This window comes from Cricetulus griseus, chromosome 6, assembly GCF_003668045.3.
Source record: "Cricetulus griseus strain 17A/GY chromosome 6, alternate assembly CriGri-PICRH-1.0, whole genome shotgun sequence".
Lineage (NCBI taxonomy): Eukaryota > Metazoa > Chordata > Mammalia > Rodentia > Cricetidae > Cricetulus > Cricetulus griseus.
The window spans coordinates 153,975,767-154,198,612 of record NC_048599.1 but is presented as its reverse complement, the minus strand read 5'-3'; the positions used below and the strand labels follow the sequence as shown (position 1 = coordinate 154,198,612).

Here is a 222,846-nt window from a genome sequence, read left to right as displayed (position 1 = left end):
CCAGGCTTACGCTCAGCTGTCTTTCTTTCGTTCCTTCCTTCTTCTTTTTTTTTTTTAAGATTTATTTATTTATTATGTGTAGTGGTCAGCCTGCATGTGTGCCTGCATGCCAGAAGAGGGCACCAGATCTCATTACAGATGGTTATGAGCCACCATGTGGTTGCTGGGAATTGAACTCAGGACCTTTGGAAAAGCAGACAGTGCTCTTAACTGCTGAGCCATCTCTCCAGCCCTCAGCTGTCTTTCTAATGCACCCCTGGCCCACTTGCCCAGGGATGGCACCTCCCACAGTGGATGGCAGGAGCCTTCCACCATCAATTATCAATCAAGAAAGGCCAGGAACCACAGGCCAACCTGATGAAGGCAATTCCTAAGCAAGAGGCTGTAGTGGTATATTATTTATGATTTATTAAAGCTTGATTGAGGATTCACAAAAGCAAAGCCAGCCTCAAGCATCAGGCAGTGGTAGCACACACCTTTAATCCCAGCAGCCAGAAGCTAGGAGGTGGTGGTACATACCTTTAATCCTAGGACTCAGGACTAAGTGATAGATGGATCTCTGTAAGTCCAAGGCCACCCAGATCTACACATTAGTGAATGGTCTAAAAGAGAATTACAGCTCACACCTTTAATCCTAAACATTAGGGAAGTATATAAAACAGAAGCAAGGTCTCAGAAAGGCATTCATTCTCCAGCCACACTGAGGAGAGGTTACAGTCTGAGGCTTGGGGAGAGCTCATGGAGACAGAATCATGTTCCTCGCTACCGTCTCGCCAGCAAGAACGACGCGGCACACTCAGGATCCTTCTGCAGTAAAGCTTTAATGCATCTTGAGAGGGAGAGCATAAGCTTACAGAGCAGAGACCCCCAAACACCCAAAACCCATCCCTTATATAGGCTGGCAGCCGCTGCCTAGGACGTGTCACACCCTGACTGGCTGCAGCTTATTGGACCACATGACGCCATGGGAGAGGCAGAGACCAAGGGATGGAAAGTTACCCAGCACCTGCGCACTAACTTGTTTACCATTCAGTGTCCGCCGGATGCTGGCACCATCTTGTAATGGAGAATGCAGGGACGGATCCTTACATCTCCCCCTTTTTTTTATTAATTAATGATAAGACTTCATATTTTTACAAGCAAGTAGGTCACCCATACATTGAGGGATAGAGGCAGAGGTTGTACCTCCCAAATCATACAATAAGACTGTGTACAAGAGTCGCCACTAGGCTGTTAGCTTGACCCGAAGCGCTCTCGACCTGTCCTCCGCCCTTTTTCTAGGAAAGGGAAACTGGGGCAGGCAACCCTTATGCAGGACAACATGCCTCCCAGAGAAGCCTGCATATTAGGCAACTCTCTGTGCGATGCTTTGCTCGACATCCCTCATGGGCTGCTCAAGCCAGACACTCTACCCTGTGCAATGAGCCTAGGCTCCGGGTGTGCAAGAGCTGTCTGGCCGGCGGCCTATTGCTTAAGCATTGTTAACCAAATGTCAGTGGAAGCCCCTTGTTCCAAGGCTACAAGCGCTTGGGCGATAACCACCTTGTCCCTCTTAGTTTGAGCCCTGAGCCTACAGACCAGCCACAGAAGCAACACCAATCCGCAGCAAACGGCTGCACTAAACAATCCCACCCCCACCCATTCCTTAAAATAGGAGACAGCTGATGCAATCCATGATGACAGTCCCTCCGTCAAGGACAGGTCAAGGCGCGTGGAGTTAATCTGGATAATAGCGGCTCTCAACTCCCGAAGGTTTGCTCAAATTCGGAGGTCCAGTTCTGCAACATGAACTGAGAAAGGCTTTTAGACAGATTAGCTGCTTTGGTAAAATTCTCATATTGGATGGAGGTGACACATAGGCCGGGGAGCTTCTGCTCACAGCCTAGTTGGGCCATCTGACATAATATGTCCAATTGTTCCTGCACTAAGTCAATGTGCTGGTTTACCAGCATCAGTCCTCCCTGTATCTGAGTGTTTGCAGAGGCCTGTCTGTCCAAAGCCTCGGAAACAGTGGCCGACAAACCATTAATGGTCTGTGCAGTTTGTACAGAGGTTGATGGCGCAAGGGCAGAGGCTGTAACCAATGCAGCGACTGCGGTGGTAGCCACAATGGCAACAATGATTGCAGAGATTCCAAAATCTCTTTTTTCTCTAAAGAGTGTCATACTACTAGGTGTTTCCACCGGGATGGGTACAAAGCGTGGCATGCGGGTTACTACAGCTAGAGGGAATTTATCAGCATCCCAGCACAAAGTATAATAACAGCCCCCTGATTTGCAATCTAGACCAAGCTCAGTATTATTAATAGTATTATTGCTCACAATCCAAATAAAAGGAGGCCAGACACACACTGGTGTGGCATCATAGTCTGTATGTTTGAAGGATTGATACTTTATATCAGAGGCAGTCCAACTAAATGACCCAGAGTTATGGCCCGACTGGAGGCTGCTCCCCAAAGACCCTTTCCAGTCAAACTCCAACCGCCCTTTTTCACTTTTACCCCCTTTACGCATTGCCATAGGTGTAAGATCAGTGCGGCTTCCATTAATGCCACAGAGCAGCCATTGGTCAAAAGGGTTAAGGTTGGATCGCATGGGGTCCAAGGATGTGAAATTAGTTCCCATACCCATATTGGGGGAAAAATAGAACAAGCCCTCAACGGCCCAAGCAGAGCCCCTGGACTGGCATCCAGTCCAGGGTAAAGTCAGTTCTTCAGTTTGCTCCCCTCTACAGAAGGGGCCTAATTTTGGCTGACGAGGTGGAGCAGTGGAGGTATTTACCACTGGAAAGCATGGCCACCATCCATAAATTACAGAGGCATTAGCCACAACCTTACCTCCATTTCCCCAGGCAGCCTCCTTGAGCCATGCCGAGGATTGATTACTTAAGAGAATGCAAGGCACATTAGCAGCGCCTTGGTCAGCTACTGAGAAACAGAGACTTCCTTTAAGGGAAATAGTCCTATTTTCACAAAGCTCCTGAATCTGTTCATCCTTAGGCAGGAAAGCTAAGCCCAGCTCTTTATTGGTGGCAAAGAATCGGGGAAAAACCTGTGCATTATACATCACCGGCATCGGAAGTGGGAACGTTGACATGATTCCCCAACGTGGTTCCCCCTGGACAGCTGGGGTCTTGATCATCATCAGTAACATCAGGAGGAGCAGCTTGCTCCCACCTTTCATGTGTCTGGTCTGCTGCATCCTTCTGCTCCAGGACTGTCCTGGTAAGTCTTTCAGGGATCCAGAAAGGATTTTCTTCATTCTGTGGGAAAACACAAACAGCTCCCCTGGATCTTATTAGAATAGGATCCGGGCCTTTTCATTCATTGGTTAACACATCTTTCCATTTCACCAGTTCCTTAGGTCGATGTGGGTCTGAGCAATGTCGCTCTGCTGCGGTCTGATAATGCTCATCTGAGTTTAAAAAATTTATGGTGAAGAGTGCCACTGCTATGGCAACTCGTGGCACGGGGGGCAAATCCTTTATTATTCCCCCTCTTTGTTTAATTAAGTATGATTTGAGCGTGTGATGTGCGTGCTCAATGATGCCCTGCCCTTGAGGGTTATATGGCAAGCCCGTAATATGTGTGACTTGCATTTGTGCACAAAATTGTTTAAATTTCTGAGAAATATAAGCAGGTCCATTGTCAGTTTTTAAGTATTTAGGCTTTCCCCAGGCACTCCATGCCTCAAGACAGTGTTGAATTACATGGGAGGTCTTTTCTCCAGTGAGTGTTGTGTCATGGAGAACACCGGAGCAGGTGTCTATTAATGCATACACGTACTGGAGTTTCCCAAAGAAAGAAACATGAGTGACATCTATCTGCCATACTTGTAATGGTAAAATCCCTCTTGGATTTACGCTAGTATGGCGTCAGGGAGAAACTGACAACAATTGTGACATTGAGTAACGATATCACGTGCCTCTTTCCTGGTAAGAGAGAAGTGCCTGCGTAGGGTCTCAGAAGTAACATGAAAGTTGTCATGGAAGTCCTTAGTGGCTTGCAGCGGGGGGACAAAAACTGCCGCAGTCAGCCTTGTGGCTTTATCTGCCAAATCATTTCCTTGGCTCATCGGGCTAAGAAGTCCCGAATGAGCCCTAAAAGTGTAATATACATTGGAGCCTGTCTGGTTAACAAACAATCTTGTAATTTTTGGAATAGAGATGCCACTCTGCTAGTGGATCTAATGACTCCAGCCGTCTCCAGTAAATTTACAGCATTGACCACATAGGAGGAGTCAGAAACAATGTTAAGAGGACCTGGGAATTTTTGAAGAACATCTAATACCACCAAGCATTCTACCACCTGAGGGGAAGTCTCAGCATATTGCCACGAGAACACCTGGGTACCCACAACATAGGCTCCCAGGCCAGTCTTGGAGCCATCTATGTATACCACCAACTCGTCTTTTAACGGAGTAGGAGAGGTGACTTGGAAACACAATAGGATGAGATGCAGCAAAGTGCAACAAAGGGTGTCTAGGGTAATGATTATCAATTTTTCCCAAAAAGGTGGTGACTAATATGGCCCAATCATCAGAGGTGGCGGCCAAAGTCTGCACTAGAAGAGAGTTATAGGGAACAATTAAGGCTGCAGGATGTCTGCCAAAATGGCTGACAGCAGCCTTCAGGCCCCTAAGGGCAAGTTGAGCTATGGCAGCAGGGTACCAGTCAATGATCTTCTGAGGAGAAGCATGTGGGTGGATCCATAACAAGGGCCCATTTTGCCACAATACTGCAGTGGGCAATCTTTTTGTTTTAAACACACAAAGGGAGAAAGGCTGAAGTAAATCAATGCGGTATAGTTGTGCTTCTTTAATGGCTTTTTCCACTAAATGGAGGGCCGTCTCCGCGGCGGGAGTCAAAGACCTGGGGGAGGCAATATGGCAATTCCAAAATATCAAACAGAGGTTTTAATTCCGCAGAGGGGATCTTTAAAAATGGTCGCAGCCAATTTATGTCTCCCAATAATTTTTGAAAATCATTCAAGGTATGTAAATCATCTCTATAAATCCTTAATTTCTGTGGGAGAATCTTATTTGGGAGCACCATGGAGCCCAGGAAGTGTTCAGTATCTGCAATTTGGACCTTTTCCGTAGCAATTTGGAGGCCCCAAAGTTGTAAATTTTTAAGCAGTAAAGGGTAAGCCTCTCGAAGAATCCTTAAATCCCTATGGCACATGAGCACATCATCCATATAATGGATCACAATCAAACTTGGATATTGTTCTCTTATTGGTCTGAGAGCCTCCTGCACATATAATTGACATATGGCAGGGCTATTTGCCATGCCTTGAGGTAACACCTTCCATTGGAATCGCTTATCAGGGTCCATATGATTAATGGAGGGGACAGTGAATGTGAAACGCAGCCTGTCCAGAGGAAACAAAGGAATAGAGAAAAAACAATCTTTGATGTCTAATATTATCAAATTCCAATTTTTGGGTAATGCAGAAAGCACGGGAAGACCTCGTTGCACTGCACCAAAGGAAGACATTTGCTCATTAATAGCTCTTAAATCATGGAGCAAATGCCATTTACCTGATTTCTTTTTGATGACAAAAATTGGAGTATTCCAAGGGGAGGTTGATGATTCTATGTGCCCCAAAGCCAATTGTTCTGCGACAAGATTGGTTACAGCCTCCAGTTTTTCAGAGGTTAATGGCCATTGGGGAACCCATACCAGATCCTCTGTCTTCCATGGTATGGACCGTGCTGCCCCAATGGCTCCTAGGAAAAGCCCAGGCCTTGTCTTCCTGGATTTGGGTCGGAGGATATAGGTTCTATCTGCCCTTGTTCTAGGCGTCCTAATCCTTTTTCTGATTCGTACCCCATTTTTCTCATGATGTTGATAGCTTATGGTGAATATTCATTAGACAAAGCAAGCCCTATACCCTGCATGATGTCACGTCCCCATAAGTTAACAGGGAGAGGGAGCACGTATGGGACAAACTGTCCTTGATGACCCTCCATTGATTTCCAAGTGAGTGTGGAAGAACTGATAGTGGGGTGAGAGCGATAACCCAAGCCCTGTAAAGAGTGTGATGATTCTGTAACCGGCCAGGATTTTGGCCACCAATGAGAGGAGATTATACTCTTGTCCGCCCCTGTATCTAATATACCCTCAAATTTCTTGCCATTAACCCATAGAGTCAATTTTGGTCGATCATGGAGTTGAACAAGTAGGTAGGCTGAGTCCTGTCCTGAAGAGCCCATCTGCCTCTTTCCTGCATCCTGATAGGGGTCGCCTGGGAGGAGTAGCAATTGAGCTATTCTGTCTCCTTGACTGATGGAAAAGATCCCATTTGGGCTGAAGCATAGAACCTGGATCTCAAGGGAATGTTGACTGTCAATGACACCCTGGTGAACAATTAGTCCCTGTAGTGTAAGCGACCCTCTACCGAGAATAAGACCTATACTCCCTCTCGGCAATGGCTTGGGGGTTTGGATAGGAACGGGCTGCACGCCCATCTGAGGCATCAGTAAGAAGTCGGAGGCGGCTCACAAGTCCATTCTTGCTCCGACTCGGGGGGGGGGGTCCCGTCCGTCACCCTGGTGAACCTGTTTCCATATTTTGGCGGGCCCTGGGACTGAGGGCCCGCTGCTCCGTTTTTTGGAACCTCATTTATTGTTGTCTCTATAGGAGGGAGAATCCTACCTTTTATATCTCTCACAGAGCGGCACTGATAGGCCTTATTATAGCCTTTGCCGCAACGAGTGCAAAGAGTCGGTGGACCTCTCTCCCTATCTGGCATTTTACAATCTTTTCTCAGGTGTCCTGCCTTTCCACATCTAAAGCAAGTTCTTTTATCCGGCCCCTTAAGGGGTGCTTCTGAGACTGTAGGATGGCAGCAGCTAACCCTGCATTAGTAAGGGGTCCCCCAAGTTCTCTACAGACCCTAAGCCAATCTTGTAATCCTTTGTTTTTTCTCGGGGCTATAGCTGTGCGACATTCTTGGGTGGCCTGTTCAAAGATAAGTTGCTCAACAAGAGGTGCGGCCTGCTCAGGATCGCCAAAGATCCGTCCCACTGCCTCTGTCATCCTTGCTACAAAATCGGAGAAAGGCTCCTGGGTTCCTTGAATGATTTTAGTAAGCTGATTGTCAACCCCACCCCTCCTTTCTTGGAGAGCGCCTTCCAGGCCCTAATGGCCGCGTTGGCGATTTGTGGATAAGCGCCCCAATGACAATTTGTTTGATCAGCTGCAAAACGACCCTGGCCCGTTAACAGGTTGAATGTCCATAGTTGTTGTTCAGGAGTTAAGGCCGTCGCATTAGCTCTGGCCTGCTCTTGGACGGCCTCATGCCAGAGTGCTTTCCATTCCATGTATTGGCCCATGCTGACAAGCGCAGCTTTTGCGACCATCTGCCAGTCAGATGGCGTCAAAGCATTTAGGGCAAGTCTATCCAATTGTGCAAGAGTAAAATTGGCTGTGCCTCCATATTTCCTGACTGATTCTGCCAATTCTTTTATCTGATTATATTCCACGGGTGCATGCATCTGCTCTCCCTCAATGCCCTCAAAGACGGGAAAAGCGAGGCGCAGCTTTCTTTTTACCTTTTCCGGAAGAAAAGAATAAGACTTCGGGTGCGTCTCATAGGGAGGGGGCGCCGAAGGAACAACCTGTGAGAGGGCTGTTTGAAGCTGCCGTCTTCGAGGTTTTTTGCTACTTTGTATATGGTCATCCGGATGGTATCTTTCTTCCTCATATTTATCAGCCTCCTCATCTTGCTCAGCTTCTTCCTCAGTATCTAAGACCTCATCTCCTGAGCTTTCAGAGTCATCAGAGCTATCAAGATTTAAGGCTTCAAGCTCATGTACAGGGCATAAGCCAGCTCCTCCCTTTGATTTAACAACAGGGGGAGGATCCCTAGGATCTGACAAATACACCCCCTTGTCATTAGACTCACGGGGGGGGGGGCTTTTTCCTTCTTGTGGACGGTTTTTTTCTTGCTTGCGCCCAACCTCTCACTACGCTCGGTTTCTGACATGCTATCCTGGACCTCTTCAAGGGTGCTACAACAGCGTAAAAGATCAAGATGGCTCCGAGGACAAGCACAAAAGCCTCGACACTACCTTCCCAAGGTGGCGACAATCCCAAGACAAAGTCCAGAAAAGACATACCTCTCCGAATCGTACCTGCCTGCAGTTCTGAATCCTCCTTGTAGCCAAGGGGTCTCCGATGGTGCTGACGATAATGAGGTCTCGATTCCTGGGTTTCGGCACCAGTTGTTCCCCGCTACCGTCTCGCCAGCAAGAATGACACGGCACACTCAGGATCCTTCTGCAGTAAAGCTTTAATGCATCTTGAGAGGGAGAGCATAAGCTTACAGAGCAGAGACCCCAAACACCCAAAAACCCATCCCTTATACAGGCTGGCAGCTGCTGCCTAGGACGTGTCACCCCCTGACTGGCTGCAGCTCATCGGACCACATGACGCCACGAGAGAGGCAGAGACCAAGGGATGGAAAGTTACCCAGCCCTGCGCACTAACTTGTTTACCATTCGGTGTCCGCCGGATGCTGGCACCATCTTGTAATGGAGAATGCAGGGACGGCTCCAAACAGGATCAGCCCCTTCAGTCTGAGGTAGAGGTAAGAAGCTAGTGACCAGATGCTTTTTCTATATTCAGTTTAAAACTTGAACCCTAATATCAGTCTCTGGGTGAAGGACTTAAAAATTAACAAAGAAATAAAATAAGGAGACTTAGAAAAACCTCCCACACTAAAAACAGGGTGGCCTGACTTAGAAATCTAACCAAGGTCACAATGACCTGAGTCCCTGGAATTTCCTAGCCGGCAGCAATAACTCCCTTACAAGGCCACAAGATAACCTAACTAAATACAAAGAATTTCCAGAGGTCCACCCTGCCCTGGGGTCATGAAGATAAGAACAGACTATCCCACTGAGTCAGGAGACCATCCAGCCCCAAAGATATGTCCCGCGCCCGCTCTGTATTCCTCGCCAGCAAGAAATACACGCAGGACACTCGGATCCTTCTGCAGACAAGCTTTAATGCATCTTACCAGAGTGGAGACTGAACAGAGACACTAAACCAAGAAAACCATCCCTATATAAAGGCTGACCAGCCGCCTGGGACGTGTTACCCTAAGAATGGCTTCAGCTCCTCAGGCAAAAATGAGCCACGGGATAGGCAGAGATCAAAGGAATGGAGATTACCCAGCACCTGTGAAGTAATTCACATCTTGGTGTCTTCAGGCACCATTATAATGTAGGAACCGGCTTCCTACAAAGATAAGAGACCTCCAAAGGATGTGTGACTCATGTACCCAACCCCCCTCCCCTAAAAGCTTGTGGTTTCCTCCTATAAAAGAGGCCTGCTTTTGAGGAACGGGGCTTCCTTTGTCTTTCGGACTGGGAGGCCCGTTTGTGCAAACGTCCCTCAATAAACTTACCTCTTGTTTTTACATCAGCTGGACTGGACATTGAGTTTTTTGGGGGGACCATCCGATTTGTGGAGACTCCTCGATCCGAGGAGGTCCCACCGAGATATCAGGACGCCCCCAGACTCAATTTCACAGCCAGTTGGAAGTAAGACAGTCTATGTGTCTATGTGTTTGATTTTATGTCTCTTGAGTTGTGCCTGCGTATTTGGTAAGGACCACAGGGGGAGACAGACCTGTCCTGAGGTTCTTGGTTCGGCCCCGGACGAAAGTCTGAGGGTCATTTGGAGGAGGGAGAAGAGATGAAGTCTCACTTCTCCGGGAGGCAGACTCTGCTTCCCTCCCGCTTTGTAATTCTGGTTTGGCGCCACCTGTCTACCTCGCGGTTTGTCCTATGTGTTGTATCTGTCCTGTTGTTCTTGTCGTTTGTGTCAATCTCTGCTTCTCCCCATGGGTCAGCAACTAACTACCCCCTTAAGGTTGACTTTAGGTCACTGGCAGGACATTTTGAACCGAGCGTGAAACGATCTGGAAGAAAAAATGGCGGACCCTCTGTTCCTCGGAATGGCCTGCTCTCAATGGGGGCTGGCTGAGAGACGGTACCTTTGACTTCATTACTATCTTGCAGGTCAAAGCTCGTGTTTTCCAGCCAGGACGGCAGGGCTACCCCACCAGGTTCCCTATGTTGTCATCTGGGAGAGCCTGAGCCATGATCCTCCTCCCTGAGTCTGGCCCTTCCTCCCACCCCCTCCTCTGGGCCCCCACCCAACACCTCTGCCTTCCCCTCTTCCACTCATCCCCTCTCCTTCTGCCCCCCTTCGACTTCCTTTCTGTTCCCCTTGACAGAGCCCCAATCTCCCAACCCTAGGCCCAAAGCCCCCACTGTCTTGCCCGATATACAGGAGGATCTCCTCCTCCTGGATCCCCCTCCTCCTTACCCCAATGCGGAGCAGGCAGCACCCCAGCTCCCAGAACCTGACCATCACTGAGCTCTACTATTGCAGGCCCCCGGGACCCGTTGCCACCATCCACCCAACTGCAGAGACAGGACACCGGAAGGGCCTGACAGCTCCTGAATCTCCCAGGCCTTTCCCCTCCAGTCGATGGGGAGGGGCATTACCAATACTGGCCCTTCTCATCTGCAGACCTTTATAATTGGAAGACACATAACCCCCCCTTTTTCGCAGGACCCCCAAGCCTTGACAGGTCTTATTGAATCTATCCTCATCACCCACCAGCCCACATGGGATGACTGCCAGCAGCTCCTGCAGACCCTCCTCACAACAGAGGAGAGACAACAGGTACTGCTAGAGTCCAGGAAGAACGTCCAGGGGCCAGATGGCAGACCCACCCAGCTCCCCAGTGAAATAGAGGAAGTCTTTCCCTTGACGAGACTGACAGATTGGGACACCAACACGGCAGCCGGTAGGGAACGTTACCGTCTTTATCGCCAGACTCTGTTGGTGGGTCTCAAAGGGACAGGGAGATGCCCCACAAATTTGGCCAAGGTACATGCGTTAGTTCAGGGCTTGGAAGAAACCCCTGCAGGGTTTCTAGAGCGTTTGATGGAGGCCTACAGGATGTACACCCCCTTTGACCCCCAGGCTCAAGATAGGGAGGCCGATGTAATCATGTCATTCATTGGACAATCAGCGCCCGACACATGTACAAAACTACAACACCTTGAGGGGCTACAGGGGTACACCCTTTGAGACTTAGTAAAGGAAGCAGAAAAGATTTTTAATAAGAGAGAGACTCCAGAAGAAAAAGAAGAAAGGTTACGAAAGTTGCAGGAGGACAGGGAAAATACAAGAGACAAAAAGCGAAACCAAGAGCTGACTAAGATTTTGACCACCGTAGTTCAGAGATCAGAACATAGGGCAGGTCAGACAGGGAACCTGGGAGACAAAAGGAAAACATGAGTGGAACGAGACCAGTGCGCTTACTGCAAGGAAAAGTGACACTGGGTCAAGGATTGCCCGAAGAATCCAAAGCAGAAGCCCATCCCCGTTCTCTCTCTGGAAGAGGGAGATTAGGCCAGTCAGGGCCAGGTGCCTCCCCCTGAGCCCAGGATAACTCTTAACTTAGGGGGGCAACCCGTGACTTTCCTAGTGAAGGCACCAGCTCCCCATTTCGACAGCCATAACAGCCGAACACGAGCTTGTCTGACCTTGCCTTAGTCACTACGAGGTCAGATGCCTGCCTCATGGTAAGGAACCAATCAGAAGTTAGGTGGTGGTGCTATGCTTTATGGTTTTGGGAGTGCTTTACGGACAAGTGCACAGCAATGACTCGCAGAGCATAGCAACCACCCTAGGAGGGCCTATGGGCCATAACAACCAGTTGACCAATCAACACAGGGCAAACCCTCCAAGCCTGGAGCCACACCAATCCTGAGCCTGTGCATACCTCTAGACATTCCCCTTATGCTGCCCTATAAGATCTCTATGTAGCCGCTTCCATCTGTTTTTCCTAGCCATCCACCATGGTGGGTAGATGGAAGGCCGGAGCTAACATGGGCTTAGCACGTTAAACAACTACAATAAAGCCTCATGCAGTTTGCATCAAGCTTTCGACTCCACCTGGTGATTGGGGTGGCTGCAGTCCTGGACCGAGATCCTGGGGGGTCTGAGCTCCCGGGGGTCTTACACTAGTAGGTATGGGGGCTCAGCATTCAGTCCTGAGCACTGGATGCGTGTCCCACTCTTTCTTGCTCGTGCCAGAATGCCCATACCCCTTGCTGGGGAGGGACCTCCTTTCTAAGGTAGGAGCCCAAATCCACTTCCACCAAGGTGGAGCCACAATTAAGGTAAGAGAGGGGCTGCCCCTCCAGGTACTAACTCTGCGACTAGAGGATGAACATAGGCTCCTAGAAACCCGTCACCCCTTCTGCCAACCACGGAAACAAGTTGGTTGGAAAAGTACTCCCATGCCTGGGCAGAGACAGCAGGCTTGGGCTGGCCCAGAAGCACCCCCCTCTGATAATCAACCTCAAGCCCTTGGCCACCCTGGCATCCATTAAGCAGTACCCCATAAGCCATGAGGCCAGGGAAGGAATCAGACCACACATTAATAGACTACTGCAGCAGGGCATTCTCAGACCCTGTCGCAGCTCCTGGAACACCCCCCTCCTTCCTGTGAAGAAGCCAGGCACGGGAGGGTACAGACCGGTACAGGACCTCCGGGAAGTCAACCAAAGGACTGAGGACATCCATCCAACGGTTCCTAATCCCTACAATTTATTGAGCACGCTGCCCCCAAGCCACATTTGGTATACAGTGTTGGATCTTAAAGATGCATTATTTTGTCTCAGACTGAGTTACCAAAGCCAGCCCTTATTTGCATTTGAATGGAAGGATCCAGAGACCAGATTCTCTGGCCAGCTCATGTGGACGAGGCTTCCCCAAGGGTTCAAAAATTCACCGACTCTCTTCGATGAAGCCCTACATCAGGACTAGGCGGACTTCCGGATTCACAACCCTAATGTGATTCTACTCCAGTACGTAGACAAATGATCTACTTATGGCAGTGGGATCTGAACAAGACTGCCTCCAAGGCACCAGAGCCCTACTGCAGAAACTGGGGGACCTGGGGGTATCGGGCCTCAGCAAAGAAGGCCCAACTTTGCAAGAAACAGGTCACCTACTTGGGGTACAGACTCCAGGATGGCCAATGATGGCTGACTGAGGGACGCAAGCAGGCTGTGGCCTTGATTCCACCACCCAAAAGTTCCAGGGAGGTACTCGAATTTTTGGGTAGAGCAGGGTTTTGTCGCCTCTGGATCCCCGGCTTCGCAGAACTAGCAGCCCCACTGTATCCTCTAAGACTACTGCTCCCTTCACTTGGGAGAAAGAACATCAAAAGGCCTTCGATGACATCAAAAGGGCCCTACTGTCAGCTCCTGCCCCAAGCCTCCCCAACATAAACAAGCCTTTCACCCTCTATGTGGACAAAAAGACAGGAGTGGAAAAAGGAGTCTTGACACAACAACTCGGACCATGGAAAAGGCCCGTTGCATACTTCTCAAAAAAACAATGCCTCCAGATGGTGACAGCAGTGGAAGTTTTAGCCAAAGACTCGGACAGATTAATCCTGGGTCAGCCACTCACAGTGGTAACCTTTCATGCAATTGAGGCAGTGGTCCGACAGCCCCCAAGTCGATGGCTCTTGAATGCGCAGATGACCCATTACCAGGCTTTGCTTCTCAATCCAGACAGATTTCGGTTTGGGGCAGCCATGTCCCTAAACCCAGCTACCCTCCTCCCGGACACAGACGCAGGGACAGACCTACCCCATGATTGCCACCAGATCCTAGCTGAAACCTGTGGAACCAGGGAAGATCTAAAAGACCAACCACTGCCAGGAGCTGAGTACACCTGGTTCACAGATGGAAGCAGTTTCCTACAGGAGAATATACGGAGAGCAGGGGCGGCTTTGGTAGACAGACAAGCCACAATATGGGCCAGTGCTTTACCACCGGGAACCTCAGCCCAGAGAGCAGAGCTCATCACCCTAACCCAAGCACTCAAGATGGCTAAGGGCCACCAAGTCAGCATCTACATGGACAGCCATTATGCTTTCGCCACGGCCTATGTGCATGGAAAAATTTACCAGAGGCGGGGCCTTTTAACTTCAGCAGGAAAAGACATTAAAAATAAGACTGAGATCCTGGATCTCTTACAGGCCCTCTTCCCACCACAGAAGCTGAGCATCATACCCTGCCCGGGACTCCAGAAAGGAAGTGACCCGGTGGCCAAGGGAAATCGGATGGCCAATGAAGAAGCAAAAAAGGCTTGGGGCTACAGATACTGTCTTTGAAAACACCTGGCCTAGCCCTGCAGCAAGGATTCGGAGTACACAGATCACGACTTAGAGACAGTCCAGACTTTGGGGGCTGACCACTACCAGGAGGCGGCAGTATGGCGCTACCAAGGCAAAATCCTGATGCCCCAAAAGGCAGCTGCAGAACTTTTGTCCCAGCTACACCGATGGACCCACCTCAGGCACAAGAAGCTCAAAACCCTCCTACAACCAGGGGGGCAGACCTATTATATTCATAACCTCAGTGCCCTCCTCAAGCAAATTACCAGTGCCTGTGTTCCCTGAGCCAAGGTAAACGCTGGAAGACTCAAACTGCCTGAAGGAACCAGAGTCAGAGGAGAGCAGCCAGGGACTAACTGGGAAGTTGATTTCACTGAAATCAAGCCCGGTAGCTTTAGTAACAGGTACCTTCTAGTTTTTGTTGACACCTTTTCAGGATGGCCTTTCCTACTAAGCGAGAGACCACCCAGGTGGTGGTCAAGAAAATCCTCGAAGAGATCTTCCCGAGGTTCGGACTACCTAAAGTAATAGGGTCCGATAATGGACCTGCCTTTGTCTCCCAGGTAAATCAGCTGGTGACCAAAACATTGGGGATTAATTGGAAACTACATTGTACATACAGATCCCAAAGCTCAGGTCAGGTAGAATGGGCAAACCAAACAATTAAAGAGACTCTGACCAAATTAGCCTTAGAGACTGGCGCTAGAGACTGGGTACAGCTCCTGCCCATGGCACTATGGGCTCACACCTTTTGAGATCTTGTTCGGAGGACCCCCACCCACTATGGATATCCTCCCCGCTGATCCTAACCATCCCGTTGACTCCCCATCCCTCCAGGCTCAACTACTCACACTCCAGATTATTCAAAACCATATCTGGAAACCATTGGCTGCAGTGTACCAGGCCGGAAACCCTGCCATACCTCACCCATTCCAGATTGGGGACTCCGTATACATCAGACGCCACCAGTCTAAGACCCTGGAGCCTCGCTGGAAGGGCCCCTACACTGTGCTTCTGACCACCCCATGGCACTCAAGGTGGACGGGATCGCAGCATGGGTCCACGCCTTGCATGCCAAGAAGGCCAACACCAGAGAGCATTGGGCGGTGGATGAGACCCCGGAATGGAAGCTAGAGCGCACTCAAAAACGCTCAAGATAAGACTTTTACGCTATGCTTGATGCTTTTCCTTTTCCCTGCCCTGGTTAAAGGAACCCCACATGCCCCCCAGCAGCTAACCTGGCAGGTGATTTCCCAGACAGAGGAAGTCGTCTGGTCAGTCACTAGCCTCCAGCCACCCAGTACCTGGTGGCCTGCACTCACCCCCAATTGTTGCCACCTAGCCACAGGTCTAGAAACCTGGGATATCCTGACTATAGGGGCAGATGAGATGACAGCCAACATGGGTAGAGGAAACGGCCAATTTGGCTGCAGCAATAAGATGACACAGCACGAGTTGGCCCGATTTGATTTCTATGTGTGTCCCCAGGAGGGACATCCCCCGGGCTCAGGATGTGGAGGTTATAATGAATATTTCTGTGCTAAATGGGGTTGTGAAACTACCGGGGATGCTTATTGGAAACCCAGCTCCTCCTGGGATCTGATAACTGTCAATCGCAACTACTCGACCCCCCTGAAAGGTTCAGGCATTATGCTGGCCTGCCCCTGTTACCTGGTGGAATCCACTCAGGCAATACCCTGGTCAGCCCAAGGTTCCATGGGAAAGAAGTCTGTACGCAGGTGCAGAGGACCCCTTTAAAAGATAGGCCCCTGCCCTCTCTCTCTCTCTCTCCCCCTGTTCCTGCTCTCTGTACCCTCTCTCTGTTCCCCGCTCTGTCTCTCTATGGCGACCGGCCATGGCGGTCAGCCATTACCCTGTTCCTCTTCTTAGTCTACCCATTCTGCCTTATAATAAACTTATAGTCAATATGTCTGTCTCAATATTTCTCTTTTCTTCTTTTTAAACAAAAGAATAACACCCCCCCCATGTGGTCCCCGAAGTTTTGGGGACTGGGAGGGAACTTGCAAAGGAGCCCTTTGCCTCCCGCTGAAAATCAGCTTCACTGACCGAGGGAAGGCAACCTATGTGGCCTGGCTAACCAGGTTTAAGATGGCACATGACAGGAACAGATAGAGGAGTCATATTCAAGATCTGGTTGCTGATACAGAGACCTACTCCACGGACGATAGGACCCAACTCAGTCCTTAGAAACCTGGGAACCCCAAAGCTCCCCAAACCCAGAGCTCCTGCTCCAGTCATTACCCCGGTTCTAACTGCCACCAGCCCCTCCCTCGACATGCCTCCCAGGAAGAAAATATTCCATCTACTGGGATTTTTTAATCTAGTCAGGGGAGCCTTCTCTGCCCTTAACCAAAACAAGCCAGATATGACTAACCCTTGCTGGCTATGCCTTGCTTCTGCAACCCTCTATTACAAGGGCATAGCCACCCTAGGGACATTTAATAACACCACTGATTCATCTCAATGTGATTGGGGAACACACCATAAACTAACCCTTACTCAAGTCTCAGCAATGGGCACCTGCCTAGGCTCTGTTCCCCAGTCTCACCAGGACCTTTGTAACCACACCCTCCTGCAACCTATGAGACCCACCTACCTGATACCTAGTCCAAGCCTATGGTGGGCCTGCAATACCGGGCTTACCCCTTGTATACATACAGGAGCCCTCAGCCAAACCAAAGATTTCTGTGTGCTGGTTCAACTGATGTATAGTACCATTGTACTAACCGTGTATTGTACCATCCAGCGGGCTATCTGGAGGACATGTACAGTTCTCATCAGACCTGATATCGAAGAGAACCAGTGTCCATAACCCTAGCTGTCCTGTTAGGGATTGGGGTCACCGCTGGGGTTGGTACAGGGACTGCAGCCCTGGCTCAGGGATCACAACAATATAGTGAGCTCAAAAATGCCATGACGGCAGATTTAAAGGAATTAGAAAAGTCAATAACCAGGCTGGAGGAATCGCTGGTCTCCCTGGCAGAGTTGGCCCTCCAAAACCGGAGAGGGATAGACCTATTATTTCTAAAAGAAGGGGGACTCTGTGCTGCCCTCAGAGAGGAATTGCTGCTTCTATGTAAACCACTCAGGAGTGATCAGGGGCTTCATGGCAAAACTCAGAGATTAGCTAACAGACGGAGGCGGAGGCTCAACAGGAATGGTTCAAGGGATGGTTCAATAGGACCCCATGGTTGACTACCCTGATTTCCACCCTGGTAGGACCCCCGTTCATACTTCTCTTACTCTTGACATTCGGCCCTTGTCTCCTCACTAGGCTCCTACAATTTATACTGAAAGACTTAAAAATTAGCAAAGAAATATAGCCCAGATAAGGAAACTCTCCAAACGGAATGTAGGGCAGCCTAACCCAAAAACTGACTAAGGCCACTACTATGACTTAGTGCCTGGAATTTACCAGCTTACAAGGCCATAAGATAACTGGGTACCAAGAATTCCCAGATGGTACCCTCCCTGAGAGGCTCATGAAGGAAACAGATTCCCCCACTGGCCAATCTGTCAATAATTAACAATTAAGGGTCCCTATGAAACAAAGAGATAGCTACCACTTGCTCAGGCACATCCTGAGGTCTGCAGGTTTTACAACTGGTGGGGTCAGGAGGTCATCTGACTCCCAGGCCTCCCCTCAAGACAAAGGGCCTTCTAGGAACCCATGACTCTGGTCATGTACTCAATGGACAGAGTCGAGGCCCCTCCCTAAGCTTGTGGTTTTTGCCTTAAAAAAACGCCTGTGCCTGGGGGACGGGGCTGCTCTCTAGCCTGCATGCTGAGAGAGCCCGTTTGTACAAACGTCCACCTTTCATTAAAGCCTCTTGCTGTTTGCATCAAGTTTCCACCTCCTCATGTGATTGGGGTGGTCTTGGTCCTGGGAAAAAGATTCTGAAGGCCTGAGCCTCCGGGGGTCTTACAATATGTGAAAGGTTATCCATCACTCAAGCCCTCATCCTAACTCAGCAGTACCACGCTGTACCTAGCGCTGAAGTCCCCTGAGGTTTCTTCTAACCCAAATCTGTAGTTTTGCTAGGGTTCAAGGACATATCTGAGTATCAGCTGCTGACTATAGCCTGCTCCTGAGGACTGCGAGCCCCAGACGTGCTGTAAATATAAACCGGTCCTGCTGATGCAGACACCCCTGTCTCTTCAACAGCTTGCCAAACAGTTACTTCCCATTGCCTGAATCCCCTTTTTCTTTTGACTAACGTTTCAGTTTTTCAGGCCCCAAACAACACCCCAAAATCAGCAGGGAGTAGCATGAGAAAGAATATGTCACCCATTTTCCCTGGTCGAAATGCTAAGTCAAAAGAAAACTCCCTTAGATAGGGGACAAGATAAAATTGTCCACTGGTAACCCAAGAATGGGTTACCTAAAAGAAATAAAAGGGGGGAATGAAGGACTTAAAAATTAACAAATAAAATAAGGAGACTTAGAAAAACCTCCCACACTAAAAACAGGGTGGCCTGACTTAGAAATCTAACCAAGGTCACAATGACCTGAGTCCCTGGAATTTCCTAGCCGGCAGCAATAATTCCCTTACAAGGCCACAAGATAACCTAACTAAATACAAAGAATTTCCAGAGGTCCACCCTGCCCTGGGGTCATGAAGATAAGAACAGACTATCCCACTGAGTGAGGAGACCATCCAGCCCCAAAGATAAGAGACCTCCAAAGGATGTGTGACTCATGTACCCAACCCCCCTCCCCTCCCTAAAAGCTTGTGGTTTCCTCCTATAAGAGAGGCCTGCTTTTGAGGAACGGGGCTTCCTTTGTCTTTCGGACTGGGAGGCCCGTTTGTGCAAACGTCCCTCAATAAACTTACCTCTTGTTTTTATATCAGCTGGACTGGACATTGAGTTTTTTGGGGGGACCATCCGATTTGTGGAGACTCCTTGATTTGAGGGTCTTTCAGGGTCATTTATTCATTTTACAAGAGGCCCTCTTCCCAGGTGTCTCTAAATTTGTGACAAGTTGATGAAAATATAACCAACAACCTCCTCCTTATATGCAATCTCTGCTTGAATTTAGACAAATATCAAATCCCTCCATGTCTCCTGGGTCACTCCTTCCATCAACTCTGCATATCTGGACTCAGGCTAAGACCCAACTTCTTTCCACACACAGCAGACATGTAGGCTTCCTCATCAGCCTCCTCCAAAATTCCCATTAATCTCTTGTCTCCCTCATCTGTGGTGGTGGTGGGTGGTGGTGGTGGTGGTGGTGGTGGTGGTGTGTTGTGTGTGTGTGTGTGTGTGTATGTGTGTGTGTGTGTGTGTGTGTGAGTGTGAGAGAGAGAGGAGAGAGAGAGAGAGAGAGAGAGAGAGAGAGAGAGAGAGTATACAGTGAGTAGGACATTGGATCCTGTAACTTTTCATTATCAATTAGACGGAAACTTAGAGACTCACCTGGGAAAAGGGACCTTAACCAAAGAATTATTTCCACCAGAATGGCATGTGGGTGTGTCTGTGGGTCATTCTCTTCATTAATGATTGATGTGAGAGGGTCCAACCCACTGTGGCCTGTGCGGTTCCTAGGCCATGAGGAAGCCAGGGGGAGAGAGCTGCTAAGCACTGTCCCCATGGCCTCTGCTCTGGGCTCCTGCCTGGCTTCTCTTCTTGCTGGACTAGAACCTACATCCTGTCAGAAGCCTTTCCTTCTTAAGCTGCTTTTGGTCATGGTGTTTATCAAGTAGTGGAAAGCAACTTAGGAAATGTCACCTGGAGCTGGAGTTACAGGCAGCTGTGAGCCACTCAATACGGGTACTGGAACCTAACTCTGGTCCTTTGCAAAAGCAGCAAGTGCTTTTAACTGCTCGGCCAGTTCTCCAGCCCCAGGAACTCAACCCTGATCTACTTCTAATTACAGACCCCATTCACTTCTTTTAAGTGCCACAATAGTTCTTTTTTTAACATTAAACAAACAAGCAAACAAACAAAATAAACAAAAAAACCCAATTGTCCCAAACCAAGCATGGTGGCACACACCTTTAAATCCCACCACTTGGGAGACTGAGGCAGGTGAATCTCTTTGAATTTGGGCCCAGCCTGGTCTACAGAGTGAGTTCAGAACAGCCAAAGCTACATACTGAGATCTATCTCAAAACAAAAAAAACACAAAACAAAATACTGTCCCTAATCTGGGACCCAATCCATGGTCAGGTCTGGGCTGGTTCTCAGCCATCCCCCAAGGCACTGACTGCTTGTTACTTGAAATTCCTGTTTGGACTTATGTGATGTTTCCTCTCAGGTAAAATCAGGTGACCTCCTGATCCCCAGTAGGCCTCTGGGACCAAGAATGCAGCACTGAGATCATGTCACTGTTTTGTCTGGAGGGCACCACAGTGTATTAGATGCCCCCACTTCAGTGAGTGATTCCAATGTCAGATAAAAATCATGCCTACCTCTCAAGAACTCTAGAGGCTGGAGAGAGGGCTCCCAGCATATGCATGGCCGCTCACAAACACCTATAATTCCAGTTCCAGGGAATCCAATGCTCTCTTCTCAACACCACACTTCTTTTTTGGGGGGTGGGGTGGTGATTTCAAGACAGGGTTTCTCTGTGGCTTTGGAGGCTGTCCTGGAACTAGCTCTTGTAGACCAGGCTGGTCTCAAACTCACAGAGATCCGCCTGCCTCTGCCTCCCGAGTGCTGGGATTAAAGGCGTGCACCACCTCTGCCAGGCAACGCCATGGTTCTTGAGGGAACCAAGTGCACACATGGTTCATGTACATGATGCATATATGAACAAAACACTCATATACATAAATAAATGTTTCAAAAAAGGAGAAATTTGGTTGTCTTATTTTTCACTATTTTAGCTCAATAAGAAAATAAAAATAGCCCAGCAGTGGTGGCGCACGCCTTTAATCTCAGCACTGGGGAGACAGAGGCAGGTGGATCTCTGTGAGTTTGAGGCCAGCCTGGTCTACAAAGTGAGTGCCAGGACAGGCTCCAAAGCTACACAGAGAAACCCTGTCTCAAAAAGCCATAAATAAATAAATAAATAAATAAATAGCAAAATAAAGGCAAAGGTGTGTTTATGATATGGGTTTTTAGTGGTAGGGATGTTTCCTTGGAAAATCCTCACAGATAGGCGTGTGATAAGGGCTATCCAGAGACCAGCAGATAGAGATGGGACCAGTTGCTAGGGAACAGTCTGTGGCCCAGAAGCTGCTGAGCACTGGGCTCTACTCCTATCAGGAACTCACAGAAGGTGGTATGCCAGGGATGGTTCTTGGTAACAGCAGTGACAGGGACTGGTGGTCAGACTCAGTCCTGGGAGTCAGCAAGGTGATGGATACCAGGTTAGACCCTGGAAGGTAGTCCCTCCTGCAGCTCCCACATGGCCCCTAAGCTACTGTGTGAAGCACATGTGTGTGAGAGAGAACACTGTGCCCACAGCTGTTATGTGTATACCTCATTTATTGACAGACAATATTGCTATTTTGGCACCATCTGAGACCATTATCCCTGGGATGGTGAAGCAGGGCCAGAGGGAGCACTATATCTCTCAGTACCTGGGGCCATGCTGGATACTCATTTGGGCACACCAAAACTGTGTCCATATCTCAGAGAGTCAGGGGACCCTGGGCCTGCCATGGGCACAGACCTGGATTGCTGGAAGATGGGCTTCTGAGTTGGCCATGTCCATCTGAGGCCCAGTGAGGGCTCCCATAGAAGTTTGGGCTGGGTTTCTTCGTTCATGTCTTCTGCTTTCGGTGGGGCAGGTACTGGCTTGGTGCACATCACCAGTTACCGAACAGGTGACATGGCCACTTCAGAAGCCTCATGCCTGTCACTTCTGTCCAGTGCTGTGGTAGCCAAGATCACCTGCTAGGAGGGCGGAGGGTTTCAGTGCCTCAGGGGTAGTTGAGGGAGATGGTGCCCCCATGAAGGCTGAAGGGGGTGTAGTTTTCATTTTCTTTTGTCAACATGGTTGGGGGATGAAGGAAGAAGCCCTCTGTGGGACTCTTGCCTGAGAGGAGAACCTAGCCTTTGTCCTGGACTCTGATGGTGAATTTTCTGATGGGGTGTGCAGGCATAGACATAAGGTTGGTCTTGTTGGGTGCTGTTTCTGTCTTTTCAGGGCTTTGTACGATTTCACAGATGATTTGGTTGTCCAGGTGCCACCAGTGCTGCAGCGGGTACATGGGGATCGGCAGCAGTGCCAGGACACTGAGGAAGGTGACCCAGCCCAGGGCTACCTTCTGGTAAGGCTGCTTCACTTCCTGGCTCTGAGGATAGGGGCAGTAGACCACAGAGGGAAGGGTTCAGTCTGGGTGCAGTGTCCCCAGGTCCCTGAGGATAGGAGGTGTCGGGTAGGGTGCTGGGCCCCCGGGTTCCCACGGGCAGGGCCGCACCATACTGTCATTCCAGGAGATATAGTAAAGGGATTCACTGTGGTAGAAATTCAGGAAGTAAATGGTGAGCAGAGCCAGCAGTGTGGGCAGCGTCACGTAGCTCCACAGGAAGGTGAAGGGTGCCCACACCAGGCGGCCCAGCTGGCCGAACATCTCAGCCCTGAACCTGGATGAAGGAGAGACACCAGGGTGTGAGGGCCTGGGCACAGATACACCTTCCATCTCTGGCTCTCTCAGAATCTCCTGGTGTTTGGTGTGGGGGACAGGCCATCCCTGGCTCTGAGCCATGTTTTGTTACCCCATGAGACTCGTTCAGTCCATGGGACTGTGGCACCACATCCCTTGGCCTTCAGGGCACTCGGGGCTGCATCTTTCCATAGGGTCTGCCTGCTGTCTGAGGACCTTGACTCCCATGGAGTGCCCCCGAGGACTAGAATGGACTTGATAGCTAATCTAACCCCTCCCCCCACCCACAGGGATTGAAAATCACCTCTTGATTCCATAGACCCAAGCCAGAGAAAGGTTCTGGAACACCACAATGATGATGAGGACCATAGGGACCACGTGGTCATCGAACAGGAACACCACATAGCTGCCGGGGCGGCTGGTGAAGACCAGGCTGCCCAGAAGTCCTCCCAAGCAGATGAACACTAAAGGTGGAGGTGGGCAGGGCTGCACTGGGGTTTGTGAGTTGGGGGGTCCATGTGAACCCTGGATGCTTGGGGTGAGGCAAGTATGGGGAAGGTTTCAGGGTAGGGGCTTTTGTACCTGGTACCAGCTTCGGATGCTTTGACAAAGTAGGATTGTTGTTCTGTAGGGGAAGCACGATGCCCTCCAGGAGCGTTATCATGGTGCCCATACCCGTGATGACCAGAGCCATGAAAAAGATGATGGCCCAGAAAGAGGAACCAGGAAACAATGAGACGGCTTGAGAGAAGGCCACATATGCCAGGCCAGGGCCCTGCATGAACTGTGGGGGAGAAGGGCTCTAAGGCAGGGCAATATCTGGATGGGTGGGGTTGAGTAGTACTTGATTAGTAATGCTTGTTACGGGTAATGACACTCAGCATGGAAGCTGAGGTAACAGTGTTGATCGTTGACCCTCCCTGGCTGTGTGACCTGGGTGACCTTCATTTCCTGGGTCCCCTAATGTGTGCTACAATGCAGCTGAGGCACACAGCTGTGAGGCTGCCAGCCTGGTCTCTTTGACAAGCACACCTTTTCCGTTTGCACCAGGATGCTGCAGGGCAGAGAGAAATGGACCACCTCCTCCTGGAGGTTCCTGGGGAGCTGGTTGATCCAGAGTAAGTACTCCAGTGGAGGTTTGTGGATGAGGTCTTGGGGAGGCCATACAGCCTGGGACAGCACACCTTTGGTTATCAGCTTGACCAGATTGGTGATAGTCCTGAAAGATTAGGAAGAGAAAACAAGATGGGTAGAGAGCAGGCTGCTGGCTCAGCAGCGATCACCAACCAAGGAGAATGAGGACCAAGTAATGGGGACATTGTCCAAGGTGTATGCCATGGTTTGGGGGCCCTCTCTCTCTCTCTCTCTCTCTCTCTCTCTCTCTGTGTGTGTGTGTGTGTGTGTGTGTGTGTGTGTGTGGTGTTTTTGTTGCTGTTGTGAGACAGTGTCTTTGTGTAGCCTTGGCTGTTTTGGAACTCAGAGATTTGCTGGGATTACAGGTGTGTGCCACTGCTGCCTGCTCTCTCTCCTCTCTCTCTCTCTAACTTAAAAAAAGATGAAAAGAAACAAAACAATGGCTCATCAGTTCAGAGCCCTCACTGCTCTTGCAAAGAAGCTGAGTTTTGTTCCCAGCACCCATATGACAGCTCACAGCAGTTTCCAAGACCAGCTCCAGGGCCCCGATGCCCTTTTCTGGCTTCTCTGTGCTCCTGCATGCAAGGGGTGCACATAAAGTCACACAGGCCCAGACAAGTACACATAAATAAAAATCTGTGAACATTTCCAGAGTATGCAATCATGGCTGGCCTGATGCTGTCCAGCCTTGGCTGGGACTCACAAAGTCTTGCCTGCTTTTGCCTCATGAGTCTGGGATTAAAGGTATGTGCCACTATGCACAGCCATCTTATTTATTTATTTTTAAATAAACATATTTTTTTTGTTTTTTGTTTTTTGAGACAGGGTTTCTCCGTGTAGCCCTGGCTGTCCTGGAACTCGCTTTGTAGACCAGGTTGGCCTGGAACTCAGAGATCCACCTGTCTCTGCCTCCAAAGCGCTGGGATTAAAGGTGTGTGCCACCGCTACTTGCTGCCAGTGTTCTTAACCACTGAGAAATCTCTCTAGTCTTGGCATGTACCTTTAATCCCAGCACTTGGGAGGCAGAGGCAGTGTGGGGGCCTACAGATTTAACTCCATTCCATCTTGACTTAATGTTAAGAGAGTTCAAACCTATTCTTGCTCCCCCAGGTTAAATAACAGGCTGTTTGGCCAAAGGTGTAACTACAGGGATGTCTTGATCCTCAAGAACAAATTACAGGATGTTTGCTTTAGGGCAGACAACCAGATGTTTTGGGTACTGAGAAGGTAATTACGCTTGCTTGTTCTTTGTATCATGAAGTCTTTTGCCCTCCCCTTTTGGTTGGGGTATATAAGGACTGTGAGTAATAAACTTGGGGCTTTTTCAGTATTCACTGAGTGCCCTCCCGATTCTATCTTCCGTCTCTTGTCTATTTCTTTCCTCAGTGCACACTCCCCTTCTCAGGAACATACAGATAGACTTGTTGGCCAGACCTGACAAGGTAGATGGATCTCTATGACTGTGAGGCCAGCCTGGTCTACACAGTGAAGTACAGGCCAGTTGTAAATAGACAGGGAGAGCATGTCTCAAAAAAAAAAAAAAAAAAAAAAAAAAAAAAAAAAAAAAAGGCAAAACAAGAAAAGCAACAAACAAAAACCTAGTGCCTGGCTACACCCAGGACCAATAAAGCAGAGCAACTAGACAAAGCTCAAACATCTAGTACTTCCCAACTCCAACACACAGTCCAGCCAGCAGCTGCTGCCCACCTGCATCGTGGCAAGCTGTGACAGCAGCCTTGTGGGTTCAATAAGCAATCTGGAAATGCTACTTAGCTTCATTTGCAAATTCTGAGACTTGTCTTCCACTGGGCATTGGATTCCCTTATTTTTGGTTGTTGACTCTGAGGATAAGGTAAAGTGGGTTCCAATGGAAGGGTTTGACATACAGGACTGGAGCTCAAGAATAGCTGAGATGGATGGCTCTGCTGCTCATTGTCGGTTATGTCACTCACTTCTCAACACAGCTGGACCCGCTGGTTGTTGTCCAGAACCCCAGCACCAGGAAGATGATGGCAGTGCTCAGCAGTGACGTCACCAGGTTGACCATGGCCATGATGGAGGCCAACTTGATATAATTGTCACCTCTAGTCTGGTAGGAAGAGAACGTGATGATGGTGCCCATGCCAAGGCCAAGGGAGTAGAGCACATGGCCTCCAGCCTGACGCCACGCGTCCAGTGATGACAGGAAATCGAGCTGTAGGAGAGGGGAGGCTTCTCAGCTGTGGTCACCAGGGAGTCAGTGGAGGTGAGGACAACAGAGGGGCAAAGGCTTGGCAGAGGGGAGGCCTGGGGAAGTGAGGTAGACAAGGACTCACCTCTGTGGTCACCAGGCGCCTAAGGCTAGCCGTAGCACCTTGCAGGAAGAGACTACGGATGAAGAAGCAGAGGAGGAGGACGTAGGGGAAGAATATGGAGAAAATCAGCATCTAGCCAGGTTGGTCAAGAAAAGCAGGGAGGAGGACAGAGAAAACATTAGCAGGCCTGAGGGTAGGCAGGAGGGTCAGTGGGAGATGAATGAACATGGTGGACGGTGCCTAAGGAATGACACCCAAGGTTGATGTGTGGCCTGAACAAGCTTGTACACACCCAGCTGCACACACAGGTGATGACAGGAGCCTCCCAGTGCCCGCCCAGCATCACCCATGCTCCCAGATCACACAACCATTTCCAGTCTTCAAAGTCGCTTTGTTTATTTCCCTCCTTCTTTCCCCATAAAGTCCTACCATAGTCTCGGGCCCTGCTAGCTCCATTCCTTCTTGCTGTCCACCTTGTTTTCTGAGAGCGGGACTCACTGCCCTGGAGCACACTGAATAGACAAAGCTCCTGGGATCCGCCTGTCTCCACGACACCCGTGCTGGAGTTACAAGCCTGCCTGTATGTCTGTCTATTTACATGGGTGCTGGCGATCCAACTCAGGCCCTCATGCTTCTGTGTCTTTGTTTTATGAAACAGGATTTCTCCGTGTAGCCTTGGCTGTCCTGGAACTCACTCTGTAGACCAGGCTAGCCTCAAACTCAAGAGAGTTTGAGCTTGCCTCTGTCTCCCAAGTGCTGGGGTGTGTCACCACTGTCTGCCCATGCTTCTTTCTCCCTAGCCTGTGAGGACTAATCTTCATTGTCAACCTGACTGGACTGAGACTCACCCAGGAGGTTGAGTCATGCCTCTGGGTGTGTCTGTGTGGCTGTGTTATTGAGGATTTACTCATCGGGAAAGACCTACCTTGGATGGAGTAAGAGAGAAGAGGAGAAAGCCTCATGAACACAGCATGTAGCCCACTCTGCCTCCTGTTCTGTGGAGACCTGAGGGTGTGCACATTCCCAGCCATATGCACCTGGTGCCATGGGCCACATGTTGCTGTGCCATCCCATCCACAGTATACCCTCAAATTTGCTTCTTGTCAGGTCATAGTGATGATGAGAAGAGCAGGCCCTTTCACACTGGGCCCGCTAGTCCTAATGGAGTCTGTGACTGCAGGAATTGTGTCAAGAGAGTGTGCTGGGCCTCCAGGGATGTGTGAGATTGTCCAGAACGTGGTGATGGAGGCAGCCACAGACCCTCATACACCACAGGTGAGGTACTAGAAAGGAAAATAGCTCTGCAGATTCACACACACACAAAGCCCAGGGAGGTGGGGGAGCAGGGCAACCTGGGAGACAGGAGAGACAAGTTTCTGCGCAGAGATGTGGGTATGAGGGGTGGTGACCAGGGAGTCAGGTCAAGCTTCCTGGAGGTGGTTGTGGCCTCTTTCATGGACCCTTGCTGGAGACATTGGTGGCCCTGAGGCTCAGCCGGGAGGTGGCCCTGGGGCACTCACTAGCACTGAAATCTTTATCCTAATGATCATGATGACATTGAGGATGATCCAGGTGACAAAGAGGCACAGGGTGATATGCAGCACCAGCATTTCAAGCCCTTCCTCCACTTGCTTGGAGGCTCGCAGTGTGCTGTGATACCAGAAGTACTGGTGGGGCACTGTCCGAAGGCAGGGGGCATCTGGGGGTGGGAGTGCAAAGATCCAGATACCTTCCTCACATGGAGCCTCCCTTAGCTCTTGCAACTCAGCCAACCCACCGCCCTGCCCTCTCCTCACCTGTCACGCTGATGTTCTCCACCATGGGGCAATGCTCCCAGGGCGGGGGGTAATCAAAGGACTGGCCAAGGTAGAAGAGACTCCAGGAGATCAGGGCACTGTTGTACAAGCTCACCAACATACTAGCCTGTGGAGGGCAAGGTGGCCCTGAGGGGTGGGTGATGTGGAGGAGACAGGGAGCCAGGGGCTTGTGGGTCTGCCCGCCCCCACCTACCAGTATGTTGGAGTAGCCCAAACCAGTTAGCCAGGGGGCCAGCTGCTTCCAGGCCTTGATGTTGTCCATACGTAGCCACTGTCCTATGACCATCTCCATGTACAAGAGAGGGATCCCCAGCAGCAGCAGCAGGATGAAGTACATCAGCAAAAAGCTGCCTGAGGGTGGGCGGGGCCTGGCTCAGGCAGCTGGGAGCCCCTCACCCTTCCCTCCACTCCTCCCTGGGGACCTTGACACCCCTTCCTTGACCTCACAGAGCAGACCCTGGCCTTACCTCCTCCGTTCCTGTGGCATAGGTAGGGGAACCGCCACATGCTGCCAAGACCAATGGAGAAGGCCACCAAGATGAGGATGTTCTCTGTCTTCTTCACCTGGAAGTGGTTCGGGATGTTGGTGATCCGGACGTCTCTGGTCTTGAAGCCCCACGACAGGGATGTGGGATGGTTGCTCTTCTTGCTGGACGTGGGCTCTTCTTCCACAGGCTCTTCCTTCTGAGCCTTGGGAATTTCTTTAGGAGGCTGGTCCATGGGGTTCTCTTCTCTAGCTCAACTCCTAAAGGGGTCTTGAGGTCACCAAAAACAGAAGACTTTAGGGTAGAACCGGTGTCCAGAGAGGCACAGGGAAGTAAAAGGCAGAAAGTGTTCCTTTTGGGGTTAGGTTGTGGGGAGGTTTATTATTTTACTGTGTGTGTGTGTGTGTGTGTGTGTGTGAGAGAGAGAGAGAGAGAGAGAGAGAGAGAGAGAGAGAGAGAGAGAGAGAGAGACAGAGGGGGGGTTCTTTGTAGCCCTGGCTGTCTTGGAATTCACTCTGTAGACCAGACTGACCTCAAATGCAGAGATCTGCCTGCCTCTGCCTCCCAAGTGCTAGGATTAAAGGTGTACACCACCACCGCCCAGCAATAAAAGTTTTAATAGTGAAAATACCTGCTGTTTTTTTCTCTTTTGTGAGTGTATGTTCACTTGTGTGTGTGTGTACGTGTATGTGGAGGTCAGAGTTCAACACCAGATGTTTTTCTTGACCATAGTGTTCATTTTCAGCTAAACTGGCTAATATGTGAACTGTGGATGCACCTGTCTCCACTTGCCCCATGCCACCACACCAGGCTCTCTGTTTGTTTGTTTGTTTGTTTTGTTTGTTTTTGAGGCAGGGTTCTCTGTGGTTTTGGAGGCTGTCCTGGAACTCGCTCTTGTAGACCAGGCTGGTCCACTCCAGGCTTTTATGTGGGCACCGCGCACTAAACTCAGGTTCTTATACCCTCATAGTAAGCCCTCTAGTCGGTAGGGATATTAAGACAGCACTTTACACATTAACATCCTTCCCTGCCAGAGTAACAACAGTCTAATTTACACTCATGCACAGCTGTAGACACAGATTTGCCTTGGGTTGGTACTGGGGTTGCAGCCCCCAGGTTTTTCTACCACTAGGAAGTACCTTTTGGCCACTTCTGTAGGCAGAGTGCAGCCAGCATCCTCTCTGACAGGGATGTCCAGCAAGGTTTGAACTTGAGAAGGGAAAGTGCTATTTGCTAGGAGGGGTACCTCCTTGTTCATTTTCTTTTTTAATTATGTGAGGGGGGCAGGGTGTGCATGAGTGTAGGAGCCTGAGGCCAGAGAGGGCATCAGATCTGGAGCTGAAGTTACAGGCTGCTGTAGATGCTGTGAACAGTAAGTCCTCTTAGCTGCTAAATGCTATCTCTCCAGTTTGCTGCTGGACAGTTGAGGTTTTAGTTTTACTAGGTTCATGGCCTGTATGATCTTAAAAGATACCCTGATTTTACCAGAACTGCTGAGGCTGACCCAGAGGGATCAAGAGTTGGAGGCCAGCTTGGGCTACACAGTGAGACTTTGTCTCAAGAGTATAAAACAAAAAACCCCACTGACAAATCCTCATTGTTAAATGTTTGCTCCTTTTAGGCTTTAGAAGGGGACACAGCTGAACTTACAAACTTGTTTGAACACGGAAACTTTTGTCAGAGTATATTATATGTGGGTATTATTATACACAGGACATAACTTATGTATTAATATCTCTCTATATACTTATGAATTTCTCATAAATTATACAATTTTCTTCTATTACATCACGAGTATTTTTCTATACCATATTTATTTATTATTTTGTTTCATGAGACAGGGTTTCTCTATGTAGCTCTTGCTGTCCCAGACTTTGCTATGTAGACCAGGCTGACCTCGAACTCCCAGCAATCTGCCTGCTTCTGCCTCCCGAGTGTTGGGATTAAAGGAGTGAGTCTGCTTAGTATTTAGAGACAGGGTCTCACTGTGTAGCTCTGGCTGTCCTGGAACTTCCTATGTAGATGAAGCTGGCCTCGAACTCAGAAATCCTCCTGCCTCTGCAAACACAGTTTTGCCACGCCCATCCTAAAAACAAGGTTTTTAACCGTTGCTCACTCTCCGGGGTCCCTAGAGGAACCCGTTGGTACCGTTTGCGGGTCTCCGCCTACAGCATCCCTGCGGCCGGACGGGAGAGACCACCTCGCCGCGGCCAGGCTCCCGAGTGCAGGACGCCGCGTGCAGGACGCAGCGGTCGGTACCCGCCTCAGCGCGGGCGAGAGTCCCCCGGCGTCAGCCCGGTGATGCGGGCTCGCGCGGGAAGCGGTTACCTGCTCTGTCCGGGCGAGCCGGCCCGTGCCCCACCCACCGGCTGCCCAGCAGAGTCCACCGAGAGGGGTCACGTGGGCTGTCAGGTCCCCTAGTGAGATCACCAGTTGCCAGTCAGATTCCACACACACGCATGACGGGGACAATGCCAAGTGGGGGGACGCTGGTGCGTACCTGTTATCCCAGGGCTTGAGGGATAGAGATGTGGGAGGGGAGGGAAGGAGAGGAGGAGAGGGGAGGGGAGGGAAGGGGAGGGGAAGAAAAGATTAAGGATGTTAGTGAACTAGAAACAAAGAGGAAAATGTAGGCCCAAATACTATTTTTGAACCTATTTGAAGAAATGTGAGAGGATTTTTTAAACACCCCTGCTCCTAAAAGCAACCCGAATTTACCACTTTCGGTCTCTGAAGTAAAAAGACTTGAAAGTCGAAGGCGGCCCCCTCCCTCGTTGGGAAGGGGAAAGGGACAGTGGGAGGGGGGAAGGGGGTGGAAAGTGCATGGCAGACATGTATGGAAATGTCAGGAGACCCGATATTGTATGACCAACTGTGCTAACAACCATTTTTAAAAGTTGAATGTAAAATTAATACAACAGATTGCCAGTGCCAGTGGTGCAGCCTGTCATTCCTGCTCCTTAGGAGGCTGAGGCTGGCCAGCCAGGGCAACGGTGAACGCAGAAAGCAGCAGAGCCGGCCTCAGAGAGCAAACGGCACATGTGGTCCCCGGATTGCATGCAGACCACCAGACCCACAGAGGCCTGCTGCTGACCCAAACCTTGTCTATTCCACCTTCTCCTGCTCTCCTCTGTGGCAGCACTGGGGACAGAATCCAAGGCTTTGTGTGTGCAGACAGACCAGCCATGTCCAGTATTACCATGGTGGAAGGTTAGCCAGCCCCCATGAGTAGTCTTCTGACTCCCACACAGACACACAGCATTCACACCCACACATACACACACTCACACATACACACACTCACATACACACACCCACACACTCACACATACACACACTCACACATACACACCCCACACATACACACACCACATATACACACCATACATACACACCCACCCACACACCACACATACATACCACACATACACACCATACATACACACCACACATACACACCCATACATACACACACCCACACATACACACCCATACATACACACACCCACACATACACACACATACACACCCACATAACACACCCACACATACACACACCCACACATACACACCCACACATAACACACCCACACATACACACACTCACACATACACACACTCACACATACACACACTCACATACACACACCCACACACTCACACATACACACACTCACACATACACACCCCACAAATACACACACCACATATACACACCATACATACACACCCACCCACACACCACACATACATACCACATATACACACCATACATACACACCACACATACACACCCATACATACACACACCCACACATACACACCCATACATACACACACCCACACATACACACACATACACACCCACATAACACACCCACACGTACATACACTCACACATACACACACACATATAACACATACACACACCCACACATACACACACCCACACATACACACCCACACATACACACACTCACACATACACACACTCACACATAACACACCCACACATACACATACTCACTCATGCACACCTGTTAGCATTCAGGCATTTACACTGGCCTGCTCTCAGTGACCTAGTAGGACAGTCATCGCCAGCAGCCTGAGATATGACACTGTAGCTACTGCAGCCACTCTGCCTTCTTGCCCCGCCCCCTTCTGCTCTCCCTCAGAGGCCACCTCTGCATCTCCCCTCCTCCCCCAGTAAACCTCCCAGGTGAGCTCTGTTGCATGGTAGGACTTTGTGGTGCCCCTCTAACCCATCAAAGGTCACCTGCTGCTGAACTATTACAACACTCACACAGTCCTACACAACAAATGTAAAAAGAAAAAAAATTAATACAAAGCTACCCCCAAAAATCACAGAATAGGAAAATCTTGTGTGTAGAGATTTACTGACATTAAGTGCTGTTTGTTTTGGTCAATAATATTACTTTTGTTAAATTTTAAGAGGGCACAGATGCTACCAACATATCTACAGCTAAAATGATCAAGTTGGTATCTGCTCCGTCATGATGGAGAGGCACTTGGAGCGCAGCTTGGTCTCCAGGGGGAGGGACAAGCCAGGTGATGAGCACAGATGACCCCTCACACTCCTCCTTCAGATAGATGTGTTCAGAAACACCGGAATGGCAATGAGTGAAGCTAGAGACCCTCAGGCTTCTCCTGGCCCCCCCGTGACCTGGCACCACTATGAGGAGAAGGCTGGAGGTTCCTAGCGCAAAGGGAAGGCTCAGTCACACCCATGGGTGCTAGGAAACTGGCTTGAGAACCCAAGAGTTATCAAGGAACCTAGGATAGAACTTAGCTTTCCTGTTGCTCAAACACACCCACGACAGCAGCCTGGGATATATTCCCAGGCAGTCTGGTGGCTATGAGCCCAAGGACCATGAGCAAGTGGCATCAGGGGACAAAACTTCAGTGTGGAAAGAGCCTCATCAAGGTCTTTACTCCATCCCACCAGACTCTCCCAACCGTCAAGCTCTGCTTTGTAATCCTGCTACCAGGATTGCAACCCCAAAGCTGGAGCTGAGGTGAGGCAGAAGGAAGGAGGTTGAAGAAACAGACTCTGACCATATAGAAGACCCTGCCTTCATTTGGACCTGGCAGCAAGGGGCCGCTCCATCCCCTGAGCCCTCCACAGAGGCCCTTGACGTCTCCCATCTTCAGAAATGCAAGTGTGAGCTGGGACCCCCAAATCCCCTGCTCTTGGTACATTTGGAGAACATCCATTCTCTGCCTCTCTGAGAATGCAGCCATCGCTATCCAGAACCTCTCAGTCTCTGGTCACCCAGAAAGTAATTATCTGCTCAGTCTGGAGCCACCTGGCCTGTCCTAGCTGGGCAGGTTTATCTAATCAATCCCACCACGAAAGCAGCAATGTCTCTTTTCAAGCAGCTGGGGACCCTTGTTTTTCAGCCACACAACTCTGCTGGACCTCAACCTGGTTCTGTGCAGATGTACACATGCACTTAGTCTACAGTACACATGCAAACTTCAGAAATGACTTTTAGGGGTGGTACAATGGCTCAGTCTACACCTAATGACCTGAGTGTTACTACTGGGGACCACATATTGGTAGGAGAGAACCAAGCCCTGCAAGTTGTCCTCTGGCTTCCAATGCACGCTGTGGTGTGCTCGTGCATGCACACACGCACACACACCACTACATACACAGCAGATGCATTTTAAGACTCTAGTCTGTGATGGGGTTACTTTTCTTAGCAGCAAGCACGATACCATCCTTCCCATTTTGTTGAGGCAATTTTCAGGACCTCTTGGCTGAGGAGCAGGTTCTAGACAAGCCTTGGAAGTTGATCTGGCATCTGAATTCATAGGGCAGGGAGAACATGGGAATTCAGGAGCTTATGTGGAGAAGGCCAACTACTTGAGGCATTTCCAGAAAACAAACAAACAACAACCCACACTCAGATTCTGGAGATGCAGTGACTGGTTTATTGGCACTGCACTTCCCTTACCCTTGCAGAAGACCCACAGACTAGAAGCAGGGCCCGCAGTGGGAGCCTGGAGTGCAGTGAGCATGCGCGCACGCACTGAGCAAGGGGCTGGAGAAACACAATGTGGCGACGGAAGAGCCAGGAAGGGACTGGGCTCCGCGGCTCCTCCCCTCCCTGGGCATCCAGTAGGCAATAGCTCTAAGCTGCTGTTGAGAGCTGCCTCTTCAGTCGGCTGTGGGACATGCAACATGTCTGGCCCGATGAGGGAAGGTGGCGGCTCTGCCGTCAAGTTGATAAAGACTTTGCTCTGTAGCCCTGTGGAGTATCCTTTGAGGCCCCTTTCTCCGTCGGTGGCTGGCCCATTCCGCATGACAGTTTAGAGCTTGCGGTAGGCCTGAAGGGGATCCCCAGGGTGAGGCAGTGTGCAAAGTATGCAGGAACGGGCATGAGGACGAAGGCACACAGCCCGACCACCAGGGCCAAGAGCCACACTGGGTAATGACGAACCACATCTTTTGACTATGGAGAGACGGAGAAAAGGGGTTAATACAGCAAAATTCCCAGGAGGAGGAGGAGAGGCGTGGGGGGCGGGGAGGTGAACGCTAGTCAGCCATTGGCTGAAAGGAGCGGAAGGAACCCCAGGATCCGAGAGAGGGTTCACTCACAGTATTTGAGTCCCAAGCCACGTAGGTGAGGGGCTTCGTGATGACCTGAATGAAGACTGCCACTGCCAGGCCCAGCAACACCACTGGGCACACATAGCACCACAACCAGCCACAGACAAGGCAGATGGGGCGGCTCAGCAGAGCCGTCATGTCTGTGAGGAACCTGGGGAGGGACAATCATGGGCGGCCAGTGGAGCCTTCCCCTACCTCATAATCCTCAGCTACTTTATCTCAGTTCTCCTCCTCTCTTCCAGTCCCCTGCTACCCAGCACCTCCCATGGGGCCCACATCCAACTCTTTTATCCTGGTCCATCATGACGGGGAAGAAAGGGCTACAGAGGGGGCTCCATCCGTGGTGGCTGGCACATGGAGTAGACCAGGAAGCAGAGAAAACAGGCTAGAGCCAGGGCTGGGGGCCACTTCTAAAGGCAGCCAGACCCAAATAGCCTTCAAAGATGGCCCCACAAGCTGGACACTGAATATTCAAAACGCAAGCTTGTGATTAAAAGGCCACATCTGAACCACAGCAGAAAGGAGTCTTGGGTGGAGGTTGTCCCTATTCCCTGATTCTACCCCAGTCCCTGTGAGCTATACCTGCCTGGATCAGGCCATTCTCTCACCACTTCTTTGCTTGTTTGTTTGTTTGTTTTGTTTTTGTTTCTGTGACAAGGTTTCTCTGTCTAGTTCCTGGCTGTCTTGAAACTTACTCTGTAGAACTCACAGAGATCTGCCTGCCTCTACCTCCCAAGTGCTGCCACACCTGGATTTTCTGACCACAACTTTATCACCCTAGCCCAAGTCACTACTGGCTCCTGCCTGGAATCTTAAGCGGCTCCAACCAAGGAGTCCTTGGTTCTGCTTTTTCCTCCACAAGGCCACCAGAGGTGCCTTCATAAAATAAATATATCTGGCGGAATATACCTTTAGTTCTAGCACTTGAGAGGCAGGGGCAGATGGACTCTTATGTGAGGCCAGCCTGGTCTATAGCAAGTCCTAGGACAGCCAGCAGAATATAGTGAGAGCTTGAATCTAATTTTTTTTTTTAATCGGATGATGGTGCTCCCTACTCAAAACCATTCAGTGTTTTCTGGTACTTACAAGATCCCATCTTCTGTCCCCAAGCCCCCTAACTATTCCAGCTTCCCTACTGTATTCCTTGTTCCTTAAGAGCTTCAAGCAGGGCGGGGTGGTGGTGGCGCACGCCTTTAATCCCAGCATTCGGGAGGCAGAGGCAGGCAGATTTCTGTGAATTCAAGACCAGCCTGGTCTACAGAGTGAATGCCAGGACAGGCTCCAAAGCCACAGAGAAACCCTGACTCAAAAAACCCAAACAAACAAACAAACAAAAACCAAGAGCTTCAAGCAGGGTACTTCCTCTGTTGTACTCACACACATACACATGCACACACCACACACACAAATCATGGCTCCTACCTCATTTTCCTTAGGAGTCTTCTAACACATCACCCTTCCAGAAAGACCTTCCTTATTACCCTGTCTGAACCACACACACCTACTCTGAAGCAATGGAGCCTTTGGTTTCTTCTTGTCTTCTGTGTGTACCTTTACATGAACACGGAAGCTAGAGCATCATGTCAGGAGGCTCCCTCTGCTCCCCCACACCTTATTTTTCTGAGACAAGGTCTCTCACTGAACTTGAAGCTCTATTGTCTGGCTGCCAAGGCCCTGGGGTCCTGTCATTTCACCCCCCAGTGCTAGAATGGGTGTCGCCATGACCATTTCTATGGGTTCTCGGAAGAGAACTCAGAAGTGCATGCTTGCACAGCAAGGACTTTATACCAGCTGAGCCTCCTCCCAGCCTCACTTGTCATTTATGGTCTTTGTGTCTATCAGTATTGCTGCTATATGTCTGTCCCACTAGAATGTAAGCTCCTGAACTCAGGGTACTAACTTTGGTTTGTGAGGTGCTCCTGGTCACTAACCAGCCATAAGGCCTGCAGCACACGAAGCACACAAAAATATGGTAAGTAAACGTTTCTCAGAGGCCTTGAAGTTAAGGATCCGTGTGCCACTCTAATTTGATATTAGAAACCACAGGAAATCCGTCAACCCTCCCAAAACATCCATGCTCTGGCGGCCTGGCACGGGCCTTCACCTCTTGGCCCCGTAGGCCCAGGCTACCGCGAGGTTTTCACATATGACGATGCTGATGATGGGCAGAGCTATCCAGTATTCAGTCAGCAGCCCAAAGTAGTAGATGCCTGAAGGCTGGATGAAGAAGAGGCCGAACAGGAACATCACCATGGAAGCACCCACTGAAGGAAGCATGGAGGATCAGAGGTCTGGTAGACGATGGGACTAACGGGAGATCATAGGCTGGTGTTAAGGCTGGGGAGAGCAGGGTCGCAGGTGGAAGTACCTATAAGTGTCCTTGGATGTCTCCTGAATAAGGAGAAGGTGTCCCGGAGTGGGATAATGATGCCCAGCATGCATGCCACGACAGTACACAGCCCCAGACTCAGCAGCAGCAGGAAGTAGAGGACAGTCCAGAAGGCAGATGCAGGAACCATTGAGATGACTTCAGTAAAGGTCAGGAACACAAACCGAGGGCTCTCCTTAACCTGCAAGAACAGAGAAGTAAAGTGCCTTCTCTGCCTTCTCTACAAGCTCCCTGAAGCTCTGAGCAGAAGAGGAAGAGGAGAGCAGACCTCTGGGCACACCTGACAGGACCCCACCCCTGCAGCCCGTGGGAGGTGCTCTGTGAGCCATCACCAGGGCTATGTGTCACATTTCTTTCTGGGGCTAGTGAAAGCTGAACTCTCTGTGGTGCAGGGCAGGCTTCCCCAGCATCTCCGTAGCCCTGGGCCATCCCCACTGACCTTCAGAAACTGCTCTTGGATGTTGCATTCAGGCACCTTGCTGAGGACAGCACTCCTCAAGGGTGGTGGGAGGCTGTTGAGCCAGGAATTGTAGGTGGAGGTCGGGTTCCTCTGCAGGTCAGGGGGCTGCACCTCAGGCGGTAGGATCCCCTGGGCTACCAGCATTATAAGCGTCTCTGTGTTCCTGAAGATTTGGGTGAATTAGAACCATCAGGCCCTTTGGCACCACCCTTCCCTTGCTCATCTTACAGATGAGAGCCATCTTGAGCCTGAATGAAATCTAGAGGATGTCCATTTTCAGGGCCCTGAAGAATGTACGCCCCTGAGGAACCCTGGGCAGGTATTTTCTACAGACTGGCTAGGGACTTTGTGGTCCTGGTGTTCATGATCTTTTCTGAGACCAGTAAGGAGAAAAAAAAAAAAAAAAAAAAAAACCACACATCTAAGCTCTCCATTTCAGAGAGCGTGGCAGCTTCCTTAGACTGAAGTGTGTGGCAGTCCCAAGTTGTGCTATGTGAAAGCACTGTCATTTTGACTTGCTAAGAGCGAAGTGCACGCCTTGTGAGAGTGAGTGTAGAAGGATCATGTCCTAGAAATTAAGTAGGATGCTATTCTGGCAATAAGGCAGCCACATACTTAGACTAATATTCTCATTGTAAATAATTTAAGCTGAGAGATATTTTAAATCTTCTTATAAGAATGTAACTGCTAACAGAGGCTGAGAAGTGGCTTGGCAGCTAGTAAGAACACTGGCTGCTCTTCCAGAGAACATGAGTTTGAGTCCTAGCACCCAGGTCAAGAAACTCACAACTGCCTGTTACTCCAGCTCCTGGGCATCTGGTGCCCTCTTCAGCCTTCTCCATCTACATACACACCAAATAAGTGAATGTGAAAACATTAGTTAAATAAAATATATAAATAAACAGTGCTGTGGAAGCTGACCCCCCCCACACCGCCCTACTTGCTTTTTGTTTTTTGATTTTTTGAGACAGGGTCTCTCTTCCTGGCTGTCCTGGAGTTCACCAGGCACACATGATGTGGGAAGGCTGCACCTTCAATGTCACAGGGCAGAGAGGTGCTTAACAAATGAACAAAGCAAGGGGAAAGTCACGTTTCCAATAGGCTGTATCCACAAGGCAGCCTTAGCTTCAACTTGAAGCACAGTTTTCAACTCTGATTATCACAAGACCAAGACTTGAGTTCCAGAAAGAATCTTCCCAAAGCTCCTGTCCAGAAGAACTCACTCAACCCTGGAGTGTCAGGATCTCCATGATGAAGCCAGGCTGAGCGCAGAGCCTAAGTCAGGAGGATCATAGCTTCAAAGCTAGCTTGTTTTACATAGTAAATTCCAGGGCGGGCAGACCTACATAGTGAGACCCTGTCTCAGAAAAATTAATCAATCAATCAATCAGTCAGTCAGTATTTAAAAGGGGCTGCACCTGCAAAGACCCACATTCAGCTACCAGGACCCATACCGTGACTCTCAAACTACTTGTGTTCCAGTTCCACAGACTCTGCCACCCTCTTGTGGCCTCTATGGGCACCAGACATGCACAGTTATACATGCAGGCAAAACATTCATGAACATACAATAAAATAAAAACTAAAAATAAATGCAGACACAAAGTGAAAAGCCTGGGGTGCATCTCAGTGTAGAGCACTGCCTATCACAGACAAGGCCCTGACTCCAGCCACTGTTAGGTTGCGTGTCCAGAGACAGAGAGGCAGGAGATTCTCAGTAAGTTCAGGGCAAGCCAGTCTACATAGCAAGTCCCGGTCCAGTCAAGACCAAAAGAAAGATCCTGCCTCAAAAAAGAGAAAAAGATTTATTTTTATTATTTTTTAAATGATGTGTCAGGGCTATGAGTATGTGAGCATAGGTGCCCACAGGATCCTAAGGGTGTCATGTTCCCTGGAGCTGGAGTTACAGGCAGTTGTGAGCTGCCAGGCATGGGCTCTGGGAACCTGACTTCTGTCTTCTGCACCAGCAGTACACATTCTTAATTGCTGAGTAATCTTTCTGGCCCCCAAGGGAAAGAACATTAAAAACAAGAGCAATCATCAATGAAATAAACAGTTAACAAAATTAACAAACAAAGGAGAAAAACAACCAGAAGCTGATTTTAAAATAAACCATAGGTAGCTGGGTGGTGGTGGTGCACGCCTTTAATCCCAGTACTCAGGTGGCAGAGACAGGTGTATCTCTGTGAGTTCAAGGTCAGCCTGGTCTACGGAGCAATTTCCAGGACAGCCAGAACCACACAGAGAAGCCCTGTCTCAAAAAACCCAAATAAAAAAAGTAAGTAAGTAAATAAATAAATAAATAAATAAACAAACAAACAAACAAACCATGGGGGCTGGAGAGAGGGTGCCAGGGTCTCTACTGCCCTCTTCTAGCAGCAAAGGCATCAGACACAAGTTTTATCCAACACAGGGAGGAAGGAGCTGGGAGAGGACTCTTCCAGTGAAAGCATTTCCTCTGCAAGCAGGAGGGCCTGAAGTTCGAGTCCCAGCATCCATGAACACCACACAGCCGCCCGTGCCTGTAATCTCAGCACTAGGAGATTGAGATAACTAGATCCCTAGAGCTTGCTGGACAGCCAGTCTAGCCAAAATGGAGAGGCGCTACTTTAGTGAGAGAGCCTTTCTCAAGGCAATACGGTGGAGAGCGACAGACACAAACAGCCAACGCCCTCTCTGGCCTCCATCTGCACGCACAAGAGCATGTGTGGTACATCCATACGCATCGTAGGGAGAAAGAAGCAAACAAGCTGTACGGAGCAATTTCTGGGTGGCCCCTTCTTAGTGTGGGCGCTGGTCACCCCACAGTGCTTTACACTGACAGGTAAAGTGTCACTTCATGTGTGTGTAATGGCTCATAATAAAGGTCCTTTTTAAAAACACACACAAGGGCCAGGCAGTGGTGGTGCATACATTTAATCCCAGCACTTGGGAGGCAGAGGATGGCAGATCTCTGAGTCCGAGGCCAGCCTGGTCCACAGAGTGAGTCCCAGTATGTTCATCCAAGGCTATACAGAGAAATCCTGTCTCAAAAACAAACAAAAAGTCCAACCAACCAAAACAAAACACAAAGGTCATCAAGAGGTCTCAGTGGGTAAAGGACTCGCCATACAGGCCTGGCTGGCAACAATCCCTGGAACCCTGCAGAGGAAAAGGGAAGAACTGACATCACAACGATGTCTTCTGCCTCCACGTATGGACTGTGACATTCCATTCACCCACATCAAGTACATACTACAATAATAACCAAAGAGCTAAACAAATGATACAAATATAGTATTTGTATATGCCTATCAAACTTACAAAACTAAGAGGTCCAGCCAAGTCTAATAAAGTGCTGTGCAAACAAAGAGATGGACTCCTCACACTTCCCTGCTGGGAAGGTAATTCTGATTAAACCACTCTGGCAATCAGACACTGAGCAGACCCTGCCCAGCAAGCACTTCTAAGGTTTAGTCTGCCCCGCATATGTATAAACTCTCCACCCTTGGATTCCAAATTTTACAATACCGGTGATGTGTTTATGTGACTAGATCCCTGATTATCGCATTCTATACTAAACCAGTACAAACCATTCCCGACAGAGCTGGGTATGATGGCACACACCTGTAAGCCTAGCAGACAGCAGGCTCACACAGAAAGACAGCTTGTGAGATGCAAGTCAGCCTGGGCTTCAAAGAGACACTGACCTGAAGCAAATGCAAAACTTCTGTTCCCTAAACAGTACAGGGTGAAATGTACTCACAGCAGCAACACCATTTGGCCTGTACTGTCCTGAGGGTGATTTCTGTCTACAAGAAGACACAGTGGACATATGTAAGTGCAAGAGTACATTACACAAGGAATGGAGCAGCTGCAGGTTATCTGTATGGTTTTTGAGAACTGTGTCTGCTATGCAGAACTCTGAATATGTACAAGAGTTCATATGTGTACCAGGTGTCATGTGGCTAATTTCTATGAACCGGAACAGAAAGAGCCCCTTCTGAACCAAGGGAGGAAAACAGGCCTCAGGAAGCTAACCAAGCTTGGGAAGCACTGGAAGCTCAGAAAGGCACAAGACATGTGAGGCCCCTCCTCAAGGTTACTCATGTAGTCATGACTGCTGAAGAGACAGGACTCTCCCTACATCTGTCAACAGGAGGTTCAGGGAGCTCCATGGATGCAAGATGTCACCCACGTATGGTTTCCCAGTCATAGTGAGGCTTTTAAGTTACTGATTTTCCTGTAGGTAGTCTTTCACCCATGCTCCCATGAGTGACCCAGTAAGCCATCACTTCACCATCTAGACTTGGCTGACACCCTCTTTGGCCTATTGCCAGTTCCCTGTCTAGGCTGAACACATTTTCTAGAAGAAAATGACAATCATTTGTGGAGATTGGGGTTACTATGGAGAAATCCAACTCAGGTTTGCCTTCTCCTGAAGGCCTCTCTGGCTCTCTCAGGCTCAGATTATCAGCTATCAGAATTTTATGACTAGCAGGGTTAGTATCCAATTCTTCATTCCTTCTCCCTTCAAGACTGAAGAAAAGCAATGTAAGCATGACAGGTGTTGATGAAACAGTCCAGGCTTCTGTGATGACAGCTGACAATAGGATCACATTCCAATGCTCTCTTACATGGTAGGGTGTTTATAGCTAATCATGGTGTACTATGCATTTAAAGGTAACAAGAGAGATGCATCAGCCGTTGAGAGCACTTGCTGTTCTTTCAGAGGACTCAGACTCCGCTCAGCATCCTCATGCTGGCAGGAGATCTGCTTCTCCTCACCTCCACAGGCATCAGGTCTACACATGGTGTACATACATCTATGCGGCAAAACACTCGTATACATATTAATAAGCAAATAAGTAAACTTTTAAAAGGGTAGAAATAACTACAAGAGCTGTGAGTAGTGACACACAGCTGTAAACCAAGTTTTGAGACATTAGAGAAAGGAGAGTCTGGAGTTCAAAGCCATCCTAGGCTATATAGTGAGACCCAGTCCCCAAAAACAAAAACCTCCCAAGGGAACTTTGTTTTCACCACAAAGAGATGATAATGTCTGAGGTGAAAGTGTGCTATGCAATGTACACATAAACCACAATATCCCCATGAACTCATGGGGTTATAGAATGTGTCAATAAAACCAAAATGAGATGAAGAGCTGGTGGACAGTCCTAGCCAGGAAAGAATCCTATGGTCTCTAACCCTTTGGAGTTTAGGTTTGCCAGATGGGCAGAAAACCCTGAATTTGGGAATCCATAGCTAAGGGACTGTGTGGGAAGCAGACTTCCTCGGATGGTCTGTGACGCATGGTCTCAAATGCTGCTCTCTGTGTGGGTGGCCTTGGCTTGCCTGCCATTCTTAGCATCTGTTAGCTCATCTTTTCTAAGGCGGGGGTTGGCAGCCTCTGGAGCTCTCTAATGTTAAAAATATAGGACTCTGGCCTCTGTTCCCTCTAAGGGGAAGCAGAGCTTTTAGTCTCCCTGAAGTGTGTGAATGGGTTGTAAAGCTGCCCAGGCTAGACCTTACCAGGGAACTGGCCTTACTTCTTACAGCAGCGATGTGTAGTTATGGTGGCCCATAAGCCCAGGATGGAGAGGATAAGAGGCGTGGTGAACAACAAAGTGAGCATCTTGATCAGACCCATAATGAAGGCGTCCCCCAAACAGTTGTTGAAGTCAGGCATATGTGAGGAGAAGTAGATAATGGGGCCAAAGCCTATACCCATATCAAGCACGACTTGGATCCCTGCTTGGGACCATACAGTTAGGTCATAGATGCTTGCCACCTAAAAAGGAGAAGACGGGTACAACAGAGACATCAAGATGTGGCAAAGCACAACCCGTAACAGACGTCGTCCACTCAAAGGAGGGCAGTATAGGAGATAATGGCAGGCAAAGCACAACCCATAACAGACGTCGTCCACTCAAAGGAGGGCAGCATAGGAGATAATGGCAGGCAAAGCACAACCCCTAACAGACGTCGTCCACTCAAAGGAGGGCAGCATAGGAGATAATGGCAGGCAGCTGTGTTGGTCCAAGAGCTGAGAAAGCTGAGGAAGGACCTCACCTTGAGAATTCGCAGGTGTTTAAGCCCATATTCTGCGCCCGCCATTGGCAGAATCCGGAAGAGGAAGCAGGAGATCATGAAATAGGGAAGTGGCACCAAGACATACAGAGCCTGTGTGGGGAGTGCAGCACGTCAGTAGAGGCTCAGCTCCATAGAGCTCAGTGGGTGAATCAGGACTTGGAAGAGTTTCCAGCCAGGTAAAGTGCTTGCAGGGGTAACTGGCCAGGAGGGAGAAACAAAGTCATAGCACTTGAGAATGCCAAGGGCCAAGTACAACTCACCTTCTCAAAGGACTTGATCCCGTTGATCGTGAAAACACAAACGAAACACCAGGCCAAAAGCAGGAACATGCCCAGGTTGAAGGCTGGCGGCCCTCCATCCTCAATTCTGCCTGAGGCTTTCAAGGTCTGATGGTACCAAAAGTACGCATAGGATGTTCCCTGTTCACATTCAGGATCTGGGGGAACATGGCTTTGGACAGGTCTGCTAGACATAGCAACCCACCCCCACCCCGCCGCCCTGCCCGGCACCCCCTGTTCTTCCGTCTTCCACTTCATGCCCCTCCTTTCTCTTTTCTCCTCTTCCCAATCTCTTCCTTTCTCCCCGTCTCCCTCCTCACCAAGGCCGCTGGAGTTCCTCTGGAAAGGACAGTGCTGCCAGGGGACAGTGACGTGGAATACATGGCTCATGTAGAACAGGATCCAGGAATTGTACAAGTTAATGTAGGTGTTGGTGACGAAGCACACCTGGAGGCCAGGAAGACAAGCAGGGGTGGGGGAAAGGATGCAGGGACCGAAGGAGCGTGGTCCACGGGAGGATGGCCATGGGACTGACTCCAGACTGAAGGGTGGGAGCAGCTGTAGGGGCAGGGTTGTGAAGCTTGGGGCTCCTCACCATGAAAATGCTGTATCCCACACCACCAAACCAGGGACTCAGGGTCTTCCACAGGTCCATGCTGCCACTCTGTGCCCTCTGACCAACTGCCATCTCCAGGAAGAGGAGGGGAACCCCAATGAAGAACAGCATTACGATGTACACTATAAAGAAGCTGCCTGTGGAGAGAAGGCAGATCTCTGAGAGCCTGCACTTCCTTGTGTGCCCAAGAAGACCGCTCACCAACAGCAACCTCCCTCACACCTCAGGCTTCGGGCTGCCTGGCTCCACATCTATCACTGGTCAAGCTCCTAGGAGTCTCAGGTGTCTGCCCTTCCCCCTACCTCCCCCACACCCTGCCTGCCCCCTCCACGCACACCCTGCCTGGGCTATGCTCAAAACCCTGCAGGATGACTACTCGTGACCTGGGTCCTGAGAAACCTGGTTTCTAGTATGCTCTAGAGTCTGCACATCTCAGAGATGTCAGCATTGGGAGCCACAGCCACTGTCCCTCCTGCTGTGCCTCTGAATCCATGTATGCTGGTTCCCAGACTTACAGTCTCCATTGTGAAGCCACCGTGAGACAAAGCTCCAGAGATGAGTCGGCATCAGCAAGTAGCTCACCAGGGCCAGGGTGTACTGAAGCTTACTGGACCAGAATGGACGGGGGATGAAGACTTCATTCTTGCTCATATTTCTCACCTCCTCTGAGGTTGCTTCTTTCGGAGCCTCCAAACCATGGGTCTCCCAGGCCAGACTCCTTGCCAGACATGTCTTTGAAACTTGGGCCCGTGTCACCCAGGCAGACGCAGACCAGGTCATTAGGAGCCCACCTTCCCATTCCCCAAAGTTTGACTCCTTGGAAAGTCTGCTTTCTGTGGATAAGGTTTTCCCCAGCAAGGACTCGGAAGCCTTTGTCGAGGGAGATTCTGGAGGTGCATCCCGTAGAGACGATCCCGCCTTGGCAAGGGGCGGTGGTGACCCTTCACCTTCCTCCGTGGACCTTAAAATCAAAGGCCAGAGATTTGGGGTGAAATCTGATTAGGAAATTATCCTTAGGCTTAATTATTCATGAGTTTCAAACTATCTCAAGGGAGAATTTCATTTCTACACCCTCCACTTATACCACAAATATAACATACATGCCACACATACATGCCACACACATACACGCCACATACATACATGCACCATACATACATGCCACACATACATGTACCACACATACATGCACCACACATACATGCACCACACATACATGCACCACACATACATGCACCACACATACACGCCACATACATACATGCACCACACATACACACCACACATACATGTACCACACATACATGCACCACACATACACGCCACATACATACATGCACCACACATACATGCCACACTACATGTACCACACATACATGCACCACACATACATGCACCACACATACACGCCACATACATACATGCACCACACATACACGCCACACATACATGTACCACACATACATGCACCACACATACACGCCACACACATACATGCACCACACATACATGCACCACACATACATGCCACATACATACATGCACCACACATACATGCCACACTACATGTACCACACATACATGCACCACACATACACGCCACATACATACATGCACCACACATACACGCCACACATACATGTACCACACATACATGCACCACACATACACGCCACACACATACACGCCACACACATAAATGCACCACACATACATGCACCACACATACATGCACCACACATACATGCCACATACATACATGCCACACACATACATGCCACACACATACATGCACCACACATATATGCACCACACATACACGCCACACACATACACGCCACATACATACATGCACCACACATACATGCACCACACATACATGCACCACACATACACGCCACACACATACATGCCACACATACATGCACCACACATACATGCCACACATACATGCACCACACATACATGCACCACACATACACGCCACATACATACATGCACCACACATACATGCACCACACATACATGCACCACACATACACGCCACACACATACATGCCACACATACATGCACCACACATACATGCCACACATACATGCACCACACATACATGCACCACACATACACGCCACACACATACATGCCACACACATACATGCACCACACATACATGCACCACACATACATGCCACACATACATGCACCACACATACACGCCACATACATACATGCACCACACATACACGCCACACACATACATGCCACACATACATGCACCACACATACATGCCACACATACATGCCACACACATACATGCACCACACATACATGCACCACACATACACGCCACACACATACATGCCACACATACATGCACCACACATACATGCCACACACATACATGCCACACACATGCACCACACATACATGCACCACACATAGGCATCATGTACTATGCACACACGTGTACTACATTCACATATGCTGCACACAGGCACCACATGTAGCATATACACCACATACACTAAACACAGGCATCATCCCCTCACATGTATCACAGACACATACATACATGTACTATACACCCACCCATACCATACCAACATGTACCATACATACAAGCACCACACACACAGCACCCCACACACATCACCCCACACACATGCACACACACACAGCACCCCACACACACAGCACCCCACACACATCACCCCCCCACACACACACACAGCACCCCACACACACAGCACCCCACACACACAGCACCACACACACACACAGAGCACCCCCACACACACACAGCACCACACACACACAGCACCACACACACACAGCACCACACACACACAGTACCCCACACACACACAGCATCCCCCCCACACACATCACCCTCCCCCACACACACACAGCACCCCACACACACAGCACCCCACACACACAGCACCACACACACACACAGAGCACCCCCACACACACACACAGCACCACACACACACAGCACCACACACACACAGCACCACACACACACAGCACCACACACACACACACACAGAACACACCACACCACACACACACACAGCACCACACACACAGCACCACCACACACACACACACACACACACACAGCACCCCCACACACACACACACACACACACACACACACACACACACACACACACACACACACACATCACACACACACACAGCACCACACACACACACACACAGCACCACACACACACACACACCACACACACACAGCACACACACACACACACACACACACACACACACACACATGCACACACACACACACACACACACGCACACACACAGTACCCCCCCACACACAGCACCCCCCACACGGCACCCCCACACACGTGTGCATGCACACATACCCACCCCCCACACACAAATGACTTGGCACACACACACACACATGTCCTCCCACATGTACACGTGCACCATACCCACCACACACTCACCACATACACATTTCTTTCTTTCTTTTTTTAACAATTCTTTTATTTTATGTACATTGGTGTTTTGCCTGCATGTATTTCTAGTTACGGACAGTTGTGAGCTGCCATGTGGTTGCCGGGAACTGAACCCAGGTCCTCTGGCATTCACTTTAATCTCAGCACTAGGGAGGCAGAGGCAGGAGAATTTCTGTGGGTGCTCTTAACCACTAAGCCATCTTCTTACATGAGTTGTTTACTTCTTCACAATGGGTTAACATACGGGACAGGGGTCTGGGTAGCCAAAGTTAATAGGCAGAAAGTTGGGAACCACACTAAGGATTTCTGGAACTAGAGGTACATGCCCTGCAAAGCTCCCGGGGGCTTCCACTAGCAGCCTCAGTCTTCAAGAGGCTGAGGCAGGAGGACTGCCACGACTTTGAGGCCAGCCTTGGGCTACAGAGAGGGGCAGGATAAAGTGGAAGGGAGGGAGAGTTTTTCTTTGTTGTTTTAGTAAGAAAGGGACGTGTTATGCAGTCCAGACTGGCCTGGAACTGGTGATGCTCCTGCCTCTGCTGTCTAAAGAAAGGCTTAGAAAAGCCCACTCTAGCTCTGCATACCTTCCCATTTGTCAACACCCCACCTCAGCTCATACGTCTCACAGAGGAGCCTTACTTGCCACTATTTCATATAGCAGCTACCTCCCCACTCTCCACCCACCCACTTTTGCTCTTCCTCATAACCTTCCTCATTCTTGATTCTCTGTCTTCTCTGCCTCCTGCTCACCCCGCCACTCCCTAGCTAGGGGATGGTCCTGCACCTCATGTCTTGGGCCACTTTCATCTTTGATCCTTGTGATCCCTCCACTCTGACCTTCCTTGGTTCTTCAAATGTTCCACAAGACAAAGGGCAAGGAGTGTGCTGAAAAAGAAAAAAGAAAACACTGTGAAAGACACTGACTGACTCAAGCAAGAATTATCAGGTTACTGGAGGTGGTTCATTGGTAAAGTGCTTGCTACACAAGATGAGGATCTGAGTTAAATCCCCAGGACCCACGTGGTAGCACACTTACAATCCCTCCACTCAGGAGCCAGAGACAGAATCCAGCCTGGCCTAACTGGTGAGCTCTATGCCAGCAAAACACTGTCTCATAAAACAAGGTGGAAACACACATGAGGTGGTCCTCTGCTCTACACATAAACACACACATACATGAACACACACACACAAAATCATCAATGGTTGCTAATACAAGATGGCCAATGAGCCAGGCAGTACTGGTGCACACTTTAATCTCAGCACTAGGGAGGCAGAGGCAGGAGAATTTCTGTGAGTTCCAGGCCAGCCTGGTCTACAGATCGAGTTCCAGGACAGCCAAGGCTACACAGAGAAACCCTGTCTCAAAAAAACAAAACAAAACAAAACAAAAGATGGTCAGAAGTTTGACAAAGATACCATAACCAGACAGTATCACTACAAGATACACCCTCAAGCTATACTAAGCCTCCAGTGATGTCCTGCCGCTGACATGATACACTAAGAACACAACACTAAAAATGAGTGACCAGAATGTAGCCAGGAGGAAAATCAGATAACCCCAAATTTAGGGATATTTTATAAAAAAAAAACTGGTTTATACTTGTTTAAAATGTCAAATCAGGGTCAATAAGATAACTCATCAGGTACAGGTGCTTGCTGCCAGTCCTGATAACCTTAGTTCAACCCCTGGGACTCCTCTGGTGGAAGGGGAGCACTGACTCCTGTCAATTGCCCTTTGACCTCCATATTTGCTGTGGCATGTACACATATACACACTAACTAAATAAATAAATGAAATTTAAAATGTTTCCAATGTCAAAGTAATGAAGGCGAGGGAAAAAGGAAGTATTATACACCCAAATTACAACTTTAGGTGTGAAATCATGTCAAATTTTAAAAATCAAAGATTTATTTATTTTTTATTCTATGTATCTGAGTTCTGCTTGCATGCATATCTGTGTACCATGTCTGCCAAACCAAAGAGGGTGTTGGATCCCCTGGAACATGGCTGTGAGCTGCAATGGGGGTGCTGGGAGCTGGACCTGGGTCCTCTTCGAGAGCATCCAGTGAGTTTTTTTTAAGCTTTTTATTAGGATTTATTCATTGTACAAAACAATGGTTTCATTATGACATCACACATGATCATATTTTACTCCTTCCCTGCTTTCTCTCAGCTGCTGTCACCAACCACGGGAGCCCAAGGAGGCACCCACTCCTGATGCAAGTAGTGGCTGAGTTATCAATGTCTATCAATGGGAAGTTAATATTTAAAATCATACAATTTTTAAAAGTGACATTATCTCTGGTTTCTCACATCTAGCCAGAACTTCTAAGAGTTAAAAATTCTCTCCCAACTTTCAACATTACTGCCCCTGGTATTTACACTTTTACTATGGAAAGAAAGACACATTTTAAGGAGAATATCAGAGAGGACTCAAAGTTAAGAGACAGGAAAAGGCATAAGACCCTAGAACCCGCCATGAGCAGGCACAATGACACACGAGTGAGTTCACTGATGAGAGCTACACTTACAAAGCATTACAGATCAGATGGAGAGCATACACACCAGCCATTGACCAGAGCTCCTGGAAGGGTCTGGTCAAGGGAAGGTTCCACTCCTGGCCTTAATCTCTGATTTGCATAAAATCATTCGCTGTTTTCCTCGCCTTAATTCTGTGTATGCGAATCTGAGTCCACATGCCCTACCTTTATAAAGCAGGTATCAGGGAGCAAGTGTGGTCAGAATATATGTTACTGAAGTAGAGCCTGCCTTAATGACCTCATTTCCACTTAATTAACTCTTCAAAGACCCTGTCTCTACATTCAGTCATATTCTAAGATGCTGTAGGATTTAACCTACAAATGTCAGGAGAACTTCATATCTTAAGAAAAACAAAACATAGATGGGCGTTGGTGGCGCATGTCTTTAATCCCAGCACTGGGGAGGCAGAGGCAGGTGGATCTCTGTGAGTTCGAGACCAGCCTGGTCTACAGTGTGAGTTCCAGGACAGCCTCCAAAGCCACAGAGAAACCCTGTCTGGAAAAAACAAAAAAATAAATAAAAAAGACAAAACATTTATAAGGGTATGTTACAGCCCCATACAACAATCTATAATACTTGACATCTTTAACACTCACAAAATTTAGGGTATTTGTTCAGACTAAATTAAGAACCCAATTGAGGCTAAGAATATACCTCAGTTGGTAATGTGTTTATCTGACACGCATGAAGCCCCTAGGTTTGATCTCAACACCATATAAAATGACTGTGGTGATGTACATCTGTAATTCCAGGGCTTGGTAGGTAGGGGCAGAAGACTAGGAGCTCAAGGTTATCTTTGGCTACTTTGGAGTTTGAGGCCAGCCTGGGCTAGTAGCCCCACCTCAAACAACAGCAAAGCAACCAAATCTTACTAATAGCAATTCTATGTTAATAGTCATATACTTTGGGGAGCAAGACATAGGGTTAGCAGTGATCCATTGGAAATATAATCGGTCCATCCTTAGCTCATGTTGTCTAAGAATTATTTAATGAATGTTCTGTACAAATACCTAGTCTGTAGGTATTTGTACACAGCAGTTCTCCTACACATTCCCAGCTGCTCCTGTGGGAAAAGCAATGGTCACTTTACAGAGAAAGAGCCTTTATCCACAGCTGGTCCCGTTCATTATCTCCCCATGAGAAGAGGCAGAGATGTTTCCACAGGAACTCATCTTGCATCATCACCTCCACAGCTACAAACTGATCATCACAGCTCCTCACCTGCCCCTCAAAGGACCTTTAGAATGATATCTCAGCCGGCAGAGGTCATCACAGTCATGTCCCACTTATGAACAAGTCTCAAGGAATTACAAAGCTTTTTGATTTTAGTCCAGTCAGGCCCCTGCATTTCTTGGCATGGCAGTCCCTTTTCTGTATGGGTGACTGTGGGCAACCAGAAGAAAATACACCCACAGCAGTCACCACAACTTAAGCTCTTGGCTCATTAATGTGTATCCACCCTTGCTGGGCCCTATCAAGTACTTTCCCTTGTTTTTCCTGAGTCCCAATCAGTCATATGGTATCTTCAAGAACATTCTGACTTCTTTATCACCCAGAGGATAAGGAAGAAATCACCATGACATCAAGACAAGTATTCTGAGGGTGCTGGGGTGAAGGGGAGCACAGATCATTCAGAATGTCTCTCGAGCATCAGGATGAAGTCAAATCAGAGAACACAGAAGGCATTGGTGGCTTTCCAGACAACCAGCTCTTCTCTACATGGCTGAAGGAGAGAATGGATTCCTGAATGTTGTCCTCTGACCTCCACACACACTCCTATAGCATGTGTGCTCCTTGTCCTGAATGTCTCTCAAACCTTCTCCATCCAGAAGCAAGATTTAATAATCCCAGTTGAGAGCATCCCCATCTTTCTGATCTGGGTGACCTCTGATGCCACTGGGGCCATGATGGTGTCTGGGTGAGTTGAAGCTGCTGCTGAGGACCATGTCTGGGTGTTTGTCTGGGATCTGTGATGATGCCCGTGGCCTGTGTTAGCACAAGGGGTCATTGGAACCATACTGTGCTTATCCAGCCCCACCCTTTCCTGACCCTGGGTTAGCTGTTTGTGCCCTCACAGGACACTGCAGCAGGAGAGCTGACCCCACCCTTCAGGGGAGAGCTGGCATCTGTATTTAGGAAAGAGGGCCCCACCCCTCACCACAGATGTGAACCTCAGCTAGGCAACACACTAGAGCTGACCCTCTCTCTAGTCAGGGATGCAGGTGAGCAGAGCCTGAGGGCATGAGAGCAGCAGAGCTAACCCTGCCCCTCCATCTCCCAAGTGACCACTCGGGTGAGAGGATGCCCTTCTCCCACCCACTGCCACCTGCAACAGATGAGAGAACTGGCCCCAGGGTTGAAAGAATGGGGGAACTAGCCCTGCCCTTCACCAGCTGCAGCACAAAGGAGAGCAGGCTGCCCTGGGCAGCCCATTAGAGCTGAGCCTGAGCCCTGAGTGCATGAGAGCTGATATCCAGTGCTTTTAACCAGTGAGCCATCGATCTTCTCCAGCCCCAATCCAAAATTAAAAAAAAAAAAAAAAAGAAATCTTTTGGCCTACAAGCTCAGTCCATTCACACTATTCTACCTTCTTGGGAAAAAATAGATACAAAGTGCCCAAAATTTCCCACAAAATTCCCTGTCCAATAAAAATTAAATGATTTCGAAATATTAAAAACATGGAAGGGCACTGAACCTATTAGAAGACAAAGTGGGAAATACCCTTGAATTAATCGGTACAGGAGACCGCTTCCTGAACATTACACCAGTAGCACAGACACTGAGATCAACAATTGATAAATGGGACCTCCTGAAACTGAGAAGCTTCTGTAAGGCAAAGGACACAGTTAGCAAGACAAAACGACAGCCCACAGACTGGGAAAAGATATTCACCAATCTCACATCTGACAGAGAGCTGATCTCCAAAATATACAAAGAACTCAAGAAGCTAGTCTCCAAAACACCACACAATCCAATTAAAAAGTGGGGTACAGAACTAAATAGACAATTCTCAATAGAGGAATCTAAAATGGCTGAAAGACACATAAGAAAGTGTTCAACATCCTTAGCCATCAGGGAAATGCAAATCAAAACAACTCTGAGATAACATCTTACTCCTGTCTGAATGGCCAAAATCAAAAACACCAAAGACAGTTTATGCTGGAGAGGATGTGGAGAAAGAGGAATACTCCTCCACTGCTGGTGGGAGTGCCAACTTGTTCAGCCACTCTGGAAATCAGTATGGCGACTCCTCAAGAAAATGGAAATCAGTCTACAACAAGATCCAGCAATTCCACTCTTAGGCATAGACCCAAAAGAAGCACATTCATACAACAAGGACATCTGTTCAACGATGTTCATAGCAGCACTATTTGTAATAGCCAGAAACTGGAAGCAGCCTAGATGCCCATCAACTGAAGAATGGATAGAGAAAATGTGGTACATTTACACAATGGAGTACTGCTCAGCAGAAAAAAACAATGGAATCTTGAAATTTGCAGGAAAATGGATGGAACTAGAAGAAACCATTTTGAGCGAGGTAAGCTAATCACAAAAAGACAAACATGATATGTACTCACTCATATGCGGATTTTAGACATAGAGTAAAGGGTTACCAGCCTACAATCCACACTGCCAAAGAAGATAGTAAACAAGGAGGACCCTAAGAGAGGCATACATGGTCCCCTGGAGAAGGGGAAAGGGACAAGATCTTCTGAGCTTGGTGGGAGGGGAGAGGGAACTAGGAGAATGAGAAGAGGAGGGGTGGGGACATGAAGGAGCAGAAAGGTTGAGTCAGGGGAAGAATAGATGATAACAAGAATGGAGATACCATAATAGAGGGAAACATTTTAGGTTTATAGAGAAATCAGGCACTAGGGAAATGTCTGGAGATCTACAAAGATGACACCAGCTAACAATCTAAGCAACAGAGGAGAGGCTACCTTAAATGCCCTCCCTGATAATGAGATTGATGACTGACTTATATGCCACCTGATAGCCCTCATCCAGCAGCTGGTGGAAGTAGAAGCAGACACCCACAACTAATCACTGAACTGAACTGGAATCCAGATGCAGAGAAGGATGAGTGAAGAGCAAAGGGGTCCAGACCAGGCTGGCGAAACTCACAGAAACAGCTGACCTGAACATTGGGGAACTCTTGGTCCCCAGACTGATAGCTGGGATACCAGCATGGGACTGAACCAGACCCCAGGAAAATGGGTTTCAGTAAGAAAACCTTGGAAATCTAAGGTAGTAGTTCAGTACTTACCCTAGTATAGGTGTGGACTTTGGGAGCCCATTCCACATAGAGGGATACTCCCTGAGCCAAGACACACGGGGGTGGGCCTAGGCCCTATCCCAAAGGATACAATAGACTCTGATGACACCCTATGGAAGGCCTCACCATCCAGTGGGAGCAGAAAGGACATGTAATAAGTAGGGTTTTAGTTGGGGGAGGTAAGGGAGGATGGGAGGGAGAAGGGAACTGGGATTATCATGTAATACAATCTTGTTTCTAATTCAAATTTTAAAAACTCTGAGAAAAAAGTAAAAAAATAAAAACATGGAAGGAGGTCAACTATGGTGGCACACACCTTTAATCCCAGCACTTGGGAGGCAGAAGCAGGCAGATCTCTGTGAGTTCGAGGCCAGTCTGGCCTACATAGTGAGTTCCTCAACTCACTATGGGGTACATAATGAGACGCTGTCTCAGAAAAACAAAAAGTAAAATAAAATTAACAGTAACAATAATAATAGCACATTGAGAGGAGGCTGGAGAGACGCTTAGTGATTATGAGCTTTTGCTGCTGCATGCAGGACTGGAGTTGGTTCCCAGCACCCATGTCAGACAGCTCACAACTGCCTACATCTTCACCACCAGGGGATCTGATGGTCTTTTCTGGCCTCTGATGGGTCCTGCATACACATGGAACACATGCACATAAACATAAAAAATAAATGTGGAAAACATGTTTTAACATGTGCTCAATGTCATTAACAAGCAATCACAGTGAGATGCCATTGCTCACCTGCCTGGCTAAAATAACAATTCTGTACATTTACACATTGTAGAGCAACCAGAAAAACTCCTTTTCAACTAGTTCAAAATACATATATGGGAATTTAAATTGTAATAACTACTTTGAAGAACTACTTGGTGGTAAAATTAAACACACAGACACTATTACCTTACCATTTCCACTGTTGGTGTATTCCCTAAGCCTTCATTAGTACAGCAGCTCAGACTACAGCAGTAATAACAGTGATGTTAAACACTACTGTAAATGCTGTATACCCAGTGGGGTAGATAGGATTATCATTTCACACAGGTGAAAGTTGAAATGCAAAACAACTATACAGACTTTCCACGAGTGTGTGCTCATGAGGGAGAGCGCCAGGGTTACAGAGCCTGCTTTCATGAATACAGCTCTTAACAAAATAGGACATTCAGCTTCTCACAGAATGTTCTCATTATGCATAATTGTCATAAAGTTGAAAACCACAAATGTTAGGCCTGTTATGGTGGTATGCATCTTTAATCTCAGTCCTTGTGTGAGAGAGAGGCAGACAGATCAGAGTTCAACGCCAACCTAGGCTATCCAGCCAGTTCCAAGCAAGCTACAGCTACACAGTGAGACCTACCTCAAAAAAATAAAAGACAAACACAAATGTCAATCCACAATGAAAAATTATAACAATACTTTATTCTTTTAGTTAATTATAAGATTGAAATAGAGGAAGTAAGTTGGGAAGTGGTGGCACACACATTGAGTCCCAGCATTCAAAGGCAGAGGCAGGCAGATCTCTGGGAATTTGAGGCCTAATTCTTTTTTTTTTCTTTTTCTTTTTTCTTTTTCTTTTTTTTTTTTTGGTTTTTTCAAGATAGTCTTTCTCTGTAACTTTGAAGCCTATCCTGGAACTAGCTCTTGTAGACCAGGCTGGTCTCGAACTCACAGAGATGCACCTGCCTCTGCCTCCTGAGTGCTGGGATTAAAGTCATGCGCCACCAATGCATGGCTTGAGGCCTAATTCTAGGACAGCCAGGGATACACAGAAAAACCCTGCCTTGAAAAAAAATAGAGGAAGTATAGCTGTTGCCAGTATAAATTTATCTTATAATTTGGAGCAACAATAACAATAAGGGCTGAGGAGATAACATTAGAAGCTTGAGGACCTGAGTTCAGATCCCCAGAACCCATGTAAAAATAAAACAACAAACAAACAAAACTAAGCAGAACTGTATAGGCCTGTACCCTAGTACTGGAAGAGACAGGGGCCCTGCTGGCGCAGCAGTGAGATGCCTGTTGGGCAGCCAATCTAGCTGAAACCATGAGCTCTAAGGTCAGTGAGCAATCTGCCTAAAAAGTAAGGTGGAAGGTGACAGAAGTCACCTCATATCAACCTCTGGCCTGCACATATGCAAACATGAACACACACACATCACCACTAACAACAGCATCAAAATAACAAGAAGTAATAATCAGTGGTCACTGATATCTCTCAATATCAATGGACACAACTCCCCAATAAAAAAACACCAACTAACAGAATGGAATTGAATTTGGTTTCTATTGTGAAGGATGTTATTTCTCTGATTTCTTTCTTAGCCCATTTGTCATTTGTATATTGGTAGACTGCTGGGTTTTTTTTTTTTTTTGAGTTAATCTTGTGTAAAGCCACTTTGCTGAAGGTGTTTATCAGCTGTAGGGGTTCTCTGGTAGAATTCTTAGGGTCTTGCTGCATACAAGAAACACACCTCAACATCAAAGACAGATTTTCCCAAGCAAATGGACCTAATATCTAACAAAATATACTTCAAACCAAAATTAGTCAAAAGAGATGGGGGGGGGGCTGGAGAGATGGCTCAGAGGTTAAGAGCCCCAGCTGCTCTTCCAGAGGTCCTGAGTTCAATTCCCAGCAACCACATGGTGGCTCACAACCATCTGTTATGAGATTAGGTGCCCTCTTCTGTTGTGCAGATATACATGGAAGCAGAATGTTGTATACATAATAAATAAAATCTTTAAAAAAACAAGAGATGGGGAAGGACACTTCACACTTGTGAAAGGAAAAATCCACCAAGATGATGTTTCAATTCTTAACATCTATGCTCCAAATGCAAGGGTATCCACATTTGTAAAAAAAAAAAAAAAAAAAAAAAAAAAAAAAAAAAAAAAAAAACTATAACTTAAATCACACATTGACCCTGACATAGTGGGAGACTTAAATACCCACTATTACCACAGACAGATCATTCAGCCAGAATCTAAACAGAGAAATACTGGAACCAACAGAATGCACAACACTTATGGGACACAATGAAAGCAGTGCTAAAAGGAAAGATCACAGCACTAACCGCATATATATGTGTGTGTATATGTGTGTGTATTATAAACATATATATGTATATATATGAGCGATCTCATGCTAGTAATCTAACAGCACATTTGAAAACTCTAGAACAAAAATTAGTAAGCTCACCCAAGAGGATTAGATGCAGGAAATAATCGAACTGAGGGCTAAAGACAACAAAATTGAAACAAAATGGGCACACGCCTTTAATCCCAGAACTCAGTAGGCAGAGGCAGGCGGATCTCTGTGAGTTTGAGACCAGCGTGGTCTACAAGAGCTAATTTCAGGACAGGCTTCAAAGCCACAGAGAAACCCTGTCTCTAAAAATAAGACAAAACAAAACAAAATAAAAAACAACCAAACAAACAAAAAAAGAACAATACAAAGAATCAATGAAACTAAGAGAAAATGAGACAGACAAACCATTATTGAAAATAACTAAAAGATAGAGAGTATCCAAATTAGCAAAATCAGAAGTGAAAAGGGGGACATAACAACAGACACTGAAGAAATCCAGAGAACCATTAGGTAATATTTTAAAAACCTGTACACTACCAAACTGGAAAACCTAAAATAAATGGGTAATTTTCTCAATAGATATCACTTATCAAAGTTAAATCAAGATCAGATAAATAATTTAAATAGACCTATATAACTCCGTAAGGAAATAGAAGCAGTCATTAAAAGATTCACAAGCAAAAAAAGCCCAGGGTCACATCGTTTTAGCACAGTATTCTACCAGAAATTCAAAGAAGAGCTAATACCAATACTCCTCAAATTATTTCACAAAACAGAAACAGAAGGAAACTGCCAAATTCGTTTTATGAGGCCACAGTCACCCTGATATCCAAACCATACAAAGATTCAACAAAGAAAGAATTACAGATCAATTTCCCTCCTAAACATTGATGCAAAAACATTCAATAAGATACTTGAACACGGAATTCAAGAACACATCAAAAGATCACCCACCGTAACCAAGTAGGCTTCATCCCAGAGACTCAGGGATGGTTCAATATATGAAAATCTGTCAATGCAATCCACCATATAAACAAACTGAAAGAAAAAAAAAACCCACATGATCATTGTGGAAGTATGTGTCCTGCCGGTCCTGCAGCCCTTCAGTCCCAAATAAACACACTGAGGATTATATTGATTAAAAACTGTTTGGCCAATGATTCGGGCTTCTTATTGGCTAGCTCTCTCTTAATTATTAACCCATTTCTATTAATCTATGTATCTCTCCTTGATCTTGGCTTACCAGAGAATCCCTAAGCCTCTTGCTTTCTCAGAAGCTACATGACTTCTTCCTCTTTTTGTCTTTTCCCTGCCTCTTTCTTCAGAATTTCTGCCCAGCTAAATCTTGCCTGTCCATTGGCAGAAACAGCTTTATTCATCAACCAATAAGAGAAACACATATCACAGCAGACAGAAGGACTCCCCCATTAGGTCATCTCACTTGATGCTGAAAAAGCCTTTGACAAAATCCAATAGCCCTTCATGTTAGCAGTCTTAGAGATGTCATAATAAAGGCAATATACAGCAAGCTGACAGCCAACCTCAAAGTAAATGGAGAGAAACTCAAAGCAATTCCACTAAATTCAGGAACAATAGGTAGGTAGAGGTTGTTTGCTCTCTACATATCTATTCAATATAGTACTTGAAATTCTAGCTAGAGCAGTAAACCAACTGAAGGAGATCAAGGGGATAAAAATTGGAAGGAAGGAGTCAAAATATCATTATTTGCAGATGACATCATAGTATATACATAAGTATATAAATTATATACTTATACACCTAAAAATTATACCAGTGAACGGGTACAGCTGATAAACACCTTCAGCAAAGCGGCTTTACACAAGATTAACTAAAAAAAAACCAGTAGCCCTCCTTTATACAATGACAAATGGGCTGAGAAAGAAGTCAGAGAAATAACACCCTTCACAATAGGACCCAAATGTAATAAAATATCTTCGAATAACTCTAACCAAGCAAGGAAAAAACTTGTATGACAAAAACTTCAAGGATTTGAATGGAGAAGTTGGAGAAGACACAGAAGATGGAAAGATCTCCCATGCTCATGGATCAGTAGAATGGGCATAGTAAAAATGGCCGTCCTACCAAAACATTATAAATGCAGTGCAATTCCCATCAACGTTTCAACACAATTCTTTCTTTGTTTGTTTGTTTGGTTGGTTGGTTGGTTGGTTTTGGTTTTTCGAGACAGGGTTTCCCTGTGGCTTTGGAGGCTGTCCTGGAACTAGCTCTTGTAGACCAGGCTGGCCTTGAACTCACAGAGATCTGCCTGCCTCTGCCTCTGCCTCCCAAATACTGAGATTAAAGCATGCACCACCACCACCACCACCACTCAGCTTCAACACAATTCTTTACAGATGTTGAAAGAATAATACTCAATTTCATATGGAAAAAAGAAAAAAATACTAATATTGGGATAATCTTTTTTGTTTTTGTTTTTCGAGACAGGGTTTCTCTGTGTAGCTTTGGAGCCTATCCTGGCGATCGCCCTGGAGACCAGGCTGGCCTCGAACTCACAGAGATCTGCCTGCCTCTGCCTCCCGAGTGCTGGGATTAAAGGCGTGTGCCACCAATGCCTGGCGGCTAATCTTTTTTTTTTTTTTTTTTTTTGTATCCTGTGTAAAGATGCATTGCTGTCTTACCTCACTGGCCTAAGGCACCTTCTGATTGGTTTAATAAAGAGCTGAATGGCCAATAGCTAGGCAGGGGAGGACAGGCAGGGAAAGAAGCTGAGGTGGGAGATTCGTCGGCCAGACAAGGAGGTAGCTGGATGTACAGCACTGAGCAGGGGTGACAAGCCACGCGTCACAACATAGACCAAGTGTGGACTCCTAGTAATGGAGGACACAAAGCCTGAACAGTTCATCTCTGTAACCTGACAGAGTTTTCAGTGGTAGAACTAGGACACCAACCCCACCACAAAACCTTCCATCAGTCCTGCAAAGATGTGCTGGGGCAGTGATGGTGCAGAACTTGTGAGAGTGGCCAACCAATAACTGGTCTAACTTGAGGCCCACACCCGGAGAGGGAACCCATGCTGATGACCAGGAACCGGAGGCTAGATAGAAAGACCTAGGGTAGAATCAAACATAACTGGGAAAAAAAAAAAACAATGAAATGATTCCTAATGATATTCTGCTATACTCATAAATCAGTGCCTAGTCCAGTTGTCATCAGAGAGGCTTCCTCCAGCAGGTCAGAGTAGCAGATGCAGAGACCCATAGCCAATCATTAAGCAGAGAGCAAACCCAGATTGGCCATCTCCATTGGGTCCCTCCCCTTGGAGCTCAGGGAACCCTGCTGGAAAGGGAAGACACCCGGAGAACCTAACCTGCAGAATCAACTAAGAGTGCTCCTGGCCTCACACTGGCTGAGCGTGCATGGGTCTGTACTAGGTCCTCTGCATCAATGTTATGATTGTTGTCTCGGTGTTTTCGTGAGATTCCTGACAGTGGAAGTGGGGATGTTTCTGACTCTTTTGCCTGCTCCAGGGACCCTTTCCTCTACTGGGTTCCTCCACACAGCCGTGACCAGAGGGTTCCTGCCTGGTTTCATTGCATCCCGTTATGCCATTTTTGGTTGATGTCCCTAGAAAGCCTGCTCTTTTCTGGGGGAGATGGAGAAGTGGACTTTTGGGAGGAGAAGTGGGAGGAACGGAGGAGTGGATGGAGGGAAAAATTTGGTCAGGATGTATTTTATGAGAGAAAAATAAACTTAAAAATTTATCATTATTTCTTTTTTGGGGGGATGGGTTGTTTTGTTTTGTTTTGTTTTGTTTTTGAGATAGGGTTTCTCTGTATAGCCCTGGCTGTCCTGGAATTTGCTCTGTAGACCAGGCTGGCCTGGAACTCAGAGATCTGCCTCCTGAGTGCTAGGATTAAAGACATGTGCCACCACTGCCCAGCTTCCCTTCTTTGCTTTTACTTTTTTGGGGGGGGGGCAAGAGTGGGTTGCTCAGCATGCACAAAGCAAGCCCTGGCTCCATCCCCAGTACTGCTAAAGAGCATGTGTGATGTTCTGCGCCTGTAACCACAGAACTTGGGAAGTGGATTTGTTGAATAAATTTAGGCCTTTGATATCCTTGACCACACAGCAAATTCTAGGCCAGCCTGGGCTACTTGAGACCAATGAAATGGCTCAGTGGGTAAAGGCACCTGTTACTAAGCATGATGATCTAAGTTCAGTCCCTGTATCCCATATGAAGAGAGGAGAGAACTAACTCCCACTTGTCAGGACACGTGTTCCACAGACTCACATCGACAGGCACTCATGCATGTGCTAACCTTTGCAAGCTAGATATTTTGAGGAAGCAGGTTTACCTATGGCCCACTAATCTCCACTACCACTAGATATTTTGCCCATATCAAAAATTAGACACAGCTCCAAATTTAAAAAGTTAGAATCTCAAAAAGCATGATGTTAGCATTGACCCTGACTCCATAGTCCATCAGATAATAGAAATGATTTAATAATAGGCAAGTTGTGTGAATAGGAGGTAGAGTTGCACGCCTTTAATTCCAGCACTTGAAAAGCAGAGGCAGGTGGATCTCTGTGAGTTCCAGGACAGCCTGCTCTACAAAGTTACACAGAGAAACCCTGTCTCAAAAAAACGAAACAAAAAATAAAAAAAGAGATAGATTTGTCTTTCTTGAAGACATTCAAAACCATTGTTAAAGAATAGAATATTTAATTATGTAAAGATGTGTTGCTATTTCACCTTGCCTGCCTAAGGCATCTGATAAGTCTAGCTGAATGGCCAATAACTAGGCAGAGGAGAGGATAGGCAGGGCTGACAGGCAGAGCTGAGGGGTGGGAGTGGGAGGGCAGCCAGTGGGGCCAGACAGACATGGATGAAGCAGGACAGAAGGATGGACAGTACGCAGATGATGTAAACAAGCCTCGGGCAGCACACAGATTAATAGAAATGGGCTAATTTAAGTTTTTTTTTTTTTAAAAAAAAAAAAAAAACTAGCTAGAAACAAGCGTAAGCTAAAACCAACCATTCATAATTAATAGTAAGTCTCCATGTCATGATTCGGGGGCTGCCAGTACAAGAAAGCATGCCACAACCAGGAAAACTGAAAACAAGTTTTCTGGAAAATTCTGTCAACTGGAACGTTCAGTGACAACTGAGAATTGGATTTGATTCTTCGTTTATTTAATTATTTCTCTATTCAGTACTTGGACTTGGGCCTTGTACATGCTAGGCAAGCACTCTCCCACTGAGCTACAGCTCTGGCTCCAGGGCTGAGCTCTGGCCACTTGTGATACCTCCCACCTCCTGCAACGTGGCTGGCCCTGGTGCTGTCACAGGCCCTAGGAGCCTCCTCAGAAACACCCCTTCCACTCCAGTTACCTCCTTCCCTGGAACTATGGCCTCAGAAAGGAAGGCGAGCTGGTGTCCTTTGTCCCCACCGGCTGTAAGTGTGTCTGTGTGTGCACATGCGCGCCCTCACCTTGTGGGCAAGTCCTGAGGAGGTTGACAAGCCCGCCTCACCTCAGCACCTCAGCGAGCAGAGAGCAAGGCAGGCAGTTTTCGGGGTTCTGAGGGAGAAGGGCTCCGTGACCCTTGACCCCAAGACTCCCTCCCCCGGTGAGCCTGGGGCTTCCCCTCACACCGACCTGGCTGGCTCCCCTGGCCCAGCCTCGAGATCCCTGCTAAGCTCTCCAGTGGCTGATTAGGCGACAAGGACCTGGATGCCTAGGCCTGGAAGCCTAGCAGCAGCCTCCTCTGTCCTTCCGGCTCCCTCGAGGCGCTTTCCCCTCGTGAGGCCTCGAGGCCTTTCCAGCCGTTTGGGCGTATGCTCCATGGCTCCTCAGCCTCGCGCCTCCTCTACGCAGAACGACTTCACTGTGAAGCCTGCCACATTCATTTGCTCGCAACTGAGCGCCCCGCCCCTTTCCCTCTGTCATGATATACATGCGCCAAGTGAGTCGGATGTGGTGCTCTCCACATTTACTCCCTGTGGATTTTCTTAAGGCTTCCTTTCAGTAGCAAATTCAACGGTCACTCCGCAAAGGCCGACTAGGGACTTTGAGGATAGTTGATAAGAACTGAAAACCGGCAGATGAGAGACCCAGTGTGTAAGGGAACTTGCCACCGAGCCCAGATCCCACATGGAAAGGGAAGTGTCTAAGTGTCTCAATCTGACCATCAGGTTATTGAAACAATGGACTCCAATGGGAACTTTCCCCCTAAGAATCTCATGCTGGGAGAAGGAAAAATTGCTATACAGAGGGGTAACTTGTCTCCCAGACAGAGATTGCATAGGATTCCAAGAGCTTGTCAGACCACATTACAGCGGAGACTGAGGTCCAGACAGTGATGGGTCAATGGTGGGCAGCACCATGTCTTAACTGCTTAGATTTGCATATCGCTAGCCCTCTATTTACACATCAGTCTCACTTCAGGACCCTGAAGATGGACTAGAGGGTCACTGGATCTATTTGTCCTCTTCCCAATGGGGCCACAGTGAGTAAGTCCTTTTCTGTTTCCTACTATTGATTTGATTCTTTTAATTAGCTTACTGGGGATGAGTAGATGAACCTGGCTTGGGACACAACCTGTGACAGGAAAGATCCAACCCCCAAAAGTTATCCTCTAACACACACACCTCATAGAAAATAAAACAAAGGCAGGGTGGTGGTGGCGCACACCTTTAATCCCAGCACTCAGGAGGCAGAGGCCAGCCTGGTCTACAGATGGAGTTCCAGGACAGCCTCCAAAGCCACAGAGAAACCCTGTCTTGGAAAACAAAAACAAAACAAAACAAAAATGCAAAGTGGACAGCTTGTCCTCTGGCCTCAAATGTGCATGTCCACACACAAGAAAGGAAATAGACGAGTCTGGTCTCAGAAGACAGAGAGCTGCCAGCTCAGAGACCTGGGGTTTGCAAAAAGCTGGGAACTTGGCAAGTGTCAGGAACTCCTGGGCACATCACAGGAAACCATGGGGATCTGCTCTGTCTCTTCTGGAGCCTCCTCCCCTCAGGTTCCTCCACACAGGCAGGAAATGCCACCTGAGGTTCACTTCCTCCACCGGATGTTCAAGCACTGCTTAGCTGCTCTCCCCACCCCTGGGACTGTCACACCTCCTCTGCAGCACTTTCACTTCCGCAGGTGTCCAACTCCGGCCCCAAGCACATGGGAGCATCTAGTCTTGGAGCGAGAGTTGGGGGAGAGACCCAGAGAAAGACACACACACAGGACAGAGGCAGATAGGGACAAAGACCCAGAAAAAGAAAGAGATCCAGAGAAAAAAGGGCAAGGAGAGGAGGTGGGGGGAGGGAGAGACAGGAGGAAGAGAGAGAGAGAGAGCGAGTTCTAGGACAGTGGGTCTTAAAAGAGGACTACAAGATGCAGAGGGCGGGGCCAGTGAACAGTGAGGTCAGAGTGTCTGTGAGGTTGGCCTCTGCAGAGGCAGCCCTGAGGTCCCAGGACCGAGACGTGGTTAGAAGTCATTCAGGAGACCCTGTGCATCTTCCCTGAGCCATGGACACCTGCAAGGGACCCCCCATTGTGTCCTTGGTACCCACATATTCCAAGGACCCTCAGGTACTGCTATGTGCCCAGGGGAACCCATGAAGATAGGGACCCAGTTGAAAGTCACTAAATGAAAAAGGCTGGGTGGAGCCCCACCCTGGGACTTCCTCTTTCTCTGCTCTCTTCCTTTGTGCCTCCTCTTAGTCTCTCTCCTTCTCTGACCATTATCCCTTCGTCCCCCTCTTCTGTCTGGATTCCTCGAGTGGGTCTCTCCCCATCTAGGTGAAGATGTCAGCCCAGGAGAGTTGCCTCAGCCTCATCAAGTACTTGCTCTTCGTTTTCAACCTCTTCTTCTTTGTGAGTTTATTCATGGCTACCCAGCCAGGGTCCCAGGGCCACTGTGTCCTGTGCCCATAGCCTTATTCTCTTCTCTTCCCCTAGGTACTAGGCGGCCTGATTTTCTGCTTTGGCACCTGGATTCTCATCGACAAGAACAGCTTCGTGTCATTTGTGGGTGAGGGGGCTGGGCAGTAAGGGAGGGTCTTCCTGGGGCACACCTGACCCAGAACCCCACCCCAAGGCATCTCCTGGTATCTCCTTTGCCACGGAGGCCCTCAATAGTTGCCAACTTCCCAGACAGGGCCCCAGTCTAGTGCCCCACTGGCCACTGTTTCTTCCCTGCAAATAAGACATGTAAACTGCACGCAGTCGCGCATGTCTACCATCCCGGCAGTCAGGAGGCAGAGTGGAGGATCAGGAGCTCAAGGCTATCCTTGACTTCACAGTGGGTTGGAGGCCAGGCTGGGCTATATGAGATCCTGACTCAGCTAAACAACCACAACAAAGTGAGGTCATGGTTACAAACAATAATAACAGAAATGATAGACATTTCTCAAATACTTCCTGTGTCACATCTTGGACTGGGGCTCACAGACCCTCCCTTCTTGAGGTTCACAGAAGGGAAGTCTCTTGCTGGGTGTCTGCACAGCAGGGAAGAGGAAGAGCAGAAATAACAGTAATAGCAAGAAAACTACTGATGAAGTGAGCATCAAAACCATAGCAACTCAGCCAGGCAGCAGTAGCACATGCCTTTAATCCCAGCACTCGGGAGGGCTATGCTGAGAAACCCTGTCTCAATAACAGAAGTCCAGAGGATAGATCGGGGACCAAAACCAGGAGAATCTCAGAGGGAGAAAAACCAACTCAGAGTGGGCCAGAGACAGAGGCCAGGCAAATTCAGAGTAAGGGACACAGGGATCCAAGAGATAGGGCTCTGCCTGGTGGCCAAGTGGAGCTGCTATTTCCCGGCCCATCCTCACTGACTTTCACCACCTCAGGCTTGTCCTTCGTGCCACTGCAGACCTGGTCCAAGGTCCTGGCTGTCTCAGGTGTCCTCACCATGGCCCTGGCCCTCCTGGGTTGTGTGGGAGCTCTGAAGGAGCTACGTTGTCTTCTGGGCCTGGTGAGTGACATTCCTCTACACCAATCCTGTCCTGTCCCTCAAAGGCCTTCTCTCACCTTTGTCACCTCCCTCTCCACTCAGTATTTTGGGATGCTGCTACTCCTGTTTGCCACACAAATTACCCTGGGGATCCTCATCTCCACTCAGCGGATCCGGGTGAGTTTGCCAACATTCTACCCCAATTATGGAGGTTGAGGAGCAGGAGTGGAGAGAAAAACAAAGTGAGCACAGCCATCAACCAGGAAGCTGAGCCATAGAACAACACCCATACACAGAGACAGTCAGAAAGACACAGGGGGACCGAGGCACATACAGATAGAAAGGGAAAGCTGGTGTGGTGTTGCATGTGGTCTTAGCTACTCGTAGGCTAAAATTAGCCCAAGAGACCAAAGCTAGCTTGGGCAACATAATGAGGCCACATCTGTTAAAAGAGAGGGCCATGTATGATGGCACACATCTTTAACCCAGTACTCTGGAGAGAGATGGGCGGGTAGAGACAGGGGCAGACACAAACTGACTTCTACTCATTAGCATTTATTCAGCTGGTTGAGTGCTTGCCTGGTATCCAACCCTTAGCACCTGTAATGCCAGCACTCAAGATAGAGTCAGGAAGATCAGGAGTTCCAGACTAGTGTGGGCTACAGGAAAATCATTTTATTGAATAATTTTATTCAAAAATAATTTTAAAGCCCGGTGATGGTGGCAGGTGGTGGCAGCACATGTCTTTAATCCCAGCCTCAGGAGGCAGAGGCAGGTGGATCTCTTTGAGTTCGAGGCCAGCCTGGTCTACAAAGTGAGTTCCAGGACAGCCAGAGCAACACAAAGAAACCCTGTCTCTAAAAGCCTAAAGAACCTTAGAAACACTTCTGAGATTCTGAGGGAGAGAGCGACTGCCAGTCATTCAGGAAGAAACCTAAGTTAAGGGTGGCGAAGTTGGGCTCCTGGGGTGAACACCATGGGTGGGGCTGAGGCGGTTGGGGCGACTCATTCCATCCTCACCTACACCCTCTCAGCTGGAGCGAAGAGTGCAAGAGCTGGTGTTGGAGACAATCCACAGCTACCGCGCGAACCCGGATGAGACGGCGGCTGAAGAGAGCTGGGACTATGCGCAGTTCCAGGTGTGTGAGCTCATTACCCCTCTTGTTTCCGCCAGTTAACACTCCAGGTTCTACCATGGCTCTAACATCTCAGCTTCAGCCTGGGATTTTAAGGAGACTGCCTCAGTGTGGGCCGCAGGTCACCTGTTCCCTCATCCTCAGCCACTCTCGCTGCTGTCCCCAGGGGACAGCATCACCGTCTCCACGTAACTAAATGCCCAGACCCTAGACCCTGACGGTGTTCCACTCCAGCCCCCAAATTTCTATGCGAGGGGCTCCCGCCTCCACCCATCCCGAGGCAGAATCACACGACCCACAGAAATCTCAGGTTCACCTGACGCTCCTCCTGAGCCCGGGTCACCTTGGCGCCATCGTATCTCCAGCGCACTGCCACCCGGCTCCCAGGCCTGGCTGCACAGCTTCCCCGTGACACCGGCCCCTGACTCTGTCCACCCTCCCCCGTCAGCTGCGCTGCTGCGGCTGGCACTCCCCGCGGGATTGGATCAGCGCCCGCACGCTGAGAGGGAACGAGTCTGAGGGGCCCTTCGTGCCCTGCTCCTGCTACAACTCCACGGCGACCAATGACTCCTCAGGCTTTGATAAGCTCTTCTTGTCCCAGCTCAGCCGGCTGGGGCCGCGGGCGAAACTGAGACAGACCGCTGACCTATGCGCACTCCCGGCAAAAGCCCACATCTACCGCGAGGTGGGACACGCGGTAGCCCGCAGCTCCTGACGGGGCGGGGCCTGCATTGGGGCGGGGCACAGGGAAGTGGGCGGGGCGCTGGAGGGAGGGACTTTAAGGGGCGGAGTCTTAAGAGGGCAGGCGGTGCTTGGAGGAGCGGCGTCAGGAGGCCAGGAGGCAGCTAGGAAAAAAGACGGAAGGGGCGGGACCCCCGGAGGTGAGTGTGGACCACACTGGCTTCAGGAGTCCTGAGTGGAAGGGTGGGTGGGGCCCGTGGGTGGGGCCCTGTGATGTGATCAGGAGGCGGGAGGGGGAGGTTACAAGTAAAGACAGAGTCCCTTCTAAGTGGGCGTGACCTGCTCAGAGGCGCGGTATCAGGAGGCCGCTGGAGCCTGAGCTAGACGCTACTAAAACAGTAGCGTCAAAAGGGGTGGGGTCCTCGGAGGGTGAGAGGCGTCGCCCACACAAGGGCAGAGCCCTGGAGCACTGGCACAGAGCACAGCTTGGATAAGGCCTGCCTGTTTGGATACCTAGGAGGTACCCGAAGGAGGACCCGAGGGCCCCCCGGGCTTGAGGGTGAGTTCCAGAAGCAGCACCGCCTTTACACATTTCCTGCATCCCCAGGGCTGCGCCCAGAGCCTCCGGAAGTGGCTGCACAATAATCTCATCTCCATAGTGGGAATCTGTCTGGGAGTCGGTCTTCTTGAGGTGACTTGGCCCCGTGCCATCAGTCTATCTATAGATGTTTTCCCGTTGCCGAGGAAACGCGCTTGCTTAGCACTGTTATCTATCACAGCACTAGCTTGGGATGGGGCAGAGACTTGGCTTCTGCAAACTCTTGGCCGTACGGGTGCCCTGCCCCCTCCCCTCTCCCGCAGGTGAGCGGGATGGCACTGTGTCTGCAGCTACATCGTAGAGCGCTCAGCCGAGAGCCGGTGCGGCCGCTGCCGGGAGCCGAGGGTTCGAGCCCTACACCCAGGCTGAGCGCTGAGGGCAGCGGCGGGCGCTGGGGCGGGCTTAGCAGCAGCAGCGGACGCAGCAGCACCCCATGGGGCAGCTGGGGCATGGCGGGTGCCTGCCCCACATTGGGGGACAAGGCACAAGGCAAGCTACCCATGGCTCTGGGGCCCTGGCCGTTGTGGGATGCAGACGAGGAGCCGCCTGAGACCGATAGCACGGGCGCTGAGGTGGAGGTCGGGACACATGCGGAGACTACCGAGCCTCCAGAATAAAGGACCCTGGGCTAGCCTCTAAGCTTTCTCCTTTCCAGACTGCCACTCAGCGCTGCCAATCATTCCAAGCTCCTAGGTACGCCCACTTTGTGCCTCCCCCTTCGGGTACCACCCTGAAGCATCTCCTTTCTCCGCAGCTCGGCTTCATGACGCTCTCAATATTCCTGTGTAGAAATCTGGACCACGTGTACGACAGGCTGGCCCGGTACCGCTAGGCCCCAGCCTGCCCCCGTCGGCACCCACGCACCTCCATGAAGCCAGCACGTGTTTGTTTCCTTCCGGCTGGTCTAGGCTTGGAGCCCGGTGCCTCAGGACTGTCTGGGACAGCTATCACTTCCCCCTCGGGACCAGGGCCTTCTGTCCTGAGATTTCCCCCCACCCCATCTGTCTGCCACCTCCCACATGACACCTCAAATAAATCCCCTTCGTTTTGGTAAAAATAGCTTTATTCTCCTTTGGAACATAAACCATCACTCTTGGGGAAAGGAAGGTGGCAGGGTGGTCTGTGGCTCACTTAAAATGGGGACAAGATTAGGAAGTTCCACCCCGCTGCTTGCCTAGCTGAGACAACATTACATCCTTAACACTGTGTATAAATATCTCCTTATATTAAAAAAAATCCATGTCCCACCTCGCTCTGCCCCCAGCTGGGACATCCCAGATCAGAGAAACGGTGTGGAGGAGAGGCAGACATGGGGGGTGGGAGGGGCAACAAGGCAATGAGTAATATCCCCCGCACAGCCCAGCTCCCTTCTCCAGAAGAGCAAAGGAGCCTTGTAGAACTGAGAGGCCAATGCTGAACCTGTGGGTGTGTGCTCCCGTCCCCAGTCCCCAGTCCCTGTCAGGTGCTCCCTGTGGGGTCTAACCTCAAAATCTGCTCCTTCAGCTCAATAACCAAGGGCCTGAAATCAGGCCCTTTTTTTTTTTTTTTTTTTTTTTTTTTTTTTATCATGGCCCCCTCTCCAAATGATGGGTACAGGGAGAACTGACGGGCCCTTCCTGGGAAGAGGGTGTTCTGAGGAAAACCAGTAATGGGGCCCATCAGTCCCTGACCAGGCGGTAGATGTGGTGTTGGGCTCCGCGTTCGCTGGTGGAGACCTCGAAGACATAGGCAGTGCACAGCAGCAGTTCCTGAGTGTCCCTGTTTGTCACCACCTGCCAGGAGAACAGGCTTATGCTATGGCGGGGGTGGTGTAGGGTGTGTGTGTGTGTGGTGGGACTGCCCTGCCCACCCCTAGTTTTCAAGGACACCTCTGGCCTCTTCCCACCTCCCATGTACCCCGGGCAAAGGGGGTAACCCCTAAGCTGAGAGTTGGCAGGGGGGGACCTCCCCAGCACATTACTTTCCTGAGAAAAGGGGTCTCCACTATGCCACAGGCAAAAGGTTCAGCAGGTCATATTAGTACAACCCCCATATCAAAGGAGTGTCCTTCAGCTCTTGACCCCTCTGGTGACCAGATGCCTGGAAGCTGTGGTATCTTCAGCTGCCCTAGTGAAGATGGACTTCCCACATGGGACAGGTGAGTCCCACGTCACTATAGTAGAGTGGCCCACCCCATCATGTCCTGGAGAAAAGGAGCTCATCTTTGGCATCTGCACTGCCTGGCTGGCAGGATGGGGCTAAGGGCTGCTGTGGAGCCCGAGGCTGAGGGTTTGCTTAAAGTCCAGCCTGCCGGCCCCAGTGAGTCACCTGCAGGATGGTGAAGTTCTCCAAGACGCTGTTCATCATGTAGCGTTCAGGCAGCTGGCGCAGCTTGTGTAGGAAGTTAACCAGGTACTCACACATGGGAGAGCGCAGCAGGCGGTACACAAAGCGCCCATCCTCCAGCTGGGCCCGCTCTGTCTGCAAGTGGGCAACACAGTGGCTGAGAGAAACAGCAGACAACCTAGGAACCAGCCAGAATCCCCCAAGCACCCCACCTTTAGACCAGAGACTCTGGGTGTACAACTGACTCTGAACCTGCAAACAGGGAAACTTCCCTCCCCCCAGAGTCATGGTCTGAAACCTCAGTGACTTCCAAACACCCTAGATTGTATCTCCAAACTGAGCTGGAGTCCTCCAGTCCCCACAGTCTCTCAAGTATAATGCCTATCTCTACCCACCCTTAAGAACCTTTTCATCTTATAGATTCAATCTCTATACCTTTCAACCCTTGAAATGAGTCCTAGCTATGACTTTTAGTTGCTTATTCCTGTTTTGTTTGAAACAGGGTCTAATGTAGCCCAGGCTAGCCTAGAACTGCTTGAAACTCCTGATGATTGGTCTACATAGTACAGGGCAAGCATTCTACCAACTAAACACCCTCAGCCTTCTTTGGAGTTAATTCTTAGCACATGTACCAAACTTCCAGAGAGGTTGGGATGGCCCTACCTCACACACACCCACATGCCTGTGACAGCTTAGTCTTGACGCAGGCTGTGCCCTAGCCCTGGGCCTCACCTCCACCTTCTCCACCACTTGCTTGCCAAAGGAGCAGACCTTGGAGGAGCAGGTAAGTGTCATGAGCTCCCGGCTCTCATATTGGCTGCTCACTCCATAGAAGCCACCGCTGCCTCCACTGGTCCCTGCCTGTTCACCACTTGGGCCCCAGTTCAGGTCCGCCTGAGAGACAAGATGGAGAGGCACAGGTGAGTTGGGGAAAACCCAACAAATTCTGACCTAGAGCCTGGTTGCCTGAGCAGCACCCACTTGCTCATCCCCCCAACCCCACCCCATCACTCCCAAGGTCAGCATGAGCTGTGTGTGCTCTGTAGAAGACCCATCCACAATTCCAGGAGGACTAGAGAAGTCTGACTCTCAAGTCTCTGTCAACCAAGGGCCAGAGAACCCAACTCTAGGGCTAGGCATAATAGTGCAAGCTTCTAATGCTAGCACTTGGGAGGCTGATGCAGGATTGTGAGTTTGAGACCAGTATGGTCTACATACAAAGAAAGACCATGTATTAAATTTAAAAAAAGAAAAGAAAGACCATGTCTTAAAATGGAACAACAACAAAAAAAGTGGTTGGGGTTTTAAGTCTAAGAAAATGGAGGGAGAGGGACAAAAAAAAAGACTTTAGCCTCTCTGACTGGGGCCTAGTTACTAGCAGGCAAGTTACCCCCAGCAACTGGTTAGGGTGCCATATCCTCCCATACCTCCCCCTGCCCCCCACTGGCTGTGCAAGCAAGTGGTTTGACTCCCCCCCATCATAGAGCAGGACTTAGGAAGCATTAGTATTCAACCTACACACTCCCCCATACAGTGTTTTGTTGTAAATATTATTTTAAGATGAGTTTATTTGTTTATGCTGTGGAACATTTGTTGTATTCTTTTTTATGTTTCACTTATTTAACTCTGTGAAGTGTGTTACTTTCTCTGCCTAAAACAACTGATTGGTCTAATAAAGAGATGAATGACCAATAGCAAGGCAGGAGAAAAGACAGGCAGGGCCAGCAGGCAGAAAATTGATAGGAGAGATCTGGAAGGAGAGGAAGGAGCTAGAGAACAAGGAGAGGAGGATGCTAGGGGCCAGCCACCAGCCACCCAGCCACCCATGAAGTAAGAGTGAAAGTCAAGCAGGTGGTGTCACATGCCTTTAATCCCAGCACTCAGGAGGCAGAGGCAGGCGGATCTCCGAGTTACAGGTCAGCCAGGGCTGTTACACAAAGAACAAAGACACCCTGTCTCAAAAAAGCAAAAAAAGAAACAGTGAAAGTAAAATGTATAGAAGTAGGAAAAGGAAAAAGCCCAGAGCAAAAAGTAAACGGGATAATTTAAGATAAGGAAAGCTGGCTAGAAATAAGCCAAGCTAAGGTGGGGTATTTATAAGTAAGGATAAGACTCCATGTGTGATTTATTTGGGATCTGGGTGGCGGGCCCCAAAAGAGCAAAGAATAAAGAGTAAAGGCTGGGTGGTGGTGGTGGTGTACGCCTTTTATCCCAGCACTCGGGAGGTAGAGGCAGGCCAATCTCTGTGAGTTCAAGACCAGCCTGGTCTACAGAGTGAGTTCCAGGACAGCCTCCAAAGCCCCCACCCCCACCCCCCAAAAAATAAAAAAATAGAGTAAAAAAACCCAGTTACAGTGTTTTGTTTTGTTTTGTTTTTTGAAGTAAGACCTAGCAGACCCAAGACCCTCCTTGTGCCTGGCTGACAGTGCCATGACTTGGGAACACTCACCCAGAACTTGACCAGGAAGAAGGCATGGGGTGGCCCTCGGTCATACAGCTCCCGGAGGCCACCCTTTTTCTCAGGGAACTTATCGTAGATCTGGCGTACGTCCACACTCTCCAGGGGCGGTGCTCCAGGACTAGGACACTGCTGACTGATGTGGACAAACAGGTGCCTCTGGAACTGCAGAGGGATGACAGCGTGAGGGACTTGGGCTAGACCCATTGGCCAGCACATGGCCACACCTTGGGCCACATAGAGCCCTGTAACCCCAGCAATCTGCTCATTCCTCTGCCTCCGCTGTCTCAACCTGCTCATATCTTATCATCTCCCATCCTCTGGTCTAGCCTCACCAACATTTTTCATCCCTCACACAACTCTAGAGCTAACTCAGTCCCCAGAATCCAGTGCCTGCCCTCCTCTCAGCAACATCACCAACTCCCACCATAATTTCCTTGAAAACTTCATTTCTGTTCCTGCAATTTACAATGCTGCACCCAGTAAACTCCTACATAACCCTCAAAGCCCAACTCTTACATGTCTTTTCAGGGAAGACTTCACTATCTCCCCAAGGAGACCACCCTCTATATATACAAGAACTAGACATGTTGTAAAATATTAGTTAAAGATGTGTTACTTTTGTTTATGCTGTGGATTATTTGTTTAATGATGCACACATGTGTTGCATTCTTTTGTTTGTTTGTTTGTTTGTTTAAGACAGGGTTTCTCTGTGTAACAGTTGTGGCTGTCCTGGAAATCACTCTGGAGACCAAGCTGACCTCAAAGTCACTGAGATCTGCCTGCCTCTGCCTCCCCAGTGTAGGGATTAAAAGCACGCGCCACCACCACCACTCGGCTATGTTGCATTCCTTTATGCTTCATTCGTTCAATGCTGTGAAGCTGTCTTACTGTGCCTGTCTAAAACACCCAATTGGTCTAGTAAAGAGCTGAATGGCAGGGGCTGGAGAGATGGCTCAGAGGTTAAGAGTACCGACTGCTCTTCCAAAGGTCCTGAGTTCAATTCCCAGCAACCACATAGTGGCTCACAACCATCCGTTATGAGATCTGGTGCCCTCTTCTGGTGTGCAGATATACATGGAAGCAGAATGTTGTATACATAATAAATAAGTAAAATCTTTAAAAAAAAAAAAGAAGAAGAAGAAGAAGACAACTAAAGGGGGAAAAAAAAAGAGCTAAATGGCCAATAACAAGGTAGGAGAAAGGGTAGGCGGGGCTGCCAGACAGAATAAATAGGAGAAATCTGGTAGAAGAGGATCAAGGAAGAAAAGGAAGAGAAGACATTGGGGCCAGCCACACAGCTACACAGCAAGCCACAGAGTAAGAAGTAAAGAAAAATATAAAGAATAAAGAAAGGTAAAAGCCCAGAGGTAAAAGGTAGACTGGGTAATTTAAATTAAGAAAAGCTGGCTAGAAACAAGAACCTAAGGCTGGGCATTTATAAGAAAAAAAAATAAGTCTTCATGCATTTATCTGGGAGCTGAGTAGCAGGCCCCCAAAAAGTAAAGAGCCTAAGAGAAAAAAGAAAGAAACAACACTAGATAGGCTGGTTGTATGCTAGTACTAGTCTTGGTCCTGGGGCTAAAAGGCCACTAAGTCCCTGAATTTGCAGAGTTCAGTTTACCACAGAGAAGTGGAGCATAAAACAACTTACAGATAATAGAAATGTCAGAAATAATTTATGCTATGAAAAATATCCTGGTAAGTATAGAAATAGGACAGTTCGTGAACCAGGTATGATAGAATAAGCTAAATGGGGACTGAACGCTCTTTTCTGGCCTCTTTGGGAACTTTGCAACACACATACACACCTAACAAAAAGATGGCACATGGCACTTTTTAGCAGAAGGCTTAGGAAAGCCTCATGAGAAAATTAAGCCGGAGTCACTCACAGCAAGTCCCAGAGAAGGCCTGTACCAGCTGTGGGGAAGGCAGGCAGAAGGGCACAAGGCAGGAGGGGCCATGGTAAGCACACAGGCAAGAGGCACAGCAGGAGCAGGGCTCAGATGGCACAGGAGCTGTGAGCAACTCAAAGGGCTTCAGCTTGTGCCCCAACTGGGATGTCAGGGTGCTTCAGTTCTGCTGTAGGCGTTTTGTTTGGTTTTCTGTTTTGTTTTGTGTATGTTTGTTGGGATTGGGGGTTTGTTTGAAGGTTTATTTTTATTGTTGCTGTTCATTTGTTGTTTTGTACTAGGATCTCACTCTGTAGCTCTGCCGGCCTGGAACTCAGTTCTGCCAGCCTCTACCTCCCGAGTGCTGGGATTGGTTAAAGCTGTGTGCCACCATGCCTGGCTCCTCTTCCTGGGTTTTGAATTCACTATTATAGAGCAAATTGGTTCTTAGTTTTTGTTTTTCTGAGATAGAGGGGTCTCTCTATGTACCCCCTGGCTGTCCTGGAACTCTCTCTATGTAGACCAGGATGGCCTCCAATTGTCAGCGATCCTTCTGCCTCTGCCTCCTGAGTGTTGGGATTAAAGGCATGTGCTGCCATGCTCACTTGTTTTGTTTTGTTGAGACAGTCTTGTGTGTTCTTTGCTTGGCCTCTGATCCCTCTGCCTCCACCTCCAGGGTGTTGAGATCGCACGCATGCACTACCACATATGCAAACCTGGGGTTGGAACCCAGAGCTTCATACATGCTTGCACTCTATCAGCTGAGCTAAATCCCCAGCCTCACACTGACTTCTCAACTAAAGGCAATACTACTTCAGGCTCCAGGGTTCTGGGATCACAGACTTGCTATGTGAGTCTCACCAGCATCACCCTTGACGTAAGTAACCTTGACCACCTGATGGGTGGTGGCATTAGTGTGGCTGCAGAGAGATTGCATGCAGTGGACTACATACATTTCTCTGCAGTTAGGTGTGAGCACATGACTAGGACCTGGCAAATGGGATGTGAAGAGACCCGTGAGTTGCCTCATTCAAGCGTGGGTACAGGAAATCCTACACTCTCTCTTCCTCCATCTGCTGGCTGGATGGAAGGAACCCAGAAGATTCTGAAACTCTATAAAATGGCAGAACCACAAAATGGCAAGGGCCAGGTCCTGAATCACTGGGGCAACACATCTGTTCAGCATACTTGCTGAAAACTCCCATGAAAAGCTGGGCACCATGGTGCATGCTTGTCATCCCAGCCCTCAGGAAGGTGAGAGAAAGAGCACATGCTAGAATGTTCAAGGCTAGCCTGAGCTACAGAGTGAGACCCACCTTAACAATAAACAAATCATAGAAAAGTAGAACTCTGGTAATTTGGGATGTCCTTGTGTATGCTGCTAATATGTGTTGCTTCTATTGGTTGATGGATAAAGCTTTTTTTGGCCAATGGACAGGCAGAATTTAGCTAGGCAGGAAATCCGAACAAAGAGACAGGGAGAAGGAAGACAGTGAGATGCCATGTAGCCATACCAGGGAAGCAAGATGCAAGGGCACTGGTAAACTACAACACGTGGTATTACACAGATTAGTAGAAATGGGATGATTTACAAGAGAGAGCTATCCAATAATAAGCCCAAGCCATTGGCCAAATAATTATTAAGTCTCTAAGTGGTAGCGGCTTCAGGGACCCAGTGGGCAGAGAGAACCATGTCAAGTGGGAACCGGCTAGACAGAGAAAAGCCTTCTGTTTACACTGTGGCACTTCCTTCCAGGTCCTCAGTGTGTTAAGGCAAACCCTGTTAAACAGCAGGAATTTGCTATTAGATGAATGAATGAATGAATGAATGAATGACCTGTGTTCAATTCCCAGAACTCTGTAATAACAGACTTGGCACCATGAGTCTGTAATTTCAATGCCGTTGAGAACAGACAGTTGTATCCCTGGGCTCACTGCTGGGGAAGCCCAAGCCCAGACAGACTCTCTTAAAACACAAGATAGACACACACACTTCATGTTGGCCTCTGGCTTTCATATTTACAAATAAGAAAGAAATCCCACACAGGTTTCACTCACCGAGTCAACTGCATCCGGTGGTTCCACAAAAGCTGAGAACTCCACCAACTGTAGGCGAGCAGTGCCCAGGGCCCGAGCCTGCCAGGCTGGTGGAGATGGAGCAGGTGGAGGCAGGGGTGAGAGGGCTTGGGGCGGCTCATACCCTTGGAAGAGAAGAAAGAATTGCTCACAGTGATGGACTGTTTTCTCTTGGCCACCTCCACTTAGAGCTGTGGGCCCTTCTAGCACAATCTTGGGATAGGAGCACACGCCATCCTAGCACTTGGGAGGTGGAGGCAGGAACAAAGGAGGCAGGTTCAAAGTCATACTCAGCTACAAAGCAAGTTCCACCTTGGGACACACGAGGCTGTCTCAAAAAAGAAAAATAAGATGGAGAAGGGCACTAGAGAGATGGCTCAGCTGTTAAGAACCCTGGGTGCTAATTCAAAGACCAGGATTCACAATAATCATGTAACTCCAGCTCCAGGGGCACCAGGCACACACAGCACACTTATATACATTCAAGCAAATCACTCATACACATACAATAGGCTAGTCAATCCCTCTAGGCTCTCATGCAGCTACAGGTGGCCATATACATACCTTACCAATGTGTTACAGGGACATGGTAGAGTTGCAACAGCCATGCTGGCACAATGAGGCAGAGGCCAAGTGAACTCCAGAGACACCTGGCCTGAGATGGCTGAGCTGGCAAGTCCACTCCTAGAACTTGCATCAGCTGGAATCATTAAAGCCTTTACTTTTCCTTGTATTAATTTGGATAATCTGCTGTGCTATGGAATATTTGTTTATCTAGGCAAAGATATATTACATTTGTTTATGCTGCATTTGTTTAGCTATGTAAAGATGTGTTGCATTTGAATTAATTAAATAAAATTAACCTGGGCTCAAAGGTGTGGTTAGCAACTAGTTAACAGGAACTAGCGTGGAGGAGCTGAGTGTGAGCTTTTTTAGTTGTGGCTGTGTAGAAGGAGAGGCTTCCTGGCTGCCAGCTAAGAGAGAAAGTTAACCAGTTGCTATTCTAACTCTCTGAGCTCACAGGTTTTCACACTAGCTTTTGAATCTTAAGTTTTATTATAATGAAAGAGATTTAGTTAAAACTACCTTTAGTGGCAGCAACAGAGCACTTGTCTGGGGAACAGAATTTTCCCCCACTGGCTACGTACGGCCTCAGTAGCTGGGCTTCCACGAGTTTAAGGCACAGCCACTGTAAGGAAGGTAAAACAGCACTAATACTTGTATTGAGACATTTTTAATTGGTGAGTGTGGTGGCTTGCATGAGCTGTAACTAACAGTGAATGTGGGTAGGTTTAGGAGGTATGGCCTTGCCAGAAAGTATGTCGCTGGGATGAACAGTCTCTGAGGGCTCAAAGCCCTAACCCATTCTCAGTTTGTGCTCTTAGCTCTAAGTTATGGTTCAAGATGTTAGCCCATAGGCTGGACGAAGCAGCACACGCCTTTACTCCCAGCACTCAGGAGGCAGAAGCAGGCTGATCTCTGAGAGTCAAGGCCAGTCTGGTCTACAGATTGAGTTCTAGGACAGCCAGGGACACACAGAGAAACCCTGTCTTGAAAAAATGAATAAAAAATAAGTTTCCTGCTCCTGCCACCATGCCTCCACTCTGCCATCATGGGTGGATCTAAGCCTCTGGAACCATAAGCCTCAAATAAACGCTTCTACAATATGCCTAGGAACTTTCACCAATCAGTGTGGCTATTCTGCGGTCATACTGGTGTAGAGTTCTGGGCTGTTGGCAGAGTCCCCATGGGAATGAAGCTGCCACAGAGGAAAGCAGAAGGAAGCAATCCCTCATGTCGACTCTGAACTGCTAGATCCAGCCATGCCTGAAGCCACCGTTCAGTCCATACATTTCTTTCCTCCTCCTCTGCTTTTGCTTCAGCTAATTTAAGTTTTGACCACTTGGTTGTACCCAGTTGACAAAAAGGTGAAGAAATCGCTGCCAGGGGCAGGAACAGAGAAAAACAGGAGACGATGAGCAAGGAAGCAGGCTCTCACCTGGCAGGTCACTGGATGGGGGAGTCAAGGAGAACGGTGCCTGTGAGAACGGCTTCACACTGCAGGACAAAGGGAACCTCTGAGTACAGTGGAATGACCATGCAATGGGCGCAGTAACTCAATGACTGCTAGCATTTTCCACATGACATTGAGGTCGACACTGACTGACCTACCCAAAGCCAAACAGCTAGGGCCCAACCCCACACAGACCAACCATGAGGACCAAAATTTTTGTTGTTTTGGCAACATTAAAATTAAACCTAGTGCTTCACGTATGATAGGCATGGGCTCCCCAGAGCCAACACCCCCTCACTGGGGATTCTAGGCAGGGGCTCTACCACTGAGCCACACCCCAGCCCCTCACTGGGGGATTCTAGATAGGGGCTCAACCCAGTTCCTGGGTTTTGCTGCAGGATCATGCTGTGTAGCCCAGGCTGGCCTGGAACTCGAGATCCTTCTGCCTCAACCTCTAGAGTGCATGGATGACAGGAAGGAAGCACTACCTTGTCCTATGTGATAGAAATGTTCCACCTATGTACGGCCCCATGGTAGTAGCCACTGGCCACACTGCCGCTCAGTCTGGCTGATGGGCCTGAGGAATGGAACTTTTCAGTAAATTAAATTCTTTTGTTTTTAAACAGGGCCTCATTATGTAGCCCTGGCTGTCCTAAAGCTCACAAAGACCCACCTCCCTCTGTCTCTCAAGAGCTGGGACTAAAGGAATGTGCAACAATTCCCAGTTATAAATGTAGTCAATTCTAATGTAATAATGGAGTAGACTCATACTTCAGAGGCCTAGAGGTAGCTCAGGAGATGATGGTCAGGAGACTGAGAGGCCAGAGGTCAGAAGAGGTCAAGGGTCAACAAACCAAGATGAAAAAGACAAAACCCCAGGGACCTTCCAGTCGGAGTCCCAGGGCCTCTTCTCAGCTCTCAAATTGGTACTTCAATGGATTTCCCAAAATGCCATGATCTCCAGTCATCTAGCCGTCACTCAGATGCCAGCTCCTCAGGAAGACCCACCTGGCCTTCTAAAGCAGAGCCCTTAGTGGGTATGGTTGCACACAGTCAACATCACGGACATTGGGGGGATGAAGCAGGAGATCTATTCTGGGCTACAGAGCTGAGAGCTTGTCTCAAATAAATAAAAACAAAAGTAGACCCTTGAGGCTAGAGATGGACCCCAGTGTAGAACACTTGACTAGCTTGTACAAAGCCCTAGAATGAACCCAATTCCACAAATATGTTTTTCTTACTTTACACATAACAGGTCCAGGAAGGTTACAGCTTTCTACCTTGTTCCTTATTAAGAGAATATCCAGGCACTTAGTAGGTGTTCAGTAAAAACACAGGCCTCTGTCATAGAAGAGGCTCACCTCAGCTTCCTGCCTGTGAGTCCTGCACGTGTCGTTTGTCTGCCGGGACTACCCCCTCCCCCACCTTCACCTGGCTAAACCCCAATCTCAGAGAAAACCCCAGAACTTTCTCCCTCACCATAAAACCCATGGTGGTTCCTCACAACACTGCACACACTTCCATTTGTATCTCTGAAAGTGGTGGTCTAATCAGTACTGGTCTCCCCCATTTGACTATGGGCTTGCCAGTGCCCAGTCATCCCTCCTCTGCAGCACACCTGCAGTCCCCTCAACCCCTGGGGACTCATTCTGATCTTTCCCATGTCGCTGGTGACTGAATCCCACAACCTATCATCTCACTCTCTGATAATACTCCTCCCATGTTGCCCTCCCACAGGCTGGCCCCAGCGCTCCCCCAATGTCCAGGGGTCTCCAAGCTGATATTCATGTTCTCCGTCTCAAGTAGGAAAGAATAAAGTAACCCCTTCCTGACTCTTAAGCCTCAGGGGTCTGGAAACAAGCCTTCACAGGCGTTCTAAGGCACACATAGGCGCTCCCAGGAGTATCTTGGTCTGTAACTGCCCTCCCATGGTCCTGAGACCCACACTTCCTTCCCAAAGCTCTAGGTCTACTGTTGTCTTCCCACAGCTTCTTAGGAACCCTTCATCTGTCCATGAGCCTGGTCTACAAAGCTAGTTCCAAAACAGCTTCCAAAGCCACAGAGAAACCCTGCCTTAAAAAACCAAAAACAAAAACAAAAAACAAAAAAACAACAAAAAAAACCCAAAACATCCCCTTCTCATAATACTTAGGAGTCTCTATCTCTCCAAGGAGCCTCACGACTTCCTCCACCCCCATAAGCCCCTGGGCCCTTCTTGTCTCTTCCAGGACCATCAGTATCCATAACTGTTTTCTTGCAAGACTTTATGGCTTCCTTTGTCTACAACTGCCTTCCCATGAGCCTCTGGGTCCCCCACATCTCTCTCAGAAGAAGTTCACCAAACAACTGCCTTCCTGAGATGCTTTGGCCACATGTCCCTCCAGCAGCCTCTGGGCCTTGTGTATGCATTCCCATGAGCCTCTGGGACTGATGTTCTCCTTTAGGAGACCTTTTTCTCAATGCACATGCACCCCTTTTGAGAGATGAGGTAAGGGGGATCACCCCCACAAAGACCTTAGCCAGCGAAGTGCAGGGCTAGACTTCAAATCCATATGGTATGGCTTCAGGATCTATGTCCAAAATGGATGTAGGTAGGAGGGAAGGGGGACATGCAGGGAACACAAAGTACTCACTCTGGAACATTCCACGGTGTCCCAGAGCTCCCTGACCAGAACTGGAAAAGCTCAGTGGTCTAAAGAGGAGACACAGATGAGGGTTAGACATTCCCTGTTGGCCATTACAGACCCATCCTTACATCCCAGATCTCCATAGGTCCCAGCCCAGGCCACCTGAGGGCCAGAAGGACCCAGCTTGGCCTGGAGGGATGGTGCAGAGATGAGCTGTGCTGAAGACATGGTAGCCATCGTCTGGAATGCTTTGTCCTTGGAAACTTGGTCCTGGGGAAAGGTTGAGGTCCAGATGAATGGGGAGTTCTAGCCAAGATAGCCAGTGTGGGATAATGTCAAGGTCGGGGAAGGAGAGGAAGACATGGGACTGTGTGACACAGGGTCAGAGAGAGGTCAGCTCTCCACCTGCACCTTCTGGCCTCCTCAGGAAGGATGGTGTGTGAGGTACAGGGGTGGGGGAGGTGCCAAGGGAAGAAAGGAAACCCAACTTAGGAACTGCAGGCTGTACTTCACCTCCCTTAGCACCGGAAGACCACCCTGAGTCAGCATAGGGCTGAGAAGGGGGGCTGCAAATGGAACGGGTTGCACCTTACCTCAGAGGGAGAAAGGTTCGCAAGACCAGGATAAGATACTAACGGGTTTTCTAAGTCAAGAAACGGCTAGACAGTGTTTCCGGATGCCCAGGCTACAGGAAATGAGACTTTCAAGACCCCTGGGAACAGGAAGGGGGTGTTTCGTATTTCATACAGAACACAGAAGGGACTGAGAAAATACAGAAAGACCGGAACCTGAGGGTTGCAGACCTGCAGAAAAGGAAGGGACCATTTCCAAGTAAAAGAACAGGAAGTAAACTAGAAGTGGTGGCGCACACCTTTAATCCCAGCATTGGGGAAGCAGAGGCAGGTGTATCTCTGAGTTTGGGACCAGAGTGAGTTCCAGGACAGCCAAGAACAGCTAAAGCTAAAAGAGAAACTCAGTCTCAAAGAAACAAAGCAGGAAATAATCAAGGCTAAAAGAAAAACCACACACAAAGAAACAGTGATGGGGATTCAGGCTGGAGGGCACAGAAAACCCACGGTGGAGAAGAGAGAGAAGATGGTACAGTCTCTCACAGGAAAGCACACATGTAGACCAAGGAAGGCAAGGAAGAACAGAGAAACAACAGGGAAATGAAATGAGACCAGCAGGGACAGAGGGAGGGAAGGACTGTAGCAGAGCAGGAACAAAGCCAAACTATCAGCTACATGAGCCTCTGCCTGATGAGCAGGCCAGCAGGCCAACCGGCACTCCTCAGCCTGGCCTCCCTGGATCTCCCTCTCTCTCTGTCTTCCCATTCCCTCTGTGGGTGCATGTGAGTCTGTCTGTCTGTCTGTCTGTCTACTCCCACCTCCATGTATCTGTGTGTGTCTCTCTCTGAGTCTGTGTGTGTGTGTCTCCATTCTGTGCACGTGTCCTCCCCCCATCTCCATGTGTTGTGTCTGTGTGTCCCCATCTTTCTCTGTGTGTGTCCCACATCTATGTGTCCCCTCCATCTCTCTGGGTCTCTCTCTCTCTCTCTGTCTCTGACTCCCCAGGTGTCTCTGTCCCTTCTCTATCGTCTCTCTCTCTCAGCCTCTGAATCTGTATCCGTTCTCGCTCTCTTTCACCCCTCCCTCCCTCTCCCTATCCCCATGGAGCCTCCCTACCTGCCTTTTTCCTTACCTTCAGCTTGGACTGAATTTCTCTCGATTTCCTTCGAGCCAAAACTTGGATGTGACTAGAGACCTGGAGAGACGAGAAGCGGATTTGAACAGTCTTTGTCCACTACCCTCCCCCCCCCGTGGCTGCATATGTTGTTCCTCCACAGGTGACAGTCTAAGGTCGAAGGCTGTCTGCAGGAGTGGAAATGCAGCCTCCAAGGCTGACCCACCAGGTTCAGGCCCCTCCTGTCCTTCCTGCTTAGGTTTTCAGTGTCTCTCTCTGAGCCCCTTTTGTAATGACCCTCCTACAGAAATGTCAGCTCTGACAAGATGGCTCAGCAGGTAATGGCACTTGATACCAAGCCTAACGTCCAAAGTTCCATCCCTGAGACCTACACAGTGAAAGGAGAAAATCAATTCCTGAATGTTATCTTCTGATTTCTACATGCATACCATGGCACATGGCTACACACACACACACACACACACACACACACACACACACACACGCATAAAAAATGTACTTAAAATTGTTTTATATTACATTTTATGTATGTGGGTTCAAGTGCATCATGGTGCATATGCAGAGGTCAGAAGCACAGTTTTAGTAGTTGGTTCTCTGATCATGTGGGCCCCAGGACTAAGCTCAGGCCAGGCTTAGCAGCAAGCCCCTTTACCCACTGAGTCATTTCACAGGCACATCATATAAACATTTTACAGAAGTATCTGGCAAGCCTACAACATAGGGAAAACACATGAAACAGAAGCCAGGGTTCAGAGTAAGGCTTGCCCTTCATGCATTAGGGTATCAGTTCAATCCACACTAAACTTATAATCCCAGCTCTAGAGGCTGCAGACAGGTGCAGGCTGGTCAAATCAGCACGCTCAGGGCCAATGAAAGACCCAGTCTCAAAGCAGTGGACAGCTACTGAGAGGAAACCTGATGTCATCTCCTGGCCTCCACATGCTCACGCACACAAATGCATGGATCCCCACATACAAACAAGCTTAAGCACACACATGCATGGAGCCCCACATACAAACAAGCTTAAGTACACACATGCATGGATACCTCCACACACACACAAGCTTCATGCAACACATGCACAGATATATATAACACTCCACATATACAAGTTTCATGCACACACATGCATGGATCCCCACACACATACAAGCTTCATGCACACACATGCATGGATCCACACACACATACAAGATTCATGCACACACATGCATGGATCCACACACACATACAAGATTCATGCACACACATGCATGGATCCACACACACATACAAGCTTTTCATTTCTTTTTTAATCACATGAACCGCATCTGCCTTGAACCTGAACCAGCACATGAAGATGATCCTCAGGAAGTGCCCAGCCCCAAACCAAAGCCCCAAAGTGTCAAGTTTTGAGACCTGCTTTCGAGTTCTGGTCTTCCCTGTCCTCAGCTTGATGTAGCGGGCAATGAGTTCATTCCGGCCTGGAAGAGTCAAAATGGAAAAGAGCAAAGCTATCAGCAGAACTTCCTGCTAGAGAAGACAGCGATGAAGGATGACATCAGCAAGCCAGCAATCCTCACTCAACTCCAGCCAAGCCAGGCTGAGGAGCTCCAGCCGCAAGATCACCAGCTCAGTCACACACGAACTATGTAGCCTCCAACAAATCATGTTTTTTTGTTTTGTTTTGTTTTGTTTTGTTTTTTTCTTGAGACAGGTCTTTCTACATCATACTGCCTGTGCTGGAACTGACTGTGTAGATCAGGCTGACTTCAAACTTGCAGAGATCTATCTGCTCACCTGCCTCTGCCTCCAGAGTACTGGGATTAAAGGTGCCACCACACCGACCTCATTTTTACTATTTTGAGACAGAGTCTTATATGGATGGGGCTAATGTAGAGCTCAGTAGGTAGTCTAGGATGACCCCGAACTCTTGAGGTATGTGCCAGTGCAGCTGGCTAGACTCTGGACACATTAGTGTGATTTTTCTCACTTGGGTCAGGGCACCACAGGGGACTCACCATACATCTTGCCCTCATCTGACAGGATGATCTTGCGTCGGCCACAGGGAGGGTATATGGCCAGGGCCTCTTGAAAACTCTGCTCGATGTCGGGGCTCCACACACCCTCTGCATCAGGGCCCCCGTCACCTCCGACACCCTCACTGCCTCCAGTGCCCTCCTCGCTGCCCTCCTCACTGCCCGTCCAGCCCCCGCCATCATCCAGGGGGGCCCCAGTCCGGGGTTCCCCCATCTGGGCCTGCAGAGACAAAGATCAGCAGCCATGTATGGTGTTGCAAGAACAAGGCAGGAGCCCTGACTGAGGGAGGAAGCTAGGCCTGAACTTCTGGGTTGAAGCCTAGAACCCTGGGTCTGAGGGAGGAAAGAAACCTAAGCCTGGGACCTGGGAGGCTGTTCTTCCCCTGAGCTTTCAGAGGTTGAAAGCATTGGGTTGAAGTCACCTGACCACCTCAGAGTGGTGCCCGAGGCCATGTGGACTAAAGCTGTGTTTGGATCACCGATCCAACTAACCAGAGTCTGGTTAGTTGCCAGGAGTGAGAACCTCCAGTCCCACTAAGAAGGAACAGGTGCTAAGAAAGGGCAGCAGCTGCTGGAAAAGAAGAGGCTGTGTTCAAGATCCAGGGAGAGAGGAAAGAGAGATCCAGAGAGAGGGTGGGGCAGAGAGATCTAGGGACAGAGACCCAGATAGGCACAGAGAACGGGGAATAAATCATGGCTTTATGGCTGAGACCTGGAAGCAACCACAGAACCAGGCGGAGCTGTGGCTAGGACGCCCATCAAGCCCCAGGCCTAGGGACTCAGTAGTCCAGCCATCTGGAGGCCAGAACAAAGAGCCCAGGCATCCCCTCCCCCAGTTCCCCACAACCCTGACTGGGGGCGGGGCCTGAGTGCGAGCAGCCTCCATGGCCCCGCCCCCTCCCCCTGGGCTCGGCTCCAACCTAAGTTCCCGTCGACTTTCCAGAGGCCAGAAATAGGGAAAACTTTTCCCATACAGTCCGATACCGCCTCCCTGGAGGTTCCATGTCTTCCAGAACTTTCCCAGGCTCATAGAGTTCTGAGTCCCATCCCCTCCTCTGGACTCTAGACCTGGTGGAGGTTAAGCGAACAAAGACCCCCCCCAGGCCCAGCCCAGTGTGGCGGCGACGTTTAGGACCCCCGCAGACTGAAATCCCAACACAGCCCATGTGGCCAGACAAAGAGCCGGGCGAGCCGGGCAGGGCAGACGGTACACCCCTAACGTCCTGCCTGGGTCCCCAAGCCTCAGAAGAGCCATGGACGAAGGTCCAGGGGGCCTCGTAGCTCTCCCCTGACACCCCCGCGCCTGCTCTGCTCCATGAAGGGGCCACATGCTCGCGGGGCGGACACTTGCAGCAAGGATGGCCCGGGAGGCGTGCACCACGCACCAACCCGAGATCCGCGGCTCCTAGTTCCCACGTCCGGAGTCCGCAGCCCCCGGCCACCCGCGCGCTCCCCCTGCCGCAGACCATCCCCAGGCCGCTAACTCCGAGTAAGTTCCAGCTCCACACTGCGGCTGCATCCCAGCGCAAACTCGGGCCCCAAGGCAGAAAGAGGGCGGCGAGTAATTCCCACGCGGTCCCGGGAACACGCACCTCACCTCATCGCGCGGAACTTCCCACCCCAACTCACACACCCCAAGCAGGAGCCCGATTCCCGCCGGCGCCTTCCTACCTCCCGGCCTGGGCAGGGGAGCCGCGGGCGGGCGGGGCAAGACCCGGAGAAAGTTGCCGGGAGCTTTGTTTGGGAAAAGTGGGAGGGACCGCAGGGGGGGCGGGCCCGGCAGCAGGCTCGGGATCCCACGGTGACACTCGGGACAAGGTATTTGCTTTGGGAGAGATGAGTCCATCTAAGGGCTGGGTGCGGATGCTGGGTCCCTAGGAGAGGAGGTAGCTATGCGGGTCTGAATTCCTGGCTGTGAGGGAGGAGGGTGGGGTCTGTAACTCTGGGTCTGAAAGCAGGATACTTGGATCTGGACCCTGGGTCTGAGGGAGGAGGGCTGGGGCCTTCCTGGGTCTGAGGGAGAAGTTACTGGGAGTTGAGGGAAGAGAGTAGACTCCGTGACCTGGACCACCCTGTAATGTGTGTGTTTGCTGAGGATGTGGAATTGACAAGGAAACAAAATAATCTTTAGCAATTTTATATGTATTTTTATTCTTATTATATGTTTTTGACTTTTAAATTTTATTTTATCTGTATGAGTGTTTTTCTGCATGTGTACCAGAGGTCAGAAGAGGGCACTGGATCCCCTTGAACTGGAGTTACAGATGGTTGTGGTCCACTGCGTGGGTGCTGTGAATCAAATCCAGGTCATCTGGAAGAGCAGCCAGTGATCCAAACCACTGAGTTGTCTCTCTCTCTCTCTCTCTCTCTCTCTCTCTCTGTGTGTGTGTCTCTCTGTGTCTCTCTGTGTCTCTCTCTCTGTCTCTGTGTCTCTCTGTCTCTCTCTCTCTCTGTCTCTGTATCTCTCTGTCTCTCTCTCTCTCTGTCTCTGTATCTCTCTGTCTCTCTCTCTCTCTGTCTCTGTGTCTCTGTCTGTCTCTCTCCCTCTCTCTCTCTGTCTCTGTGTCTCTCTGTCTCTCTCTCTGTCTCTGTATCTCTCTGTGTCTCTCTCTCTCTGTCTCTGTGTCTCTGTCTCTCTCTCTCTCCCTCTCTCTCTCTCTGTCTCTGTGTCTCTCTCTCTCTCTGTCTCTGTGTCTCTCTGTGTCTCTCTGTCTCTCTCTCTCTCTGTCTCTGTGTCTCTCTGTGTGTCTCTCTCTCTGTCTCTGTGTCTCTCTGTCTCTCTCTCTGTCTCTGTGTCTCTCTGTGTGTCTCTCTCTCTGTCTCTGTGTCTCTCTCTCTTTCTCTCTGTCTCTGTCTCTGTGTCTCTCTGTCTCTCTCTCTCTGTCTCTGTCTCTGTGTCTCTCTGTCTCTCTCTCTCTGTCTCTGTGTCTCTCTGTGTCTCTCTCTCTCTCTGTGTGTGTCTCTGTCTCTCTCTCTCTGTCTCTGTGTCTCTCTGTGTCTCTCTCTCTGTCTCTGTGTCTCTCTGTGTCTCTCTGTGTCTCTCTCTCTCTGTGTCTCTGTCTCTGTCTCTCTCTCTCTGTCTCTCTCTCTCTGTCTCTGTGTGTGTCTCTCTCTGTCTCTCTCTCTCTGTCTCTGTGTCTCTCTGTGTCTCTCTCTCTGTCTCTGTCTCTCTGTCTCTGTGTCTCTCTCTCTCTCTCTCCCCCTCTCTCCTCCTCTCTGTGTGCATGTGTGTAGAACTGGAGATGAACCTCAGAACACTGAGTCTCACATGTGCTGGACAGATGTTCCACCTCACAGCTGTCTGTCTCTGGCCCAACCTGTTTATGTTTGATAAAGTGAGGTGTTGGGGCGAGCTTCTTTGCTTCTGAGGAGGATACGCTTCTTTGTGAGCTGGCCAGAGTCAAGCCTGGTCCCCCAGAGTTTCTGAAGGTTCATGAAAGTGCAGACTCCACATTACATAGGCACTAGTGGCTGCAAGTGGCACCTGTCCCAGGATAGAGACGGAGCCTGGTTGCCTGAGGGCAGAGAGTTAGGGTCCTGGGTCTTGTTCTCTTAAATATGAAGGTCTGAGTAAAAATGATACCACTCATCTTATCCCCAGCTCTTGAGATGTTGAGGTTAGCCTGGTGTCCTAGTTTGTTTTCTATTGCTGTGAAAGCATCATGACCAAAAGTAACTTGGGGTCGGGGGTACGGTTTTATCTGAGATTACAGTTACAGTCCATCATGAAAGGAAATCAGAACAAGAACTCAAACCAAGAACCTAAAGGCAGAAGCAGAGACCTTGGAGAAGCGCTGTTCATTGGCTTGCTCCCCATGGCTTGCTCAGCCTTACAGCACTTAGGAACACTGGCCCAGGGGTGGGACCACCCACAGTGGGTCCTCAACATGAATCATTAATCAAGACAATGCCCTGCAGACTAGCCTACAGGCCAATTTGAAGTTCCCTCTTCCCAGATGACCCATGCCTGTGTCAAATTAACAAAAAACTAACGAGCCTGATGAACTACAGGCATTCTCAGAAAACAGAGACCCCAAAATAAACAAAGAAAACGTGGCTATGAGCTGGACACATGACTCAAGGAAAAAGCATTTGCTGCCAGTTCTGTCAACTTGAGTTAAATATCCAGAGCCCACCTGGTGGGCAGAATAAAGTCCTGAGTTGCTATCTGACCTTCATACCTGCTTGTGGTGCTCAGAGATTCAAGGTCATCCTCCACCTCATAGTTCAAGGCCAGTCTAGGATGCACAAGAGCTCATTTCTAAATTTAAAAAGCAAGAAATAAGAACAAAGAAGGGCTGGCTATCTTCAAGCTCACAGCCAGGAGTGGCTGGCATATGGACTCTATGGGTCTGAAAGAGAAGGAAGCTGGGACTTGAAGTTTCTTGGAAAATACAACACAGGACTGCAATTAGGTTTCTTGGAAATAGTTGGGCTTTCTATGTGAAATCAGCTGGAAAATGAGAAGACATCTACCGTAGTGCTCAGAGGTCATCAATGAATGAGGGCAAACCAGGTGGCTTAGCAGTGAAGACGCTTACAGCCAAGCCTGAGTTTGATCACAAAGACCTACTTGATGGCAGGCCAGAACCAACTCTTGAAAGGTGCCCTCAGACCTCCACATCTGCACCATGGCATTCCTGAGCAATAACACTCTGAATAGATAAAATTAAATGCATGGTCTTAAACCCTAATATGGAATGAACAGAGGTCGTGGGAGCTCTTGGAGACAGAAGCTGACCTGGGCAAAGCACTGCTCTAACTTAAAGGGCACGACCACTGTGACTGTTGGTTGACTCCCAATGGAGACTGGGTCAGAAAACAGTGGGCAAGACTGAGGGTTCCAAGGTTGCGGTCAGTGTTTAGGGCGTGGCCTTGCGACGGGGGCGTGGCCAATACACTATGGGGCTGCTGAGGCCAGGCTAGGTAATAAAAGCTAGAGGGTAAGGTAAAATCATCAGCTGGGCCGGGCGTTGGTGGCTCAGAACTTTAATCCCACCACTTGGGAGGCAGAGGCAGGTGGATCTCTGTGAGTTCAAGGCCAGCCTGGTCTACAGAGTGAGTGCCAGGATAGGCTCCAAAGCTACAGAGAAGTCCTGTCTCGAAAAACAAACAAACAAACAAACACAAACAGAAAAAAAAAGGTCATCAGCTGGGAGTGGGATTATAGAACAGGGGCGTGATCAGGAGAGAATCTGGTGGTCTGGCTTAACGTAAGTGGTGAAGAATGGAGGTGTGACTCTATGCAGGGTATGACCACGGAAGGAAGGCCTGGTTCATCCATGAGGTCATCGGCGGGGGTGGCGGGCGGGGACAGGGAGACAAATGGTGTGACAGGCGTGTCTTTTAGAGATGAGAGAGAGTGGTCAGGAAAAGAAGACATGTCCCTCTGATTGAGGCTTGGCCAGAGAGGAAAATCTGGCTTAACGGGACAGACACCCCTAACGTTTTTTGTTAGCTAAAAAAACGAAGGGTGGCTCTGTCTCAGAGGTATGACGTAGAATAAAATGCCTGGTTCGTGGACAAGGTCACCACTTCTGGCTAATGAACAATAGAGATGTGAGTTTGCCAGAGGCGAGACCGTGGAGTGGTCATTCTGCGGTGACCGCGGGAGGTGGGTGTGGTCAAACAATTGGGGCGTGGCCAGTCTCGTGGCCAGGTGGCACCCAACCAACGCTCCGGAATCTGCCCAGGCTCGAGGTCCGAACTGGATATTAACTGTCCCGGTCCGGCGGTGTCCGGAGCCGGGTGCCCGAGCTGTGGTCCAGGAGAAGGAGCGGATGTAGGCAAAGGTGAGCAACGGGCTCTGTCTGAGTGAGGACATGGAGAGTGTGGACAACAGCCAGGGGCTGCAGGGCAGGTGGGCGGGGCGGGCGGGCGGGGCGGGGCCTTCTCACAGAGCCGGGCCTGGGAAGGGGCCCCAGAAGGGTGACTATGGAATTTGAAACTGCCCTGTCACAGCCTCCCACCCGCCCGAAATGTGTCGACTGGGGGTCCTGCTGCTGCTGCTCCCCTCGGCGCTCGTGCCCTCCTCTGCTGCCCCGATCCATGATGCCGACCCTCAGGAGGTCTCCTCCGGGTTTCTGGGACTTCAGAGTCTTCTCCAAAGCTTCAGCCGACTGTTCCTAAAAGTGAGTGATGGCAGGGCTTATGAGACAGAAGGAGTCAACAGAACAGAGAGAGCTGGGGTCGTGTCTCTGCCCAGCACGGGTTATACCAGCACTCAGGAGGGGGAGGCAGGTGAAAAGGGAGTCTTAGAACCACCTTCTTCTACATAGGAAGTTTGAGACTTTATCTCAAAGAAAAGCAGAGTTACAAGGTAGTGGGTTGAACAGACAGATGATGGTGGACAGGACAAAACAAAGTAGGAAAAGAAGCTGGGCCTGGCCAGGACTGAAAACCCATCATCCCAGGTAGCAGGTCCTGGACTTGGACATGGCTCACATGAAATCCCAACATGTGAAAGAAAAAAGAAAAAAAAAAAAAAAAAAAGTCAGCCCAGGCAACTTTAGTCAAACCCTGTTTCAAAAAATTAAGAGCCAGGCCTGGTTACCCATGCACTCGGAGATAAAGTCAGGACAATGTCTGTGAATTTGAGGCCAGCCAGGTCAGCCAGAGCTACAGTGAGACCCAATCAAAATAAATACATAAAAGAGGGCTGGGATTGTAGTAGCTGAGAGTGTAGCTCAAAGGTAGAGCCCTCCAGTAGGGGGCGCCGAGCTTGCCTAGTATGTTTGGTGGAGGTGTAGAAAAGAGGACGTGCAAGGGGCAGGCACAGCCTGGAAGTGCATCAGGTGTGCACATGGTCTCCCTCGGGGCCCTAGGATGACCTGCTACGGGACCTGGACAACTTCTTCTCCTCCCCCATGGACTTCCGGGACCTTCCTAGGAACTTCCATCAGGAAGAAAACCAGGAGCACAGAATGGGAAACCATACCCTCTCCAGCCACCTGCAGATAGACAAGGTATCTCACCAGGACAGTCCTTCCTGAATTCCCACCACCACCTATCAAGCTGCTTTACCTGACGGGAGAATGGAAGGTGAGGGAGGGAAGCAGGTTTGATATGACTCTTGTGTAATCCTCACAGATGACTGACAACAAGACAGGGGAGGTGCTCATCTCTGAGAAGGTTGTGGCCTCCCTCGAACCAGAGGGGAACACGGAAGGTGACTGGAAGGTAAGGACCTACCTTGCCTCCAGGTATCCAGGAATCAGCATTTTTCTATAGTTGAGGAAGTCCACTGTGCCATACTGTTCCAGTTTCCTTTCTGTTGCTGTAATAAAATACTTCAGTCAAAAGCAGTGTAGGGAAAGAAATGGTTTATCTGGTTTACAGACCATCACTTAGGGGAACTCAGGGCATCATTAATTTCTACTGTCAAGAGCAAAGAGAAAGAAACACATCTTTGCTTGCTTTGTCTTAGGTGGTTCAGGACCCATTGTCTAGGGTATGGCTCTTCCTACATCAATTAACAACCTTGATCTAGTTAACTTCCTGTACAGGCTGTCTTCCCAGGTGATTCTAGGCTCTTAGCCAGTGCACACTCTGTACATGGAATATCTTCAAAATTTCTGGGGCTCAGTGTGACATACGTCAAAAGGGACAGGTCAATAGGTGTGATTGTAAACACAGGTGATCCCAGTACTTGGAAGGCTGAGGCAGGAGGAATGACACAATTTTAGGCCAGAGGCAAGAGGATCTTTGTGAGTTGGAGGCCAGCCTGATCTATAAAAGCAAGTACCTGGCCAGCCAGGGCTACATATCAGGACCCTGTCTCAAAACAAATACAGAAAGCCTATTTGTAAACTTCAGAAAGTGTTTTGGTCTTCCCAGGGAGTTTTAGAGTCTCCACCAATTCTAGCAATACAGAGCACATCTCAGAGACGTTTTGTTTGTCTTGATTTAGTTTGGGGTCTATGTGTCTGTGTACACACATGGGGATGCCCAGGTAGATGCTGAGTGTCTTCCTCAATCACTCTCCACCTATTTATTTATTTCCCTTTTTATTGTTTTTGAGACAGGGTCTCCTTGTGTATCCTGGCTGACCTCAAACTCACAGAGGTTGCCCCCTCCACCCTGATTCTGCAAGTGCTGGGGTTGAAGGTGTGGAAAACCACAACAGGCCTCTACCTTTGTTGTTGTTGTTCTGTTTTTGTTTTTGTTTTTGTTTTTGTTTTGAGAAAGGAGTTTCTCACTGAATCTGGAGCTCACCCACAGTGCAGTTAAGCTGGCTGACCAGCTCTGCCCTACCCCAACCCCGAGGTGACCATTACAGCATGTGCTGCAGCCCCTGGTTATTCCATGAATATTGGGGATTGAACACAAGTTCTCATAGTTGGGCACAAGCACTTTACTAACAGAGCCTTTTTTTCAGATAGGGTCTCACTCTGTAGCCTAGGCTGGCCCCAACCTACAGGTAACTGGGAAAACAAGCCTGTACCATCAAGCCCAACTGAGTGAAGTTAGGGTAATTTCAGAACAGGAATTTGACATAGATAGCCAGGAATGGTGACACACCATGCTTGTTTTTATGTTTTACTTTGTTATGGTTTGGGGTTTTTGGTTGGTTGGTTGGTTTTTTTTTTTTTTTTTTTTTTTTTTAAGATTTTATTTATTATCTGCACACCAGAAGAGGGCACCAGATCTCATACTGGATGGTTGTGAGCCACCATGTGGTTGCTGGGAATTGAACTCAGGACCTCTGGAAGAACAGCCAGTGCTCTTAACCTCTGAGCCATCTCTCCAGCCCCGGTTGGTTTTTGAGATAGGATCTTTCTATGTAGCCCTGGCTGTCCTGGAACTTGCTTCGTATTCCAGGCTGATCTCCACCTCTGAGATCTTCCTGCCTCTGCCTCTGAGATGCTTGTTTTAAAGGAATGTGCACCTGGCATAATTTAAGGCTTTTGTTTGTTTTTGAGAAAGGGTTTCTCTGTGTAGCTTTGGAGCCTATCCTGGACTTGCTCTGTAGACCAGGCTGGCCTTGAACTCACAGAGATCTGCCTGCCTCTGCCTCTCCAGTGCTGGGATAAAAGACATGTACTTCCACCACGTGGTATTTGTTTTGTTTTGTTTTTGAGACAAGCTTTTTTTCCATGTAACCCTTGCTGTCCTGGAACTTGCTCTATAGACCAGGCTGGCCTTGAACTCACAGAAATTTCCTTGCTGCGTCTGCCTCCCAAGTGCTGGAATCAGGGTGTACACCACGCCCACCCAACTAATGCTTTTGGTTAAGAGCACTAGCTGTTTTCCTAGAGGACTCAGTTCCCTGTTCAGTTCCAGGCACCCACATGGCAGCTCACAACTGTAAATCCAGTTCCAGGAGACTTAACACCCTCACACCAATATACATAAATAAAATGAAGTAAATTATATAAAAGAAAATTTAGCCACACAATGGCCAGATGAGTTATATGAGCCTGTGAGATACTTGACATGGATGTTGGGAACCCAGCTCATATCCTCTCCTAAGGCACTACTAATGCATGCAAGTGGTGCGCATACTTAGCATGTAAACATAAAATAAATCTTTAAGGTAATGGTGGAAGTTTAAAAACAAATTTGTGTGCTGGAGAGATAGCTAAGTTGTTAAGAGCACTGGCTGCTCTTCTATAGGATCCGGGTTCATTTCCCAGCACCTTCATGGCTGCTCACCAGGGAATCTGGTATTCTCACACAGACATACATAAGGCAAAACACAAATGCACATAAAAATAATAATCTTTTAAAAAATAAATAATAAAAGCAAACTTACTACACAAAGAATGCAGCAGGCCAGACAGAAAACAGAACTGTCAGCCCAAAAAGGGTTTTTTAACCCCAAAGCACCAAGTGAGCTGAGATGTAGGTTGAGGCGTTCCAGCATCTTGTAAGTGCTGTGTGACATTTGACCAGGATCTCCCTGTGCCTCATTCCCAGGTGCCCAAAGTGGAGGAGAAAGAGACCCTGGTGCCAGTGCAGAAGGCCATAGATGGTTTGCACCCAGAGCCCCGGCGGGTGGCTTTCTGGATCATGAAGCTGCCAAGGCGGAGGACTCAGCCAGATGTCGAGGATGGGAGCCGCTGGCTCATAGAAAAGCGACATCGCCTGCAGGCCATCCGAGACGGGCTCCGTGGGGGTGCCCATGAGGACAACCTCGAGGATGGGGCCCATGTCCCCCAACACATCAAGCTGCCTATACGAAAGACGCACTTTCTCTACATCCTCAGGCCATCCCAGCAGTTATAGGGTGGGGACCAGATGTCCTTGCATGTCCCTCACCCTACCCCAGCACCTTATGGAAATAAAGTTTTTTCTTACATCTAGCACTATCTCCTTTTGGTATTTGTTCCCAACCAAGCCACAGTAGCTACTCCCTCTAACATATACACAGAATGCATACACTTATCTGAGTATGGCTGTGCCAGCTCTTGCCTGCATCTCATTCAGAACATCGTCTTCGGGTTTCTATTGCTTCAATGAAACACCATGGTCAAAAAGAAAGTTGGGGAGGAAAGGGTTTATTTGGCTTACACTTTATTATTTATTTATTTATTTTTGGTTTTTCGAGACCGGGTTTCTCTGTGGCTTTGGAGGCTATCCTGGAACTAGCTCTTATAGACCAGGCTGGCCTTGAACTTACAGAGATCCACCTGCCTCTGCCTCCTGAGTGCTGGGATTAAAGGCGTGTGCCACCACCGTCCGGCTTGGCTTACACTTTAGCTTAGCCGTTCATCACCAAAAGAAGACAGGAACAGAACAAGGCAGGGCCCTGGAGGCAGGAGCTGAATACAGAGGTCACAGAGGGATGATGCATTACTGCCTTACTTACCATGGCTGGCTCAACCCACCTTTTTGTTTATTTTGGTTTTTCGAGTTTCACTGTAGCTTTGGACCTATCCTGGAACTTGCTCTGTAGACCAGGCTGGCCTCAAACTCACAGAGATCTGCCTGCCTCTGCCTCCCAAGCGCTGGGATTAAAGGCTTATGCCAACACCGCCCAGCTTTGAACCCATCTTATAGAACCCAGGACCAATAGCCCAGGGAAGGTACCACCCACAATGGGCTTTGCCCTCCCCCGATAATCACTAAATGAGAAAATGCCTTAGGCCTGGATCTCATCTAGGTATTTTCCTCAACAGAGGCTCCTTCCTCAGATGACTCTAGCTTATGTCAAGTTGACACACAAAACCAGCCACGACAACTGTCTTTTGGTTGGGAAACTTGGTCTCCTATGGCACCATTATGTACACCTGGTACTGAAGCCTTTGATCCGGTCTGTCCTTCTAAGCCCCAAGTTTTTAAAGCACCGAACCTGCCGAGCCACACCAGATGTTTTTTAGATTCCATAAATTACCCAAAATCTTACAAAAGGAGAAACAACAAATGTTGAAAGATTAATATTTGTTAATATAAAAATGTTTTTGTTGCTGGGCAGTGGTGGCGCATGCCTTTAATCCCAGCACTCGGGAGGCAGAGGCAGGTGGATCTCTGTGAGACCAGCCTGGTCTACATGAGCTGGTTCAAGGACAGCCTCCAAAGCCACAGAGAAACCCCTCTCTCAAACAACAACAAAATGTTTTTGTTTAAAAGTACTAATTTTATTTAATTTGATTTTTCAATGCAGAGTTTCTCTGTGCATCCCTGGTTGTCCTGGAACTCACTCTGTAGACCAGGCTGGCCTCCATCTCACAGAGATCCTCCTGCCTCTGTCTCCCAAATGCTGGTATTAAACGTGTAAACCACCATTGCTGGATCATTGTACAACTCTCAGAAGACATTCCATTAATGAGGAAAGTCAGGGCAGGAGCTCAAAGCAAGAACTGAAGCAGAACCATGGTTCCCTCAGCTTTCTTTTTTCATGCAACTCAGAACTGCCTTCCCAGGAGTGGTTCTGCCCACAGTGGGCTGGGTCTTCCCACATCACACATGAACCAAGGAAATATGCCCCCGGACTTGCCTACAGGGTAATCAATCTAATGAGGCATTTTCTCAGTTGAGAACTCAGTTGAATTCTCCCCAGTTGACTAGATTTTATCTAGGTGACAAAGACCTAAGCAGCACACACAGGGTCTCATGCCAAGCTGAGAAAGACCTTGAACGTTTGCCTCACCTCCTGAATGCTGGTATACCACCATGTCCAGTTCACTGTACTAGCTGAGCTACATGTCCAGCTCCCTATTGTTAAATAAATTTTTGTGTTTTTAAACAAGGGGTAGGAGGGTAGACACATGACATGGTATGCATGTGAATTCAGGGAACCTTCTACCATGGGTCCTGGGGAATCCAGCCCAGGTCTCCAGGATGGGTGACAAGTGTTATTTTTTTGATAGTCTCACTATGTAATGTGGCCAGCCTAGGACTCCGTAGACCAGGCTGGCCTCACTTTCCCCCACCCTCCTGACCCTGCCTCCTGTGTGCTAGCCATTAAGCACCTGGTCATTCTACAGAGAGCATACAGGGATGCAGCCTGGGAATGGCACTCCCAAACAGACCCTACCACTTCATGGACCCTAAACAGATGGAGCAGACCCAGCGATGAGATGGAAAGTGCAGCAAGAGGGCATGTTTTCTAAGTGACAAACCAACGAGAGGTTGGAGTCCTCTGTTCCAAAGATCTTTGGGAATCAGTCCGGGCACCTGCTCCTTCTTTATTGCCATGGAAAAAAATAATAAAAAATTTAAAAAGCTGCATGTCCCTCCTTCCTCTTAGTGGAAAGGTTTGAGTGGCCCAGCGGATGGGCTGAGGCAGGGTGATTGCTCCAGCCTGGACTACACTGCTAGGCAATGCAGTAGCAATGGCAATGTGGAAAGTAGAGAAAGTAAATTTGGGGGGGAATGCAGGTTGGGTACGCATTAATGCCACAGGAGGGCATGAAGCGGAAGTGAGGCTGAACCAGGCTGTGCATCATTGTGACGGTAGCGGGTGGGCCCGGACCCAAGAGAAGACAAAAAGGACTCGGTTCAGTGACTAACAAGAAGCGAAGGGTGAACAGTCGAACCCTAACCTGCTTTTCATCAAGCAGAGGGAAAACCCCATGGCACATAAGAAAGCTGCCAGTGGTCTAGCGCCATCAACCCTCGCTCCGCCAGAGCGCATGCGCTCGCTCTGGTCCAGGCGAGCCTTCCGAGGAGTTCTACGCATGCGCGACCACGGGGTTCAGGCTAAGGGGATCCGCGGGCGCCTTCGACCTGCTGTGCGCTTGCGTGGAGACCAGAACCCGGGAGGGGCGGGGCTTGACGGAAGCCCGCCCATTTGCATTTCGGGCGGGAAAGGCGCGTGTGAGCACGTCTCCCGCGCCATTCGCAACCGCCGTTCGTCGTCGGTGGCCGTCAGCCGAGGCCCGACTCCAGGTACGCCCTGCCTATGGCGACTTTCCCCACCGGAGCCGCGTCAGAGTCACTCCCGAAATTATAGCAGGGCTCCCCAGTATTATCAGTGCCAACTCCTTTCAAAAACGCTCCAAGTTCTGACCGAATCCCCTCCGATGAAACACTCCTCTGGGAAATTTTTTGTTTTGGTTGTTTTTGTTTTCTCCCCGAGGCAGGGTTTCTCTGTGTAGCCCTGGTAATCCCAGAACTCACTCTTGTAGACCAGGCTGGCCTCAAACTCAGATACTTAGATATTTGCCTGTCTCTGCTGGCCTCCTCCCAACCCCTGCCCCGAGTTCTGGGATTAAAAAGGCGTGCACCACCACTACACGAATGGCCTTTCTCTCTCTCTTTCTTTCTTTCTTTCTTCCTTTCTTTCTTTCTTTCTTTCTTTCTGTTTTTGGAGACAGGGTCTCTCCCTTGGGCAGGCATAAAAGGCGTGTGCCATCATGAACTGTTACCCTCACACCTCAGCTTTAGGATTACAGATCTCCCAAACATGCCCAGCTACAATCTTCCAGAAAGTTTGAAATTTAACAGTTATATTGTGTTTTGGTTTGATTTGGTCTTGGTTTTTTTTCGAGACAGGGTTTCTCTGTGATGCTTTGGAGGCTGTCCTGGCACTCACTCTGGAGACCAGGCTGGCTTCAAACTCACAGAGATCCATTTGCCTCTGCCTCCCGTGTGCTGAGACTAAAGGTGTGCGTCGCCGCCGCCACCACCACCACCACCACCACCACCAGACAAAAGTGACCCTTATTTTGACTGACCTGGCTGTAACATAGGCAGGACAGCACTGTCAGTCAGGGTGCAGAGGAGGAAGTCCCTATGTGCACCGGCCTGTGAGAGTGAAGCCCACAGGTAAGAACCCAGGGAGCTGCAGGCCTCGGGGATGACATGCTGCGTTTCCATTGTCATGGAGAGTAAAGGACATGGAAATCACCTGGAGAGAGGAAAAATGGTTCAGTGGTTAAAAACACTTGCTCACTTCAGCTTGATGGCTCAAGTCTTTAATCCAGCACTCTGAAGCAGGTGGATCTCTGAGTTCAAAGTTGGGCTAGTCTTCATGGCAAGTTCCAGGCCAGTGAGGGCTACAGAGGGGGACCTTGTTTTGTTTTAAAAAACAAAGGCTGAAACAGTACTCTTGAAAATCCCAGCACCCATGTGGCAACTCATAACCATCTGTAACTCCAGTTCTAGGAAATCTGATGCCCTCTGGCCTCCAAAGATATCAGACACACATGTGGTTCATACACATGTAGACAAAACACTCGAATAAAAAATAAAAATAAACCTAAAGGGGGAGAAAGGCAAGAAAGCAGTCCTGATGAATCAGCTTCCTGATGAGGCAAAGAGATGACAAATTCAAGGCCAAGCTGGCCATATTAGGGACGTTTTGTCTCAAAATGAAAAGGCTGGGCTGTAGCTTGGCAGTAAAGTGTCTATCTGGAATTGACTAGTGGGGCTGGTGTGTGGTTCAGCAGGAGAGCACTTGCCTAGAATCCACCAGTGAAAGATTATTGACAGTGTGGCTCAGTGACAAACGAGTGTGGAGGCAGGGAGAGCAAGGCTGAAAGTGGTTCAGACGGCCAGCAGTCCAAATTCGGGATAAAATGGGCAGTCTCCAGGCAGTGTGGGAGCCAGTTCAGCTTGGTATTCAGTCCCAGGCAGAGTGAAAGCTGTTTCTAGATAACAAGACACAAAGGCAAGGCAAGTCCCAGGCAGAGACCACAGTAGGAGTAGTGGGTTAGAGTTGCTAGAAGATAGAGCATGATTTGGAGAGAAAGCAGCTGGCCCAGGCCACACTGTGCCTCTGTTGCCAGAAAAAAGCAGGCTCTGCCTCAAGGTGATGGGGAACCATGGCCAGGCAGATCAGCTCTGCAGCCTGTGGGGATGCACTGGAGCCTGGAAGGAGGCTGGGACGTGGGCCCAGGGAGAACAAGGACCCAAGGCAAGATTGAGGACGGCAAGAGGAGCACAAAGTGGAGTCTCTAGGACAGGCATGATGACTTGCTAGGTTACAGGGGAGAGAGGTGGCCACAAGCCCTAGGGGCAGCAGTTGACCCCACCCTCTTGTCTCCTGCTTTGATCTTGCCGCCTGCTCCCCATCCCATACCTCAAATCCATAGCAACAGGTTGGAGTTGGGATGGGCATGGCAAACAGGTTCTGAGAACCCTGGGGCAGAGATGGAGCAGTTTAGCGGTGGCTAGTCTGAGGAAGCCATTACTTTGCTTGTCCTTCTAGGAGCTGTCTGGGCAGGCTGTTCCTTTCCCAACCCTCCTATCAGTGGAGGAAGGGTGAGAGCTTCACCAGCTGCAACAGAGAAACAGGAGTGGTCCATGGACCTGCCAGAGGACCCGGCTAGTAGTTCCACTGCACAAAGTAGGTGTCTGCCTGGAAGAGGAGGAAGTGGGAGCTGCGGGCCAGTGTGGGAGCAGGAGAGGTGGCCAGGCAGCGTGGTCAGAAGCAAAGGATGGTGGGAGAAGTGTCGATTGTGTGCTTGCCACGTGTCTGTCCCCATTTGCTCCTCTCTGGAGGGCTATTGGGGACAGAAGGCTGTGCACATGGTAATATCCACACCATCCCACCTCTTCCCACCAATTCCTCCTCTGTTCAGATCGTGGGCTAGTGAGATCTCTTACTTGGGGTAAAACAGGTTCCCTGCCCCGTCTCTTCCTGCTGCACTTCTCTTCCCAACACTGGCATCTGTCTGTCACCTACTTAGTCTAAGACTCTCCCCTGGAGCATGGCTCCTCAAAACCTATTCTACTCCCAGTGTGTGTGTGTGTGTGTGTGTGTGTGTGTGTGTGTGTGTGTGTGTGTGTGTGTGTGTGTGTGTGTGTGTGTGTGTGTGTGTGTGTGTGTGTGTGTGTGTGTGTGTGTGTGTGTGTGTGTGTGTGTGTGTGTGTGTGTGTGTGTGTGTGTGTGTGTGTGTGTGTGTGTGTGTGTGTGTGTGTGTGTGTGTGTGTGTGTGTGTGTGTGTGTGTGTCTTACAGTGCAGGAGGTGAAATCCAGGGTTTTGTGTGTGCTAGGCAACCAATCACCACTGAGCTATGTTCAGCTGTGCTGACCTCTGGGTTTTTGGTTTTTTGAGACAAAATCTGGCTTTGAACTTTTCACCCCTCTACCTCTGTTTCTCAAGTGTTGAGATTACAAGCATGCTCTCCACCATGCTCAGCTCACATATATAACTTTTAATTTTTTTAAAAGAGAAAAGCTGGCAAGGGGCTCATATCTGTAGTCCTGGAACTGAGGGGCTGAGGCAAGAAGATAGAAAGTTAAAGGCCAAATCAAGCAGGTGATGCAAATGGTATTAACTGATTTTATTTAGCTTTGTATGCATATAAACTGTTTTCTGCATTAAGCAGCATAAGAACATGCTGAGTTACTCCTGTTTTCCGACATCTTTGAGAACTAGTATGTGATGTTTCACACTAACACTGTTCCATCTTGGCCTGCTCAAGTGCAGGCAGCCTGTGCCGACTGGTGCTGCTAGCCAGAGCAATGCCGGCTTCATTGTGGAAGCTCAGTGCCTTGTGGGCAGATTCAGATACGTAGGTGTGGGAGCCAGCACACATCAGCTCAGGGAGGAAGGTGCTGGCTAACCGACTGTCTTCTGTGGGCCAGCCTCTGTCTCTGTCTCTCACTCCTGTTCTCTTTCCTGCCTATCTTTGTCTCTGCCCTGACTCAGCAACTCTGTTCCCCAAGAAGCTCTCTCCTTCCTCTACTGTCCTGGTCTCCCCCCTCACCTCATCTCTGATTTCTGACTCTCCATCCCCTGAGGATGAGCTAGAAGGGAAAGCCAGCCTCTGATTAAGAAGCTCTTTCCTCTAGATAGTCAGTTGGGGTCACTGCTGGAGTATCTTGTCTTCCAGGCTCCTGGATGTTTACAGGCAGGCCTGCAGCTTTGCTCAAAGCTGAGATTTGCACATCAGCCTCAGGAGTAACCTCTGCAAATAGGAGGGTTTTCAGGCAGACCAGCATGCCAGGACTAGAGAGAGGGCTGCCTGGCTTACGGGGAATGACCGCCATCTAAACCTCGCCTGCACCAGCAGAGGGCGTGCAGCCACCAGGAACTAGGACCATAGCCAAGTCAATTCCTGAGACTGCCTTTGGGAAGGGAATAACTCAGCCACAGGAAAAGCAAGGGATAAAAGACAGAGATGGCAAAGTAGAGAGAAGGCACTAGGAACAGAGTAACAAGATGGAAGACAGGAGAAAACAGGATGGAGGGACACAGGACAGAAGCTGGACATGTGAGAGAGGTTGGGGAAGAAGTGGAAGAAATATCTCAAAAGAAGTAGAGCTGGGGACCCAGCAGAGGCCGAGGCAGAGGCAGGTGGGTCTCTGTGAGTTCAAGGCCAGCCTGGTCTATAGTCCAGCAGAGGCAGAGGCAGAGGCAGGTGGGTCTCTGTGAGTTCAAGGCCAGCCTGGTCTATAGTCCAGCAGAGGCAGAGGCAGAGGCAGGTGGGTCTCTGTGAGTTCAAGGCCAGCCTGGTCTATAGTCCAGCAGAGGCAGAGGCAGAGGCAGGTGGGTCTCTGTGAGTTCAAGGCCAGCCTGGTCTATAGTCCAGCAGAGGCAGAGGCAGAGGCAGGTGGGTCTCTGTGAGTTCAAGGCCAGCCTGGTCTATAGTAGTTAGTTCCAGGACAGCCAGGGCTACACAGAAAAAACTTTTCAGAAAAAAAAAAAAGATAGAAGCAGGGGCAGAGCTGTGAAGTGGAGGAGGAAGGAGAGGGCAGAAAGAGTGTCTTAGGGTAGTGTCTCTATGTATCAGTGTCCTCACTGGGCCACAGAGTCCTCCTTTGTTACACTGGATGATGAAGAGCAGTAGACCAGCTGAAGTCCACCTCCCCTAACTATCCTGGGCTCCTAGAGCCCTCCCATGGGAGCCAGAAAAGGTCCAAATCAAACTGGTGCAATGAGTCCTGAAGTGTCAGGGGGAGAAAGGGGATTCTTGTGCTGGAAGGCAACTGTGGCAGCTTCTGTTGCTCTGCCTCAGACTCATCTTTAGGAATAGCAGCTGCTGTGGTTCTGATGATCCATGAGTGCCTGTAGTTATGTGCCAAGCAGAGGCCCATTCTCATTCTATCCCATTCTTCTCTAGGAGGGAGGTAGCTTTCCTAGAGGACACTGCTGAGGCTCAGAGGTTGAGTCCTGAGCCTCCCGGGTGTATGGGGCAGGCTGCTCACTTCATCCTCAGCTCACACTCTAACTCTGCAGCCATATGCAGTAGGCATTCATCTCAGCAAGCCAGGCTAATGAAAGGTATGAAAGCCACCTCCAGCTTGGAGAAGCTCCATGTGGAGCTTTATGTGGTAGCCTGCTATATTCATGCAGTGTGAATATAACTGTAGATCAACAGATCTCAGAAGATAGGCACATGGACACACATACACAATTGTGAGGGCTGCCCTACCAACACACACACACACACACACACACACACACACACACACACACACCACATATGCCTTGTATACATATATTCACATATATAGATACACACATACTGCACATACACACTGAACATATCACACATGCATGCATGTACACACATCTTAACATATGGGGGTGGAGTAGCCTTCTCAGTCCTCTTGAGGAGGGATTTTATTGGTATGGAAACAGATCTCCCAAAGAAAAAGAGTCTTACCACAGACATTTGTGTGCTGCTGACTCAGAGGAGTCTAACAGGAGGCTCAGCTCCTAAGCCCTGCTACACCTGTTTAGACAGCCCCAACCCCCTTCTTCCTCTTGGTGCTGGCCCTGAGCTCCTCCAGCGCTGACACCATGACACCATGCTGGAGATGAGAGATGAGAGACCTGGTCCCTGGGGCAACTGGAAGAAGGGCCGCAGCGGGCGGGATCGATGTAGGCTGCCCACGCCTTATCGGATTGTTCCTGGCTCCTAAGCCACCTTCATCCTGGCTCTTCCCAGAATCCTCTTCCTTGCTTTCCTCAAGCCTGGTCCCCTTTGCCCATAGCCTGGGAGGCTGGAGAAGGGAGGAGGTGAGGGTCATCTCAGAGCTCATTAATGGCTCCGGAGCCCATTGGAAACAAAACATTAGACAGATAGCAGGGGGCATTCCCTAGCCTGAGAGATGGGGCCCACATGGGAGCAGTGACTCAAAACCCTCATGTTGCCGCCTTACTGGAAGCCTCCTGCTGTCTTTCACCAGTCCCAACCACAGACAGCTCTGAATAAATTATCCCCAACTCAGCAGCCTGGGTATTGGACAGCAAGATCCTGGTGTCTCCTCACACAGGACAGGCCCTCATTTCTCTACAGTGTACCTCTGGGAACAGCCTGAGGAAGTGAATTCAGGACCACTGCTCAGCCTAGAGGAACAAATCCTTAACTCCACATTTGAAGCCTGTGATCCTCACAAGACAGGTGGGGGCTGGGTCCTTCAGGAACAGGAAAGTGACCTGGGTAAGGGGATGGAGTAAGAAGGGCTTGAGGCCTGGTAAGAAGTTAGCCTCTGGCCTAGTACAGCAGTGAGTACTGCCCTGGCTCATCCTCTTTGGTCCACTCTGAGATGGACAGGAAAACTTGACTCAGGGGAGAGACTTGCCCCAGATTCCTCGGCATGCCATGGGGCAGCCCTGTCACCAACCCACTGATGACAGTCACTGTCCACAAGCCATAACCTGCCTTACTGGCCATTGCCCAGTCCAGTCCTCCCCACCATGCTCTGTCCCAGGCACTGTGGCTGTGACACACCTCCTGGCATACCTGGAGGCTGTGACAGGACAGGGCCCCCAGGATGTGCGTCTCCAAACACTGGCCCGAAGTTTGGACCCTTACGGGGAAGGTGCTAGAGCCACTGTGGAGTTGGACACCTTTCTGGTAGTCATGCGGGACTGGATTGCTGCCTGTCAGTTGCATGGGTGAGTCCCTGCACCAACAGCCTCCCACTGGCAAGTCTTTCAAGTTTGCTCTGCAGCCAATACCAATTAGGCCCAGGGAACCCATGTGGTTGGTTTGAGGCTAAGAAAAGACGTGAAAAGATATGGAGGGGTAAAGGGTCTGAGGACTAAATGCTGAGGTCCAAGAGATAGAACTACAAGGGGCTGACAGTAAGAAGGGTTGCCCTTCACAGCCCAGGCCCTGCATCTGGCCTTTCCCTCCACCCATAGAGCCACTCTCACTGACTGCCCGCCCCTTCGCCACCCAGACCCCTACAGGCACGGGTCATGGCTGTGGTGGCTGCAGGGGACCTGAGCCTCTTGCCTTTGATACAGGGGATTAGAGCGAGCAGAGGAGACTGCCTTCGGGGGAGCCCTGGCTTCTCCACACCTGCCATCTGGTGAGACTATTTATAGAAGGAGACGGGTGGCAGGGGTCAGCAGGGGGGTTAGCAGGGACCTCTCATCTACTAATTCCACACAGCAAGGACTAAAGAGACAACTGGGGCTTTTGCTCAGCCTGCAGTTGTGGTGGATTTCTGGGACAGTCCCCTCATCCTGGACTTTGGGGTCAGGTTTTCCATTCCTTCCTCCTAGCTCCAGCCTTTTTGTAGAGGCTGAGACTGCAGCTTCCTTGCTCTCCAGCTGAGGGGCCCTAGGGCACCTACAATATTGAAATCTTTGCATGGCTCAGGGCAGTCTTGGCCAACTAGGCTCCTCCTCTTGGCCCTGCCCACCCCTACCCCCACACACCTTACACCTGCTTGCCTTTCCATGACAGCTGTATCCCAGCCCTATGCTAGGGCACTGGGTGCCCAGGACCTCACACCTTACAGGTGTACCACTAAAAAGTGCCTTACAGAACCCAGACTGCAACCCTCTTGACATTCTCTTTTTGTTTGGTTGGTTTGGTTTCAGTTTGGGTTTTTGTGAGACAGGGTTTCTCTATGTAGCCCTGGCTGTCCTGAAACTCACTCTGTAGACCAGGCTGGCCTTGAACTCATAAAAATCACCCTGTCTCTGCTTCCTGGCTGCTGGGATTAAAGGTGTATTCCACCATGCCAAGCTCTTGGCATTCTCTTGAACCTTGAGGCTTTTTCAGTCTTGGGGGTCAGGGAGGAATATGAGCAGCAAAGGGGCAGGCCAGGTCAAGTAGGGAAAGACAAAGAGAGAAAGGAGGCTTAGGAGGAGGCTGGGGAGTGCCCAGGGAGAGAGAGTATGGTAGAGTGAGGGTGAACGTGGCTGGAAATAGAATCAGACTAACTGAAGTCCAGCAACTGGCAGATGATGAGGGCCTGAGAAGCCTGAAGACTTGAGGGAAGCTGGGAACGGGAGAAGAGGGCTTGGGGAAGTGAAGGTGCCCCTCTGAATACCTGGCTGAGCCCCAGGCAAGCATAAGCAAGAAGCCTATGTAATAAGAGTAATTCAGCCCAGGGAACCCCAAAGCTACATATGGAAAAACTGGGATGCCAGAATCCTGGGATAATTCGTGGGTCCTTTGACACCCAAACTTTTAAAGTCACCGGAGAGTCTAACCTCCTTTTGTCTGTGTCTTTCCAGCATGCCCAGAAGCAGAGGAGCCAGCCAACTTAGAGAGCTTTGGAGGAGAAGACCCCAGGCCTGAGGGGTGCTTGTCCTCCCACCCCCATCCCACTCCATCTTCTCCAGCCTATCTGGGGCCTGGGAGTGGGGAGACTGATGTCTTTTGGCTCTGGACAGCCTTGGAATTTGATTCTGATTTGTCTCCAGAGGAACCCTTGTCCTAGTTGCCAGCACCTGCTCCACCTAGGAGGAGACTAGGGGGATGAGAGCAGGAGCAAAGTTGGTGACCAGGCCCTTCTGCCCTCAGGCCTGCCACAGCTGAGCTGCTGAGCAGCCTAGAGGACCTAGAGCTCAGCAACCGCCGCCTTGCTGGTGAGAACGCCAAGCTGCAGCGCAGCGTGGAGACTGCAGAGGAGGGCTCAGCACGCCTAGGAGAGGAGATCTCAGCCCTGCGCAAGCAGCTGCGAAGGTGAGTAGCTATCTGCCTTGCTACCAAAGAGCCTGGGCCTCAGGTACAGGCAGCCACTCCACTACCCAACCCATGTCTTCCATTCATTCCCTTCTATCTGGGTCTTGTCGTCTAGCCAAAAGGGTCCAGTCTGACTGTCACTTGCAGCTCTTGTTCTCATTCTTTCCCCCCTTCCTTTCTTTGCTGTGTGACCCCATGACCTCTTCCTCAGATGAAAAGTGAACACTGTCTCCACCCCACACTGCATGCTCCCTGTCCCTTTCTCTCTGTTCCCTGTGCCCCTCGTTCCAGCTTGTGTCTGTCATAGTCTCCCCTCATAGTCTGGGATGTTTTGCTCTGCTTCTCTGCCTGCCTCCTCTCACATCTGTGCCACCCATCAGCACCCAGCAGGCCCTGCAGGTGGCCAAGGCTTTGGATGAGGAACTAGAGGACCTGAAGACTCTGGCCAAGAGCCTGGAAGAGCAGAATCGCAGCCTAATGGCCCAGGCCCGGCACACAGTGAGTGCTAGTAGGGTATATCTGGCTTTAGCAAAAGGGCAGAAGTGAAGGGGCAAAGGTTACCTACTTCCAGGTCTTGTTCACCCCCAGGCCCACCTGCTACCCCTCATGAGCCCTCAGCCCAACTCCTCAGTGATAAAGGCCCTGACTGTATTCCTTGTTTAGGGAGGGTGATAGGGTGGGAACTGGAACTGATTCTATCCTCTCTGGGATGGGTCAGGAGAAGGAGCAGCAGCACCTGGTGGCTGAGGTGGAGACGCTACAGGAAGAGGTAAGCTGAGGCTCACCCACCTTTAAGGGTTCCTGCACCTGTCCTGCAGACCAAGGGGGCCCAGGGTCCCACAGGCTGTGTGGTATTCCCTGGGTTCGTGTTGAGGCTCTGGCCAATTCTTCCCTTGTCTGCATTGTGGTGCCTTCACAATCAGGGGAGCAAGCCAGTGGCTTCACCACATGGGGTAGTGTGAGGTTTAAACCAGAAGATGCCTAGAAAAGTCCTAACTCAAGGTAGGATATGTAGGGTGTGCACAGTAAAATCCTGTAACCTGGCATAGTGTTCCATGCCTTTCATCCCAGTATTTCGCAGTCTGAAGCAGGAGGATTTTGAGTTCAAGGCCAGCCTGAGCTATATAACAAGACTGTAAAGAAAAAAAATGTCAGGTATCATTTATATCAGTGTGCTGGTTTGATTCCTGGCAAAGCAAATGAAACTGCAAAAACTTATACATTTATTAAGCATAGGTTTGGAAGTTACCTGCAGAAGCATGATGGACCACCTTCAGGCCTGTGACTCTTCCCTTCCCCTCTAAGCTTTAGTTTTTCATTTTGACAGTGCTGGAGATGGAGCTCTGGGCCTTGGGCATGCTGGGCAAGCAGCCGCCAGGCCTGGGAGCCACAGCAGGAGCCTGCACAGCTGGGTTGCAATAATTGTGAAGTGATGGTATTTACCTGAGGGCCAGCCCCTACAACCCAGACCTATTTAGGTCCCTGTTCACTCGGAGTTCATGCCCACATTGAAACCCATCAAGTGTTAAATGATATCAATGCCATCCCTCCTCCCTCGAGGTGGCAGATAAGTTGCAGATCCATGATGGGTTCATATCCCAGGCAGCATTGGTCCTCACTTGACCCCCATCCTCTACTTAGCTTTCCATGGGGAGGCCAGAATTACCTTCAAATCTGGGCTTAGCCCTTGCTCTACTTGCTGATGCCTGTCTCCTCTCTGGGCTGTGGCTTTAGCTCAGCCTCCCAGGGTCACCTGGGGGATCTGGCTGCTTTCCTGCGAAAGCACACAGCTGCACCTATGTGGTCTCCCTCTGCTGCCCTACAGCAGTTCTGGGTGAGTGGGAGGGATGCTCACTCAGAATCAGGTGTCCCCTGGTTCCCAGGTCTGTCTCTGCCCCCTTGTCAGCCAGGGCTTTTCAGCCCCAGCTCCAAGTTTTCTGCCTGTGTCTGCAGTGGGCTTTTTACTGAAATCCTAAGTCTCTCTTCACTGTTCTGTGCCTCCTCTGTGAACTGTTATCCCCCTTCCAGGGCAATGGGAGCCCCTGGGCAGGATGGCTACTACATTCAGTTGGGGTAAAATATCTTGTAGAGCCTGGCGTTGGTGGCGCACGCCTTTGATCCCAGCATTCAGGAGGCAGAGACAGGCGGATCTCTGTGAGTTTGAGGCCAGCCTGGTCTACAGAGTGAGTTCCAGGACAGCCTCCAAAACAATACAGAGAAACCCTGTCTCGAAAAATCAAAACAAACAAAAGAAAATACCTTGTAGAACATTTTTTTAAAGAATTTAATTTATGTCTGAGTGTTTTGCTTGTGTGTATGTCTGTATACCATGTGAGTGCCTTGAGTGCCTAGTGCCTTTGGAGACCAGAAGGAGGGTATGGGATACTCTGGAACTGGAGTTACAGGTGGTTGTGAGTGCTGGGAATTGAACCTGGGTCCTCTGGAAATACAGCCAGTACTCTTAGCCACTGAGCCATTACTCTAGCCCCCAGAGCATTTTTTTGTTTTGTTTTGTTTTAAGAATGAAGGAGAGCCGGGCGTTGGTGGCGCACGCCTTTAGTCCTAGCACTCAGGAGGCAGAGGCAGGGGGATCTCTGTGAGTTCGAGACCAGCCTGGTCTACAAGAGCTAGTTCCACGACAGCCTCCAAAGCCACAGAGAAACCCTGTCTCAAAAAAAAAAAAAAAAAAAAAAAAAGAAGAATGAAGGAGATCGGGGCTGGAGAGATGGCTCAGAGATTAAGAGCACCGACTACTCTTCCAGAGGACCTGAGTTCAATTCCCAGCAACCACATGGTAGCTCACAACCATCTGTTTGGAGATCTGGTGCCCTCTTCTGGTGTGCAGATATATATGGAAGCAGAATGTTGTATACATAATAAATAAATAAAATCTTAAAAAAAAAAAAAAGAATGATCTAATGTCAGCACTTAGGAGGCAAAGGCAGAGGCAGGCAGATGTCTGTGAGTTCAAGACTAGTCTGGTGTAAATAGTGAATTCCAGGGCCCTGTCACAGATCACAGGTGATGGTTGTCCTGTTCCCTGATGTCTGCAGCACCAGTGGGCTGCAACATGCCAGCTCCAAGGGAACAAGCCAGTTCTGCCCAAAGCAGTTTCTGGTCTCTGGGTTATCTGGTGGCTCAGTGGCTTTTTCTTAATTATTATTGTTTATTTATGAAAGTGCTGCTCTGTCTGCATGTATGCCTGCACACCAGAAGAGGGCACTTGATCTCATTAGTAGATGGTTGTGAGCCACCATGTGGTTACTGAGAATTGAACTCAGTACCTCTGGAAGAGGAAACAATGCTCTTAACCACTGAGCCATCTCTCTAACCCTGTTTGTTTTTTTTTAAGTGATGGTATGCTGAAAATGGAACCCAGGTTCTGGCATGTGTTAGGCAAGCAACACTGAGCGATATCCCCAGCCCTGGGTTTTTTGTAACAGGGTCAGATGGTGTAGTATGGACTGGATTTGAACTCCTAGTCCTTCTGCTTTAGCCAGGTAAGATCTGGGACTGTAGGCAAGTTCCTGCATACCCAGTCTCTTACCAGTTTTTTGTTTTGTTTTGTTTTTCCTGTTTGTGGTCTCATAGTCGCAGATGACTCAAGGCAGATGGGGAGGCACCAGCCCCCCCCCCCACACACACACACACTCCTGTCTCTCTATCCCTTAACCACAGCTGGAAGAGAGCCTGGGAGGATGTCTTACCTTCAGCCTGGAGCTAAGATAGTCAGCAAGGTGGGGTTGGGATAGCTGCTTCTTTAGCAGGCAGGTTTCCTTGTCACTGCCCCAGGGCATGCAATGCAAGACAGCAAGAGTCAGCCCTGTGAACCAGCCACCAGCACCCCTGCCTCCTGCCCCAGGCCCAATCTATGCCCTCAGAGGAACTTCCTGGGCATGCTAACTCCATAGCTAGAGCTATTCTCAGCTCCTTGCTGGCCTTCTGCAGCTACCCACTGAGATCTAGAGATTGAGATCTCAGGTTACAGCCGGGCCTGGTAAAGTAATGGGACACTCAGCCTCCAAAGGTCTGGCTGCTGGCTGAATCCCAAAAACCCACAGCCTGTGCTTCTGCAGAAGGCTGCAGGGTGCTTTTGGGTCCCACCAGGTGGACAGGTGTTGACACAGCACTCCCAGCTGTCCTTCCTCTGCCCTTCACCCAGCAGCAGCCCAGACTGCTGAGTGAGAGGCACTGATGACCTGGAGCAGGAACAAGGCTGGAGACCAGAAGAGGTAGCCTCTGTCTCCTAGGGCTCTGGAGAAGGATGAGGTGTGCCAGACTTCAGGTATCCGGAAACTTGGACTTTGAATTGTCATATTCTGGTTGGTTTGTTTTTTGAGACAGGGTTTCTCTGTGTAGTTTGGAACCTGTCCTGAACTCTCTCTGTAGACTAGAGTGGCCTTGAATTCACAGAGATCCATCTGCCTGCCTCTGCCTCTCCAGTGCTGGCACTTAAAAGTGTATGCTATCACCACCTGGCCTGTTTTTGATTTTTGAGACAAGGTCTTGGTATGTAGCCCAGGCTGGCCTGGTACTCAAAGCAGTCCTCCTACCTCAGCTTCCCTGGTGTTGAGATGATAGGTGTATTTCCTCACACCCAGATTTGGGCCATTTTATTCTTAGGTCCCACTGGGCAGCTGTTGTGGGTGACTATTCCTGACCTCATTGCCTCCCCTTGGAAGGCTCAGCCCAGGCACTACCTCTTCATCAAGCCCGGTGGCTGTCCCACCACCCAGCTTGGGCCTTCTCAGTGAGCCTTAGGCTAAGCACTCTCTGCTTCTCCCTTGTCTCTCCTGTGCATCTTGTGGCTAGAGCACCACTGCTTCTCAAATGTCTTTTGTCACCCCAGGGCTTCATCTGGCCCCCCAGAAAAGGTTGAGTATTAGAAGTGGCACTGGGCTAGGTGGTGGTGGCGCATGCCTTTAATCCCAGCACTGGGGAGGTAGAGGCAGGTGATCTCTGTGAATTCAAGGCCAGCCTGGTCTACAGAGTGAGTTCTAGAACAGGCTCTACAGTTACACAGAGGAAACCCTGAGGGGGGGGGGGGAAAGAGGCAGGGCTGGGCATCACACAGATGGGATGGCCTTGCCAAGTATTTTAGCATCTATTCAGTTTCCTTTGTAGAGCTGAGAGGAAGGATACTATTAATGGCTATACAGCCACAACACCGTTCTGTTACAGAGCCAATGTAATGTGGACAGTGCGAGCCCTGGGTCTCCCTGCCTGCCTGCTGGCAGGCAGGGAAAAGGGCACATGTGGCACATGTCAGCACGTGTGGGTGCATATCAGCACAGGAGTCCACATCTGGGGGCATCCAGCCTTGTGTAAAGTCTGCTGTGTGCCAGCCATAGTCTCCATGCTCATGCTATTTTGTTGCTAATTTTGAGTTATGGTTTTGCTAAAGGAAATAAGTTGTCATGAGTAGGTAACACTGGTGTTGTTCCAGGGGAAATGGGAGATCTGATTTAAAATGACTGAATTAGACAGGAAGGCAAAAGAAGAAACCAGAATATATTTATTGCAACTGGGCATGAGGATTAAGTGTAATGGCCCATACCTGCTGAAGCAGGAGGACCACAGGCTCAAAGCCAGCCCAAGCTACATATTGAGTGAGTGAGTGTGTGTGTGTGTGTGTGTGTGTGTGTGTGTGTGTGTGTGTGTGTGTGTGTGTGTGTCTGTGTGTGTGTGTGTCTGTGTGTGTGTGTCTGTGTGTGTGTGTGTGTGTGTGTGTGTGTGTGTGTGTGTGTGTGTGTGTTCTGGGCTCATTATACTTACTTTTAGTTTTGTATGTTAGGGAACATGAGTTTAAGTATCTATAAACATTTATCTTTAACATTTACATCTGGTACATGCCAGCTACAGTTGACTCTGCTCTAAATATCTGTGGTCATTAACATTCACTGGCCTGTGTTAGAATAAGAGCTTTGTGATCCAGATCATATTACTCCATCCCTCTGTGCCTGAGTTGCCTGTATCTTTAAAAATGGGGAAAGAAATGGAATCTCACATGCAAAATGCTTGGAAGTTACTGGGTTATTTATCTCACAGGGACTCCATGAATCAGTGGGGAAACCAGCTGTGGAGAAATCCCAGCTGAGGGCCCAGCAGGGTGGTGGGAGAATGGAGAAAAGACTGAGGTGCATACAGGGCATACAGCATTAGCACCGCCAACTGGTGAGCAAGGCTGATCCTCCCTCCAGAATGGGAAGCTGCTAGCAGAACGAGACGGAGTGAAGAGGCGGAGTGAGGAGCTGGCCACAGAGAAAGATGCTTTGAAGGTGCAGCATTTATTTGTCCAGGCCTGAGGACCAACCGTTCACCTCCTGCACCCAAGTCAGCACTGCAGCTGCTGAAACCAGGGTCCTGCGCCAGAGTCCACATGGCTTAGGGCTGCCCAGGCAGCTCAGCTAGAGTCCCCTTCAGAGCAGCTGATAGCCATAGCTGTCACTGGAGGCTGAGGGGAGGCCTGGCCAGGACCTGGTAGGGGCAGTAGGAGGCTGAAGGGAGATGTGGGGGCTGCTGGGAGGCTGGGTGAAGAGATAAATAGGCTCCTTCCTCGGCAGCGGCAGCTCTGTGAGTGCGAACAACTCATTTGCCAGCGTGAAGCAGTCCTCTCAGAGGTGAGGGACAGGGAGGGGACAGACCTACCCTTAGCATGCCTTCCTAGCCCCTGCCTTGTGTGGCAGGAGCCCACCCAGCTCTGAGCCCTGGACAAACAGCCCAGATAGGCCTTCTCAGGTCAGTGTGGCCTGCAGGGTCTGGAAGCAACTCTTCTCCAAGCTTTCCCAACTCAGCCAGCTCCCAATTTAGCAGCCTCCTGTCTTAGGGGACTGAACCCCAGCTCTGTGTTCCCCAGCGTACCCGCCATGCAGAAAGTCTGGCCCAGAGTCTAGAGGAGTACAGAACCACTACCCAGGTAATGAGTGCCCATGGCACCTCTAATGCCCATCTTCCTTTGTGGGGTCTCATCTGCTGCTCCCCTCCCCAGTAGACCACTGCTGCTCTCTCTTTTCACTCTCCACCCCTTCCTACCTCACTTTGTATCCCACAGTACTCACCTCTCTGGGGGCTCCTGTCCCCTGCCTCAGCAGAGTCTGCCACCTTAGAAGAGTTGACTCTGCTTTTGCCATGTCCCTGGCTGTGCCTTGTGCTCTGGGTCTCTGTGCTGTCTTAGTCTTTGTGAGTTTCTGCCGCTGCTTCTTCATCCTGGCCCCTTGGCAGTTTGTGTCTGGGAAGAGGAGTCCAAAGTATGTGGGGCTCCACCAGGGCCCATGCTCTGCCTTCTTGCAGGAACTAAGGCAAGAAATCTCGAACCTAGAGGAGCAGTTGAGTCTGAGCCAGGAGGGCCCAGAAGAGTGAGTGGCTGGATAGTCAGGAGGGGGACAGGGAAGGGGAGGATCAAGAAAGAGGCAGGGGAGGGCCGGGCCACAGGATGAAGGCTGCAGAATGCGGTTCAAAAGATAGGCCTCCCCTCTGTGACCAGGCTACTGCAAGGGGCTGAGGCAGGAAGAGTAGGCTGGATCATGGCACTGCCCCCATCTCTGGACTTGGAGATCCAGGCTATCCGGCAGGTAGGCTCTGCTTCCATGGAATGTTCCGGAGGACACCAAGACAGAAACTCCATGTGTCCCTATGCAGACCCTCAGTCCCAGAGGCCTGGGTACTTGGCACTTGGTGACTCCAGCTCTCACACACTGCTGCCAGAGCATCACCTCCTAGTCATCTGCCCCCCTCCAGCCTGCTTGCTCTGCCTCAACCCCAGCCCCGAAAAGCCCCCCTGTGGCCATGTCCCCTAACATCCCCTACCAATCTGTGGTGTCTTTACCAGTGTCCTCCTTCCTGTCCCATACCATCCCACCTGTCAGTTTGCTCCAGCTCTTCCACCTCTACCCTGCCTCAGGCCCAACCTTGCCCTGGGCCTCCCAAGTTCACATGCAGCCTCTGTTTCCAGGAGAGGGATGCATCAGGTGTTGGCCTCTCCAGTCCTCTGTGTGGAGTGTGGCAGTGGGAGGAGGCTGAGTTTCCCTCTGAGGATCCTGCTAGGGAACAGGTGAGGAGAGGGGTCTCTGAATCACAGAAGTACGTCCAGAGGCCCCCACAAGGATCTCAGGGTCCCATTGACCCCCCTCAGCCCTATTGCTGTGTTGTCTACTCCCTGAGCTTATCAGAGAGCCTGCTGCCTGCTAAGGGTGCAGCCCCAGCCAACAGGGCACACCCCTGCCCTCAAGGGATGGGCAAACTCAAGCTGCCCTGGAGAAATCCTGTCATGATCCCTTATTTACAATTGTGCACATTGGGGAATACATTGAGTATCTTTGAGAGAAGCTGCTAGGCAGTGGTGGCACATGTCCTTAGTGATAACGCTTGGGAGGCAGACATCTTAGAGAACATCTAGGGCTACAAGAGCAGCCAAGTGCACAGACCTGGAGGTCACCAATTACTAAAAACTGTTGGGATGGATCTCACACTGCAGTTCTAGAACTGGGAAGGCTGAAGACAGGAGGCTTACCATGAATTTGAGACCAGCCTGAGCTATAGAATTAGACCCAAAAGAGAGAGAGAGAGGGAGGGAAGGAGGGAGGGAAGAGAGAGATTGATTTGGGACAAGGTGGCCACACAGCTATGTCTCAGCTCCTAGGAATTAGAAGCAGGAGGAGTTCAAGGCCATGCTTTGCTACTTAGTGAGCTCATACCAGCTCAAGCAACATGAGGCAGTGAGCAAAACAAAATAACAAGTGTCAGGTTAGTGGAGTTGGTAACTGAGGTCACAGGCACAAAGAACACATCTCTGGCTCTGGGCCTCTTAGAGGAGCAGGGAACATCCTGAGACCCCCAGAAGGAAGTGGAGAGAAAGTAGTGAGCTCCCTCCTGGCACAGGCTGGTAGATGGGGGCACCCTGTAAGTATTGATCTCTAGTCCTCAAAAGGAGCTAGGTAGACTCACCAGAACCCATGGCATATGTGGCTTTCCCTGGGTGCTGAGGGAGCCCCACGGAAAGCACAGAAGCTTGTATCCCTGTGGCCATCCACTTCAGTCTGGACCTCAGGCAGAATGTGCCTGGCTGGAGCTGGGTCAGAAGCTCAGAGAGAGTCAAGGAGACCAAACTTTGATGTTCTGCAGAGAAACTTCCAGAGAGAGCCAGTGTATGCTCTAGAAGGAAGAACAGCATCTCTAAGGTAAGGGAGTAGGTTGATGGAGCCCTCCCTCTCTCAGCCACAAGTGATATGGGCTCTGGCTGTTAGAGAATAAGGGCTATGGCACCCTGAAAGAGTCAGCATACATCTCCTCCATTCTTCAATCTGTGGCTGCTCAGAGCTCTGGGCCTGACCCTGCTCTCAGCATATCCTTACCCTGGCAACTCCAACAAGAGGTGGGCACCTGGACCCAGGGAGACTTTTAGGGGCTTTTGGGGGACACCCCAAGCACCAGGCTGGATAGTACGGGTTTGCAATTTTTACCCTACAGGGAGCCAGAGATTCAGGAACAAGGCTGATAGGGGCCTTGAGAGCTCCCAGGCATGGAAGACCCTGCAGGCTCTAAAACCAGTCTTGAGTACCCATTCCATGAGGGGCTGGTATGATCCTCCATGGATCCCGGAGTCCAGCTCTGTGACTGATGGGGGTGTGTTTTGAGGCCTTACTCAGGCTTTGAGTAAGGATGGAAAGCGCTGGATGTCTGGTCACAGCGCCCTCTGCTTCCTGTGGTGCCCCCCTTCTCCAGACTACTGCTGTCACAGCTAATGAGGCCCCTACACAACCTCTAATTGGACTTGCCTGGGCAGAGCTGAGATTGGACTGCCTGGGTGCTCTGAGCAGTGTGACCTCCTCCTACGTCAGCAGGATGGAAGGAGGAAGGGTGGGACACCCAGCCCACTTTCCTCTAGGAAGCAGAGGACTTGGGGGATGACAAACACTGGGGCCCCACCTCAAGGGGATGGGGACTCAACAGCTTACAACCCAGGGGAATTGTAAGGGGTTCACACAGCCGTGTATAGTGGGACTGGGCTGGGAGCAGCTGTGTTTGAGACTGCTGGCTTGATGGCAGCTGCAAGGCTAGATCCCTGATCCTCAGGCATAGGCTGTTGTCATGGATACCAGGGCCTCCAAAACTGTGTCTTTGAAGCATAGGCTTGGGGAAACATGGGCTAGCATACCTAGAGAGGTGATTTGGACACAGGAAAGCCCAAATAGTGAGGTTTGGGGGCTGAGAGAGGGGAGTTGTATTCCCAGTCTCTAACAAACCTGAATGACTAAGGCTAAAGAATGGCATCATACCCCCAACAGTGGTGCCAGAGTCTACATACCCTGGAGTCTGTGGTATGTGGAAGCAGGGAGCCTTGTTTCTGCCTGAGGCACAGCTAGGAAGCCTAGGTCAAGGCTTCTGAGCCTTTTGGGGTCACAGGCTCCCAAGAGTTGATTTTGCTCAGTTTCTGGGAAGCATGCATAGGAGATGCCAGCAGACCCTGAGCTCCACTGTATCTTCCAGTGGGAGAGAGAACTAGGGAGGTGGGGAGTCAGTGATGGTGTTTGCTCTAGGTTGTCCAGAAGACAGGAAGAAGAGGAAGAAGAGGAGGCGAGCTGGGTCCTGGTAGGCACCCTAGCACCCTTCCTAGCCCTAGAAGCTGAGGGACTAATCCCAGCCCCTTCCCGAAGCTTGAACTCCTTGGGAACAGACAGAAAAATCATTTGGTCAGGAGATAACAAGGCCCTTGGTGCAGCTAATGAGAAGTGGGGGTAGGAGTGGGGGGGGGCTGGAGGCAGTTGGCAGCCAGGATGTTCCCCAGGACCCCAGCCTTATACATGCAGGCTGCAGTCTTCACATCCTGAGCCTGGAGCTTCAGAGGTGGCTACACTCCCAAGTGCATCACTAACTCCCACACTCCCACTCACCAAAGAACTGGTGGCCTCAGTGAGTGACCAAACTGCTTGGGCCTGGACTCTTCCACCCTTGTCTGTGGTGAGACAAGCTTGAGGTCTCAAGGGAAGTTAAAGGAACTTGATGGGAGATGAGTCCAGAGTCTGCTGAGGAGTATAGGGCAGGCTCTGGAGCCCTCACCTGCCTTGCCACACTTAGACACCTTCAGTGAGGAAGTCCAGCTCTTTCTTTCTGCTCTCAATTCTGGGCCAGCCAATATGGGTGCAGGACCTAGCAGTTGGGAGTGATATGCTAGTTGGTTTGTCATCACCATGGTCATTGTATTTGGGGCAGATGTGGACATGTGAAGCCCTGACTGGCACTGGGAGACAGCTCAGCCACAACCTATGTGCCCAGCATAGGGACCGATGGCACCTATAAACCATTGCTAGAAACCTACAGAGTCAGTTGGGAGCGGGAGGGGGCAGTGCTCAAAAGCTCTCACCCTATTGACTCTCATGTGGGCTCTGTTCAAGCTCTGCCTCCTTTCCCCATTCAGTCAGCCCTGTGAAAGGGAGGGCTGTTGTCATCTCTGACCAGGGACATGTGGCCTCATCTGTGTAGTCTGCATCCAGGGTACTGACCAGAAACTCTGTGCAGATTGAGTAAATGGATATGTTCTGTCCTTTTTCCTGCTAGGTTGACCCCTCCACCCCTCTGGGAACCCCTCACCATGAGCTTGCCCCAAGAAGCTCTCCTGAGAGGTAAAGGGACACATGGGAACTGGAAAGGGACTTAGGACATACCAGGCCTAGCAATAATGCCCTTCCCATCTGCCTTCCAGTTGTCAAGATGTGCCAGAGGTGCAACAAGCTCTCATGCCTGTGGTGAGAGATGTGGTGCCAGTGGAGAGGCCCTGGGCCCAGCACTGCCTGTGCCCCCAGCACTCCCCAGGGCTCAGGTGTGCCCCTCAGGTGTCTCCTGGGGTGATTGGGGGGTGCCACCTGTTGGGGAGACCAATCTTCCTGGGGCCACCTTCAGCCTCTCCTGCCTCCCCCTCCAGAGTCAGCCAGCACCTTCTGGTCCCCAAACCCATCTTGGGCCTGCTGCTGCTGCTGCTGTCCATCGTGCTGCTCAGCCAGTCCCCGACACCCACCTGGCCACACGTGCAGCTCTACTACCTACAGCCCCCGCCAGTGTGAGCCCCTCCCAGCAGACCCCATACCACACCACCACTGTGCCCCCCTCACTGACTCAGTCAGGACCCTGGGCCCAGTCCCTGTGTTGTTTTTATGTAACCATGACCTCTCCTGGCTTTCTCCTGTTTTCTTAACAATAGCAAATCATGCAGCAATGACTTCAGCACAGAGTGATTTCCTCATCAAATGAGCTGGAGGGAGGAGGGCAACTGGGCCTCAACTGAGTCACAGTGGGACCCAAGGTCCCTGGCACCTCCATCCTTCTCTCCTGCTTCAGAGGCTGCTACTGCAGCATGCTCATCATAGTGCAGGGCTGGGGAGAGCCTGCTGTCCCTGTACCAGAGTTGTGTCTGGTACACTTCGTTGCTAGGGAGGTGATAGACCAGAGCTTGCCCCTTTACACTCTGAGTGCACCTCCTGGTCAGTCAGAGTGTCTGGGCAGGAAAGCCAGAGGCTTCTCTGACAACTCCTCACCAGCAACTCCACAAAACACGGGCCACGCAAGACTGCCGGCTTGCAGGCCTCTGAGCCCTCCAGTTGGCGCTATGAAGGGTCCTCTGGACCTTAAGCGCTCCACACCAGGATCATGCTGCCAATAACGCTGCATCCTCAGCTTCCCTTGAGCTCCATGATTTGCAAACACAGGGCCAAGGTGGGTGCAGCCTGAGAAAACCCTCCCCCCACCCTGCGCGTTCAGTTTTGAGTGGTGCCACAGGTGGGATACAGGCGACAGGGGAGGGTGTTGCAGGCTGAAGAGTCAGTCTGCCGGATATCCCAGCCGTGGGAAGGAGACCCAGGTGTAATTCAGGAGAGGCAAGCTGGCAGCCACTGCAGGCTTTGCGATAAGATGCAGAGCTGGGGCTAGGGCTCCAGCCCAAAAGCTGTTCCTAGTGCCCAGGAGAGGGTGGAGATGGGCAGTCTCGGGCACTCTGAACAAGATTGGCTGCCTATGGAGCCAGGAGGTCTGAGCAGATCTACGTGCGGGAGGATAGGCCTGAGCTGGCCAGAGGATGGAGGGATCCGTGGGAAGAGGGTTGGTTGTAGGAGGAGGTCGGAGAAGGGCCCAGGAGGGGGCCCTGCGAAGGAGGGGGTTTGGAGAAATGCGAGCGCTTTTGGCCGCACCCTGAGTCCAGAGGCGAAGCAGCGGAGACAGCCACCAAAACTCGGATTTCGGGGCGTGAGGTATCACCTCTTGGAAGCCTGGATTGCTGAGGGCGCTGCCTGCTAAAGGTTTCTGTCGGTCGCCCAGGCTTCCGAGGGGCAAGCAGCAGCTCCGCCCTCACAGTGTAAAGGCCAATGAGGACTCGGTCCGCCTCCAGGAAATGCAAATTTAGGAGGGCGGCCTCTCCGACCCTTCTAGACCAATCAGGGCACGGTCCGCTAGACCCGCGTGCTCGCAGAATCGACAGATGTCGTGGGGCGGGTCTCCGGGAGATGCGGGCTCTGATTGGTTGCCTGCTCCGGCACTAGGACCGCCCTGCGAACTCTTTAAGACCTCCAGGGACAGAAACCAGGGGAAGTTAAGGAACTCTGGCCCTAGCCTGGCGTAGTAGCGCACACCTTGCTGAAGCAGACAGATGTTTTTGAGTTCGAGGCTAGCCTCGGCTACAAAGTGAGTTTATGGACAGCCGGGTGTGGGGAGGGGAACCTAACCCAGCCGGACGTGGTGACGCACGCCTTTAACACTGGCACCCAGGAGGCAGAGGTCGATGGATCTATGAACTCGAGGCCGGCCTGGTCTACAGAGCGAGTTCCAGGACATCCAGGACTACACAGAGAAACCTTGTCTCGAGAAAAAAATTTTAAAACAACCCATCACAGATTGGCGACAAAGGGAGAGCGGAGTGGCAGGGGATCGAGAAAGCACAGACTCGGGGAGGAGGGACCTGCGCGGAGACGGGTGGCAGTCAGGCGGCGCACCCCCGCTGGCCCCCCACACCCATGCTAGGGCCGCTCAGCGAGAAGGCGCGGTAGCTCCGGGGCAGGCTCTTTATTGTGCTCGTGCTCAGGGCGCGTCCAGCAGCAGCAGCTTCTGCATGTACGAGTCTAGCCAGCGGCGGCGCTCCAGGGCGGCCAGCAGGCGCGCGCGCTCTCGAAAGGCTGCGTCGTCGGCTAGCGCCAGGCTGCGCCGAGACAGGGGAGTACCCAAGTCCGCCCAGGCCCGGCCGGGGGCGCGGAGGCTGCGGGAAAGAGAGACGCAGTTGGCTGAGCGCCGGGCCCCACCTGCCGCCAGGCCCCACTGTTTTAACATCAAGCCCTCCCTCAGCCCCGCGTGTTATTTCGCCTTCCCTTAGGGGGTCGCCTCCCTTTCCTGGGTGTCCGGGATCTCACACTTACCTGAACACACCTGCGAGGGGCAGGGCGACACCTGAGGCAGGGCCGGTGCCCCAGGGCACAAGCAGCAGCAGCAGCAAAAGCAGCAGCAGCCGCTCTCGGGGGCTCCTGGACACCTGGCAGGTCTCCATCACCTGTGGACACAGGGGACAGGATCTCGATGTTACCATCCTGCCCAGAACCTGGGAGCCCGCCGTGAACCCCGCCAGCCTCCCGCGAGCCCCCCCCCTACCGTGCAGTGGGCTCAAGGAGCAATGCTCATACCCCCCTTATATACCCGCACAACCCCCGCCTTGGCAGTGACGCAGGCCGGGCTGGGGGCGCGGGGTCACTCCACCCCACGCTCATTAGGAGCCGCCAGCGGTAATGAGAAGCCTGGTGGGGACCTCTGCGGCTGTGGCCGCCATCAACTAATTGGGACCCAGAGCTGGTACTGAAGAAGAGGAGTGGGGAGGACAGACAGAGAGGTGGACACAAGGGGTGTGTCAGAGAGATAAAAATAGAGACTGCAGAGGGGGACCATTAGAGCACAAGTCAGGGACACAGAGAGGCAGAAAGAGAGCAGAGGAATCCAAGAGGAGAGAGAGGGAAGGAATAACCTCCAAACAGGACAAAGACATGGTGCCCTAGGAAGGAAATAACACGAAGAGAGGAAGGCCTGAGGGCTCTGGAGATGGAGAGGAAGACTGAGGGAGGAGGATGTGGAAAGGGTGGCCAGGCCCAGCAGAGACAGCCAGCCAGGCAGAGAGAGGAGGTGGAGTGTGCAAACAGGTGAAGTCACCACTCCTGGGCTTCCACAGGGGTGTGTCTTCCCCCTTCTCTCAGGAGACACTGAGACATGGTGAAGATAAGGCCCAATCCTCCATGCCAGCACGTTTAAAGGGAGCTCCCAAGGCCACCCCATAGTGCAGTACAGCACTCAGGAGGCAGAAGCAGGAGGATCACTGCAATTCTGAGGCCTGTGTATGCTACATAATAAGACTGTTTCACAGGAAGGGGGGATAAAGAAGGAACCCTTCTCCCACACCATGGGCAAGGGAGGTCAACAGGGGCCGGGACTCTTACCTCTGCAGAGAGGAGGGGCCTAAGCTTGGAATCCCAAACATGAACATGGTCAAGACAGGGCCCCAGACTCCTGGGTTCTGGCAAGGGGACACCTGGAAGCCTGGATGGAGTCTTTAGCCTGAAGAGGACAAAGTGGTCTAGTAAGGTTAAAGTAGAAAGGTACCAGGCGTTTCTTCCTTCCTTCCTTCCTTCCTTCCTTCCTTTCCTTTCCTTTCTTTTCTTTTCTTTTCTTTTTCTTTTTTCTTTTTTTTTTTCCCGAGACAGGGTTTCTCTGTATTGTTTTTGGAGTTTGTCCTGGAACTCACTCTGTAGACCAGGCTGGCCTGAAACTGATTCAGTAGCCCAGAATAGCCTCAAATTTGTGGCAGTTTTCCTGCCTCAGCCTCCCCACATGCTGGGATCAAAGTCATGGACCACCACTCCTGGCTCTTGTTTTCACACCCAGTCTTGCTAGTCTTGTACCCCAGGCTAGTGTGGATCTCACTATGTCACCCAAGACAGCTTTGAACTCATAATCCTCCTGCCTCAGCCTTCCAAGGACAGGGATCACAGGTCTGTACCATCATACCTGGCCAGACTTTGGCTTCAAAGGGAAAATAGCTTGGTTAAAAGCCTTCCTCCTCTGCCCTAGTGATGAGGTCCTGTCTCTGTTTCTTTAAGAACCTCAGCTTGTTGCTAGGCGCCCAGGATTCCCCAGAGAGGGGGTCAGGTGCTTAGCCTGTGTGCTTCTGGGACCCTAGTGCCTGCCCCTTCCAGCGCCATTCAGCAGCACTCCCTGCCTGTCTCTTTGTCCAGCGCTGATCATCTGCTGTTGTCTTGAACACCACTGAACAGGTAAGAGACCCCATAACCCCAAGTGTCCCACCCAAGCTCACTCCTCCATCTCCAGCCCGCCACAGAAACCACTGGATCCCTAGCTGCATCCTTTGTAAACAGGGGACAGAGCTCACAGTCCTGACCCCATCCCCAACAATCCGATGAGTCTGCACCTCACGTCCCTAGAACTCAGATCCAGACATCATCTAACCCATGGTCTAAGGATCCCATGTCTTTTGCCCACTTCTAGGTCCCAATATTCAAAACTTCTAAACTCCTGATTTCTGGCAAGAACAAGTGACATAGGCCCTCAGCCCTTCACTGTGTGGGGACTCAGAGCCCAGCAGCTTCCTTCTTAGGACCATAGAGTCTCCCTCCTCCCTCTGACTCAGCGCGGGCCCCAGCTCTTCATTCTTAACCATAGTGTTAAGCTGTGCAGTCCTGGTGTCTTACGATCCCTGGGAGGAGAGGATTGTCCTGTGTCCCCTTAGCCATCTGATGCCCTCAAAAGGTGGAATCTAACATTTGTGGGAGCTTAGAAAGGTGTCATTGTGTCCCAATTTTTCAGGTACCCCACTGGGAATGCACTTCCCAAGAATCCCTGAACTCTCGTAACCTGGGTGACCACAGTTAGCACCCCACAGCCACCAGGGACTTGCAATTGGGTTTTGCCACAGTCCCTGGACAGACCTGTTCCTTAAGGGAGCTAGTGGGTGTGACCTCTGGGAGCGGGTGTGGCTCTAGGACGCTTTGGCCTTAACCTTTTCCTACCTAACCCTTCCACAGCTAGAGGCATCTCTGAGCCATGCAGCCCTTCAGCCCCATCTTCTTGCTCATCTTCCTCCTCGATGGTCTGGGCTCCAAGGCAGCTCCCTCAGCTTCTCTATCTGTGAGCTCCGACCCCCAGGGGATGATCCAGCCCTCTAGGAAGCCCATTGGCGCTCTAGAAAATTCTACTAGAGATGGGCCTACCCCAGGATACCCTTCAACAGTTCCACCTGAGCCCTCCAAGACACCGCCCTCAGATCCCCATCACACCTCTAGGGAAAACCCAAGTGAGACCCCCAGCCCCAGCCTCTCAGATGCTCCAGAGACCCCAGTGCCTGCCCAGCGTATGACCTCAGTCACAGAATCCCAGGAGGCTTCACAAGCTAACCCCTCCAAAGCAACACTGCCAGAATCTCCTGAGACCCCCAAACCTGACCTGACTGCAATTTCCCAGTCTGGAACTCCTGATATCCAAAACCCTAATCCCTTCAAAGCTTCACTCCCAGAATCTCCTGAAACTAAACACACTGACCCTATGCCAACTATACACCAAGACTCCCCTGAAATCCTCAGAGGAGAGACTCCCCAAATCTCTCCAGACGAAGGACCTAAAGTACCAAGTCCTGGCCCCACCCAACTCCTCAGCTTCAGATCCCTAGAGACCTATGACCCTACTACCTCCAGAACCCTAAATTCTGCCTTACTACCAACCACCCATCCCGACCCTACAGAAACGCCACAGTCATCATTTCTCCTCACTCACAATTCTAATCCCACTGATATCCCCCAAACACAGCTCCCCACAACCCCCAACCAAAATGCAACAGAGATGGCTGTGGCCTCTGACTTGGAAATCACCACTAGTCTTCCCACTCAACCAACAGCAACCTTCAGGGAGGAAGCCACCATACCCCGTGATCCAGGCTTGAGTCCCAGCCCAGGGGCCCCTGCAGCCATCCAAGCTGACATTCCTGGCCTGTCCACCTCAGATTCCCCAGGGACCAAAGAGCTGAATGTACCCCAGAATTCAGGCCCCAAAGGACCAAACAACCCTCCTGCCTCTGCACAGATTAGAGGCCCCCCTGCTCCTCCACAACACCCCAATCAGGTAGCCCCTGGGGAGCCTCAGGCCCCTCAGAGACACAGCCCAGGAGAGAGAGTCAATACTATCATCGTGGTGGAACGAGTGAAGGAGACTGGTGAGAGGCCTAGCCATGGATCTCAAAGCAGAGAGCTGGGGCCTGGATCCCTGGGTCTGAGGGAGGAGGGCTGGGTCTGGATCCCTGGGTCTGAGGGAGGAGGGCTGGGTCTGGATCCCTGGGAAAAGGGAGGAGGGCTGGGCCTGGATCCCTGGGTCTGAGGGAGGAGGGCTGGGTCTGGATCCCTGGGAAAAGGGAGGAGGGCTGGGCCTGGATCCCTGGGTCTGAGGGAGGAGGGCTGGGCCTGGATCCCTGGGTCTGAGGGAGGAGGGCTGGGTCTGATAGAGGAAGCACTCAGTTTAAATGGCTGTGTCATTTCTCAGGGATGACTCTGGTCAGCCGCCCACGAGGCTCCATCAGTGGAGCCCTATGCCTGTTCTTGGCGGGGACAGTGATGCTGATTGGTGTCTTCCTGCTGCTGTGGTGTCTCTACCGCCGAGCCTCCAGACACAGGTCCTTTGCACACCACAGGCTCCAGGACAGCGGAGACGAACCAGGTGAGTTCCCACCGGTTTCCTTATCCAGGCCTTGCAGGGGACTTAGGATACCCTTAAAGAACACAGGCCCCTGTCCCAGGTAACCATGGTCTGGTCCCAGCCCCTTATATCTGAAATTGCTCCTCTTCCTCCCCCCCCCACTTTCTGCTCTTCTGAGATAGGTTTTTCACTATGTAGCCTGGATGCCCCCAACCCCCACACACATTCAGAGCTCTCCAGGATATCCTCAGCTCACACACACACACACACACACACACACACACACACACACACACATACCTAACCCCACCCTTGCCCCTGCAGTATTGCACCTGGATACCCCGAAGGACCCCTTGGACCTCTACTTCTATGCCCCCGACGCATGGGTGCCCTCACACATCGCCACGCGGCAGCCACCTCCCACGCCTCCACTGCCGCCCAAGCTGCCCCCTCCGCCCCGCGGGCCACAGCGCCTGGAAGCCCTGTCGCCTGCCGCTCTGTCTCCCAACTTCGTCTGATGCCCGAAGCACTGCAGACGCAACCCAGCTTCAACACCTAGAGGAACCCCAGAGCCAAGCAGAGCTTCCCAATAAACCACCTCACCCTCTAGAGTTTGCATCTGAGTGCTTGGCGGAGGGGCCGTGGGAGACCCTCACCTCCTACAACAGACGAAAGGTGAGAAACTGAGGTATAGATTATGGCAGTAGCAGAGGACTGGGTTCCAGCCTAGAGCAAGGGGGAAGCTGGGAGCTCCAGTGTAGACAGTAGGGAAAGACAGTAGGGAGAAGGCTGGGTCTGAAGCCCTGGGCTGATTGATGGAGGAGGCTGGGGTCTGAAGCCCTGGGTCTGAGGGAGGAGGCTGGGGTCTGAAGCCCTGGGCTGAGGGAGGGAGGAGGCTAGGGTCTGGGCCCACATCAGCTGACAACCTAATATGTACACCAGAGCATTTATTGGACGTGGGATGGGCAGAGCAGGATTTACTGTCACAGACAGACACAAAGACACAACCCTGCCCCGGGAACAGCGCTCGTCTCCCAAGCCTGCTCCCTTTCCTGGGCTCCTTCTCCCCTCTCACACACAATCCCCACATTTCTAAGTTGAAAGAGGGGTAACTATGAGGGGAATCATCCCTATTTGGAGTAATTTAGCCCCTGAGGGACACACAAATGGCCACTGAGAAACTGAGGGCAGTCTGAACTACCCAGGAGGATAAAGTGCAAGGATTTGGGGGGAAAGGGAGATCCTGAAACCACCCCGGGGAATAAGTGACAGCTTCTAGCCACTGAGTTAATGGACTGGAGCAGCCACTACTTAGACCTGAAAACTAAGTCAGAAAAAGCACAGGGTGAGTGGAGCCACTTCGGCCATTTCCCTGGACATTGTACTAAGCTAAGGACAAGGGACAAGGCCTGGCAAAGTGCTGGCAAGGGGAGGAGGGAAGTAAAGAGTGGGGAGACTTGAAGCCGCCATTTTCCCTCAGAAACGCTGGTGAGAATCAGTCCTTGGAATGGCGGGGTTGGTGGTTGGTTGAACCAACTTGGGAAATGCAGAATGGTTAGGAGAGCCTTGGAACTAATAGATGACAACCATGAATTTTTTTGAGTTGGGGACCAGCTGAATAATTTTGGGGTAGCCTGAGAATCCCTGGGGTCCTACAAAAAGGGGTGGAACCTCAAAACCACAAGAGAGTGAAAGGGGTTGAACAGTCCATCCAAATAAAGCCTGAAAGGAGAGATTTGAAACCATTCAGGGGGAACAAGCAAAGAACAACTTTCAGGGATGCTTGGGTATCCTTGAAACTGCCAGTGTGCGGCTTCACCCCCTTGAGAGGCAGTTGAGAAGGGAGAAGGTTGGTTGACAGCACTGGGAACAAGGGAAGACTTGCATCTTAGGCCTGAGACAGACAGAGAGGGGTCGGGCTCCTCAGCACTGCAGCTCGGGCTAGAGGTGCGTTGAGTAGAGGTCCTGGAAACTGCCAATCAGTGGGAGGCACACGGTCAGTAGTCCCGGACAGGGGGTGGGGGCCTCGGAGGCTGAACTGTGCTGTGTGTGGCCCCATACGAAGGAGGAGGTGCGGGGGGTGCTCCCGGGGGCTCAGCCTCGTCTTCCACTTCGCTTTCATCACTGCCAGCTAGCTGGTCATGGCTGACAAAGCCACACTTCTCCTCGCTCATCTCCTCTGGCTCTGCCCACGGCTGCTTCTCTCCCGAAGCAAAGACCCCATAGAAGATGACACCCCCATAGTGCACCAGGGAGGCGATGAGGAACACGTACTGCCACTCTTCCCGAGTCTGGTGGCAGACAAAAGGGTCAAAAGAGGGAGGGTGTACACCTATCATCTCAGGAGCTCTGCAGGCTGACACAGGAGGATGGCCAGCGTGGGCTACAGGAGGCCTTGTCTTTAAAAATACATATATTTGGAGGCTGAAAAGATGGCTCAGAGGGTAAGAGGTCTTATTGCTTTTATAGAAGACCCAAGTTCAGTTCCCAGCGCCCGCATTAGGCAGCTCACAATGGCCTGTGATTCCACTGAGTCCAATGCCCTCTGGCCTCAGTGGACACAGCAGTCACATGCACGATTAAAAATAAAAGGAGGCCAGGTGTGGTGGCACACACCTTTCATTCCAGCACTCAAGGAACAGAGGCAGGTGAGTCTCTATGAGTTCAAAGCCTGCATGGTCTACATAGAGTTCCAGACCAGCGAGGGCCACATAATGAGAGTCTGACAAAAAAAAAAAAAAAAAAAAAATGGGGTTGGTGAGATGACCCAGTGGGAAGAGGCTCTGCCAACCCTGATGACCTGAATTTTACCCCGGGACCCACATGCTGGAAAGAGGGAACCAGCACACATCCCACAGCACAAAATATCTCACACACTCTGCATTACCAGAAAAACTAATAAAAATAGATTTTTTAAGAGATAAAAGAAAATCTCTGAGACCAGTCTGGTCTACAGACTGAGTTCCAGGACAGCCAGGGCTACACACAGCAACCCTCTCTTAAAAAAAGAAAGAAAGGGCCGGGCGTTGGTGGCGCACGCCTTTAATCCCAGCACTCGGAAGGCAGAGGCAGGCGGATCTCTGTGAGTTCGAGTCCAGCCTGGTCTCCAAAGCGAGTGCCAGGACAGCCTCCAAAGCTACACAGAGAAACCCTCTCTCGAAAAACCAAAAGAAAAAAAAAAAGGAAAGAAATGAAGGAAGACAGGAAGGAAGGAGGTAGATGGATAAAAGGAAGAGAGAGGAGGAAGGTTGGGCACCAGAAGGTTGCAGGTGTTCACTGGAAGGGCTGTGCTAACCTTGTGCTTGGTCATCGCACCCACGATGATGGGACACACCATCCCAGACAGTGTGCCCACGCCATTGGAGATGCCCATCAAGATGCTGGCATATCGAGGGGCGATGTCCAAGTGGTTCACATTAAACCCTGGCGGGGTATCAAGTCAGCAGTTGTCACACGAAATTCCCACTGGCAGTATCACACCCACCCACCCTATGCTCTTCTGAGGCACTCATTTAAAGGATTTATATTTATGAATGTGTATGTCTGTGTGAGGGTATGCATGTGTGAGTGCGGTGCCCACAGAGGCCAGAGAAGACGCATGATCCACTACTGGCAGTTGGGTAGGCTGGGAACCAAATTCAGGTCCTCTGAAAGAGTGGCAAATCTTAACTGCTAAGACATCTCTCTAGTTCCTGAGAAGCCCATTTTGGGGCTTGAGCTGACTCCAGTACTCCCAGCTACCCATCTGGGGTTCTCACCAGAGATGGCAAAGCCGCTGAAGCCCACAGCCAGGACAAGGAAGGAGATGGCCACACCTTTGGAGTGCGAGTATCCGACCACCAGCAGCAGCGTGGCTTCCATCCCAAAGCCTGCAAAGGGCCATGTTTCCCAAGTGCACATTGTGACCCCACTGGCCACCCTGCCATATTCCCAGCCTTGAGCTCACCCCAGCCCCCTTCTATGGACCCCACCTGGCCCCTCTGACCTACAGAAGACATGACTCCAGTTCCACCAAACCAGAGCAGATCCCCCTTCCAAGACCAAACCCGACCTAAGTCTTTTGGCCACTCAGCCTTAAAAAGGCCCACTGTGGTCCCATCTTCTGGCTAGGCCACACTCTGCAAGACCCAACACCCCCGTCTCTGAACTCTCCAAACTCACTTCTATGTCCCTATCACATAAGGAAGCCTGGTACCCCACTCACACCCACCCCACCCCCACTCTCAACCATCTTGCTAGGTCCCCATTTAGTCTGGAGTTCCCAAGTCCCCACCTATGACCTGTCTCCCCAAAACCCCAGTTATGACTATCTAGGGTTTTAGGGTTATATAGGGCTCAGGTCCCCCATCCACAACTACCCCTGCCCTCCTCCACTCCAGCTCCCAGACTAGGTTTTATTGTTGTTGTTTTGTTTTGTTTTGTTTTTTGAGACAGGGATTCTCTGTGTAGCCCTGGTTGTCCTGGAACTCACTCTGTAGACCAGGCTGGCCTTGAACCTCTTGAGTGCTGGGATTAGTGCACTACCACGAAGTTTAAGTCTGGTTCTACGAAGCCTCCTGGAGGCCCCACCCTCCCAGTTTGGTGTCATCTCTACACCACACGGGGCTGTAATCACCGCCTACCCTGTCCACATGGTTGTCTTCAAACCTAACTTCATGAAAGTGTTGCACACTGCCCTTTCTCATTCAGGTGGGGTTGGGTCAGCCACACCCTTTAGGCCCACCTCTACCCTGTCCATCAGACCCTCCCCTTCGTACTCTGCTCCACCTGGACCCCACGCACTCACCCCCACAGTTCATCAATTTTCGCACATTGGTGGTGGACATGATACGGCGACTGCGAAGAAAGTCGGCAATCTGGCCTCCGATGGGTACGATGATGGTCATGACGAGGTGAGGCAGTGCCGACACCAGGCCCACCTGTGAGAACAAGCAAACGGGCACCCATTCCCTTTGGTTACTGCAACCTTCTCCTCCATCCCTGCCTAGGGATGCAGGCACCCTCTCCCTCACCCCTACTGAGTCCCCTGCTCCAACCTTGCTGATCTCAAAACCGAAGACTTCTTCAAAGTAGGCAGGCTGTGAAATGAGGAGCAGGTAGAAGGTCCAGCTACGGCAGAAGTTGGCCACAATGATGGCATAGACGGGCATGGACGTGAAGAAGCGCCTCCAGGGTGTGTTAAACTTCTGTGGGGGAGGGGCGGGAGGGGAAGGGGGTGGAGAGGGGAGAGCAGACTGTGCTAAGACAGCTACCAGGGCTTGGAATTCATGTCCTTACAGGCACCCCACCATAGCTTACAGAAGCCTTTAGCATGGGCCATGTCTTTACTCTTGGGGACTTAGGAATTCTAAAAACCCAGCTTTAAGGTTGCATTGCAGGGATGCAGAATGGGCTCTGACTCCAGAGAGGTTCCTTGAGTTTCAGATGTTGGTCTCCATGATAACCCATAAATGAGCCCCGTAAAATGTCTCTTCAATCGCCCCACAAAGCTTAGCCATACCCACAACAATATCTAGCAAAATCTCAAATTCTAACGCCCCCCCTGCTGCTTTTAAGCTCATCCTTCCATCTAACTCAGAGTTAGGGCCCACCTTGTACCATTCGACATCCAGTACCTGCCATTCCTGAACTCCATCCAGCCTAGCCCAGCCATTTTACTTTTCTTTTCCATTTTTTTTTAGTAGTGAAAATAGAACTCACGACCTCATGCGAGCTAGGCAAGCACTCTGTCACTGAGTCACACCCCAGCCCCTCACTGGGGGATTCTAGGCAAATGATCTACCATTGAGCTATACCTCTAACCCACTTTTCACTTTTTTGTTGTTGTTTTTTGTTTTGTTTTTAGACAGGGTTTCTCAGGGTTTCTTGTTTAGACAGGCTTTGGAGGCTGTCCTGGAACTAGCTCTTGTAGACCAGGCTGGTCTCAAACTCACAGAGATCCACCTGCCTCTGCCTCCTGAATGCTGGGATTAATTAAAAGGCGTGCACCGCTTGGCCCACTTTTCACTTTTGAAACAAAGCTTACTATATTTCTTCCTCCTGCCTCAGCCCCTCCCTTGGTAGCTGGGATGGCAGGCCTGCATCACCATACCCCATTAGCCCAGCCTTTTGCTGGGCAGTCCTATCTTCTCTGCACAGCTTTGAGCCAGCACACTGCTCTCCTCCCTGCCCAGTCCTGCAGCCTCATGACCAACCAACCGTAACAGGGTTCATGAGCTTGGCACTCTCTCCAATGGCATCCTCAATGTATTTGCGCTCCTCTTCTGAGATGCTCGGGTGCAGTGCAGGTGACTCATAGGAGACCAGCAACCAGAACAGGTACCAAAAGATCCCAAAGCTGCCTGGGGGAGGAGGAACAGATGGGAGCAGGGTGACACCCAGCCTCCCTCAGCCCCAGGGACACCCAGAACCACGCATTCAAGTCCCTCACCATAGACATAGAAAACGGAGCTCCATCCTGAATACTGCACCAGGACCCCAGCGAGGGGCATGGCAACCACTGCCCCAGCATAGGAACCTGAGCAGACAGTGAGAGCAGAGAACAGGCCTGTCTCCCTACGTCCAGGAGAGCAGACCCTCAGCCCTGGAATCTGCCACACCGAAGCTGAGACCACAGCTCAGCCCCCTCACACAGGTGCCAGTCCCCCTCACACAGGTGCCAGTCCCCAGGCCCTTCATCTCACCACAAAAGGCTGTTGTCGCCAGTCGACTCCGTTCTAAGGGAGGGGCCCATTTGCTCCAGATGCCATGGCAGGCAGGGTATGTGACCCCCTAGGGAGGGAACACCAAGGTCAAAGAGAAGAGGTGAGGTCGGAGAGGGGAGCAAGGCTTATGGGGCAGGCTTTACCTCCACCAATCCCTGCAGGATCCTCACGAAAATGACACAGCCATAGTGGACACGGGCTGCTGAGGGGATCAACATGTTTAGGGTGGAGGTAGCCACAATGGCAAAGCCAAAGACCCTGTTGGAAAACGTGGGGGAAAAGAGTCTAGACAAGGCAGATGCAGTAAGGTAGGTATTCATGTGGTCCTAGCCATCTGATCTTCCCACCATCCCTAGGATTTTGCCCTTCCTGCCCACAATAGAACTCAAGGCCACCTCTAAGATATGGCCTCAAACAAGGACCCTCCCAATTTCCCGGAACCAAACCCAAGACCACACCCTTGAGCTCCACCATACACAACTGAATGTCTGCCACCTTGAGACTCCACCACTGTACCTGTTGGCTGCGAATTTTTGGCAGATAAATCCTCCAGGAATCTGAGTGACAATGTAGCCCCAGAAAAAGGAGCCATGTATGAGGCCGACAGTCTCTGGATCCCAGTTGAACTGGGCTTTCTGTGGGTCAAAATACACATCAAACTAGGCGCCCTCCAGACTCTACCCTCCACCAATCAGCACCCATAGACTTAGTGCCTCAGACAATCAGCAACAAGTTCCCCTCCCCGTGCCCAAACCTACCAATCAGAGCTCACTGGAGCTCTGCTCTTCTATGTTGCTATGGCTTGCCCTACCACTTTAGCTATAAGCGCTTTTGCCTAGAAGCCTAGTTCTACTTGCTTGCTTACCTCGGTATCCCCTCCCTGAACATCCCCATGTGTGGGGATGACTGCCTCCTGTTTGTGGACAGACCTGTATGGGGCCTAGGCAGGGCCAAGAAGCAGCTAAATTAGGGGTGTTCCTTGTTACATGGGAGCAAAGGATGGGGTTTCAGGTAAACTACAGACCAAACTAAGATTCTTTTTTTTTTTCTGTTCCCAATCATGGGCATGGCTTCTATAATACCCAAGTTAAAATAGTGTAAATCTGAGCTTGGGGGGAGCTTTGGGTGTGGGCCAGAACTAATCAGGTGGACAAAGGAAGAGAGACATTTGGAAAGGAGCTTGAGATAGGAGTGAAAGTATATAAATGTCACCCAGGAACATAAACGTGGGACACAGCTGTAAGAGAACTGGCTACAAGGTCCAAAATGGACTGAGGTAATGAGTATCAAGCCTAACTAATCCTGCTGTGGCAATTCCTAACCCGGGATGGAAAGGGGGTGGCGCTTTCCATCAGGGCAGGACTTAGCGAGGCAGGGGCAGGGAGTAAGGTCAGATCTGCAGGATTCTAGCTGGGAAGGAGTGTGAACTGGCCGCGTGTGACCTCACAGGCTGTGAGTAGGGCTCGCTAGAGCAGCTACCTGCACCACCACGTGGCCCCCGCGGTGGGTCGTGCTGTTGTTGACCATGGACACGATGGCCACGCCCAGGTTGCAGCGGATGCCGAAGCTGATGCAGAAACCCAGACCACTCATGATGGCAATGATATAGCGGCGAGGGAGACCAAAGCAGGTGCAGTCCACCACAGGAGGGTCCCGCGTGTGCGTGGTCACTGGGCGCCCATCAGCGCTCAGCTCCAGTGTCTCTGCGCCTTCCTGACGCTTCTCCAGGAACCTGCAGGGGCAGCGAGAAGCAAAGACTCAGCAGTCCAGGCCCCTCCTCCCGGTGACACAGGGGTTCCTGGCTTAATCTTGCTCTGCTGCCCTCACTAGGATGCAGGCATCTCTGGACCTGTCTTTCCCTCCCTCCATCCAAGAACTCAGGTTGTCTCCTCCCTGTGACACAGGAGTGCACGACAAAACCCACATCTCTTGTCAGACCCAGAATTCTGAGTCGGAATTCCTCCTGGTACCAGGAGTCCAGCTGTCTTCTGCCTGGATTCGACTCTCGGGTCAAGATCTTCAGTTACCTCCCCAGCCTTCTCCCCTCTCCACTAAAGAGTTATAGACTCTACACTACCCTTCGGAATCAAAGCGCAGGTGCCTGCAAGCCCCCAACACAAGCTCCAAGACGGTCCCCTACCCCCTCCGCAGATGCAGATCCGAGTCTATTTGAGTCAGCAAAGGTACAAAGGAGAGGCCTGCGCAAAGGTGTCAACAGACCAGATGCTTCGAGCCACATATATAGACCCCTCCCCCTGCCCCCGTGGTTGCCCTGCCCTGCTTCTAGGCCCCAGCTATTGGGCTGAAGCCCATTCCCACACATGTGGGTTTGGGGAGTTCCTCAGGGGTGAAGTCCAGCAGTCCGGCTTGGGCCCCCTAGGGGAATCTGAGGTTCAGACTGTCAGCCTGGGGAACGGGGAGGGGAAGTGATGACTGGTGTCCTGGCAAGGGACAGATGGCCCTGGTAGGGAGATTGGCGCATTCATTCCCCAGCGTGACTCTCGCCTCCGCCCGATCTGCATCCAGGATTGAGTCTGTGATGATGGATAGGGCTCATGGAGGGGCTGTCTCCCAGCCAGAGAGAGGCTACTGGAGGCAGGGGAGCCTGACCTGGAGACGGTGGGGAGAAACCAGAGAGATGGGAGATTGCTGCAGGGAAAGACAAAGGGCTATGGGGACAGAAGCATGGAGAGTAGACAGAGGACTAGCCTAAGACTTGCAGGGAGAGAGAGAGTGGTCCAGAGAGTAAGAACCTCAGAGCAGGGAGATAACAGAAACCTAGAGAAAGGAGGAGAGAGGGTCAGAGAACTAGAGGAAGGCAGACAGAAGCTCAGGGAGAGAGAAGGAATTGACTGGCATTCAAGTGAGAGACACAGATGTGTGGTGAGGAGGGCAGAGCCTTGATGTTAGAAACTGGAGAGGTGAGGAGACCTGGAGGACAATGTCTAAGGCCAGTGAGGTGCCTGAAATATGGGGATATTGAGAGCTCACTGTGGCCCCTCTGAGGCGAGTAAGCAACCAGGGCATCAGGCTGGATCCCAGGAAGGGGTGAGAACAGATGGAGGCGAGGGAGACTGGGACGGGGGAGGAAAGAACAGCCAGACGGGCTGGGGGGAGGGGGTGGAGGACCAAAGACAGCCACAGCCCCATCCTGAGACTTAAGGAGGTGGGCAAGAAAGGGGTGGAGGTAGAAACCAGGCGTGACAATTCATGCCTGTAACCCCAGCACTCTTAAGGCTGAGGCAGGAGGATTGCTACAATTTCAAGAGCAGCCTGGGCTACAGAGTGAGACAAGGAGAGCAGAATGTAGCCCAGTCAGCAGTGTTTGCCTAGCATGTAGGAAAGTCTGAGTTCTACCCCCAGCACTACATAAGCCAGGTATATTGGAACATATCTGTAACCACAACACTTAGAGGCAGAAGCAGGAAGATCAGGAGTTCAAGGTCATCCTTGGCTATATAGCTGAAGCCAGCCTGTGTTACACCAGACTTTGTGTTAACAAAAGAAACCATATGATGGCGCTCGCCTTTAATCATAGTACTTTAAGGCAGAGGCAGGAGCTCTGAGTTCCAGGCCAGCCTGGTCTGCATAGCCAAGGATGCACGAGAGCCTGTCCCCCCACCCAAAAAAAAGAGGGGGCCCTGGGGATAGAAAAAGAGATGATGTAGAGCGTACCCAAGGGGAGGAAAATAGAAAGAGTGAACAGAGTCTAAGATCTGGGAATGAAAGCCTCCAGAATGATTAAATAGGGCAGAAGAACCCTGCATGCTCCCTTCTGTAGGACATTACCTGTGAGACTGGAATGTGACCCAGGCTGATTTCTGATATATGACCAACTATGAAACTGCAGGTATGGGTTCTAGCCCCAGAATTTTGATATTTATTGTTTGCAGGCTTTTCAAGCAGAGATTCTGAGTGTCATACAAGAACAGAATACAGCCATCACTGCAGGCGCAAGTGAGACCAGGTGGTGTGTGCATGCAATCCCAGCACTGCAGAGATGGAGGCAAGGTGAGCAGGAGCCCAAGGGCCAGCCTGGGCTACTGGACACCTTATCTCAAAATAACAAGAGTCATAAAGAAGCCCCATCTCCTCTCTGAATGACCCCAACTAGACCAAGGACTTGGTGAGGGAATGTGTCCCTTAGGGTGGAGTCTCCCATCTCAACTGCTCTCTTAAGATACCTGTCCACTCCCTGCACCTGTCTCCTATGCCTTGGTAGCTGCCTGGTTTCTTCTTATTATAGAATTAGGAAATTGAGACTCCAAAAACAGATGTCACAGGTCCAAGGTCACACCAAGGGAAAGCAACTTGGGCCTGATCCATTCCTGGCCCCCAGCATTACCCTGCCCAGAACCTGGCTGAAAGAAGCAAGACCCCCGTCTCCTGGCTCTTCTTCTTTGCCTCATCCAATAGACACCCCCAGCTCCCAACTAGCATCACTCATATCCATCTTCAGGAACGTCTGTGGCTCTTAGCTCTCATCTCAGGTTTGGGAAGAACGACCTGTGTTCAAATGATGTTGGTTCTCAGCCTTTGATGCCCCCACTGTCAAAGTGAATTCTGGATTTTGTAAGCAAATAAATGCTTGCCCTTTCCCCAGCTTTCCACTGCTGCACCTGGGGTCTCTGGTTTGGAGAGGGAAGGCAAGGCCCATAAGGGAAATGGAGAGACTAAGAGAGAGGCCTGAGGAGCACCCTCCTCCTCCTATCACCCCCTCCGGCCCCCTCCACAAGCGTGCCTTTCTCCCGCTCCCCTGACTTCACACTGGTGTATTTTGAGAAACTCGTGAAAGGAGGCGAGAAAAAGGGTGGGGAGGGGCTGGGAATTAGAAAATGGAGAGGTGAAGCTATCTCAGCTCCCCCTTCGCCCCCCTCCACTGTGCCTTCCTGCCTCCCTCTGTCCACCTGATCCCTCTCATGTTACCAGAGGGTGGGGTCAACTTTGGATGGAGGAGGTGAGCTAGGCTATCAGACTATCATTAGGCCCGGGTGGCCCAGTGAGATGTTCTGGGGACCATGTAAAGATGGGCCCAGGGCACTGATGGAGGAAGCAGGGTCTAAGGGCACCATGCCCACGAGGCCATCTCCTCCCCGCACTGTGGGTAGGTATTTTTAGTCTTCTCAAGAGCTGAGTAATTTCTCTGACTTAGAGCCAGAGCTGGGGTTGGGGGTGAGAGGCTGGGAGGTGTCCAGGCTACCTCAGGGGACACTGGGGTCACTGGAATCATGGCTCTGGTTGGGAGCAAATCTCACCCAGTTCTAGCCTATATCCCTTGGGAAGTCCATATTACGCCCCAAGATTAATTTGATTTTGTGGCCTGAAACTCCCTCACCGCCCTGGAACCTGGGATACCCCAGCTTTTCCTCTCAGCTTAACCCCCCTCAAGGACAAGAACCAACAGCCCCAATCCGCTTTAGCTCCAGATTAATGCCTCTAGGGACAGAACCTGAGAAAGAGGAGAGATGGAAAGAGCCAGGTTGGGGAAATAGCAGGGAAGGGGAACAGTCAGAGATTCCAAGAGAGACAGAGATCAAAGTGGAGACCAGAGGTCCAGAGAAGAGACGGTTGGGGAGAGCAAGGGGCTCAGAGTCAGGACTCATGCATGTACATCTAGAGAGCGCAATGGCTCCTAATCAGAGGGAGGGGACAGATCTAAAGTAAAAAGACAGAAGACAGGTGGACAGGGGCTCAGAGAATAGGAAGGGATATACAATCTCAAAGAAAAAGGCAAGCCCAAGGTGGGGTGAGGTACAGGGGGAAAAAGATGATGGACCAGGCAAGATGGGAGAAGAGCAACGACAGGACGGAATCCTGAACAGATGGGTGGGCCTCCCCACACCACGCCAGTATGTCATCTCTCTTCTCCCTCGGTCTGTCTGCCCCCGGGAGCAATGGGGGCGTCCTCACCTTTCCCCTCCCAGGAACCCCACCAAGCTCACCGGTGCAGCCTCCCCAGGGCGCGCCCTGCCAGCTTCCGAAACTCCTCCTGCCGGAACTCCATGGTGGCTGTGCCCACGCGGGTCCCCTGCCAATCCCCCCGCCCGCGGGCCCGGGCGCCCGCGTCCGGGATCCCGGGGTCCGCCCCGGCCCGGCCCGGCCCCGCAGCTCCGCTCGGGGGGAACCAGGCTGAGAGTGCCAGCTGCCCGGGGCTGTAACGGGACTCAACGTCGGGGGGCGGGGCGGGGCGGGGCATCCACGCCCACCCAACGAGGCCCCACCCCTTGCAGACAGGACCGCCTTCTCCTTCCACCCACCTACCTGGGCCGGGACCTGGCCATCTCAAGGCCACGCCCCTGGAACTGAACTCTGAATTGCCTGGTGCCTCAAATACAGTCTACTTCCCAAATTACTGGACCCATGCTCTCTGGGTCCCCGCTTCCCCGAGCTCTGCGCTCCAGAGCTCACTTCCCCATCCGATCTTTGGCTTTCTCATTTTCTTTACTTAAAAAAAAAATTTTTTTTTGAGCCCGGAGGTGGTGATGCAAACCTTTAATTAATCCCAGGATTTAGGGAGGCAGAAACCCCGCCTCAAAAAACAGAACAAACAAACAAAAAACACCTGAGCGATGGTGGCGCACACCTTTGAATGCAGCACTCGGGAGATGGAGGCAGGCAAATCTCTGAGCACGAGGCCAGCCTGGTCTATAGAGCGAGTTCGAGGACAGCCAGGGTTACACAGAGAAACCAAAATAAAAAAAGCTGGGTTTTTTCTGTATTGTTTTGTTTTGTTTAGGACTGGGCGTGGTGGCACACGCCCAGTTTGGTGTTTGCCCTAGCAATTGGTAGGCAGAGGCAGAATCTGGTCTATACAGCGAGTTCCAGGACAGTCAGGGCTACACAGAGAAAACCTGTCTCGAAAAACAAACAAACAAACAAATAATAATAATAATAATAATAATAATAATAATAATTCTATGCATGAGTGTTTGGTCAACATGTCTATCTGTGCACTACTTGTATGCCTAGTGGTCGAACACACCTAAAAATCGCATTGAATTCCTTGGAACTGGAGCTGTGAGCCGCCACGTGGGTGCTGGGAACAGAACCCAGGGCCTCTGGAATTACGGAAGAGCTTGCTCTCTGGCCCCTTCTTTCCTTTTTGGCCATACTGGAGATCGGATCCAGATCCCCACACATGCTAGGCAAGCCAAGCCTCCAGGCAGCCCTCACTCTGTAGCTCATGCTGGCCTTGAACTTATTATGACCCTCCCGCTCCAGCTACACAGGTAACTGAACTACATTGGCTTTCCCCATACGTTTCAGATCCCACTATTCCCTCTGAGTTCTGCTTTCCCACGGGGTTTATCCAGCCCTTCTCTTCCTGAGTGTCAGCTCCCTCCCCTTTGAATTCTGCTCGCTACATCTAGGCCCACCACACTGCCCTCGGTGCCCAGTGGTTCCCTGCCCATTCCCCCAGGATATCCTTAGGCCCTGCGACACTCTTTTGAGTCTGCATCCCTCCTGCTCTGAGTTCTACTCCCGCTCCCATGATATGTCTATCCCTCTGCTCCTGCGGACACGCTAGTTCTGCCTCTGCCTGCTGGGGCCTGACTCCTCCCCGTAAGTCTGTCTCCTCCCCTAAGTCTGTCCCAATTGTGACTTCCACTGCAACCCCAGGATCTGTCCCCACCAGTAGATTCCAGCCCCACACTTTGTGGGGAACCCCAACTCTCCGTTGGCCCTGAAACCCCGAAGCCCGCCAGACCAACACTTTCCCGGTGCACCCCCAGCTCCAGGCCTCAGCAGGGCGCTGGCTTCCCCACCGTCTCTCTCCCCCGCGTGTCGGGCCACAAATGCATTTGGGATTAAATTTTCATGATGCAGCCCAGGAGGGGACGAGAGAAGCCGATCGAGCGGCAGGCGGGCGCGGAAGATCTCTGACAAGCCCCGGGGGAGGAGAGAGGCCGGCCGACCGGCCGGCCGAGCCGCGCACACGCGCCACCTGGTGGCTGCAGAGTCACCGACTGCGTGCGGAGGAGGCGTCCGCGGCTCCCGGCCAGGTGTGAGGGAGGAGCAGATGGTGAGGAGGAGGGTGTGGGAAGGAGGCCCCGCCGCTGCCAATTCCCCGGGCCGTCGCCCGCACCATCACCATGGCGACGGAGGAAGAGGAACGCACCCAGCCTCAAGCTTTTTCAGGACCTGGAAACTAGTCCTCGGTTGCCCAGGGAGGACCTCAGTCTGGACTATGCGCTCCAGTGGCCTTTGCACTTGAGAGTCAGCCCCCACCACCCCACGTTTCTATTTGCCAACGGCTTCTAGTTATAGTTGTCCTAGCTAAGAAGCCCTAAAGTCTAAGGCTTCCTTGCGCCCTCATGTGCGCAGGGCTTTCTAGTGTGCTTGCCGGCATTCTAGGACAGGATGCATCTCCTATTGTACAGACTAGCCTGGAATCCGTCATCCTCCTGCCTCACCCTCTCAAGGATGTTACTGCAGGCACACCCACCAAGCTTGGCTACGTGCCAGACAGATTAGACAGACTTCTAAGTTTACCAACTTTTCTCAAAAGTTATATCACACACACACACACACACACACACACACACACAGAGTGTTTCTCTGTGTAACAACTCTGGCTGTCCTGGAACTGGCTTCGTAGCCAGGGTAGCATCAAATTTGCAGAGATCTGCCTGCCTCTGCCTTTTGAATGCTGGGATTAAAGGCATGCACCACCAGATACACTGTCTGGAAAAGCCGAAAAAGAAAAAAACAAGTCAGGCAGTAGTGCGTATATATCAGGCAGTGGTGGCACAGGCTTTTCATCCCAGTCCTCAGGCAGAGAGCTATCTCTGAGTTCAAGGCCAGCTTGGTCTATAGTTCCAGGACAGGTGGAGCTACATAGAGAAATACTGCACTGAAAAAACAAACAAACAAAACCTAAAAACTACATATATATTTGGGGGTGGAAAGATGTCTCAGTAGTTAAGAGCATTTGTTGTTCTTGAAGAGGAGCCAGGTGCAGTTCCCATCACCCTTACAAAGGCTCATAAGCAGACAATCTGGCTCCATCTTTTGAATTCAGCAGGTACCAGACAGCATACATGCAGGCAAACCACTGATACACATAAATAAATCAGAAGTGTGGTGTGTGTGTGTGTGTGTGTGTGTGTGTGTGTGTTCAGGCAGGCATGCCACAGTGTACCTGTGGAGGTTTAAGAACACTGTGGCTCTTGCAGAGGAACCAGGTTCAGGTTCAGTTCCCAACACCCAATGGTGGCTCACAACCCCTGTTAACTCCAGCTCCAGGGGATTCAACACCTTCTGACCTCCACAGTAGGTCATATACAAATGGTGCACACACAATACATATATAGAGACAAAACTGTCATAAGTGTAAAATAAATCTAAAAAAGGTCAGGTTTCAACATTATAAACAGCACCTAATAATTTACCAATATAATCGATATTACAGCATGGGGGTGGAGCTTGGAAAAGCACCTCAGCTGGAGGACAGCTTGCCTAGCATGCATGAAGCTCTGGTTTTGGTGCTGCATATACCAGTGTAGTGGTGCAAAGTAAACCCCATCAGTTTAGGGGAGGCAGGAACCCCATCAGTTTAAGGGAGACAGGAGGATATTTTCAAAGTCATCCTCAGCTTCCGGGCAAGTTTCACACCAGCCTGGGCTATATGAGACTTTTCTTTAATTCGAGAAAAAAAAAAGATAAAAAGAAAGAAAAATAAAAGGGGGAAGTTTCCTGAGGTATAACTCAATGGTATAACAACAAATGTATGCCTGACATTGTTTTTCCAAGGTTTCTCTATGTAGACCTGGCTGTTCTGGAACTTGCTGTGCAGACCAGGGTGACCTCAAACTCAGAGATCCGCCTGCCTCTGCCTCCCAAGTGCTAGGATTGAAGGTGTCACCGCCACCAACGCCTGGCCCACATATGCTTGCCATCAGAGGCCCTGCGTCCCCTCAGCACTAAAGAAGGGAGGGGATCCTGGGGGTAGAGTGGGAGTATCCCACATGTGGAGTCAGGAGGAAGTGAAGCTGGGACCTAGAGCGGGGTGTGCCTGTGACAGGAAGCTGAACCCTTCATGCAGTACAGGTAAAAGACCCTAGAGCTACTGCTTGAATTTGGTCCCACGAGAGCACCCACCGCATAGGGACCCTGAAGAAGAGGGCACTAGAGCTAGAAGCATGCAGCAGTGGCATGGCCGGACACCATCCTGTGGGACTGCTGAGGGTGCCAGGATACTCTGGGGACAATGGGCAAGTGTGAGAGGAGACAGGAGGCCAGGAAAAGCACAGAGGTTTCCAGGGGACACCAGGGTCAGAGCTGATAACCCTCCTCACTTCCACCCACCATGTCTCAATTTCTGAAACTGGAAAGAACTGGAAAAACTGTTTATTTCACACTTAGAAGACACCAACATCATCTCCACATCTGGAAATACAAGGGGACTCTGGTCAAGACACCGACAGGAGGGGCATGGACACCATCAGTTGCTGAGAAAAGAAAGAGAATAAGGAGTCAAGACCCTGGACTCCAGGTCCCAGCCTCCTCCCTCAGATCCAGGACTCCCTCGGGGCCCCCACCTTTCTCCTGTGATGGAAAGCAGCCCTGCTGGCCTCAGGGTTGATCCGCAGGGGAATGGAGGCATTGAGGTGGTACAGTTGCTGAGAACCTCCCATCACCAGGTGACTCTCTCCTATTTCCAGCGTCAGTCCTTGAGCTCCATCCTGATGATGAGGTACAGTCAGCCACATCCCCTAGCTGTATCAGGAAGCTATGTCCTCCACAAGATCATAGCATGCATGGCTGTGGCATCGACCCTCAGAACCAAACAATGCAGAAAAAATCACAGGGCAGCAATTATAAGTCTCAAGGAGCTCACACTCAGGAGAGCAGGGGCTGCACCTGCTGCTTTTCTAGGCCAGGAGAAGCAACATATGCAGGCCTGGGGACAGCCCACATCACTGCCTCCAGAGATATAGCCTGGTCCCAGGAGTCCAGGCCCCAGCCTCCTCCTTCAGACCCTGGAGCTTGGCTCCTGCCTCAGGCACACGTGCCCAGACTCTACCTCTTTTCCCTGACTAAAGAGCCTGCACTCACCAGCCTGGGGAGGTCAATTTCAGCCAAGAGGAGGTCAGGGGCTTCCAACCAAAGGTTCAGGTGGGGCCGTTCTGGACTGTATGGGAACAAGGGCAGACTGAGGGTGACCACCTGGTCTGACTGTACAGTACTTGGCTTGCTGTCCCTTTCTCCTTCACCCAGCTCTGTGTTTCAGCTCCATCTGTGTCCCTAGAGCCCCAGGATAGTCATCAGCCCAGATAGACATGAAGGCTCACCCCTGCAGGGTCCCCAGCTCCTGGATCCGAGGGCGCTGCCGGGAACGGATATTCTGCTGTGAGATGGAGCCCAGGAAAGGTCGGTACTTCAACATGCGCCATTCTGAGGGTTGCAGAACGAGAGATCGCAGAGACAGGGTTCCCTCGGATGGTGCTTCCCTGGGCAGAGGCTGGGCCACCTTCCCCTCTGACCATTTCAATTTTGACTCTAGAAGACCCTTCCAACCTTAGCCCCACCCTTTCTGGAAAATCATCAAGACACTTCCACCACCCCACCACCCCTACTCCTACTCCTACTCCCCACCCCGCCCCCACAAAGCCGGCTCCTGGCCCCGCCCCTTATCGGCCCCACCTTCACTCTGAGAAGCTCCACCCCCTTCGGAAAGCTGGTCTAGGAAAGAAATCCTTCTTGACACACGGGACTCACCTCTCCCAAGTGTGCCATCCAAGCCATTCCCATTCCCCTCCTGCCCCTCACCTGGATTTAGCTGTAAACCATACTTGTCCTCAAGGCCCTCCCTGGCAATGGTGACCACTAACTCTCGAAGGAAATCGCTGTTCTAAGGTGAGAGGAAGAAAAGATGTGATGGAGGGGGCGGAACTGGAGGAAACACCCTCCCCAGGCCTTGTCCATAACACACACCCCACCTGCATCCTCAGGTAGAAGTTGCTATTGACGGCGACATCATAGGCAGTACAGCCCTGGCCTTCTGTGGAAAGAGAGGTAATGAGGCTCTTGCAACCCTCCATGTAGTGCACTCAAGGAAAACTTAGCTAAGGACCAGAGACCCAAGACAGGGGAAGTAAGAGGCAGCACACACTCTGCTTTCCAGCCAACTGAGACTACATCCTTCTTGGCTTCCAGGCTCAACTCCAGGTTGATGCCCACATCCGCAAGACAGACCTTGATCGTCCCCAGTAATCCCAAGAATCATCTTACTCGATCCCACCCCCTCTTTAGAGAACACGACTCTCCATACTTGCAGTCTCTCCTGATTGTTGGTCCATCAACCAAACCACCATTTCCTCTGACACAGGTCAATTTTCTATATAGCTTAGGCTGGCCTCTAGTTTCAGCAATTCTCCTGCCTCGGCATCCCAAAAGCTAAGATTACAAGAGTGAGCCAACATTCCCAGCTCACTTGTCACCTCTGCCTACAACCCTCTTCTCTGACTTTGCCTGACTAACTCTTAAAATCTTTTTCGAGACAGGGAACTTCCTTTGTAGACCAGGCTAGCCTTGAACTCAGAGATCTACCTGCCTCTGCCTCCAGAGTGCTAATGGTCTGCCACCTGGCTAAGTGCTCAAATCTTATATCAGACCAGTACTCTTCTAAGTAGCCTTTTCTAAAGCCTCCTTAGCCTCAGGAAGAGCCCCAAGTGTGTTCCCTCCCGTCCGTGGGAAAGGCAGTCTCTGGAGGGAGCAGACTTGGTGTCTGCTGAGGGTACTAACTTGCATCAAGCTCTGCATGTGGCTCTCCCAGGCTCATGGGGATTCGGAAGCCAGCTTGGTCCTCCTGCAGCATCTGAAGCAGTTCGTCCTCAGTCACGTCCACCGGGGGAGGGATGGAGGGAGAGTGGCAGACGTTGATGAAAACTTTTCCTTCCGATGAGTTGGTCTTTATGCAGAACCCTGCACGAGTGCGTTTATCTTGGCCATCTGTCCCTAAGCAGTCTCACTCTCACCCACCCTCTCCCTGTTTTGAGATGAGGTCTCTCACTGATTGCCCAGGCTGGCTCTAGACTGGGGATACTCCTGCCTGAGATGACAGGCGTCACCACCACACCCAACTTCTTCCCCTCTTGTAATGCCTTTGCCTTCCCTCAGGTCCCTGACGTTTTCTTACTCTGCATCTCTGTGGTCCAGTGTTTGTAGGTGGTCTTCCTGCCTGTCCATTTCCATGACTACTTCTAGGCCTTGTACCCAGTTGGGATCTCTCTCCTTCATCCTGTGTCCCCTACCCCTAGTTTCCACTGACCTCTCTCAGGGTCTCCCATCCTCTCTCTGGGATACTCTACATCTCTGTCTATGTATGTGTGCGTGTGTGTCTACGTATGTACACATGCATATATAGTCCTATATATCTATATATCTATCTATATCTATATATCTATATCTATATTTCTCACCAGGCTGGGGCTGGATCTGTGTAGATTCTGGCCTGTCTGTCTGGGCTTGCTGGAGCTCTTTGGAGGCCTGTGGAGAAAGAGCAACCCTGCATGATGACCCTGCCCTGTCACACCAATCATCTGCTTCCCAAACATTTATACGACAACTCATGTAACAGCTGAGGATCACATGTTTTTTACTAATGTTATATTATCTTTCTGTTTGCTTTTTGTTTTTCGAAACAGGGTTTCTCTGTGTAGCCCAGGCTGTCCCGGAACTCACTCTGTAGACCAGGCTGGCCTTGAACTCACAGAGATCCTCCTGCCTGTGCATCTCCAGTGCTGGGATTAAAGGCATGCACTGCCACCCAGCTCACTTGTTGTACTATACAATCTAGGCCCCCCTTTTCTTTGCACGAGGACCTAATTCACCCCAACTCCATTTCTTTTAAAACCTAGTAAACACTGAACCAAACAACTACAATTCCCATAGGTCTCCATGCTGCCGTCGGGCATTCTGGGAACTGAAGCCGCATCTCTGAGCGCCAATGTACAAATCTTTTAAACACCCAGGTTCCCGTAAGCCCGCACCTGCAGTAGCAGCTCCTGAAACCGCACCGTCTCATCACCCATCGACTCTGCGTCGCTTAGCTCTGGTACCAGAAGCTTGGAGTCCGCCATGGCCCTGGGGAAAAAGTCCTAGGCGTCCAAAACGTGGAGAACTTTTCCAGGATAAACTAAGCCAGCCTACGGCAGGGCCTCAGTCGATTCTTAACACACAGCTCTTTACCCAGAACCCTAAGATCTGTGTTGGGAGTGGTCTACGGTTCCACTACGATGACGGCACCGTCCTCAAGTCTCTTAGGTCTCTTGATACGTCCTGTTTGGCAGACGCGTAAAAGAAAGTCACACTTCCGGCCTCTTTGTAACCAAGGAACTGAAGTAGCCACTCTTCCGAAGACCCTAACGCCCTATCATCCAAGCGGGCACCCACGTCGGCCATTTGTATTAGAAAGCTGCAGTTACGCCCCCCTAACCAACCAATCAAAAATAAGGCATAAGGAGGACCGTGAAATGATACACTTCCGGAATCCATAAAACCTACATTTCCGCCCTTCCCTAACAACTGCGGGCGTTAGACTGCAGAAAGGTTTGTCACTTCGAAAATTTAGTATCTCTGTATGTAGCTCTTGTCTATCATGCGTCAGGCTCAGGGTCCGATACCACCCAACACACACACACACCCTTAATTTCAATGCTATTAGCTGTTTATAAAGAAATAGTGTGTGGCGGGGGCGCTGGAGAGATGGTCCAGCATTTGAGTGCTGACTGGTCTTCCAGAAGACAAAAGCTTGATTCCAACACCCACAACGTGTCTGTCTCATAATCCCCTGTAACTCAGTTCTACGGGATCCAACGCCCTCTTCTGGCGTCCTGGAATACTGCATTGCGTGATGCACAAGACAGGCAGGTAGGCAAAACACCCATGCACATAAAATAAAGGCAAACCTTTGCTTGCTTTCAAGAAAAGAGAGTATTAGTGGTGGAGAGATGGCCCAGCGGTTAAGAGCACATGCTGCTTTTGGAACTGACTGGGTTCAGCTCCTAACACCACATGGTGGTTCACAACTGCCTGTAACTCCTGCTCCAGTGGCTCCAGCTTCTGGCCTCCATTGGCACTGTATGCATGTGCTGCGAAGACAAGCATGCAGGAAAACACCCATACAAATAAAAGAAAGATTAAATATCTTTATCTGTAAGGCAAAAGGAGGTGGATCTCTGAGTTCGAGGCCAGCTTGGTCTACAGAGAAAATTCTAGGACTGAATGGGCTCTACAGGCCAGAGCATGGCAACCATGTCTCTAGCAGGCCTGTCCTTCCCCTTGCCCGCTTGCTAAATAAATCATAGATCACATTCCTAAAGCAGGCTACCAAGGTCGATTCCCTTGTTTGCCACTTCCTCCTCCTGAGGCTGACCACCAAGGTCCAGCAGTCAATGTATTGAAGTCCAGCAATCAAAAGACCCCTTTTGGCTCACCTAATTAACACGGCCAATCAAAACAAACCAACTCAGGGTGGAGAGATGGCTCAGTGGTTAGGAGCACTGACTGCTCTGCCAGAGGACCTGGGTTCAATTCCCAGCACCCACAAGGGAAACAGCAACTGTAAGTCCAAGATCTGACACCTCCACATATAGGCAAAACAACAATGCACATAAAATAAAAATAAATTATATATAAAATATTAACAAAAGAAAAAGAAAGCCAACTATTCCTAACACAGAGTTTCCCCTTTTCCTTTTATAAACTCATTTGCCTGTGGGCCATGCCTGCCTCCACTTTATCCAGAGGCAGTCCTTTGTACCTCCAGGACTAATATCCTTCCTCCCCCTTTCTTTGCCCCTTTTGTTTTTTGAGAGAAGCCTGTCCTGGTGCTCTGTAATCCAAGCTGGCCTCTGCTCCTGAGTTCTGTGACTAAAGACGTGTTCCACCACCACCAGGCTTCCTTACCCCTTTTCTCCCCTCTCCCTTGTCTCCTCTCCCTTGTCTCCTATCCCGTCTCTGTCCCTCTGTCCCTCTCCTATCCCGTCTTTGTCCCTCTCCTTTATGCCGAGAGCTTGGTCCGGTCCTTTCTTGCTTTCTATTTCTTTTTTTGAGACAGGTTTTCTCTATTTATCTCTAGCTGCTCTGTGGAAGGGCTGGCCTCAAACTCAGGGATCCGCCAGCCTCTCCCAAGTGCTGGAATTAAAGGCGTGCGCCACCACCACTTTGTGACTGGTCCTTTCAAGAACACCCAGGGCTCCACAGAGAAACCTGTCTCTAAAAACAAAACAAACAAGAAGTTGTTTTTGAACTATCACTGAGACTCAGTGCCAGTTCCTGCTCCCTAATGAATTTTTGGACTAAAATCTGACTACCTGCCTCCAATTTTTGCTTTAAGGTAGGAAAACATCAAGAACACTTTTTCCTGCTGGGTGTGGCCGTGAACTCCGGAGGCAGAGATAGACCGATCTTTTTGAGTTTAAGCGGGCCTGGTCTACAGAGTGAGTTCCAGGACAGCCAGAGCTACATAGTGAGACCCCGTTTCAACAAAACAAAACTATTTTTTCTAAAGGGTCAAAATGACAATATGCCGGACACCTTTGACTAGTGCGGAGGCCGGCCCGCCAGTTCCGCTACCCACGAAACTACATTTCCCAGCGTCCCATAGGAGGCTTGGCATGGCTATAAAGTGGGCGGGACACGCCCTATAGCGCGCCGCCTCACCGTTCTTGTCGGCCCCGCCTCTTCGGCTGGAGTGGGCGGTGCCGCCCTTCGGACCTCCAGGTTCCCCAAGGCAGAGCGTCCGGCAGCCCTTCGTGGAAGGCGTTCGGCGAGCGATGGCGGTAACGCGTGTGGGACCTTGCGCCCGCGAGATTTTCACGACACTGGAGTACGGGCCCGTGCCGGAGAGCCACGCATGCGCACTGGTGAGAGCTTGCCTGGTGGCGGCATCGACTCCCTTCAGGCCTACCGGCCGCATTTGGCGCGGGTTCCCGTCATCCCCTGCGGCACCCCCGGAAACCCCGCCCCCTCGGCGCGCGTGATTCCCGTCCCGGGGACCGGACCCGGCCTGGAGCTTTTCTGGTGACGCTTGTGCGCGTGGTTCTCGTGTACGATCCTGCACAGCGGGTGCTGTTTCCTCAGAACCCTCCCGGGACGGGTGGTCCTCGCGAGGCCTCACACCTTTCTGGGGCCCTGCCACTTTTGAGGCTCACGGGAACGCTCAGAACCCCGCGTTCATTAAGAACGGACTGGGACCGCCTGCCCCTATCTGAATATCCTGATGTTGCTCCCCTGATCTCCGGCCCCTTTGAGTGGCCTATGAGTTCCCGTGACCCTCAGGGCCCGTTTGACTCCCCGCCCCCGTGGGGTTTTTTTCGGACATTTTCATATTTCGTAATCATTCCTTAAGAGCCTTATGACCCTGAGCGTCTTAGAGCTCTTGTAACTCCCAGGGTCTTCCAGAATCCTCTTGGCGTTCCGGTGGAATTTAGTAGGGTGCCTGGGTTTTTTTGCCCGTGGTCCCACAAACTCTTCCAGCATCCAGGCAGGTATTAGGGATGTTGGAGAGGCGGTGCAGTGAAAGCGTTTAGACTTTGAGGGGAGTCCCCTCAGTAGCCGAAGGGCTCCAACTTTGGAAGGACAGCATTGTAACACTCAAGTTTAGAGTGCTAATCCCGAAGATTCGAGGAGAAAGACCACTGACCCAAATCATCATGGCAAAATTAATTAAAGCAAGCCCCCCTGAGGCCTTATTCAAGAGGTCAGCCTTGAATGTGAGGAAGACAAGCTTTATAGCTCAAGGATTCCAAATGGGAAATGTGGCAGACAAGGTAGTCTTCGGGGTTACAAGAGCAAAACATAAGATAACAAGTTAGTTCTAAAGATCTTCCTGAAACAAAGACAGGATTACAAGGTGATTGTATCAAGGCAGTCATAACATTTTGAAACAAAGGTAGGGTTGCAATAACTTTTTGAAACAAGGGCATGGTTGCCATTTCCTGTAACAGGCAGTACAGAACCATTTGTAGTTAAGGTTTCAGGTGGGGCATAGCCCAATCTTTGAGAAACATAGGTTTAGTCACAAGGATGGGCCTAGTTTGTCTTTAAGATGGCATTCAAACCTAAGAGGGAGGTAACACCTGCTAAGAGGGCAGGATCCCAACCCTGGTAGCTGACTTTTGGGGCTGGTTAGCTGTTCGTGCATGGAGAGTCCAGGATGGGATAGACACTGAGCTCTGGTGACATGGAGACTGGATCTGTCATAGTGAGATGGAGTCTGGTGTTGCTTGGCCTTTGTGTTTCTAGACACACAATTACAGTGGAGATGCCAACCAGAGAGATGCCATTGTAAAAAGATACTGCACAAGAGTAACTAGCGCAGCTGAGAGGATTCGGGACAATTCAGAGAATCACACAGATAGAGGCTTGTTAGAGGTGGAATGCCTGAAATAGCAATAATAGATTGAAGGCAGAGATGCATGGATGAATGGGTTGTGCCGGCCTCTATGCTAAGCATGATTTTACTTAATCCCCCAAAGAGCAGACAGAATTAATCTTGTTATTTTAGTGACAGAACACAAGTTTGATGATGTGAGTCACTTTACCCATAATCCACACAGCTTAAAGGAGTTGGATATGGTGACACATACCAGTAACCCCAGCATTTGGAAGGCCAAGGCAAGAACTCAATTATGAGTTCCAAAACAGTCTCAAAAAAAATGCCAGAGCTGGGCCTGTCACCATGCCTTGGGTTCTGGACCCTTCGGTTGTCCCCATTACTCCCAACAAAGGTCTCAAGTTTACAGTCTGGGCAACTTAACCAGCAAACATGTTTTCCTTGGCTTGAGCTTTGTTTTTTGAAATGTCAATTATTGTACAATTAATTCCATCTAAACATCCTGGATTCTAATTTCTCTCGAAAATAAAATTCCAAAGTTTGGCAACCTTTTGGCTGTAGCTCCCTGACAGAACTCATCTGGAACCGATTGTCTAGGCTACTTTGGAGACATTTTAAGCTCTCGGTGTCCAACAGGCACTCTTCTCCCACCCCTGTAGCCTGCCAGAACCTTGTGGACATTCTTGTGGGAGTTTGTTTTTCCTTTTGGAGGGAAGTTTTCCATCCTTTACACAGCAGTTGCTATTAGGAACTCCCATGGACTCATCAATCAACTTCAACAGTTAGAGTTTAGTCCAGAGTTCCCTTGTGTTTTTTTCTTTTCTCTCAAGAGCAGTTTAAACAAATACCAGCTGTCATGTTGCTTTCCCATAAATGTTTGAGTCTTTATTTCTAACAGATAATAGTTTTGTTTCACAACTAGCACTCTGCTACTCAGTCTCATAGCCGTAACTGACATTTATTAGTATTTAATGCCCAGCTCATGTTCCCATGGCCCCACTTCCAAAATGGCTCTGTCCCTATAGACACTGCAATTTGGGACTTTTGGGTGACAAATTTTTCTTTCTTTTAAATAATTTATTTTTATTTTATGTGCATTGATGTTTTGCCTGCATATATGTCTATGTGAGGATGCCAGATCTGCTGAATCTGGAGTTACAGACAGTTGTGAGCTGCCATGTGGGTGCTGAAAATTGAACTCGGGTACTCTGGAAGAGCAGCCAGTGCTCTTAACCACTGAGCCATCTCTCCAGCCCCCCCCCCCTTTTTTTTTCTTTTTTTTGGTTTTTTTTTTTTTCTTCTTCTTCTTCGAGACAGGGTTTCTCTGTGTAGCTTCGGAGCCTATCCTGGCACTCACTCCGGAGACCAGGCTGGCCTCAAACTCACAGAGATTCATCTGCCTCTGCCTCCCGAGTGCTGGGATTAAAGGCGTGCACCACCAACGCCTGGCTTTTTTTGGTTTTTCGAGACAGGGTTTCTCTGTGTCTTTGTAGGCTGTCCTGGAACTAGCTCTTGTAGACCAGGCTGGTCTCGAACTCACAGAGTTCCTGCCTCCTGAGTGCTGGAACTAAAGGCGTGCACCACCACCACCACCACCACCACCGCCCGACCTAAATTTTTCTTTCTGAAAGATTTTTGTCTGTTTATTCTGGGTTTTTGTTTTTGCTTTTGCTTTTGGGGACAGAGTTTCTCTATGTAGCCCTTCCTGGCTGTCCTGGAATTCACTCTTTAAACCAGGCTGACCTTAAACTCACGAGCAATCCTCCTGCCTCTGACCTCCCAAGTGCTGGGATTAAAGGTGTGCACCACCACACCTGGAGATTTATTTTTTATTATTATTATATTTATTATATTTTATTATTTATTATTTATGGTTGTGTGTGTGAAGGTGCACATGTGTGATCAAGGAAGCCAGAAGAGGGTTTTAGACCCCTGAAGCTGGAGTTCCGGGTGGTTGTGAGCTGCCTGGTATGGGTGTTCTGCAAGAGCAGTGTGTGCTCTTCACTTTGGAGTCAGCTCTTCTCTCCAACCTTCCTTCCTTTGAAGCAGTCTCTCACTGGTCTAGAATTCCCCATATATGCTAGGCTGATTCTCCTTTGAGTTCCAAGGAGTCTCCTCCACTGTAATTCCCAACACAGGGATTACAGGTGTATGAACCACGGTCCACTTTTTCCCCATGGGTCCTGGGATTGAACTCAGGTCCTCATAATTGCAAAACAAGAATTTTACTGACAGAGATGTTTCCTCACCCTGCCACGGGTTTTTTTGTTTTTTGGGTTTTTTTCCCATTTTTGAGACATGGTCTCCCTTTGTAGCCTAAGCTGCCCTTTAAATCAAGGTGATCCTCCTGCTTCATCATCCCAAGTGTTGGAATTATAAACCTATGCCACCATACCAAGCCCATTTTTTAAAATTATTTATTTTATGTACATTGGTGTTTTGCCTGTATGAATGTCTTTATGAGGGTATTGGATCCCCTGGAAAAAAGTTACGGACAGTTGTGAGCTTCCTTGTGGTTGCTGGGAATTGAACGTGGGTCCTCTGAAAGAATGTAGTCAATACTACATCTCTCCAGCCCATACCAAGCCCATTTTGCTTAAATAAATAAATAAATAAATAAATAAATAAATAAAAATAATGACAAGGCTGGTTGTCAAGATGAGGGAAAAGCAACAGTCATTCCTTTGTCAGCAGGCTTAGGGATGGGTTAGCAGAGACAGGCAGATCTCTGTGAGTTCGAGGCCAGCCTGGTCTACCCAGCAAGTTTCAGGACAGCCAGGGCTACCCAAAGAAACCCTATCTTGAAAAATAATAATTAATAATACATAGATAAGCCCCTGACTAATTACATGTTAGAGGACTGGAGAGATGGCTCAGTTGGTGAAGTGCTTGTTGCACAAGAGTGAGGGCCTGAGTTCAGATCCCTTGCACCCAGGTCAAAACCCAGTACAGCCATACATGGTGGCACACAGTTTTAGCCCCAGCATTTAGGAGGTAGAGGCAGGTGGATTGCTTGTGAGGAGTTCCGGGCCAGCCAGCCAAAACTACATAGTGAAACCTTGTCTCAAACAATAAAAGTAAATGCATAAATGAAGCAGTGCAACAGCACACATGTAATCCTGTGTGAAGGAGCCTGAGGCAGGGAGATCCTGGGGCCTGCTGACAGCCAGCCTAGCTTCAGCTTTAATGAGAAACCCTCTCTGACAAGAAGACAGAGGGGAATTCATAACCATCTGTAACTCCAGTTCCAGGGACACTGCCTCTGGCTTCTGGCTTCTGTGGGCACTTCATGCTTGTACATGCAGGGAAAACACTCATACATATAAAAATGAATCAATAATGAGTCTTTTAAAAAATAAGATAAAGAACAATTGAGGAAGACACCCAACTTTGGCCTTCACATACAATGTGTACACACAAAAACAAGAAAAATTACATGGTAGCTAAGGCCCAGGCTACCTGACCAATCGCTCAAGGACTCCAGCCTAAACTAGGCCTATGCAGGCACAGACTCCTCACAGCCTGGTAGCCTACATAGGCTTGGGTAGCTTATGCCTCTTGAGTACTCATTTCTCCCAGTGATGGTGGCAGAGATGGGTAGGAGCAGGACTTTGAGAAGCATAGGTGATATGGCTTGTAGAATGCTAGCTGGGGCCACCATGTCCTGGACACCAGGTTTCCTGGATCAGTGTGAAGTTGACCAACATGAGTACTGGAATTAAGTTGAACAGTCCAGCCCTTGCCTAATTATAATATGCTCAAGATCCTGGGTTCCTTGCCCAGGATCAAAAAAACAAACAAAAACATAACCGCTACATGTTTCCAGTGAAGCAAATTAACTTAAGGTCACTTCTCTTATATTTTTGGTTGTGAGCCTAGCCTTTAACGGCTGAGCCATATCTCCAGCCCAAGGTCACTTCTCTATGGAAGAAAATGTCTTACTTATTGTTTTCCTTTAATTATTTCCTATTTAATCCAGACATAGTGGCATATACAGGAGATGGAGACAGGAGGATCAGGAGATCTTTCACAGCACCAGGGAGTTTAGACCAGCCTGTCTCAGACAGAGAAACAGGAAAAAGAGTCCAAGATCTTGCTATGTAGCCCAGGCAGGCCTAAGTACTGGGACTACCTAGACTATAGCAGCAGTACTAGCTAACATAGTGAGTTTCAGGAAATGTTTCAATCATAGTAAAAAATAAATAAATAATGGGGGCTAGAAGTATAATTTGGTAGAAGTGTTGGGTCCTGAGGTCAGTAACCACCACAAACCAGAAACAAACACAGATACAGGAGGAAAAGAATCAGCTGGGGACAAAAGAGTGCACATGTCTGCTCAAGGATACATCTGGCTAAGGACTGAGCTGTCCCAGCTGCCACAGTCCCTCTCCAAACTCTTTTCTTCTTCCAGGCCTGGCTGGATACCCACAACCGCCTCTTGGGCCACTATGTCAATGGAATGTGGCTGAAGCCAGAACACAGGAATCCAGTGCCTTGCCAGGATCCTATCACAGGTTTTTGATGAGCTCAGTCATTCGGGAGAGACAAAGAATTCTCTCAGAGTTGCAGCTGTGTTCATACCTGTGCTGAAGCCCCTGAGTGAAGGAGCCGTTGGCGGTGGTCATGGGGATGAGGGTTCTCGTTTCTCCTGATGACGGTCTCACTAGTTAGAGTTCCTAGTGCACCCCCAAAAAGGCTTTTTGAAGCTCCTCTCTGCTAAGGGGCCCTCCCTTCCGCAAGCTGAGTGTGGTAGCTCATATCTCTAATCCCAGCAACCCAGAGACAGAAGCAGAAAGATCATGAGTTTGAAGCCAGTCTGAACTATAGAGTGAGTTCCAGGCCAACCTTGACTTCATAGTGAGGCACTTAAAAAAAAAGAAGAGAGGGGCTGAAGAAGACAGCTCAGGGTTAAAAGTGTTTACTGATCTTTCCAAAGACCCAGGTTCAGTTCCTAGCACCCATGTTGGCAGCTCACAACCACCTGTAACTCCAGCTCTAGGGGATCCTATGCCCTCTTCTGGTCTCCAGGGGTACCTGCACTAATGTGCTCATACCCACACACAGACAGTAGAGGCAGGCAGATCTCTGTGAGTTCAAGGCCAGCCTAGTCTACAGAGTGAGTTCCAAGACAGCCAATGCTACACAGAGAAACCCTGTCTCAAAAACCAAACCAAACAAATAATAAATTTAAAAGACACAGTACAAGAGAGACTAGAGAGATGGCTCATTGGTTAAGACAGCTGGCTGCTGCTTTCAGAGGACCTGGGTTTAGTTCTCAGTGTCTTACATGGTGACTCACCATGTAAAACCATCTGTAACTATTTTCCTGAGAGTCTGACTCCCAACCTCTGTAGGCACTGCATATATGTGATGTACGTACATACTTGCAGGCAAAACATTGATATATATATAACTAAATCCAAGTAAATAAAAGTTTAAGAAATACAACAAGCAAGGAAAGAAGAAAGAAAAGAAAGTCAGCTCCTTGCCTTTGGGACTTGATTAGAGCAATGACCAGTGACTAAGGAAGGAAAGCCCTGACACAGGGGAGCTGGTGGCAGTCTTTATTGCCGCACTGGTTCTACCATGGGCTTCCTCCATCTGTGCTCCCACCTGTCTCTGCAGGAGAAAAGCTGGCCAACTGCCTTCAGGCAAAGGCCGAGGACATCACTGCAGCTGTGGAGGCAGCAAGGACAGCATTCAAGACCTGGAGCCAACTCCCTGGAGCTGCTCGAGCCCAACACCTAAGCCGGTGAGGAAGCCCAGGCTAGGCCTGCAGAGGAAGAGATAGTCCTCATCCCTCAGGATTCACGGGAGGCTGTGGAAAATGATTCCATTTTCCAAGAGCTTTTTAAATTAATGGCTCGTGTTTCCCACATGAATGTGGGGCTTTCATGGCCAGAACAACCATTGTTTTTTTGTTGTTGTTTGGTTTTTTTTTTGTTTGGTTTTTTGTTTTGTTTTGTTTTGGTTTGGTTTTTTGAGACAGGGTTTCTCTGTGTAGCTTTGGAGCCTATCCTGGCACTCACTATGTAGACCAGGCTGGCCTTGAACTCACAGAGATCCACCTGCCCCTGCCTCCCGAGTGCTGGGATTAAAGGAGTGCGCCACCAACGCCTGGCCAGAACAACCATTGTTTCTAACAGTTCACAGTATCATGAGATCATGAGGACTTGGTTTCTCAGCACTCCATTAGAATCTAAACTCCCTGCTTCCCATCACACTTTGGGGACAGCTATAAAGATTCCATTTCCTGGGGGCTGGAGAGATGGCTCAGAGGTTAAGAGCACTGGTTGCTCTTCCAGAGGTCCTGAGTTCAATTCCCAGCAACCACATGGTGGCTCACAACCATCTGTTATGAGATCTGGTGCCCTCTGCTGGTGTGCAGATATACACGGAACCAGAATGTTGTATACATAATAAATAAATAAAATTAAAAAAAAAAATCCATTTCCCATAATGCAATTGGATCAGAGGCTCAGATTCAAGTTCCCAGTATCTTTGGGACTGGATGGTAATTGGTGACTAGAACCATTCTATAGTAGTCCCACAGTTTTGAGACTCCCCTAGACTACATTTCCTATACAGCTTTGGTACTTGCTGTCCCTGATAAATTATGGCTCTGCTCCAAAGGCTTGTGGGGATTGTAGTCCAGGTTGCTCTGGGCAAGGACCAACCCCTTGTATTCTCCAAAGGTTGGCCAAGACTCTCCAGAAGCATCAGCAACTGCTGTGGACCCTGGAGTCTCTGGTCACTGGGCGGGCTGTTCGGGAAGTACGAGATGGAGATGTCCCACTGGCCCAGCAACTGCTTCAGTACCATGCGGTCCAGGCGCATGCCCAAGAGAAGGCCCTGGCAGGCTGGGAGCCTATGGGTGAGAACCTGTAGCCCCCAGAGCCCTCCTGACCCAGTCAACCAGCCCATCCCCGTCCATCCCTCATCATGGATTCTTTGCAGGAGTCATTGGCCTCATCCTGCCAACTTCTTTCTCTTTCCTGGATATGATGTGGAGGGTCTGCCCTGCCCTGGCTATGGGTAGGTGAGGGTGGTCAGAGAGGATGTTTGGGGTCCAAAGGAGGAGGGCTGACATCTGGGCCCCTGGCTGTACAGGAGGAGGGTAGGGGTCTGGACTTCAGGGTTCCATAGTTGTTCCCCTTCCCCAGGCTGCACCGTGGTGGCCCTTGTGCCCCCAGCCCTCCCAACACCTCTCCTCCTGGCTCAGCTGGCAGGGGAGCTCGGCTTTTTCCCAGGGATCCTCAATGTGGTATGTGGCCCTGCCTCACTGGGGCCTGTTCTGGCCTCCCAACCTGGAGTCCAGAAGGTGGCCTTCTGCGGAGCTGTGGAGGTATCTTCAGGGTTGGGAGTGGGATGGACATGGCTAAGGGCCAAGAGGCTCCTGCCACAAATGAAACCCATGGGGTTCTTACAGGAAGGACGTGCTCTGCGACGGACCTTAGCAGGCAAGGGGGCCAAGCTGGGCCTGGCCCTGGGCACAGAATCACTGTTGCTGCTGATGGACTCAGCAGATGTAGACTCAGCTGTGGAGGGTGTTGTGGATGCCATCTGGTCAGACCGCAGCCTGGTAAGACTGTCACCTGTTGCTCATGTCACCAAAGTCCAGGGGTCCACCATATCTCCCCAGATACTTGGGGTGTTCATTCTCTACTTGTTTTTACTTTCTGCTCTTTGGACCTTTTTATTATTTGAGACAGGGACTTATATAGCTCAAGCTGGCTTCCAACTCACTATGTAGCCCAGGAAAGTTGGGCAAGTCACCAACTTTCTACACTGCACCTCCTGCCTGCCGCTGCTCCTCCATCCCTGAGGCCCTGTGGGAGCCTGTTCTCCCTATATTGCCTCTGACTTTGCCTACCTTTGATGCCCTTTTTCCAACAGGGGGGGCTCAGGCTCCTTATCCAGGAATCTGTATGGGATGAAGCTATGAGGCGACTCCGGGCTAGGATGGCAAAGCTGCGGAGTGGACGAGGACTAGATGGGGCTGTGGACATGGGGGCTCGAGGAGCTGCTGCCCGAGACCTAGCCCAGTTTTTTGTGGATGAGGCCCAAAGCCAGGGGGGACAGGTGAGCCCCAACCACAAAATGGAGTCTTAGAACTTGGCTACCCAACCACTGTTTCAGAGTCAAGAGGGACAAGCCCGAGCCCCCTAGGTCTGAGAGAGGACTGAGACCTAGAATCTGAGTTTGAGAAAGGAAATTGGGCCCTAGACTTTAGTGTGTGAGGGAGGAGGGCAAGGGTCTAGAGGCCCAGGTTGAGTGAGGAGGCTGGGGCATGAACCCCTGGGTCTGAGGGAGGAGGCTGGGGCATGGATACCTAAGTTTAGACAGGAGAGCTGACCCCTGAAGGCTTGGAAAGGAGGGCTGAGATCCAGCCCCAGAGTTAGGTAGGACAGACCTCTGTATCTCTTTCTCCTCCTCCCAGGTATTCCAGGCTGGTGATGTGCCCTCCAACAGTCCATTCTTCTCTCCAGTCTTGGTTTCTGGCCTGCCTCCAGCTGCCCCATGTGCCCAGGCCGAGGTGAGACCCCTGAGATTGTAGATACCCTTCCCTGCCCTTCTGTCCTAAGTCACTCATGGGCAACAGCACTATCCTTAGGGTGATTCTGAATGATCCTGTGGCCTGGGGCTGTGAACACCAGTGACTGCTCCCCAAATAGGTGCAGTATTGACAGGAGGAACTTGTTCTGCAGCTAAACTCTTGGTACCACTTCTAGGTACCGTGGCCTGTGGTTGTGGCTTCCCCTTTCCGAACAACCAAGGAGGCACTAACCCTGGCCAATGGAACACCACGGGGAGGCAGTGCCAGTGTGTGGAGTGAGAGGCTAGGGCAGGCCCTGGAGCTGGGCTATGGGTAAGTTGGTACTTGGTCCTCCTGCCCCTGCCCTATCTCCCCCTCAGGTGTCTCCTGCTCCTCTGACCCAGCTTCCTGTCCCCTCCCTCTGCCCCTGGTGTCTTTACCTGCCTCACAGGCTCAAGATGGGCACCGTATGGATCAATGCCCATGGCCTCCGAGACCCTGCAGTACCCACAGGTGGCTGCAAAGAGAGTGGGTCTTCCTGGCATGGGGGCCCGGATGTGAGTGTCCATCTTACCCTTGTGTCTGCTGACACCCAGCACCCCTGAGTTACTTTGAGTTCATCAGGCCTCCTTGTGACTGTGCATTTCTCACAGGGTCTGTATGAATACCTTTGGCCCTCGGGGACACCTTCCTGGGAGCCTGCCCTTTGCGAGAGTCTCAACTATGACACGTTTGGCCTTGCCGTGCCCTCCAGCCTGGTGTCAGGGCCAGAAACAGGGCTCAGGTGAGCAGTTGTAGGCCTGGTAGTCTAAGGGTGAGGTTGAGGAGTCTGGAGGGGGACACGCCAGAGTGTAGCTTTCGGGTCTTAGGGTCTCGTGGCCCTAACCCCAGGTCTGGAGACTCTCAGTTCTACTTAGCAGTTTGAGTTTTCCCAGAAGCAAGAATCCAGGGGGTATCTAAATATATGCACATGGGAACAAGAATTTGAATGTCCACAGAAGCTCTTGGGATAGGAATTCAGAATCCTGTAGAGGCTCATGGGAGCAGGTGTTTGGATCCTTCAAGAAGCTCATGAGAATAAAAATTTGAGTCCAAAAGGTTCATGGGAACTGAGATGGTCCATGGTACCACCAGTATAGTGGAGCATGGGGCCTGAGTGGGCCCAGTACCTCCTCACACCTCACTCTGTGCAGCCCAGTACCCCCCTATGGGCTGTTTGTTGGGGGCCGTTTCCAGGCTCCTGGGTCCCGAACCTCCAGGCCCATTCAGGATTCTTCAGGCAAACTTCACAGCTATGTTGCTGAGGGTGGAGCCAAGGATATCCGAGGTGCTGTAGAGACTGCTCATCAGGCTGCCCCTGGGTAAGAGGGTCAAATGGAAGGGTGGCTGGGAAGGGAGTAAACTTGGGATTGGAGCCCTAGATTGGGGCTGTGGACAGAGTTGGCTATCTGGGAATAACTAGGGCCAGGCTATACCCCTCCCCTAACTTACATTATTTGCCCACAGCTGGGGGGCCCAGTCTCCAGGGGCCCGAGCACGCCTGCTGTGGGCCCTGGCAGCTGCAGTGGAGCGTAGGAAGCCAGCTCTGGCCTCACAACTAGAGAGCCACGGAATAGCCCCTATGGTTGCCAAGACTGAAGTAGAGCTGAGTGTGAGGCGGCTCCAGATTTGGGGCACCAAGGTTCAAGACCAAGGCCAGACACTGCAGGTGAGACACCTCTAAGCAGGTAGGCAGGGCAGGGCAGGCAGCCAGACAAGAGTTAGAGCCTAGGCTCCAGTGAGCCAGGCATGTGTCTAGGCTCAGCCCCAGGAATTCTAGAAAGTACAACTAACCCTGATGAGAGAAAAGACTGGAGGGCTCAGACCAGTCAGGAGGGAAGGTCACACTTACAGGAAGGATAGCAGGTGTTCATGAGTATACACACATCAGAACCTCCCAGGAGTGCCATTTAAAGTCTATGTTTTGTTGTTATTGTTGTTTTTCCCTTTTTTTTTTTTTTTTTTTTTTTTTTTTTTTTTTTTTTTTGGTTTTTCGAGACAGGGTTTCTCTGTGGCTTTGGAGGCTGTCCTGGAACTAGCTCTTGTAGACCAGGCTGGCCTCAAACTCACAAAGATCCACCTGCCTCTGCCTCCCAAGTGCTGGGATTAAAGGCGTGTGCCACCAATGCCTGGCCTGTTTTTCCTTTTTTTTATTAGAAAATTGTTTTTACATGTCAATCCCAGGTCCCTCTCCCTCCCCTCCTCCCCTGTCTTCCCCCCCCCCCCAAATAACACCCTGCCTATCCCATACCCTTTCTGCTCCCCAGGGAGGGTGAAGCCTTCCATAGGGGGTCTTCAAAGTCTGTCATAAGTCTGTGGTTTTTTGTTTAGTTTGGTTTGGGTTTTTTTTTTTTTTCGAGACAGGGTTTCTCTGTAGCTTTGGAGGCTGTCCTGGAACTCAGTCTGTAGATCAGGCTGTCCTGGAACTCATACAGATCTGCCTGTCTCTGCCTCCCCAAGTGCTGGGATTAAAGGTGTGTGCCATTACCTACTGCCCAGTTCATTTAAAGTCTATGTAATGTAGGCTTGATTATATTCAAGAAGGCTTTTGTAAACACACATGGTAGAGCAGGCCTAAAATCTCAGCATGTGGAAATTGTTGTGATTTTGTAAAAGTTTAAAAATTAGAGATGGGGTAATTGCGATGGAACACGAACTATAGAGAGCACATTAACCAGTTTATTACAGGGTGGGAGAGCGAGAGGGGGAGAAAGAGAAATGGAAGAACAGAGCAGAGCAGAGAGTAAGAGAGAAGAATTAGTGGTTGACCACTGGAAACAGAAGAGAGCAGAGGGATGTGGGCGCAGGCTTAAAAGGGGAGCTCGTGCATGCGCAGAGTCCCTACACAGCCTTGTAACGGGTGAGATGTGGCCACGCAGCACAAGGCCCTTTGAGCTGCCTGGGTATCTGCCTGAACCTTTCAGAAATAGAGGCAGAAAAATCAAAAGTTCAAGTTCAGTGTCAGCCTTGGCTACATAGTGAAATCCTTTTTCAAAACACCAAGGCCGGGGCAGAGGGCACAGTTAAGAGCACTTTCTGTTCTTGCAGAGGATGGGATTGATTTCAGCACCCAAATCAGGGTGCTCACAACTTCTTGTGACTCTACATAACTCCAGGGTAACCTTGTGACCCCTTTTAGCACCCACAAGTGCACATGACCACATACCCCCAACATGCACACATAGACACATAATTAAATAAATCCAGCAGGGTGTGGTAGCACACTCCTTAAGTCCTAGCACTCGGGAGGCAGAGGCAGACAGATGTCTCAGTTCAAGGCCAGCCTGGTCTACAAAGCAAGTTCCAAGACAGCCAGGGCTATTTAGAGAAACCCTGTCTCAAAAAAAAAAAAAAACAAAAATAGGCTGGGCGTTGGTGGTGCACGCCTTTAGTCCCAGCACACAGGAGGCAGAGGCAGACGGATCTCTGTGAGTTCGAGGCCAGCCTGGTCTCCAGAGCGAGTGTCAGGATAGGCTCCAAAGCTGTACAGAGAAACCCTGTCTCGAAAAACCAAAAAAAAAAAGAAAAAAAGAAAAAAGAAAAAGAAAGAAAGAAAGAAAGAAAGAAAGAAAGAAAGAAAGAAAAGAAAAAAACAAAGATAGTTCAATAAATATACAATCTATAAATCAAGCTGGGTGGTGGTGCATGCCTTTAATCCCAGCACGAAGGACACAGAGGCATGCAGATCTCTGAGTCTGCCAGCCTGATCTACATAGGGAGACCCTGTCTCACGACAAAACAGAAAACAAGGGTTGGAGTTCACTTCAGTGGTAGAACACTTGCCTATCTCTAGCATGCTTTGAGCCCTCTACAGTACCACAAAACAGTGATGGCACAGACCCAAAATCCTAGCTACTCCATAGGCTGAGGCAGGGGCATGGCAGATTCAAGGCAATACATACAGGCAGAGGTTTAACTAGTGCAGACCCACATAGCCAATGAGTGGCCATTGGGCTGCAGGCCTTTGTTCCCTGAACCAGTGTCCCCCAGTCCCACTTTATTGGAGTTGTTCTGGAGATATGAACATGTCAGATGGGGAAGATGGGGCAGGCTCTGAGAACTTGCTCTTGATGTGTCATCTGTCCCTGTAGGTAACAGGGTTGAGAGGACCTGTGCTCCGGCTTCGAGAGCCACTTGGAGTGCTGGCTGTGGTGTGCCCGGATGAGTGGCCCCTGCTGGCCTTTGTGTCACTGCTGGCTCCTGCCCTGGCCCATGGCAATGCTGTGGTCTTAGTACCTAGTGGGGCCTGTCCTCTGCCAGCCCTGGAGGTCTGTCAGGTAAAATCCCCTGCCTTCCCTCCTGCCTGCTGCTGCTTCTAGGTCTTCAGGAATTCAGCTGGCCTCTTCCCTCCTAGTAGCCATGGCAACTTGAGTCCCAGCATCCCATCCAAGTCTATCACCCAGGTCCTATTCCTTCTGGGAGCCCCTACAGCCATTCCCAGATGCCCAGTCCTCAGTCCTCACCCTGCCCTCCCTCATTGCTGTTCAACCCTGAGTGTCCTACTCTCTCACGTCCTAGGATATAGCCACCCTGTTCCCTGCTGGTCTGGTGAACGTAGTGACAGGAGATCGGGACCACCTGACCCGCTGCCTGGCCTTACATCAGGACATTCAGGCCCTGTGGTACTTCGGGTCTGCCCAGGTAATTCAGAGTCTTTTTTTTTTTTTTTTTTTTTTTTATGCAGTGTTGACCTTATTTTTTTTATTTTTTTAAGATTTATTTACTATGTATACGGTGTTCTGTCTGCATGTATGCTTGCAGACCAGAAGAGGGCACTGTAGATCTCATTATAGATGGTTATGAGCCACCATGTGGTTGCTGGGAATTGAACTCAGGACCTCTGGAAAAGCAATCAGTGCTCTTAACCTCTGAGCCATCTCTCCAGCCCCGTAATTCAGAGTCTTAACCAACAGTCTTTTGGCTTCATCCCCTGGAGACCCCTGTTGCTAAGAGGAAGAAATTCATTGGCCACAACTTCCGAGATCCTCTCCTGGTAAAAGTCCCGTCACCAGAGGGTCTTTTTTTTTTTTTTTTTTTTTTTTTTTTTTTTTTTCAAGATGGTTTCTCTGTGTAGCCCTGGCTATCCTAGAATTCACTCTGTAGACCAGGCTGGTCTTAAACTCAGATCCACCTGCCTCTGCCTCCCAAGTGCTGGGATTAAAGGTGTGCGCCACCGCTACCTTATGGAAGAGGGTATTCTTCATAATAAGGACCTAAATGCCTCCCCTGCCCAAAGACATCATCTTTTTGGAAGACCTATTGTTAAGGGACTAAACCATAACAACATTCCAAACTCCAGGTCTACCCTCCTAAGCCACCTGTTGGCAGATGGGATGCCCCATTGGCGAGATCCTTGAACATGAGCACTGGGAAAGATGGGGATTCCCTGGGTCTGCTTCCTCTGCATCTGGAAGGAATATTGGCCAGGACCCAAATATCCAGCCTTATCAGGCCTTTAGGTTTCTCCAAGTCCTCATTGCTAAGGAAGCAGCTATTCAGCAACTAAACGCTGGCAGTACTAATCACTTGTCTCCCATCCCAGGGCTCCCAGTTTGTGGAATGGGCCTCTGCAGGAAACCTCAAGTCTGTGTGGGTAAACAGGGGCTTCCCAAGGGCCTGGGATGAAGAGGTCCAGGGGGAAGGACCAGAGCTGAGTCTGCATGCAGCACGAACCAAGGCCCTGTGGCTCCCAATGGGGGACTGATGCCTGAAGCTGTCCACTCCATCTTGGGTGCCCAGAGATACCAGATGTTTGGAATTTTTCTCTCAGATTTCCCATGGTTTCCAATAAACTGAGTGACTTTTACTGCTTTTGAGGATTCCCAAACAGTGGCTTCTTCATGTGTGGCCCAGTAGGCAACTGTGGAACAACACTGTGTTTATGGGATGGTTAAAGGGCACTCACCCCCACCCAGCACTCCGGGGTCATTAGGAGTTAGAGGGAAGTCCCTGGAAGGCTCTGTACCCTTTATGCTTGATTCCAGAGTTGAGTGGGCTGCAGGGCCACCTCCTTCCCATAAGTCCTCTTTCTGAACTGGAAGGTCTGTATCCCAGCACATCCCCAAGAGGAATGAGATGCCAGCCAGAGCCAGGGGCCACCACTATTGGGACAAGTACTGAGGGCACAGCTGCCAGGCAAGATCTGACTTCCTAAGGAGGAGCCCAAACTGTGACCAGGTGTTTGCTTGCACAGCAGATCCCCTCTCAGCAGATTTAGCTTTAATTTGGTTTTTAGGTTTGGGGGGGGTGTTTGTTTGTTTTCCCCCCTTTGATCATTTTCAGCAAAGTATCAAGGAGTAAGGAGTAGCTCAGCTGATCTGTCCATCCAATCCCCCTGCCTCAGCATGAGGTTACAGACAATTGCCTCCAGGCCTGACCTAGAACTCCAAGCACGTGCATGTGTGAATAAGAGAGAGGGTAAACAGTAAACAACTTACGGAGTCGGTTCTCTCCACCACCATGTTGGTCCATGGGATCAAATGCAGGTGTCCTGCTTGGCAGTCGTGACCTGTATTTTATCAGCTGGGCCATTTCAGCAGCCCCTGGTCTGGAATCTTATGATCCTCCTACATTTGCCTTGTGCTGGGATTGTGTATGTGTGGGCATGCCCAACATTAATCTTGTCTACCAAGCCTTTCACCAGGTAAGATCACAAAACAAGACAGTGAACAGCCACACAGACTCAGAGAGGCTAAACACGATGGCTGCCCACAGGGAAGAGAAGTGGGTAGGAGAGCAGTCAGGTGGCCTAGCTTTTTGGTTTGGTTTTTTTGTTTTTTTGAGACAGGGTTTCTCTGTAGCTTTGGAGGCTATCCTAGAATTCACTCTGTAGACCAGGCTGGCCTCAAACTCACAGAGATCCTCCTGCCTCTGCCTCCCAAGTGCTAGGATTAAAGGCATGTGCACCACCAACGCCCAGCAGTGGCCTAGTGTTGTTGCAGTAAACCTATGTCTGGGTGACTCATTGCATGTTCTCTCTCTCTCTCTCTCTCTCTCTCTCTCTCTCTCTCTCTCTCTCTCTCTCTCTCTCTCTCTGTGTGTGTGTGTGTGTGTGTGTGCTCATCAAAGTTGCTGTTGCCTGGGGAATTGGGCTGATGGAGGCTGTCTTAACCTATTTTCTTGTATGTTGCAGTTTGGTGGTGGTGCTCTGTTTGTTGGGGGTTTGTCTGGTTGTTTGATTTTGAGACTATATATATCCCAGGTTGGACTAGAACTTCCTTTGGCACCAAAGATGACCTTGAACTCCTGATCTTCTGCCAATGGGATGACAAGCATGAGCCATTAGGCACAACTTTTTCTTGGTCTATTTTCTGTGGCTGTAACTGATTATCATAGACTGTCACTTGCCAAGAATAAAGGTTTCAGCACAAGGCTGTGGAAGCTAGGAGGGGCCCCATCTGGTTGGCATCTGTAAGGCCTTCCTGGCATAATAATGGGATCGAGGATACCTTGTAGCATGACAGCTTTTTTTTTTCATTTTTGGTTTTTTGAGACAGGGTTTCTCTGTGTAGCTTTGGAGCCTATCCTGGCACTCGCTCTGGAGACCAGGCTGGCCTCGAACTCACAGAGATCCACCTGCCTCTGCCTCCCGAGTGCTGGGATTAAAGGCGTGTGCCACCAACGCCCAGCTGCATGACAGCTTTTTAGAATGCTCTTAACAACAAAGCCTCACCGCCGCCGCCCCCGCCCCGCCCCGCCCGCCCCGCCCCGCCCGCCTTTCGACCCTGTGTCTTAATTAAGGCTACTGTTGCTGTGATGTAACACCATGCCAAAAAGCAGCTTGGGGAGAAAAGAGTTTATTTGCACATTTCAAATCACAGTTCACTGAAGAAAACCAAGGCGGGAACTCAAACCTTGAAGCAGGGCAGGGGTTGGAAGCTGATACAGGGGCCATGGTGGAGTGCTTACTCTCTTGTTCCTCAAGTCTTGCTCAGCCTGCTTTCTTTTTCTTTTTCTTTTCTTTTTTTCTTTTTTTTTTATTTTGGTTTTTCGAGACAGGGTTTTTCTGTTCAGCCTGCTTTCTTATAGCACCCATGGCCACCAGGGTTGGCACCACTCACCATGGACTGTGCGTTCCGGTGTCACTAGTTAAGAAAATACCCTACAGGCTTGCTGCAGCCAGATCTTAATGAAGGCAATTTGACAACTGAGTTTTCCTCCCCTCGGATGGCTATAGCTTGTCAAGTTGACATAAAACTATCCAGCACAAGTCGGGCAGTGGTGGCCCACACCTTTAATCCTAGCACTTGGGAGGCAAAGGCAGAGGCAGGGGAGCTCTGAGTTCGAGGACAGTCTGGTCTGCAGAGTGACCAGGACAGTGAGGGCTACAAAGAGAAACCCTGTCTTAAAACAACAAAAACAAGGCAGCACAGTATGTTCTTTATTTTTATTATGTAAGGGGTATGGGCACATGAGGCCAGAAGGAGGTTATTAGGTACCAGGGAGCTGCACCCACCATGACCCCTGGGAACTGAACTCAGGCCCTGTGTAGTAGTAAGTACTTTTTGTTTTTTGTTTTTTTCTTTTTTCGAGACAGGGTTTCTCTGTGGCTTTGGAGGCTGTCCTGTAACTAGCTCTTGTAGACCAGGCTGGTCTCAAACTCATAGAGATCCACCTGCCTCTGCCTCCTGAGTGCAGGGATTAAAGGTGTGCGCCACCAACACCCAGCAGTAAGTACTTTTTTAAATCAGTCCCATGTTTTAAAAGTTTTTGAGCCGGGCGTTGGTGGTGCACGCCTTTAATTCCAGCACTCGGGAGGCAGAGGCAGGCGAATCTCTGAGTTCGAGGCCAGCCTGGTCTCCAGAGCGAGTTCCAGGATAGGCTCCAAAGCTACACAGAGAAACCCTGTCTTGAAAAACCAAAATAATAATAATAATAATAATAAAAGTTTTTGAGACAGTCTTGCTGGGGGTGGTAGCACACACTAATGCCAGAGGCAGGGTAGGAGGGTCTCCTTGAATTTGAGGGCAGCCTTGTCTATATCTTGTTCCAGGCTAGGGCTACATAGTATACATAATAAGACTCTGAAAAAAGAGTAAGTTTGACTAACCCTGGCTGAATTGGAACTTACTGTGTAGCCCAAGCTGTTCCAGGACTTACTGTGATCCTCCTGCCCAGCCCAATTATTACTCCATTAAAGCTCCAGCTGGAGATACCAACAATGTGACTGTGGGGGTTAAGTTTCCAACACATGAAAACATGAAGGAGACACAGTCACAACACAGGCCCACTTCCCGCACAGCCATTCTCAAGCCTTTTGAGCTTCACCCAGGAGGAACCTTCAGTTCCTACTCTCAAGTCATGGCCAAAGCAAGACATACAAGCATGCCATAGCTTCCAGCGAGGGTGGGTGTGGAGGTTAGACTTCTACGGGAAAGGCTGGGGACAGGCTAGAGATTTGTGGACCATCTACCTCAGGTAGACGGACCAAGGAAGAGACAGAGAACTACACAGGGTTGGAAGTGGGGCTCAGCAGTGGAACCCCTGCCTCCAATACCCCAGTGAGGGGCTGGGACATGATTCAACTGTAGCATGCCTGCCTAACATGTGGAAGTCCTGGGTTTAATTCCTGGAACTACACAAAAAGAAGATGCCTTGTATTTTTGTCCAGATTACTATCTCATCTCTCAGTTTAGGGTAGAAAAACTTCAATTTAGAGACAGTGACAAAGCCAGCACTAGCCTGACACCTGTCAGGCTGGTTGTGACAAATTCCCTGAAGCTTCAGTGCTCTAAAAACAACACTGCTCAACAAGCTAACCATGGCCTTCGCAGCCCACAGTCTGCAGCAGCAGTGGGGTGCAGAGCACAGGGGAGCACAAATGGGCAGATGGGATCTAGAGACTGATGACTGATTGTTTTGGAAGACCCAGACTGGCTTCAGTCTCAGTGAAGGATGGTTTTGCTGGGATTACAGGTGTACTGTGCCCAGCCTGGTTTCTGCCATGCTGGAGATGGAATCCAGGGTTTCGTGCATGCTAGCCAAGCCCTGTACTGTCTGCAGCCCCAGGATCTTGAGGTGAGATCACCATACATTACCTAAGTTCACCCTAAATCCAAGAACAAGCAACCTGTGACTCACAGAGAAGACACATCAGAGGCATGTGCAGAGGGGTGAGGAGAGTAGAGGTCAGAGGGGGGAGCTGGCACAAAACCAAGCATGCCAGGAGCTGCAGTACCAAAGCTCTTCTCCGCTGGGTCCTGCAGAGAGAGCCAGTTGGGACTTCCAACCTTCAGACTTAACAGGAATAAACTTTTCCCCCCTTCAAGACAATGTTTCTCTGGGTAGCCCTAGTGGTCTTGGAACTCACTCTGTATACCAGACTGACTTCAAACTCAGAGATTCATCTGCCTCTGCCTCTGCCTCTGCCTCTTGAGTGCTGTGGTTAAAGGTGTGTGTCACCACTGTCTGGCTGGGGATAAGCTGTTGTTTCCACTGAATTTGTAATCTCTTGTTAAATGACCAGGAAGCTAACACGACGAATTGTCCCAGATCACAGAGGTAGAAACAAAGAATGGTGAGAAAGAGGCTGCAGAGGTCCCACATCATCTCTGGGACTGTGGACTGTGGTCCAGGTTGGGGGCTTTTGTTGGAAAGACTGGGAGTCTTGGAGGCTGAGACTAGCATCATCATCATCATCATCATAACCTGGCTTTTTGAGACAGTGTCTCATGTAGCCCAAGCTAGGCTGAAACACAGGAGAGGACTTTTGTAGTGTTCAGAATTCATACTGGGGTCCTGGCAGATAGGCAGAGTCCCTGAATCTTCCAATAGGTAGCTGAGTTGTCACTCAAACTGGCACTGCAATCAGTGGGATTGCAAGTGTGAGCCACTGTGCCCATCATGTTTGTGTATGTGTGTGTGTGTTCTATTATTTATTTACTCTTTTTGTTTTCAAGACAGGGTTTCTCTTGTGTAGCAATCCTAGCTGCCCTAGAACTTGCTCTGTAGACCAGGCAGGCCTCGAACTCACAGAGATCCGCCTGACTCTGCCTCCTGCCAGGCACCACGGTACTCTTCTGGAGGTTAGAGGACAGCTTGTGGGAGTCTGTTCTCCTTTTACCATTTGGGTCATCAGACTTGGTGGAAAACACCTTTACCCACTTATCAATTCTATCAACCCAAATTGTTCTGTAGCCCAAATTGGCCTTAAACTCACCATGTAACTCAGGCTTGGCTTGAACTTGCAATTTTTTTTTTTTTCCGAGACAGGGTTTCTCTTCCTGGCACTCGCTCTGGAGACCAGGCTGGCCTCGAACTCACAGAGATCCGCCTGCCTCTGTCTCCTGAGTGCTGGGATTAAAGGCGTGCGTCACCAATGCCCGGCAATGATGCCATTTTTTAAAAAAAAACTGTTATATTCTTTTTTTTTAAGATTTACTTATTATGTATACAGCCTTTTGCCTGCATGTGTCCCTGCAGACCAGAAGAGGGCACCAGACTACCTTACAGATGGTTGGGAGCTACCATGTGGTTGCTGGGAATTGAACTCAGGACCTCTGGAAGAACGGGCAGTGCTCTTAACCCCTGAGCCATCTCTCCAGCCCCCTTGTCTTATATTCTTGAGACAGGGTCTCACCACATAGTCTAGGCAAGTCTGGAGCTTGCTGTGTAGACCAGGCTGGCCTTGAACTCAGAGATGTATTTGCCTCCACCTCTCCTGGGTGCCGGGACTAAAGGTGGTATCGCTCTGCCCTGCTTGTTTTGAAACAGGGTCTTATGCAGCCAAGGCTAACCTGAACTCCCAGTCCTGCATCCACTGTACCATAGTCTCCATTCTTGGTCTTTTGGGCACAGCCTGCTTCTTTCTGAATTGCCTCAGTGGGAACTCAGATGCAGTCTGGGACCAGCCCCAATAAACAACAGCACTCCCCATTCTTGGGAATTCCCAGAAACCAAAAGCAAACCCAGACAGGGCCTGGCAAACACTGGTCAGACACACATCTGTGTAGCTGATGCTGCAGCCAGGCAGGTATAGTCCTCCGAGCAAGGGCTTTGCAGGGCGGAAACAGCCACTGCAGAGACCAAGACAATGGGGAAGATAAGTAAGCCACAGGGTGTGTTCAGTGCTGATAAGAACAAAGCAGGGTGACTCCCGCGCTGCAAGGGGTGTGACTTGGAAGAGGGTGTTGTGAAGCCTCTGCCTTGGATGAGATGGGAGAGGACATAGGTATCTGGAAGGGAAGGGTGCTCCCCACAGTGAGGAAATAGCCAGAGCAAAGGCTTTGGGGAAAGAGTATACCCACCTCACACACACCAAGGATGGCTAGTGTTGGAAAGGAACGTAGCATGAGGTTAGCAGGGAGGGGTTAGGATAGCACAGGGTCAAATACTGCCAATCTGGAGAATCTGGAGGGGTGAGACGGGACTGGAAGGAGTCAAGGGCCTGCAGCACGCTGGACAAGTACTCTGCCACTGACTCACTAGCTGCTCTCCAACTGAACTGTGTGTCTGTCCCTCTTTATTTTTTGAAACGGTCTTAGTACATTGCCCAGGTCAGCCTTGAACTCACACTGTATCCAGCCTCCAATCTTCAGTCCTCCTGCCTCCAAGGCTTCTTGGTAGCTGGGTTGACCAGTCTGCACCATCACCACCTCCCCTCTGAAGCCTAGACTTTTATCTCAAAAGAATCAAGAACCCAGAAGACTGGAGGGACTCGGCTGACAGGTTCACAAGTTCTGTGCCCCTGGGAGCAGCTGGAGGACAGGCAGTAGGGAACTCAGAAAGGCCGCCATGTCATTCTTTGTGGGAGATGGTGGAGGCAAGGCCAGTATGGGGGTAGCTGATGTGATGGGCACTGGTCAGATTCTATATACACTTCCAATTTGGAAGGCCTGGTTGTAACCTTAGCTGTCCATAAGCTGTCCTAGAAGAGGCCTGTGGTCGCGTCACTTGTTACCACTAGGTGGCGCGTCCTTCCCGGGCACGAACTCACCCCTTGCACTGTCTACCCCAAAGCTCCGTTTCACTTTCGGTCTTTGGCTGTCACCCAGCTTGATCGTTCCACACCCAGCTGGGGCAAGCCTGGTGCGTGGGGTGAATGGCTTTCCAGGTCCCCGAGGGGCGGGCCCAGGGTCCCCACTCCCGGGCCCAGGGAGCAGGGTGCGAGGCCTGGGGAGGATTCTGGGGACGGGACCGTCTGTCGGGGTTCTTAGAAAGGGAGATGACTTTTCACTGTAACTGGGGCTCATGCAGGAAGCCTGAGGGAGCAGAAGGCGGAAACGCACCCACATCAAAGGCGGCAGGGCGGGGTGGGGTAAAGGGGCGAGCAGGGAAGGGGCTGCAGGGTGCGAGGCCTGCCCTTCTGTCCCTTCCAAGACCCTGCCACAGGCATGAGGGGTCCCCGGCCGAGATGACAGTGCTGGTGCCAGCCTGGAACCCAAATGTGCGTATACCTGGGGCGATGGAGGCGTGGGGGGTAGAGCCAGGGCAGAGTCAGAAGAGAGGGGTGGTGCGGGATGAGGTGGAGAAGTATGGACACAGGTTTGTCACAGCAGCCAAGGAGTAGGACAGGCAGAGAAGGGAAGATAACTCCCAGTTAAGAAAGGAAGCAGGATACAGGGAGCCCCTGCCTGGAAGTCAGATGCTGACACTGCCTCCCTGTAGTCCTCTCTGCTGCTGCTGTTGCTGCTGCTGAGTCCTTGCCTGCGGGGCACGCCTGACTGTTACTTCAGCCACAGTCCTATCTCCTCCAACTTCCACGTGAGGATCAGCGAGTTGGTGAGCCGGCTCCCACCCTGGCCAGGCCACCGTGCTGGGCCCCTACCCTCCACCTTGGCCTTATCTCTGTGTTTCTCTATGGGGTCTCTGTTCCTTTCCCTCCCTGGGTTGCTCTCACTGTCTCTGGATCTCTCTGTGTGGGTCTCTGTCACTGTCTCTCTCACTGAGTCCTTGCTCTACTGTTCCTCTCTAGGTCTCTCTCTGTTTCTGCGTCCATGCTCCTCTCCATCCCTCTCTCTGGACACCTCTCTCTGGGGGGTCTCTTGCCCACTGTCTTCTCTGTAGGTCCTTTCTTCCTTTTTCTGTGTCTGTGTGCCCTTGTCTCAGGGTCTGTTCCCAACTCCTCTGACTATAATTTGTCTCCTGCTTTCAGTCAGACCTCAGCTTGTTTTCTCCCATAGACTGACTACCTGCTTAAAGATTACCCAGTCACTGTGGCCATCAATCTTCAGGACGTGAGTCACAGAAGGGAGGGCCCTGGGATGGAGGTGGGAACCGGCCTCGAGACGCACTACCCTTTAAGGGTCAAGGCTAGTGGGCCACCTCCTGCTCCATCAGACCTGGCGATCTAGACCCTCGCCCCGCCCCCACCAGACCCAGCAGACCTAGCTCAGTCTTTCAGAAGTCTGGCCTGCCATTCTCCCTCCGTCAAGCTCTCAAGACTGCCCTCACTGTTCATTTCTCCCTTAGGTGTCCTGGACCCCACCCTCTCAGGCCCGACTCCGCCCTTCCATCAGGGGTCTTCAGACCTGTAGCCCTGCCACTTCTCTCCCTTGGTATCTGGCCAGGTCCCACCTCAGGGGTTTGGCCACAGTTCTCACCCTTCTGGTCTCTAGCAAGGCCCCACCTCTTTCAGGACCCTGGTCCCGCCCAACCTACCTTAGGCATCAGGCCACGTCCATCTTCTTCAGACACTTAGCCCCGCCCTCATCAGTCATCTGGGCCCACCCATTCCTCTCAGCCATCACCCTTGAGGCTCGCCCATCCCCTGCTAGTCCTCTGGACCCGCTCCTCCTCCCTGTGACTTGGCTTGGCCTCTTGGTCTGCAGGAGAAACACTGCAAGGCTTTATGGAGCCTCTTCCTGGCCCAGCGCTGGATGGAGCGACTGAAGACTGTGGCAGGGTCTGAAATGCAAAAGCTCCTGGAGGTTGTCAACACGGAGATACATTTCGTCACCTCGTGTGCCTTCCGGGTTAGCAATGGAACTTGGTAACTCTGCTAGGTCTTTGCGGGGCTCTTTTGCCCACAGCATACCGCAGTGGTAGAGCTGGAACCTCCAAGCCTGGGACCCTGTTACTGGGTCGGTGCCTCAGTAGGTGAAGAAGGCCGTTACTAAGGGGCTCTCTCCTCTAACAACCGGGGAGCCCTGGAGTCTTTGAGACCCGGGCACTGGCTCTGTGTCCTCTGCAGGTTTGGGGGCTAGGTTGGTGGCGACACTGGTGTGACATGATAGTGATCTACCCCTCCCTGCTCCCAGCCTCTCCCAGAGTGCCTTCGCTTCGTCCAGACCAACATCTCCCACCTCCTGCAGGACACCTGCACACAGCTGTTGGCTCTGAAGCCGTGTATGGGGAAGGCCTGCCAGAATTTCTCTCGGTGCCTGGAGGTGCAGTGCCAGCCGGGTAACAGCAGCGCCAGAGCCCAGCATCCCCCAGTGCCACCTGGCTCACAGCCCACAGCCTTGCCTACTGTGTGTCCTAGAGGCTTCTGCTTCCAGTAGCTGGGACTTAGACTTGAAACAACTTCTTTCTCCTTTCTTTCTTTCTTTCTTTCTTTCTTTCTTCCTTCTCTTCTTCTCCTCCTTCTCCTTCTCCTTCTCCTTCTCCTTCTTCTTCTTCTTCTTCTTCTTCTTCTTCTTCTTCTTCTTCTCCTTCTCCTCCTCCTCCTTCTTCTCCTTCTCCTTCTCCTTCTTCTCCTTCTCCTCCTCCTTTTTGTTTTTTGGGACGGAGGAGTTTCACTGTGTAGCCCTGGTTGTCCTGGAACTCACTCTGGCTGGCCTCAAACTCACTGAGATCTGCCTGCCTCTGTCTCCCAAGTGCTGGGATTAAAGGCGTGTGCCACCACCACCTGACTTTTTTAAATTAACTTTTATGTGTATAAGTGTTTTACACTGAATGTGTGTGTCTGGTGCCGTAAGAGGCTAGAAGAGGGCATCAGATCCCCTGGACTGGAATTACAGGTAGCTGTGAACCACCACACAGGTGCTGAGAAGTGAAACCAGGTCCAATGCAAGGGCATCGAGTGAGTTTAACTGCTGATCCATCTCTCCCACCCCTTTTTTTTTTTTTTTTTTTTTTTTTTTTTTTTTTTTTTTTTTTTTTTTTGAGATAGGGCCTCATGTGGGCTGGTCTGGTCTTGGACTCAAAGCCATTGCAGGTGTGAAGCCACCACATCTGGCTTCACACCTTATTCTTTTTTCACATTCATTATAAATAATTGTAGCAGGCTTTGTCTTTGGGCCACCAACCAGCTCTCAAATAAAGACACAGAAACGTATTAACTATGAAAGCTCAGTCTTAGCTTAGGCTTGTTTCTAAGTAGCTTTCGTTTTCTAATTTAAAGCAACCCATTTCTATTAATCTGTATGCTGCCCTGAGGCTTGTTTTCCTCATCTGTGTGTACTGTCCTGTGTCTGATTGCTGACCCCAGGATGGCTGGCTCCCCTTTTCTCTCTGCCTACCAGCCTTGCCTTTCCCTCCTCTGACTAGCTATTGGCCATTCAGTTTTTTATTAGACCAAGCAGGTGCCTAGACAGGCAAGGTGAAACAGCAGCACATCTTTACATAATTAAACAAATACAGCACAAACAAATATAATACATGTTTACATTGTTAGCAAAGGCAGCATTAACAAATGTAACACACCTTCACAAGGTTAAATAAATGCAGCATCAACAAAAGTAACATCTTTACATAGCTAAACAATTATTCTGCAACACAAATAAATGTAACACAATTAAACATTCTTTTTCTTTTCTCAAGACAGGGTTTCTCTGTGTATTCTGTGTAGCTTTGGAGGCTGTCCAGGAACTCGCTCTGTAGACCAGGCTGGCCTCAAACTAACAGAGATCTGCCTCCTGAGAGCTGGGATTAAAGGCATGTGCCACGACTGCCTGGCTCTAAACAAATATTCTATTTCACAACAAATAATGTGTCTCATGACATTTTCATACATGTATACATTTTTATTATATTCATTACTTTCTCCTGTCTCCCTGTCTCACTGATTCCATTCCTTTTTCCAACTAGTCCCTCTTCTATTTTTTTAAGTCAATGAGGTAGGTTGACTACAGGAAACCTGCTTGAGAAGTTATTTACAGGGCACCCTACCAATGGCTACACTACTAAACAAAATGTCTCTTACTGCCATAGATCCTTGGGGAGAGGTGGGACATGCCTTTTTATGACCTCAGTTTACCTATTGTTGAGAAGACAACTTCCAGTCTGTCTGCCTAGAGCAGTCCTATCCACTAGGAAGGGAAACTGAGTGAGCCACAGGTTTCTGGGTAACGGTTTTCTTTTGTCTTTTGTCTCTAGAGTGCTGGATTAAAGGCATGTGCTGCCAGGCCTGTTTTATCCCATCCCTGCCCCAGGCTTTGGTTTTGGTTGTTTGCAAGCCCTTCATGCACCATCACCCATGGTCCCCCAGGACTGTCAGTGTTTGCTCCGATGATCCCCCTCAGTTACCTGGTTCTGCTCTCTCCCCAGACTCCTCTACCCTGCTGCCCCCAAGGAGTCCTGTAGCCCTAGAAGCCACAGCACTTCCAGAGCCTCAGCCCAGCCAGCTGTTGCTCCTGCTGCTGCTGCCTCTCACACTTGTGCTGCTGGCAGCTGCCTGGGGCCTTCGCTGGCAAAGGGCAAGAAGGAGGGCAGTGCTCCGACCTGGGGTGAGCAGAGAGTCCAGGGCAGATGGATGGAGTGGGTGGCAAGGGATGAGGGTGGCAGATGGCCTTGCAAGTGTACGGAGGCTGACCTTGGGGGGGCCTCAGGTGCCCCTCACCTCCCATCCCTAGGATATGACACTTGGGCAGCAGCGTTGACTCAGCCAGGGTCTTATCTCGGTGAGTCTTATCCTGGAGCAGGGAATGGTCAGGTTCAGGGGAAGAGGGTCAGTCCAAAGGGATGGGGTGTCTCACTGTTTCATAGGAGGGGCAGCCATTCAGGGACGTGGTGTGTGTCAGGGGGAAGAGCAGCCTTTGATAAGCTTCCAGTGTGACAAAGCTCAGGGGGTTCTGAAGCTGCCACCACACACGGCAGCAGAGAGCCTTGGAAGGCTGTGAAGGAAGAGTAGTGTGGGGAGAATAAACAGGAGGCAGGGAAGAAGGCGAGAAGGCCGGTCCCCACTACAGGTGCCCATATTTTAGAATTGTGTGTTTTACACTCATAATACGCATAATGTAGAGGTTAAACCTGTAATCCCAGCACTTGAGAGGCCAGAGCAGGAGGACTGCTGAAAGGTCTGACCAGCCTGGGCTACACAGTGAGTTCAAGGCCATTGTGAGATACACAGTGCACCCTTGTCTCCTGTCTCAAATAAACAAACAAACAAACACTCAGTTCAGTGACACTTATTTTTTTTGCAATGGCTCAGTCAGTATGTTGCCCAAAATGACTTTGAACACCTCCATGAATCTTCCTGTCCCAGCTTTCCAAATAGCTGGGCCTATAGACATGTTATAGATGAGGCTTTTCTTTTTCTTTTTTCATTGTTTTCTGGATGCTAGAGGTAGGGATCAAAACAAGGAACAGGCTAGACAAACACTGTGCTGCTCAGCTGCATCCCCTGCCCAGAGGACATGATGTCCAAGCATGGTGATGAGTATCTGCAGTTCCAGCACTTCTGAGGCTGGAGCACTGACGTAGAGAAAGAACAAGGGAGAGAGAAGAGCATTGTAGCCCTGGGCGGTTCTCCTGTCAGCCCAGCTCTGGGTATGGTGCTGCATGCCTGGAATCTATTCCAGAGGAATCAAATGTCAAGGCCAGCCTGGACAATTTAGAGATATTTCTCAAAATAACAGTGAGAAATTGAAATGCTGAGCTGGAGCTGATGACAGGGCCCTTGCACAAATAAGGCTCTGGCTTCCACCTGCCACCACACAGTCACTAGAAACACTTCATCTGCACTTAATATTTACACTGCCAAATTAGACCCGCCGTCGGCTTAGTTAAAACAAGCTGGAAGTTTCTAAATTTTGTGGTTTCCCATTTTCTGGGCATGTTTCTGAAATGCACACCACTTATCAGACATAGTGGTACATATTTATAATCCCAATCCTATTTATTTATTATTTTTTGAACTAGTGTCTCTGTAGCTCAGATGGCCTGGAACTCCTGGGTAATCCATTCTCCTGCCTCTACCTCTGGAGTGCTGGGATCACAGGTATGTACTATCACACCAGACAGTAATTCCTCTTTTGAAAAATTTACACTCAACCCTCCCCAAACAAATAAAAATTATTACACATAGGGGCTGTGTAAGTGTACCATGGTGCCTGTGTACAAGTCACAGGACAACTGGCAGGAGTTGGTCATGCTCTCCTTCTACCAGTGGGCCCCAGGGATGGAACTCAGGCCTTCAGGCTTGGTGGCCGAGGCCTTTTATCCTTTAAGCCAGTTTGAGGGCCATGATTTGTTTATTTGTTTGTTTGTTTTGAGACAGGGTCTCTTGTAGTCCTATCTGATTTGGAACTGCTGTGTAGATCAGGCTGGCTTGGAACTCAAGAGATCCACCAGCCTCTGCTTCCTCAGCCATAGGATTAAAGGTGTGTGTCACCACACCTGGCTGTAAGACTCCCTTCGGAAAAAACAAAAACAAAAAACTTGGAGTAGATTTTGTGGTGCAAGTCCGAGTTCCTACACCCTGGAGGGGAGGCAGAAGGGTCAGGATTCTGGGTTATCTACTAATACACAGAAATTCGAGGCTAGCCTAAAGGGGGGTGGGGTGGGTGTAGGGAGGGGCAGGGAGAGGTGGGAGGGTGTAAGCTCAGTGGTAGAGGGCTTGAAGGGTGCTGAGAACTCCAGTCTTCAGACAGACCATTGATGATCCAGTTTTACAGAGGAGGATACTGAGGCCAAGCAGGCGTCACCTGACAGATGTTGCACAACCTGGACACAGGGAAAGTTGGGTAGAGCCTGGCCCCTTCTTGGACCTTGCTGCCCCTCCAGCCCTCTCCCCAGGATGAAGTCAACATCAGGACCCAGCCCCACTCACCCCACTCTGTACAAACTCCTTGCTCCCATGAATTTGTATATAAATGGTTTTTACCAGATCTTCCGGACCTATCTGTGGACGGGACAGGGAGTGGGTGGGCTGCTTTAGGTCTCAGGATCTTGGTTTTGCGGGGCTTGGTCATGTAATCCCACCTCCCCAGAAGCTGAGGCAGGATCTCAAGTTTAAGGCCAGCCAGGATTGCAGAAATACTATGTCAGAAGCCAAAACCACGACAACAGGTTTGTTTTCTGAGGCCACCAATGGCCCAGGGTCAGCACTGGGTGATGCTCTCTCTAACAGAACCCCGATGTGAGGCAGAAGCAAGATCATAAAGCCACCAAGTGGCAGGAAAACAAAGTGCTGGAGCCTCCAGGAGGAATCGAGTCAGGCTGGGGAGTTTGGGGAGGTTCTCTAGAGAAAGTGAGTCAGTGAGACGGCCCAATCTGTGTTTTGTTGTGGGAGGTATAGGTACCCCTCAGGGAGGGTATCTCAGATGGCATGCTTAGCCGATACAAAGGCCATTGCAACAGAAGCACGTGTCTGCGGCCCAGGACCCTGCAAGTCCTTCCTCCCACCGTCTCTTCCTTCTGGGGTGACTACCTCCACCGGTTTAACATTCGGAAACTCCTAGATTCAAGAAAGGCCATCAGTTGTCCGCACACCATGAGGTTGAAGGGAGGGGACGCGGACACTGCGAGACCGGCCGGGACTTACGCTCGCCCCCTGGCGGCCACCGCGCGCTCCGCAGCCGCCGGTCCTTGAGGGAGTAATGGCGCCGCGCACAGCGGATACGGGAGCGAACAGCGCTCCCTCCAAATATGGCCGCCGGGGCCGGACGGCCCCGTCCCGCCGAAGCCGCCTCGGGACCCACGTGACCTCCCGCCCCACACAGTCATGGCCGCGAAGGTCCAGCTCAAACCAGTCCGTGATTGGACCATATAAAGATGACCCACCGTCCAGTGTGCGCATGCACACCGCTTCAACCAATGAAAAGACAGAAAGCCTTCCGTTCGTCCCGGGTTGCGTCACTTCCTCCGCCCCTGCGGCAAGGGATAAGAAACCCTGCGCCAAGACCTCCTCCTTTCCCAGGCGGCTGCCGAAGATGGCGGAGGGACAGGTCGGGCTCTGCGCGCGCCGGGAGGTGTGGGGGGTCGGGCGGGCGCCAGGCCGGAGCGGAAGGGGCCTCCGCTCCGCTCGGCGTGTGCAGTGGGACTTAAGGACGCAGTTGAGCAAAGGAAGAACGTTTTGACGCGAGGGCAGTGTAACGTGGGCATAGCGAGCCGCGCATGTCTTTAGGTATGGGGCGACGGAACGCTACGTGTTTCCCGGGGAGACGGGAGTGGGGCTTGGGGCCCCGACACCCGCTAGCAACCTTGAGAGGTCCGTCTCTCAGACACTTGGAACGCGGGGAGCTCGGGGCCGCTCGCTGCTGCGCTTCTGATGCGAAGCTGCTGAGTTAGAGACTCCTGGTTTCGGGACTCAAGCGTGCCGGTTTCTGTAGCTTCTGTCAGTCCTAAGGGTGCTTTCAAAGTCTTTAAGTGTTACGGGATGAATTAGTGAGAAGCATCGGGATTTTGAGGCTATTCAGTAATCGAAATCACCTTTGCTGGGGTATTTTTTCTTCTTAAAAAATGCTTGGAGGATCTCTGCCCGTCTCTTGTCGTTTGGGCCGGGTTACAAGCACATGCCAGCCACCAGGTGTGAGACTTGAAGACTGCTGCTTTCCAGAATTACAAACTAGACAGGGCAGCCATTATATAGTGAATTATTGGGTTTTGCTTTATACTATTGGTATGGTTTCTGTTCCTTGTGAGCGAGTTGAGACTATGATGCAGAGCCACCGTGGCCTAAACTTACCCCAAACGAAGTCTTAGCATGGGATTTTGTTAAAGGCTGGCTGCTTGCACAAGAAGTAGTAGATTGCAGTTTTCCAGCCATTTGAGTCTTTGCATGACAACGAGATGAGGCTCAGTTAAGATTGCAGGCACTTGAACCCTTCTCACGTGCTGCTGGGGCAGCCTTGGGCTTTCTCTTGGTTTGTTGTACCCCTTTGGGGCACCTTATCTGCTTGATAAGTCATCCTGTGGGGAAGGGCACTGGCATGAGTGGTTGGTAACTTGGTAGAGAGAGCCAGACTGCTTCCTAAGCCTTTTGTCTCCCACAGGTTCTAGTGTTGGATGGCAGAGGCCATCTTCTGGGCCGCCTGGCGGCCATTGTGGCAAAGCAAGTGCTACTGGGTAAGTTTCATTCAGAATTTCTGTTTGCCTGCAAGTCAGTGATGAGCAACAATCACCATCTTTCGTTTGAGTCTCACGACTGTGAGATCAACCCATGCACCGCTCTGAGACTTGACGGTCCCTCCTGGACTCCTTCCTGGTTCAAGTGGTTTTGGAGCAGGAGATTTGCACTTCATCTAGGATGTGGTTTTTCTGGGTGTTTAGGGGTGACTTTACTGGCTGTCTTCACAACCCATGTTCTCTCTAGGCCGGAAGGTAGTCGTTGTGCGCTGTGAAGGCATCAACATTTCTGGAAACTTTTACAGAAACAAGTGTGAGTGAGGGCCCAGGGCATCATCTCTAGGTGGGGTGCTGACCTAAGTTCTGGACAAGCAGGTCCTTGGTGTAGACTCGACCTCATCCACTTTTCTTCTTGGCAGTAAAGTACCTGGCTTTCCTCCGAAAGCGGATGAACACCAACCCCTCTCGAGGCCCCTACCACTTCCGAGCCCCGAGCCGCATTTTTTGGCGCACTGTACGAGGTGAGTTGGGCCTGTGGGTGCCATGGAGAATGGGGAATCTGGCAGCCTATGATGAAGCGATCTCCCACTGGTGTTCGAGTTTCCCAACTATGAGACAACTCTACATGCACTACCATCTGAGGCTGGGTGGGCTCCCAGATCTGGGCTAAGAGCGCTTTTCAGCCCCTCTGAAGGGAGTCCTGTTCTTCCCACAGGCATGCTGCCCCACAAGACTAAGCGAGGCCAGGCTGCCTTGGAACGCCTCAAGGTGTTGGATGGGATCCCTCCTCCCTATGACAAGGTGAGCAGCGCAAGCCTAGCTTTCCACAGCCTGTGTCCAGCGTCTGTGATGTTCTGCTATTACCTACATTGTTTGAGCCTCATGAAAACGCCACTAGCTGAGACGCCTGCCCCACCAGCCTCCTTCCCAGGTGATGCTCACAAAAGGTCTCTGAGCCCTTCTCCTTCTCTAACAGAAAAAACGGATGGTGGTCCCTGCCGCCCTCAAGGTTGTGCGGCTGAAGCCTACTAGAAAGGTAAGCTTAAAGTTGCAGAGTGGTCTAGGTGGGACCTGTAGACTGGCAGATGATGTTTTTTTTCTCACGATGGTCTTCGGATGCCACCGATTGGCAGTGCCGATAATGCCACAGGCTCAGCTGATGCCAGTAGGGGCTCCTGTATAGGGGGATATGTCCTTTAAGAGAACCTCTAGGGTCCTTTAGCTCACCCTTGTGCTGCCGGGACACCCATGTCCTTACAGCCTTGTGCCCCTGCAGTTTGCCTACCTGGGGCGCCTGGCTCATGAGGTCGGGTGGAAATACCAGGCAGTGACAGCCACGCTGGAGGAGAAACGCAAGGAAAAGGCCAAGGTCCACTATCGGAAGAAGAAGCAGCTCTTGGTGAGGACAGGACCCTCACATATGCCCTGGGGCGGGAAAGGGTAGTCTGGGAGAGAAAGCCACTCACCGCTTGTTACTTCACCTCACAGAGGCTACGCAAACAGGCAGAAAAGAACGTGGAGAAGAAAATAAGCAAGTTCACAGAGGTCCTCAAGACCAACGGACTCCTGGTGTGAGCCCAATAAAGACTGTTTGTGCTAATGCCTGCCTGGCCTGCTCTTCCTCCACCGCCGACCAGGGGAGTGGGGACAAAGGTGCTTTAGTCACTGCTCCAGTAGGAAGAGGGTACTTAGAAAGCTTATCACCTGCGTGATGAGTTTTACTCAAATGCTCCAGTGTCTGAGTGACCCAGTGCCATATAATGTAGCTCTGAGACTTGAGACCTGGGCTGAGATTTACAAGTCAACACTGGAAGAATATACTGCCTTGGCTCCTTTTCAGAAAGCAGCTTTATTTTTTTTGCAGGGTTCTACTGTTAATAAATTATTTGACTATTAAACTTGGTCTTTGCTGTTTCTGCAGGGGCACCAATGGGCAAAAAATTATATCACATTGGGCTGCACTTCATGGTCATGGTTCACCCTTTTTTGTTGAAGGCATGTGGTGTGTAAGCTGTATCTGATATTACTATAACAGTAAGGGAGGAGTGGTGAATGAGTTTTCCAGAGGGCCTTAATCTTGGTGGATATGACCATCTAACTTTGCACTACTGGTCCTCACAGGAACCCTGTACCATTCCCTACCACCCTATACCATGTAAGAGAAAAAAGGTATCTGGTGTAACATGCTGGTGCAGGTGGTTATCATAAATACCACACTCAGCTTCCATCGGGAGCTTCTCCCCGCCCCTTTTTTCCCCCAATACATCGTTTCTTAGTACCTTTGGCTGTCTGTAGACCAGGCTAACAAAACTGTTGTCATTAAGGGTGTGTGCCACCACTTAATCACCTGTGAGGACTTTTAATGTGTATTGAGGTATTGGGCCCGATTGCTGCCTCCAGTACCACTGTTGAGCTGTGAGTTGTTAGTGGGCCTAATACATATGGATGGTTGTATTCCCTCTGGAAATGTGGTGGCACACGCTCTCAATCCCAGTGATTGGAAGGTAGACGACCTCTCAAGTCAGACAGCCACGGCTAAGCAACCTGTTTAGGAAAAAAAGTGTCTTGACTCAGCCTGATCAGACTTGTTGACACAAAAACCTTTCTGGAAAAGCCACACGCTAATGTATTGTAATTTTAGGTGGGGATGAGTTGGCTGGTAAAGGATCTATGAGCCGCATGTCAGAAGTGGTTCAGTGATCAGTCTGTGTGTGTCCCCTCAAATCGGCCCCCTCCGCTTCCTAGGGGCTAGTTGGGAGGCATATTACTATAACACTTTTGGATAGAAATAGGTCTTGGTAATTTTTTTAGCACGTCAGATCCTTCCATGATAACCCTTTTTGTGAAACTGTAACACCCCAGAAGACATTTCTAAAGTCCTTTCCCCTTTATGCTACTGCAGGACAGGGAGGGACAACTACAATGTAACATTCAAAGTCACGAGGTTTATGGAGTCGTTTCTTTCACGAGGCAGTGACTGTGGCCCGGGGCTGCGTGCTGGGATAAAAGACCTCCAACACCATTCACCAAGAAAGTCATTCTATTTTGGAAACGTTAAATTCCCACGTCCTGGTTTAAGGATGGTCCCCTCCGTTGCAGGGCTGCCATCCCGAGCCCGCCCTGTCCAAACCAACAGGCAAATAAACGTGACTCCCCCTGGCTTGGACGCCGGTAGTCTGAGGTAGGGAGGCGGCGACTTCAACAACAGCCTTTTACAGAGGCCGGCCTGCCTGCCTGCCTGCCTGCCTGCCTGCCTGCCACAAGACGACGACTCCGTGAAGAACTGGTGCCAGCGGGCGCGCCCTTAGAGTTAGTAAACGGAAACGAGGCTGACAACCGCTCACTTCCCACATCTCAACCACCGCCCCGACTCTCGCGATACCACAGGATGCGCCTTCCCCGCCTGGATGAACCGTCGGCCGTTCGAGATCTCGCGAGATGATAGGCTCCGCTTCCTGTCCCCATAGCTCTCCACCACCATGGCGGCGTACGGACAGTCCCGAGATCGCGTGCTCTGAGCCGGAAGTACCTCCTAAACCGTAAAGCGCTGGCGCTGGCGTCACTTCCGCTGCAGACCTGCGTGGTGCATAAGGAAGCCCGGGAGTCGGCCGCTCTCTTTTCCTCAGGCTGCCGGGAAGATGGCGGACATTCAGGTGCGAGCTGTGGGCTGCCGCCCGCTCACGAGGCCGCTGGAGGGAGGGCGAGCGTGCTGTGGGCCCGCAGGATGAGGCAGAAACGGGGGGCTCGCTTAGCAGTTTCCTTTCCCTAAAGGGGGCCGGCCCCGGGCCGCGTTCCCCAGCGAAGCGCTGCTCTAGTCCTAAATTTTGACGCAGGCTCTGGGTTTAGATGACTCGGTGGCTCAGACAGGGCTAGCGCCCGTCATCCTCCTGCCTCAGCCGGGGGAATGCCTGGATGACAGGTCTGGCCCACCGGGCTCAGCTCCGTGTACGTGCGGCGTGAATGCTGAGTGGGTGAAGTGTGGCCTGGGGCAGGAACTGTGGAGGCCGTGGAACGTGCTGGAGCCCAGTGTGGCTTTCATAAGTTAGGTAGGGGTGACTCTTTAGGCTCATGGTGGAACGCTGGCCCTCCAGGGCTGGCGTTAAGGGGTGCCCTGGCCTCTCGGAAGCTAACCTGGAATCTCACCAAATCATTAATCCCTACAGACCGAGCGTGCTTACCAAAAGCAGCCGACAATCTTTCAAAACAAGAAGCGTGTTCTTCTGGGAGAAACTGGCAAGGAAAAACTCCCTCGGTACTACAAAAACATCGGTCTAGGCTTCAAGACTCCCAAGGAGGTACAGATGGGGCGCGTGTGGCCCTGCATGCTTGGGAGCATTGCCACCCCGCCCTTTTTTGGAGCTGCTGCCTCTGGGGCTCCTGGGAGTTGTAGTTTGGACCCCTGAGGTTACATTCTCGGTTCAGTTTAGGAACCGGTAGTCCAAACCGCACTTTCTCATCCTTTCAGGCCATCGAGGGCACCTACATAGACAAGAAATGCCCCTTCACTGGTAACGTCTCCATCCGAGGTCGGATCCTGTCTGGTGAGTGAGAAGGTGAAAATGGTTCTAGGTCCCTGAGTCCAGGCCTACTGGCAGGTGATGTCCATTCTCACGATGGTCTTCAGACATCCCCAGGGGCAAGGCTGATGCCAGAAATGGGGCTTTTGGTGGAGCCCACTCAACAGCTGGATTTCCAGTCTGGATTACCCTGGGCCTGCTAACACCTACGTCCCTCTTCCCCCAGGGGTTGTGACCAAGATGAAGATGCAGCGGACCATTGTCATCCGTCGGGATTACCTCCATTACATCCGAAAGTACAATCGCTTTGAGAAGCGCCACAAGAACATGTCTGTGCACCTGTCCCCGTGCTTCAGGTGAACACGGTTCTCTCGGTAGCCTGGGCCAATCTGAGACAGGACAGGGAGTCGCTGGCTAGGCTGGGGAAAACACCGGTGTCTAGAAGGGCTGTTGGTGGGGGCTGTCAGCCCTTATTTTGAACCGGGTGGCTTTGGGAGAAAGTGGGGTGTCCTGTGGACAGAACAGAGTGGTGGATGCTGTTTCTGGGGTATATGTAGACAGCTGGCTGTGGGCAGGAGACACTGCTAAACATGTGAGAGAGACCAGCCTGGTCTACAAGAGCGAGTTTCAGGACAGCCTCCAAAGCCACAGAGAAACCCTGTCTTGAAAAACCAAAAGAAGGGTGATAGTTTGTGTTATCACCTGAATCCAAATGTGGGTGGAGTCACTGGGGACAAAGGGATTGCTAAGGAGGTCCCTCTTGTCTAACTCCACAGGGATGTACAGATTGGCGACATTGTCACCGTGGGAGAGTGCAGGCCCCTGAGCAAGACCGTGCGCTTCAATGTACTCAAGGTCACTAAGGCTGCTGGCACCAAGAAGCAGTTTCAGAAGTTCTGAGAGGACTCTAGCTAACTCCCTGGAACAAATAAAGTTATTTTCCAGCTTAAGAACTGGCTTGGCGTCTCTGTCCGTGGGCCTGGGTGGGAATTGCCAGTACTTTCCCATGGGTGAGGGGTCCTCTGAGCTGGGGGTATTCTGCTGTCTTCCCCTCAGCTCCATTTTTTGAGCTTTGATAAACTTTGGCATCCAGATAGACACAGCTAATTACCGGCTGCAGCAGGCCCCTGGCTTCCCATTCCCGGTCCCTTGGGAGGAAGTTAACTGAGGTGGAGCCCCTGGCCTTAGAGTGCCCCGGTGGTGAGCAGTCTGGCTTTCCCGCTGAGCCCCTGGTATTCCTGCAGCTAAAGAGAAAACAGGGTCCCACACTAACCTTGCAGGTGAGACACCTGGAGTACCACGGTCTGCTTAAATAGCTACTTCTGGACAGCTTGTAGCAGTGCCTGTCAGTTTTAAGGGGCCTTGTACCAAGACAGGGAGGACAGGATGGTGTTGAGGATTGGGAAGGATGATCTAAGGTGTTGGAAGAGGGCCCCAGGATGGTAGGTATGGGTGTGGGCTTGGTGGGGATACGTGGCAAGGGGACAGACCTGGAGGGAGAAGCTGGAGCTGCCGCTGCTGGGGTCCCCAGGTCCCTGCCCCCCAGGCCTGTACCAGGGTCTGAAGTGCAGCACTGGTACAAGGGTTGGGAGACAGGGCCTTGGGAAGAGTCCGCTGCTGCCTGCTGCCTGCTGCCTGCTGCACCACGGCCTCGACATGGCCCTCTGCCTTTTAGCAGGCTGCTGAGGGAGGGCGTTCCTGTCAAAGGAAGGGGGCCCGCATCAAAGCGCTCAGGAAGGGGCAGGGACAGGTCAGGGGGCCACCGCCCAAGCTGGGAGCCTGCCAGCCACCCAGGAGAGACACCAAACAGGAGGGACTGCAGGGGACAGGGACCCTGAGGGATCTGAACCCAATTGTTGAGAGGTGTGGCCCCCCAACCACAGGTGCTTCCGTTTGGGTGGGGCCTGTGTTTACAACAGCCCAGCTCCTTCATTTCCTCCAGTGGTGGTTGGGGTGTCTCCTCGGTACCCTTGACAGGCCTTGAGGAGAGGAAAGATTCCTGATGACCCTTAAACACTTCTGTCACCTGAAGAGTGGAGCTTATGGTTGGGCCCTCCTTGCTCAGCTGAAGAACACAGTTCCCCGACTGAGAGCCCAGCAGCTTTCCCCTGTCCTTTCCCACTGCACTCTGGCTTGCTCAAATACCCAGTGCAGCCAGACCTGGCACCTCCATTCCAGGTAGAAGTGTCCTCCCTAGCCAGGTGGCACACGCCTCCTTTAATCCCAGCACTCAGGAGGCAGAGGCAGGCGGATCTCTGTGAATTCGAGGCCAGCCTGGTCTACAGAGCCAGTGCCAGGGTAGACTCCAAAGCCACAGAGAAACCCTGTCTCGAAAAACAAACAAGTCCTCCCTGATGTTTTTTGACAGTCTTGCTGTGTGTCCCTAGCTCGCCTGAAGCTCTCTGTGTAGACCAGATTAGCCTCAGACTGGCAACACTCTTCCCACGTCTTGTCTCCTGGGTGCTCACAGCCCGTTTTGGTCTTTATTTTGTTTTTGTTTTGTTTTGTTTTGTTTTGTTTTCAAGATAATTTCTCTGTAGTCCTGGCTGTCCTGGAATTAGCTATGTAGATCAGGCTGCCCTCAAACTCAAACAACCACCTGCCTCTGCCTCCCAAGTGCTGGGATTAAAGAGGGGCGCCACCACTGTCCACTGGTCTTTAATCTTGGGCACCTGTTTCCATCTGGCAAATGTGCAGCTCCAATCATTTGTAGACATCAATGGTGATGCTGTGGAGGCTGAGCTGAGGCAGGAGGATTGTCAGAAGTCAGAGACCAGCCTGGGCAATTTAGACCCTATCTCAGAATCCAACTAAAGAGCAAGGGATGTGGCTCAAAGCTATAATGCCTGCCCAGAGTCCAGCGGTGAGGGCTTGGGATTATAGCTCCCTGGCAGAGTGCTTGTCTAGAATGTGCTTCATAGACCAACAGCAAGCACCTGGTATTACAATATTTGGGAGACAGATTTGAGGAGGAGACCCTGTCTCAAAAATAAGAAACATGCTGGGCAGTGGTGGTACGCTCAGGAGGCAGAAGCAGGCGGATCTACAAAGCTTCACAGAGAAACCCTGTCTCAAAAAGAAAAAGAAACAAAGCACGGTGGTGCACATCTGTAATCCCAGCACTCAAGAGGCAGATAGGTCTGAGCCAACCTGTCTACATAGTGAGAACCCTTCCCAAAAATGAGAATATTTATGTGAGTGTGTGCCTGCCACAGACTCCCACACAGAGGTCAAAGTAGTCCTCTTCATCGTGTGGGTCCCATGAGTCAAACACAGGCCTTCATGCTTGGCAACAAGTACCTCTAGCCACCAAACCATATTGCTAGCCCACACTTCCTCCTTGATTCTCCTAAACAGACAGTTGAACCTACTTCCTGCTTGTTTGTTGCAAACACTTAAGACTATCTGCACCCCTCATCCCTGGAAGTGCAAACGAGCAGGTAACCCCCAGATCAGGTGTCCTGAGACTGAGCCCCAGCTCTCAGCAGCTCTGTGGCTTGGATAGTTGACTCACTCAACCACAGACCCCAAGTCTCCTCGTGTAAAGCTGTGCAGGTGGGACACTATAACCAAGGACAATGACCTTTGGCAGGTGGCTGCAGAGGTTTTCTGTGGTATGAAATCTTGGGTCTTTTTGAGCAAGCTCTGTGGCGTCGTCTTAGTATGCTCCTGAAGATTATGTGACATAGCATATCTGGTGGAGGACGCCATGGTGGGGAAATTGGCTCCAGGTAAGACTTCTCAGCAGGGCTCTTGGCTTTTTTTGTTTTGTTTTTCGAGACAGGATCTCTCTGTGTAGCTCTGGCTGTCCTGGAACTAGACCAGGCTGGTCTACAACTCAAAGAGAGTGACCTGCCTCTCCTGAGTGCTGGGATTAAAGGTGTGAGCCACCACTGCCTGGCACAGGGTCTTGGTTGATGATGGCAGGCTTCAGGCCCATCAGCTGCAGACAGGGCAGGCTGGGCTTGGCTAGTACTGTGGCATGGTCTGACCCTAGTATGGAAGATCACTGGAATATTCTAAGGGAGGCAGAATGGCCAGCAGGTGTTGCTGCTACTCCTTTTGGGTTTTTTTTGTGTTTTGTCTTGTTTTGCTTTGAGACAGTCTCACTCTGTCAGGGAAGCCACTGTTTAGCCCATCTAGCCTCAGATTCATAGCCATCCTCCTGCCACAGCCTCCAAAATGCTGGGACTGCAGGTAGGTGTGATACCCTGGCTCCCTATGGGGTGGGATAACGAGCACCGGGGAGGGAGAGCCTGCTGATAATAATATAGGTGCAGACCCTGGGCTGACTTTGTTACTTTTGAGACCAGGTCTCTGCATAGCCCTGGCTGACCTGAAACTCATTGTATAGACCAGAATGACCTTGAACTCACAGAGATCTTCCTGTGGTGATTAAATGTCCTGTGTCTGATGCCTGGCTCTGTTTTTTGTTTTTTTGGATTTTTTTTGTTTTTGTTTTTGTTTTTTGGGTTTTTTTTTTTTTCTGTCTTTCTTTTTTGTTTTTAAATTTACTTTTGGAAACACAGTTTCTTTGTGAGAAAATCATGGTGGTCCTGGAACTCACTCTGTAGATCAGACTGGCTTTGAACTCACAGAGATCTGCCAGCCTCTGCCTCCTGAGTGCTGGGATTAAAGGCATGTGCCACCACTGTCTGCCTCTGTTTTTGTTTTCAGATTTTGTTCTGTTTTTGTTTTGAGATAGGGCCGTACTATGTACCTTAGGCTATCCTCAAACTTTTGGCAATACTGCCTCACAATCCCCCGCTTTCCCTGCCCCCCCCCCAGAGTCTCGCCCAATCCAAACTGGCCTTGCTGCCTATAACTGAGGGTGACCTTGAACTTGTGATCCTCTTTCTCTTGAGGTGACAGCTGTTCTCCACCATGCCCCATTTATGTAGAGCTTGGGATCGAACTCAGGGCTGAACACTCGCTAGGCAAGAATACTACCAACTGAACTACATCCCCAAGCTCCAAACCAGAATGCTTTAAACTTTCTTTCTTGGATTGGTGAGTTGGCTCAGAGGTTAAGAGCACTGGCTGCTCTTCCAGAGGTCCTGGGTTCAATTCCCAGCACCCACAGGGCACTTCACAGCTGTCTATACAGTTTCAGGGGATCTGACACCTTCACACTAATGAACATTAAAAAAAAAAATGTTTTTTTCTTAACCTGGTAGTAGTGATGCACTCATTTTTATTGTTTGTTTGTTTGTTTTTGTTTTTCAAGACTGGGTTTCTCTGTATTGTTTTGGACGCTGTCTTGGAACTTGAACTGTAGATCAGGCTGGCCTCAAACTCACAGAGTGTTGGCATTAAAGGCATGAGCCACCAACGCCGGGCCTTGTGATGTACTTGTTTAATCCCAGCACTCGGGAGGCAAAGGCAGGCTGATAGCTGTGAGTTTGAGGTTAGCCTAATCTATGGAGAACATACTAGGGCAGCCAGGGCTACAGCAAGAGTCCCTGTCTTGAAAAGCAAAACACACAAAAAAGCCCTTTAAATTACAATTATTTGGTTAGTGTATGTCTGTACCACAGAGTGCATCCAGCATGGCTCCGAGACAAACGTTCTGGCGCATCCAAGGAATAAAGAAAAACACAGGGACACACAGAAACCCTGGAGGGCTGACTGGGCTCTCTGCTGAGAAGCCGCAGCACCTGGGAGAGCACTGTGGATTATATAGAGTTGGACCGCAAATCTGGGTCATTGCACACAGCTCATCTCCATCGTGGTAGTCTATGTAAGGGAGCAGTCTTCAGGCCATATACATCTGGCAGAAAACTACAGTAAACTCTTTCCACACAGATCATCAACAGCCACACATGGCCCAGAGAAAGGCTTTGCCACTCTCACAGCCCCGCCCCTCAGCCTCACTCACCCCAGTGGCAGGGTTGGGGGGGGTCTTTGCCATTTTTCCATGGATCTGAGACTAACATTCTTGACATGGCACTGCTCTCATCAACTCAGGGCTTCCTCTGCTCCTCACAGGGATGGAAGAATAACTTTCAGAGGTCAATTGATTCACTCTCCACTCAGATTCTGGGAGTCAAGCTTGGGAAGTCAGGCTTGATGGTGGGCGCCTCTACCCACTGCACCATCTGACCAGACCCTCATCCTTTTACATTTGCTGGACTAAGAAATCCATTCACAGCCAGGCGGTGGTGGCGCAAGCCTTTAGTTCCAGCACTCAGGAGGCAGAGGCAGGTGGATTTTTGTGAGTTCAAGACCAGCCAGGCCTAAAAGAGCTAGTGCCAGGACAGCCTCCAAAGCCACAGAGAAACCCTGTCTAAAAACAAAACAAAACAACAACAACAGAAAAGAAATTCATTTATTCAAAACTGAAAGTTTGCCAGAGGGTGGTAGTGGTGCACACCTTTTAATCCCAGCATTCAGGAAGCAGAGACAGTGGATCTCTGCAAGTTCAAGGTCAGCCTGCTCTACAAAGTGAGTTCCAGGACAGCCAGAGCAGTTACACAGAGAAACCCTGTCTCAAAAAACCAAAACCAATAAATAAATAAACGAACAACAACAACAACAACAAAAAACTCTAACCAAGCCAAAAAAAAAAAAAAAATCACACACAAATAACCATTTTAAAAAGAATTCCATGACAGGCTCCAAAGGAATACAGAGGAACGCTGTCTCTCAAAAAAACAAAACAAGAAGGGCCTAGGCCTGGCCCAGGATGATGTGGTAGACTTTGGGGAGCCCCTTTTGAGGGCCTTACCCTGTCTGGGGAGTGGAGGGGGGATGGCTAGGGGCAGGTGGGATGTTGGGGGGAGGGGAGGGAGAGGGAGAAGGGATTGACATGTGAAGCAAGCTTGTTCCTAATTTGAACTAATAAACTAAAATAAAATAAAAAAAATAAAAAATAAACAAAACAAAAAAGATTTGACACACCCTCACACAGACATGCTTGCAGGCAAAACGCCAAGGAGAATAAAATAATAAAAATAAATCAATTTTTAAATTTTTTTTATTTTATTAGTTCATAAATTAATTTTTTAAAAGATTAAAAATAGCGGGGCATTGCCGGGCATTGGTGGTGCATGCCTTTAATCCCAGCACTCCGGAGGCAGAGGCAGGCGGATCTCTGTGAGATCGAGACCAGCCTGGTCTCCAGTGAGAGTGCTAGGATAGGCTCCAAAGCTACACAGAGAAACCCCCTCTCAAACGCCCCCCAAAAAATTAAAAATATGTATGTGCCTGAGTATAAGTATATGTACCGTGCAATTTAGACATGAACACTGACAGAGAAAGAACAGTGCACATCCAAGCGCAGCTTTGGGCTTTTCAAGAGACAGCCCCTGTGGGGTTTTAACAATAGGTATATAAGGGGCTGGAGCACTGACTGCTCTTCCAGAGGACCTGGGTTAATTCCCAGCACCCACAAGGCAGCTCACAACTGTCTGTAATTCTAGTTCCAGGGGATCTGAAATCTTCACACCAAGGCACATAAAATAAATTTAAATTATGAAAAAACAATAGGTATGTAAGTTATTTTGAAGGCTTCTGAAGATACTGTGCAAATAACTCTTTAAACGTCAGAGGACAACTTCCAGAGGTCAGTTCCCTCCTGCCACCACGTGGCTTCCAGGGATTGAACCCAGATCCTGGGGTTTGCACAGCAAGCACCTTTATGTGATGAACTAAGTCTCCAGCCCTTTGCAAACACTTTCTTAGGGTCCCCCCCCCCTTCCTTTTGGTAAATGAACTCATAGGGTGTTTTCTGAGAGGCTCAGGGTGGGACCAGAGCTGATAAAGACATAGATCACAGGGCAACACAAGAGGCTTAAGATGTTTCTGTACAGAACACAGTTTATAGTCTTGTTTGCAAAATTCCAGGAAAATTGCAGGTTCACAGCTGGGAAATAAGTAAGACAAATTCAGGGGTCATGTATGCTTGGCCTTAAATATAGTTTGTTGCAATTTTATATTTCCTTGAAATATCGACATATAAAAGCAATGCTGTCCTTTGTAAGCAGCTGTCACCACAAATTTGGTTAATTATTATGGCTTTCTTTCTTTTTTCTTTTTCTCCTTTCCTTCTCCCAGCCCCCCCCCCTTTTTTTTTTTTTTCTTCTTTCCAAGAGAGGGTTTCTCTGCATAGCCCTGACTATCCTGGAATTAACTCTGTAGACCAGGCTGGTCTCAAACAGAGATCCGCCCACCTCTGAGTGCTGGGATTAAAGGATCAAAGGTGTGACCCCCCAGGGCTTGGATCCTTTGTTTTTTTAAATGTAAGTTTTTTCGTGTGTGGGTTTGTTGCCTGCATGAATATGTATGCACCACCAGTGTGCCCAAAGAGGTCAAAAGAAGGCATTAGATCCCCTGGAATTGAAGTTACAGAACACTGTGAGCCAGCATGTGAGTGCTGGGAACTGAACCTCGGTCTTCAAGAATAGCAAGTGCTCTTAGCTTCTGATCCATCTTCTAGCACCCCCCCCCACACACACACACATACAAATTCTTACTGTGTGTGTCACAGTGCATATGTGGAGGTCAAAGAGCAATTTTCTGGAGTCTGTTCCAGCATCATGGGTTCCTGGGGGTGGCACTTGGGACTTTTTTTTTTTTTTTTTTTTTGGTTTTTCGAGACAGGGTTTCTCTGTGACATTGGAGGCTGTCCTGGCACTAGCTCTTGTAGACCAGGCTGGTCTCGAACTCACAGAGATCCGCAACATCTTGCCTTCTCTTTATGGTACCTTTTGTCCTTTACTTCTGTGAAACTTAGGAAAAAAATTTTCTGTCCCTAAGATGGTGCTGACAGGCAGGCGCTGACTGAATTCACCAAGACAGAAGGTGGCCATGGGAGAGTTTACTAGATTCACTGAGATACAGCCATAGGGCTGAGAAGTGTCACAGAGCTCTGGTTACTTACCTCCTGTCAGGGAGGACACCTGTGGGGCTCATGTCCTGCCCAAGGGGACATCTCACTTTGCTGAGGAATAAGTTTGACAGTGTGGATTGTCTCTTCTTGGGGCTGACAGTCTACAAGCATGGGCCACAGGGTCAAAATTCCAGTGATATGAGTGTACTTAGAAAAGAGTCTTGGAAAACCAACCAAACAAACAAAAAGAGTAGCATTAGGGCCAGTGAGATGGCTCAGCAGATAAAGTGCTTACCATGCCAGCCTTATGACCATCCTTTGGTTCCCAAGGACCCCTTGGTGGAATGAGAGAAACAATTCCAAAGAGCTAGCCTCTGACAGCTAGCTGCATGCACACCACACACTGCTCATGTACGTCTCTCGCTCCCTTTCTCCCCCTCCCCCACCATGTACCTCACATATACACACACAGTAAACTTGTGCACAAATCCTGGAACTGGGTCTGAAGAGATGGCTCAAGACCCAGATTCATTTCCCAGCACCCACATGGAGGCTCACAACCATCTTTAATTACAATTCCAGAGACTCCCATACTCGCTTCTGTTCTCCCTGGGCACCAGGCATGTGCAAAGCACACAAATACAGATGCAGACAAAACCACCCATACCATACACACAAAAATAAAGAGAAAACATTAAGAAAAAAAGAGCCACTACTGGGGTGACGCTGTCACTCAGAGGTACAGCATTTATCTAGACTCTGGGGCCTGAGGTTCAATCTCCAGTACTTGCAGACCAACTAGCAAATTACCTAGCTAAATGCACGCATGTGTACATCTAGAGTAGAACGTTCTATGGTAGCATCGGGAAGCCCTGACACAGACTGCAGCCTGGCTTGTGAGCTTGGTCTACTCTAGTCAGCCACAGCTTTGCTCGGAGCCCAGCCTGGATTGAAGGCAAAGCCAACTTATCCTGAGACTACAATGAGGAATCTCCTCATCTGTTGAGTGCTCTGTGTTGTGGGTCAGTGGAAGAAAGAGGTCACTCCAGGGTGAAATCTTAAGTCCTGTGTGGCAGTGGGAAGGCCCAGACTCTGATGAACTGAACAGAACCTCTAACCACCATACAAAGGCATATTTATTGATTGTTACACAAAGTTGTTTTTTTTTTTTTTTTTCAGGTGAAGTATTTCCTTGTGCCAAGGTCCCTAATCTAATCTATATGTCCCTCTAAAGGAAAACATCACATGCCCTCATGACTTTAGTCCTGTAAAGTGTACCATTCACAGTACCCAATAGTCTAAGAGCCTCAGGTGTGTCTGAGGCATCTTGTGACCAAAGTCATGCAAAAGGCTGTAACGCCCCTCAGAAAAACAATTCTACAAATCATTTGAGAACTAGGGTGACTCAACAAATGCATTTTAACCCTTTCCCAATCATACTTGCTTTCATTAAAACTTAAAGGTATAATACAGTAAGTTGTAACATTTCAATCACACTTTTGTTTAATTTGTTCCTTTAAAGTTTCTAACTGATTTGTCTCAAGTCAGCTATTTCATTAACTGTCTCACTGTCTGTTTGATTCTGTGGAGCCCAAAGTTCTGCAGAATGCTGCTGCCATTCTCTAACACATTTAGCAGTTTGATTTCCTTCCTTTTGAAGGGTCAATCAGCTGTTGCAGAGGTAACAGCCAATGCACTAATTCCCACAATCGCAGCAATGACCAGTCCAGTCATCTGACATGTTCATCTTATAATATTCGTTTAGCGAGTTTCTGGACTAGAATCAGCACAGGTGAGTCTTGCCATGGCCTCAACAACTTCGCTGGCAACCAAAAATATATAAGCTTTCAGAAGTGACATCCAATAACACACTAGCGTTAATGCAGGTATAGAGAAAACAACGTTCACAAGTAACACTACAGTTATTGGGGTGCCGTTGTATAGGCCCGTTGTATAGGCCCTTTCAATAATGTATAAGGCAATGGCACATATGCACAAAGGTGTGACTTTGTTTCAAGTTAAAGGACAAAATATACTTACCATCATAAACATTTAACTTTTCTTTCCAAAGTTTAAGAGGGTGTAAGGCATTTTTTAATTTCCACAAATTAGTCTGAACTGAATTGCCAAATAGCACAGAACCAGACATTCCAACTCCACGCCATTGGATAGGCTCATCAACAGTAGAGCTAATTTCCACAGCTCCAGTCAAACTATGCCACAGCCATCTTTCTTTCTTTCTTTCTTTTTTTAAGATTTTATTTATTTATTATGTATACAACATTCTGCTTCCATGTACATCTGCACACCAGAAGAGGGCACCAGATCGTATAAAGGATGGTTGTGAGCCATGTGGTTGCTGGGAATTGAACTCAGGACCTTTGGAAGAACAGTCAGTGCTCTTAACCTCTGAGCCATCTCTCCAGCCTCTACACATCTCTTTTAAAGTGTGATTAGATCTTTTAACAGTCGTTTGTCTTGCATGATTATATGGTATTTTTGTAATGTGTTTCATGTTATAACAGGTAAAAATTGTTTTATCATTGGAAATATAAGCAGGAGTATTATCAGTTTTAATTTGTATTGGTACCGTTTATAGCCATTGTCTCTAATACATGTATAATTGTAGAATCTGCCTTTTTTTGTTTGGTTGGTTTTGGTTTTTCGAGACAGGGTTTCTCTGTAGCTTTGGAAACTGTCCTGGAACTTGCTCTGTGGTTTCTGGGAATTGAATCTGGGTCCTCTGGAAGAGCCGGCAGCACTCTTAACCCCTGAGCCATCTCTCCAGCCATTATTATAATTATAATATTATAATCATTATTATTATTATTATTATTATTATTTTGTTTTCCAAGACAGGGTTTCTCTGTGTAACAGTCCTGGCTGTCCTGGTTATTCACTCTGTAATTAAGCCTGGCATTGAACACACTGAGATCAGCCTGCCTCTACCTCCCAAGTGCTAGAATCATAGGCATGCACACCACACCCTCGGGCCCCATGAAGGGGCCTTTAATATTGAGTTATTTCCACTCTGAGGGAAAAACAAAATATATTTAAACCAAAACTAACCAAACAAACAAACCAGAAAATTCTAAGTCCTGGGCTGAATGTGTTAGCTCTGTTGTAGCTGTGGAGCCCTGAGCAGGGCGTCATTCTTTGGAATTCAGGTGTTGCAGTTCTGCTCTAGTGGGCCCTTGGCTTAAAGACTGGCAGGCATTGTGTAAAGAGCTCAGATTCCAGCTGACATTAATTTCTTCTGATCTTTTGAAATAATTCTATGCTTTTTTTTAAAGATTTTATTTATTTATTATGTATACAACCTTCTGCTTCCATTTATATCTGCACACCAGTAGAGGGCACCAGATTTCATTATAGATGGTAGTGAGTCACCATGTGGTTGCTGGGAATTGCACTCAGGACCTCTGGAAGAGCAACCAGTGCTGTAACATCTGAGTCACCGCTTTCTTTTCTTATTCAATGTTCCAGGAGCCATTTTACTTGTTGCTAATCCTGAGATGGAGAATTTAAATGCCCCACGTTCCTGCCCTATCCAGGACTCTCGCCTACTACTATGGGTGTACCTAACCTCCAGTGTTGGGGTGTCCAGACCATACCCTTTCCTTAAGCTCCATGTCATTGAGTGTCAAATGTCGGGGTGCTCTGTGTTGTGGGCAGTCACTCAAAGATGAAATTTTAAGGCCTGTGTAGCAGCAGAAAGATCCAGCCTAGATAGACTGAACTGAACCTCTAACCACCATACAAAGGCATATTTATTGTTACACAAAGTTGGTTTTTTGTTTTTGTTTTTGAGACAGGATTTCTCTGTGTAACAGCCCTGGCTATCCTGGCACTCGCTCTGTAGACCAGGCTGGCCTCAAACTCAGAGATCCACCTGCCTCTGCTTCCTGAGTGCTGGAATTAAAGGCGTGTACCACTGTGACTAGCTCACAAAGTGTTTTTTGGGTAAAGTATTTCCTCATGCCAAAGTCCCTCATCTAATCTATATGTCCCTCTAAAGGAAAACATCACATGTCCTCATGACTTTAGTCCTTTACTGTGTGTCATTTGCAGTACCCAATAACACAAGAGCCTCAGGGGTTCCAGAGGTGTCTTGTGACACCCCTTCAGAATAACAATTCTATAAGTCATGAAAAACAACCATTGGGTTGTTGCTGTGTTACATTTGTTTATGCTGTGCAACATTTGTTTAGTGATGTAAGATGTGTTGCATTCTTTTATGTTGCATTTGTTTAACTGTGTTACTGTGCCTGTGTAACAAAGAGCTGAAGGGCCAATAGCAAGGCAGAAGAAGAGATAGGCGGGGGCTGGCAGGCAGAGAGAATAAATAGGACAAAGCTGGAGCAAGGAGGACTCAAGGGGCCAGCCACACAGCCACACAGTCACAGAACCAGTCATGGAGTAAGAGTGAAAATAAGATATACAGAAACAAGAAAAGGAAAAAGCCCAGAGGCAAAAGGTAGTCAGGATAATTTAAGTTAAGAAAAGCTGGCTAGAAATAAGCCAGCTTTTGAACACCAGGCTAGGTGTTCATAAGAAATAAGTCTCCATGTGTGATTATTTGGGAGCTGGTGGCAGGCCCCCAAAAGAGCAAGAGCGAAGAATAGAAACAACAAATTACATCACTGTTTTCCACTATGATTCTTTTTTGTTTTGTTTTATTTGTTTGTTTTTTGAGACAGGGTTTCTCTGTGTAGCTCTGGCTGTCCTGGAGCTCACTCTGTAGACCAGGCTGGCCTTGAACTCACAGAGATCCACCTGCCTCTGTCTCCTGAGTGTTAGGACTAAAGGCATGTGCCATTATACAATGACTCTTCAAGGTCAAAGTACTTCTAGAGAACAACTAATGTTTACCCTAGATACAGTGAAAACTATTCATTTTAATGTCTACCCCAGATTCTGTGACTCTGCTAAATTCCTACAGTACTTACCTCCCACCCACACCACAGATCAGCATGATCCCATCTTGGGGTCTAATCATCTACTGTCACCACAGCTGCTTCCTGTTGGGGAGATCATCTTGGAGGCGTGGGCAGTGTCCCCGCTCTGTCATAGGACCTCAGGGTATAACAGTTTGCAGAGGAGCCTTGGAGACTGGAGAGAGGGTCTGTCTCAGGAGAAGGAGCTGCTGCAAGGCAACCCTGATGCTGTAGGCATGGCCAATATGCCTGAGATGGAGCCCTCTGAAGCTTAAGGCCTGTAATTGGGAATCGACCCATCAGCCTGGTGGTTGAAGGATCAGGGGCTAAAGACACAGGCACAGTTTGGCCAGGAAGTAGCTGGGGACAAGGCTCCATTGGTAAGGATTGCTGTACAGACACAAGGACTGAGTTCAAATCCCCAGCACCCATGTAAAAGCCTGGCACTGTTTCCCACCTTGTGATACCAGTGAGGGTTCCAGAGGGTTCAAGAGGGACACTAAGGTGGATTATTGGGGAGTAAAGAGTTTATTACTAGAGTCATTAATGCCACAGACAGGCAGACACAGAGGCAACAGCACAGCTGGGCTCTGAGGAGAGAAGTGGGGTCTTTTTGCATCTTTCTGAGAGTGAGAAAGGTTTCACAGCAGGACCTTGTAGCCAGGCTCTCTGGTTCCCATTCAGGAGGCAGGGAAGGGGGAGGAGAGTAGCCTGTGTGGTCATCTATACCCACTTTGATGTAAACTTACTTCCAAGGTGAGAGGTGAGAGGTCCTGCCCTGACCCCCCTCCCCATGTCTGTGAGCCAATGGCCTGAGCAGATTTTTACGTTCAGTGCAGGGTGTGGGGGGGGGTGGGAGGGGTGAGGTGAGGAAAGTGAGACAGATGGAACCTAGAGCCTATTGGCTGGCCAGTCCAGCGGAGCTTTGAGTTCCAAGTTCCATGAGAGACCTTGTCTCAAAACAAAATAAACAAAGCAACTTAAGGTGAGAGAAAGAACTTTGGCTACTCATTAGAGTATGGCAGTGTCTATGAGTGAATGTCCCCCAGGTGTCATCAAAGATAGACAGTGGTGGGCTGGAGAGATGGCTCAGATTAAGAGCACTGGCTGCTCTTCCAGAGGTCCTGAGTTCAATTCCCAGCAACCACATGGTGGCTCACAACCATCCCTAATGAGATCTGGTGCCCTCTTCTGGTGTGCAGATATATATGGAAGCAGAATGTTGTATACATAATAACTAACTAACTAACTAACTAAATAAATAAATAAATAAAATCTTTAAAAAAAAAAAAGGAAAGAAAGAAAGACAGTGGTGTCCACTGGGACCTCAGGAGGAAGCTGTTGTCTGACCTTCCACAGGTGGAACAGGTTAACTGGGGTCAGTTAACCACGGTCGCAGGACTTGCTTGGACCTTGACTGCATTGGCAAGCTTGGATAAGGTCAAGTCCAGATATCATCTAGCAGCTTCTTATCCTAGAGGAGGGTTTCAGATAAACCCAGTCTCCCTACTTCATGTGAGGGGCACTCCAGAGAGGCTGAGCTCAGGCCTGGGGCTGTCATTACTCTGGGCCTCAGGGACTTGATGGGTGTTCCCAAGATATGACACACCGAGATAAGACATCTGGGGTTCAGAGAGATTTGTATGGGGTAAATGTGTGCTGGAAAGAACTTAAGAGGCTAAATGGGGCTGTGCAATCCACAGTAATACAGAATTTATATATTTATTTATTATTGTTTTATTTTTCGAGACAGGGTTTTTCTGTGTAACTCTGGCTGTCCTGGAACCAGCTCTGTAGACCAGGCTGACCGCAAACTTAAGAGATCTGCCTGCCTCTGCCTCCCAAGTTTGGTACTAAAGGCGTGCCCCATCACCCAGCCAGAATCTTTTTTAAAGAATATATTATTTATTTTTATTTTGTGTGGGTGATTTGTTTGCATATGTGTGTGCACCACATGGATGCCTGGTGTCACTAAGGCTACAAGAGGGAGCTGACTCCCCTGGAACTGGAGTTACGGATGTTTGTGAGGTACCATGTAGATGCTAGGAATTGAACCAAGTTTCTCAGGAATACTAGCCAGGGCTTTTAACCACTAAAGCATTTCTCTAGCCCCTTAATATAGGATCTCAACAGTATTATTGGGAGGCCGGGTGTGATGGCACATGCCTTTAATCCTAGCGCTTGGGAGGCACAGACAGGTGACGATCTTTGAGGTCGAGGCCAGCTTGGTCTACAGAGTGAGTTCCAGGACAGCTACGGCTACACAGAGATACTTTGTCTCTAAAAAAACAAAAACGAAACAAAGCTAACAAATCAACAACAAAAAGAGCACTGTTGGGGTTGGAGAAATGGCTCAGTGGATGAAGATTGTTAAGAAAAGATGAAGACCAGAGTTTGGATCCTCAGGACCTACATAAAAAATGGGCAGGCTTGGTGGCCTTCCTGCAACTCCAGCACTGGAGGCTTCAGAGAGGGGATCGTAGAGTAAGCTGGCTAGAACTGGTGAGCTCTGGATTCAGTAAGAGACCCTACCTCAGTTAAATGGAGAACCGTCAAAGAGGCTGACATCAACTCTGGGACTCTACAGTTGCATGTGTCAGCATGCGTGCACCCCCCACGGACGTGAAACCACACACACAAACAGACATAAGAGACTACTTAAGAGCTGGGCGTTGGTGGCACACACCTTTAATCCCAGCACTTGGGAGGCACAGGCAGGTGGATCTCTGTGAGTTCGAGGCCAGCCTGGTCTCCAGAGCGAGTGCCAGGATAGGCTCCAAAGCAACAGAGAAACCCTGTCACAAAAAAAGAAAAAAAGAAAAGAAAAAGAGAGAGAGAGAGACTACTATGTGTAAGCACAAGGAGAGATCTTTCAAGACTTCCATTGGCCCTCTAGAGTAGCATTCTCAACTTGTGGGGCATGACCCCTTTGGAGGTCAAGCAACCCTTTCACGGGAGTCACATATCAGATGCCCTACATTACAATTCATAACAGTAGCAAAATTAGTTATGAAGTAGCAATGAAAGTTTATGGTTGGAGGTCACCACAGCATGAGGAACTTTACTAAAGAGTTGAAGCAGGGGGGTAGGGGAGGACGGGAGGGAGAAGGGAACTGGGATTGTCATGTAAAACAATCCTGTTTCTAATTCAAATTTAAAAAGTTGGGGAAAAAAAAAGACTCAAAGCTTTAGGAAGGTTGAGATCCACTGCTCTAGATCCTTCCAGAGAGCCGAGGGTGACAGGCTGTTTGTGGAGCTTCCCTCTCTCCGTGAGTGGTATAGAGAATGAGAGCTGTGGGGATGGGCGGAGCTCAGAGGGTACTGTGGTGACCTTAGATGCTCTATCTGTCTTCATGGGGATGCTTCTGACCACCTGGTGACCAAATCCTATAGAAACAGTAGATGTTCAGGTCCTGGTAGGGTGACAAATGATGTTTTGTCAGTCTTGCCCCCATGCAGAACAGGCTGTAAAGGACAATGTATTGTAGAGGGGGGGAACAGAGGGGAAGAGTCTGGGTGCAGAGAAGGAGAGGAGCCTGGGGGCAGAGGAGGAGAGCCTGGGGGCAGAGGAGGAGAGCCTGGGGGTGGTAGGTGGGAGTGCCACAGCACAGACATGGAAGCCAGAGGGTAGCACTCTGGTTTCAGTTCTTTCCTTTTGCAGTGTGGGTCCCAGGAACCCAACTCAGGCCATTAGGCAAGCATCTGTACTCACTGAGTCATCCTTCTGGACCTATTTATTTATTTGGGCTCTGCTGTTATTTTACTTTTAAGACAGGGCCTTCCTATGCAGCCCAGGCTGTCCGGGATGCAGGTTTGTGTCACGCCCACCTTTTCCCGGCCGGGGGAGGGGGGCAAACTCTCAGCTTCATGCTTGCACTGCCAGAACTTTGCGAACTGACCATCCTCCCAGCCACATGCTGTTTTAAATGTGAAGATCAGTTGAGACCACTTAGGGGCCGTTCTGTGGGAGACAGGAGGAACCCTTGTCTTCTTTAACTTTTCCTCTGCCAGGGTGGCACCTGCTGGGGTGGCTCAGGGTCCTGTTGACTACGTGGCATCCTTTGGAATCACAAGGGACATGTAACATGGGCAGTGATGAAAGTCTAACTTTTGTCTCTAGTCTGGAGGACAGGTAACTTATCAGAGCTGTACAGCCCTTTCATGGGGACCCGCTACCTCTGAATCCTGGATGACTTCAGAGGACAAGGGTCAAAACACTGGTTGGCCTCTGTCTTACTGTACTGACTTGCTAAGTTCCCCAGTCTTGAAGAGGAAATAATGAATGTTAGTGCTGGCTGGACTGGTGCTAGCTATGTAGACCAGGCTGGCCTTGAACTCACAGAGATTTGTAACAGACTTTCTTTTGGGCCACCAACCAGCTCCCAATCATGACACTGAGACTTCATATTAGTTATGAATGCTTGGATTATTTTGAAAGACCTCAGAAGAGGTACTTTCGTAGAAGGAGACCCGCACCCAGGAATCAGCGAAACCACGAACTTTGGATGCAAGAGCAAGAGGCTTTATTAATAACACGGATATCCGGGGCTTAGCTTCTGTTTTGCCAAGCCCCGAGCCCCGGAAGGGGGGTCCTTTTTATAGGGGAAAACAGGCACAGTACAGAAGCGAAAAGCATCAAATCAGCATTTTCTCAAGGTCTGGTTCTGGTACAACAGACTTGATTCCTCCCTCCGCCCCCAGGTGGCTGACCTTGGGACGAAGGGGGGCGGGGGGCGCCCTCTCCCCACTCGGCCCCAGCCCCGGGGCGCGGCGCCAGGCGGGTGGGCCTGGGTCGCGACCCCGGCCCTGCCTGGGTGAACCGGCTTGGGAGGGAAAACGGCAGCCGGGGGCGTGCGGCGGCGGGGGGGGGGGGGAGTGGAGGCCGGCGGGGCAGGGACAGCGGGATGAAGGGGAAGCAGGGCGGCTCCGCGGCAGCTCGCAGCTCCCGGACAAGCAGCATCGCCCGCGCTGCACTCTCCAGCCCCCATCCTTCCCAGCCCATCCCGGCTGCTCCAGAGAGAACACCCAGCATCGGCATAGGCGGGGGGGTGGGGGGGGACAGAGAGGCAGGGGCCTTTCAATTTTATGCTTGTCCCATTAGCTCTTATAACTTAGTTTAACTTGTTTCTCATCTATGTTTTGCCTCGGGGCTTTTTATCTTTCTCCCTCATTCTCTTCTCCCCTTGTGAGCTTAGGTTCTTCCTCCTACTTACTCTCTCTACCTATCCCTCTGCTGCCTAGTTATTGACCTTTCAGTTTTTTAGTAGACCAATCAGGTACCTTGGGCAGGCAAAGCAACACATCTTTACATAGTTAAACAAATGCAACATAAACAAATGCCACACATCTTTACATAGTTTGAAAGACCCCCAGGCCCCTAAGGGGCACAGGGTCCCGAGGAGCCCCTGAGACTCAGAAACCAGACCAAGAGCTGCAAAACGAATGCGCATTCGGGTGTCAGCAATATCGGGAAAGCTGCACACCCCAGCAAGGGTTACAGGCTCCTTATATAGGAAAAAACCGCAGATCAGCATACAGGCAAGGGGCACAAAGAGATTGATTACAAAGTATGATTTCATGTTAGAGTGGTCACCCAGGTGTGACCTGCTTTTCTACAAAGGAAAAACCACAGAACGTACCCTGGAAAGTTCTTGATAGTCTGTTGGCCAGCCAGGTGTGACCCAAAGAGGGTTGTCTTGGCGATCGCCCCCGTCTAAACCATAGGATGTGCCCGGGGTTGGGGCCAACCCCCTTGTCATGGGCCAAGGCCTGAGGGAAACTTTCTCTCTGTGAACTGAAATCTTTCAAAACTTTTTCTCTCAGCAAACTAAAATCTTTCAGTTTGAAAGACCCCTGAAGAGGTACTTTTGTAGAGGGAGACCCACACCCAGGAATCAGGGAGGCCACGAACTGGATGTAAAAAACAAGAGGCTTTATTGGAGACGCGGGTACCCGGGGCGACTTAGCTTTTCCGAGGCCAAGCGCGCCGAGCCAAGGGAAAGGGGTCCTTATATAGGGAAAAAGGCGCAAGCTAGGAGCAGGGATTCTATTGGATGGTTCAAATGAGGCACAGAGCCATTCCAGATCAGCATATTCTCAAGGTCTGGTGTCTGGTACAACAGACTTGATTCCCGCCCCCTCCGCGTCCAGATGGCTGACCTTGGGGGCGGAGACCTTGGGACGGAGTGTTTCTCATCGGGCAGGGCTCAGGGGCAGGGCTCCAGGCCGGCTCACTTGGTGCTCGTTCTCGGGCCTGCCCACCTGGTGCTCGTTGCTCGGCCCCAGCCCCGAGGCGCGGTGCCAGGCGGGGCGGGCTGGGGGCGCGAGCCCTGCCGGGGTGAAGGCTTGGGAGGCCCCGGCAGCTTCGGGGCAGGGGGCTCAGGGGCATTTCGAGCGGGTCTTTCAAGTTAAAGTAATATTCCACAACAGAGATCTGCCTGCCTTGCCTCGAAAGAGCCAGCCTGATCTACATAACAAGTTCCAGGCCTGTTAGCTCTATACAGAGAGACCTGCCTCAAAAAAGCCAGGTGGTGGTGGTGGCACACAACTTTAATCCCAGCACTTGGGAGGCAGAAACAGGTGGATCTCTGAGTCTGGGGCCAGCTTGGTCAACCAGAGCTACACAGAGAAACCCTGTCTTGAAAAATAAAACTAGGGGTTGGAGAGATGGCTCAGAGGTTAAGAGCACTGACTGCTTTTCTAGTGGTCCTGAGTTCAATTCCCAGCAACCACATGGTGGTTCACAACCATCCCTAATGAGATCTGGTGCCCTCTTCTGGTGTGCAGATATAAATGGAAGCAGAATGTTGTATACATAATAAATAAATAGAATCTTTAAAAAAAAAAAAAACAACTAAACCGCCGAGCATTGGTGGCACACGCCTTTAATCCCAGCACTCGGGAGGCAGAGTGAGTGCCAGGCTAGGCTCCAAAGCTACACAGAGAAACCCTGTCTCGAAAAACCAAAAAAAAAAAAAAAAAAAAAAAAAAGAGCCAGTGGGAAGCCAGGTGGTGGTGGTGATGGCACCCGCCTTTAATCCAGCACTTGGGAGGCAGAGACAAGCAGATCTCTGAGTTTGCAGCCAGCCTGGTCTACAGAGGAAGGGCCAGGACAGCTCCAAATCTACACAGAGAGACCCTGTCTCAAAACAAAACAAACAAAAAACAGCTAGTCAGACAAGCTTAAGGCGGAGCTTTCATAATTTATATTAAGTCTCCATATCATGGGGGCTGGTGGTGCAAGAAAACCTGTACAGAAGAGGACACATTCAAAGATTCCTCCCTGGCCACCTTGCGTAGCGGAAAGATGTTCTCTGAAGGAGTGAGGTCTAGCCAGGTGTGGTGGTGCATTCTTTTAATCCCAGTACAAAAGGCAGAATCAGGCCAGACTGGCCTACACAGAGAGCTCCGAGCCATCCAGGCTACATGGTGATACCTCGTCTAAAAAAATAATAGCTAGATAGACAGCTGGTCGGTAGATAATAGATGGGCCGATTCAAATAGGTTAAAGGGATTAAAAGGCACAGGGCCAGCAAGATGGCTCAGCGGGTGAAGTTTCTTCTCAACAGCCCCCTGAGCTGAGCTCATCCTGGGATGCGCAGAGAAGAAAGAAGCAATTTTGTGAAGCTGTCCTCTGATTGCCACACATTCGCTGAGACATGTGTCCTCGTACACACATTTCATAAACACACTAATACTTACAAAGAAAAGTTTAATAAATGAGTAAGTAAGCTTTTGGAGGCCAAAATGGCTTAGTTAGTAAAACTGCACGCAACACAAACCCTATGGCCTGAGTTCAATCCTGGAGTCAGCAGAAGACACTGTACTCCTGAAAAGTGTTCTTTGCCCTACACACACACACACACACACACACACACACACACACACACACACTCCTGCACATGTGGGTAGGCACTGATAATAAGTTAAATTTTAAACAATTTCATGAGTGTGACACATGAATGCATGTGCTTAGGGTGAGTGAAATTGTATTTTCTGATACACTGTCCCTCACTGAATCTGGGGTTCACCATTTTGGCTGGTCAACAAGCTCCAGGTATCTTCCTAGTCCATCCAATCCAGTTCTGGGGAAACATATGTGTGTCAGTGCACCTGGCTTCTTATGTGTGTGCAAGGAATCCAAACTCAGGTCTTCAGATTTACTTACCAAACACTACCCATTGAACCATTCCCTCAGACTCTCCAACTTTTCTTTTCTTTTTTTTTTTTTTTAGATAGGGTCTCATTTTGTAGCCCTGGATAAACTAGAGCTCTTTCTACAGATCAGGCTGACCTCAAACTAACAAAGATCTTCACTGCTTCTGCCTCCTGAGTCCCAACGTTACAGGTGTGCACTGTCATGAATGTCATTCTTTTTAAACTGGAGAGATGAACTTTGGGTCCTGGGAGTCAAACTCTTGAATCTCTGGTTATGAACCTTACCCTTTAATGGTTATTTCCATACCCTGATTTTTTTTAGAATTTATTTATTTTGTACTGGAGAGATGGTTCAGCAGTTAAGAGAACTGCCTGTTCTTCCAGAGGACCTGGGTTCAATCCCCAGCACCTATATGGCAGCTGACAATTGTCTGTAACTCCAGTTCCAGAGGATCTGCCATCCTCACACATACTTACATGCAGGCAAAACACCAATACACATAAAAATTAATAAAAGAATATATACATATATTTACAACCTGACTGCAGTTTCTCCTCCTTCCCGCCACGTCTCCCCTCTCCCTACCTCTCCCATCCATTCCTCCTCCATTTCTCTTCAGATACAGGTGGGCCTCCTAATGATATCAGCCAGCCATGGTATGTCAAGTTGCAGTGAGACTAGGAACCTCCTCTTCTATTAGGGCTGGACAAGGCATTCCAGTAGAAGGAGAGGGTCCCAAAAGCAGGCAACAGTGTGTAAACTAAAGTTTGTCTGTTCTGACTGCTTGCTCCCCAACCCAGAGACTTAGTATTATTTATAAATGTGTTGTGCAACCACCAGGGAAGCAGACCCACCGATGCAAATGCACGAGGTTTATTGATTGTTCTATCCTACCTCGGGAGGGACCCTGTCTAGCAAGCTGACTCAGCAGCCTCCAGAGGAAGTGAGTTCCTTGTCTACTGCTGGGATTTTTAAAGGAAAAAAACTGCAGGGTCACATCAGCGGGAGGGAAGAGGTAAGGTTCAGTTCCTGGTTGATTGACATTTGGGAACAATTAGGGGAGTTTTTCAAAGTCTTATTTTGGCATGAAATATCCATGTACCAATTATTTTCATTGGTTGGTACTGGGAGGGAACATTCTGTGGTTTCTATGGCTTTGTCTGTTACTTGCAGGTGGCCCGTTGTACATAGATACCAATTGTTTTCTGGAGACTGGTCTCTTCTGGAGTTTCCTCATAACAAAACACGGAACTGAGTATCCAGGAGGCTAGGGGAACTGAAGTTCCTTTGTGTTCAGTTTTGGCCCTAGGCTCTGGAGTTTTGGCCTTTCAAATGTTCAATAGCTCAGGCTTATTACTAACTAGCTTTTTTTTTTTTTCTAAGACAGGGTTTCTCTGTGTAGCATTGGCTGTCTTGGAACTTGCTTTGTAGACTAGACCAGCCTCGAACTCACAGAGATCTGCTTGCCTCTGCCTCCCAAGGTGTGTGCACCACCACCATCCAGCTTAGCTCTTACATTTTAAGTTAACCAGTATTCCTTATTTACGCTCTGCCATGTTGTTTGGTACTTTTATTAGCATGGCATGTTCATCTCCTGCTCGCTCTGCATCTGGCTGGCAACTCCTGACTCTGCCCTTCTCCATCCCATCCTATCTAGTTTGGTTGTCTCGCCTATTCTTTCTGCCTGGCTATTGGCCAATCCTAGTTTTATTAAACCAATTCGAGTGACAAATCTTTACAGTGTAAAAGAGCTTGTTCCACAGCATCGGGTGTCATATGTAAATGTCCTGACCACCGGGTCCCAAATAACTGACTCCGAGGCTGAATATGAATTACAAATTGCCAACAGAGAGGCTTCACCCAGCAACTGATGGAAACAGATGCAGAGACCCACAGCCAAACATTAGGTCAAGCTCAGGGAATCCTGCAGAAGAAAGGGAGGAAGGATTGTAGGAGCCAGAGGGGTCAAGGCCATTGTAAGAAAACCCACAGAAAGAACTAAAGTGGCTCAAAGAGGCTCACAGAGACTGAACCAGGCCCTGATTTTGTAGTAAAGTCTGAAGGGCGAGTCAGATGATACTCATTAGGCCCCACTGAAGATGCAGCCTTCAGTGAAGAGGTATTTCTAGATGGTATGGACTTCCCTGACAGCAGGGTGAGGCCTGGGCTCACAGCATTGACTTGACTGAGCCGTGGCTTAGACTGGGCCTTCCCTAAGAATGATGTTCTTCCAGCCTGGTGGAGAAGCTAAGTACCAAATGAACTCAGTTCCTCAGGTTGCAGTGATCTCTAATTGAGACTGATAAACTAGAACTGGCCACAAACAGGTCATGAAAAGGGGCTGGAGGACCTGTTTGGGAAGAGCAGGACAGTGCCCATCAGCTGTCCTCTTGTGCCTTGGGGCTGAAGGGAAGTGCTGGGCCGGGAAGAGAGAGATCTGGGGAGTCCATTGCCCACCTGGCAAATACCACGTAAAATGGGCATGGCGGTTGTGACTTTAGTTCTCCACACAAGCTAGGTCATGTGGGGAGATGGAACCTCAACTGAGACAATGTCTCCATCAGATCTGCCTGTGAGCAAGTCTGTGGGGGACATCTCCTTGATTTTTGATTGATGTAGGATTGATGTGGAACCACCCCTGGGCACCAGTGCTAAATTACATCAGAAAGTAGGCTGAGAAAGCCTTGGAGAGCAAGCCAGAAGGAGCTATCCTTGGTTTCTGCACCAGCTCCTGCCTCCAAGTTCTTGCTTGAGTTCCTGTCCTGACTTCTGGCCATGAAGGGATGTGAAAGATGAATAAACCCTTTCCTCCCCAAGTTGCTTTGGGTTGTGGCATTTATCACAGCAACAGAAAGCAAATTGGGACTCTCTATAATACCAGCACTCAGGAGGTAAATATTCAGGGTTCGCCTGGGCTACATGGGAGCCTTTCTCAAAACAAGGAGGAAAAAAAAAAAGAGCAAGAGGAGAGAAAAGACAATTTTCTCTAGTGGAGCTGCCACTGTCAACCACACTGCACTGAGGGTTAGAAGAAAAGTGTCCTCTTACACTTGCAGGCTACAATGAGCCATCACCAAAGTGTCCTCTAGTGAGGGTCTGTCAGCTGCAACTCTAAGGGTCTTCACAGGGGCTGAAAGAACTCCTCAACCAGGCCAGGCATTGGTGGCTGCGTGCGCCACCAATGCGGATCTCTGTGAGTTCGAGGCCAGCCTGGTCTCCAGAGGGAGTGCCAGGATAGGCTCCAAAGCTACACAGAGAAACCCTGTCTCAAAAAACCAAAAAAAAAAAAAAAAAAAAAAAAGGCTGGAGAGATGGCTCAGAGGTTAAGAGCACTGACTGTTCTTCCAGAGGTCCTGAGTTCAATTCCCAGCAACCACATGGTGGCTCACAACCATCTGTAATGGGATCTGGTGCCCTCTTCTGGCATGCACTGATGCACTGTATACATGATAAATAAATAAATCTTAAAAAAAAAAAAAAGAACTCCTCAGCCTGCTTGTACCCCTGGGGTGACAGCAGCCCAGGGTAACAGGCTGGCCACCTGGGGTCACTCTAGGGAGTGAGTAGGCTCTGCACACTCAATAACCTCAGGCACCCTAGGAGGAAGTGATGAGAGACAGAAAAAGAGAAGTACCCATACAGGTCACCAAAATGCCACTCCGGGGACACCATTGACAGGCTGCAAATTCCCCAAGACAGCAGAAGGCAGTGGCAGAGTTTATTAGATACATGAGGCGAAGCCACAGTGAGAAAGCAGAGACCCTGCCTGTAGGGGTGTTCTAAACTTAACAAAAAAATCTTAAAATTATTCTTTTGTTTTTTGAAGTTTCTGTGTAACTAGGCTGTCCTTGTCCTGACTTTTTCATGGCTACTAATGGAACTTATCTAAATCTCTGTCCCTCTAAAGAACTTAAGATTCAAAGGTTAAGGTGGAATTCTGCTCCTCAGGGGCTGAACAGCAAGTAGCCCACCTCGCATCTTCCTTTCGAGTCTCTCCAGAAGTCCCCGTGGGACTCTTCGACTCTCCTTATAAACCCTTCTCCACCTGGCTCCTCCCTACCACTTCCTGTCAGCTAGTTGCTGACTCAATCTCCTAACCGAAGGTGAATTTTATTTAATCGATGACATCTTTGCATCATTAAACAAATGTTCTAGAGTATAACCAAAAGTAACACACATGGTCTTGGCTTACCGGAGAATGCCCAAGTCTCTTTCTTCCTTGGCAGCTACATGGCGTTTCTTTCACAACTCATTCTCTATGTTCCTCTCCCAGAATTCTCTTAGTCTGGTAGCCCTGCCTATACTTCCTGCTTGGCTACATTCCACCTGTCCAAAACAGCTTTATTCATCAACCAGTAAGAGAAACATATATTCACAGCACTCAGAAGGACCTCCCCCATCACCATGCTTCTCTGTTTTAGACATGGTCTCATTATTTAGCTCAGGCTGGCCTCTGCTTCCTGAGTGGTGAGACTAAAGGTGTGCACTACTAGACTGGACCACCCTTTTTTATAAAAGTATTTTTATTTTTTGTGTATTAGTGATTTGACTACATGCATGTATGTGCATGCAAACATACATACCTGATGCCCAAAGGGCCCAAAGAAGGCATCAGACCTTCTAGAACTGGAGTTACAGATGGTTGGGAGTTGCCATGTGGGTTCTTGAACTGAACCCAGGTCTTCTTCAAGAACAAGGGCACTTGACCACTCCAGCTTCCCAGCCTGAGTCTTTTCAGAGAGACTTTCTCTCAGGGGAGGCAAGATTCTTTTTTCTTTTTCTTTCTTTCTTTTTTTTTTAAGATTTATTTATTTATTATGTATACAGTGTTCTCCCTGCATGTATGCCCACAGGGCACCAGATCTCATTACACAGTGTGGTTGCTGGGAATTGAACTCAGGACCTTTGGAAGAACAGCCAGGACTCTTAACCACTCCAGCAGCCAAGGCAGAGATTCTTGACTGCACCACAGATAGGGATTTTGGGATCTGTCAGTAGGATACAGACTTTTGGGGGCCTGGTTTATGATACACACCTTTAATCTCAGCACTTGAAAGGTAAAGGAAGATGGATTCCTGTGAGTTCAAGGTCAGCCAGGGATACACAGTGAGACACTGTCTCAAAACAAAACAAAAAGCAAGTTGTGTCTGTGCCTTAATGCGAGCCCTGGGGACAGAGACAAGCAAGTCTGTGGAGCTCACTGGCCAGCCATTTTAGCCACACCATTGAGTTCAACTTGGGTGAGAGACCCCTGCTCAAAACAATGAGGTAGAGAGGAACTGTGGAAGATATCAGATGTGTACTCTGAGCTCCACAGGTGTATGGGTCCACAAATGGACCAAGCACCTCAAAAAAGTGATATTAAATAAGAAAAATGCTGGGTGATGGTGGCCCATGCCTTCAATCTCAGCACTTGGGAGGCAGAGGCAGGCGGATTTCTGTGAGGACAGCCAGAGCTGTTACATAGAGAAACCCTGTCTTGAAAAACCAAACAAATAAACAAGTTGTTTCTTTTCCTTTTTTAGGAGGGTGGGAGTAGTTTCAAGGCAGGGTTTCTCTGTGTAACCCTGCTGTCCTGGCACTCGCTCTATAGACCAGGCTGGCCTCAAACTCACAGAGATCGGCCTGCCTCTGCCTCCCGAGTGCTGGGATTAAAAGCGTGCGCCACCAACACCTAGCTCCACTTAGTGTCTTAACCATATCCACACATAAGGTTTTGGAGGTTTCTGAAAGTAGGTTTCTATGTTTTTGAAGAGACATCCCCTTCTTCCCCCTCTCTCTTTCTTAGTAAATGAAATCATAGTGTTTGCTGAAGGGTTCTGGGTAGGATGGCAGCTGACAAGGTAAAACTCGAGACTGTAAGATTGCACAAGGGAGTGGAGACAGCTTTTCACTGTGAACAAAGGTTGTTTGCAAGATTTTCTGAAAGTTTTGGGTTTTCATGTGAGGAAAGAAAATGCTGGAGCTTGCTGGTGGCCACTTGCTTAGCTGGTGGCTGTGTTAGTCTTCTCTCTGCAGAGAAGGGCATTGTCTCCACTGTCACAGCAGCTCAGCAGATGCTGTTAACTGCCCCTGACTCTTGACTCCCGGCTGTCTGGAGACTGTAGACTCTGCTTTCCCGTGAACATTTCCCTGTCGATCTTCTTCCTTCCTTCTTTCCTTCCTTTGACTGACTCCTTTCTAGCCAGCCTAACTTCAAACTCACTATGTAGTTGAGGGTGACCTTGAACTCCTGATCCTCCTGCCTCCACTTCCAGAGGACTCAGATTGCAAGAAGACTTCACCCGGGCTGGTCTACACCATGCTGGATGTAGAGCCCAGAAAATTTTGCATGCCAGGCAGGAACTCCAGTCAGTGAACCAAAGCCCCAGACATTATGTGGTTTTTGTTGCTGCAGTTGACTTCTTTTTAACTTACAAAAAAAATTGACACAAGGTCTCAGTATTGTTTGTGTTTTACTCTTTTGGTCTTTAGGCCTTTTTAAGAAGCCACCACCCAGTTCCCAAGTAAATCACACACGGAGTCTTATTCTTAGTTATTTGTGCCCAGCCTTAGCTTGGCTTGTTTCTAGCCAGCTTTTCTTACCTTAAATTATCCCCTCTACCTTTCCTCTCGGGGCTTTTATCTTCCTTACTTCTGTATATCTTATTTCCTTCTTACTCTGTGGCTGGGTGGCTGGCCCCTGATGTCATCCTCTCTTTGTTATCTTGCTCTCTGTCTCCTTGTTTCTCCTATTTGTACTCTGCCTGGCAGCCCCACTTGTCCTTGCTCCTGCCTCGACATTAGCTGTTCAGCTCTTTATTGGGACCACTAGGTGTTTTAGACAGGCACAGCAACACAGCTGCACAGAGGTAAACAAAAGCAGCATAAACAAAATCATACCTTAAAGCTGAGCAGTGGAGGCACAAGAGGCAGAGGCAGGCGGGGGTCTGTGAGTTTGAGTCCAGCCTGGTCTACAGAGTGAGTTCCAGGACAGCCTCCAAAGCCACAGAGAAACCCTGTTTCGAAACCCCCGCCCCCCCCCAACATCTCAGCACCTAAGTCTGGATGGCCTGGAACCCACTATGTAGACCAGGCTGTGCTGGAACCCTCTATGTAAATCAGGCTGGTCTTGCACTCACAGAGATTTGCCTACCTCTGTCTCCTGAGTACTGAGATTAAAGGCATGAGCCACCAGGCCTGTTTTTTTGTTTTTTAGTTACATGTGTTTGGATGACTCTTTGTGTGTCTGTGCATGTTGAGTACACTGCCCTCAGAGGCCGGGGTGGGGGGGGGCATCAGCTCCCCTATATCTGGAATCACAGGTGGTTGTGAACATCCGTGTGGATACTGGGAACTTTTTTTGGAGGGAGAGATTGAGACAGCGTTTCTCTGTCCTGTCCCTGCTGTCCTGGCACTCGCTCTGGAGACCAGGCTGGCCTCGAACTCACAGAGATCCACCTGCCTCTGCCTCCCAAGTGCTGGGATTAAAGGTGTGCACCACCAACGCCCGGCTCTGGCTGACTTTCTATTCTTCCTTAACAAGAATTTTTTAAAGGTTTATTTATTTTATTTATGCCTGCATGCATGTATATGCACACCACATTCTGGCCTGGTATTTAGGGAGATCAGAAGTTGTCAGATACCCCAGAACTGGAGTTAAAGGCAGTTGTGAGCTGCATGTGGGTGCTGGGAATCAAACTCAGGTCCTCTGCAAGTGCTTTTAACAGCTGAGCCATCTCTTCAACTCCACAAACTTTCTGTTCAAGTGCTTGGGTTCCAGCCCTGCACCACCACACAAGCTTTGCTTATCTGTTCAGCCTGTTGATCTACCTGCTGACCTACCAGCCAACCACTCGCGGTTCCTCAGCCTCCCTCTCTGTTTATATGCAGCCCAGGTTGGCTTTGAACTCCTGGGCTCCCTGACTCCCCTGCCTGAGGGCTGGAATTACAAGCATGGGCTGCCACCAGTCTCCCTTCTACTTTTGCTGTGGCCATATTTCTGTGCATGTGTCCTGGCAAGATCTTGGGCAGACAGTAGGGTGGGAGACAGGACTTGAGAGAAGGTTCTAGCCACAGAGAGAGTATTCAGGCAGAATTGGGCTGCCTCACTCAAGTGTTGGGTTCAGATGGAAGAAATCAGAGCAGGCTTACAACTGGAAAAGTGCTGTAGCCAAGACTCAGTGACTGAGCCACACCCCCAGCCTACAAGTCCTGGGGCGTCTTAAAGCAACATGCCCTGTACAGCACTTTCCAGGGCTCTAAGTCTACTATGAAAGTCCTCAGGATGAGTAAACATGGAAGCTGCTCCGGGAGGCAGGCCAAACTGGCTATCATTCCAGGAGGCTTCCAACCAAATGCCACAGGACGGTCAAGAAAGGCTGGGCAGAGGCCCAGGGGCGTGCCTAGCAGCTAGGGGGTGGAGTTGGATGTCCTCAGAGTTCCACAGTTCTGTGTACAGACAGGATGTAAGAAAAGAACTAGGGGCTCCAGGCAGAGATCTGCAAGCTACAGGCAAAGAGGGAAGCAGGCTTCTGTGAACAACACAGGCCCAGGCTGAGGGTCGGAGGAGGCCAAGGCCTGGGTTCCTAGGTTTGAAGGGCCAGCACCCAGGGTCTGAGGGAGGAGGCTGGGTCTGGACTCCTGGGTCTGAGGGAGGAGGAGGGCTGGGCCTGGGCTCCTGGGTCTGAGGGAGGAGGAAGGCTGGGCCTGGGCTCCTGGGTCTGAGGGAGGAGGAGGGCTGGGCCTGGACTCCTGGGTCTGAGGGAGGAGGAGGGCTGGGCCTGGACTCTTGGGTCTGAGGGAGGAGGGCTGCGCCTGAACTCCTGGGTCTGAGGGAAGAGAATTGTGGCCTGGACTCTGGAGGGAGAGAGAATGGGCTGGCTCTGAGGGAGGAGAGCAGGAACTTGGGCACTTGAGTCTGAGGCAGTAAGGCTGAAACTAGATTTTTGGGTTTGAGGGAGGAATCCATGGGACTGGACGCCTGGGTCTGTGGGAGGTGAGGGAGGAGGATAAGGCCTGGATCTTAGGTCTGAGGGTGGAGAAAAGGAAATAGCAGACATCTGAGACAAATTTTGGTCTGTCTAGTTCTGTAATTAATTAACTAAAGTGGATCAAATGATGAGGTGAAAGTTCACACAGGAGCAGGGCACTCTTGTCATCTTGGACTGGGTCCCCATCCCACCACCCAGCGTCCTGGTCTATGCGGAGTCCACAGGGGCCTTGTGAAGAATCAGCAGGGCAAGGGCCAGAGGAGTCACGTGTCCCTCCCGCTTCAGGTTGCCCAGTCAGGATGGGGATGCCCCAGCCCTGGGTCCTCAGCCTCTTGTTGGTCCTCCTGCCTCGGACCTGGGGTGCAGGTAAGCAGCCACCTGGATCTGGAGTAAGCAGAGGGGACAGGAAGAAGAGCCAGAGAGTGGAAAAGAGACAGTAACCCAGGGGTGGCGGTGGCAGTGCTGCCTTTAATCCAGCACTCGGGAGGCAGAGGCAGGTGGATCTCTGTGAGTTCGAGGCCAGCCTGGTCTACAGAGTGAGTTCCAGGGGCTACACAGAGAAACCCTGTGTCAGAAAAACAACAGAAAGAGAGAGAACAAAACAACTTTTCATGGTGTCCTGGGCCTCCTGGGAATCCCACTGTGGGCAGCTTTTCTCAGCTTTTCAGTCAAATGCACTTGACAGTCTCAGGGTATCATCCCTCCCTTTCTGGGTCTCACTGCCACTCAGACTGAGTCCAGGTTTTCACAGGCATCTCTGTGGGGTGCCATCTGTGCCTCACTGACTCTCCCCTTTCCTCTGCACAGAGACCCGTCCCCCACTGATGTACCACCTCACAGCTGTGTCCAACCCATCCAAGGGGAGTCCCTCCTTTTGGGCCACAGGCTGGCTGGGTCCTCAGCAGTACCTGAGCTACAACAGCCTGCGGCAGGAGGCTCAACCCTGCGGGGCCTGGATGTGGGAAAACCAAGTGTCCTGGTATTGGGAAAAGGAGACTGTGGACCTGAAAAGCAAACAAGAGCTCTTCTTGAAGGCCCTGGGAGCCCTGGAAACCCATATTGGGCAGGAAGGTGGGGGGCAGTAGCCTGGGTCTAAGGAAGGAAAGTGGGGTCTGGGCACCTGGGTGGATGAAGGAGGCTGGATCCCTAGGTCTGAAGGAGAGGGCAAGGTCCAAACCCCTAGGAATAAGGGTGAGGGCTGGGTCTGGACCCCTGTGTCTGAGGGAGGAAGCCGGAGCCTGAGCCCTGGTCTGGGGGAGGAAGAGATACAAGGTTGCCCTTGCCCTCAGTCCGCTCACCTGTGTGTTGGCATCTAGGTAACTTCACACTGCAGGGCCTGCTGGGCTGTGAACTGGCCCCCAACAATTCCTCATTGCCCACGGCTGTGTTCGCCCTCAATGGCGAGGACTTTATGCAGTTCAACCCAAGCATTGGCAACTGGAGTGGGGAGTGGCCTGAGACGGAGATTGTTGGTGATCTGTGGATGAAGCAGCCTGAGGCAGCCAGGAAGGAGAGTGAGTTCCTGCTGACCTCCTGCCCTGAGCGGCTGCTAGGCCACCTGGAGAGGGGTCTCCAGTACCTGGAGTGGAAGGGTGAGCCCATCTCCAGTCCCTCCTCTAGATCTCTTAGCCGTGCTTGAAACCCACCCACATTCCCACACAGTCCAGTGGACCTGTTTAAGAACAGGTCTCACATGGCCCAGCCTACTCACTATGTAGTGGTGGATTATCTTGAATTCCTGATCCTCCTGCCTCCTTCCAAGTACTGGGTTGACAGAAGTGTGTTGCCATACCCAGCTAATTGTAGTCCTTCTGGCCTAGAACTCACAATGACCTGCGAACCTCTGCCTCCTGAATGCTGGGACTCAAGGAGTATGCCACAGTGCCCGGCTGTTTTTCCTTCCTTCCTTCCTTCCTTCCTTCCTTCCTTCCTTCCTTCCTTCCTTCCTTTTGTTGTTGTTGTTATATTTAGATACACTCTCATAATCTAGACTAGGTAACCTTGAATTTATCCTTTTGATCTCAGACTCCCAAGTGCTAGGATTTTCCGTATTGCTTTTCTTCTTGTTAGCTTCTGAGAGTTCTTTATATATGTGGACCCTGCCTGTTGTCAAATAAGTGTTTTAAACACACTTCCTCTCCCATTTTCTTTTAAAGATATCTTAAAAAGTGGAACTTTTTCTTTTTTTAAAGGTTTATTTATTTATGTGAATGAGTGCTCTGTCTGCATGCACCCCTGCACGCCTGTACAGCAGAAGAGGGCATCAGATTACAGATGGTTGTAAACTGCTATGTGGTGCTGAGAATTGAATCCAGGTCCTCTGGAAGAGCAACTGGTGTTCTTAAATCTGAGCCATCTCTCCAGGCCCCTGAAAAGTGAAACTTTTTTGTTCATCACTTTTCTCTCTTGAGCACTGTGCTTTTGTTAGTGTGTCTTGGAGGTCATTCTCAACCTCAGATGAACTAGGTCTTTCAATGTATTTGGAGGGGTTTACAGCTTTATGTGCTACACACAGGTTCCCTCTCTCTTGCTTTCCTTTCTAACAAATAGGATGTAAAGATGTTTTGTCATTTTTCCACCAAAATTTTACCCTGTCTGGATTTGAGTGTGTGTGCTCATGTGCGTGGAGACCAGATATACAGCCTCAGGTGTGGTTCTGAAAAATAAATTTTAGAGCTGGACACGTCTCAGTAACTAAGAGCACGTAGTGATCTTGCAGAGGGCCTGAGTTTGTTCCCAGAACCCACATCAGGCAGTTCACAGCTGCCCATAACTCCAGTGCCAGGGGGTCTGATGCCACTGGCCTCCATGGCTACTGGCACTGAGGTACACACACATACATGTGCACATAGTAAAATAAGATATTTGTATTTGTATATTTTTGTGCCTGTGCACATAGGAGCACAGCTGCTCATCAAGACATTATATCCTCTGGATCCGGAGTTACACATAGTTCTGATGTGTCCACTGTTGGTGCTGGAAAATGAACTCAGGTCCTCTGGAAGAGCAGCAAGCACTCTTAACCCCAGAGCCATGTCTCCAGCCCCAGCCCCTTTGCTTTTTATTCTACCTCTCGATTCATTGACTCTTTCTGGGATTGAGATCAGACCCTTTCTTTTGCTAGGCAAGAACTCTGCCACTGAGCCATGTCTGTCTTCCATCTTTTAGTTTTGTTCTACTTTTCTCCAGACAAGGCTTCTCAATATTAGTCCTGGAACTCACTCTGTAGACAAAGCTGGCCTTGAACTCACAGAGATCCTCCTGCCTCTGCCTCCCAAGTGCTGGGATTAAAGGCGTGCGCCACCACTGCCCAGCTATCTTTTAAGTTTATAAAGCATTTCTTATACTTACATTTACCTATTAATTATTTTGTCTATGTCTGTGACTGTGTATGTGTGTGGCATGTGCACATGTATGTGGGGGGTGCACTTGTCCACATGCACAGAGACCAGAGAAGGACAATGGGTGTCCTCCTCTATCACTATCCATCTTATTTCTTTGACATAAATTCTACCACTGAACCTGGAGCTACACTGGCAACCATCAAGCCCCCAGGGGCACTTTTCCCCCTGCCTCTGCCCTTAGTGCCAGGGGTATGTTTAAGTCTTTACAGAGTGCGAAGGATTTGAACTTGGGTCCTCATGAAAGCACTTTTATCTGCTGAGACATCTCCCCAGTTTGAGGAATTATGGCTGGATCCTAGTCCTTTGTGGGGCCTGGTCTTACTGTCTTCATTCATTTGCTGTTGGGTGTTTAGGTTGTTTTTGTACTTTGGCTGTTTTGACAGATATTGCAATGG

At 50.0% G+C, this 222,846-nt stretch overlaps 16 protein-coding genes and 6 non-coding genes across 44 annotated transcripts in view; 14 read left to right on the top strand and 8 right to left on the bottom strand.

Moving 5' to 3' along the window:
- Positions 1-6,478: 6,478 nt before the first annotated feature.
- Positions 6,479-8,434, bottom strand: LOC113836300 (igE-binding protein-like). Its single transcript, XM_027420518.2, is given in 4 exon segments — positions 6,479-6,819; positions 6,822-7,122; positions 7,125-7,788; positions 8,403-8,434. Coding segments are annotated over 4 exon segments (1,338 nt in total).
- Positions 8,435-22,116: 13,682 nt separating this feature from the next.
- On the bottom strand, positions 22,117-25,984 carry LOC100755013 (orphan sodium- and chloride-dependent neurotransmitter transporter NTT5-like). Its single transcript, XM_027420519.1, is given in 6 exon segments — positions 22,117-22,491; positions 22,618-22,783; positions 23,108-23,267; positions 23,386-23,587; positions 23,836-24,022; positions 25,890-25,984. Coding segments are annotated over 6 exon segments (1,185 nt in total).
- An 8,794-nt stretch (positions 25,985-34,778) lies between these two features.
- LOC100755298 (orphan sodium- and chloride-dependent neurotransmitter transporter NTT5) lies at positions 34,779-49,288 on the bottom strand. The gene is made up of 12 exons (XM_027420520.2): positions 49,266-49,288; positions 45,501-45,946; positions 44,965-45,122; positions 44,690-44,816; positions 44,352-44,527; positions 44,071-44,181; positions 43,548-43,789; positions 37,999-38,182; positions 37,539-37,740; positions 37,275-37,434; positions 35,159-35,321; positions 34,779-35,012 (listed from the first exon to the last, which is right to left on the bottom strand). Exons 1-12 carry the CDS (start codon positions 49,286-49,288, stop codon positions 34,779-34,781), a joined length of 2,226 nt encoding a protein of 741 aa, XP_027276321.1.
- A 16,524-nt stretch (positions 49,289-65,812) lies between these two features.
- Cd37 (CD37 molecule) lies at positions 65,813-70,785 on the top strand. The gene is made up of 9 exons (XM_027420659.2): positions 65,813-65,966; positions 66,177-66,251; positions 66,336-66,408; positions 67,232-67,356; positions 67,438-67,512; positions 68,370-68,474; positions 68,920-69,156; positions 69,760-69,843; positions 70,505-70,785. Exons 1-9 carry the CDS (start codon positions 65,904-65,906, stop codon positions 70,580-70,582), a joined length of 915 nt encoding a protein of 304 aa, XP_027276460.1. The 5' UTR covers positions 65,813-65,903; the 3' UTR covers positions 70,583-70,785.
- A 623-nt stretch (positions 70,786-71,408) lies between these two features.
- Tead2 (TEA domain transcription factor 2) lies at positions 71,409-87,078 on the bottom strand. 4 transcript variants are annotated; one of them, XM_035446795.1, is made up of 11 exons: positions 86,847-87,078; positions 86,245-86,309; positions 84,832-84,906; positions 83,305-83,412; positions 83,149-83,207; positions 80,501-80,559; positions 78,484-78,626; positions 74,525-74,698; positions 72,808-72,969; positions 72,058-72,210; positions 71,409-71,522 (listed from the first exon to the last, which is right to left on the bottom strand). In XM_035446795.1, the coding sequence occupies exons 1-11, from the start codon at positions 87,076-87,078 to the stop codon at positions 71,409-71,411; spliced, it is 1,344 nt and encodes a 447-aa protein (XP_035302686.1). The 4 variants fall into 4 exon arrangements, with proteins under 4 accessions (XP_035302686.1, XP_035302687.1, XP_035302688.1 ...); XM_035446796.1 differs by having other exon boundaries at positions 83,296-83,412; positions 84,844-84,906; XM_035446797.1 differs by having other exon boundaries at positions 84,844-84,906.
- Positions 87,079-92,842: 5,764 nt separating this feature from the next.
- Dkkl1 (dickkopf like acrosomal protein 1) lies at positions 92,843-97,138 on the top strand. Its single transcript, XM_035446972.1, has 4 exons — positions 92,843-92,995; positions 93,689-93,829; positions 93,954-94,043; positions 96,783-97,138. The coding sequence occupies exons 1-4, from the start codon at positions 92,843-92,845 to the stop codon at positions 97,089-97,091; spliced, it is 693 nt and encodes a 230-aa protein (XP_035302863.1). The 3' UTR covers positions 97,092-97,138.
- A 5,338-nt stretch (positions 97,139-102,476) lies between these two features.
- Kash5 (KASH domain containing 5) lies at positions 102,477-121,204 on the top strand. The gene is made up of 19 exons (XM_027420664.2): positions 102,477-102,597; positions 106,503-106,607; positions 106,918-107,104; positions 107,459-107,523; positions 108,683-108,749; positions 108,972-109,133; positions 109,514-109,631; positions 109,852-109,902; positions 115,334-115,411; positions 115,697-115,753; positions 115,990-116,049; positions 116,424-116,488; positions 116,617-116,704; positions 117,085-117,183; positions 118,254-118,309; positions 119,669-119,720; positions 120,687-120,751; positions 120,832-120,948; positions 121,051-121,204. Exons 1-19 carry the CDS (start codon positions 102,555-102,557, stop codon positions 121,187-121,189), a joined length of 1,674 nt encoding a protein of 557 aa, XP_027276465.1. The 5' UTR covers positions 102,477-102,554; the 3' UTR covers positions 121,190-121,204.
- Positions 121,205-123,191: 1,987 nt separating this feature from the next.
- LOC113836296 (tuberoinfundibular peptide of 39 residues) lies at positions 123,192-123,651 on the bottom strand. The gene is made up of 2 exons (XM_027420505.2): positions 123,524-123,651; positions 123,192-123,366 (listed from the first exon to the last, which is right to left on the bottom strand). Exons 1-2 carry the CDS (start codon positions 123,649-123,651, stop codon positions 123,192-123,194), a joined length of 303 nt encoding a protein of 100 aa, XP_027276306.1.
- A 2,555-nt stretch (positions 123,652-126,206) lies between these two features.
- Positions 126,207-128,362, top strand: Gfy (golgi associated olfactory signaling regulator). The gene is made up of 3 exons (XM_027420506.2): positions 126,207-127,368; positions 127,692-127,865; positions 128,169-128,362. Exons 1-3 carry the CDS (start codon positions 126,207-126,209, stop codon positions 128,360-128,362), a joined length of 1,530 nt encoding a protein of 509 aa, XP_027276307.1.
- Positions 128,363-128,776: 414 nt separating this feature from the next.
- Positions 128,777-140,744, bottom strand: Slc17a7 (solute carrier family 17 member 7). Its single transcript, XM_027420665.2, has 12 exons — positions 140,491-140,744; positions 136,028-136,280; positions 135,065-135,183; positions 134,692-134,806; positions 134,528-134,615; positions 134,275-134,361; positions 134,043-134,185; positions 132,881-133,030; positions 132,631-132,763; positions 131,603-131,713; positions 131,140-131,267; positions 128,777-130,135 (listed from the first exon to the last, which is right to left on the bottom strand). Exons 1-12 carry the CDS (start codon positions 140,742-140,744, stop codon positions 129,842-129,844), a joined length of 1,875 nt encoding a protein of 624 aa, XP_027276466.2. The 3' UTR covers positions 128,777-129,841.
- A 4,138-nt stretch (positions 140,745-144,882) lies between these two features.
- On the bottom strand, positions 144,883-151,355 carry Pih1d1 (PIH1 domain containing 1). 6 transcript variants are annotated; one of them, XM_035446399.1, is made up of 11 exons: positions 151,217-151,355; positions 148,742-148,831; positions 148,543-148,636; positions 147,973-148,039; positions 147,296-147,475; positions 146,491-146,552; positions 146,321-146,402; positions 145,843-146,050; positions 145,607-145,682; positions 145,090-145,233; positions 144,883-144,999 (listed from the first exon to the last, which is right to left on the bottom strand). In XM_035446399.1, the coding sequence occupies exons 3-11, from the start codon at positions 148,630-148,632 to the stop codon at positions 144,961-144,963; spliced, it is 948 nt and encodes a 315-aa protein (XP_035302290.1). In that variant the 5' UTR covers positions 148,633-148,636; positions 148,742-148,831; positions 151,217-151,355; the 3' UTR covers positions 144,883-144,960. The 6 variants fall into 6 exon arrangements, with proteins under 6 accessions (XP_035302290.1, XP_035302291.1, XP_035302288.1 ...); XM_035446400.1 differs by lacking the exon at positions 151,217-151,355 and adding an exon at positions 149,461-149,616; XM_035446397.1 differs by lacking the exon at positions 148,742-148,831 and having other exon boundaries at positions 151,217-151,349.
- Aldh16a1 (aldehyde dehydrogenase 16 family member A1) lies at positions 151,287-167,293 on the top strand. Of its 2 annotated transcripts, none has more exons than XM_027420667.1 (17): positions 151,287-151,419; positions 157,303-157,405; positions 158,517-158,643; positions 159,587-159,765; positions 159,849-159,926; positions 160,055-160,236; positions 160,321-160,473; positions 160,788-160,973; positions 161,332-161,427; positions 161,624-161,760; positions 161,879-161,984; positions 162,081-162,211; positions 162,621-162,788; positions 162,934-163,135; positions 165,558-165,743; positions 165,985-166,107; positions 167,009-167,293. In XM_027420667.1, exons 1-17 carry the CDS (start codon positions 151,330-151,332, stop codon positions 167,168-167,170), a joined length of 2,409 nt encoding a protein of 802 aa, XP_027276468.1. In that variant the 5' UTR covers positions 151,287-151,329; the 3' UTR covers positions 167,171-167,293. The 2 variants fall into 2 exon arrangements, with proteins under 2 accessions (XP_027276468.1, XP_027276469.1); XM_027420668.2 differs by lacking the exon at positions 151,287-151,419 and adding an exon at positions 151,475-151,602.
- Positions 167,294-174,360: 7,067 nt separating this feature from the next.
- Positions 174,361-181,454, top strand: Flt3lg (fms related receptor tyrosine kinase 3 ligand). 9 transcript variants are annotated; one of them, XR_004770459.1, is made up of 9 exons: positions 174,513-174,850; positions 175,072-175,185; positions 175,587-175,640; positions 176,235-176,378; positions 176,664-176,808; positions 178,894-179,072; positions 179,175-179,246; positions 180,487-180,565; positions 181,234-181,365. XR_004770459.1 is itself a non-coding variant. In XM_027420681.2 (8 exons), exons 2-8 carry the CDS (start codon positions 174,818-174,820, stop codon positions 181,365-181,367), a joined length of 795 nt encoding a protein of 264 aa, XP_027276482.1. In that variant the 5' UTR covers positions 174,361-174,492; positions 174,784-174,817; the 3' UTR covers positions 181,368-181,454. The 9 variants fall into 9 exon arrangements, 8 of the variants coding, with proteins under 8 accessions (XP_027276482.1, XP_035302123.1, XP_027276475.1 ...); XM_027420681.2 differs by lacking the exons at positions 179,175-179,246; positions 180,487-180,565 and adding an exon at positions 174,361-174,492 and having other exon boundaries at positions 174,784-174,850; positions 181,242-181,454; XM_027420677.2 differs by lacking the exon at positions 180,487-180,565 and having other exon boundaries at positions 181,242-181,452.
- A 967-nt stretch (positions 181,455-182,421) lies between these two features.
- Positions 182,422-185,235, top strand: Rpl13a (ribosomal protein L13a). The gene is made up of 8 exons (XM_027420682.2): positions 182,422-182,513; positions 183,561-183,633; positions 183,881-183,946; positions 184,053-184,154; positions 184,349-184,434; positions 184,610-184,669; positions 184,910-185,032; positions 185,122-185,235. Exons 1-8 carry the CDS (start codon positions 182,499-182,501, stop codon positions 185,206-185,208), a joined length of 612 nt encoding a protein of 203 aa, XP_027276483.1. The 5' UTR covers positions 182,422-182,498; the 3' UTR covers positions 185,209-185,235.
- LOC113836325 lies at positions 183,665-183,747 on the top strand. The gene has a single exon (XR_003486404.1). It is a non-coding gene; the product is annotated as a small nucleolar RNA Z195/SNORD33/SNORD32 family (small nucleolar RNA).
- On the top strand, positions 184,196-184,280 carry LOC113836324. The gene has a single exon (XR_003486403.1). It is a non-coding gene; the product is annotated as a small nucleolar RNA Z195/SNORD33/SNORD32 family (small nucleolar RNA).
- Positions 184,473-184,542, top strand: LOC113836326. Its single transcript, XR_003486405.1, has one exon. It is a non-coding gene; the product is annotated as a small nucleolar RNA SNORD34 (small nucleolar RNA).
- LOC113836316 lies at positions 184,714-184,802 on the top strand. Its single transcript, XR_003486394.1, has one exon. It is a non-coding gene; the product is annotated as a small nucleolar RNA SNORD35 (small nucleolar RNA).
- A 1,894-nt stretch (positions 185,236-187,129) lies between the features above and the next one.
- Positions 187,130-189,103, top strand: Rps11 (ribosomal protein S11). Its single transcript, XM_027420683.2, has 5 exons — positions 187,130-187,286; positions 187,797-187,928; positions 188,099-188,174; positions 188,377-188,506; positions 188,927-189,103. Exons 1-5 carry the CDS (start codon positions 187,272-187,274, stop codon positions 189,048-189,050), a joined length of 477 nt encoding a protein of 158 aa, XP_027276484.1. The 5' UTR covers positions 187,130-187,271; the 3' UTR covers positions 189,051-189,103.
- Positions 188,224-188,288, top strand: LOC113836317. Its single transcript, XR_003486395.1, has one exon. It is a non-coding gene; the product is annotated as a small nucleolar RNA SNORD35 (small nucleolar RNA).
- A 580-nt stretch (positions 189,104-189,683) lies between the features above and the next one.
- Positions 189,684-189,748, bottom strand: Mir150 (microRNA mir-150). The gene has a single exon (NR_162753.1). It is a non-coding gene; the product is annotated as a microRNA mir-150 (primary transcript).
- A 28,735-nt stretch (positions 189,749-218,483) lies between these two features.
- Positions 218,484-222,846, top strand: part of Fcgrt (Fc fragment of IgG receptor and transporter) — a 9,121-nt gene continuing 4,758 nt past the window's right edge. Inside the window, exons 1-4 of one of the 6 annotated variants that reach the window (XM_027420685.2) lie at positions 218,484-218,646; positions 219,142-219,413; positions 219,855-220,118; positions 220,364-220,561. In XM_027420685.2, coding sequence (XP_027276486.1) covers positions 219,257-219,413; positions 219,855-220,118; positions 220,364-220,561 — 619 coding nt within the window. In that variant the 5' untranslated portion in view covers positions 218,484-218,646; positions 219,142-219,256. Of the gene's footprint in view, positions 218,647-219,141; positions 219,414-219,854; positions 220,119-220,363; positions 220,640-222,846 lie in introns of all 6 variants that reach the window. The other 5 variants (XM_027420689.2, XM_027420686.2, XM_035446235.1 and 2 more) reach the window with 5 other exon arrangements.

Coding starts and splice junctions, on each gene's coding strand:
- LOC100755298 (XM_027420520.2), bottom strand. CDS start 49,288: ATGAAAGTGGCCCAAGACATGAG. Junction 44,528..44,689: donor GAGGAACTCCAGCGGCCTTG/GTGAGGAGGGAG, acceptor ATGTTCCCCCAG/ATCCTGAATGTGAACAGGGA. Junction 38,183..43,547: donor ACACATCGCTGCTGTAAGAA/GTAAGGCCAGTT, acceptor CCAAATCTTCAG/GAACACAGAGACGCTTATAA.
- Cd37 (XM_027420659.2), top strand. CDS start 65,904: ATGGACACCTGCAAGGGACCCCCCATTGTGTCCTTGGTACCCACATAT. Junction 67,357..67,437: donor TACGTTGTCTTCTGGGCCTG/GTGAGTGACATT, acceptor CTCTCCACTCAG/TATTTTGGGATGCTGCTACT. Junction 69,157..69,759: donor AAGCCCACATCTACCGCGAG/GTGGGACACGCG, acceptor CTGCATCCCCAG/GGCTGCGCCCAGAGCCTCCG.
- Tead2 (XM_035446795.1), bottom strand. CDS start 87,078: ATGGGGGAACCCCGGACTGGGGCCCCCCTGGATGATGGCGGGGGCTGG. Junction 84,907..86,244: donor AGACCAGAACTCGAAAGCAG/GTCTCAAAACTT, acceptor TCGTCTCTCCAG/GTCTCTAGTCACATCCAAGT. Junction 72,970..74,524: donor TCTTCCTGGTCAAGTTCTGG/GTGAGTGTTCCC, acceptor CTTGTCTCTCAG/GCGGACCTGAACTGGGGCCC.
- Dkkl1 (XM_035446972.1), top strand. CDS start 92,843: ATGTGTCGACTGGGGGTCCTGCTGCTGCTGCTCCCCTCGGCGCTCGTG. Junction 93,830..93,953: donor GCCACCTGCAGATAGACAAG/GTATCTCACCAG, acceptor TAATCCTCACAG/ATGACTGACAACAAGACAGG. Junction 94,044..96,782: donor ACACGGAAGGTGACTGGAAG/GTAAGGACCTAC, acceptor CCTCATTCCCAG/GTGCCCAAAGTGGAGGAGAA.
- Kash5 (XM_027420664.2), top strand. CDS start 102,555: ATGGACCTGCCAGAGGACCCGGCTAGTAGTTCCACTGCACAAA. Junction 109,903..115,333: donor TGGAGACGCTACAGGAAGAG/GTAAGCTGAGGC, acceptor TCCTCCCTCCAG/AATGGGAAGCTGCTAGCAGA. Junction 116,705..117,084: donor AGATCCAGGCTATCCGGCAG/GTAGGCTCTGCT, acceptor CTCTGTTTCCAG/GAGAGGGATGCATCAGGTGT.
- LOC113836296 (XM_027420505.2), bottom strand. CDS start 123,651: ATGGAGACCTGCCAGGTGTCCAGGAGCCCCCGAGAGCGGCTGCTGCTG. Junction 123,367..123,523: donor CCCCTCGCAGGTGTGTTCAG/GTAAGTGTGAGA, acceptor TCTTTCCCGCAG/CCTCCGCGCCCCCGGCCGGG.
- Gfy (XM_027420506.2), top strand. CDS start 126,207: ATGCAGCCCTTCAGCCCCATCTTCTTGCTCATCTTCCTCCTCGATGGT. Junction 127,369..127,691: donor GGAACGAGTGAAGGAGACTG/GTGAGAGGCCTA, acceptor GTCATTTCTCAG/GGATGACTCTGGTCAGCCGC. Junction 127,866..128,168: donor GGACAGCGGAGACGAACCAG/GTGAGTTCCCAC, acceptor TTGCCCCTGCAG/TATTGCACCTGGATACCCCG.
- Slc17a7 (XM_027420665.2), bottom strand. CDS start 140,744: ATGCCCCGCCCCGCCCCGCCCCCCGACGTTGAGTCCCGTTACAGCCCC. Junction 133,031..134,042: donor AGCTCATGAACCCTGTTACG/GTTGGTTGGTCA, acceptor CCTCCCCCACAG/AAGTTTAACACACCCTGGAG. Junction 131,714..132,630: donor AAAATTGATGAACTGTGGGG/GTGAGTGCGTGG, acceptor GGCCCTTTGCAG/GCTTTGGGATGGAAGCCACG.
- Pih1d1 (XM_035446399.1), bottom strand. CDS start 148,632: ATGGCGGACTCCAAGCTTCTGGTACCAGAGCTAAGCGACGCAGAGTCG. Junction 146,403..146,490: donor ACTTCTACCTGAGGATGCAG/GTGGGGTGTGTG, acceptor CTCTCACCTTAG/AACAGCGATTTCCTTCGAGA. Junction 145,234..145,606: donor AAATTGACCTCCCCAGGCTG/GTGAGTGCAGGC, acceptor CCTCATCATCAG/GATGGAGCTCAAGGACTGAC.
- Aldh16a1 (XM_027420667.1), top strand. CDS start 151,330: ATGGCGGTAACGCGTGTGGGACCTTGCGCCCGCGAGATTTTCACGACA. Junction 159,766..159,848: donor GGCAGGCTGGGAGCCTATGG/GTGAGAACCTGT, acceptor GATTCTTTGCAG/GAGTCATTGGCCTCATCCTG. Junction 165,744..165,984: donor CAGCCCTGGAGGTCTGTCAG/GTAAAATCCCCT, acceptor CTCACGTCCTAG/GATATAGCCACCCTGTTCCC.
- Flt3lg (XM_027420673.2), top strand. CDS start 174,629: ATGACTTTTCACTGTAACTGGGGCTCATGCAGGAAGCCTGAGGGAGCA. Junction 175,186..175,586: donor ACGTGAGGATCAGCGAGTTG/GTGAGCCGGCTC, acceptor TTTCTCCCATAG/ACTGACTACCTGCTTAAAGA. Junction 175,641..176,234: donor TGGCCATCAATCTTCAGGAC/GTGAGTCACAGA, acceptor CTTGGTCTGCAG/GAGAAACACTGCAAGGCTTT.
- Rpl13a (XM_027420682.2), top strand. Junction 184,435..184,609: donor TCCCTCCTCCCTATGACAAG/GTGAGCAGCGCA, acceptor CTTCTCTAACAG/AAAAAACGGATGGTGGTCCC. Junction 185,033..185,121: donor GGAAGAAGAAGCAGCTCTTG/GTGAGGACAGGA, acceptor TTCACCTCACAG/AGGCTACGCAAACAGGCAGA.
- Rps11 (XM_027420683.2), top strand. Junction 188,175..188,376: donor CCGAGGTCGGATCCTGTCTG/GTGAGTGAGAAG, acceptor CTCTTCCCCCAG/GGGTTGTGACCAAGATGAAG. Junction 188,507..188,926: donor CACCTGTCCCCGTGCTTCAG/GTGAACACGGTT, acceptor CTAACTCCACAG/GGATGTACAGATTGGCGACA.